The 215,333-nt window shown below is 32.2% G+C and overlaps 9 protein-coding genes across 32 annotated transcripts; 4 read left to right on the top strand and 5 right to left on the bottom strand.

The window, feature by feature from the left end:
• Window positions 1-1,483: 1,483 nt before the first annotated feature.
• Window positions 1,484-42,107, bottom strand: LOC143053928 (ras-related protein Rab-3). 8 transcript variants are annotated; one of them, XR_012971518.1, is made up of 6 exons: window positions 34,634-34,828; window positions 20,541-20,765; window positions 14,767-14,885; window positions 11,864-11,988; window positions 8,130-8,254; window positions 4,850-4,987 (listed from the first exon to the last, which is right to left on the bottom strand). XR_012971518.1 is itself a non-coding variant. In XM_076226783.1 (5 exons), exons 2-5 carry the CDS (start codon window positions 20,763-20,765, stop codon window positions 4,797-4,799), a joined length of 660 nt encoding a protein of 219 aa, XP_076082898.1. In that variant the 5' UTR covers window positions 41,982-42,107; the 3' UTR covers window positions 1,484-4,796. The 8 variants fall into 8 exon arrangements, 7 of the variants coding, with proteins under 7 accessions (XP_076082898.1, XP_076082873.1, XP_076082889.1 ...); XM_076226783.1 differs by lacking the exons at window positions 8,130-8,254; window positions 34,634-34,828 and adding an exon at window positions 41,982-42,107 and having other exon boundaries at window positions 1,484-4,987; XM_076226758.1 differs by lacking the exons at window positions 11,864-11,988; window positions 34,634-34,828 and adding an exon at window positions 41,982-42,107 and having other exon boundaries at window positions 1,484-4,987.
• A 9,359-nt stretch (window positions 42,108-51,466) lies between these two features.
• On the top strand, window positions 51,467-64,135 carry LOC143053807 (tRNA 2-selenouridine synthase-like). 9 transcript variants are annotated; one of them, XM_076226628.1, is made up of 4 exons: window positions 51,539-51,554; window positions 57,412-57,597; window positions 59,825-60,380; window positions 61,709-64,135. In XM_076226628.1, exons 3-4 carry the CDS (start codon window positions 59,855-59,857, stop codon window positions 62,314-62,316), a joined length of 1,134 nt encoding a protein of 377 aa, XP_076082743.1. In that variant the 5' UTR covers window positions 51,539-51,554; window positions 57,412-57,597; window positions 59,825-59,854; the 3' UTR covers window positions 62,317-64,135. The 9 variants fall into 9 exon arrangements, with proteins under 9 accessions (XP_076082715.1, XP_076082707.1, XP_076082752.1 ...); XM_076226630.1 differs by lacking the exon at window positions 51,539-51,554 and adding an exon at window positions 51,605-51,621 and having other exon boundaries at window positions 57,412-57,593; window positions 59,828-60,380; XM_076226624.1 differs by lacking the exon at window positions 51,539-51,554 and adding an exon at window positions 51,605-51,621.
• A 105-nt stretch (window positions 64,136-64,240) lies between these two features.
• On the bottom strand, window positions 64,241-96,303 carry LOC143053860 (ERI1 exoribonuclease 3-like). Its single transcript, XM_076226658.1, has 7 exons — window positions 96,048-96,303; window positions 94,260-94,376; window positions 86,440-86,499; window positions 83,871-83,962; window positions 80,762-80,834; window positions 74,005-74,101; window positions 64,241-64,516 (listed from the first exon to the last, which is right to left on the bottom strand). Exons 1-7 carry the CDS (start codon window positions 96,261-96,263, stop codon window positions 64,437-64,439), a joined length of 735 nt encoding a protein of 244 aa, XP_076082773.1. The 5' UTR covers window positions 96,264-96,303; the 3' UTR covers window positions 64,241-64,436.
• A 20-nt stretch (window positions 96,304-96,323) lies between these two features.
• LOC143053753 (uncharacterized) lies at window positions 96,324-126,306 on the top strand. Of its 8 annotated transcripts, none has more exons than XM_076226534.1 (19): window positions 96,324-96,405; window positions 97,628-97,714; window positions 98,449-100,842; window positions 103,791-104,002; window positions 104,486-104,585; window positions 106,353-106,490; window positions 108,713-108,871; window positions 109,581-109,697; window positions 110,219-110,272; window positions 110,827-110,895; window positions 111,260-111,424; window positions 111,909-111,947; window positions 114,197-114,421; window positions 114,922-114,975; window positions 116,821-117,008; window positions 117,407-117,557; window positions 120,646-120,889; window positions 121,705-121,987; window positions 122,417-126,306. In XM_076226534.1, exons 2-19 carry the CDS (start codon window positions 97,660-97,662, stop codon window positions 122,567-122,569), a joined length of 4,800 nt encoding a protein of 1,599 aa, XP_076082649.1. In that variant the 5' UTR covers window positions 96,324-96,405; window positions 97,628-97,659; the 3' UTR covers window positions 122,570-126,306. The 8 variants fall into 8 exon arrangements, with proteins under 8 accessions (XP_076082649.1, XP_076082692.1, XP_076082672.1 ...); XM_076226542.1 differs by lacking the exon at window positions 96,324-96,405 and adding an exon at window positions 96,426-96,444; XM_076226550.1 differs by lacking the exon at window positions 96,324-96,405 and adding an exon at window positions 96,915-97,130.
• Window positions 126,307-130,384: 4,078 nt separating this feature from the next.
• Window positions 130,385-133,389, bottom strand: LOC143053742 (actin, adductor muscle). The gene is made up of 2 exons (XM_076226523.1): window positions 133,188-133,389; window positions 130,385-131,655 (listed from the first exon to the last, which is right to left on the bottom strand). The coding sequence occupies exons 1-2, from the start codon at window positions 133,311-133,313 to the stop codon at window positions 130,651-130,653; spliced, it is 1,131 nt and encodes a 376-aa protein (XP_076082638.1). The 5' UTR covers window positions 133,314-133,389; the 3' UTR covers window positions 130,385-130,650.
• A 4,622-nt stretch (window positions 133,390-138,011) lies between these two features.
• On the top strand, window positions 138,012-146,418 carry LOC143053732 (lysosomal-associated transmembrane protein 4A-like). Its single transcript, XM_076226517.1, has 7 exons — window positions 138,012-138,196; window positions 140,083-140,281; window positions 140,813-140,889; window positions 141,427-141,555; window positions 143,402-143,497; window positions 145,001-145,102; window positions 145,533-146,418. Exons 1-7 carry the CDS (start codon window positions 138,098-138,100, stop codon window positions 145,605-145,607), a joined length of 777 nt encoding a protein of 258 aa, XP_076082632.1. The 5' UTR covers window positions 138,012-138,097; the 3' UTR covers window positions 145,608-146,418.
• Window positions 146,419-160,510: 14,092 nt separating this feature from the next.
• On the bottom strand, window positions 160,511-168,186 carry LOC143053717 (UDP-glucose 4-epimerase-like). 2 transcript variants are annotated; one of them, XM_076226506.1, is made up of 10 exons: window positions 168,068-168,186; window positions 166,525-166,650; window positions 166,290-166,387; window positions 165,933-166,046; window positions 165,397-165,573; window positions 164,894-165,074; window positions 164,476-164,561; window positions 163,995-164,072; window positions 161,792-161,906; window positions 160,511-160,775 (listed from the first exon to the last, which is right to left on the bottom strand). In XM_076226506.1, exons 2-10 carry the CDS (start codon window positions 166,646-166,648, stop codon window positions 160,720-160,722), a joined length of 1,029 nt encoding a protein of 342 aa, XP_076082621.1. In that variant the 5' UTR covers window positions 166,649-166,650; window positions 168,068-168,186; the 3' UTR covers window positions 160,511-160,719. The 2 variants fall into 2 exon arrangements, with proteins under 2 accessions (XP_076082621.1, XP_076082625.1); XM_076226510.1 differs by lacking the exon at window positions 161,792-161,906.
• Window positions 168,187-178,266: 10,080 nt separating this feature from the next.
• On the bottom strand, window positions 178,267-191,978 carry LOC143053705 (replication termination factor 2-like). Its single transcript, XM_076226496.1, has 8 exons — window positions 191,822-191,978; window positions 189,032-189,126; window positions 188,511-188,601; window positions 187,162-187,298; window positions 186,396-186,474; window positions 186,031-186,144; window positions 179,195-179,246; window positions 178,267-179,010 (listed from the first exon to the last, which is right to left on the bottom strand). The coding sequence occupies exons 1-8, from the start codon at window positions 191,888-191,890 to the stop codon at window positions 178,703-178,705; spliced, it is 945 nt and encodes a 314-aa protein (XP_076082611.1). The 5' UTR covers window positions 191,891-191,978; the 3' UTR covers window positions 178,267-178,702.
• Window positions 191,979-192,115: 137 nt separating this feature from the next.
• Window positions 192,116-206,024, top strand: LOC143053695 (UDP-glucose 4-epimerase-like). Its single transcript, XM_076226486.1, has 10 exons — window positions 192,116-192,189; window positions 199,300-199,425; window positions 200,085-200,182; window positions 201,143-201,256; window positions 201,585-201,761; window positions 202,127-202,307; window positions 202,927-203,012; window positions 203,599-203,676; window positions 204,884-204,998; window positions 205,577-206,024. The coding sequence occupies exons 2-10, from the start codon at window positions 199,302-199,304 to the stop codon at window positions 205,642-205,644; spliced, it is 1,041 nt and encodes a 346-aa protein (XP_076082601.1). The 5' UTR covers window positions 192,116-192,189; window positions 199,300-199,301; the 3' UTR covers window positions 205,645-206,024.
• The last annotated feature ends 9,309 nt before the right edge of the window (window positions 206,025-215,333 follow it).

Below are 215,333 nucleotides of genomic sequence, written 5' to 3'. Positions count from 1 at the left end.
AAGCTACTACATTGTCTCTGGACAAACAAAATCTCAACAGGTTCCTAGGTCCAAACACTCATAACTGCCAACTGATAAAAATTTCTCGAGGATATGTACATTTACGCACTTTGTCCTAATTATCTACAATGTGATGACATACAGTTGCAGTCTATTTATGCCAAAATTCTAAGTTCAAAGGGGCATAACTTCTAGAAAAAATACATTGAATCATAATTTCTGCTGATAAAGACATCTACTTACTATGTCCTTAGCATCTATAAAGATTCATGAAATACTGTTGTGGTTTCAGAAAAGATGCATTAAAAGACTGTTGCAGCAGTATTTTTTTAGGCAAAATTTGAACTTACCGGGTAGTTAGAGAATAGAAACCAATTTCCAGGATGTTTGGGACAGTAGAGACGGACAGACGGGTAACACTTAATGCCTCCTCCGCCACAGCAGGGGCATAAAAATTAAAAAAATATATTAAAATTTTTCATTTAATTGCAATAACCACATTACAGGCTAATTTATTCAGACAGTCATTACAATTCTGCTCATGTTAGATTTTTTCCATCTGTAGCTGTAGCAGTTTCCAAAATAGACAAATATTGATCTTTAGCCCTAGTTTCTATTTTTAGCCATGTCAGCCATGTTGATTAGCAGGCAAGATCATTAGACCTTTTTAATCCGGGTACCAGATGATTGTGGCATTTGGTTTAATTTGGCTCAGTTGTTCAGAAATTTTTGTAAATGTTCGCTGACAATGAATGGATGCAAATGCAATGAATGTTGTCTGCTCTATGGTCGGGTTGTTGTCTCTTTGACACGTTCCCCATTTCCATTCTCAATTTTAAAGAATAAGTGATGAGTAAAAGTGAGTTTTATGCAGTCTGTTATAACTGATTTAGTCTATATCCTTTCCCAGTTGACACATCCAGTCTTCCTCCTATTTTGAGTTCATGTAATTCCCTCAGTTTCTGTCTGTTACCTTGATTTGTCTCTATATTATCCAATTACAAGCTTGGAATCTTGGGGAGACAACTGTCCCCTTTATTTAGTGAGTACCCTATCACAGGAGCCTGCTTAACACTTATCATAATGTATGTGATAAAAGGCCAAAACTCTAACAAATTATCATACTGATGACCAAATAATGTTACAAGACAAGGAGATATGTTAACAAAGTTACTTGACGGCCATTAGAGTGCTACAGCAAAGAATGACAGAACAGCTGTGTCAAAGATCCTTCTTGTAACTGAATGAAATCTCTTTAAAACTTCTTACTTTAATACTATTATCTATAAATTGTATCTGCTAATGGATAAATTTAGAAAATCAGTGGATTGTACTATTGGAAATAGGTTTTCTTGGTTATTTGTATAACACTCATCTCTAAATTCATCAGGGAGAAGGGATTCCAATATTGTGTACTTTAAGATATTTACAGAAACATAAATTTCCATAAGTGCCTATGACATAAGAAAGAATGAAACAAATAGCAGATGCAATTAACAGTTTTATTATAAGGCTGTCCCCACTACAGACAGTTCTAATAACATTGTGCCGTAATATGACCCTATCGTGCTTATCACATCAGATGAGCTTCAATCCTAGATACAGTCTAGTTATTGTTTACAACACCAAATACACAAGGAGTGAAGAAACTGGTACAAAAAAACAACTACTTCATGAAATTAATGTTTCATTCATATTTTTTTCTATTTGTGAAATTTTCATTGTATGTATTTATCTTCTTGTCAAAGACTAATTTACTAGACTTAACTAATTATTTAACAAATTTAAAAAAGAACCGGTAAAATAGAATATAGAAAAAACTAAAATGCAATCTTTTATATATTTGGTTCTGTTCATCAAGAAATATTTATTTTCCAATAAATTTGTACTTTATATTGCAAAGATCGACTCATCAAATATCAATTTTCTTACAACTGATTAAATCTATTCAGACTGTTTTAGGATTTATTAGCTGTTAAAAATCAATACAACAACATCTTCTGTTAATATAATTTTACAGATTTAGGTCAGAATAATTTTAAGTTATATAGTTAACAGTTTATTATAGATCCTTCAGCAATCTGTAAAAATTTAGTAGTGACAAGAAAATAGGTGTTATCTTGTATAATTTCAAAAATTCAACCATTTAAATTTGAAATGCTTGACATTTAATCAGTAGATGCAACACCCTACTTTGAAATATTAAAGACTTGTACTAATAGGATCACAAAATACTACTGTACATGGGCTGAAGCTGCATGATAGTGTTATTGATATTAACATCATGTTAAACATTTCTCAGCTAAGGCCTTAAAAAATAATATGAAGATTCTCGTCAAAACCGATAAGGGCAGGACAAAAAGACGTCACCTTTAATTTTAATCTTAAGAGTAAAATGAATATTTGCTAGCGTTTGTGAATTTGACGGCTTACCCAGCATGACAAGAGAATCAAAAGATTAGTTTTTATAGTCTTACATAGTACATATTACAAGGTTAAACTGTAAATTTTATTGTATGACAATTATATTGATGTTATAGGTATCATGAAAAAATTAATAACAGAAACAAAATCATTTTGATTGCACAAATAATAAAACAATTGTTAACCAATCAAAATCTGAGTCCTACTCTGCCAGTTAAGATTAACAATAATATCACTAAACTTTGTGCTCCAATACAAATGAAGTTACTAGCTCCATTGGTTAACCATAATAAACAAAGTTAAATTGCACATCAGAGTGAACATTGAAATTTACCCTTTACTTGATATAATTGCTAATATCGGCCAAAACGACGCAGAAAATCATAATAGTATAATAAGTTAGCCTTTTAGAGGATGCAATGAATAGATTAGTATTTATTATATAAATGAGTAAATAAACAAAAAAATAAAGTTTTGCTGACATGTAAATAATGGTAAAACATAGGTCATAAACAAATGAGTTGTAAAACACAACATATCATGAAGCCAAACTAACAAAATAATAAAAAAAAATCTGGCAGAGTACAAAATATACATGGAAAATATAAACATACCACAACCAAATAGTTAGAAACGGATTTCACAAGATATATTAAATAGATTTCTGAGATTGTTAAAAATTCAATATATAAATTGCAATGCCACAAATTAACAACTACATTTTGTTTATAAACAAAGTCAACAAATATATAAATATAATTCAAGAAAATAGAAAAAAAAAGAAGAAAAATAACAAAATATTTGTAAATCAACAACAAGTTGGATTTCATGGAATGTTATAATATTGGAATTCTTTGTACACAACCACAATTTTTTGTATATGGACAGCCAAGAAGTCAAATGTATTACACTGTAATATCCATACATGAACAACAAAACAAAGCAAAAACAGTAATCATTTAAAATTTTGAAATAGATGCAGCAAATGAAGAAGAACAAATCTGTCAAGTACCATTTTTGTCCAAATACAATTTACATGAGAGTATGATTGAACTAATGAAAAAAAAACAACAACAAAAAACAAGTCAAAATTTTCACCGATTTTCACATATAAGTAGTATTGTATTGTTTCATCATCATATGTCTATAAGTGAAAGTGTAAAGAAATTACACTAATAAGACAACCATAATTAAAAATTAACAAAAAAAATTTCAAATCATTGAAAAGTTCATTAATTAATGTTGATTGAAATATAATAATAACTTGAGTAGTCAATCTCATGTGTTCTAACATTAATTTTAAGAAAAAGCATCCAGACTTTACTTTAACTTTACCAAACCATTTATCATAGTCATCTAACAATTTCATTTTAGACAAGATTCACATTTTGAATGGCCTTAAATTTAATAAGTGTGTATCTGAACTTACTTAAACTGAACCTGACCAATGAATACAAACACATTTATTAACGTTCAGCATGTTGCATGGATAGTCATTTGGTAAATAACTGAACAAGGCTGATATATGTATCAGTTGATAATGATATGAGAAATATGATCAATTTTGGCAACTAACAAATGACAGTCGACTTTCTTCAAGTTTCTGACATCAAATTTTACTAAAATATTTCAAACATTCTACAAAGTAAAATTGTCATTTAGGAGCATGTTTTTTTCATATGAATGTCATTCTCAGATTCATACCCAAGATGAATGAGAATATTCGACCATTATATTTACAGCTTGTGCCTAAGTAGACGTCACATCCATTAGGATATAAATAGAAGAAAACACACTGGGGCACAATAGATACAGAATATACAAATTATCTACATATATGCTACAAATCAATAACCATACACAGCCTCCATTATACAGGGATCATCTTCACTTTGGTCAATTGAACACCATATATTGATTTGAATTTCAAAATATCCCTTATACATTACCACATTTTTTCATATCTTTAAAGACCTTTTGAAATCAATAGTAGAAAATGATCCCTGTAAACATAAAAACAAAATTAAAATATAAATTAGAACCCTTTTAATGTTTCCTATCATATTTCAAGACTATAAAGTTTTTTACAATCGAGAAGCTGATGGTTATAACTTGAAAAAGATTCATTGAGGAAAAGATATTACAAACTTTGACACTATTCTTCTTGTAATTCAATATAAAAAGTATGTACTAATAGAAGGAATGTTATTATGCTAAGACTATTAAATGCTTGGTCATGGAATATTTGTATAATGAACATCATTTTTTTATGATATATATCTCAGCATTTTGATATTCATATAATCCAATGTTTTAAAACACAATCTTCCTCAGATCAAATTGTCCTTTTTACTCGTCCACAATCAGAGTTCTCAGCATTGACAACCACTATTTTGTGGGTTAGGGTTTTCTGTGAGACGTGTTCCTTTAGCCTGGCTGTTAACGAGGGATGGGTCGGAGTCGAGACTTTCAGACATCTTGTCACAGATGATGTCCACCAATCTCTCAAACACGGCTTTCACATTGATGTTTTCTTTTGCAGATGTTTCAAAAAATTCTAATCCTACAAAAATAAATCAAGAATTATAATACAGTTAAAAAGATATATTAATATTCAGAATGAGTTTTTACAATTGTGAGCATTATCAAAACAAGAGGCACTTGCAGATTATTATTCAATATAAATCAAATCCTTTGTGGACTTCATTGTAGAAGTAATTCAGTCAGACATACTTAGATTCATTTCAAACTAACACAAAATCATATTTCCTAAGGCATTTCTATATAATTCTGAAAAAGTTATTTTCTTACAAGTCACAGGTGGAAAAATAGCTTACTAATCATTTTAATCTTGACTCTAATTTGATTATTCAATATTTTAATGACAGATGCTAATATCCTATAATTGTACTGTTTTTAATATGTATCAAAAGTAATTGGTGTAACATTATTTTCAAATCTGTAGCTGACACAATATACAGATTTACATTTATAAAGTAAACTAGACAAAAATATCTGAAGCTTATCTGAATTTATTTCTGAATTCTAAATCTAAAAGTTTTCAGACATTTTGGAAGACTTTGGTTCATACTGTACCAAAATTTCAAGACGTGATTGATGTTAAAAATATTTCATTACATGAAAACATAATGTGGGGTTTAGGAGAAGTTGAGAATGACGATGCTGGATGGAAGAACAGGCAAACATTGAAACAAATAAACTAACTCCCTTGTTGCTATACACCACCCCCTTCAGAATCCTGATAAAATAGTTAGTTAGTAAAACATAAACTGTCATAAACATTGATTGTAGTAAAAATCTTATCAGACGGTTAAAAAGAAATATTGTTAAAATAATACATCTGCAGAGAATTCATTGTAACAATACATGAAAGATGATAATAATCCTCTGGAAAACAACTAATTCTTGTCTCAAGTAAAATACATATGTAATATCAATATTTTCTGACTTCATCCATTAAGTGGTTCCTTGACATTTGTTTGGCAATAACAAATGAGATTAAACCATTTTCTTTGAAGTCCCAGTACCATTAAAAGATATGATGTGTTTTTCACTTTCATCTTAATTTGGTTATCTCTGCAGAATTTTAAAAATCGTTAAATAATTAACTTATAAAAGATCACCATCATCACCGTTATAAAAAGTTAATGCCACTGGCTGATTACATCTGAAATATCAAATTAGATTGGTCTACAAATTTCCTGTAGAAAATTGTGTAATCCACCTACATCAACCTTAAGCAAATTACATTACAGATTTAGACGTGTAACAATTTCTTATTAAAAGTGATTTAAATCACTTTGGATAGGAACATTTTGCCATTGAAGGAAAAACTAATCTTACAATACTAAAGAACAAGAATGTGTCCAAAGTACACGGATGCCCCACTCGCACTATCATTTTCCATGTTCAATGGACCGTGAAATTGGGTAAAAAATATAATTAGGTATTAAAAGTAGAAAGATTATATCATAGGGAACATGTGTACTAAGTTTCAAGTTGATTGGGCTTCAACTTCATCAAAAACTACCTTGACCAAAAACTTTAACCTGAAACTCGCACTTTCATTTTCTATGTTCAGTGAACCATGAAATTGGGGGTCAAAAGTTTAATTTGGCTTTAAAATTAGAAAGATCATATCATAAGGAACATGTGTACTAAGTTTCAAGTTGATTGGACTTCAACTTAATCAAAAACTACCTTGACCAAAAACTTTAACCTGAAGCGGGACAGACGGACGAACGGACGAACGAACAGACGAACGGACGCACAGACCAGAAAACATAATGCCCCTCTACTATCGTAGGTGGGGCATAAAAACAAGATTAATTCATTCCTACCCTAAGGGAATAACCAATATATCTGAGTTAACAATGATCAAGTTCTGTAACAAACTGCATGGTCATATATCACACAAGTAGTGCATGTTAAACATGGTGCTTTACTTTTGCACCAATTGCCATTTCATATGTGCTACAAATAAAATTGAGAATGGAAATGGGGAATGTGTCAAAGAGACAATAACCCGACCAAAGAGCAGATCAGCCCACCATATTTGTGCCAAAATAAAACATTTCATTTGACGCTCAGTTTTATATTAACAATAAGTATGAACTTTTTTAAATTAGTTACCGGTACCATGGGGGATTACTTTTAAAAAAATCATCTTATTCACGATGTACATGATGTAGCCATGAATTTTTTCAACTTTTCCCTTAAATGTTACCTGTAAAATAGCACAAATGTAGTTTTTATTTTTTGGCTCAAATGAAATATAACTTTGTGGTCCCAATGAAAGATTGCATTTTGTCAAAATTGACCCAAATGCAATGTGCCTGTTTAACATAGCAATTTCACATCTATATATAAACTCTAGCATATAACTAACTCTAGCCTCTGGCCTTTGTTAGTCTTGTATTATTTTAACTTTTAGTTTCTTGTGTACAATTTGGAGTTTAGTATGGTGTTCATTATCACTGAACCAGTATATATTTGTTTAGGGGCCAGCTGAAGGACACCTCTGGGTGCGAGAATTTCTCGTTGCATTGAAGACCTGTTGGTGACCTTCTGCTGTTGTCTGCTCTATGGTCGGGTTGTTGTCTCTTTGGCACATTCCCCATTTCCATTCTCAATTTAAAGCTTTAAACTTATGATGACTGGTCTATAACAGTTCCTCATTATTCCTATTATCAGTACTCCACATATCATAGTTCATGGATAAAGACCTTGACTCAGTCTTAACGTTTGCTTATAAGTTTCATATAGGCAGTATAAGAATATATTGCCTCTTCAAGTTTCCTTAATAATGATAACTTATCCTGGTGAATATTGTGAACTTAAAAAATCACACAAACATGACATTTTGTTAAACACTTGGGATTAAAGATTTATTTTTCTTCTATGTGCTGATCTGTCAATCAAGATGGCTACCAGCAGCACACTTTCTTATGTTATATGGGATGTTATTGGAAATAAGTAAAACATTTACAAACACATGCTGAAGGAAATGATCAATTGTTCCTATTTGGTTTGTGTCCATGGGAACAATGATTGACCTACATAATTAATAACTTGCATTCATCACAGGTGAGACAAGAACTACCAGCAGGCACTAATATAATCAAAGAATTATGGAACTTTGTAAAATGAATGAATGGGTGGAGATTACAACATGGATTTGATACCTAGTTGGTCAGCCAATTGTTTTCCTCGTTCCATTGATACTACACGTTCATCTTCCAGATCACATTTGTTTCCAACTAATACAACTTGGGCATTATCCCAAGAATATGTCTTGATTTGTGTGCACCTGTAATTAACATTTATATCTATCAATAAAACTGTGGCTGATTCAATACAGCTAAAACCTACCTCTTATATGTAAAGTACCTATACCTGAAAGGTATAAAACATTTAATTTGGGCTATACCTCTTGTTACCACAGCACAACTATCTGTGAACAGTCTACTTACATGTATATAATACCATAATACCTACAAACTGTTGCTGAAATCAGTCTAATCTAAAAAGCATGAATAAACAGGCTGCATATAGCCCTTTCCAAAAACTCATTCACAAATCATTAAGTTTACCCCGTAAGTTATAATTTGAAGTCTACAGGTCTTTTGCCAGTAGTACTGCTTCATCGCAATGAAGTTCAATGAGTGCAGTTCAAAATATTCTAAATGGTCTTTGACTTTCAACATTCATGTATATACTTGAATTAAAAGGCAGAAATGTTTGTTAAATTGCTCTCCACTACAGCAAACTCATATTTATACCAGTATGCTTCCTGACAAGTGAAATAGCCTGTATTCAATTTAAATTCTAAATGAGATTCAGGCTAGGATTGAGTTTCTAGAAAGTCCTATAAAAATATTATAAGCAAGAACTAAACAAGCCATGCTGAAAGCTTTTAAATCATGCAAAAGATGACTGGAGGAATTAATATACCAACACTTATATGAATACATGCATCTCAGAAGGAATCAGAAGACTACTATCATTACATAAAATACTGTAAATATAAGGACACTTTAAATTGTATACATTAAGCAAGGTTCTGTTAATCATCCACCCTACTAAGGGCATATAATGTATCTGATATCCATGGCCATTATCCTTGGGGATGAATAAGTGGCTAACATTTGCAATTCAACAAAGGCCTTATTTAGTTAATGTAAAGCAGATGCTCAGGACTGACAAAAAGTTAACTGGTCTTTTTACTTTTTCAAAACACAAACAAAAGTAAAAGCAATGGTAAATTCAATAATATGCTAAGGGCAAAATAACTAGGATAAATTAACAAAACAGGTGGTGCACACAGGTATATGTAATGAAGATTTTGAAAAATCTAATACTTTTTAGTATTCTGATGATGGTATTACCAAATAAACCCCAAAGATGGGTTAAAGTCTTAAACGGTTGGTTTATAATATTTATGACTAAGAATATAGAATGTTTGCAATGTAGTTGCAATTAAATGAAGGTTGTAAATTTTGCTGGAAAAAAATAATTTATTCCCAAATCAAGAAAAATGTCAAAATATTCATCATACAATTCCCTAATAGCAAGTGCACAACTGCAACATATGAGCAATCTTCCTGTGAAATTTTTAGGATATCGATGGAAAATTGTAGTTGTAAAAATCTGCTTCCATAACTTTTGCTGGAAAAAATTGTTAGATTTCAAAGATGGGAAAATTTAGAAAAAATCCATAACAAGAGTCTTGCAGGTTTTTTTAGGGATCTGAGAATGTATTTTTTATGAGGTTTGAACCCTCCTGGTGATATTCTACTTCAAAAAGCCATTGAATGTTATTATCATATGATATGAAGAAATGAAGATAGTTCACAACAATAACATTTCCTTCTAAGATACATACATTTGTATATAGAATGTGCTGCATTAAAATAACATTAAAGGCCATTGAAAAAAACAAAGTGTTTGCTCATAAAAGTTAAACAATGATATAAGACATGCAATGTGGTAAACTGCCATCACCAAAATTGCATGAGAACAAACAATATGCTTTGAAAGATCTAATGCCATGTCCATTCTATTATGGTTTGTTGTTTCATACATTCAAAAGAGATCATCTAACTCAATTATTCAAGAAATCTTTTGTGCTGTTTCTGAAACATTTTTGAATGACTCCTCAAGCTTGGTCAGATTTCCTAAATTTGTTATATAAAACTGACAGATAATATCCTTAGCCAAAATGTAGTTTGGATTAATAAGAAAAGTTACATATTTCTTCTCCCTCTAGTGTCTATCATGGATCATCAATTAAGGTACAAATAAATAAATGTACAGCCAGCATCTATTAAGAATGGGGACATTTATAAGTACCTTCTTCTGCATGTGCTGAGTCCAATGCTTCATGCTACATAGATAATTTCAGAAATGTAACATATAAACTATAGTTAAAAAAATCCATCTACCCCTTAACACAACCAACAATATTGAGCTAGTTTGGTGACATCTGACATCCTTTCCTTAGTCTGTTAATAAACTCTAAGTATATGTCCTTTTCCTGTTCCTAAACAGTGTATTATACCCTTATTTTGCTGTTGGGTGTAAATTCTGTGATAAATCTCTAAGTTTACTCCCACCTATTAGAGCTTTATATGAAATAATAGATAATTGCTTACGTCACTTGATCTCCTTATAACAGTAAACCAGAAACAAGTGTAGGCAACATAGCTAAGATATAGAAATAGAAGGAGATGTGCCCCCAGGGGTATATGTCAATAGAGACAGCAGTCCTTAAAACATAAAATAAATCTGGAGGTCAATTCCTTTGCATTGTCTTCAAAAACAATGCAATACTGGGAAATAAAGTATTATTATTCAAGTGTGTATTTATAATATATATGTCAAACTCAAAATCACTCAAGAGACATTTAGAAAAATAGTGAATAAACAAAATAGAGAGCCCAAAAGATCCCCCCCCCCCTAACAACATGTCAACTCCAAACCAAGCATATACAATTAGAACTAGAAAAACCTTCAAGTAATTCTATAAAACATAAATGCAAAGTCTGGTTCTTATTGATAAAGTGATTTAGGAGAGAAAGATAATTACAAGTAACAAAATGTAATTAGGTATTTATGAAAGCGTTATTAATAATAAATTCTGCTTTATAAACCACCTAAATAAAACTTTAACTTAAATAATTCTGATTTACGGTCAGAAATATTCATTAGAAAGTTAAAATTGATATGATGCAATCCTTTATTAGATAACATCATGAAAACAGAAGCCATGGAACAAACACGTTATACAGGGCTGAATTTAGATTATTTCAGTCAGTTTTATATATAAGATCCAATTTTGTTGTCCATCATAAAATTTATAAGCTTAATGCATGCAACAGCATTTTTGTTTATACAGAAACAACACAAAGGAACTACTGAATCTATCATTCCCACAGATTCAAAAGTACATATTTCAGTTTATTCAATAGTAAAATCTTGTATGATCTCTTTTGAAAGTATTTTTTCCTCCACCAAATATTTTTATTATTTGTATACATGTATATCCTTCTTTTCCCTGTGTGTCAAATATGATACTTGAATATCATGTATAACACTTTTCAAAGAAATTGTTTAAAGTGTGGAAATTGTCAGTTTGGAAAGAAAAGGTGTTACACAAAATGTTTCTCTAAATTCCTCAAAGTTATGTTAAATTATAACTAAAAGGTATAATGAAATAATAAAAAAATAGTATAATTTGGAGAAATCAAATTACTGAACATAATGGACTGATTTTAATTCCATTCAGAAACAACCAACAAAAGTAACTTTTTTCTCATGTTCCTCGGATCAAACACAAAACTGAAAATCTTCATTCACTTTAGTAAACAGAATAAGTGAAGCAAGAGACATGCTAGACCGCTAGTAATGTTAGTATTACCTAAATTCTGTGCTAATTCTTCCCCGTCTTTAGTAGAAACGACACGGGCTTCTTCTAAATCACATTTGTTACCCACTAGTGTCACAGAGGAGTTACTCCATGCATGTGTCTTTATCTGAGTACACCTAATACACAAGCAGAGAGTAGCCAAAAAAATACACCATCACAACAATTAACTATTAGTAACATAGTAAACATCAGAACTTATGAAAAATTGATTAAATTAAAATAACACAAAAGTTACTGGTTGGTAGGTAGATTATAAATGTTTATCTATAATTGTTCAGGAAAGTCTGTTTAAAAAAACGCCCCAAACAATTTCGTTCCTTTCATATGGAAGCCAAAAAAACAGAAATCAACTATTTCTGGAGTCTGATCTAAAATCTTTTTTTAATTTGAACTGCCAGGACAAGTTGTTGAAAAAGTTTGGAGGGTGGTAAATATAGTGTGATGTTTGACAGTTAAAATCATAACGGACTTAAAATCAGTTTCTGCATTTATGTTAAAGGATTGGTTTAATTTCTTATAATTTGTACTGTTTGTCATGTTCTGATGTTCACCATATACTGACAGCTGGATATAAATTAGTTATATGTGCAGGAGAAATCGCAAATAAAAAAGCAGTGCAGAATTAATACAATTTACAACATTTACATGTAATAATGGGTTGTTAAATGTGACATAGAAATAAATCTAAAGATTGTCTACGATAATAATGTTAGTCTCTTCCCAAAACTGGCTTGTATGATTAAATTAAAACTGTTATCAAAGAGAAAGCTGACTTCAATGCAAGGACCGAAATGTGATCATTCATTATATCAGAAATAACTAAATTGATAAAATCAATACACATCAACATTACATAAAATATAGTTCTAAAGCTTATTCTCATTTGCATACATCATAACATAAAATATAGATCAGTGTTATCAGGGGCGGATCCAGGATTTTCGGTTAGGGGGGGCGCAAACTTAAATTTCCACCGAGCGGAGCAAGGCGAATTTTTTTTGGAGGTATTATTATCGAAATTATTGAAATATTCTTTTAGAGAGGGTGCAATGTAGATATCTTGCCAAGCGTGGCGAGAAATAAATATTTTGTGGTAAAATTAGCGAGAAATTTAAGTTTCAAGCTAAACCCGCATAAATCCACCCCTGACAATTTGTAATCACTATAATTAACAAGAAATCTGCGAGCTTTTATTCATTGACTCAATAATAGCTCACCGACCAATATAAGATTTTGAAAACAAGAATTTCTACTTTTGCCAGCGATTTTTAATTGTCTTTTCTTAATTTTTCTTTTCTTCTATTTCCGGAGGTCGTATCAAACTTTTTATATACATTTCTACCGCAAACCAGTAAAATCAGAATGCTCAAGGTCCTTGCGAAGATATGTTTATTTTCGTGGGATCCTATGTAATACGGTAGTACGGGTTGGGGGCCTTCACCATTTATGCATGCTTCGGCAAACTTTACAGGTTGAAAGTGAGAAACATATATTGATATCATACAGAGATGTTAAACAATGATACAAATTAATAAACGAACCTTTCGCCTGTACCAGTATTCCTATCTTTCATTAAGAGAGAATTTAAACAGGACTGTTTTCTTGGCCGTGCCATAATGAAATAACCAACCCAACCGCAGGTAGGGCACTTTCGCCTACTTCGTGGGAAAGTGAGGTAGGGTTGTTTTTGAACTTATCAAAGCAATTGTTTATAAAATCCGCAACTACCATGTCACATTGTTTAACTTGAATTGCTAAAAGCCTATGATATTTTTTCACCAAACGCAGTACCGCGAAGAAGTATAATATATTTATAGAACTTATAAATAAACCGTAGGTCAATTTATTAGTAATCATGTTGATTTTTACTGTTTTATATACTTCTTTGAATGTTAAAACAGATGCAATGCGACGAGATTAATATTCGTCGTCTGTTCAGATACTTTATTGAGCTGAGGACAACTCATGCTTTGCAAATTTTAGGGGGGCGCACGCCCGCCACGCCCCCGCCTAAATCCGCCCCTGGTTATCAACTACTTGTGGGAGGTTAAAACTAAATTTGTTGTTAGATTTACAACAATCATGTAATAATAAACTGCATGGCATTATAAACATTTTCCTGGAATAATTCTAAACATAAAAGACAAAACTTCGGCTCTATATTGGAAATAAAAATTGATATAAACACAAAATAGAGAATGAAATGTCTGGATAGTAAATTAATGTGACAATTAGGGTGTTATATTTTCTTTCTACGCAATTGATTCTTGTTTTCAGTTGTCAAATGCAGTTCATATGTCCCTTAGACTTCAAGGCTCAGCTTAATTTACATGCTCATTCTTAAAAATCGATTATCACAGGGATTTTAAATGTTTCTCATAATTGATTTGAACAATGCATGATAGTTGATATCAATTTCTACAGAATATGTGTTGAATTCAACATATAGTTTAGTATCCTTATTTACTGAGTGATGTAACCTTATGAAATGCACATTTCAAATACAGAGAAAAGTAGCCCATTAAGCCTGACATGTGTGTTGTGCTGCATTTCTCATATAATCTTTCTTACAGCCAATGGTACTATCAGAACTAGTTGTGTTCCTGTCATAAGGGAATTTATTGTGCTGCTCGAGAGTTTGAAAGAAAAGTGCTGAATACCTGCCATACATCTAAGGATTGAATTTCATTTTTTTAGAACAAGGTTTTGATAATAAATTATACAGGGTATTAGAAATACCTTGAGTTGTACATCCTTGTGTTTAAAAAACAAATTTTCTAAGACCAAGAGTATTATTTTCCCGTGATTTACTTGTATGTTAGCTTGTTTGTTTTATTAGACTCTGTGAACTTTTTTTATAAGATAAAATTGTATGCAGTGAAGGAAATACTAACCAATCTTGTACAGCATTAAAAGATTCTTCATTAGTAACATCATACATAAGTATAAAGCCCATAGCACCACGGTAATATGCAGTAGTTATAGTTCTATAACGTTCTTGACCAGCTGTATCCTGAAATATCAATGGTCAAATTAAGACAAATGTTTGAACTTCTTACTTGAAGTGCTGAATTAGAACAATTTATAGAAATATCTTTATAATGTTCACCATAACATTACAATATATTTAGTCTACCTGGCTGACAAAAAGAATAGCTTTGCAGAGCGCAGCCTGATACCACTGTATATTTTAAATACCTTAATTAACCATGAATACATATGCATATACATTTTGTAAATCTATTTATTATAAAAGTCGGAACTACAGTACTGTATATCTCAATAATAAAGAGACAAGAGAAAAACAAGTATTTATTTTTTAAAACTCAACGATTTCATATTAAGAAATTTAGCATGCTTCATGCATTGCAAGCTATCACTATCATAACAAGAATGTGTCCATAGTACATGGATGCCCCACTCGCACTATTATTTTCCACCGTGAAATTGGGGTCAAAAATCTAATGTGGCAACGAAACTAGAAAGATCTTATCAAAGGGAAAATGTGTAGTAAGTTTTAAGTTGATTGGACTTTAACTTCATCAAAAACAACCTTGACCAAAAACTTTAACCTGAAGCAGGACAGACAGACGAAAAGACACACAGACCAGAAAACATAATGCCCATAAATAGGACATGAACACACAATTAGTTCTCTAGATTGCTGATTCAGAAAAAAAAACACTGATTTTGTTTATATTCTCCAGGTTTATCCCAGTACAGCAGTTTTCACACATGTAACTTTTATTTCTGTACTTTAAAAAACGAATATCAATATTATCATAAATAAGTTTAATTTGACAGCAGTAATTACCCTAATGAAATGAACAAGTACACATAATTATATCACAACTTAGGCTGTCATGATGCATGACTGTAAGTAAATTATTCAATTTCATTCAATTAATTTCCAGAATTCTGCTGAACAAACTGTCATGGTAACTAAATTACTCCCTGAAGGACTATAAAATCTTCTGCCACTTAGAATTTATTGATGTCAATCAGTTTAATGGTTACATTGGAGAGGTTGATTCATTAACTCTCTTCATACATTATGAGTGCATGTATTCTAAAACATACATACATCAGTGTTCTTTATTGATAAATCATTTGGAAAACAATGAATATGGTTAAATCGTTTATCGACAAAAGCTACATACTTGACAAATACTACCTATACTGGATAAAAGCTACCAATACTTGACAAAAGCTACCTTTATACTTGACAAAAGCTACCTTTATACTTGAGAAAAGCTACAAATTTAACAAAAGCTACCTATATGCTTGAAAAAAGCTAACTATATACTTGACAAAAGCTACCTTTACTAGACAAAAGCTACATATAAACTTGACACAAGCTACACATTCTTGAGAAAAGCTATAGTATATACTTAACAAAAGCTACCTATAAAGGTTATACTTGAAAAAAAATACCTATACTTAACACACGCTACATGTTTGTGACAGAACCAAAATAATGGAGCAGGGTTGCTGTTGTAGTTCACAGCCATAGAGAAAGTCCTCAAAAAGGTTATCAATGTCCTTTATTGGGCACTTTTTATAATTACTAAATAGGCATTTAACATTTATGTCAAAGTGGCATCTGAACAGGTTGATGATCAGGCTGTGTCAACTTTGACCTTTTCAATTGTTTAGGATCAATACAAAAGGATTTAAACTATCTGATTTGTTAGTAAATACACAAAGTAAATATTTTATAATGACGGCAGTGTTGTATAACATATATTGTTTTCATTAATCTGAGAAACGTGGGAGGTTTTAACTGTCACCCTGCATTTTTCTTATGACATTGTCTTATGTCTAATATAGAGTTAACGAAAGAAAAAAAAACATTTTAAAAATGTTGAGTGTAAAAGAATTTTTTTGTTCCTTTTTCTTATCATCTGCTTTTTTTTCTTAAAACATAAAACTGGCAATGTAGAGAGATGGTTACTTCCATCGTCTATGAAAGCTTTGAAGGTTCCCTTAAAACATTTCCCGATGACTGGCTTTGTTAACTCTGAAAGTTTTGAAGGTTTGTCCTACCACTTACTACATTAATACCTAACATATTTTACATGGCTATGTAGAGAGGCATCTGTCTCTGAAAGCTTTGAAGGTTTGTCACTTCCTACATTAATACCTAACATACTTTACATTCTTGTAAGGTCATTACATACAATAATCAATATTCCCTTTTGTCCCATTGATGTATGTCTGTATCCATATGTTTCTGACAGATCTAGTTTGTAGATGACAAAATAATTCAATAATCTTTTTCTCCTACTTGTTTTTCACATTATAGATTACCTTTTTTTCATTTTCATTGATAAAATATGATCCAAGGATATTCTTGTAGGAGGGTTTGGAACTGGGTAAAATGGAGGGATCCAAGGATATTCTTGTAGGAGGATTTGGAACTGGGTAAAATGGAGGACAATTAATTTTTGGTTTGAACATTCCTACTTCTTCAACCGAACTGATTAATCTGAAGAATATAAAGTGACCTATAACAGCCAAAGTTAATTAATTTTTTTTCTCACATCTCAACTTTATCGATTATCCATCAAATATATCCCTGATAATGAATAAACCAATGACCTTTCCTTAGTTACAAACAAGAATATGTCCTTATATGTAAAACCATAACCCTAAAACAGTAAACTGATATTTACAATCCCAGGATTTGACACAAACCCAGATTTCATAGAAATGAAAAGGAGTGGTACTTGTCATTTTACTTTAGTCCCTATCATTATCTACATAGTACATGGAAAATAAGTTCAGTTATTAATTAGACAATGTATTTAAGGAGAATGAAGTGACTTTCTTCTATCTACCCATTGGCATGGGCTTTTCAGCATAAAAGCATTTCTAAAATTCAACTACTTTTCACCATATTGACATCTTTAAATTCAGCCGCAACCATTAAAAAGAAGTGTTTTGATTGTAAGTAAAAGTCTGTACAGTCTAACAGAATTTGTTTTGTATTTTAAGACTAACACTTAAAATACTGACAAATACAAGTTATATTGGTATAAGATATTCTATTACACTTTATCTAAATATAGATTCTACCACTGTATCAAGTGTGATACGATATTTATCCACTCGAGACAGTTAAATTTTCAAAATTAAAACGCGAGGCTCGCCGAGTGTTTTTAAATATTTAAAATTTAACTGTCGAGAGTGGATAAGTATCGTATTATACGACATTTGGTGGTAGAATCTGTTTCTCTAATGATTTTCAAACAATATGCAGGCAAACGTATTCCTTCTTTTCTAATGATCTGCAAAAAGATGTGTTCTTTCTATATAAAGTCATCAGGCATGGTCGGCTTTTTTCATGCCGTCACAATAGGAAATTCAGAGGAAAGCAATAAAATTTGACGTCATAATCGGATTTTAACCAATGAAGAACTGAGATCAAACGAACCACAAGTTGATTAAATTTTTTTATACAATGGGTGCAGAAAAGGATAAATTGGCGAAGAATTAGAGAAATACTTTTATCTAGCTTTACTGATGTGTTGTCAGAATATAAGGCATCTTTTAAAAAAAATCATCTATTTATTTTCAAATCTTTAATATGACATCTACTACATATGTTAGTAAAACTAGTGGCAAATTAAATTTGTACACTACTCAGAAACATTGCATGTTATCATCTCAGCAAAAATTAAGTATGAATGAAAAAGGCTTGATATATGAAGTCTTTATAATTACAAGATTAATCTATAATAATGAGACATCGGGTTATGTTTTATTGATCAAATAAGGACAAACATCACTATCAGTTTACTAACTACACCTACAAACTCTTCCTCCTAATATCATGTGACAGTCAAATGTTCATGTCCATTCCTGTATGTGTGGCTATGAAATTGATTAGTCTTATACCTGTTTCATGTAAGATGTCCTATTCTGGGAAGTTAAGCCTGATATTCTAAGCATAATATATGGACATTCAAATTAATTCTAAAGTGTTAGCTTGACTGATCTATTCAAGAGCTCAACTGAGTAAGTTTATGCTGTCCATATCAACCCATTCATTACCCAATAATTAGACAAACCTCAATCCTAGAAATACATTATCATTGATTTTTCAGCTCAGATAAAGGAAGGCAATCAAATATGGCTTTGTTACTACACATTCAAACAGATCAGAACATAAAAAATATCTTGTGTTAATTAAAACCGTCATTTTACTATGTACTTCAGAGGACAAACATCAATGAAAATCTATACACCAGAAAAAGAAACAATGTTTAAACAGACAACTGAAATCATACAACAACTTGATAAAGCCTACACATTTCCTAAATGGTAGTCTTGTTAAATATCAGCCAACCCTTCAAGGCATATACAGGGGGGGAAATGTGGAATAACAAATTGGCTGTATATATCCTTCTGAAATTAAAGGCATTGGTATAAGGCCATGACAAAATGGTTGGGTTTTTTCTATTTATGATCCTGGAAATGTAAAAGATAAAAAGGTAGAGTGGGAAAGCCAGATTTCTTTCAAATATATATTCAAATCTTTTTTTATTGAATTCATTTCAATATTAGTTTAATTTGCAGTATTATGGCTTAATCTCTATACTTTAATACCCCAGTTATATTTGCTATAAAAATTCCTTTATACATGTACAAGGTTAAACTGTTGTAAGATTCTTGACAGTAAATGCAGAAATAGCAACTAACGCCCGAAAAAGTGTGTTATCTAAAAATCTCACAAGGTGGGAAGGTCCGGATGTTATTTAGATACAGTGTCTTCTCGTTCCAGTATTATACACAGTGTTTCACTTTTCTTCATAAAAAATGGTATTTAGAAGACAGTGAAGAGGATGATAAATCACATGACAGAGAAACTAAAGACAATTACACTACAGATTAAAACTAAAATATTCAAACACCTTCTTAAATCCTTGTTGAATAGCTTCTGAGAGATTGACAGACATACAAATCAATAGAAACATACGCTTTATACTCAATGGATCCTATGTTCAAGATAAAGTCATCAATTTCCTTTTACTTCAACGATTAAAAATAATGATTGCTCCCACTAACATTTAAAAGATCTGTCAATTCTATTTTCAGTCGTTAAAAAATTACTGAAAATATAACAAGTCCTTCAGAAATTCTGCCATCAAAAGGACATAATTTTTTCCTAAATTCAACTTGTCCAAACATGCAACTGGTACAATAGAGAAATCTAAAAAAACTTGTTTTGTGACAGACAAGAGTATAAAATGTTTGCTGACTAATCTATATTCAATAATGGTTGATAAACTACTTCTGTAAACAATTTAATAATTCATCAAAAGGAAGATAGCGTTTTACATAATTAGATCTCTTGTTAAATGGAGAACAGGCGAATTTAATTGTCAGGCAACAATATGGACATATCATCAGTTTTATCCATATGCATTACTATTGATGTATAGTGTTGCATTTGTCATTTTGGATTGTTCCGCTTCACATCTTATTCAGTGTACTATTTGTTCATAATTTTCTACTCTATAACCCATTTGCTAGAAATGAGAATTTTAGTATAGAAAACATTTTCTAAAACTGTTCCACGATCTCGAGACTCTTATGAATGTTTTCTTAATTTCTAAATTATCAGTAAAGGATTTTTCTCTCTATCAACTGAATATTTACTTACCCATATTTGTAATTTAACTCTTTTATCTTGTCTAAATACTGTTTTAACTTTAAAATCTATTCCTACTGTGCTAACAAATGCTGAGGTAAAAGAGTCATCAGCATAACGGAAGAGAAAAGACGTCTTTCCTACACTGCTGTTGCCTATAATTAACAGTTTGAACATATAATCAAAATTCTGGTCAGCTGCATCTTTCTGCCATTTGGAGTCACTTGCTGAAGCCATCTGGAAAACATACAAATAAAAAACTAATTAATTGTCTGGAAAAAGCAAGCTCAGAAGTCAAATGGTCTCCAGTAATATGGGTGATGTCAAACTCAACCATATTTTGAAGAATAATATTTTGTATAAACTGATTACTTTAATGGACAATTTTTACAGTGGGTCAAATATAAATGGTCTTGACATTATATTGGTGTTGCCATGTTGGTATGCACTGTCTCTTTTGGTAGTGTCAGAGCATTGTATGAACATAGCCATGTCCAGTCAGAATGCAATTTTTAAAGCAGACGTCTTATAAGTTATTGGGAAAGTGCTACTATTTATAAAGTTAAATTACCCTTTCTACTGTTTGAGGGTTCCATAGATGCCCAGTTGCCCCCAAAAATGTCAGCTCAAACTACATTGTTTATTCAAATTTCCTGCCCTTTATCCCCCATTCCATGTCTGTCCCTTTTAGAGATCTTGTTTATTTGTTTTCACTTGGGTATTCATGAAATAATTGGACAAATGAACATTAACAATGTAAATAATTATTTGAATGACAAAGAATAAAGATTGTATATTGTATATCACTTCTTGACACTATTACTCTGAACTTGCAAAATGTGTATGTTCAGAATGTACTGGCTAGAAGGTGGCACTAATGTCGTACACTACTTTCTATATGAATAAGATAAAACTCTTCATTCAATCATAAGAAAAACTGTGATTCCTGGGAAGGTTATTGCCATTACTTCAATAAGTTTGTCTAATATGAGAATCAATAGCTACAATCATTCTCCATTAAAGTGACCATCCCACAAGTCAAATCAATTCTGTATTGAACATTTACTACACAAAATAAGTGCTATTAAAGATTTTTCATCTCTAACTGATTTTTATTGACTTGCCAAGCAAACAATTGTTTTAATACTGATTTGTTAAGTTACAATGGACATGATGGAATTCAATTCAAAATAACACAATTATTTTTAGAGATATTTCATTTGATCAGAACCAGAGAGAATTTTCATCAGCATGTATGCCATACAGATGTTACTAACAGTATCACAAGTTACACAAACAGAAATTAGGTTCATTCAAATAAGTCAAAAACATTTTGAATATGTAATTTCGAAGGTACATGTACAAATGTTTATGTGTACAATGACCCAGCCACAATCATTTATAATGTAGAGGCAGTTAACCTTCTTGGTAAAGTGAAAAGGCAAGGCCACTGAAGTCTGAATCAGAGCATGAGTAACCATATTAACAATAATCATTCTACCAGGCTGTTACATGTACTTATATAATAATACTTTCTGCCATCTGTCAGCACATTGTCAACAGTTACGACTTTTCAATGTACCCCTAAATTGATTAATTTCAATGTACCTCTAAATTGGTCAAAAGTCCTCAAAAAATGGTTTTGTTAATACAAATAAGAGACAGACACTCCTGTCATACAAAAATGAGAAGATTTTCACTTATGGTTACTTTGACTTTAGATATTGATCATTCAAGACCTTTAACTTAAGACTATGGTCTGGAGCTGAATATTTAGCTTTTTTTTATATAATTTTGATAAATATGTTGTGACTTTCCTTATAAAATGCTGATACATGTACCATATTTTCTTATGAGCTGAAGAACGACGAATATCAATATTATTTCAAGTTTTTAAAATCAAAGAGATGGAAAATATTATTAATAAAAAAACTTGCTTATAATGTAGGGTTACCCAGTATATTTATTTTATCAGCAAAATCAAGAAATGAATTTGAAATTATGAATTAACTTATATGTAAATTAAGGTTGATTTTTTTATCATGAAATCCATAAAATTGACAGACAGTGTAGAAAACTAAATAATGATTACTGATTTAACTACAGGTATGATATTAGTGAAAACTGATCAGAGACAGAGGAAAAGACCACTCTATCATACACTTGAATACACTGTGAGATAGGAAGGTACAGACACAGCAGAGGGTTTGTCAATGTTAGGTACCATACCAAGTAGAATACTCAATAGGATTTTCCATGTAAAACAAACAAAAGGAATTGGAGTATAAATAAAATATATCATTCATGAGACAGAAACTGAGAAACAAAAAACAAATATAAAAAAAAAACTAGAGGAAAAGTCAGGCCTTTTAATGTAATCCTTAAATAACTCTTTTGTGTTGTGCTTAATGTGGGACTGGGAAAAATAAACTGTATAAAATACTCCATAATCAAATGATTATTCTATTAAAAAATTTTATCAATGGGTTCAGGTTTAGCAAAATATTTAGAGAGTATTATAAATCTATGGCAAATGTAGTAAAACATAAACAATTATTCATATTTGAGGAACACCATCAAAATATTATTAAACTATTGTGTAATAATAAAGATATATAACAGTTTTAGTCAGTAAAGACTTACAGACATTTAGCAGTAGTTCCCAGTAATGTTAATCAATGGACAGTAAAAAAAATCCTTCCTCACAGCTCTAACATATAGATCCAATATAGCTATAGATTAATTCTTAAATAATAAAAACTCCACCACTATCAAAAATTAATTTCTCCCAAGGAAACTTGGAATAGAAATTCAGTTCCAGGCAGAATTGAGATTTGTAGAGATACAGCAGAAAGCTGGTGGATGAGAAAAATCAATGTGCGTACTAGAAGAGTGGTTACTGAAAATCCAATATCTTCTATTAGGCCAGTCGGAGGAGAAAACAAATCTATGTTCAATAACATGTATAGAAGCACACAAGAATCAATGAGAAATATTGGCATTTACAGTGTAGTATGGGAGAGAGAGAGAAATGATCTGTTAAGTCATATTAAACAGCTATAAATTAGTCAATTATAGTGTAGTCCAAACTATCTGACATACACTAGATATATATAAAGCAGACAGATAATTCACTCAGTATGTATTTTCACAGTTCATTGTTGACAAAACCATATGATGCAGGATACACATGTGAATCTTTCAGTGCCTTGTGTAGGATTCATTGCAGGGTCCTACAAAAACTCATGTCAAGAAATGCCCTTGTTTTACTTGGCCCTCCCATTTATCAATGGGTGATGATTATGTCAGTGGGCCCAACTTTCTAAAATACCTGGATACGCTAATGAAAATAACAATTTCAAGTATGATTCAAAATTTCAGAATGCCTTGATTTGTATTTATAGAGAAAAATGCAGCAAAATGTCAGGTTAGAATATATAGACAAATCATAACAAATGTATAATTAAGAATTAGGTTAAAAAAATAGTTGATAGAATGTGTACATAATACCAAAGAGTAAGCTCTGTTTTGTAGAACCTGAGAAAAATGCAACCAAATGTTACGCAATGAACATGGGCAGACGCAAACAAGTGTACACAATTTTAGAACAGAACGTAACTTTTTTATTCTTTTATCTAGTCTAATGCATGGATAGAGGGTAAACTTATATTAGACATTATATTAATATAAACTATTATGTATGTAAACAGGTGTTAAAAATGTCATCATAAAGATTGTAACCATGTTTAAAATGAATGAAAATAGCATGTTGAGAACCATCAATCTGTATGTGACGTCAGCATCCACTATAAACAATACAATAGAATTCACACAAGTGGGATGAATATAATTTCATTTGACAGCATTTCCAATACAGATCAATAACAAAAAATTCCCCAATCCATTAGATATTCTTACCCCACTGGGATTTCACAGCCAAATCCAACAGCAACTGAATATATGTAAAACTCAACAAAACAAGTTCAATAATAGCTAATCTGATAGCTTATGTACTTACATCTTAGTGTCAGGACCGTAAAAAATGGAGTAAACCTAAATGAAAGACATTCCTATTCAATGCACGTCATGATGCTGTGACGTTATTATTATTCTGGAAACAAGAGAATTTAATGTCATAGACTCGCGTGGGACTTTGGTCATTGAAGCATCTTAACCACCATATTAAAAATACAATAATAGAATTTATCAATCAATTTTTGTCAACATGTCATTAAGTAAATCAATATATGTATCAATAAAAGTTTACTGAAGAAAGTGTTACAATTGCCCATATATTTATTGTATACTGTATATATATAATGAAATAACAGCACATTGTTCAAACATTGTACTGCTTTACAAAGTTGAAATAACCAATGTACTGAATTGAGATAAAAGTCACATACAATGTTATAATGTACTGCAGCACTAACTGAATTGAGATAAAAGTCACATACAATGTTATAATGTACTGCAGCACTAAGTTATCACAAGAAACAAATAAAATTTACAGTTCAAATAGATACATTTTATAGATTTATATTGCATTCTCAGACTTGGTAATAACACTTGTCTGATTGCCTGTAACCTTAGAACAATAACCAAATGATAAATTACATTGTCTGAAGGAACAGGTAAACTGATCCTGATCATAGTTTCATGGGTATGCATCAAGGAAATAGGGTCTTTCACAGGCTGTTCTGTCTCCAGAAAAGTTGGAATCAGAAAAATTGCAAGCAGCTTTATTCTGTCACCAGTTTTGAAGACCTGGAGCCAATTTTAGAGCCAGTTAGAGTCTTGATTACTTTCAACATGCCCTTTTCCCCAAATGTGACCGACTGAATTAGACTTAGTTACTGACATGAGCATCTTGTAGTCAGACACTAACTTTCCATTGTTATACAATGCATTTATAGAATCAAAGAAATTGTATGAGTCAAAGAAACCATCGTGGTATATGTCATCTGAAAAACTTCTTTCGCTGATTATTCATTATCAAATATCCTCAGACACGGCTAAACCAATAAACTTTATATCATATTCTTTTAATATTAAATAGGTCTCATTACACTCAATGCCTCTTACCATAATTATATCCTACATTGCTCATATTATCAATTTATTATTTGTGTATTACTTATTGTGTATTTCACTAATGTTTATATAATCATTGTATTATGATGTTTTTGTATCTTGCCTGACAAGGGCCCATGATTGGTTAAATAAAATAATGTCTAATAATGTGTAATGTCTAATGTAGTAAAATCAGTTTTGGCTAAGGCCTCAACGCATATTCAAATATGAATAAAGCAGTTTTTACAGTTTTGGCTAAGGCCTCGACTCATATTCAAATATGAATAAAGCAGTTTTTACAGTTTTGCTTTAAATGCAAGAAGTTTAAAGTCCTATAGCTAGTATATATTAGACATTACACTGGTGACTACCAGTCTTGTTAACAACTGAAGGAATTCATAGATGTATTATACCTTTTGATTTCTGAATTCATGGGACCAAAAAAGGGGTCTACTTAAACATCTCTCTTTTCAGACAAAATAATTTACTTCTTTTTAACACACACACTATTTGTGAAACTGCAATTTTAACATATATACACTAAAAATATCAAGTAAGGTATCATAGTCATCACAAATCTTCAATTACAATATGTAACAGTAATACTGTAACTGTGTGTGTTAAAACTGAGATTACTTGAACACTATAGAAGTCTCAGGTTAAATATGCAATCTACCCGTTTTATCACATACAATGTAATGTCCATCTAAAATGAATATAATTCGAACCTCATACCTTTCTATTATATGTCCATTTAAATGTAGTAATCTTTTTTCATCTGAAATATTTCTCTGGTCCAAATCACACCTTTATTTACCTATATTGGATCACCTGTCACATCAGAAACTAATTAACACCTGTTGCAACCATCTGTCATACAGGTAAGAAAGTTATTACACATTTATAAATGAAATGTTGATTAACTAAACATGCTATCAATAAATTATGAAATTTCCGATCACCTATGAATGACAAAGAGTTTTCATTGGATACTCATTTTTTAAACATGTTAAAGTGAATTTTGTATATACATTTTGTATATCCAAGGAGGTTATATTCTAATAACCTCCTTGGTATATCTAACATCCTAAACAGGATAAACAATTCAAATCTTTTATTAATGTTGGAAATTATTATGACAAGTGAGATGCTATAGATACCGAGATATATACTATTTGAATGTAGGACAGAAAGTCACTGCAGACAAAAAGTCACAGGACAAAAAGTCAAATTAATTTTTTCTGATTATTTTCTTTGAATAAGAAAATGCTAATTTTTACAAAAACAGTTTTGTATATTTCTTGAACTATTGTATATAGACCAACTTTGTAAACAAAATTTTTCAAAAAAATATCGATGATGATCAAATAATTGTTAAAAAAACAAAATTTCAAAGTGGCTTGGCACTTAAATGGCTTCATGGTGCAAAGAAATATATCCTTTGCATAATAAAAATCAAATAAATCTTTATTTTTGAAGTATCACTAGAACACACCCACGAAATCGCGGGCATTAGAGCTTGTGATATTTTATGTCTGGAGAATTTCAGTCAAAGATTTCATATCTAGAGAATTTCAAACCAGGTGCTCCGCAAGGCGCAGCTTTATACGACCCCAGTGGTCGAACCCTGAACAGTTGGGGCAAATTTGGTCACAATATTCAAGCTTGATACTGTCTGAATTTTGATTGTGATCAAATTTTTGACACAATATAGGTTTTTGCCACAAAATTAATGTGGTTCAAGATCTAACATATCTATTGCACAATACTGTGCAATTGAATATTTCTTATTGAAACTTTTCAAAATTTGAAATTTGAAAAATGTTGAAAAAAAAAAAAAAATCCCTTAAAAAAATGGTAAACTGAGATCCCCCCCCCCAATTTATTGAAACCCCCCTTGGAGCAATAACCCTTAAACTCAATCCCATGCTTTCCTTTGTAATATTGAACCTTGTAGTACGATTTCAGAGAGATCCATACACTTAAACACAAGTTATTGTCATGATTGTTTGGAAACTAGAAACATGCTTCTTTTTGGCCCTTAATTCCTACTTATTTTGGGCAATTAACCCAAAACTTAATCCCAGCCTCCCCTTTGCTATATGGTACATTGTGGTACAATTTCAGAGAGATCCATGCAATTACACACAAGGTATTGTCTGGAAACTAGAAAAAATGCTTGTTTTGGCCCCTTTTTGGCTCTTAATTCCTAAACGGTATATGGTACATTGTGGTACAATTTCAGAGAGATCCATGCAATTACACACAAGGTATTGTCTGGAAACTAGAAAAAATGCTTGTTTTGGCCCCTTTTTGGCTCTTAATTCCTAAACTTTGGCCCCATAACCCCTTAAATGAATCCAAACCTTCTATTTGTGATTTTAAACATTGCAGTATACTTTCAGAGCAATTGAAATACTGGTAAACAAGTTATTATCCTGAAACTAGAAAAATGCTTGTTTTGGCCCCTTTTGGGCCCCTAATTCCTAAACGGTTCGGACCATCATCCCCAAAATAAATTCCAACCTTCCTTTTGTGGTATTGAACCTTCTGAAAAAATTTCATTAAGATCTATTCACTTAAACTAAAGTTATTATCCGGAAACCAAAGTGTCTTCGGACGAGGACGACGCAGACGACGACATCATACCATTATACGAACCCAAATTTTTTTGGGGTCGCATAAAAAGGTATCAAAATTCATAGGTACTTGGAAACATTTTAAGTCCTCTCCCTTGTTTCCAAAGTCCAAAGTTTTTTTTCTGTCAAATTCCATTATTTTCGCGTTTAATTATACTATGAACATACGTATACTATAAATAAAGTATATTTGCTATTAACTATGAATTTCTTCTCCTAGACGATCACTGCTATATTATTTGGAGAGTTTCTATCAACGCAATAATTATTGTCCTGTCCTCGAGTACTCTTATGAAATTTATGTGCAAGTTTAAAAGCAGAAGTTCTGTTTGACTTACATTTAAAAGCTAAACTGCAGACATTTCAAGCTTGGTTGAAAGTATGTTAACTATTTAAGCCGAATTTTTGTAAAAAAAAATATGTCTGGAGATTTCAAGAAATGATATCAAAAGTCATATACATTTTGTAGGTACATGGAGACAGGACAATATTTCTAAGCCCTCTCTTTTCTTCAAAGTCCATTATTATTTTGTTTTCTGTTATATTCCCGGTAGTCATGTCTGACTTAAAAGTTGGTTTGATGGCGAAAACTCAGTGCTATATTATATAGACAGTCTATATATTATAGTAGTATTAATCATAGTATACATGTAGATAAACGCAAAAATAATTGTCCTTTCCACGTCAGAGAACTTATGAAAACTATGTGTAAAAGTTAAAACCGAAGTATAAAAGTAGTGGTTCTTACGATATAAAAACCACGATATGGACAACACTCTGATTGGCTTGTTTATTTTTCATTTTTGTTATCTATCATACGGTTGCTTCTCAGTGTTAAAACAAGAAGTCATGTGTGACATGAAAGTCGGATTGATGACGGAAGCAATATTCGGACGCCTTAATTTTCGTTTTCTCCCAAATTAACCCAAACTGAATAGTCATAAGAATGGATGACAAATGCGACTATGCATGGAACCTATAGGACACAGAGGCATGATCGTGGGAGGAAGAGAAGCAACACACCAAATGAGGTCTTCTCGTTTAATAGTATAGATGACACATTTTCTAAACTTTATTATGAAAATATGTACTAAAATGTAAACATTTCAAGATATTTCTCTTATGTATTCAAACCAGTTGCTTCGCAGGGCGCAGCATTATACGACCGCAGAGGTTGAACCCTGAAAGGTTGGGGCAAGTATTGACACAACATTCAAGCTGAATTCAGCTCTAAATTAGGATTGTGATTAAATAGTTGACACAGCATAGGTTTCTGATACAGAATGAATGTGGTCTAATGAACTTAAAATATTTTTTTTGCCTTTGAGCAATTCACTATGCTGTTGAATATTAATCCTCTCAAAAAAATGTTTGAAGAAATTTTCTTTTTATTTATGAAATCTGAAATGAAAAAAATTGACCCCCCAATTTTTTTTTCACATCCCCCTTTCCCTTATTTCAAAACTGATCTCAATTCAAATTTCTAATGAAGTTTGCAACAATAACTACTCATTTAAATACATCATAAAATATTAAAATGTAAAAAAAGTGCTTGTTATTACTGAATGGTAAAGATTGTTTTAATCTATCAGTTGGTAGTAAAAGTGAATATACATTGTATATTGTATAAAACAATGATTTAAGTTGATTCAACTACTATTCTGGACAAAGAAAGATAACTCCAATTGAAATCCAATTGGAATTTCTCGCTATTGCACAATATTGTGCAATTAGATATTTCTTGCTATTGTGCAATACTGTGCAATTGAAAATATTTGCTATTGCACAATACTGTGCAATTGAAGATTTCTTGCTATTGCGCAATACTGTGCAATTGAAGATTTCTTGCTATTGCTGAATACTGTGCAATTGGAAATTTCTTGCTATTGCACAATACTTAATATAATAATTTTGGATCCTGATTTGGACCAACTTGAAAACTGGGCCCATAATCAAAAATCTAAATACCAACCTTCCTTTTATGGTCATAAACCTTGTGTTTAAATTTCATACATTTCTATTTACTTACATGTATACTAAAGTTATGGTGCGAAAACCAAGAAAAATGCTTATTTGGGTCCCTTTTTGGCCCCTAATTCCTAAACTGTTGGGACCTCAACTCCCAAAATCAATACCAACCTTCCTTTTGTGGTCATAAACATTGTGTTTAAATTTCATTGATTTCTATTTACTTAAACTAAAGTTATTGTGCGAAAACCAAGAATAATGCTTATTTGGGCCCTTTTTTGGCCCCTAATTCCTAAACTGTTGGAACCAAAACTCCCAAAATCAATCCCAACCTTTCTTTTGTGGTCATAAACTTTGTGTCAACATTTCATAGATTTCTATTAACTTAAACTAAAGTTATAGTGCGAAAACCAAGAAAATGCTTATTTGGGCCCTTTTTGGCCCCTAATTCCTAAAATGTTGGGACCAAAACTCCCAAAATCAATCCCAACCTTCCTTTTGTGGTCATAAACCTTGTGTTAAAATTTCATAGATTTCTATTCAGTTTTACTAAAGTTAGAGTGCGAAAACTAAAAGTATTCGGACGACGAAGACGACGCAGACGACGACGCCAACGTGATAGCAATATACGACGAAAAATTTTTCAAATTTTGCGGTCGTATAAAAATTAACAACTAATTATTATTATAGTGACTTTTTGTCCGTTAACCATACTAATCATATAGGTACCAGTCTTGTATTACAACTCCAGTTTCCAGTGCATGTGCATGTCAAAACATGGAAGGAAACAAAATAGTTCATTTTTTTCTGAATTTTTTTCTGGACTCAATTTTTTCTGTTTGATTATAGGTTTTTTTTTCTCTTGATTAAATCACAATTTCACATTAGCACATACATTATATGAACATGAAAAAAAACTCTATGTAGCATTTTTTATTTTTTTATTTTCAAAGATCAGCTGTTTTGCATGTAAGCCTATGGAGCAGTCAATTACAAGACTGCAACCTATATAGATATAGAAAAATGTGGTACGAGTACCAATGGGAAAGCCAATGGTCTAATCTATATAAAAAACGAGAAACGAGAAACACTTATGAACCATAAACGACAACAAGCTACGGAACATCAGATTCCTGACTAAACGTTTTAACAGTACCAAACCTTCTTCCTTATCTGAAACAGTAGGGTAACATCACAACATAGAAAGACACACTATAAAATATTTATTGCAATGACTTGACAAATGAACATAGTTTCCATGCTTTGAATGTTGAATACAAGTCAAGCTTTCCTCCACAGATGAATTTATTCAACTGCTGGTAATAAACATCAGAACACTACATTTAAGTTTTTGTTGTTCCTTAGAATAAACAAAATTAATTCCACCAAAAATACAATGCACATCTACATAATATGCACAACAACTGCAGAAAGTTCCATTGGTCTCCTACCGACACTTTTGAGGTTTTTGGTTTTACTAAAATTGTTGACTGGCAGACAGAGGAACAAGTGAGAACTAAAAGGCAGGGATGTCACATATTCCTTCATTTACATATTTTAAATCTGTTATATTTGCAATACTATAGAATTTTGTATTATCATTTTATCACTTTAAGAACCCATCTCTATTCAATGTAGCTGCTGTCCTCATTTTGTCAGATTTGACAATTTCTGTACAAATTTTATTTTACTGGAAAAATATATATTTCATTATTCATTTATTTGAAAAAACTTAACAAACTATAAACCAAAGATTTTTTTTTACAAAAAGTAATACATTTTACACAATATCATATCTGTACACTGAGGAGATTCGCATGGAAGCACATATAATAAAAATTCACTGATTAGCATATTAAATGTAACCCGATGCTCCGCAGGGCGCAGCTTTATACGACCGCAGAGGTTGAACCCTGAACGGTTGGGGCAAGTATGGACACAACATTCAAGCTGGATTCAGCTCTAAATTTGGATTGTGATTAAATAGTTGACACAGCATAGGTTTCTGACACAGAATGAATGTGGTCTAATTAACTTAAATTTTTTTTGCCTTTGAGCAATTCACTATGCTGTTGAATATTAATCCTCTCAAAAAATGTTTGAAGAAATTTTCTTTTTATTTATGAAATCTGAAATGAGAAAAATTTAACACCCCCCCCCCCCCATTTTTTTTCACATCCCCCTTTCCCTTTTACCAAAACTGATCTCAATTCAAATTTCTAATGGAGTTTGCAACAATAACTACTCATTTAAATACATCATAAAATATTAAAATGTAGCAAAAGGCGCTTGTTATCACTGAATGGTAAAGATTGTTTTAATTTATCAGTTGGTAGTAAAAGTGAATATACATTGTATATTGTATAAAACAATGATTTAAGTTGACTCAACTACTATTCTGGACAAAGAAAGATAACTCCAATCAATTGAAAATATTTGCTTTTGCACAATACTGTGCAATTGAAGATTTCTTGCTATTGCGCAATACTGAGCAATTGAAAATTTCTTGCTATTGCACAATACTGTGCAATTGAAGATTTCTTGCTATTGCTGAATACTGTGCAATTGAAAATTTCTTGCTATTGCACAATACATAATATAATAATTTTGGATCCTGATTTGAACCAATTTGAAAACTGGGCCCATAAACAAAAATCTAAGTACAATGTACATGTTTAGATTCAGCATATCAAAAAAGCCCAAGAATTCAATTTTTGTTAAAATCAAATTTAGTTTAATTTTGGACCCTTTGGACTTTAATGTAGATCAATTTGAAAACGGGACCAAAAATTAAGAATCTACTTACAGTTAGATTTGGCATATCAAAGAACCCCAATTATTCAATTTTTGATGAAATCAAACAAAGTTTAATTTTGGACCCCGATTTGGACCAACTTGAAAACTGGGCCAATAATCAAAATCTAAGTTCATTTTTAGATTCAACATATTAAAGAACCCCAAGGATTCAATTTTTGTTAAAATCAAACTAAGTTTAATTTTGGACCCTTTGGACCTTAATGTAGACCAATTTGAAAACGGGACCAAAAATTAAGAATCTACATACACAGTTAGATTTAGCATATCAAAGAACCCCAATTATTCAATTTTTGATGAAATCAAACAAAGTTCAATTTTGGACCCTTTGGGCCCCTTATTCCTAAACTGTTGGGACCAAAACTCCCAAAATCAAACCCAACCTTCCTTTTATGGTCATAAATCTTGTGTTTAAATTTCATAGATTTCTATTTACTTATACTTAAGTTATGGTGCGAAAACCAAGAATAATGCTTATTTGGGCCCCTAATTCCTAAACTGTTGGGACCTCAACTCCCAAAATCAATCCCAACCTTCCTTTTGTGGTCATTAACCTTGTGTTTAAATTTCACTGATATCTATTTACTTATACTAAAGTTATTGTGCGAAAACCAAGAATAATGTTTATTAGGGCCCTTTTTTGGCCCCTAATTCCTAACTGTTGGAACCAAAACTCCCAAAATCAATCCCAACCTTCCTTTTGTGGTCATAAACCTTATGTCAAAATTTCATAGATTTCTATTCACTTACAGTTATAGTGCGAAAACCAAGAAAATGCTTATTTGGGCCCTTTTTGGCCCCTTATTCCTAAAATGTTGGGACCAAAACTCCCAAAATCAATCCCAACCTTCCTTTTGAGGTCATAAACCTTGTGTCAAAATTTCATCAATTTCTATTCATTTATACTAAAGTTAAGAGTGCGAAAACTAAAAGTATTCGGACGACGACGACGCCAACGTGATAGCAATACACGACGAAAAATTAAAATTTTTGCGGTCGTATAAAAATCATTTGCTATACAGGTTTTAAAATTTGATATACAGGTTTCATTTTTTGATATATATATATATACAGATTTTTTAAAATAAATTTAAATTCAAAATCTTCAAGAATCATCTTAAATGCAATATTTCTCGCAAAATAAAAACCTGAGTTATGAACATATCTCATATATATATCATATTTTTAATTTGCATGAAGCTAAGGAGAGTTAAAGAAAGGCAAAATATACCAAAGGGACATTCAAACTGACAAGTCCAAAATAAACTGGCACCACCATGGTAAACAAACTAATAGACAAAACAACATTATAATGAAACATAACAGCTTTATCATAAAAGCTTTATTTTTAGCATGCTTTTCAACATCTAAATATACCCCACCCCACTCCCCAAAATAAGGTATTCTAGAAACTTGAAATACCTTTTCTCTGATAATCTAAAAATACATTTAGTATAATACATCATAGACATTTCCTTATTTTGCCTATCTTAATAATATGAATTATTAAGCTATAACACCATTAAACCTGCAGAACTTTGCTACTGAGGTCATGGTACAATTGTGTGGTTTATTGATTTATGCCTAATAATCATTATTACAAATGTGTACCTGTAAGAGCCCTTCTTCCCTCATTTGATACCAAATCCAATCAATCAAACATCCAATGTCAACCCAATTGCAAGTTCAATATTCTGGTTTAATTCACATCAGTATAAAAAATATTGGGTGTCTATCACATGTTTACTATGCTCCAATACATGTACATAACAATAACTGCTAATTAGTGTCAACTCATTAACAAACTCTCAACAATAAATCTATATATGTAAATTTATCACAAACACTGTAAATAAACACAAGAGATTTAAGACAGCCTGTTTCTATCAGCAACCAATAATTGATTCTCTTTTATCACATGATTCTTGCAGAAATATTGAATTTAAATGAGACAATCTATTGATGTGCTCCCAAACTATGAACACATTTGTCACAATTTTTCTTTTAATGGTCTATTAAAATTTAAACACTTCAAAATCAATACAAGTAACTACTGTCTGAAAAAAAATCCTAATAGTATTATTACTTATACAATTTTTAGATGTGCAGTCATGTAAGGAAAAAAAAACCTTGGTAATGTATTCAAGTCTGAAAAATTTAACCTATTTAGTAAAAAATTTATGATCTACAGGTGTAACCAAAAGCAAAAATACTTGCATTATTGCATCAAATTTCAAACGAACAAGATTTTCTTTATTGTCAGTAAACTATCAACTTATTGAATTTCCTACTTTAAACACTGTGTAAATTTACAGTATCCCACCTGAAAACTGGGATATGACATTTTCTTCAGATGCTATTTCTTGATCTTGAAGAAGTTACTATTCAAGTATCTTATTATTCCATAAAAGATTAACAAAGTTATTAATGTCTTAAAAACTTAAACCTATGATGACTGTACAAAATTTAAGGTCCACTTATCAGTAAAATACAGAAACACGAAGAATAATTCCTAAAATTTGCTCTTGATAATGTTTTTTTTGAAGATTTAAGAAGCTTCTGTTAAAATTACAAATTTTAGGGCAGCAACCCAACAACGGGTTGTAGGATTCATCTGAAAATTTGTGAGGGGATAGATCTTATTCTGATAGACATTTAAATCTTGAAAGATTTGCGCTAAATGTCTTAGTTGCAAAGATATAAAGCAAAAACTGCATTTTACCACTATGTTCTAATTTTAGCTATGTCAGCCATTTTGTTTGGTAGGCGGGGTCATCGGACACGTTTTTAAACTATATACCACAATTATGATTGTGGCCAAATTAGTTTAAATTTGGCCCAGTAGTTTCAGAAAAGAAGATTTTTGAACAAGTTACAAAAAATGATGAAAAAGTTGTTATAATTGACTATAAAGGGCAATAACTCCTTAAGGGGTTGACTGACAATTTTGGTCATGTTGACTTAATTGTAAGTCTTATTTTGATGAACATTATTGCTGTTTACAGTTTATCTCTATCTATAATAGTATTCAAGATAATAACCAAAAACTGCAAAATTTCCTAAAAATTACCATTTCAGGGGCAGCAACCCAATAACAGGTTGTCCGATTCGTCTGAAAAGTTCAGGACAGATAGCTCTTGATCTGATCAACAATTTTACCCCAATGTCAGATTTTGCTCTAAATGCTTTGGTTTTAAAGCTATAAGCCAAAATATACATTTTACCCCTGTGTTCTATTTTTAGCCATGGTGGCCATCTTGGTTTGATGGCCAGATCATCGGACACATTTTTTAAACTAGATACCCCAAGGATGATTGTTGCCAAGTTTGGTTAAATTTGGTCCAGTAGTTTCAGAGGAGAAGATTTTTGTAAAAATTTACGGACGCCGAACAACAGATGCCAAGTGATGAGAAAAGGTCAGGGGAGCTAAAAAACGAGTCATACAACATTGTTTCATAATGCCAGGGTTCTCACTAGGAATTTTTCATGGTGAGTCCTGGGACTCATCACTTTTTGAAATTGTGAGTCCCAGTAAATTTTGATGAGTTCAGGATGCATGTAATTTTTTGTGTCTCAATATGATGAAATATGAAGAAATAAAACTAAAACGATGCATGTTCGATTGATAATTTTTATTATATCATGTTATAGTCTCTTGTTATTGTTTATTACAACATGTATAACAGACATTTAAAAGGCACTACAGTACATACACAATAAAGCATTTATTATAAAAGCACTTTAGATGATTAATAGATAGACTGCCATCCTCTCTTTCTTTGGCTTAGTTGGTGTAGTGACTGAAGTAGTTGTTTCTGAAGATCTCTCTATGTCTATCAATTCTTGGTGTAGTGGCTCAGTGACTCTTGGTCTTCTACTTGGTACTGATGATTCAATGTCATCAGGTTTTCTTTTAAAGAAGGACTTTAACTTTGACTGACTCATTGTGTTACTGATATCATTTTAACGATATGTAGATGTTTCACGTCCAGCTATACTGTATGGATATTGCAGACTGGAATAACCTATTTTACAGACCGGTGTCTGTTTGTCTTTTGGCATTCATTTTACTCCGACTGTGTTGGTGTTGCTGGTATGGAGTATCAGGTAGTGCTGCTAGCATGGCTGTTTGTATTGCCTCTTTGGAATCTGCATTAAGGACGGGCGATGTGTGTGGTGGTGTGCGCAGTAGGTCTGGGTCGTCGATGTCAAACCCTTCATCGAAGTCGATCCTACTGCGTTTGCCTCTGTCATTTGTGGAGGTGTAGAATACCAGGTGATGGCAGGCCTTTTTGGGGTTGTAGGGACTGGTGACAATATCCCTATTGACTACAACCCCAACTGGTTCCCCTTTGTACTTAGTTGGTGTAAGTACATGTCCAACTACGCTGTCTCTTGCTTCGGTTTGAGTGATGGTGGTTTGTTGGATTTGGGTAGCAGGTACTGTCACCTGGTCAGTACTTGCCGAGCAGGGGTTCAAATTAGCGGTGGTCCGAGGTCCGCGACCTTCCACTTTTGCAAGCGGACCTTCGTTTTGGTTACTAGCTACGCCCGACGGACCTTCGATTTGAAAGAAAATAAAAAATAACTTCGCAGACCTTTTTATCAAAATTTCCAAATAAACGATCTCAAAATAAATTCTCATCTTTATTATTCATGACAGCAATATTCATTTTATCCAACCGCTAATTTTATACCGAAAATCGTTAAAAAGTAATTTGTAAATCCGAGTGAAATCGTATCTGACTGACAACATCAACATAGAAAAACAATGGATGCCATATATAAACCGGAAATGAAGATAATTACAATACCGGATCAGTTTCCGGGACGGATAAGGGTAATTCCGGGTTTGCCGATCAAATACAATAAAAAAAATAATGTCAGGCTTGAAGTTGTGACAAAATACATCTAAGATTATGAAATATAATCACTAGAATTGAAAACCAAAAGATATATGGAAAAGAAAGAAAGACCAGAAAATATTTTAGGTTGAAACTCAAAATTACTTAATAAGTTTTTTAGTTGACAAATTTCCATGTCAACATCCAATACAATGTGACAGCATTTTTCTTTTATCATTAATACATGTGGATATGACATGCAGATGTTTTTAAAGTGTAAACAAATTACTGCAATTCCAAGGGGTAATTTCTCCTCAATTTTTAGGGGCCTGTAAATAGCTGGAAGTTTCGTACTTTATTATCAAAAATAGTGCAACTAGATATGATACAATGTAACAAAGTAACAAGCTCTAGTGGACTTTTAAAATCGAGTTGAAGTAGTGTGAGCCCTGAGGTAATGATATGATACAATGTAACAAAGTAACAAGCTCTAGTGGACTTTTAAAATCGAGTTGAAGTAGTGTGAGCCCTGAGGTAATGATATAATTAGTAATTAATTACTAATCTTGGTTACAACACACCTACCAACAGTGACACCCTACCAAATAAAAAAAAATAAAGATAATATGAATTCATAATATACAAGACAATTATATTTATTAGTTTATTGAACATATTATACAACAGTGACACTGACAATGTAACAAGATAACCTAACACCAAAGGCACAATAATTTTGTATCTTACTGTGTTATAAAATATTTCAAGTAAAAGTAGGACCTGCAATTTAGGTTGTGGACCTTTCAGTTTTGAGTGTCAAAGGTCCTGGACCTTCCAGTACCAAATGTTAATTTGAACCCCTGCCGAGAACTTCCAGGCAGGTTCTTTTCCAGTCAACTTCATGGCTGCTAACAAAGCATTCAATTCATCAGGGATTTCCATGATGATTGTCCAAAAAGTGAGTGAGTTGTGTTAAGCTGTGATCAGTACGAATACTTCAAATGTGATATCATTTTGTTGGTCAAGCCAGTATTTATAGGAAATTTGGATTGTATGAACATAGTTCATATTAATTATTATTAATTAATTTTAATTAATTTAATCAATAAGTTAATAATCACTTTGATGTTTGAATCATGATAATTATCATAATATTTAATAAAAGCAAGCAAATATAAAGTGAACACTGTTCAACATAATGAGCTTGGCTAAATAGTAATTATAAATGTATCTAAATCATGTTTTAATCAGATTTACCATTGTTTACGATTGTGATGTTCAACATGCACAATACGAGAAAATTGTTAACCCTTTCTTCCATCGATTTTTTTTTTTTGCATACTTGATTCGCATAGGACTTTTCAATCAAATTCTGAAAATATGCTTTCAAGTATTAATGCATTGCGAAAAACAAATATTTCATCAAATAAATTTAAGTCGGATATTCCTATGATATTCCTTTTCATATTGGATACAAATTTTATTATGTCTACTGCAGACACTTTGTTGTCAAAGCGTTTCAACTGAGGTACTACACAGGCTTCAAAAGGCGTCATTATGGAGTAAAGGGGGTGGCGTCAAAAGGCGTAACTATGGAGAAAAGGGTTAAAATCATTCGAAGACAAGTAAAATTATTCTCATCCATATCTATTTTAATCTCAGACTACGCGAATGAATTTTATTTTTACAGGACATGCGGTCTGGTAAGCATCCTAGCTTTACCAGACCGAATGAAATTTTACCAGACCAATTTTTTTTTACATCTAATTGTATATTATCCGACAAAAAACAACAAACATATGACTTTGTTGTGTCCTACTCCTCCCCAAAATGCACAAATTAAAACAAAATGATGTAACAAGAGGGGATATTGTTATGAAAGTTGTGCACAATTGCTTGAATGCATTTCAGTGAAGAGTAATGTCCCATTTTATTGGATTTTGACAATGTTTGTGAACTAAACATAATTTAGAGTTTCTGTATAAAATATTATTTCCTGTTTCTTCTTTCTTTTTCATATATCTTTTGGTTTTCAATACTTGTGATTATATTTCATAGCTAAATTTTGTGATCTGCTTGGATTTTTATTCATTTATTGTATTTAAATCGGCAAACCCGGAATTATCCTTATCCGTTCTCAGAATCCGATCCGGTTTTATTTACATGTACATTTCCGGTTGTGCCAATGATGGCATCCATTGTTGTTTTTGACAGTCAGATATGTTTTTACCCGGATTTACACATTTCTGGTTGGCGATGTTTGGCATAAAGCTAGCGGTTGAACAAAATAAACATCGCTGTGATGAATAATAAAGATGAAAATGAATTTGAGATCGTTTGGCAATTTTGCTAGAATGTCAGAAAAATCCATGAAAAAAAAAACACCGGACATTCGGACCGGAATTCAACAAAATTTTACCAGACCGATCCATTATTCACCGGATTTGTCCGACGGTCCGACCTATTTCGTGTAGTCTGTAATCTACATTGTTTTATGACATATTTTATACATAAAGCATCATTTATGAAATATTTTATTATTTTGTCTCAAGTACACAGAAATATTTTACTCTCTATGTTTCAATCCATAAGTATGTGATGTTCAACACGCGGAAGTAGTCAAGCTTTCAAAAACTCGTAAAATTACAAAATCGGTAACTTTATCATATTTATTGATAATTTTGAATTATTATATTTTAGTATGAAATACGTTTAATTTTAAAAAATTGTATCAGTCAACAAAAATATTGATCCACGCATGTCATAAAAATGTCAACTTCCGGTATAGTTTCCTGTCAAAACAAAGTCGGAAACAAGAATTTTCTATGGAAAACGATGTGTCTGGGACTCAGTGGATATAACGAAAATGCGTCCCAGGGACTCACAGGTTTCAAAAATGACGCGTCCAGCTTGATTTCCATGCGTCCAGGACGCGTACATGTATATGCGTCTTAGCTAAAGAGCCCTCAGGCCTGATAATGCATTGTTTTTTTTTGCTTTGTTGCGCCAAATGATTCAAGGCTAAAAACACCAAAAAGCAACATGTATATACATAGTTGATAGCAACTGTAAAAAAATACAAAGCTGAAAGCACTGTTTTTCTTAGTCCTGCAATATTCTGAGATCCAAATATTCTATACACTGTATAATTCAGCTTTTACTCCTTGGACACCTTATCGCTATTTAGAAATATGCACCGGTTGATCTGCAAATGACGTGAGAACCTAGCTATTATGTCTCTTGAACTATTGATGTCATACAACAATCACTTTTCCATTGTGCCAATATGCTGTCAGATATTTTCTGTTGTGAAATGGAAATTTTAAATGAACTTTTCTGATATCCAGTCAAGTGGATAGTAACAAGTGCCTGTGTAACAGTGTTGGACAAATAGCAACGTGTAATGCAGCTGGTGTAATGACATTGTTTGTTTTCTGGTATTGAACAGGGTGCCGATTAGTCCAAATATCATCTGATCATATGTTTTCGTACATCATGTGAATTCGTACTATGGGCATGCATGCTTTTTCAATGGAAATTGTGACGTCACAATGCATTCTTAATAGCACAAAATTGTCGAAAACCCATGACGAGGATAATTTTTATGATATATATATCTTGAAAGGTTTATTCATTTTTTTACTTCAGTCATGCCTTGCAGCAATGCATAACGATGTCATTTTTTAACATAGAAAATATTAATCTCCCGATAAAAAGCTACAATTTAATTAATAATTTATTAATTCAATAATTGTCTTTCAAATGCAGAATGCACAGGCACTTGTTTCTATCCATCGGAAGGTCGACTATCCATATAAATAGAAGAAAGTGGCCAAGAAAGTCTTCTATTTATATGGATAGTCGACCTTCCCGTGGAAAGAAACAAGTGGCCAAGAAGTTCTTCTTTTTATATGGATAGTCGACCTTCGTATGAATAGAAACAAGTGCCTGTGGGCGTGGGATAGACACACACAAGTGTCTGTGCGAATGGCCCGGATTTGTATAGGTGCCTTAGACTGTTAGAAAATAATTTCTGGATGTGTTGGCAATAAAAGATCGTATCTTTTTAATAATTCTAAATCAAACCAAAAATTATTACACTATTGGTTTCTTACACCGTAAATTTTCTCAGTTTTCTCAGCCTGTTTGGAATAGTAAAATCGATCTGTTGTCTGATGCAGATGCTGTCAAATTATATGAATTTCCGGTACACGAATCGCCCGGATGCTGAATTCGTGGCAAGAACGGGAGATAATCAAATAAAAAAACGCGCCAAATTTGTACACAATTCAAAATAAAAATTTCAACGTAATTCCTTTTTTTCTGTACCGTAGTATACATTTTGGACACCGCTAAAACTATATATAGTCAAAAACTTGTATAGTGAGATCCTTGATATAGTGAAGAATTAATACAAATACAAATATTTTATTGGCAAAAACTCAATTACAATAATTGGCAACGGCCCATACAACTAGTATACTAATAGTAATGATGGCATCATGCAGCAATTAAAAACAATACTACATAACAAATCATTGGGCACATTTCGAACAATGAAATGTGCAGTTATAAATATCAATATATATAGGTTAGTTTGTAAGAATAGACTACTGACATAAGTATATTGTATGTTATAGCTTCAAATTGTTCATATTACTCATTTATAAGGACATTTTTCCTTAATTCAAATGATTGATTAATAAAACATGATATTAATCTAAGTGTTTTTTTTCTACACTTGTTATTAAGTAATAGTTTGATATATTCATCCTCAGTTTTGGATTGTTTGTCATAATTTTCAAAATAGGACAATTTTGATATCAGAACATTTCTTTGTGATTCATATTTTGTGCAGTGCAAGATAAAATGTTTTTCGTCTTCTATATTTTTATTATGACATAATTTGCACAACCTCAGAGGCGGATTTAGAGGGGGGCCCAGGGGGCCCGGCCCCCCCCCCCTTTTTGGGAAAAAAATTGGTTGCTTATATAGGGAATCATTGAAGCGTGACTGGAGCGGGCCCCCTCTTAGGTCAGTCAGTGGGCCCCCACTTATGAAAATTTCTGGATCCGCCACTGAACCTTTCTTCTCTGTTAACTTGCATGTATCTACCTCTTTCAATTTCAAGATTGTGTGCACTTAGCCTTAGTTTTGCCAAAGGTGCCCTATCTTTCAACATATTCAATTGGTCAACATAGTGTGCAAGTTTATTTGAAAAACAAAAATGTCGAAAAAATGATAGTTTTGATGATTCTGTAATATATGAATTCTGTTCTTGTAAATTAATTTAAAATAAAACGTTTAAATGTTTGTTGAGAACAGATATTGGACTGTTTTCGTAAACTGTCACGGTAGTACAGCGAGAGGTAGAAGATTCCTTTGAAATATTTTTATTTGGTAAAATGAGTGAGAATAGTCAATTTGTATCTCGGGAGGGGCACTTACTATGTAATGAGTGGTAGGGATGAGCCGCTGGAATAGGTCACTATTTCATGCTCCATGATATATGAAATGGGTAAGGAAATCAGATTAACTATATCAGGTTCATATTATCACTTGCTTAATTATATCATAAGTATCTGAAACTAATTAGTTGTTAGTATTTAATTTCGATGCGGTTACAACACAGTGGTAAATGCATTGATCAGCTATTTATCAAACCAATTAATCTCTATATTGTTTCCAATGTGGTAGTTCCACTAGTTATAGATGCTATAAATCCGACCATTTTACATTAAGTTTGTATATGTTACAGTAAATAGGTGAAATTAGGAATTACATGTAATTACTAAAATTTAGGAATTACAGGTAATCCCCGATGCACTTAGTTAATACAAGTAATTCCTGAAATGGCCCAGTTATTACCAGTAATTACTAATTTTAAAATGAATTTTTACACCTATTTACTGACTACTAAAATATTGTTGTATGATGGTCAGATTATCAAAAGTTATGGTATTACTAACTAGAAGATCAGTTAGTACTCTTAAATTATTGAATGGTTCATCTGTATTCAAAATATCTTGAATAAATAGGGACTTTCAAATATTTGGTTAAATCAGAGTAACTTTAGTTTTAATCCAAAATGGTTAAAGTTAAGCATTATACAGATTTTTTTTACCAATTTCAACACACATGGAATTCAGAAATGGAAAATTCTCCCAAAGCATTATTTTTAACTTTTAAAAAAAAAACTTTGAGTTTGAAGAATATTTAGACTTATTACCTTATAAAGATCAGATAACATTGTGAAGGTTAAGAACTGGAATGAACTGTTATATGCATTAGCTTCGAGATATAAAAATAAATAAATATATATTTGTTTGTTTGTTAAATCATTAATAAAAATGATACCGTGAAATTATAATTCCCTGTTAGTAGCCAATCTAGTTCTATTTTGTTAAATTATCTGAGAAACAAGGTTGATGAATTGTGCACTTGCGAGTGAATATTTGGACCTCATTGAATACGTATTCATGTGACATTCAATTCAACCCCTAGCTGAAGAATGGTTAACGATGTATTAAGCTATTAAAATTGTAAGGGTTTTGCAGAACAAATAGTCTTGCCTACTTTTGCTGTTAATCGCAGGCTCAACAAAAATCAGGAAAAAATATTAAAATTTTCCTCTAGATACTATCTTTTGACTGGTACTATAAAAAGCTTCTGTCAAAAGTGGGTAAAAATCCAGGATGGTTTATAAAATCTAATGTTTTAAAAACTTTAACTGCATAAATGTTAACTGGGAAAAAACTAGTTTAACACCGCCACATTATGTATGTATGTGCCTGTCCCAAGTCAGGAGCCTGTAGTTCAGTGGTTGTCGTTTGTTTATATGTTACATATTTGTTTTTTTGTTCATTTTTTTACATAAATAAGGCCGTTAGTTTTCTCGTTTGAATTGTTTTACATTGTCTTATCGGGGCCTTTTATAGCTGACCATGCGGTATGGGCTTTGCTCATTGTTGAAGGTAGTCCATTTATCATGTTTATAAGTAATATAGGGGGAAAAGAAGATTTTTTTTACAATCTTTACTTTCGGATATTACCTTATGATCATAAACATTTAGCTTCTGTCCAAGTTTGATAGAAATCCAAGATATTTGGAGAAAGTTATTTTAAAGTTTTAAACCACAGTACATGATTGAGATTTTAGTTTAACAAAATTATGAAAATCAATTTTGGATTGATATCATTGTCTTGCATGCATATATTTACGAAGTTTCAAGACCTATAAAACAACCATTTTCCAGATTCAATTCACAAACACTAAAGAGTATGCACTTTTGATGTGCCTTATTTTCCTACATCCTCAAGTAAGCTCCCTTAAAATCCCTACCCCTTTACTTTCTTATTTGGTATCTTGAGTTATGTTTTTAATTTTAAAACAAAAACATCAAGTTAGTAAATAGCTGTAAAAATGACAAAAAAAATCAGTAATTACCAGTAATCACTGAAACAACTAGTAAATACATGTAATTACTAAATTGGCTAGTAATTACAGGTATTTACTGAAATGTTTAGTAATTACGTGTAATTCCTAATTTCACCTATTTACTGTAACATATACATGAAACATGATAACAAGTAATAAAATAAATTCCATAGTGTCGTGTGATTATTCAACATAAACCTGATGAGTGGGACCAAAAATCTCTATGCTTATGTACCAGATGAAAATATGCAAATATATCTATAGGTCTGGTTTTTTTTTTTTTTTTTTTTTTTTTGTTAAATTGATATATGACAAGGTATATATTTTTGAAAAGCAAAATATATGAAAAGGGAGGGGTATACAGGATGTCTCAGCTGCTTACCCTACCAAAATAAATATCGAAGTGCCAAACCCGCCGCCATATTTATATGGTATGGTCTTTGCTCATTGTTGAAGGCCGTACGGTGACCTATAGTTGTTAATGTCTGTGTCATTTTGGTCTCTTGTGGACAGTTGTCTCATTGGCAATCATACCACATCCATATGATTTTGTTGAAGGAGATGATGCTCGATCTTCGATTCGCTTTTTCTCAAGAGTTGTCAAATTTAATCGGTTTGCAGCATTTCAGTGTATGATCTGGTCACGGTGGTGGTTTCTTTGCGTTTGTACCAAGCTGTTCTGCTCCGGTCTGGACCACCGCAAGTTTATGTTTTTGTGATTTGGTACGGTGGGTCCCAGACGCAGCTGCTGTATTCAGGCTAGCGGCTTTGGTCTTACAAGTGCTATAATATACTTTTTCTTTAACTGCTTCAATTTACCTTTAAAATTCTCGTAATGAAGTTCGTCTTTTTTTAGGCTGAAATAAAAGAGGGGCGAAATATACCAGAGGGACAGTGACACTCATAGATAGGAAATAAACTGAAAACGCCATGGCTAAAAATAAAAAAGTGATAGAAGACGAGACTCAACATAGAAAACTAAAGACTAAGCAACACAAACCCCGCCAAAAACTGGGGATGATCTCAAGTGCTCCGGAAGCCGGGTAAGCAGATCCTCATGTTGTTACAAACCCGGTAAATAGTCTTATTTTGTTGGTCATATTCATGAAAAGGGAAGGGGATTATAGTTACGACATATACGGAACATATCAGATATCATCTGAGAAAGCGTTATTCCATAACGGTCAACCAACTCGTGATGGCGTCTGTTAAATTATAAACGATGGTATGATTTCAACTTCGGCATTTGGAACTCTTGGTTTAATAGCTTCCTTGTGAGCAGCAACACTCAATCAAGGATATCATGATAGGGAATACAAGCCCGGAAATATCGTATCAATTGGGCCCCGGAGATATATACACCGTATGCAGGCGCTGCTGGAATGTTGCTGTATAAAGAAGGATAGTTCACATACAATATTGGGAGGCTGAAATCATCTCTTTTGTCGTAAAGTTTTGTTTTCAACCGACCCTCATTGTCAATTTTTAGATGTAAGTGACGCTGTAATGTCACTTGCGTATGTGTTCCGTTTTACGTCAGTTTGAATGTTTTTTTCATAATATGCAACTGAGTGATATGGGTCTATAATTTATTGCATTGTGTTTATTCCCTTTTTTAAATACAGGAATAACCTTTCAACGGTATGTTTCCAATCTTCTCGCAGATTTTTCATGTGTCAAGCGATTGCAGTTGAGATGTCACTTCTAAGTTTTTTTGAGTACTGTTCCGCAAATTTGATCTGGACCAGTTTCTTTGTTAGTTTGATCTTGTCCAGTTTTATTTTATGACATCCTTCATTGAAAGGTGATGATTTTCATTTTTGAATAGTTTGTATTCCCTTTATCTGGTAAGGGTTTACTTGATGTTTCTTGGGATAATGCCTCTTGAAACTGACTATTTGAGATGTCTTTATCAGATGTGTTATCAGTTAGTTTACCATCTTTTATAGGTGCAGCTATGCATATATTGTCATTTTCATACTTTTGATGTATACACGTTATCATGGGTTTTTTTTTTGTCTGCTGCTTTCGTCTGGTTCTTCTACTGGCAGGTCAAACAATTTTTTTGATGTAATTCCATGCAGTAGGCACAATTAACGCAGTTCTTTTTGTGGTGTTCTTTTTATTTTTTTTGTAATATTCTCGTATCCTCTGAACTTTTTTTGCTCTCTTTGTGGTGTTCTTTTTCTTTTTTTTTTGTAATATTCTCATATCTTCTGAACTGTTTTTGCTCTCTTTATGTAGTCTTTATTGTGAGTTTTAAGGTGTTATCAACCAAGGGTAGTTTTTTCTTGTTTGTGATTATCTTCTGGTTTTTTTTTTTTCTTGACTGATCTGTTAATGTATTCCACAGATAATCGTTAGGTGAACTGTCTGGGTTTTTGCCATCTATTCAAGTGAATGTTTATCGTTGATGTTAAGCAGTTGCCCATGGAGCATACTGTCTGGTTTGCTATATATAGCTATGGATGGTGCATGGAATATCCCAGTCAATTTGGCCAAGATAAAAGTCACCACCAAGAATGATTGTAGATTTTGCATTTTGGTTTATGCAATCTTGTGAAATTTTAAATTGTTCAATGAATGTACCAGTATCAGAAGTAGGTCGATAATAGATCATTATAACTTCCAACAATAATTAATTCTTAGGCTTGACCCACTTAAAACCTCCATCGAAGTCAGCCATTTTTTTTTTTGGTAATTTGCCATTTCTCTTTATTTATACGGTCTAGAGTGCTGTTTTTTTTTTGTATTGGTCTTCGTATGTTTATCATATAATGTATATATACGTGTTGAAGCTTGGACTCTATATGTATCTAACCTCACTATAAATGTCTCTGAAAATGAACTCCAAAACTGCTCAAAGATATAAAACCATCAAAAAGCTTATTAGCCGTATGGAATCCCTAATAGAATTCTCAAAGAATGTTCTAGCCAAATAACACCAAGACTGACAGTGATCTTTTAAAAACCAGTAGACACTGGAACCCTTCCACAGGCTCGAGACCATAGACAGTGACAATACGCAAACATGTCCTGCGTATTAAAAAAAACTTGAAACATACTGCCGAAACTACAGATCTGTTTCACAAACGTCAGTTCCTTGTAAAATCCTTGAACACATTATATGCAGGTACATTTAATTTCAATGATCTTTATAGCTGATTATGCGGTGTGGGCTTTTCTCATTGTTGAAGGTTGTACGATGAACTATAATTGATAATTTCTGGGTCATTTGGTTCTTGTGGAGAGTTGTCTCATTTGCAATCATACCACATCTTCTTTTATATACATAATGAAACACTTAGAAAGGCACAAAGTCTTAACATAATTATACCATGGTTTCAGATCTGGCCACTCATGCAATCCAAAATCATATTGCCATCTTAGACGCCTCAGAAGCTCCCGACACAGTATACCATAAGAATCTACAGAAAAAACGAAGGTAGTAGTAGAAGAACAACAGCAATCTGAAGAATTTTAAAAAAGTTGACTCTGGTGTTCTACAAGGCACAGTCCTGAAACAGTTACTCTTCCTGTATCATGCTTATAAATGACTTCCCAGACACATTCAGATCTTCAGTCCGACTTTTCGAAGATGATTGCCTACTCTGCAGATCGATAATCGATAAAGACACATAATGACTATCACATCCTCCAAAAGTATCTCTGAAACCTGGAAGTGTGGGCAAATAACTGGAGAATAATTAGATGCAATGCAAAGGAATGTTATATATTCTAATCAGAAAACACAAGAGCCAAACATTCTATAGTTCAACGGACATATTCTACAACAAGTCAAACATACCCCATACTTCGGCTAATATATTTCAGAGGACCTAAAATGGACTACCCGTATTTCCAATGTATCGGAAAAGGCAAACTCAACACAAGTACTCTTCTTGAGAAGGAATTAAATTCCTAAATGCATGAAACTTTAAAAAAAAATGCCTGTCATATTCAAGCTTATGGATAGCATGACTTGTATTTTCAAGCGTTTTGATTTTATAGACTGAAATGTTAAACAAAAACTGAGCCATTAAAAGTATCATGAACAGTTTAGCAGTCTTTACATTGAAGGCCGTACCTTTAATGGTTTACTTATATAAATTGTTATTTGGATGGAGAGTTGTCTCATTGGCACTCATACCACATCTTCCTTTATCTATTTAATAATTACTGAATTTTAACGCTTGACTTTATTTTCAGAGTTTAAATAATAAAATTAAACACTGAATTATTAAAAGCAGAGACATATATTAACATGTATCATATGTTTCTGTTAAAAGTTCTGAACTCGACAAGTATTTGTTATTTTGTAAAATGTTAATTATTACGCCCTGCGAGAAAATATGAAATATCATAAGCATGATCCTATATCATGGCCCATTGATAGATGAATTGGAAAAATAGGGATATGATATTATAGTTCAAGGCCAAAAAAAAATCTACTCACCACTCACTTGGAATGTCTCTAATGAGGAATGAGTCAAATTTCAATAAGAATCACGACTTTAAAAGTCTGATGGAGTTTTTTAAGTGGATGATTGAGTTGTAGTTCTTTAAGTATTCTAACCATAGGACCTTCAGAATAGAGCAAAAGTTCACTCCTCACTGATGACAAGGTAAATAATATTATTTGAGTGAAATTCTATGCTACAAAGACGAACATATTTTATCAATAAAATTGAGAATGGAAATGGGGAATGTGTCAAAGAGACAACAACCCGACCATAGAAAAAAACAACAGTAGAAGGTCACCAACAGGTCTTCGATGTAGCGAGAAATTCCCGCACCCGGAGGCGTCCCTCAGCTGGCCCCTAAACAAATATATACTAGTTCAGTAATAATGAACGCCATACTAATTTCCAAATTGTACACAAGAAACTAAAACTAAAATAATACAAGACTAACAAAGGCCAGAGGCTCCTGACTTGGGACAGGCGCAAAAATGCGGTGGGGTTAAACATGTTTATGAGATCTCAACCCTCCCCCTATCATGACCTCTAGCCAATGTAGAAAAGTAAACGCATAACAATACGCACATTTAAAATTCAGTTCAAGTCTAATAGACTCTGAGAACCTAGTCAATTTGTCCTTATAGATCATTTTAACTTACAGTTTTCAATAAAAAAAAAAAACACACACACACACACAAAAACAACAACATTACCGAACACGTGAGCAGAGTTTTTGCTCCCCTCCCACTTTTTCAGGTGGGGTAAGCAATTGCCACACTCTACTACTGGTGTAAAATGCAGAATAGTATAACTATTAAGACTACATCTATATGCCCCTTACGGGCCCTTAATCGGAAATAAAAAATATCTTAGTTTATCTATGATATCTATCTTATCAAGATTTGTATAGTTGAACTACGATACAAATCCTTGATCTTATATATATATTGACTCTTAAAAAATTCAAGAGTCTATCTAAAAATGAGGGTACTTTTTATATGGCCTTCCAAATACCGTTTCGATCCCTAACATCACTGAAGAGACATTTATTGTCGAAATCCGGATCTGGTGTACAAAAACAATATTGACACCTTATGTTTGTGGCATAACATCGTGGCCACAAGTTAATTGTGTTCTGTTTAGTATTAAATTTATATAGTAAGATCCATTTTGTTACATCTTGTGATCAATTTTATTTGGCAATCGCCAATGGCAGTCAGCAGGGTTAAAGAACATCAGTTGTTCGACCTGTTAGTCAAATGCGTTTTGTTTAAATATACTTTTTCACTTTTTTGGTCTTTTGGAAAATGTTGTTTGTGCTGTATTTAGACCCTTCTACAACGAAATTTGTTCAAGTTACATGCACACGTATAAAAATTGTGGTTTTTATCCAACGCAATCATAGGTTTGAACGTAGTTTTCAATTTAGACTCGTGTATTATACAAAAAGTTTTTAACATTATAAAGACTTTAACTATAAAGCTGGAAAGAGCTTTTATTTGTATTAAATCAAGGATTTGTATATTTGTCTAACTATACAAATCCTCGATTAAATTATTACTATTTCTTTTGTCAATTCCTTTAAACTAATCAGGTTTTTGTTGATGAGACCAGAGACAAATGATTATATGTCTCCTGATGAGACCAATGTTTAGGCGAAAACATTTGCGCGGAATTTCTACACGCACGCACCGAAATTGGATAAAAATTACATGTTTTCCCAAAAGCTTTGTGATCATTACTCTTCCTCTACCACACGGTCCCCTATGCAACACACTTCGAATGTACATGTACGGCTTATGAAACATCAATAGTTCAAGTGTTTTCACAGGAGTTTGAAATCCTATCAATAAGGGGGTAAGAATATACCAAATTCGAGAGAAGCTCTACTGTGATAGTCGACTTTGGTATATTTTTACCTTTTGAGAGAAGCTCTACTGACTGTGATAGTCGACTTTGGTATATTTTCACCCCCTTATTGATAGGATTTCAAACTCCTGTGGTGTTTTATTGCATGTGACTACATATTAACACTCCAAAAAAACTTTCTTTTTCTTCTGATGTCTTTAGTCTTTAGAAGTGTCAACTTGACACTATAATCTCTCTGTAATTTCGATCACCCTGGTAATTTTATGTCGCTATTGTATAAAACTCATTAGTACATTTGTATTTATGATGTGGCACTGCAGAGAAAAATGAATAAATAAATAAATAATTAAATAATTAACAAAAAAAATGAAAAAAAAAAATGAATAAATAATTTACCCTTATAAAACCTATCTAATTTGTGAACCTTCCAGTATCTTTAATAAAGACCCCTAACAAATGTTGAATATCTTATGTGATGTTTGTAATTATCATTTTCTGTTGTTGCTAATAATACTTCTGATTCAAGTGTTAGTTTTGATGTTATGTCAGAAGTAGAGTGCAGAGCGGAGTTTTTCTCTAGCCTTTCCATAATTTTCACAATCCAGTAGATAATGGTCAACTGTTTGTATTTGTCCACAGCTGCATTTGTCGATGAGTGCTGGGCATATCATTGATTTGTACGAGTTTAAATTACAATATCCTGTTCTTAAACTAGTAGTTATTCGATATATTTCAGTTGACAGTTTGTCTTTCGGAAGTGTGTTTTTTACATTTTGTTGAAAGGCGTAATATCTTCTTCCTTTATCACTGGTGTCCCATCGGTTTTGCCAGTTTAACATAACACTGTCTTTTGCTCCTTTTTGTATATCTTGTATTGTAAATATTGGAATGCTTTGTATTTTTTCTGCCTCCTGTGCTGCTTTTTTAGCTAGTTGGTCTGCTAGTTCATTCCCTTGTATGTCAGCGTGTCAAGGGATCCATTCAATGGAAACAATGATTCCTTCAGATTTTAGTGCCAATATACCAATTTTGATATCATGAATAGTTTGCTGTAATTATCTGATTTCCAATTTAAAGTTAAAATTCCAATTGCTGATTGGCTGTCTGAGAAAATTTTGATGGATTCAGTGTTTCTTCTGTTGTTTGGAATTATAAGAAAATCTATTACTAGCTTGATAGCTACTAATTCCCGTAATAAAATAGATCCTCTATTGGAAACTGGCTGTGTTAACTCCACATGTTCTGTGCTGTTTGATATTAAAATAGCTGCCCCAGCCCCGCATGGGCTTGGGTTTCCTTTGCAGGAGCCATCAGTGAAAGCTAATGTTGTATTCTTTTTAAGTTGGTGTATTTTTTCCAAAATAATAGTCTTTCCCTGAAATGCTTGTTCCTCTGATCTAGACTTTGAACTTCCAAGATTTTTCCAATACTCTGGTGGTGATTTTGAGGCTGCTAACCCTCAAAATTCAAATTGAGACTCTATACAATCAGAATCAATCTCTGTTGACCTCTTCATGTCTTCAGACTGTAATACCATTTTAAGCCATTTTTCCAATTGGTGAGATTATTTTTTCAGGTTCATTTATATTTTTCCAATCTTCAAAAATTTGTTTAATAGGGATAGTGATTTCATATGATTTTATTTTTGCAATTTATCTTATACCGGCTTCTTCTCTTTTGAGGTCCAGTGGTAGTATTCCTGCTACTACTTCTAAAGCTTCTATACTAGCTGTTGTTGGTTGGTTGGGACATAAGGCTAGTACTTTTCTTTGAATAGCATTTAATTTATTTATATGCGTGTTGTTGTTGATTTGCCATACAGTACTAGCATATAATATTGTAGACAGCACTATTTATATAATAGTTTTTGAAAAACTGGTCATTATCATGATATATGGACTGCCCACAGGACAGTGGTATTGAATAAGATAGTGATAATGACTGAGCCGAAGAACTATTATGTTTATTTTATTGAGAAATCATGTTTTGGAAAATTCTCATAAATTCAAAATGCCTACAGCGAACTCGAGTAGTTGTACGATTTCTATGACAAAGAGTGAAGACCAGTCGTAGTAATACATTTGTACTGCCATTCATTTTAGTGCAATTTTTCAGTATATAAATACTTAATCAAGTTATCTTTAATTTTAATAATTAACAAAAACATATTATAAACAATTCAACAACTTAAATATAATATTAAAAATAAGAACATGTTTTATAAAAGGTGCATCTCTCTAAACAGAGAAACCACGCCCAACCTGTCATTAACAGAGAAAACACGCCCAAACGGTCATTATCAGACGGAAACCACGCTCCAACGGTCATTATCAGACGGAAACCACGCCCCACCGGTCATTATCATGTAAAAGTTTGTTAACGACTGGTTTTCTGGTTCGTTTTTTTTTCTGTTAATGACTGATGGAATTTATTACTGAAGAATAATGAATGTCATGTGACCCCTTTTTATATGACCGCAAAATTTGAAAAATTTTTCGTCGTATATTGCTATCACATTGGCGTCTGCGTCGTCGTCGTCGTCGTCGTCGTCGTCCGAATACTTTTAGTTTTCGCACTCTAACTTTAGTAAAAGTGAATAGAAATCAATGAAATTTCAACACAAGGTTTATGACCACAAAAGGAAGGTTGGGATTGATTTTGGGAGTTTTGGTCCCAACATTTTAGGAATTAGGGGCCAAAAAGGGCCCAAATAAGCATTTTCTTGGTTTTCGCACTATAACTTTAGTTTAAGTGAATAGAAATCTATGAAATTTTAACACAAGGTTTATGACCACAAAAGAGAGGTTGGGATTGATTTTGGGAGTTTTGGTTCCAACAGTTTAGGAATTAAGGGCCAAAAAAGGGCCCAAATAAGCATTATTCTTGGTTTTCGCACAATAACTTTAGTATAAGTAAATAGAAATCAATGAAATTTTAACACAAGGTTTATGACCACAAAAGGAAGGTTGGGATTGATTTTTGGAGTTGAGGTCACACCAGTTTATGAATTAAGGGCCAAAAAGGGGCCCAAATAAGCATTATTTTTGGTTTTTGCACCATAACTTTAGTATAAGTAAATAGAAATCTATGAAATTTAAACACAAGGTTTATGACCATAAAAGGAAGGTTGGGTTTGATTTTGGGAGTTTTGGTCCTAACAGTTTAGGAATAAGGGGCCCAAAGGGTCCAAAATTGAACTTTGTGTGATTTCATCAAAAATTGAATAATTGGGGTTCTTTGATATGCCGAATCTAACTATGTATGTAGATTCTTAATTTTTGGTCCCGTTTTCAAATTGGTCTACATTAAGGTCCAAAGGGTCCAAAATTAAACTTAGTTTGATTTTAACAAAAATTGAATCCTTGGGGTTCTTTGATATGCTGAATTTAAAAATGTACTTAGATTTTTAATTATTGGCCTAGTTTTCAAGTTGGTCCAAATGGGGGTCCAAAATTAAACTTTGTTTGATTTCATCAAAAATTGAATAAATGGGTTCTTTGATATGCCAAATCTAACTGTGTATGTAGATTCTTAATTTTTGGTCCAGTTTTCAAATTGGTCTATATTAAGGTCCAAAGGGTCCAAAATTAAACTAAGTTTGATTTTAACAAAAATTAAATTCTTGGGCTTATTTGATATGCTTTATCTAAATATGTACTTTGATTTTTGATTATGGGCCCAGTTTTCAAGTTGGTCCAAATCAGGATTCAATATCAAGTATTGTGCAATAGCAAGAAATTTTCAATTGCACAGTATTGCACAATAGCAAGAAATATCTAATTGCACAATATTGTGCAATAGCAATTAATTTTCAATTGGAGTTATCTTTCTTTGTATAGAATAGTAGTTGATAATATATGTTGGAAATTTGCCAGACATGACTATGATGTCATTTTCTATTTTTATTTGCCAATAACTTTATGTAAATAACTTCATTGGAAATTTGCCAATATAAAATGTTGCTGATGAAGCTTTTTTTCCTTATCTTATCTAAAATGTTTTTAGATAATGTATGTTGGACATTTGCCAGACATGACTATGATGTCATTTTCTATTTTTATTTGCCAATAACTTTATGTAAATAACTTCATTGGAAATTTGCCAATATAAAATGTTGCTGATGAAGTTTTTTTTATTGTTTTATACAATAAACAATGTATATTCACTTTTACTACCAACCAATCTTTACCATTCAGTGATAACAAGCACTTTATTTTACATTTTAATATTTTATGATGTATTTAAAAGAGTAGTTATTGTTGCAAACTCCATTAGAAATTTGAATTGATATCAGTTTTGGAAAAAGGGGGGGGGTTAAATTTTTCTCATTTCAGATTTCATAAATAAAAAGAAAATTTCTTCAAACATTTTTTTGAGAGGATTAATATTCAACAGCATAGTGAATTGCTCAAAGGCAAAAAAAAACTTAAGTTCATTAGACCACATTCATTCTGTGTCAGAAACCTATGCTGTGTCAACTATTTAATTTTAGATTTAAAAAGTTTGAAGAAGAAATCTTTAATTGATTTGTAAAATCTTGACATTTGTTTTGTGTAAAAAAAAACCATGTAATGTCAAAAATTTGATCACAATCCAAATTCAGAGCTGTATCACGCTTGAATGTTTTGTCCATACTTGCCCCAACTGTTCAGGGTTCGACCTCTGCGGTCGTATAAAGCTGCGCCCTGCGGAGCACCTGGTTATCCAATAAGAGAATCTTATTCTCAACCGATATGAAATAAACTTTGATATATTTGTATTAAAATTTTTGTAGATACCTTTGCTATTCCCTTGATGTTTCTGATTATCCCTAAGGATTTTTGTGCTTTTTGCTCAACAGTGTCTATGTGTTTATTGAAATTACATTTTTCATCTAAAGTAAGGCCTAATATTTTGGGGTTGGGATTGTATTTTAATTCCTTTCCTTGTAACATTATCTTGATGTCCTCCTTTGTCATACCATTTCTGGAAAATACACAAAATTCTGTTTTTTCTATGACACCTGATCCTAAGGTCAATATTTGTGTTGACACAAGTTACAACTAACTAGTCTCTTTGACTTTGTATATTGCTTGTACACACAATGTAAATGCAACACCTTGGTTCTGTAGGTTCTCCTAGTATTTATTTTAACTCTTAAGGAGTAATGTCACACTGCACTTAATTTGTTTAATTGCCGCGATATAGCCTTTTGGTGCTAATGTGGCGTAAAGCAACAAACAATCAATAACAATGATTAATAACTCTTTAACAGTTTGAATATTCTATTATATTGGCTGTTCTCTCTTAAGTCTCTTTCTTTGCTGGTGCTAGTAGGGAGGGTCTAAGGATCTATTTTAATGTTTTTTATCTCCAGCTGTCTTTTCATTTCTTCTCTTTCCCGACTGTATCTCATACAATTAAGTAGGAAGTATTCTGTGCTTTCTTCTTCACCACATTTCCAGTATGGCATGATGGATTGGCCATTCTGATGACATATTTATTTTTTGATCCCTTAAGGAGTTATTGCTCTTTATATATAAAATTGAAGATGTGGTATGATTGCCAATGAGACAACTCTTCACACAAGACCAAATGACACAGAAATTAACAACTATAGGTCACTGTACAGCCTTCAACAATGAGCAAATCCCATATTGTATAGCCAGCTATAAAAGGCCCTGAAATGAAAAATGTAAAACAATTCAAAGGAGAAAACTAATGGCCTAATTTATGTACAAAAAATGAAAGAAAAACAAAAATGTAATTCATCAACAAAAAACAACCACTGAATTACAGGCTCCTGACGTGAGACAGGCACATACAAACAGAATGTGACAGGGTTAAACATGTAAGCGGGATCCTAATCCTCACCTAACCTGGGACAGTGGTGTAACAGTACAACATTAGAATGAACTATAACCAGATGCTCCAGGGCGCAGCTTTATACGACCGCAGAGGTTGAACCCTGAACAGTTGGGGCAAGTATGGACACAACATTCAAGCTGGATTCAGCTCTAAATTTGGATTGTGATTAAATAGTTGACACAGCATAGGTTTCTGACACAAAATGAATGTGGTCTAATAAACATGAAATTTGTTTTTTGCCTTTGAGCAATTCACTATGCTGTTGAATATTAATCCTCTCAAAAAAATGTTTGAAGAAATTTTCTTTTTATTTATGAAATCTGAAATGAAAAAAATTGAACCCCCCCCCATTTTTTTTCACATCCCCCTTTCCCTTATTCCAAAACTGATCTCAATTCAAATTACTAATGTAGTTTGCAACAATAACTACTCATTTAAATACATCACAAAATATTAAAATGTAAAAAAAGTGCTTGTTACCACTGAATGGTAAAGATTGTTTTAATTTATCAGTTGGTAGTAAAAGTGAAGATACATTGTATAAAACAATGATTTAAGTTGATTCAACTACTATTCTGGACAAAGAAAGATAACTCCAATTGAAAATTTCTTGCTATTGCGCAATATTGTGCAATTAGATATTTCTTGCTATTGCGCAATACTGTGCAATTGAAAATACTTGCTATTGCACAATACTGTGCAATTGAAGATTTCTTGCTATTGTGCAATACTGTGCAATTGAACAAATCTTGCTATTGCACAATACTGTGCAATTGAAGATTTCTTACTATTGCTGAATACTGTGCAATTGAAAATTTCTTACTATTGCACAATACTTAATATAATAATTTTGGAACCTGATTTGGACCAACTTGAAAACTGGGTCCATAATCAAAACTCTAAGTACATGTTTAGATTCAACATATAAAAGAAGCCCAAGAATTCAATTTTTGTTAAAATCAAACTTAGTTTAATTTTGCACCCTTTGGACCTTAATGTAGACCAATTTTAAAGCTGGACCAAAAATTAAGAATATACATACACAGTTAGATTTGGCATATCAAAGAACCCCAATTATTCAATTTTTGATGAAATCAAACAAAGTTTAATTTTGGACCCCAATTTAGACCAACTTGAAAACTGGGCCAATAATAAAAAATCTAAGTACATTTTTAGATTCAGCATATCAAAGAACCCCAAGGATTCAATTTTTGTTAAAATCAAACAAAGTTTAATTTTGGACCCTTTGGGCCCCTTATTCCTAAACTGTTGGGACCAAAACTCCCAAAATCAATCCTAACCTTTCTTTTATGGTCATAAACCTTGTGTTTAAATTTCATAGATTTCTATTTACTTTTACTAAAGTTATGGTGCGAAAACCAAGAAAAATGCTTATTTGGACCCCTTTTTGGCCCCTAATTCCTAAACTGTTGGGATCCAACTCCCAAAATCAATCCCAACCTTCCTTTTGTGTTCATAAACCTTGTGTTTAAATTTCATTGATTTATATTTACTTATACTAAAGTTATTATGCGAAAACCAAGAATAATGCTTATTTGGGCCCTTTTTTGACCCCTAATTCCTAAACAGTTGGAACCAAAACTCCCAAAATCAATCCCAACCTTCCTTTTGTGGTCATAAACCTTGTGTCAAAATTTCATAGATTTCTATATACTTAAACTAAAGTTATAGTGCAAAAACCAAGAAAATGCTTATTTGGGCCCTTTTTGGCCCCTAATTCCTAAACTGTTGGGACCATAACTTCCAAAATCAATCCCAACCTTCCTTTTGGCTGGGTCCTTGTTTATCCCAACAACAAAAAGACACTAAGTACAGCTCTGAGAGTATAGTCAATTTTAAACAATATTTCTTACATTTTTGTAATCTTTTACAAAAATCTTCTCCACTTATCTACTGGGCCAATAGAATTAAACTAAGCAACAATTTTCAATAGAGTACATGTATCTGCACCTGCACCCCTTGGCTAAAAAATAGAACATCCAGAATATGGGTTTACTACATGTATAAAAGTCTATGGGAAAATTGTGAAAAAGACATTTTCAAATGGTCACAACTTGAAAACTAATTTAAATAATGAGAAAGGGTCTTCAGTAACTATTGTTAGACCACAATGGGATGACCTGCTTTTAATTTAACTACTGGGCCAAATTAAACCAAACTTGGCCTCAATCATTATTACGGTATCTACAATGTAATACTATTTACCGTGATTTTAACCTTGTTTTACATGATTTTGTAAACCAAAGCAGATACAGATGAGCGAAACACGCTCTTGAGAGAACCTCCTGTTATTACATGACTATTTATCTCTCATTTTTTCCAGCAGGTTATTCCTTGTGATGATTAAAGAAAAATGAGCTTCAGAAGATTCATTGGTACTTATACATGTAACAACAGAGTATTCAGTAATAGACATTTACAGACCCTCACAACTGTAAAAAAGGCCAGCAAAGTAACAGTAACAACAGATCCCTACCACCCAGAGGCAACAGATGTTATTGATGTTAGAACTCCAGATGAATTTAAACTAGATCATATACCAAATGCTATCAATCTCCCAGTGTTGAACAATTCACAAAGAGATGAAGTTGGAAAACTTTATTCAACTGATCGGTTTACAGCCAGAAAAATTGGAGCTAAATTAGTAGTTTCTAATATATGTGACATTTTAGATGCACATGTTTCAGATAAAGACAAAGATTACAAACCCTTAGTTTATTGTTGGCGTGGAGGACAAAGGTCAAGGTCACTTGCCACCATTTTGTCAGAGATAGGCTTTGGTGTCTTTTTACTTGAAGGAGGATACAAGACATATAGAAATAGAGTGACAGAGGATTTGAAAATACTTCCAGATAAATTTACTTACAGAGTTATAACAGGTATACACATATTTCTATAAATGTACAAAATCATTTTAAAAGTAAAATTGAGAATTAAAATGGGGAATGCTTATTTGACAAATGTGTTTTGAACCTATACTTTTGTAGGTTACACTAGACAAAGAAGAAAAGCATTTTATGTGTGTGTGTTATCTAAGTAGAAATAGGATAAACATCCGGAACCCCTGAATGTTGCAACATGTTCAAATCTGGCATTCCACAAAATTTTAGTGTTACATGTATTTTGAACTTTCAAAAATTATCCTTGACAACCAATCAAACAATAAAATGTGCTTAATACATAGCATGTATATTTGTCTTTAACTTACCACTTCCATGTTGAAACTTCATGATGCCATGTGAATAAATTTTAAAAAGAAGATGTGGTAAGATTGCCAATAAGACAACTCTTCACAAGAGATTGAATAACACAGAGACAAACATAGTATGGCGTTCATTATCACTGAACTAGTATATATATTTGTTATGGGGCCAGCTGAAGGATGCCTCCTGGTGCGGGAATTTCTCTCTGCATTGAAGACCTATTGGTGACCTTCGGCTGTTGTCTGTTCTATGGTCGGTTTGTTGTCTCTTTGACACATCCTGATTTCCATTGTCAATTTTATCTGTAGTTCACAGTACCACCTTCAACACTGAGCAAAGTCAAAACCCAATAGTCAGCTATAAAAGGCCCAAAATGACAAATGCAAAACAATTCAAACAAGAATATTAACGACCTAAATTAATGTACAAAAAAATGAATGAAAAAAATATGTATCACAGCACCAAACTAAACGATTGAATTATAGGCTCCTGACTTGGGACAGGCACATCCATACAGGGCGGGGTTAAACATGTAAGCGGAATCCCAATTCTCTCCTAACCTTGGACAGTGGTCTAACAGTACAACATACAAATGTATGAACAAACTATAAAAATCAGTTGAAAAGGCTTAACTCATCAGATGGATACAAATAGAAACACATCTAATAAAAACATGGAGTGGAAGGGTACTTGTACATCCCAACAACAAAAAGACACTAAGTTCAGATCTGAGAATTACTGCAGTTACTTGACATCTAGTTCAAAGCCAATAGCAACTAATGGAAAAATGATGCATCTATAACTAAATAAGTTCTTGGTTTTCAAGCGGGAAATTGACAGTGCATCATCACTACAATGGTTTTCATTTTTATGATTGAAAAAATTATGTGGTATTAAGGGGAGAGAATTCTGTCTGATATCATGTGTAAACCAGACCAAATGAACTTATTTGATGTCCTAATATGAATAAACCTGTATAATATTGATCATATTTTACATTCCAGGTCTTACAGGTTCAGGAAAAACTCACATACTATGCAAATTGGCTGAAAATGGACAACAAGTATTAGACTTGGAGGGACTGGCCAAACATAAAGGATCAATGTTAGGTCGGTATCCAAATGAAGAGCAACCGTCACAAAAATATTTTACATCCTTATTAGTAGAGAAATTGATGTCTTTTGATCCTTCAAAAACTGTATACATGGAATCAGAAAGTAGACGTATAGGTAAATGTTCCATACCTGAAGGGCTTTTCAGTAAACTGTGTCATGCACCAAGAATCTGTGTACATTTACCAATGAAGGAGAGAGTAAAACATATTATCAGAGATTACCCATACATGATAGAAGATGTAGAAACTCTACATAATATTCTAGAATACTTGAAAAGATACTGTGGAACTAAAAATGTAGAAAAATGGAAAACATTGGTAGACCAGCAGTATTGGGAAGAATTTGTGGAATGTCTATTACTACATCATTACGACCCAACTTATACAAAATCACAGACTAAAAATCAGCTGACAGAAGATGTTATTGATATAGAACTATGTAACTTGTCTGAACAATCTTTACAATCATTAGTTGATAATATAATCACTGTCAAATAATATATATATATATATATATTGTAAGCTTTTGGTAGCATTCAGACTTTTGACTTAAAAAGTTTATAGTTATACATGGTAGCTGATTCAATTGATGGTTATTGCTCGATAAGATCCTAGAGACAAAAATTTCATGCCAGGACAGAATGAATTTAAAGTTTAAGGTAGATAAAGAGTGAATGTGTCCATGGGACACAGATGAGGCTCCTGCTTGCATATCCTATAAAGTTATAAAGGGACATAACTTAAGAACGGTAAAAGTGAGGATACCCAAATTTGTACTTGATCTGTCAGACACAGTTTTGTGGTCTATATTACTGTGTATAAGTTTCATTTGTGATTAGTTCTGTTTATTAGATGTTATAAATGTTCATCTTCCAAAATGTCTGACTGGTTTTGTCTGACCTTGATTTCAATTTCATGCTTTATTGTTCAATGTTAAGTTTTTTTGTTTTCAGGAGTGTTTTTCATATACAATAAGTAATAGGACAATTATATGAGAGGAATAGAATAAGCCTGATGAATTATAGCTAAGTGAGAAATTTAAAACAGCAAAAATTATCAGCTAAAGAAGTTCTATAAACTATTCAATAGATACAATATCATCATCTGGCAACCCAGCATAAATGGGTGAAAAAAAATGGGAAATTCTATAACAAACCTCAGAATTTCCATTTTTTTTCCACCCATTTATGCTGGCATTCAGATTTCTCTTGGTTATTTGTGTATTTCTTTTGCTGTCTCATCTCTTTATTGGTTCACCTGGCAAGAAGGGCCAATGTGAGCTCTTGTCATCACTTTGTGTCCATTGTCTGTCATAGTCCTTTAACTTAACAGTTAAATATTTGAAAAGTGGCTATACAGTTCCCAAGTCTGTAAAATGAGAGAGAATTTCTCAAACACTTTTCAAAATAGCAGGTGCACAGTTTCAACATAAGTGCAAACTAATACAGTTGTTAAAAAATAAGGTTTTAAATCTTGCCGTGTCCAAATTGTAATACTTTTCAACAATTGCCTGAAATTCCTTATTCTGTCTATCGTTTTAGACAGTATATTGCTCGCTAGATGTGTTTCAATTATCTTTGTTATTGGGTTGTTCTCATTGGCATATATCCACACGTCATTTATTTATATAAAAATGAAAGGAATAAGACAAAGTTGGTCCAGTGGATTAACTTCTTTCACCAATATACTAACATGCTTGAAATGTTGTTTTTGTTTGTCTTATTGTCATTTACTGATGGTTGTTCTTTATTTTATTTAACATGTGGGTAAAGATCTAGATATAGGAAGATGTGATGTGAGTGTCAATGAGACAACTCTCCATCCAAGTAACAATTTATAAAAGTAAATAGTTTACTTTGTTGATTGATGAGAGAAGATCAATCTATAGGATGTAATTTGAATAATACATGGAGTCACAATGGAACTCAATAAGGGGATAAAAATATTGGACGTAACTGTACATTTGATGTCCTCTTGAACATGTTGAAGAAACGATGTTGGTTAAAGACCAATTGTCAATCTGGGTTTAACATTTAAGAATTTCTTGAAATGCTCATAGGTAGGATGTATACAATTATTGTAGAACATTGTGCTCAATGCATTATGTTTTGTGTATATTTAAAGAAGGGATAAAATCTGGAAAATTAGTAACTATCATGCCAGCCACATAAGAGTTTTGATTGCATGCATGTAATCTGTACCCCCAAATAATGTGTACAAAAAATGTTCATATTGTCAAATCAGAGGAACAGGTAATTATGTAATAAAGTAAACCAGGATGTTAAATAAATCTTTTTGTACCTCAACCTTTGTATTGAAGTCAAATTAACTGCTTCTACCTGTAGGTAAGTTAATACAATTGTGTTTCAGGGTAGAACAATAAGTATGGCCTAGATTTACATGTAAAATTTAACTACTAACAGATATTTCTATACATATTTACTCAGTATAAAATCAGTAATTTGATTACAATTATTTCATCATTTTTGTACAATTCTGCATAAAAAAAGTCTATTCACAGAACAAAAGTAATCATTTAACTCTCATAATTAAGTATTTATCTCATTAAGCAAATACTACATCATAACAGATTCAAAACATTGTTTTAGACTAGTTTATCACAGTTTTCCTGTTGGTTTGAATACAACACCCCTTCTGAGAAGCTCCGTTAATATTCTGCCTATATTTTTACAGTCATCTGAAAGAATAAAGTGATAAATTTCAAATATTTTAACATGAAATTTACAATTTACCTTATCAAAATTTTCTATTAAAATTTTTAATTAAGTCGGTCAATATAAAATGTAATATTATGCTAGATACTAGATCATACTGGCTAAAGACTCTTAAGAGCATATGTGGCTCATCTAGATCTATGTCCAACATTGTAGACAAGAATATTATTTGTTTAAAATTTCCTTTTTTTCTTCTTTTTTTTGCTGAAATTGTAGATAGCTCATATCCTGCATACCGCTGAACAAGAGTGTACACACTAAAATGTCTTGTCTACTCAACTGGTTGGGAATGAATTAATGTTGAAATTCTTTGGTGTAAAGGTTTTAGTACAGGGTATTATATGGCACGCCGTTTTTATATTTATTCAAATTTGAAGATATCTTATCTATTTAACAAGATATCTTATTAAGTATTAAGATATCTTTAATTTTTATAAGATATCTTATTTAATTTGAAAGTAAATAAGATATCTCTATTAGTTTATAAGATATCTCTATTAGTTTATAAGATATCTCTATAAGTTAATAAGATATCTCTATTAATTAATAAGATATCTTATAAAGAATATAAGATATCTTACTTCTTTATAAAGATATCTTTTAAATACATACTTTATAAGATATCTTATTAATTAATAGAGATATCTTATAAACTAATAGAGATATCTTATTAATTAATAGAGATATCTTATAAACTAATAGAGATATCTTTATAACAAATTAAATAAGATATCTCTATAAGTTAATAAGATATCTCTAAAAGTTTATAAGATATCTCTATTAGTTTATAAGATATCTCTATAAGTTAATAAGATATCTCTATAAGTTAATAAGATATCTCTAAAAGTTTATAAAATATCTCTATTAGTTTATAAGATATCTCTATTAGTTTATAAGATATCTCTATAAGTTAATAAGATATCTCTATTAGTTTATAATATATCTCTATAAGTTAATAAGATATCTCTATTAATTAATAAGATATCTCTATTTATTAATAAGATATCTTATAAAGTATATAAGATATCTTACTTTTTTATAAAGATATCTTTTAAATACATACTTTATAAGATATCTTATTAATTAATAGAGATATCTTATAAAATAATAGAGATATCTTATTAATTAATAGAGATATCTTATAAACTAATAGAGATATCTTATTAACTTATGGAGATATCTTATTAAGTTAATAAGATATCTCTATTATAAACTATATAAAAGATATCTTATATAGTTAATAAGATATCTTATAAATTAATAGAGATATCTTATATTTTAAATAAGATATCTTATATATTTAATAAGATATCTTTATAAACATTTTAATAAGATATCTTATTTAATATATAAGATATCTTATTTAATAAATCAGATATCTCAATTAATATATAAGATATCTCTAAAAGTTTATAAGATATCTCAATTAGTTTATAAGATATCTTATTTAACTAAATAAGATATCTCGAAATTGAATAAATATAATAACGGCGTGCCATAGTATTAAGGTTTGTTGATCTGTTCATAGGTGTTTCTTATATAGATTAGACGGTTGGTTTTCCCGTTTGAATGGTTTTACATAACAGTAGTAATTTTTTGGGCCCTTTATAGCTTGCTATTTGGTGTGAGCCATGGATCCATGTTGAAGACCGTACTTTGACCTATAATGATATATTTTACAAATTGTGACTTGGATTCAGTGTCTCATTGGCACTAATACCACATCTCCTTATATCTATTAAAATTATAAACAATCCAAGTAAATGAGGATAAAGTCAGATTAACCCAAAAATACAGACATGTACATCACAAAATCATTCTTTACACAAAAAAAATCTTTCTCATTGCTTATAGTATCTAAGAAACGGACATAACTAGGAAAATTTAACATTAATAAATGAATAAAGAAAAGAGTTCAAGGTAAGATGAGCCTTGTCAGACAGACATGTACCCATAAACCAAAAATAGTTGACCTATCAATAACAGTATCTGAGAAATAGATTGAACCATGAAACTTGATATTGACCAATGATTCATGAATATGAGATCAAGGGAATTAGTATGGCGTTCATTATCACTGGACTAGTATATATTTGTTTAGGGGCCAGCTGAGGGACGCCTCCGGGTGCGGGAATTTCTCGCTACATTGAAGACCTGTTGGTGACCCTTTGCTGTTGTTTTTCATTTGGTCGGGTTGTTGTCTCTTTGACACATTCCCCATTTCCATTCTCAATTTTAAGATGACCCTGCAACCAGCCTGAAAGACATATAGACTTTGGAAGGACCCCATATACCAAATTGTAGTTATCATAGTTTCATCATTAACCAGATGCTTCGCAGGGCGCAGCTTTATACGACCGCATAGGTTGAACCCTGAACGGTTGGGGCAAGTATGGACACAACATTCAAGCTGGATTCAGCTCTAAATTTGGATTGTGATTAAATAGTGTTATGTATTACTAAGTATAACATTATTGAGGTAGAAGGCATCTGTTTAGATTAGCATTTTATTCTACACTAAAATAATCAAGCAAGTTACATATTATATATCGCGACAACTGTGGTAGGTAACGGTATAGGCGGTGCCATATGGTTTTCATCACTTTAGAGATTACAGTTCATTTGATAACAATTCGTTGTAACTTTAATAGTTTATATTGTCAGTTTCAATTAGACATAACATTTCCTCCCTTCTAACTTTCGAATTCCATAGTAAAGTTATAGTATGCAAATGATAAAGTCATTGATAAAAATCAGTTGTACAAAGCACGTGTGGAAAGAATGAATGAAAGAAAATAATTACTGTCTATGTGTAAATAAAAACGTTAACTTAAAAAAAACACTAATATCATGCATTCAAAATATTTATCCCTACAGTGATTGCAATAGAAAAACATTCGTTTTCTCGCGCACACAATCACGCCTAACATAGGTTGCAAAGGGAATTATTATTACCCTTACAGCACTACAACCATTTTTACAAATTCAACTTGGTTACCGGCTTTCTGGTTCTCAACGGATATCTTCTCTGAATTGGTTCTGACAAAGGTTGTTCACTGTCTTGTTGTTTCAGTTGTAGATCTTGTGCCGGTTGCTCAGTTGGTTCATCCGGAATTATCTCTATTTCAACTGTTTTGTCATTTTTAATTTCTTCTCCCTGTTTATCGTTAAAGTCTGAGTTTCGTATCTGGTCGGCATGACGTTTCCAGATACTGTTGGGCGAAACTTCTACCGGATAATTTAACGGTCCTTCACGTTTGGTTACAAGTCCACTTGTCCATTTATTTGGTCCACGGTAGTCACGTACGGCAACTGTTTCTCCCTCGGTAAATTGTCGCAAAGTCTCCTTTGTTGGTTTGATTGCAATTTTCATCTGCTTGTCTTGCACTTGTCTATTGATATCTGGTTTAATTAAGTCCAGTCTGTTTCGTAAATTTCTACCCATAAATAACTTAGCAGGTGTTTCATTCGTTGTAGTATGGGGAGTATTGCGATATGCCAACAGAAAATTTGCTAATTTCTTATTCAAATCTGCATTTTCTCCTCACATTGCCTTCAAGCTCTGTTTGAAAGTCTGAACAAAACGTTCTGCGAGTCCGTTTGTTGCAGGATGGTAAGGTGCGCTCTTTATATGCGTTATTCCATTCATTTTAGTAAATGTTTGAAATTCTGCAGATACGAATTGTGGTCCGTTATCACTTACTATTTGTTCTGGCAATCCTGCTCTCGCAAATATAGTCCTTAAAACTCTAATTGTCTGTGTTGAAGTGGTACTTTTCATCGGTATAACTTCAGGCCATTTAGAATGAGCATCAATGACAATCAAGAACATGTGATCAATAAATGGTCCAGCAAAGTCAATATGTATTCGTTTCCACGGACCTGACGGCCACTCCCATGGATGAAGTGGTGACTGTTTCGGGTTACGATGGTGCTTTTGACATCCTGAACAACTTTTTGCTAGTGATTCTATCTCAGAATCAATACGTGGCCACCATACGTAGCTCCTTGCCAATAATTTCATTTTCACTACTCCTGGGTGCGCAGAATGTAACAGTTCTAAAGTTTGCTGTCTAAATTTTGTCGGAACAATAGTACGTATTCCCAACTGTAAACAACCTTGACTGATCGACAGTTCGTTTTTCCGGTTGAAATACGGTTTCAAATCAATATCATCATTGACGGTCCACCCTTTTTGTACTAATTCATAGACTCTTGATAAGATCTTGTCACGCGCAGTTTCTCGTCTAATGTTGTTGTTTGTTAAGCTTAAATGTTCTAGCTGCTTTAACATGAAAACATCAACTGCATCAAATTCCTCGCCATCTGCTTCTGTAGATTCCTGTGGTATTCTCGAAAGCGCATCTGCGTTCGTGTGCTTGTTAGTGTTTTTGTACTCAATATCATATGTATATCCACTTAAAAACAACGCATATCTCTGTAAACGTGCTGCTGAAGTGGTAGAAATTCCCTTTTTCGGATTGAATATTGACACAAGCGGCATATGGTCTGTAATCAGTGTAAATTTACGACCATACAGATACGTATGAAACTTTTTAACGCCGAAAATTATACCTAGAGCTTCTTTGTCGATTTGACTGTAATTTCTTTCGGCTTTATTAAGTGACCTTGATGCAAATGCAATAGGGCGCTCCGTTCCATCTTGCATTTTATGTGACAAAACTACCCCTAATCCAAATGGAGAAGCGTCACAAGCTAATCGAATAGGTAGTTCTGGGTCATAATGACATAGAACCTGCTCAGATGTTACCAAATCTTTGGCCCTCTTGAATGATACCTTACATTCTTCATTCCAAATCCCATTTGGCATCTTTTTCTAACAGTCTGTGTAATGGACGCACAACTGAGGAGATATTTGGTAGGAATTTATGGTAGTAATTCATTAATCCGAGGATTGAAGTACCTGGGTAACATTTTGTGGTTCTGGTGTGTCCAAAATCGCTTTGATTTTATCCTCTGTTTTGTGTAATCCATGCTTATCTATTTTATGTCCACAAAACTCGATTTCATCTTTGAAAAACTTGCACTTTTCCTTATTAACTGAAAGGTTGTACATCTCTAATCGCTTCATAACTTTCTCGAGGTTCACTAAATGTTCTCGGTCATTTTTACCGGTTATAACCATATCATCTAATATGCATTGTACTCCTGTCAACCCTTGAAGTATTTGGTCAATGGTTCTCTGCCAGATAGCAGGTGCGGAAGCTACACCGAATAACATTTGGTTGTACTGATAAAGTCCTCTATGCGTATTTATAGTCAAGTACTTCTTTGATTCCTCTTTCATCTCGAGCTGTAAATATGCCTGTCTTAAATCTATTTTCGAATATTTTTCACCTCCAGATAACGAAGCAAATAGATCGTCAATTCTGGGTAAAGGATATTGATCCACTTGAAGCTGCTGATTTATTGTGACCTTAAAATCGCCACAAATTATGACGCCTCCTGACTTCTTCACGACAGGCACAATAGGCGTTGCCCATTCACTAGTTGGCACTTTTGTAATAATTCCTTCCTCTTCAAGACGGTCAAGCTCCTGTTCAACTTTCGGTCTTAGTGCATACGGTATCGGTCGCGCCTTCATGAACACGGGTTTAACATTATCTTTCATAATTAAATTTCCTTTAATTCCATTCACACAACCGATGTTGTCACTAAATACGGATGCATGTTGAGCAAGCAATTCTTTTGTTTTCTCATTAACATTGTCAACACTTACTTTGTTGATTTTGCTCCAGTCTAGTCTGATTTTTCGTAACCAGTCTCTTCCAAATAAGATTCCTCCTCCTTTTTGTACGACATACAGCGACAATACTTCACTTTGGTCGTTGTAGTATACATTTACGGCGGTTACACCTAGTGGTTTAAATTTCTCACCCGAAAATGTTCGCAAAATAACGTCCGTTGAATCAAGCTTACGATTCGGAAACATTTGATCAAATTCCTTCTTCGGAATAATCGAGAGAGCGGATCCTGTGTCCACTTCCATTTCAACAGATTTGTTGTCGATTTTCACGTCGACAGTTATCTCCTTTGTTTTGGAATTCACTGTATAAATCCCTACATCATTGTTTCCTTTCTGTGTATCTTTGTTCGCAAACACTGTGTAAATCCCAAATTCATCATTCTGAGAATCATCAGCATTCAGTGAGTGCACATTCCGTATTATCATTTTACTGCGACATGCTGCTTGAATATGTCCTTTCTTCTTACATTTATGACACGTTTGATCTTTAAAACGACATGTATCGGCTTTATGTCCTTGTTTGTTGCAACGGTAACACGTTATGAGTTTCTGTTGGTAAGAGTTAACCTTCGGTTTTTGACTTTTAACCTTATGTACAGCTAACTCTTGTTGTTTTCCTTGTAGCTCCAATGCGTCTTTCGTAGCTGTTTCCATTGCCACGGAAATCTGCATAGCTTTTTCTAATGTTAATGCTTGGACTGACAATAGTTTCTTCTGAGTTTGTTCAGATTTTAACCCACAAACCAATCTGTCTCTTAATGTATCGTTTAGATCCGGGAAATTACAATATTCCGAAAATTTTCGAATTTGTGCTACATACTCATTAATAGACTCTCCACTCTTTTGGTCCCTCTTGTGAAAACGGAAACATTCTGCTATCACCAATGGTGCGGGTAATAAATGTTCTTTCAAAACTTTCACAATATCATCGTATAATTTATCTTTCGGTTTGTCTGGTGTCGTTAAATTTCTTAACAAAGCATAAGTTTTTCCACCGATTAAACTAAGTAAAGCAGGTACACGTTTTTCGTTGCTAATTTCATTCACAGCGAAATATTGTTCTAGTCTTTCTGTATAAGAAGTCCACTGTTCAATTCCATCATCAAAATTTTCGATTTTACCGATATATCCAGCCATTTTTCTTTTTAACTCGTCGCCAATTTGTTATGTATTACTAAGTATAACATTATTGAGGTAGAAGGCATCTGTTTAGATTAGCATTTTATTCTACACTAAAATAATCAAGCAAGTTACATATTATATATCGCGACAACTGTGGTAGGTAACGGTATAGGCGGTGCCATATGGTTTTCATCACTTTAGAGATTACAGTTCATTTGATAACAATTCGTTGTAACTTTAATAGTTTATATTGTCAGTTTCAATTAGACATAACAAATAGTTGACACAGAATAGGTTTTGGACACAGAATGAATGTGGTCTAATGAACTTAAAATAATTTTTTTGTCTTTGAGCAATCACTATGCTGTTGAATATTAATCCTCTCAAAAAAATGTTTGAAGAAATTTTCTTTTTATTTATGAAATCTGAAATGAGAAAAATTAACCCCCCCCCCCCCCCCACCATTTTTTTTTCACATCCCCCTTTCCCTTTTTTCAAAACTGATCTCAATTCAAATTTCTAATGGAGTTTGCAACAATAACTACTCATTTAAATACATCATAAAATATTAAAATGTAACAAAAAGTGCTTGTTATCACTGAATGGTAAAGAGTGTTTTAATTTATCAGTTGGTAGTAAAAGTGAATATACATTGTGCATTGTATAAAACAATGATTTAAGTTAATTCAACTACTATTCTGGAAAAAGAAAGATAACTCCAATCAATTGAAAATTTCTTGCTATTGCACAATATTGTGCAATTAGATATTTCTTGCTATTGCGCAATACTATGCAATTGAAAATATTTGCTATTGCACAATAGTGTGCAATTGAAGATTTCTTGCTATTGCACAATACTGTGCAATTGAACATTTTTTGCTATTGCACAATACTGTGCAATTGAAGATTTCTTGCTATTGCTGAATACTGTGCAATTGAAAATTTCTTGCTATTGCACAATACTTAATATAATAATTTTGGATCCTGATTTGAACCAACTTGAAAACTGGGCCCATAATCAAAAATCTAAGTACATGATTAAATTCAGCATATCAAAAAAGCCAAAAAATTCAATTTTTATTAAAATCAAACTTAGTTTAATTTTGGACCCTTTGGTATTTAATGTAGACCAATTTGAAAACGGGACTAAAAATTAAGAATCTACATACACAGTTAGATTTGGCATATCAAAGAACCCCAATTATTCAATTTTTGATGAAATCAAACAAAGTTTAATTTTGGACCCCGATTTGGACCAACTTGAAAACTGGGCCAATAATCAAAAATCTAAGTACATTTTTAGATTCAGCATATCAAAGAACCCCTAGGATTCAATTTTTGTTAAAATCAAACTAAGTTTAATTTTGGACCCTTTGGACCTTAATGTAGACCAATTGGAAAACGGGACCAAAAATTAAGAATCTACATACACAGTTAGATCCGGCATATCAAAGAACCCCAATTATTCAATTTTTGATGAAATCAAGCAAAGTTCAATTTTGGACCCTTTGGGCCCCTTATTCCTAAAAACCTGTTGGGACCAAAACTCCCAAAATCAAACCCAACCTTCCTTTTATGGTCATAAACCTTGTGTTTAAATTTCAAAGATTTCTATTTACTTATACTAAAGTTATGGTGCGAAAACCAAGAATAATGCTTACTTGGGCTCCTTTTTGGCCCCTAATTCCTAAACTGTTCAGACCTCAACTCCCAAAATCAATCCCAACCTTCCTTTTGTGGTCATAAACCTTGTGTTTAAATTTCATTGATTTCTATTTACTTATACTAAAGTTATTGTGCGAAAACCAAGAATAATGCTTATTTGGGCCCTTTTTTGGCCCCTAATTCCTAAACTGTTTGAACTAAAACTCCCAAAATCAATCCCAACCTTCCTTTTGTGGTCATAAACCTTGTGTCAAAATTTCATAGATTTCTATTTACTTAAACTAAAGTTATAGTGCGAAAACCAAGAAAATGCTTATTTGGGCCCTTTTTGGCCCCTAATTCCTAAAATTTTGGGACCAAAACTCCCAAAATCAATCCCAACCTTCCTTTTGTGGTTATGAACCTTGTGTTAAAATTTCATAGATTTCTATTCACTTTTACTAAAGTTAGAGTGCGAAAACTAAAAGTATTCGGACGACGATGCAAGACGCAAGACGACGCAGGACGACGACGCCAACGTGATAGCAATATACGATGAAAAATTAAAATTTTTGCGGTCGTATAAAAAGCAAGAAATTCAAATGAAAAAAATGCAGTTTTTTAAAGCAGTTGCATAACCTTTTATACATAACATATGGCATCTGTAAAGGTTTGAAGCATTGAGGTCATCTACCTTTTGAAATATAAAGCTTTTTACCAATGGTATATGCCACTGGATAATCATCCTTACGGTTTTCATGTTAAACAAGAATTGCTCACTGTCCTATATCCATCAATTGTACTATTGTAACCATAAGGTTATCATGATCATGCATAACAATCCAAGGACAAAACTCTCCAATTACACCATGGACTTGTCCTTCATTAAGTTCATCTGATTTATTCTTATATACTGACCTATTCCACTGTGATGTCTACCTTCATGAGTAAGATCTAATTTCTTTAACATTGCCATCATTCCTTTAGGATATTCATTTGTATGGTGTGAAAATGGCTGTTAAAAAAGAAATTATTACCCTTAGTTACAAATTTGGTGTATTTATTTTAAGTTAATGCTTAAGAACAAACCCTTCACTGAACATTACTGTAGAAATAAATTATCCATACACAACAGTGAATAATAGGTATAATACAAGATTACCTTTTACTTACCTACATTTGACTGTGATGTAAATCATGTCATTAGCAAGATTTTTTCAATTTAAGCTAAATAAAAGAACAGTGGTCAAATGTTCCCCACGTTGCACATATTTTATTTATCCAAGGCAAAAGGGCAATAACTCAAAAAAGCACTTTATATTGTTCTTTTAAACTGTTTATTACTAAGGCTTTAGAGCAAATGCAATATGATTTCCATTATAATTAATATTTCCAAGGGGAACAACTTGTTCAAAAATATTTGATCAACACTTATTTTCCAAAGAGTCAAAGACATTGCTGATATAAACATATTATACAAGTTGCATAAAATTCTTGCAATAATTGTACACAATGCAATTCTCCATATTATCACCATTTTCAAGGGGCATAACTCTTTTGAAGATAACCGATTAGCACTGATTTGGGAACTTGTCAAAGTCATTGATGAAGTAAACCTATAAAATAAATAACATAAAAATTTGGCAAGAATTGTACACATCAGAGAGCTCATCAGGCAATTTTCCATATAATTAATATTTCCAAAATTACTCTTTTTGAAATTATTAAATCATCACTGATTTTCGAACGATTAAATTTTCCATGTACAAACATATTCAATTTTCCCAAGTGACATAACTCTTCAAAAATAATTGATCCATAATGGTTTTGAAACTCGTCAAAGACATTGCTGATATTAACCTATAATATAAGTTTCATAAAAATCTGGCAAGAATTGAACTGATACTGCTATGATGCAATTTTCCACATGTTTAATGATTCCAAGGGGCATAACTCATTTAAAAACAAGAAGTAATTGTAACAGGATGCTGTTACGAAGTCTCCCAAACAAAGCTCCCATAACTCGCCATTCATATGGTCCCAGGTTCATTTGATTTGATTTTTTGTCCCATACAGGAATATATATTGCTTACGAGTAAGGATCTCCACCATTTACAAGTATTCAAACAGGAGGGGGTGGTGGTGACCCCCAGGGAATTTACCTACATTTCATTTCATTTGTTTTCTTGTCCCCTACAAGAATGTATATGGTTTAAGGGTGGGGATCTGGACCGTTTACAAGATAATAGCACATTCTCAAATTGAACGGGGTGGGGCAACCCCTAGGAACTTCTCTTTAATTTCATTTGATTAGCTTTATTGTCCCATACAAGAATATATATGGTTTAGGGGTGGGGATGTTGACCGTTTACAAGTTTTCAAACAAGAGGGGTAGGGGTTACCCCCTACGGAATTCTCTTTTATTTCATTTCATTTGTTTTATTGTCCCCTACAAGAATATATATGGTTTAGGGGTGGGGATGTTGACCGTTTACAAGTTTTCAAATAAGAGGGGGTGGGTTTACCCCCTACGGAATTTCCTTTTATTTCATTTCATTTGTTTTATTGTCCCCTACAAGAATATATATGGTTTAGGGGTGGGGATGTTGACCGTTTACAAGTTTTCAAATAAGAGGGGGTGGGGTGACCCCCTAGGAACTTCCCTTTAATTTCATTTCGTTTGTTTTATTGTCCCCTACAAGAATATATATGGTTTAGGGGTGGGGATGTTGACCGTTTACAAGTTTTCAAACAAGAGGGGGTGGGGATGACCCCCTAGGGACTTCCCTTTAATTTCATTTCATTTGTTTTATTGTCCCCTACAAGAATATATGTAGTTTAGGGGTGGGGATCTGGACCATTTACAAGATAATAGCACATTCTCAAATTGACTGGGGTGGGGATGACCCCCTGGGACCTCCCATTAATTTCATTTGATTTGTTTTATTGTCCCATTCAAGAATATATATGGTTTAGGGGTGGGGATCTGGACCGTTTACAAAATATAAGCATATTCTCAAATTGAAGGGGGTGGGGATGAACTCCCAGGGACTCCCCCTATATTTCATGTGATTTGTTTTATTGTCCTATAATCAATTCTGAAGACTGCATGTATCTATCACTTACAGTTTTCAAGTTATATTCATTTGAAAATTTTAGAAAATAAAATCCCATAGGGTTCTATAGTAAACCCCTTCCTCCTTTCTACCCCCCAAAATACCCCTTAATAGACCCCAATGCACAAACGAAAGATTGATGGCTCATCTAGACATATTAGTCTACCATTTTATGAAATTCTAAGTCAATCTGACAAGCGGTTTTGGAGAAACGCTGCGGACAAGTTCATTTTTTAAAGTGGCGGAAGAAGAGGAAGAAGAAGAATAATAAAAATAACTAGATTTGCCATTGCAAGCAATAGCGGATGGCACCCTTCCCCTAATGCCAGGTGAGCGGCAGCAATCTAGAAGATTCAAAAGGCAAAGAGTGCATCTACACATTCCAATTATCATTTTTGTTGAGTTTCATTAAGCTTGAAGCATTTTGAAATTTTGACATTTTTGCTGTTTCTATGGTTACGGTGGCCATTTTGAAAATTCTAACTTCAAAAGTCAACCCTGTTTATGCCAGTGACCATTTCTGTAAAGTTTCATCCAGTTCGAAACATTTTTTTTTTTAATTTTTTGACATTTTAGCATTGTTTCCATGGTAACAACAGCTATTTTGGAAATTCCAACTCCAAATGCCACATCATCTAATGTTGCTCATCCTTACTGTGAAGTTTTATGAAGGTTGGAGCATTTTCAGATTTTTGAAATTTTTGGTGTTGTTTCAATGGCAACATAGTAGTTCCAATGAGTACCAAAATCACCCAACACCTGTATATAGTAGGCACCTACATTGTATTAAAATATAATGATTCTGAGTTAAAGCACATCGAAAAACCAAAACGAAAAACTGGATTTTTTCACATTTGTTCCGTTTCCATGGTAACGGCAGCCATCTAGAAAGTGCCAACCCCAAAAAGCAAATCTTCATATGGTATTTAACATTATGGTATAATGGTATAGTTCCATCTTCTTGGGTCCATTCAAATTAGAGTTCCAGACTGGACAAAAATGTGTGGAAGAAAAATAATAATAAAAACAAAACGTAAAATAACAATATGTCACCCAAACTCCGTTTAGGGTGCCATAACTAGAGTAGCTATTGCAAGCAATAGCGGATGTCATCCTTCCCCACATTGCCACTAAGCCGCAGCCATTCAAAAAAAATGTTTAACAGTGAATGCACCAATATACATGGCTATACATCTTTCTGTAAATTTTCAGTACATTTAGATCATTTAAAAACAAATCTCATTTCTGCCGTGTCCATGGCAACGGCAGCCATTTTGAAAATTTCAAAGTCAAAAGTCTCATCTATACATGCCAGTTAACAATAATATTAAGTTTCATTAAGTTACGAGCATTTTGAAAATATTTGACATTTTTGCAGTTTCCATGGCAACGGTGGCCATTTTTGAAATTCCAACTTCAAAAGTCTCATGCAGACTTGCCAGTCAACAATCTTGTAAAGTTTTATAAATTTTTGAGCATTTTCAATTTTTTGATATTTTTGACATTTTGATTGGTTCCTATAGCAACAAAGACCATTCCCAATATTTAATAGCACATGCCACATTGGTAGATAGGAGGGACAATACCATCAAAGTTTCAAGCAATATGACCTACCCTTTTAAGAAAGTAAATGCCACTTTTAGGTTTTTGGACCATTTTGACCTGTTTTGCATTGTTTCCATGGTACCGGCAGACATTTTTGAAATTCCAATGGCAAATTCCACATTTTCCAATGTTGCTCATCGTTACTGTGAAGTTTATAAAATTTGGACCATATCCATATTTTGGAAAATTTGGTGTAGTATCCATGGCAACATAGCAGTTCCAATGATTGCCAAAATCATCCCAAAGCAGTATATAGTGGGCACCTACATTGTATTAAAAAAATTTTAAGCATAAGCATTTTCAAAAATATCACCTATCTCCAAAATTATCTTTTTTCACAATTTTTCGGTTTCCATGGTGATGGCAGCAATTTTTTATTTCCAAAGACCAAAAGTCAAAAGGAAAGTCAGGGTTCCTTGTTTTAGTGCACCATCATTCAGATAGGTTCCATTGGCTCTGAGAGAGCGGGCGGACAAAATTAGGTGGAAGAAAAATAATAATAACAAGTAATCCGGTGTTAGGATTCTAACACAAAAGTCGTTTCCATGGCAACAGCAGCCATCTTGATGGTGCCATACCCTGTTCGCAAAACTTCATATGCTGGGTAACATTATGGTATAGTTCCATGACCATTGGATCATACAGTGCCAAGATATGGGCTGGACAAAAAGCGTGGAAGAAAAATAAAAATAACTAGATTTGCCATTGCAAGCAATAGCGGATGGCACCCTTCCCCCATTGCCAGGCGAGCGGCAGCCATTTAGAAAATTGTAAAGTCAAAGAATGCATCTACACATGCAAATGATCATTTTTGTAAAGTTTCGTTAAGTTCGGAGCATTTTGACATTTTTGAAATTTTTGCTGTTTCCATGGTTACGGCGGCCATTTTGAAAATTCCAACTTCAAAAATCAACTCTGCTTATGCGAGTGACCATTTCTGTAAAGTTTCATCCAGTTTGCAGCATTTTCATTTTTTTGAAATTTTTTGCATTGTTTCCATGGTAACAAAAGCCATTTTGGAAATTCCAACTCCAAAAGCGTCATCTGCCAATGTTGCTCATTGTTACTGTGAAGTTTCATTAAGTTTAGAGCATTTTTATATTTTTGAAAATTTTGGTGTTGTTTCCATGGCAACATAGTAGTTCCAATGAGTACCAAAATCACCCAACACCTGTATATAGTGGGCACCTACATTGTATTAAAATATAATGATTCTGAGTTGAAGCATATTCAAACTGTTCACCAAAACGAAAAACTGGATTTTTTCACATTTGTTCCGTTTCCATGGTAACAGCAGCCATCTTGAAAGTGCCAACCCCAAAAAGCAAATCTTCATTTGGTGGTTAACATTATGGTATAGTTCCATCTTCTTGGGTCCATTCACATTAGAGTTCCAGACTGGACAAAAATGTGTGGAAGAAAAATAATAAAAACTAGAATTGCCATTGCAAGCAATAGCGGATGTCACCCTTCCCCCTATTGCCACTAAGCGGCAGCCATTTCAAACTTGTTTAACAGTAAATGCACAAATATGTATGGCTATTCATCTTTTTGTAAATTTTCAGTATATTGAGAGCATTTTAAAGTATTTCATATTCATACCGTTTCCATGGCAACGGCAGCCATTTTAAAAATTTCAAAGTCAAAAGTCTCATCTATACATGCCAGTTTACAATAATATTAAGTTTCATTAAGTTTGGAGCATTTCGAAAATATTTGACATTTTTTCAGTTCCCATGGCAACGGTAGCCATTTTGGAAATTCCAACTTCAAAAGTCTCATGCAGACTTGACAGTCTACAATCCTATAAAGTTTCATCAAATTTGAAGCATTTAGAAATTTTTGAAATTTTTGACATTTGTGATGGTTCCTATGGCAACAGAGACCATTCCCAAAATTTAATGGCATATACCACATTGGTACATGGGAGGGACCATACCATCAAAGTTTCGATCAATTTGACCTACCATTTTAAGAAAGTAAATGCCACTTTAAGGTTTTTGGACCATTTTTACCTGTTTCGCATTGTTTCCATGGTAACGGCAGACATTTTGGTAATTCCAACGCCAAATTCTACCTCTACCAATGTTGCTCAACGTTACTGTGAAGTTTTATAAAATTTGGAGCATTTCCATATTTTGGAACTTTTTGGTGTAGTATCTATGGCAACATAGCAGTTCCAATGATTGCCAAAATCATCCCAAAGCAGTATATAGTGGGCACCTACATTGTATCAAAATCTAAAGATTTTAAGCTTAAGCATTCTCAAATAATTCAAGGAACTCCAAAATTATATTTTTTCACCATTTTTCCGTTTCCATGGTGATGGCAGCCATTATTTTAGTGCCAATATTAAAAAGCAACAGGAAAGTCAGGGTTCCTTGTTATAGTGCACCATCATTCAGATTGGTTTCTTTGGCTCTGAGAAAGCGAGCGGACAAAACTAGGTGGAAGAAAAATAATAATAATAATAATACGGAAAAAGAAACAGAGGAAAAGCAATATGTCACCCGACATTGTCGATCGGGTGACATAATAAAAAAAACAAAAAGAAACGTAGAATAACAATATGTCACCCCAACTCCGTTGAGGGTGCCATAATAAGAACTGAGCAAAAACAATAAGTCTCCAAACTTTGTTTGGGAGACTTAATAATTGATCGACACTGATTTTGAAACTTGTTTAAGTCATATACACCTATGATGTAAGTTTTATATTTGAATTGTACAGGTAAGGGCTATGTATGTATAGAATGCCTGGTGTTTCTATATCCTCCAGCAATGCATAGAGTACAAATATGACCCAAAAAGGTATTTAAGCCAGTGAATGGATAAACACAAAATATGTTTACTGTTTTTAAAAATCAGTTGTGCTCTATATCATTTCTAAACATGTACAAGGCTAATTAACAACGATTTTAAAAAATAAAGAAAGTTTGTGTTAAAAATATTTACCTTTTTAATATTAATCCATTTGTTGAAATATGGTGCTCTGTTTATACCAAAATATCTAAGTTGTGAAGTTAACCTGTGAAAGAAAAAGAAAATTTATTTTCGCACAATATATTGCCATTCAGTCTCAACTTAACTCATAAGGGGAGACAATACATTTGTGCCCTCTATTGTTATTTCTGTGATTTTGAGATACAGGTATGCTGTAAAATACTGTCAAAGTGTATTATTAGAAAAATAGTAAAACATGTTACTGTACTTGTTTCAGAGAAAAAAGAAGACCAATTATTTGGAACTTTTGTAATTTTATTTAAATTTTCTAATATTGTTTTGTTTATTTTCAAAAGTTAATTGACATTTTTTATGTAACAAGTCTATATCACTTAAACTTAAAGGGGCACTAGCTACGAGATATATAAAAAACTAAAGTAAGATTTTTTTTGTTCAATCAATAATGAAAGTGAAATAGTAAAATAATAATTCGCTTTTAGCATCCAAAATGGTTCAATTTTGTCAAATTAAGCGAAGAAACATTTATTATTACTCATTCACTTGCAAGTGAATTAGTCGACCTCATTAAATCCGTATTCATGTGAACTTCAATTTAACCCCTTGCTAGAGATTGACAACGCATGCATTGTACGTGTACTGGTTATTTAAAGAAAAAGAATGTCAACAATGAAAGTGAAACTACGGTAAATCATTTGATTACTAATTCGATCCATATAAAATCTTTCTTATACGGTTAAAAACAATGAGAAACATATATTTTTAATCTATAAAATAAACTCAAACAGACCTATAAAAATCCAATTGCACGTGTTGGTTTAATCTATTCATATCTTTATTCATGTTTACATCGCTTATATGGTCATCTGAGGTCAAATCGATAGTTAATTAGATGGCGTCTGGACTAAAATACACACGAAACGAACCTTCATATTATCAACCCATGCTCTGTAAACTGTTTATTTTAGACTTCTGGTAGTTAGGATAAATGTTTTACATTATTATAAATCAAATATGAGAATTTGAGTCAAATCGGTGACCACAAATTTGACAGCTAGTGCCCCTTTAATAGTGTTACCTTCCAAATCCCAAATACATACCAAAAATATGCAAAAGTTCTAACAAAAAAAAGAATTATTTGTTTTTTTCTGTTTCATTAGAAAGTGTTTAGACAGCTCGTTTGTCTAGATTTTTTAGTCCTGTGAGTAGATTCTGTCATTACATCATCAAAAAATAGATGCTCCGCAGGGTGCAGCTTTATACGACCGCAGAGGTTAAACCCTGAACGGTTGGGGCAAGTATGGACACAACATACAAGCTGGATTCAGCTCTAAATTTGGATTGTGATTAAATAGTTGACACAGCATAGGTTTCAGGTACAGAATGAATGTGGTCTAATGAACTTAAAATTTTTTGTTTTGCCTTTGAGCAATTCACTATGCTGTTGAATATTAATCCTCTCAAATAAATGTTTGAACAAATTTTCTTTTTATTTATGAAATCTGAAATGAGAAAAATTGAATCCCCCCCCCCCCAATTTTTTTTTCACATCCCCCTTTCCTTTATTCCAAAACCAATCTCAATTCAAATTTCTAATGGAGTTAGCAACATTTAAGTTGATTCAACTACTTTTCTGAACAAAGAAAGATAACTTCAATTCAATTGAAACTTTTTGCTATTGCACAATATTGTGCAATTAGATATTTCTTGCTATTGCGCAATACTGTGCAATTGAAAATACTTGCTATTGCACAATACTGTGCAATTGAAGATTTCTTGCTATTGCGCAATACTGTGCAATTGAAAACTTCTTGCTGTTGCACAATACTGTGCAATTGAAGATTTTTTGCTATTGTTGAGTACTGTGCAATTGAAAATTTCTTGCTATTGCACAATACTTAATATAATAATTTTGGTTTCTGATTTGGACCAACTTGAAAACTAAGCAAATAATCAAAAATCTAAGTACATTTTTAGATTCAGCATATCAAAGAACCCCAAGGATTCAATTTTTGTTAAAATCAAACTAAGTTTAATTTTGGACCCTTTGGACCTTAATGTAGACCAATTTGAAAACGGGACCAAAAATTAAGAATCTACATACACAGTTAGATTCGGCATATCAAAGAATCCCAATTATTCAATTTTTGATGAAATCAAACAAAGTTTAATTTTGAACCCTTTGGGCCCCTTATTCCTAAACTGTTGGGACCAAAACTCCCAAAAATCAATCCCAACCTTCCTTTTATGGTCATAAACCTTGTGTTTAAATTTCATAGATTTCTATATACTTATACCAAAGTTATGGTGCAAAAACCAAGAAAAATGCTTATTTGGGCCCCTTTTTGGCCCCTAATTCCTAAACTGTTCAGACCTCAACTCCCAAAATCTATCCCAACCTTCCTTTTGCTGTCATAAACCTTGTGTAAAAATTTCATAGATTTCTATTAACTTAAACTAAAGTTATAGTGCGAAAACCAAGAATAATGCTTATTTTGGCCCTTTTTTGACCCCTAATTCCTAAAATGTTGGGACCAAAACTCCCAAAATCAATCCCAACCTTCCTTTTGTGGTCATAAACCTTGTGTTAAAATTTCATAGATTTCTATTCACTTTTATTAAAGTTAGAGTGCGAAAACTAAAAGTATTCGAACGACGAAGACGACGCAGACGACGACGCCAACGTGATACCAATATACGACCAAAAATTTTTTAATTTTTGCGGTCGTATAATAATACTAGTAACTTTATATCATATATAAGTCAAAATGTACTAAATGAAAAAGTTTTAGGACGAATTTTACAGACATTACATAGTCCTGAAACAATAAGTAAGTATGTCAGACTTATCCATTCTCATTGATCATTATAAAAATATCTATTATCTACATGTTTCCTTTCAAAATTTCAATTAGCCTTGGCTGCAGAATGGTCTTTAATAGAAGATCATCTAAAGTGTCCACTAGCATGCCAACATATGGGATGAAAGTTCAAATCCTTCTTATGGCAAGGTGTGTTATAGAATAACTTACAAATTTGCTCTGGATTATTTGCTAATAAAATTTTGTTAGCCTTTTTAATAGAAGTATTCTTTTAAACTTACATCGTTTTTAGATCCCAGTCCCCACATGTTACAAAAATAAATTTGTTTTCTGGGTTCAACAAATCATTTTCTTCCAACCATGTATGAAATTTCTGAAATAAAAAACATAATTCATGTCTTAAAATGGTCAGTATGGCTTATGATGAGTTCATTTAAAACCACTGGGTCGATGCCACTGCTGGTGGAGAATTATTTCCCCGAAGGTATCACCAGCCCAGTAGTCAGCACTTCTGAGTTGACTTGAGTTATCATTGATATGTTCATAATTATAAATTAACTGTTAACAAAACTTTGAATTTTTTAAATACTAAGGCTTTTCTACCTCAGGAATAGATGACCTTAGCTGTATTTGGCAAAACTTTTAGGAATTTTGGTCCTCAATGCTCTTTAACCTCGTACTTTATTTGGCCTCTTTAACATTATTTGATTTGAGCGTCACTTATGAGTCTTTTGTAGACGAAACATGCGTCTGGCGTAAATATAAAATTTCATTCCTGGTATCTATAATGAGTTTATTTATTTAGAAACTATGTCATCAAACATGAAATAAATATGGGTTATTCGTAACAATATGAGTTCACCCTCCTTTTTAAACATCTTTATACATGTTAAATGCATGTTTAAGCAATTATTAATCTGTGTAAACTCCACGATTGTTTTAATAACTAGCAGAAAGAAACATTTTTGTTAAGAATTAATATACTTGGAAATTATTTTTAAAAACATTCACTTGACAAAACATGGAACAAACTTATTTTCACAACTATTTAGATTTCACTGTGTGTTTTGGCTATTCTTTTTTTAGTAAATGCTAAATCAGGCTGTTTATGGGCATTCAATACAGTTTTGATCCCGTATTTACATTTTGATAAAAATTTCTGTATAGACTATCTTTTACCTGATTAAATCAAATATGTAATAAAAAATATACCGTCATGTGCTACTTTTTGAGTAAAATTATGTCAAAATTTTGCATATTTGCTCAAAATTCGGATTTGTGGCCGTATTTTCCCTTTCGAAAGAAAGACATAACTTTTTTGTTTTAACAGATAAACAAAAATTGTTTTTTGTTAAATAACTTGTAATTTCTGTATTTTATAAGTATCCTAAAAACTTATACATTTTTTATTCCGAAATAACTCATATTTATAAAATGTTCATGAATGTAGAAAAAAACATCCTTTTTTGCTGTATATTTATCAAATTAAACAAGAGTGCACACACTGAAATGTCTCGCCTTCTTTACTAATCATTGATAGTATGTTGATAGTCCTAAGTATAAAGCTTTATTACAACTGTCACATAAACTTAACATTAACCAAGATAGCTAAACAAAGACCAATGAACCATGAAAATGAGGTGAAGGTCAGATGAACCATGCCAGGCAGACATGAACAGCTAACAACACATATAGTTGACCTACTACTTATACTGTAGTTTAAGAAAAATAGACCAAAACACAAAAACTTAACACTATGCAATGAACCGTGCAATTGAGGTCATAGTCAAATAAAACCTGCGGGACTGACATATAGATCATAATATATTTCCATACACCAAATATAGTTGACCTTTGGCATATAATATTAGATAAAAAGACCAAAACTTAAAAACTTAACTTTGACCACTGAACCATGAAAATGAGGTCAAGGTCAGATGACATCTGCCCGCTAGACATGTACACCTTACAATCATTCCATACAACAAATATAGTAGACCTATTGCATAAAGTATGAGAAAAACAGACCAAAACACAAAAACTTAACTATAACCACTGAACCATGAAAATGAGGTCAAGGTCAGATGACACCTGCAAGTTGGACATGTACACCTTCCAGTCCTTCCATACACCAAATATACTAGCCCTATTGCTTATAGTATCTGAGATATGGACTTGACCACCAAAACTTAACCTTGTTCACTGATCCATGAAATGAGGTCGAAGTCAAGTGAAAACTGTCTGACGGGCATGAGGACCTTGCAAGGTACACACATACCAAATATAATTATCCTATTACTTATAATAAGAGAGAATTCAACATTACAAAAATTCTGAACTTTTTTATCAAGTGGTCACTGAACCATGAAAATGAGGTCAAGGACATTGGACATGTGACTGACGGAAACTTCGTAACATGAGGCATCTATATACAAAGTATGAAGCATCCAGGTCTTTCACCTTCTAAAATATAAACCTTTTAAGAAGTTAGCTAACGCCGCCGCCGTAGCCACCGCCGCCGGATCACTATCCCTATGTCGAGCTTTCTGCAACAAAAGTTGCAGGCTCAACAAAATATTGCACTATTTACGTTTTCATGAAAATTGGCACACATAATCTTCTCGCGTAATCAAACCAAATGGCATTTTAAAAAAGAGGGGCCCATGAACTCGTTTTCAAGTTAAATAAGTTTGAATGATAAAAATCAGTCGAAAACTTAATCTTTTCCTGATAAGTCATAGTTTGACGTCGCGAAAATAACAATTTACGTTAGCAACGATATTACCTCCACTGTAACAGTATTGTATGCCCTTAAAACTGTAAGCATATATATTTTATACAAAGATTTACCTCTAACACTTCTTCAATGTAAGGCTGGCCATCAACCATATCCTGTATTATGCCAGTCAGCTGAAAATATTAAATAACAAGCATTCTGAGAGTATTGCATGTCAATTCATAGTCCATTACAGGTTAAAAATTCATTGTACAATGTACTGGAATAAAATTCTCTCTTTTGGAGAGTCATCTCATCGGCAATCAAACCACATCTTCTTTTTTTTCAAATTAAAGTGTGTGTGATGTTGTTTTATAATATACAAATTTTTTTTATCTAATATTAATGAGAGATGAAAATAAACATTTATTGATTTGTCCTGCAAAGACTTTTTTGGTTATCAAAAATATGCTTATCAGGAAAATAGATATATTTATTAAGTTACAGTTAAGTGTATTAATAAATGAATCGATCATATGTAGAGTCAGCTTGGTTGATACATTGAACCAAATTATTACATTAGTCTAATCTTATTAATTTCATTACAAATTTAGGTACATATATATATTGGACATGGGATAGTTATAAAATGTTCAGATTGATACATACATTAAAATAATGTAATAAAATGATTTTTACAAAAATCTATTACAACAGCAAATAATCAACTGTACTTAATTGACTTTTCTATAAATCTATTATAGGATATAAACTTTCTGTCCAATAAATATCTTGTTCTTGCAAATAAGTGAATCCACTTAGGAATGGTAAAAGTAAAATCAACGAAAAATTTAACTCAACCTTTAAAGAGATTCAAATGTGCCTTTCAAATTTTTAACAGCAGGCCCCCTTTGTAAGGTCTGGAAATTAAAAAAAAAATGAAGATTTTTTCCAACTATCAAGTTCTGTACCATAAGTCTGGAAAATTAAAATGAAAAGGACGAAAATTTTAAAATCTCTTTTGTTGCCCAAAATATTTGACTAAAATTCTTAGTAATTTCAAACCAGGTGCTCCGCAGGGCGCAGCATTATACGACCGCATAGGTCGAACCCTGAACAGTTGGGGCAAGTATGGACACAACATTCAAGCTTGATACAGCTCTGAATTTGGATTGTGATCAAATCCCTGACATTATATGAGTTTCTGACACAAAAAAAATGTCAAGATCTTACAAATATATTATGCAATATTGTGCAATAATAGATTTCTTCTTCAAACTTTTCAAAAATTGGAATTTGAGAAATTTGGGGAAAAAAATTGAAAACTACTACCACCCCCCTTTTTTTTAAAATAAGTCCAAAACTTGACATTTCTTAATACATAATTTAAAAGTAGTGTAAGGAAGGTATATCCGAACATACCCAACATTGTATGTTAACTGTTTTTGAATTACCTCCCTTACACTGCTTTTAAATCTTCTTAATTGTCCATTCAATACTAACCATCCCTTCATGGTATGGTATAATTTCAGAGAGATTCATACACTTAAACACAAGTTATTGTTTGAAAACTACAAAAATGCTTATTTGGGGCCCCCTTTTTGGCCCCTTATTCCTAAACTATTGGGACCATAACCCCCAAAATCAATCCCAACCTTCCTTTAGTGGTATTGAACCTTCTGGTAAAAATTTATAGTGATCCATTTACTAAATCTTAAACTAAACTAAATGTGTCTTCAAACGATGCAGATGACGAAGACGACGACATGATACCATTGTAAAACGCAAAATTATTTTTTTGCGGTCGTATAAAAATTGTTCTCAACATGTATAATCTTGAAACCAAAAGTGTGATGGACAGATAATGAGGATTCTAATATAACCCCATCTTTGTCAAGCCAAAAACAAAAAGGCATTTTGTTCCTATTTTTATCATATCTTATTTGCATAGATTTTTTTTTAATTTCAACATTTTATTGCATGTATCTATCTTGTGTCAATGTAAGCTATAAATTTTCTATTCTAATTTCCTGTTATCGACCCCTACCACCATACAATTGCTCTATCATGACCTATAAACTTCCTATCAGCTATATTTCAAGAATGCTCTTTATTAAGCTTTTTTACATTACATAATATTGCATTAGCACAGGAAATTTAAAAATAAAAGCATTTATAAAAAAATAATAACTAAATAAGTCATTTTATTGATTTGTCGTTAGTATTTGACCAGACCTTGAAAAAAATGTTGCTGTCTTAATAAAATTTCTTCAATAACTTGTTCTTATTATTTGTTAGAAAAGCGTTATATTGTTTAATAAATAATCCATGTAATTTTTTATAGTTTAGATCTGTATAAATCCTTATTTTTACATATTCTTTACTAGTTTCAATAACTTCCTTCCTGAAATTAACATAATGTTTAAACTTCCTTAATGGCACCATTGTCATGGAACATTTTATAACATCACTATAACAACTGATACAACATGACTTGTAGAAAAATCTACATATAAACCTTAAATGAATTAACTAGTATTAATAATTCACTGGTATATAATTAATGGCACTAGAGCTACTGGAATCACATGAAGGTAAGCATGTTTGAATAAAAAATAAAATATATGTGTGGTAAAATATGTGTGTGGTAAAATATATGTGTGGTAAAAGTTAATGAGACAGCAACCAAACAACACAATAAAAATAAAAATGACATTAAGTCATTTAGAATGTCTTAAAGAACTTTGTTTCCTCATTTAAAAAGTAATTTAGAAGATACCAAGAGGCCATGTAAACTCAATGTAATCCAAAGGCTTATCGACAATAACACAGTCAAGGTAGCAAAAACAACATATATTGAGTAACATAAACAAAACAGGTGGGGCATTCATGTGTTTTGAAGGTTCAGCAGTTCCTGCTCCACTAGTTAGACCTTAAGTATAACAACATGCATGTTAAAATCCATATCCGGTAATCAAACATCATCATGTCCATTTTTAATTGGGGATTGTCTATTAGGGACGACATCAAAAGATCGATGTAGGATAAAAAACTTAAATCAAATAGTTTGGGGTTGGGGGGGTTAAAATTCTGAAAGTTTTGTATATCTAAAATCCATTTTTACATATATCCCTATTGGTAAATCAATTTTTCCCAAATTAAGTTAAGAGGGGGGTGGGGGGGTCAGTGGAAAAAACTATGTGAATTAAGTTTTTTATCCTACATTGAACTTTTGATGTTGTCCCTAACCCTAAGACAATAACCATGGAAACATGAAAATTATCTCAATGTATTTTTAAGGCAAAGTGTACGTAATTAAACTACACAATGGATTTTTTTTTAAATTTTACATGTAGATTCTGCTTGTAAAAATAAATAGGAAAATAAAATAAAAAAAGGGGGTAACCGTTTTCGTTTTTGAGATACGAGCTGTTGAAGTTAACAGCATCATACACCAAAATTACAGAGGATATATAGGGAAAATCGTGAAATTCAGCAGGAATTGTTACATTTCCAAGATTTTCTATTATATTAGACAATCGATTTTTTTTAAATTTATGAGACGATTCTAAAATGTCTGAGGAATCGATTGGTGCAAAGAAAGTCCTTAGCAACCGTGCTACTTTTCAAGCTATACCCTGTTAAAGTTGAATCTTGAGTGTAAAAAAACAAAAAACAGCGACAACATTATTGACGTCGCCGCAACAGTTACGACGCTTCATATAGTCCTATACTTGTATGAAATGTATACCGTTTTGTTGGAGTTCGTGTTGCTCGGTCTTTAGTTCTTTATGTTACGTTTTGTGTACTATTGTATTGTATTTGTCTATTATATTCGGGTGCGTGCGGAGATCTCCAAGCTAGAAAACGGTTGACATTTTCTTCATTACGAACTAGAACTATTTTCGACCTTAGTGCCTTATTTTTTGTTAAAATCTAAACACTGCGACGTGTTTTCAAAATCTTTGTTCCCATAAAACTTCATTTCATCAAGGTCTCTTCTCAGAATATCAGCCATCTGTCTGGCACAGGATAACAAACCAATAGTTAAATAAATTTAAGTTGCGTGGTAATTCTTAGTACATTTGGGTAAATTAATCTTATCTTTGTGCCGCATAAAGCATCTCTATAATTCAACACATCCCTGAGCCACGACATTATATATTTTATACATTGCATGCGCTTCTTTTTATCACAATCCAGACCGGCTAGTAACCGTTGTATAACTTTACACGTCTGAAGACGAATATTTGCGTGAAACATTTTTGTATGATTTTTATTTCTGGAAATCAATCTGAAATCTACAACAGTACATTTCCGAAAGTCGGGCTGGATCTTTACTTTTATGTGCATTCGGGATTTACACAAATTGTGACCCGAATAATTCAGCCGTATTATTCAGCTGATGTAAGAATGCTACATTTCTCAGTCGTGTGGGAGAAAATCGGAGAAAAAAGGGCTTGAATTATTCGAGTCACTCAAATTGAAACTTGGGAATATATTTCTAGCTGTTCAGAATTCGCGGAAACAAATGATTGTTTTTCGGCATTACGTGTATTAAATCAATAGAGATACCAATTATTTCTTTTAACAAATTCGAATACCAGTCAGTTCATAGGACTTAAGTTTGAAATAGGGGCGGCAATCCATTCATTTTATCCAATCGATTGAAAAAGCCTTGAAATATTCGATAAAAAACGTTGAATGTAAATTATATGAACTCCAAAGTCTCATATTATAAGACTAGTAAAACACAGGCTTCTCAATTCTTGTATGATCATGAACTAGGTGAAAACCTAGAGCTGACCGAGTGCGAGACCCTCATGGATAATCATCGAGGTCGTTTAACACCCCTTGCAGTAAACTTTGGTTAAATTTAAAAAAGAATCGAAATGTAATAGTCTGAACACATTTCACCTCTCATTCCACTAAATATTAAATTGCAGTTACAAGTATCACAAAACTTTCCTGACCTCTTTTCTTTAACCATAATAGAGGGAGGAGGGAAGGAGGGATCCAGATCCCGAAATCCCTGGCTTAAAAACACGAAATCCGGCGAGGTCCCGAATTAAAAAAAAAATTAAATTCTGACTACCCGAAATTCGGAAATAGAATTCCCGGATCCCGAAAGGGTCAATCCCGAAATCCCGAGCTTAAAAACAGCCGATCGCGGAGTTCCGATAAAGGTCCTACCCCCCTCCCCCCCCCCCCCCCCCGTTATTATATATTCTATTCATTCATAATCTTGAATTGAGACTTGATACTTCAAAATTACATTCTCTTATTTTGAATGATGCACACAGGCACAATAAAATAAAACAGATTTCGCTATATATCTCTTCGAAATTGGAATTTGTGAAAGAAGAAATGACATGTTATATTTTATCTTACATGTGTACTTTCAATTTCAATATGGTTCTAAATTTAGATTTAGTTTTTCCATAAATTGCGGATGGAATAGAAGACACCTGTTTATTTTATTCTCTTGGTATCGTCTGATTTCTTATATGAATATAAATCATGTCCTTAAATTTTCAATTGCACAAAATACGAACATTTCAACATCTTTTTAATTAAACAATTAAATTCACACGTCTTTCATTAATTATTTGTAACCTATTATAAAACTTTACGTTGAGTACTGTGTTTTTCGTTCAAGACTACGGCTTTTTAAAACAATATTGTTGGGTCAGGTTTCATTTTAATTAATTTGATATCAATAGAAGAAAAATTGTTACATGTTTATTTGTTTATTTGTTTATAATTTTGTTTTGAGGCGTTTTTTCTTTCTGTTGATATCATACACGAAATGCCTTCTCCTACGCGTCTAAAAAAAACAAAAAAAAACAGTGTTTTTAAGTCAGGCTGCACACAGAACAACGTACAGAATGCTGTGATTTCTAATTGGAGTTATTTAGATAATTTCTATGAGGTTTAAGACAGCACAGGCGTGCTTGTTGGATTCAGTATAGACCGCAGAAAGTAGTTTCTCTTTCGTGTGTCCTTTCTTGGAGTAAGGGAGATAACTTGCTTAACTAACGACGAACATTTTTAATCCCGTATTTCGCTAGAGGCGTGCAATTACGTACACTTCGCCTTAAATGTACATGATCGTATGTGAAAGTTTACAAAAAAGAAACTGTGCAAAGTGATACAAAATCTTAAAAAGAGGCTTAGCAGAGTACAACAGCCACACTTACTGTTAGAAGGGACACAAAGAGGCTTAGCAGAGTACAACAGCCACACTTACTGTTAGAAGGGACACAAAGAGGCTTAGCAGAGTACAACAGCCACACTCACTGTTAGAAGGGACACAAGGTATAACAGGTCTAAGAAAACATTGAGCAACCAGATGCACCGCAGGGCGCAGCTTTATACAACGGCAGACTTCGAACCCTGAACAGTTGTGGCAAGTATGGACACAACATTCAAGCTTGATACAGCTCTGAATTTGGACTGTGATTAAATAGTTGACACAACATAGGTTTCTGACACAGAATGAATGTGGTCTAAGAACTTAAACTTAAAAACTTAAAAATTTTAAATTGGACATTTACCTATTATGGTCCAATATCCAAAATCTAACTACATGGTTAGATTCAGCATATCAAAGAACCCCAAGAATTCAATTTTTGATGAAATCAAATAAAGTTCAATTTTGGACCCTTTAGACCTCAATGTGGACCAATTTGATAACTGGGGCCAAATATCAAAAATCTAAATACATGGTTGGATTCAGCATATCAAAAAACCCCAAGAATTCAATTTTTGTTAAAATCAAACTAAGTTTAATTGTGGACCCTCTGGACCTTAATGTAGACCAATTTGAAAAAAGGACCAAAAATTAAGAATCTAAATACACGGTTAGATTTGGCATATCAAAGAACCCCAATAATTCATTTTTTGATAAAATCAAAATCAAACAAAGTTTAATTTTGGACCCTTTTGGCCCCTAATTCCTAAACTGTTTGGACCAAAACTCCCAAAATCAATCCCAACCTTCTTTTTGTGGTCATAAACCTTGTGTTAAAATTTCATAGATTTCTATTTACTTATACTAAAGTTATAGTGCGTAAACCAAGAAAAATGTTTATTTGGGCCCTTTTTGACCCCTTATTCCTTAATTGTTGGGACCAAAACTCCAAAAATCAATCCCAACCTTCCTTTTGTGTTCATAAACCTTTTGTTTAAATTTCCTAGATTTCTATTTACTTATAAAGTTATTGTGCGAAAACCAAGAAAAATGCTTATTTGGGCCCTTTTTTGTCCCCTAATTCCTAAACTGTTGGGACCTCAACTCCCAAAATCAATCCCAACCTCCCTTTTGTGTTTTAATTTCATAGATTTCTATTTACTAAAACTAAAGTTATAGTTCGAAAACCAATGTGTCTATGGACGACAACGACACCAACGTCATACCAATATACGACCGAAAAAAAATTTTGCGGTCGTATAAAAACTACCACAACAAATGAGGTGTGATAACAATGTTCTTACATTTAATTAAAACATTAAATGTTAAAAAATTATCCCTGTATAATTACTTCTTATGACATATGTATGACATAATAAAGAAATCAAATTTTAAAAAAAGATAAAATTTAAATCATTTTCCTGAAATCCTTTAAAAAATGGTCAGTCCTCTCTAATTTTTAATTATTTTTTTTTGGCATATAGCAAGAAAATATGTGGAGGTAAAAGTTTAGACAAGTACAAATAAATTGTATAATGATTATATAGTCCAATTTCAAGATTAGATAAACAACTTAAAATACCATTCATATTATATAATTATAGTCAATGTATTGTCTCAATACTGCATGCCATAACCATTTAACGGTAATATTACGTCTAATTGTCTATAATGGAGAAAAATTGTCAAATAAAAGCTGGCATGGTAATCATATTCAATAAAATATGACACAAGCAAAACAAAGATATATACAAAATTTACCTCAGTACAAAATGGTGTCAACTGTTGATTTACTTTTGGCTGAACATATTGGTGGAAGACTGATTCTGTTTGAAGAGTCACGGCATTTATCTTCAATACTGGAAATTCTATAATTTCCTAAAAAGTACATTTTTGAAAATTTAAATAAACCTTGTATTACCATAACTTTACACAACATGTAGCATTTAACCTGAACTTGAAATCAATGATAGGCTTTCTTATTTCTGTGGAATATCCATAGGAATAATTCAAGAATAGTGTCAAAGGACTGTCATTGTCCTATGCACCCTGGTTTATCAATTTGCTATAGAAGTAAGTGGCATAATTCAAATAAACAGCTGCACCATGAACACATGATACGCCTGTCAATTTTTCATAGGTGGAGAAAGCCAGAGTGTCCCGAGAAGACCACCAACCTTCGATAGGAAAACTGGCAAACTTAGTCAATTGAGATTGGAGTCGAATTCTCCTGCAAGAGCAGGGTTCAAACTCACAACCTCAGTTTTGACTGGCTAGTAGTAGAACTACATAGACCACTCTGTCACCGAGGCACCTATAAAGTATATAAGATATGTTATATACTATGTAAGATATCTTTTAAAGTTTAGAAGATAACTAATAAAGTATAGAAGTTATCTTATAAAATTTATAAGACATAATATATAAGATATCTTATAAAATTATATTATGTGAAATATCTATTAAAGAAATCTTGGGAGTACACTGTAAGGCTTGGGAGTACACTGTAAGGCCTGGAATGATGCACGTTTTTCCAAACTTGCAAGACTGCCATTTAAAAATAGGATAATGTTATCAAGTATTAAATTCTGGGACCATTTAATCACTTCAGATGGAAGTTAAGTTCACCAAATATATAATGCTACAAAAATAAGCACTCCATGGGTTATAAGCTTACTATTAAACCCCTTTTTGGTTTTATAACACAAGAAATAATTGACCAGGGTTTTCAGGAACAACATGCAAATATTTCAGCATCTCCAAAATAAAATTTTTTCTAGAGTGTTTACAAAATGAGTGAATGTGCAGCTTATGTTGATGCTTTAAGAAATAGATCAGTTCGATCATCATTTTGTAAAACTGGTCTCCAATTAAAGGCAAAAAGAGACCCACATTCGAAAAGATGAGCTGACACAATTGCATGTTGGCATCCAGATTTTTTACTTTTGATATTTGAAAGTTGAAATCAAATTATCTCACGTTTGAACTGATCAGAGCATAATACGCTAAAAGGAAAGCATATACAATGTATTTAAAGAAAACAAAATTCAAGGACTAATTTGGGGCAGGATGTACACATCAGTGTCAAATGGAATAAGGACATATGAGGGTCAAATAAAATAAGCAAATATGAAGGTTAAATAAATTAAGCACAAATAAGGATCAAATTGAAATAAAACAGCACATTGAAATACAGCCCTTCCAAATGTTATATTAGCACATCAATAAAAACAATGGGGTTATATAATGAATTTCTTACACATGCATTATCATTGCTATTCTGCAACCAGGATTTTTTTAAAAAGGAGGGGGTAATTCCCACTAAAGCGATAAACAATCAAAGAAAATTATTTGATGATTTTACTAAAAATTTACATATTGTAAACAACATAATTTATTCTTGGGTGATCAATTTAGGGCGAACACCACTGACACACCCACCACTACGTCTGTATGATATCTGCCACTGGCACCCATCATCATCATACTGATACTAAGTGAAACACATGTCCCATCTTTCTTTATACAAGTTAATGATATGAAAAATACCTGTGGCACAATTGTTCTCCCATTCTCACATGTTGCTTCAAAATCCAAAACCAGAAAATATTTAAAAGGTTGTGGCTGTAAATTATTTGTGCCCTGTAAATTTGTATCAGAAACTGCTGCCATGTTTATACAATTAGTTGATACTGCAATATGTTGTCTGAAAATTCGTTGTACTATCGGTTTCATGAGATTGCATGATGTTTTGTAAATACACATGACAACTTCTACTTTTGGTTTCGTTTCAAAACTACGACTTCCGGTTTGGTCATGTGATTGATATTTTCCCTTGACCTTGATCATGCTGAACATCAATAAAGATGAGATCATTCAATACAAATGATTCTGAATGGCATATCTGGTAAATATTTCAGATAGTTTCTCCTGAGTTTTTCAGAAGGTGATCATAAATGTGATGATAACTTTAAAAATTGAATATTTGTCCACTTAACCCAACATAAGCGCAGGAATCTGAGATCAGCTCACAAATGTCTAAAATTGATACAAAATGACAGATGATTAAGGAATTTGACCATAATATTCCACCATTTGCAATATATTTAAGTGTATGGACAGAAATTATAAGGATATTTATAAAGGGGACAAATGCTGATTGTATACACAAGATTGGTTGTACTTTTAAGAATTTTTTTTTAGGGTTTGACAAATTTTTTACACCTTATCGCTATTTCGAAATCTGTTTGCCTTGACATAAGAATCTGTTTATGGTTGAACTATTGACGTCATACAACAATCAATTTTCCATTTTGGCATCAGATATTTTCTATTAAGACATCAACATTTTACGAGAACTTTTGTGATGTTCAGTAATGTCCAGAGGACAAATAGTGATAAGGTGAATTATATATGTTGCAACAAGGTATTGGTGAATAAAGTAACTAATCTGAATGTAGCTGAATTCATCCTAAGACTTTGGTGCATCCTTGTGAAGCCTTCGACTGATTGTATGCTGAAAACTTTTCCCTCCTGGTGCATATATCCCTATTTGGATATGTGTGATTCTTGACATTGCAGATGTAAAGACTCCTATTGTCAACATCATGATGTAATGATCTAAACACAAAGGTACAGGCTTGGTATGCCATATATAAAAACAATGTTGACACAAATTGTCAACATCGCTTTGTGTATGAAGTAAACTATGTAAAAAAAGGTATAGACTTAGTAAAAAGTATGAACACAATGTTGCCTTGCTACTGTTAACATGTCTATGATGTAAACTCAGAGATACTTGGTATACAATACTTGCTACTGTCAATATTGCAATGTCTACAATTGGAACAATGTAGACACAAAGGTATAGACTTGTTACATAAACAATATAAGCAGGATCTTGACTTGCTATTGTCAACATACATGTAGCAATTTCTACTATGTAAACAATATAAACACAAGTTATAGATAAATTAAACAATGTAAACACAATAATGACAAGTGAAGTAAGCATTGCAATGTCAACAATGTGCGCTGGGCATACTTAAAAAAACTGGGTTAATAAAAACCTTTTTACTGGTTTGGTTGCTGACTCTTAAAAAAATTAATTATACATCTTATGATTTTAGGATGAATATCATTTTCTGACATATTCAAAACAATGGATAGTTTGATAGTTGACCTTGACAAGGTGCTGGATGACTTTGAAGCAGAAGGTAATATTAACAGTTTTACATCATGGAACTAGTTTATGTGATTAGATTAATTATGACTGATTTCAAATTTAAGCAAATAACCAGTTTTTATATGACTGCAAAATTTTTGCAGTTGAATAATGTTATCACGCTATCAGGGTCATCATTGTTTGAAGACATTTGGTTCCAGATAATAGCTTTAGTGTAAGTGTATGTATCTGTATGAAATTGTACCACAAGGTTCCAAGGGGTTATTCTTGTAGATGTTTAGGAATAAGGGACCGCCATAAAGGGAGAAAAAAACTAGGATTTTCTGGTTTCCGAATTTATGAACAAGATTTTCTTTTTTTATTAAAATGTATTACTCATACATTTTGATAGTATTTATTCTTGATCATGAATTTATAAAATTGCTTAGTTTATTTTCTAGTTAAATTGATGATAAATAAAATTGCTAATATGGAACTTTCTAACAACTAATAACTTCTGTAAGTGCCATGTTTAGCATAGCGCACCAATTTCCCATCAGAAAAGTAATTTTTGAAGTTTTTGTAAACTTTTTGGTTTGTTGTTGGTTTATCTTTTAATCCCTAACCTGTAGAGCCAGCTAAAATGCAACATAAACTATATAAAGGGAAGTAAGATACACATTAGTCAGACTTAGGTCATATTTAATCTTTTATTACCAAAATGTTTTTATACAGTTGCAAACTCATGTGAATAAATTTGTTTAGTAAATTTATGTCAATTTTCAGAGTCCACAAGTAGAAAACCTACTGGAAATGTGTCATCTGAATATGCAACTTATCTCTCCAAAAATGAGGATCATTCTTGGGAAGAAGTAAGTCGAGCACCGGCAGGTTCTGCTCCTAATTGGAAGAGAAACAGCAAAGATGAATATCTGTCCTTTATTGATTATGGTGAACCTTATGAACCAGCAAGTAATTTTGATTTGTCTGAGGCAGACTTTGCACCATCATTGAAAACAAAAACAGAGACTGTATCATCCAAATTCAGCAATGTCATAACAAATGGACATGTTGAAACGGTTGAAAATGGAAATTTTGACTTTGGTCACAAAAATCCTGATAGATTATTACATACCACTAAACCTGGTGATTTAACACTAACAATGAATGGTTACCATGACAATAAATCTGCACCAATGCATATGCATAATGAAAACAATAGTCAGATGATTGATTTACATGGTTGTGAAACTTCTGATTTAACAGAAAATGAATTCGGAAATGTAGATCGAAGTGTGAACTTTGACGACACTTATAACAAATTTCCTATTCAGGTAGTGGATATATTCACACCTGTATCTGAGGATGTACCTCAAATACCTTCATCTACAACATATCAACAGAATGCCATACCAAATAACTTTTATCAAAGTAACGGGAAGGATAATGTGGAAGAAAATATTCATGTAAATTTAAATGAAAGTGTACCAGTGAATAGTCATGATAGTGCAATATCTCATGATATAAATATTTCAAAAGTTCCATCAGTGAGGAACGAAGATTTAACCAAGAACAAACCTATGGAAATGATTCATAATAATTTGCATGCCAAAACTCAGTCATCGTCTTCTCATACATCAGAAAAGAGAGTCAATGAGATAAAGTCAGTTAACACTGAGCTATCATCCTCACTTACTTCAGACAATACAAAAACTGACTTACAGCCAGTAAAAACTGAGCTTTCAACATCATCAAAGACAGACAATAGAATAACTGAGTTACAGTCAGTTAAAACTGAGCTTTCGTCCTCACCTGTGTCAGATAATACAAAAACTGAGTTACAGTCAGAAAAATCTGACTGTTTAAACTCTGAATTAACCAGGAAAAGAACAGATCAAATACAATCAAATCTTGCAGGAAATAATGATAATAAGAAGGCAGATGAAGGATATGATTCTTATGACTGTCTAGGAAGAGATGATGCTAATAGTGTTCTGGTTGTGAAAAGGGAAGCAACACCGACTTTGGACTTATCAGATGTTATTTTTGACAATAATGCATCAATAAATGATAGTGTCAGTGGTGTCCCAAATAACAAACCTTTGGATTCTCCTGAACAGACTACTGTCAAGGCATTGGATAATTGTAAGTTAGAGTCATCTAGTATTTCAAAAACTGCAATACAAGGGAATCAGGTACCAAAGGAACCTTCAGTGAAATCAGATGAGTCTGAAGTCATTGGTTTTGGTCAAGAGGTTAATATTGATGAGGATGACATGGACGATTATCTAAAAGATGTACAAGATGAAAATTCTGTGATTTCAAACTCACTAACATTAAATAGTGATGCCGATTCTGTTCCACCTAGATATTCTCTTATTGATGAACTTCCTAATTTGGGAAAGGAAACATCAAATGAAGATATTCACAGAAGAGATCAAAATGAAGTGCAGGATCATTCCAAAACAGTTGTTATACCACCTAAAATAAGCTTGTCCGAAACACAGGAAGAACTTGAACGAATCTCTGTTGGCGATAATATTCCTATCTGTAGACAAAGTGTTCAGTTAGAAGAATTGAAATCAGCCAGAAATCAGACTGATGGGTTGGATATTCATAATGTGCAACTGCCATCCGTTGAAATGGGTGGGGCAAGACCGAAAGAAATTAATCGACATCCTGATATTCAAAGTATATCAACAATTTCTTCAGAAAATTCAGAAGTTCAGGACAAAGAACAAAAGCATACACAAAATCTGAATGAAAATGGGCTAACTTTAACCGGTGAATTAATCCCAGGGACAGACAATGATTTACAAGTGGTAGATGTTTCAGAAATTGAAAAATCTGATTTTGTAAGTGATCAAAATGGAGATGAGGATAATGATGAAACTCCTGTGATGAGGCGTAATATTCAACCCAGTATTCCATCTGATTTATCACGTCCACATTCATGGGGACCATCAGGCTCCGATACAGTCCCTTTCCCTCACCATAAGCGTCCAAATAGTCTGAATATTCCCCAGCGTGGAGAATTGACTATGACAGGGGAGAGAACTCAGGCACCTTACACATTCCCATACCCACCAGAAGATACAGACGATACAGAGGATGCAGAGGATACAGAAAACCTGACACCAGAAATTCAGGAAGATCTCATTCAGAATGAGGATGTTCAAGGTAATGGTATGATTATTTCATTCACCCTACTTTGTGGTTTCAACAAGAACACAACGAACAAAGAATTATACATTGTAATCATGAAAAATGGAAAACATAATTAAAAAGAAAGTATATCATAAAATAACAGGTTCTATCACTAAATAAACTGTAAATTCAGAAATTATTGCAAGGTTTTTATTACTACGAAAAATGCAACAGGGCTATAATAGCACTGTTTTCAACTCGCATTAAAAAAAATTATACCGGACTTTTCTCCATATCCCAAAAATAAAAATCACATTTAAGTCTAAAATGACAAAAAATCACAATCAAAAATGCAGGCTATAATTTCTGAATTTATAGTAGAAATTGAAACTTGATACATAATTTTACATGTGTTCCTCTTCTCAATAGTAATAAACCCTTTTTGAATATTTTATAACTAAAACTAAAAAACACAGTGTATGTTTGGTTTTTTTTTTACAGTGGTAAATATTGAATGAATTTAATCTGAAACTCCTAAAAATAATTGTGAATTATGAAATTTGTATTCTAACCGTTTGTTTCAGGTGGCCTATTGTTAGATTTACTAAACTTCCACATGAACATCTTTTGTTTTCAGCACCTGATTTTTCTTAAACAGCTCTACTATAAAATTAAGATAGAATTGAAAACTAACTTGTAAGAAATTAGAAAATAATTGCAAGTTTTTTGCTTTAAAACTCAATAGATTTGAGTAAATATAAATTTTTGAGATACATTTGTACATGTATGTGTATGCTATATCAATGAGAAAACATTAATTACAGAATATGCTTCTCTATAAAGATTTCAATTTGTGAGGAAGTCAAACTATTTTCATCATGTTTATGTTACATGTAATCGGCAATTTCTATGTTTAAGCATTTTATGGACATGATTCCACAGTTATTCATCTGGTTTAGTCTCACTTATACTTGACTTTACAAACAAAATGGGTACTGTAAGTTTAGAAATTGTTGCGAGGCTTTTATGAATGCAAATAATGGGACTAGGTGAGTATCCATAGTTATTAGATATTGGCATTCTGATATCTGATATATATGGGTGAGAATTTACTGTCATGAAATTTTTGTTACATCCAAAACTGTCTTTTCAGAAAATTTGAAACTGCTCAGAAAATGAAAAGACCACTGAAAATTAAACCTAGGGATCAAGGCCTTTCCATTTCTGTATGCAAAAAGATAACTTGTTCATGAAACATGATATTAGTGGCATTTTTTCATTTCATTGAATGATGTAACACAGACTCCAAAACTTCTTTTTCATACAGGTTTTCAGAAATTCTATGAACAATTAGACATCTGTGTAGGATAAAGTCTGTTCATTATCTCTTTACAGATTAAATACTAGCAATATTCTGTCTAATTTTGACCCATATTCAAGAAATTTCACTTTTAAACTCATGGATGTAACAGGACACAATTTCGGTTTTCTTTTCATGTTTCTGATTATATCACAATCAATTTTTGGTGAAAGGTTACAGAATATAAGAAATGCATAGTGCAAATAAAAAAAAAAGTTGACTAAATCCAATTGGGTCCTCATACTTTTTTTATTATAAACTATTTTTCAAATTTGTTGTCTTTGTTACATCAAAAATTGATTTAGTTTCAGTGTTACATCATGTTCTGCAGTATCTCTTTTAGCTTAGCCCTTCATGAACCTCTCCTGTATTAATATTGTGGTGCAATGTGAACTAATTTTCATGTGTAAATTGGGTTACTTTTATTGATGAATTTTTCATTAGCCTAAATTTAGACAAAAAAGTCAAGGGTGTAACAATATTATTGCATTGAAATGGTTGTGCCATTCTTTATCTATCAGAAGTCTGTTTACATCAAACTTAGCTGTACCAAATTTGTCAGGTTAACAATCTAGATGATATCAGATTTAGAAATAACTAAACTAATCACAGTAATCCTTCATTACATGTATATTTATGTGGTAAATATAACATTTTATGTACATGATGTAACAAATCTCTGGTTTGCACTTCCTTCAATTTTGCAACCTTGTTTTCTTCATTGAAAGTTGAAAAGACTGCATGTGTTGAATATGGTTGTACAATAGTATGACGTAATGTCATAAATATTTCAAAACATCAATTGAACTTTGCTATTATGTTAATTGGTTCTCTTTTATTTAATTTATTAGTGTTGTATATAAGATGTAACAAATTGACACCATTTTCATGAATGTCAATCACTTGTGTATTTGAAGTTCTTCTACGAAAAACCGTCCATGCACAACATTATACCCAAATATTGGAACAGTTTATCTCCGTGTAAGTCTGCATGTTTTGGACAGGGAACATCTCAAAGCTGTTTTAAGTAACATTTTTCGGATGTAACATTTATGACACCAAATGTTACATCTTCAACTTCTGCAAATATAACCTATTTTCTCGTTTTAATATAACATATATACCCTTTTAAGCACCATGAAATAGTTATCTAACATCTCTTGTTGATATTAATATTCACATACATGTAGCAAAGAGTATTTGAAAGATACATTCAACTGAGACATGTTTTTAACAACAAGATTTTTAAGGACACGATAAATTCAACAAAATGTCCACCAAAAGTCACATTGAAATTTAGTATAAGAAACACTTGCATCAGAAAAAGTGGAATTCTATTGGGGTTATTTATATCATCATCATGCAAGTTTTCTCCCATTCTATGTTTTATTCATTCAGAATCTTAATTTGCCATACATTTTAAGAAATTGTCAGATGTAACACAAATTCCATGACAGTAAATTCTGACCCATATATCTGTGTACAGAATTTTTTGAAATCCCAAATAATTAATGCATGCAATTATTTCTGAATTGACGGTAAAAGGTTTGAAAGTAGCAGCCTTGTCATTAAATTAAATAACTTTGCATAAACAAATTACCAATTGTAATATCTTTTACAGCTGTAGGAGGAGAGCCAATAGATGGGGCTAGTGGAGCATCAGGCCACACCCCTTCACCTGACCCGTCAAGTCCTGAATCACAAGTGGTAGAAACAAGTTTAGGGAAGAGTGCACCTATGTGGATTCCTGACAGTGTTGCTCCAGTGTGTATGGGGTGTGAAGTCAAATTTACATTCACTAAGAGAAGACATCATTGTCGCGCTTGTGGAAAGGTAAAACTTATAGGATGAAGTTTAATTTTATAGTGAATGAAATCATTTATCAGATGTTGACAAATATTTGAATTATGTGTTGAAAAATATCAACCAATCAAACCTCAATTGATAGAGATACATGTAACTGGATATAGTTACCCTCTGTTTGCAGTTTCCCATCTAAGTGATGTTGATATATATAAGGGTGATGGCCAAATGTAAAAGAAAATGCCCTCTTTTGTACTATAAAGCTGTGTGCACAAATTTGCAATAGTCCTATAGCCAATATCTTTAAAATCTGGTTAGATTTTGTACATTACTGATAACCTTAGACTTATTGTGTGTGTAAGACAATTAGTCAGGCTATGACTTACGTATTAATCACAGACCTAATTTTTATTTCACACAGTATTAATTTATGAAAAAGATTTTTAGTTGAATGATGTCTTTTGAGGGGTGTTATAAGAGATCCTGATAGTGCAATATTGATGGTTGTTTCAGGTATTCTGTTCAGCATGTTGTAGCTTGAAGAGTCGTTTACCATACATGGAGAACAAAGAAGCCAGAGTGTGTGTAGAATGTAATCGACAGATTTCAATAGGTTTGTTATCACAGTTATCTCTGTAAATTTCTTATCAAGTTCAGGAAAAGCTTGACAAGAATTCATTGAAGAAACTAATAAGTTAAATGGTATTGTTTGTGAAAATATCAGTAAAAGACATTTGCTTTCAAATTAAGCAACCCGTACATAATTGATGTAGCTTCTAAGGTATACTCAATACAAGTTTTATTAACATCCTTTTCTATGGTTGAAAATTGATTTGAGTGCTAGAAAATTGAAGTACCCGTAAATTATTCAATTTCTGTCAAAATTGTGGGGGAAAAAACATTTTTTTGTGAAAAATTTGTGTATATTTATTAGTAATTTCAGAGATTTCTTGGAAAGCGTTGGAATGCTGCAGGTGGAATGTTTTATGCATAATGTTATGCCCATAGTCAAATATTCATTTCTTTCTGCTATCCTTTATTAAGAGATTAATTTATTTTGATAATTGAATTTGATAAGAATGTATTGAATGACTTAATAATATTACTTTGGACTGGTAATTGCTTTGCTTATTTTTTTATTTATTCATAAAACTTTTACTTGCAGCTTAGCTAGAACAAAGTTATATATTATTTTGTAATGCATGTATTTTCTCTAATGACAAGTTTGTATCATCAAGATAAAGATCGTACCTTAAAAAAAGAAAGAAAAAACTTGGCAATTTACACATGCAAACAAACATTTACATTTGGAGACATGTTTTCCCCGTTGTATGAAATTGTACACTGATGTACAATGTTGTATTTAGAAAACAGCCCTATCTTTGACCTCTTACAGTTGATATGAAAGCAAATACAGTGACACACTCAAAGTCTGCATATCCAGTTTATACCATAAACTGGCATTTTTTTAAATGATCATTTACAATAAGAATTTATAGGACAAAGCATTTTTTTTTTAAAAAGACAACTATAAAATACACATATCTGCAAAAATATCTGAGGGACTTCTCCTATTGTACATAACAGTTGTCTTACTGGGCTGCTGGAACATAATTCTGACTAGGCTAATGGATCTGATCACTTATAGGTCAACTATTTTATTTATTGTCAAAACTACTCATATATGTACATAATTTCCTACAAGTAGTCAAATCTATTCAGATTGTTAAAGGACCCCTTTTTAAAACAAGAAGCAGTTAAATTTAACATCATTCAGATAAGGATGTACTTAGGTGAAATTAAAAATCTAGAATTTAACATAGATACTTTAAATCAGAAGTGAACAAAATAAGCTAGAAATATTAATAGGTTATGGAGCTCCTTTTTGTGATATTTGATTTTTTTTAAATGTCGGGAAAAGGCTGACATGGACTTTTACCTTTGTCCTTATATTTGCATTCACATTATTTAGGTCTCAAATCATAAGAAAAGAAATCCAGAATCTGACTAAATTTGGATCAATGACCATTTAAGAGCTATTGAAGTCTTATATGAAAATAAAATTGGGTGTTATGGGGCAAAATACCCTCTATCTTAGGAAAAAACTCAAACAGCTGACAAAAATTCCAAAACCTGATCTAAGTACATCCTTAAAACTGAAAGAATCTTTGTAAATATTACTGAATTTACATGAGCAGTTAGAATTTTCGATTCCACTAAAAGCTAGTAATTATGTGCCCTTAACTTCAGTGGCCAGTAATCTGAATAGAGTAATCTACATGTATATACATGGGTGGTTTTTCATTTTGTTTAATGTTAATAGCTTTGATGTTGGCAACATGCTTTTTTGACAATGCTTTTTCTGCTTGGTTATTCTTAGCTGAACTGTCGAGCAGTGGTACTCCTAATCCTAACAACCCCAGTGAATATTGCTCGGTTATTCCTCCCTCGCAGCAAGCTAGTGCACGTTCACAGCCTCCCTCAGTTCTCGTGCCTGCCAGTGTATTAAAACGAGAAGGTGAGTTTCTTTTATAATTTCCTTTTTCATATTGAATGGCTTATAATTTTTTTATCTGCAAAATATATGTTTCAGTACAAATTGGAATTTAGTATGATCTAGAATCTGTTACCACCTAGTACAAATCAAAATTCCATTATTTCTAGTAGGTAGTAGTACCTCCAAATGAAATTAAATTATTATAAAAAAGAACATTTCGTGTTACAATTTATTTTTTTGACTGCATTCAGGCACAAGGATAAAAAATTAGTACAAATGAAAATTACCAAAACAGTATGACAATGATAAATTATTTCATCCATTATGAAGTTCATTGTAATTTGTTTTTTTTTTGGCAATGTTAAAACGTAAGAAAGAGAAAATGTAAACAATGCATCAAAAGTAAATCCAGGAAAACAACACTTGTAAAAAATTATATTAAAGTTTATACAATATATCAATATTGCTACAATGCAGATTCTTGCAATCAATGTTGATTTATGAACAGTTACTGTAATTGTGCATGAAAGCTTAATTTTAAATGTTGTCCATATTGTTAAAGCCAAAATTGTTTGCTTAACAAAATCCCATTAACAAAATTTAGCAAATATTAGGTATTCCATCAGATTTAGTTTGTAAAAAATATTGATTATATATCCAGTGGCAGTTCCAGAAATTTTCATAAGAGGGGGCCACTAACTGCCTAAGAGGGGGCCCACTCCAGTCATGCTTTAGTGATTCCCTATATAATCATCCAAATTTTTCCCACAAATGGTGCACAAGGGCTCCCTCTTAAATCTGCCTTTAATTTCATTTTCTATCATTCAGGTATTTTCTTTTCTTACTTACCCAGTACAATCTTGATTCACACTAACAATTATTGTCAGTCCCAGTACAATCTTGATTCACACTAACAATTATTGTCAGTCCAAGTACAATCTTGATTCATACTAACAATTATTGTCCGTGATACTCTGGATAATACTAAAGAAAATTGTACAATTCAAGATCCTCCTGATTTCAATAAGTATGTATGGGTTTATAAATCTGTGGTGTAAATCACATTTCTGATATTTACTATAAGACATCAGTATTCTTATTTGTACTTGGAGGGTTCTGAATTTTACTATATTCTGATTTATACTGTAACATATATATATGAACATTTTCATCCTTTAAACATATTTCAATTGTCAAAAAATTCACAATATTAGATAAATCCTTCCTTATATTCCAAGTTTGATAACATAAGTAAAATACATGTATGAAGAGTCATAAACATAAGTCTAAGTCTATTTAAATACATACCAATTATCAAAAACATTATTGTACATTCCAAGTTTGATAACATGATTTAGTATGTTTGCAATTTAGAAGTATGATAGTATCATTAACATAAGTGTTGTTTCATATTCCAAGTACAAAATGTTTCATAAACAGGATCAGTCGTCACAAAATCCAAGTAAAAAATGTTTCATAAACAGGATCCGTCGTTACATATTCCAAGAATCAAAAACATGATCAGTCGTCACATTTTCCAAGTTATAATCATAATCAGTCGTCATATTCCTAGTATCATAAACATGATCAGTCTTCACATATTCCAGGTTTCATAAACATGATCATTCCTCGCATATTCCAAGTATCATAAACAAGATCAGTCGTCACATATTCCAAATATCATAAACATGATCAGGTGTCACGTTTTCCAAGTATCATAAACATGATCATTCATCACATATTCCAAATATCATAAACTATTCCAACTATTGTAAACAAGATCAGTCTTTTTACATATTCAAAGTGGTATAAACAAGTGTCCTTTTATTAAAACTGTAGGATAACTGACAAATAACAAAGATATCATAATTATAACATTTAACACCTGTGGATGCTTTTCAGATACCTTTTCAATGTTAATCTCTAATATCCTTGGAATATAAAGTTTTGAATAATTACAAAAATAATTTTACTTTTCATTTCAATATAATTACTAAATTTGGTCATTGTTTCACCTCAACGAAGTTGAAAAGGAGAGACTTTGCCATGCTGTTTCTGGCGGTGACGGCTTCAAAAATTTGGTTGTAAGTGTAGAAAGATGTGTCAAGAACAGTATTCCAATTTCCTGCTGTAGAACTTGATTTGTTTTTGTACCTTTTCATTTGATTTTATAACAGTTGCATTTTGATTTCCTTTGTGTGATATCTTCTACTGCTTATTTCCATTATTGTGATTAATACCAGGAAGTACAAGGCAGACAAATGAGGGCAAACATGTGATGTTCTCTGATGGTATACGACCAGGAGGTGATCTAACAGAACTTGATGGATCTGATACAGCTAACAGACTACCAATGAGACGATCTGGGAGGAGTCAGAAAAAAGTAGAGAAAGGATCCCCAGGTACCAATATATAGAAGCTGAACTAGAGAACAAAAAATGATTCAATTTGTAATAATGTTATCAGTATTAATGCATATAAATTCTACCAATTCTTAGGATGCCTTACAATATTTCTCCAAATAGTTTTGATTTAAAATTGTCAGACATTATAAGTAAATGTATTTGAAAGTTTGATAAAATTGTAAAAGTTTGATGTCTTTTTCGTTAATCAATGACTTAAGTTTTTTCTTATACAATGGTATAATGATAACACTTTGTCAAACAGAGGAGAATGTGAATGAAATGAGGACTTAAATTTTGAATTTCAACAAAAAATGGTGAAGTCTATATAAAAATTTATTCACAAAGTTCCACATAAGGGTTAATAAATGTATGTGTATCTCTAGATGCCCTGCATATACATTTCCCTTACACAAATCAACTGGATAAGTTGTTTTTTTCTAACTTTATTGAACCAGATATGCCTGCAGTTCATGAAATTGAATATCATATTGGTTAACTCAATATGTAGTGTCTGCTGTTTATATTTCAATATTTTTACTGAGTTCATGATAATTGCGTTGTTAACAAACATTTCTTGTATTAGATACATGTAAACTAAGTCATATTTTTAATTATTTTTCAAAACTTGTTGGATAATATCTTTATATTTGTACTTGTATCCTCTAAGAGCCTATTTATGTAAAAATCCTGTAAACCTTTCTTTCAGATGCAGCTCATCGTCAGGTGGCGAGAAAGTTACGAGCTGGTGAAGCTAGGAGACATTTGTGTTTGATTCCTGAGACTGGTCTCCCTCCTGTCATCATATCTACGGGTGAAAAGGGAGGTAACTACAGTGAGATAAACACATAGAAGTCAATAAATAGAACATAGAAATACTTCTGATAAAAAATGTTCATAAAATAAAATGAGAATATTTGTGGTCTGTCTAAATTTGTCAAGGACATATAGGCTTTTGGCTGAGTTGCTTAAAGTGCAAAACCAGCTTATAGATCTACAATCTAGCAGGGAAATTAATCAACCTCTCCTACTCAGTCTGCACCAAATAATTTTCCAACTACTAGTGCGAAAACCAATGTTCCAACATTTTTCTTATCTGTCTAAACAAAGTTTTACAAATACTAGTCTGGGGCATGGAACTAGTGAATATCGGTATACTAGTCTGGGGCATGGAACTAGTGAATAACGGTATACTAGTCTGGGGCATGGAATTAGTGAATAACGGTTCATACTGTTTACAGGTCATTGGTTCTTATTAATGTGTCTTTAATTTTGCATTTATGTTATATTTAATGAGTAAGCTTTCTCCTATAGGCATTACTGACTTCACAACTTTTATATTTTCAGGTTATACAACAGAAGAGAATCCAGAAATAGAAAAGATAATGCCTCAAATCAAAGGTATTGTTATAATAGCTATAAACCTCAGTCTATTATCAAATCACATGATTATATTCTTATTGCTTATTTACAGTAAAAACTTATATCTTCATTTGGATGTTATGGCCTTACTTATGTTCTTATTACCAAACATGACATTATGTAAATATAAAAAAAGGGGATGTGGTATGCTGAGACAGTTATACATTAAAGACCAAGGCACAACTTTTGAGTGGTTTATTAGCAAAAAAATTTTATTAAGTTTCAATAATGAAGTACTGTGGATTCATTATTATTCGTTGAATACCAATTTTCGTGGGTTTCGTGGGTACAGGTGAACCAAGAATTCAAATGTTCAACGAATAACATATTTTCAATAGACCCTTGTACATGTATACAAAGATTTGCAAAACCACGAAATCAGATGTCCACGAATATGCAAGTTTTCAGCAATCCACGAAAATTGATACCAACGAAAATAAATGAATCCACAGTAAACAAACATGTATGTAAAAATAATAACAGTACTTTTGCAGCCAGCTTAATGTGTATTGATATTTTTGTTCTATTTATAGATGAAGAAGCAGACCCTGTGATATTTGCCTTGAATGCCAATTTATTTGTACTAGTAAAAATTATTAACTGTAAGTAAAATTATCTACATTTAGGATTAGCTTATTCTTTGTGGTAGATGCTCATAAATGAGTAGTAAATGTATTGACTTTAAATAAGATGTTACTGTGTTAATACTAAATAATAAATACTATTCTTCAACAACAACCAAAAAAATGTGATTTATGATGTTCCAAGTGTTCCAATAAAAACAATATTCAAAGATCTAAATACAGGGTTAAATATGTAACCTTTTAGAATGATTTTATTTAAAGGATCAATAAGTTTACCAAGATCATTTCTAATTCCCGGGAACTGTATGTCTTATTTGTCAATTTTTTTATATAAAGAGTCATACAGTTTCGAAATGAGATATTTATATATTTATATTTACAGTGGATTGTTGTGTCAATCGTACCTGTTGGTGCTTTACATCCAAAGGAATGTGCAACGTTGGACAAGATGAAATTGTGTTTGTTTTAGAAGTTACACCAGATGAAGAAATGATACCGCTCGACATATTACGTCACTTTTACACTATCTATGAAGAGGCTGGCAAAGGTATTCATAAACTTGATATTAGTGACAACAACTGGTTGTATATACATTCTTTATAAAATTGTCCATTGACAATATATATGTGGATTAATAAACCAGAAATAAGTAAAACCTTATTCATGTCTTAGAAAGACAGAATGACAAAAAATAGTTTTCTGTTTTCTAGTTGCATTCTTACCTTACACTTAAATTTCATTTTTTTACTGGAAAACATGGCTGCAGATTAGGTTCTTTAGTTTATTGATAATTTCTATTATTATTTTTTTCATTTTTTTTTTAATTTCACAAAGTTATAAATATTAAATAAACATAAAAGTGGGACCACACAGGAAAATTCTTGTGTTGTTGAATATATGAGGTTCAAGAGTCATTAAAAAAGTACAGACACTGAATACTAAAGCTAAAATGATTTATTACATACATGAACAATTTTAAAAAACAAATGTGCATGAAATGAACATTTCAACATCTTGAATTTTAATCTAAGCTCGTAGACGTAGAAAAAGAAGGAAAAAAATAAAGTTTGGTAAGAAAATTATTTTTAACTTCTATTATATAATGTTCAACAGTGCATGCTGTTTTTCAAAAATTAACAACTTAATTGAAAACTTTGCTAAGTATCTATTTGAATATTAAAATATCTATAGCCATCGGTCTCACCTTACCGAATAGCACGAACGGACCCCTAACAGATGAAAATAAAAGTTGTCTAAAATTATTATACGTTGGGAGTAATTTGATGTACTGACCGAATAAAACGGACGTGTAACGGATGCATAATGGACACACACCGGATATGCAACGTATGAGAAACGGACACATACCGGACAGAACGGATGTCGAACGTACATCCAATGGACGAGTACCGCATAAAACGGACATCTAACGGAAGCGTACCGGATAAAACAGATGAACAAGATATACGGAAAAATCAAATAATAATACATGTAAATAGCATATATATTCAAAATGTTTCTGTGTAACTTGTTCTTGTTTTGGTTTATTCTTCAAAATTCCGCCAAAAGGCAGTGTCTGGCCTGAATAAGAACTGCTTGATTGTGAAGACGTGCCTATACTCTAAGATCGATTATGAATAATAAGAATTCATGAACCTTAAGAAATCTGACATACCAATAATTGGCATTTCTGACGCGAAATTTTCAATTTTATTTATCCGTTTCAGATCTGTTCATCATCCGATTTATCCGTTATACGTCCGGTAGAAGTCTGCTTCTCATCCGTTCAACATCTGTTTTATGCGTGAAACATCCGGTAGAAGTCTGTTGGTAAATTTATCTGCCAGACCTCCAACGGATGTGTAACGGACACGTAACGGATACAAAACGGAAACGAAACGGATGAGTACTGTACAAAACGGACCCTATCGGACATCCGTTCAAAGTTTTGAACATGCTCAAAATTTTCCACCGGACAGTACGGATGTCAATGGATAAAACGTACGCTTAACGGACATGCAACGGATATGGACGGATGTCTAACAGATAAGAAGGGACGTCTAACGGACCTGAACGGATTGAAAAAAAGTTATCCGTTAGGCGTTCGTTCAAGCTATCCGGTAAGGTGTGACCGAGGCTTTACATAAGAATATATTTTAGGTTTGAAGATTTGCACATTTCTTCATTATTCTTTCACGAAAACATTTTTTTTTTCAAGTTTGAATTTGGGCATCGTCTTACTTACATTCTAGTGTTATGCCCCTTTACAAATGGAAAAGTTGCTGAATTTTAAGTTTCCATTCTCTAACTTTAGTCTGCCTCAAAGTTCAAACAAATGATATGAAACATATGTGCAAAGCTTATTACCACAAAACCCAGATCAAGTTTGAATTTTGGTGGCCTCACATTTACTGTTCAAGGGTTATTTCCCTTTACAAACGGAAAAAATGTTTTACATCTTCATACTGCCTTTAATCCTTTGTATGTTTAATATAAAATTTAAAATAACAGAGTAGAGAAAAATCTCATACTGTCTTTTTTTCTTATTCTTATTTTGAATGCACTTGAATGAAAAAGATCATAAAACTTTTTTCTTACAATCATTTAAAATTGAAATCTTTCATTACAGTTTGCCTTGCATGGTTTATAATGCAAAGAATGTATAAAATTTGTCCTGATTGCTTCAAGTTTGTCTGTCATTAGGACTATTCTAGGAACAAATGCAGGGATAAGACAGCATTTTAGAAAAAAATTCAACAATGTATTTATTTCCATTTGGCATGCATCATTACCCCCTTTATGCTTGATTATGGGAAATTTGTAAATTAATTACTTGATTACAGTGTTAAAAAGTAACACAAAGATGTTTGATTCTTCCTATATCTTGTCTGATTGGATACAATGGAAATAAAATCATAACAGATTTGATTAAGTACATGCAAGAGATAATGATGTACTTTTTAAACATTAATTTATTTAAAACTGTTGGAAACTTATTCAAGGCAGATATGCCGCACTGACAAGAAAGAGGAAAGATAGCATAATCAGTAATTTAGGTAGAAATGATTTAGATATTATTAATTCCTATTAAATTGTGCATGAAACAAAAAAAAGTTAAATTTTTGGAAATTCTCAATTTTGCAAGATGAAAAATAAGGAGTAAGGAACATCCTTTTTCAGTAACCATTTAATGGGTAAATTTTTAAATTTTGATGAGAATGAGGCTACACATGAACTTTTTGAGCTTTCAAAGGCTTATCAAATGGTCTTGTTTTCGTATGAAAGTACAGAAATTAAACACATCTTCAATTTTTTTCAGGAAATACTGTGACCCACATGGGCCATACAATATTCAATCAGCCGTTCCTTGATAGCCGTGATCACGGAGGAATCCTATACATCAGACCTACATTCCAGTGTTTACATAAACTCTTACTGCCATCCCCACCGTATGTGTTTGGTATCTTACTTCAGAAGTGGGAAACCCCATGGGCTAAAGTGTTCCCTCTCAGACTGCTCCTCAGACTAGGAGCAGAATATAGATGTAAGTATAGATGTATTTGATTTGTGACATATTAACCATTACATATGAAATTGTTTCTTACTACATAGACTTTGAATAAGGTACATATGTAGTGTCTGGTATTGTTTAATGCAGAACAGAAAAGGACAGATGTTTAAAAAAAAAAAAAAAAAAGAAAAAGATACCAAGGGGACAGCTAAAATCATTTTTTAAAGGGGCAGCCATCACCATTGCCACCATAGAAATAAGACCAATACTTGTGAGGGGGCCTGAACCACACTGTGCTTTATTTGAAAAAAACCTTCAATGTCAAAAAGATTGCAAAATATTCACGACAGACTTTTGTCAACTAACATAAGTGCCACCAATCAATATACATTAATATGCAAGTTCCCCTGATGGTTCAGAAAATTCTCAACAATGGAAAAGTTTTAGCTTTGTAGCAATAACACCAGATATAACTAATTATAACAGGATTCGTCTGGTGTGTCAGGTATTTGTCAGTAATAAATTACTTTTAGGTGATCTACAAAACACAGATGATGGAAAACTGTTGGTTTTACACCTGGCACAAAGTATGTACATTCTATAGCATTTATTAAACAAAATGTAAATGGTTCACACATTACAAACCTGGGAAAAAAATCAAATCTGTCCAGTGCACATGTTCAGGGCTCACGCTACCAGGCGACTTGGGCGAAGAAGTCGCCTTCCCGACCGTCACTTCGCTTTCCCCGACCCCCAAAAGCGAAATCAAGTCGCCCTGTTCTTGACGATACTCGCTTTCAGTCGCTTCCGTCATCGGACATTTTCAATTTTTACCAAGTTGATGAAACATCATTTTTTTATTGATAATTAAAGAAATTCAGACATATACGATTCAATATATTTAGAAAAGAGGTTGAAGCATTGTCTTTGCAGTGTGTAGCAGGTTATTTGATAAAAATACAACTTTTTATCACTTCATGCATTTTCGCAAGTTCCGGTGCTTGTTACTCGAAAACGTACATCAACCTAAATTTCGTCGGCAAAATAAGTTTGTTACTTCATTTAAACGTGATAAAAGTTGCCTCCAGTAAATGTTTAATCCATTTATTGCATTAAAAACGTCATGTTCCTTTCCAAATAAGTTGTCAAACATCGTTTATTTTTGTAAATTTTCTTGCATTCGTCCGCCATTGACCGATTTCTAAACTACGGATCTGAACCGGACCAGCTATGACCGAAATCCGTACTTTTACAATAATCACTACGGACGCACGGATGGAACAGCTGACAGAAGAATATTGATCCCAAAGGGAAAAATTACGCATTCCACACACATTGAGACTTTTGGTTACATCTAATTAATTGGTGTATATAATTCCCTATATTTTTTATGGATTGTTTAAAACTATTGATTAAAGTTGCTTAAGTCTGAGACTATCAATATATTATGGCCCAGCTTAATAACTTTTATATTTTTTTATGAGAAACACTGAATTTCATACACAAGATAATTTTCAATTAAATTGTAATTGATATATTAAAATTTCTTTACATTTTTTAAAATAATTGGGTTTTTTTTTAGTGCTAGATATTTAGTTGGTAGTTTCTCACAAGAACCTTAGTAAAACTTCAACAACTTTTTATTTCAAATGTTACTTTAATTGTATTCATTTTTACTCAGATATGAATTGAACAATATAAAAAGAACATTATTTACATATGGCCCTTTATACTATTGTAAAATCCAAACATTGTAGCGCACCGCGCGAATGAGCACTTCTCTTTCAAATCTCACCACTTCTCCCTATCAGTTTCAAAAAGAGAAGTCACTTCTCCCTATAATTCTGAAGTAGTGTGAGCCCTGATGTTTGATATGTGTGCAATCATTGTATGAAGTTTGAATATCTGTAATATTGAAGGAAAACTATTGGGTAAAACACAACAAACTAGGTACGTACTGAGTCGAGTTGTAGCAAGACCTGGGGTAAAACACAACAAACTAGGTACTGAGTCGAGTTATAGCAAGACCTTCTCTTGCCTTTAATGCAGATAAAAAGATGAAAATATAAACCAGTGAGTTTATAAAACTCTTGATAGAAACATTTAGCAGTGCCATCTCCAGCAAAAACCAAGGGTGAATTCAGTTGCAACAAAAGGGTAATCTGTTCCTTCTATAGAGGCACTGAAAGGGTAATCAATTCCTTCTCCAATAGAGCCACCATTTTTGTAGTCACAAGGTGCTGCTTAAATATTGCTGCATCAATAGGATGAAGTTATATCTATTGTCTTAAAAGAGATGTGCACAATGGTCCCTCATTGTTTGAATTCTTGGTATAAGTTATAAAGCTAGCTGTATTTGTGGCATAATTTATTTCAAGTTAACAGGATACATGTTAAAAAATATTTATTTAGATTAAACACATTTATTACAGACTATCCTTGTCCTTTGATTAGTGTAAGGAACCGTAAACCTGTGTTCTTTGAGATTGGTCACACCATAATGAACTTGCTGGCTGACTTCAGGAACTTCCAGTATATGTTACCTCAGATAAAGGGTGTTTCTATACACATGGAAGACAAGAAAACAACTATAACTTTCCCTAGAAACAGATATGAAGATGTAAGAATTCTAACGATTGACATGTACTCTAATATTTATGTATTTGAGTTTTATATGTTTTTTATTTATCTCAGTATTTCTGATTAGAATAATTTTCTTTAGATATGACTGTGTTAAAAATTATGCTAAAGAATTTAGGATTTAAAAATTTTAACCCAAAAATAAACATTGCATATAAAAAGATTACACTTCAATTATCAGGATTTTCTTTTTGTACATTTAAAGGTGATCACAAATTGCAGTTAGTAAAGATGAACCCGCTTGGTGTTTAGCAACTGGAAAGATATCTTATGTTTCATGTCACATATCTATACATATTTATAATAATAACAATGTAAAATATAACTAACTGCATATTTAAAATACATTATGAATTGTGCCTGTTTTTGTTTTCACAGATAATGAAAGTTGTCAGTAATAGTAATGAACATGTGATGGCATTAGGTGCAAGTTTTAGTCTCCAGGCTGACTCACATTTGGTCTGTATACAGAACGATGATGGCAACTATCAAACACAGGCTATAAATATACAGAATAAACCCAGGAAAGGTAAATAATAAACATAGGCTATAAATATACAGAACAAACCCAGGAAAGGTAAAAATAAACATAGGCTATAAATATACAGAACAAACCCAGGAAAGGTAAATAATAAACATAGGCTATAAATATACAGAACAAACCCAGGAAAGGTAAATAATAAACATAGGCTATAAATATACAGAACAAACCCAGGAAAGATAAATAATAAACATAGGCTATAAATATACAGAACAAACCCAGGAAAGGTAAATAATAAACATAGGCTATAAATATATATAATAGAAAAAAACAGAAAAAGTTGATAAAAAACACAGGCTATAAACATTCAGAATAAACCCAGGAAAGGTAAATAAAAAAACACAGGCTGTAAAAATACAAAATAAACCCAGGAAAGGTAAATACCAAACAACTATACTACTAACGAAATGAGGTCCAATTTGTTAGCTGACATGACGTAAATACGACGAATCAAGGCATTCAACTTTATATATAATTAATATAAGGTAATTGTATTGATTAAAAATTACACCATTCCATGCCCTTCTGTTTTCCATAGAGTAAATATTACCAAGACTTAACAGGTAAAAGTTCCAGGTAAAATTTAATACCGATACCAATAGTATATGTCACGTGTAGTTTCCAGTTTATTTTTTTTTCTTTATTCTTCCCTCCACTTTCTAGAGTACTACCTCTTTACTGGAGAAAACCTTGACAGGTTCAAACAGAAAAATTTTGAAGGCAGAGAAAACTGTGCACCTAAATATAATCAGTATGGCTTTATCAAATGAAAATACAAATGCTAAAACTTAGGCTGAAAATAAGGCATTGGTATTTTAATTCAGTTACAGAATGTTATGGGTGTGATCTAGTTGACTATAAACAAACAAAACAAATACCAAACACAACCTATAAACATACAAAACAAACCCAAGATAGTTAAATACCAAACACAACCTATAAACATACAAAACAAACCCAAGATAGTTAAATACCAAACACAACCTATAAACATACAAAACAAACCTAGGATAGGTTAATACCAAACACAACCTATAAACATACAAAACAAACCCAGGATAGGTAAATACCAAACACAACATATAAACATACAAAACAAACCCAGGATAGGTAAATACCAAACACAACCTATAAACATACAAAACAAACCCTGGAAAGGTAGATACCAAACACAACCTATAAACATACAAAACAAACCCAGGAAAGGTAAATACCAAACACAACCTATCAACATACAAAACAAACCCAGGAAAGGTAAATACCGAACACAACCTATAAACATACAAAACAAACCCAGGAAAGGTAAATACCAAACACAACCTATAAACATACAAAACAAACCCTGGACAGGTAAATACCAAACACAACCTATAAACATACAAAACAAACCCAGGAAAGGTAAATACCAAACACAAACCTATAAACATACAAAACAAACCCAGGAAAGGTAAATACCAAACACAACCTATAAACATACAAAACAAACCCAGGAAAGGTAAATACCAAACACAACCTATAAACATACAAACAAACCCAGGAAAGGTAAATACCAACCACAACCTATAAACATACAAAACAAACCCAGGAAAGGTAAATACCAAACACAACATATAAACATACAAAACAAACCCTGGAAAGGTAAATACCAAACACAACCTATAAACATACAAAACAAACCCAGGAAAGGTAAATACCAAACACCACCTATAAACATACAAAACAAACCCTGGACAGGTAAATACCAAACACCACCTATAAACATACAAAACAAACCCAGGAAAGGTAAATACCAAACACAACCTATAAACATACAAAACAAACCCAGGAAAGGTAAATACCAAACACAACCTATAAACATACAAAACAAACCCAGGAAAGGTAAATACCAAACACAACATAAAAACATACAAAACAAACCCAGGAAAGGTAAATATCAAACACAACCTATAAACATACAAAACAAACCCAGGAAAAGTAAATACCAAACACAACCTATAAACATACACACCAAACCCTGGAAAGGTAAATACCAAACACAACCTATAAACATACAAACCAAACCCAGGAAAGGTAAATACCAACCACAACCTATAAACATACAAAACAAACCCAGGAAAGGTAAATACCAAACACAACCTATAAACATACAAAACAAACCCAGGAAAGGTAAATACCAAACACCACCTATAAACATACAAAACAAACCCTGGACAGGTAAATACCAAACACAACCTATAAACATACAAAAGAAACCCAGGAAAGGTAAATACCAAACACAACCTATAAACATACAAAACAAACCCAGGAAAGGTAAATACCAAACACAACATAAAAACATACAAAACAAACCCAGGAAAGGTAAATATCAAACACAACCTATAAACATACAAAACAAACCCAGGAAAAGTAAATACCAAACACAACCTATAAACATACACACCAAACCCTGGAAAGGTAAATACCAAACACAACCTATAAACATATAAACCAAACCCAGGAAAGGTAAATACCAAACACAACCTATAAACATACACACCAAACCCTGGAAAGGTAAATACCAAACACAACCTATAAACATACAAACCAAACCCAGGAAAGGTAAATACCAAACACAACCTATAAACATACAAAACAAACCCAGGATAGGTAAATACCAAACACAACCTATAAACATACAAAACAAACCCTGGACAGGTAAATACCAAACACAACCTATAAACATACAAAACAAACCCAGGATAGGTAAATACCAAACACAACCTATAAACATACAAAACAAACCCAGGATAGGTAAATACCAAACACAACCTATAAACATACAAAACAAACCCAGGAAAGGTAAATACCAAACACAACCTATAAACATACAAAAGAAACCCAGGAAAGGTAAATAATGATCACAGGCTATAAACATGCAGAACATATTCACTTGACTTTGACCATAAAGTCATGGTTCATTTATCAGTTATTTTGATACCTGCAGTAAGATTCTGATCTTTAAAAAAATCAGCATATACCTGTAACCCTGTCATTAATCAGTAAATCAGATTAAATGTGTCATTATATTTTATTTCAGTAACTGGTGCCAGTTTTGTTGTATTTAATGGTGCTTTGAAGACAAGTTCTGGACTGAAGGCTAAATCAAGTATTGTGGAAGATGGACTGATGGTCCAGATAACACCGGAGTCCATGGTGGCCCTTAAACAAGCTTTAAAAGACATGACAAGTTATACCATAGAATGTGGCAGTGTTACAGCTGCTAGTCCTGATGAAGTTGTTACAATACAGTGGGGTGAAGATGATAAAAATATAAATATTGGGTAAGTGTACCCTCTATGATAATATCTACTGTCATCATTAATATCTAGAGAGAAGAAATATTTATATTGGGTAAGTGTTCTTCACATTAATTATCTATACTATTGGCCTTATTAGAAGAAGAAATGATAATGATATTTTATCGTCCTTCCCTGTGCCCATATCACCCTGCTCTGTTAATCTGTAATTATCGTATCAAGGCTTCAAAACAAGACCAGGTATTATCAGCGACGTCACAGTGTTAGAGGAGAAGTTATCAGCAACATCAAAATGCGAGAGGAGACGTTATCAAGCTTGTTTTGTCAAGCCTAAAACTGTCTTAGGGAGAGGAAAAAGACCAGTAATAGAACGATAAACAGATAATTGGGCTTTCTTCGTAAAGATATCGTAAAATATCAGCCACTCGACACAATGTGAAACTTTTTTGCTTGTTCACTTCGCTCACTCCCCAAAAAGGTTCACATTGTGGCTCCCGACTAATATTTTATGATATCAATGTGTAAAACACCTGATGATCTATATGGATAAGATATATATTCACATACCTAACATGAGTAATTTCCCTTTAGTTCAATTGACTGCAGGTTTTAATTTATATATTTTCAGCGTAAAAAGTCCAATAGATGATATGTCAATGAATGGTATAGAGAACATACACATACCTAACATGAGTTATTTCCCTTTAGTACTAGTATTAGTTTTGATCTATATATTTTCAGTGTGAAAAGTCCAATGGATGGTATAGAGAACATACACATACCTAACCTGAGTTATTTCCCTTTAGTACTAGTATTAGTTTTGATCTATATATTTTCAGCGTAAAAAGTCCAATAGATGATATGTCAATGGATGGTATAGAGAGCATACACATACCTAATGCCACAGATTATGTGGGAGAAAAACAGATAGTAAGATGGACCGATGTGTTTTTTATTCAGAATAAGGATTCTGGGTCAGCAAAGTGGGAACCAGTAGATCTGAGTCGACTAGCAGAAACTTTGTCTAATGCCACATGTATAGCTCTTACTCCTCACCTAGATAAATTAAAAGAAGCAGATTTGACTAAAGTAGCATTGAGAGTTAATATCGAAATCGAGAAGGTAATTTATTTTACAAAAGTGTTAAATTTCAATAATTTAGTGTAAAGTGTAAAGGTGACTGTCACAACAGCTTAAAGTAGCATACAGCTATATTTGCTACACATTTTATATACAAGTTCAGGTTAAGAGCAAATTGAAAATAAACAATTGAGATTTGGCTGGAAAAGCCGAAGAAAATTAACCTTGAGAGCCAAGTGAGAAAAGAATGACAATCGAAATAGTATACACAACAAAGATGTGGTATGATTACCATTAGGACAACTATCTAGCAGAAAAACACATGACCGGGATGTAAGACTCCAGCGACAATACAGCCTTTAACAATGACTGCTCCTGGTTAATAACTGTTTATGTTTATTAGTATATTTTCTTGTAGTGTATAGAAATTTGAATAGATATTGCAGCATGATTAATATTTATCATTCGTAGGTTGGATACGAGATTGGAGCTAATGGTGAGAGATTACCTGATTTATACATGAATGACCTAGACAATGAACTTATACCTGTGATACATAGTGCTGCCTCACAGAACAGAGGTGGTGCCATTATTTTGGAACTTATATTTCATATATTAGATTAAAACCATTTATCATATTCAGTATCAACTTCATAAGAAATCTTTGTATACACAAAAATGTACAAAAATCACTTCATTATTATTGTTTCAGTTGAAAACCATTTCATCAAAAACGTAATATGGTTACTATTGATGTGACTTCATAAAGGATCTGTCATAACACATGTATATGTGTCTCAGATTATTTTTTCTAAAGTGAAATTAAGATTTCATTGGGAATTTTTCTTTAAAAGGATCTTCTCTGTTAAATTTTTAGTTCTCAAATTTTTCATGTTCCTTTTTTTAGAAATACATGTCAGGATTTGATATCATGTTGACAGGAAATTATACTTACAAATTAAGTTATTATTGATATTTTTATTATAAAATCAAATTTCGTATCGCATCATATTTAAAAGCATAACTAAGGAAAAGATGACAAATGTATTATTTGACAGTTAATATTTGTGCATATACAATATAATCGGAGACCTTGTAAACAGCAAGCTTTGTATATTTGATTATGCTAAATGTGCGAAAATATATATCTGAAAAAATCATTTCTTTCAGTAATTACTAGAAACTTATTCAAATTGACTGGGTTTTCTCCATGAAGAGTTGTTGGGTCTCATCATTTCTATTACTGTTTATTTTCTTACTGTTAACTAAACTTAGAAAGCACTTTCGGAATAAACTGGTTAAGTTATTGTACAGTGTAAATTTTAACAAGGTCTGTTCACGTCAAAGTTGTATAGGATAGTAAGCACTGATTTAGTAGAATATTTACTTGTACATTTTTCATAGAATTCAATGTATTTTCTAGTAAGTAGCCTGTAAAAGTCTCTTTAATTCTTACTCATTTTCATAGAACTCTTTTTTAGTTTTACGAAAGCATGATAAATTTTCCACTAGAGAAAATAAATCATTTGATACAATACATATCTTAAAAACTGTTGAAATAAATACCACAGATAATACTGTCACAATGAAAATATATATGTATTAGTATTTCAGTGAGCTTATTTGTATACAACTTTCTCTGAACAGATTTCAATAAGTTTGTTAAGTTTAATTTGATTATTGAATTATAGAATATATTTATTTGTGTATAAAGTTACAAATATTTTGTATATTTATTAATGTTTGATTATTCTTTATCTACAACATGAAAACCCCGACAGAAGTAAAAATGTATTTTGTTTACATTAAATGTTTGAGAATTCTGTTAAAGGCCACATGAAGGTGATTTGTGTTTTAAATGTATATATCTGTTGAGAGTTTAGTCTTGACTCTTTGCTACCTAGTTTCTATGCTGTTTATACAATATTTCCCGAGAGTTTTTTAAACAGTTTAGTACCTACTTAGTATTTCACATAATAGTTTAAAGCATTTCTTATATGATTGTGTAAAGAGAAAATGTGTATCTGGCTTTGCCTTGCTTGGTTATGTATGTTTTATGTATAAGTGTATTTCAAATATTCATGTTTAATTCTAGTCAATATGTTTTTGGTCAAGATTTCCTTAACATTTTATTATAATCATTCAAAAATATTGAAAATAGATATGAAACATTTATAAGAATTCTTTCCAGATATTTTTCAGTATATTTTTCCAATTATTTTTCTATAAAACATATTTTAGAACTTCAGTTTTTAAAAAAATAGTTTATTGTTAATATGAATCATGATTCACATGATAAGAAACTATATTGATATTTTTTTTACCTTCTTAACTTAACAGCCATAGAAATTAAATTTCTTTTCAAAATATTTTCTTAAAGTTTATTAATTTCCAAAATTTAGATAGAATTGATATTTCTGTTGTGTGATGAACTGTATGACTGTTAAGGTAGCACATATTGTATGTTTCTCTGCTAAAAGAATTAATATTAAATAAACATAGTAGATGTTGATAAAATAGAAAAGATTGCTTGAAAAGACATTAGATTGACATGAAAAATATAGTTTAAAGTATTAAAATTTTTTATGCAAAAGAGACCAAAATATGCAATTTTCAATCTGACGATTAAAAAATTGATTAAAACACTGATAAAAAAGGCAATATTTAAATCTACCTGTATATGAAGCATTTAACTATTTATAGTATATTGTATTATAAGAAGAATAAAATAAATACATAGCTAAAAAGCTGATTCAGACAACTGATATGACTTAAACTGATTCGTTTTGCTCTAAATTAGAGGAAACAAATCAATCGCTAGTGGTAGGATGGGTTATTTTGTAAAGTTTATTTTGATTTTTCACCTCCTAAAAACTTTCACATAGGATGAGTTTTATATTTTTATAATAGCAACAAATAGTTTTTGATTTACAACATTTGTTACAGTTATTTCCCTTAGCTGCCATGTTGGATGTTAACAAATTCCTTCCTAAATTAATTTTGTATAATTCCCATCTTAGATCTCTTACCAGATTTGCTTGTAGCACATGCTTTAATTTTGTTATTAGTCCAATTCCGATGAAGGCGAAGGGACTTTAGGTTTGCACTCTGTCTGTCCATCCGTTAGACCAGCAAATCGGTTTTCAGCACTTTTTTTCGTCATGTTTGAAGATATTGATATGATAGTTGGTACATAGTTTTATCATGACAAGTTACATATTTAAGTCAAATTTCGTTCCTGTCAGATGATATTGTGCAGAACAATGGTCCTTTGAACACAAATAGTCAGTTTTTTCCACACTATTTTTCGTCACACTTTAAGCATTTTGACCTATTATTTGTTATATAGTTTACACCATGTAAAGTTAAAGATCATTTTAGCATTTTGTTCCAGTACAATAAATTTTTAACCAGTTGTGGACTATGTTTTGCAATACTCTCAGAAGGCTTGTTCAAAAAAGAGAATCATCCACTTTGTCCTCCAGCATGATGGCCAGGGGAATTAATCTAACTCAAATTACTTCATTTTGAAAACTCTTTTTCTTTCTTTCTAATACTGGAATTATAAGAAGTATAACTAACCCATCGAAAGTCCATCATCATCATCTTAAAGACAATAAAACATTTTCTTTTACACAAATTCTTTATTTTGGATGGACACAAAACTATCAAAAATAATGATCAGCAACCCAAAAATGCAACTTTACAAAAATTAACATTTAGAAGTAACCATAAGGCATTAACAATTTGCAGATTCAATACGGCACTGCGTTGAGTCATTATGAGGTGCAACATGTTCAAGTGTAAATTACAAATGCCACTATATTGCTATACAGAATTTATAGTAACTTAATTGTTATGCTTTACAATTGTTGATACATGTACTAGTATTTTTTTTTTAAACAGATAAATGAAAGTTTTTTCAATATTGCTGACTTACTGCTAAATTTGCCAGGCTTCTTTTGCAGTAGATATAAGTGCTTTACAAAATATATTTCTTTAAAGAATATCTATAAAAATTTCATAATACTTCAACAATAAACCTGAAAATGAGAGATGGTGGTAATTTATTTGACGAAATCTCATAAGAAAAGAGGGTATAGTGATATCCCATAGGAATCCCAGAAATTTATGTGAATGATAGTATCTAACTTCCTGTAATTGATACACAGGTAACAGGTATGTTGTTTTGTTACTAGGTCTGTTGTTGGTTTGTTACCATTATTGTTGTGTACCCTGTGTTCTGTAAAGTTTCTATAAATAGAAAGGTGACATATGATGATTATAGATGCCACTGGTTGGTTTTGTTTGATGATATATTACATATATTTTGGACAGGAATAAATTATCATTATATCATGCATTGATGTTTGTTTTTTTATTTTCTTGTCTACGATGCAATTTGTTGAAAGTATGACATAGGGATTGCTTTTCCGGCAACAATGACAGCTAGCCTCCACTGTCAACAATTGTTAAGTTAGATTTTCTACTTAAGTTAGTGTGATAGGAACTACTTCTGATAGATCATTGAAGATTAATACAAAGTTGCATTACTATCAGTTAATTTCAGATTGAGGACTATTTTGAGGCCCTGCCCAGTGACCTTGAATTTATCAGCAATTTTTAATGTTGAAGTTTTTCTAAAGTTATATTGATAGGAATTTCTTACAATAAACAACAATATTTTCTATAAAGTTATATTACTGAACATCTCAGTTTGTCAACAATTTTTCAGACACTGCCCACTAGATCATGCTTCAGTGACTGAATTAATAAGCAATGTTGCTGTCCATTAGATTGTCTTTTTCTCAATTGTATGCCTACATGCAAGACATATATCTGTGTCATCAGTTTCATATACTTTTTAAAGGTATGGAAGCAAAGTGACAGAATGTTCTTTGTTCCATCCAAGTTCACAAGTCAATGAAATGTTCATAGAATTTACTGCACTTAATGATGCAGTTGATCTGTCTATCTTAAATAAAGCTGAAAGGGACTTTTTGGAGTACCTTGAGCCTATGCATAAAGCTGCAGATGTGTGTGCTGATTTTGACAGCAAAGACATGATTAGTATGCAATGAATAGGCCTTTAATCTTATTACTCTGTGCAAATGTATGGATGTATCTTGAGGTTTAGATTTGCTTATCCTTTAAAAAATAAACTGACTTTCATTTAATGCTTTATTGACCAAGTTTAACTTTTGAAAGCAGTCACAGATATAAAGAGGCACACTTTCATATAAACTAGTTTACTGATTCAACCAAAGGTAGAACTGTTCACCTTTTCAATCTGTATCCATTTATGTGAAATTTAATATGCATGTTCCATGGATCATATCATACGCGTAGCCTCAGGCCTCTCACTTCCTGAAGTAAAGAAAAGATTGGGCCAGGATCCCAGGATAATTCTAAGAAAATAGTTCAAGTTGGCTTCTAAATAACCATAAGTTTTAATGGAACTTATTTAAATAAAATGTGGTATACACATGACCTAATGGACAAACTATTATCGTATTGTCATGAGAACATTTTTTCTACTTCAGCAGTATCATACAGTCAAAGGCATTATAACCGTTGGTGGCCTTCGGCTGATTTCTGCTCTTTAGTCTGGTTGTCTCTTTGACACAATCCCCATTTTCATTCTCAATTTTATATTGTAACAGCTTTCTACATAAAGGTTAATGTGGCTTATATATTAGGATTTGTTATTGGCCCAACCCCTTAACATCCATCCTAGTTCGATTCTAAGGGTCCCAAACACTGCTTGCATAATATTTATAATCGAAACTTCACCCCATTATTTTATCAAATGAAGCTTATATGATTAATACATAGAATGTTTACAAGTATCACACTAAACCTAGTCCTCTCTTTTATGAAATACTGGCTTGTCCCCTGTTTTTTGTCTGATTCATTAGTGACCATTAGTGTATTGACAGACGTCAGCTCATGTACACTGTTTACTTGCTATTATTATTCTAAGTGCTTGAATTGTCGTTGTAGGAAACCCGAGAAGCCGTGGACTTGATTTCGATCTTAAACTTAAATTATCTTGTACACATGTACCAGTTGGGTGCTTCACTACACCCTGATACCGTAGTTCTCATGCACCTCAGTGGCGGATCCAGTGGGAGGGTTCCGAGGGTTCATCCCTTCCCCCACCTTTTTATAACGACCAATGCATTTGAATTGGGATATCGGAACCCCTCACCCTTTATCCCTCTTTTTAATTAACCCCTAGTTTTTGGTGGGGTTCGTGTTGTTTATTCTTTAGTTTTCTATGTTGTGTCATGTGTACTATTGTTTTTCTGTTTGTCTTTTTTCATTTTTAGCCATGGCGTTGTCAGTTTGTTTTAGATTTATGAGTTTGACTGTCCCTTTGGTATCTTTCGTCCCTCTCTTAATGCCCTTTTGAACATGGCTGGATCCGCTCCTGCTCCTTGTTTTTGTTTAGACACAGGATTGAGGAATAGTGGTATAAAATATACCTCATAATTATATCTGTGGTGTTCATGAAATCGTAATGTCAAGGTCTTTATCTTTGGAAATTTATGTTAATAATACAACCTGTGTCAACGTTTACATTTTATTTCTCACTGTTATATTATCTTGTCCTTTTGTTATTGGTTCTTTAGCAATCAAATTAAAATATTGATCTCCGATTTCGTTATACTACTCATATGTAGTATTTATAAAACGAAATCAGAGATCAATATTTTTATTACTATTGCGTGAATGTGTAACCGAAGAACGGAAATTTTACAAAATTAAAATAGTTTTGTTCTTATAATTTGATGTAGCAGCTATAAGCTCCTCTTGCCATGCCTGTCAACGATATATAATTGCCTTTTTTTTTATCATATTACCGAGAATGACCAATTAAAATTCAAATCTCACTGTTCGACATTGTGCCAGAACTCACTTGAATTATATGCTGCAAGCTGTGGATTTTTCCCTATGGTCTTTCATAACCAACTTTATGATATAGGTCTTTGTTTTGAATCACATGCGGTGACCTATAGGTGTTCGTCTTTTATACCAATGCTGATTTAGGGCTCCGACATATCCAGAGATGGTCTCTTTGACATATCCCAATAACCCACTTACATGTTTAACCCCGCAACATTCTGTATGTATGTGCCTATGCCAAGTCAACAGTCTGTAATTCAGTGGTTGTCAGTCGTTGATGCATTTCTGTTTTTCGTTCATTTTATGTACATAAATTAGGCCGTTAATTTTCTCGTTTGAATTGTCTTACATTTGTCATTTCAGAGACTTTTATAAATGACTATGTGGTATGGACTTTGCTTATTGTTGAAGGCCATATTGTGACCTATAGTTCTTAATTTCTGTGTCATTTGGAGACAAGAGTTGTCTCATTGTCAATCATACCACATCTTCTTGTTTATATATATAATATATTCAGATATCGGTTCTTCGATATATCCAGATATGGATGCAAGAACGCACTAAACATCGAGATCCCTTATGGTTGTGTCATTGTGTCATTGACGTATATTACAAATGTCCTTTAATTCACACCAGATGTTTCAAAAGAAAGCGAGTTTGAGAGGAAGCTACAATAGCTTTCACAAAATATACCCCAAGTCAATGTTGTTGTTTCAGTCGACAAAATATGTCAAAAACTAGACATTTCTTACCTACATTTTTAATTCCATTCATATTGACCGCTTGGCAACTAAAATGACTCTCTTACCAAAAAAAACATGATTGAAAATTGGGTTATGTACAGCAACCTAGCGAGATAAACAACCAGAAGACCATTGCTTCAATCAAAAATATTATCCTACAATGCAAAACTTTTGCCTAAAATATGGTTTTAATTTGTATAACAATTTGGTGCCAAATTAGACCCGTCATGCCTCACCTTCTATTCAAACCGATCTAAAATTGCTCTTTCTCGGTGAACACTTTCATCGAAACTATTAACCTTCCAGACGACAGAGAATAAATGGGTTCCATAAATATATTTCTTTGATCTCAATTCTTAATTTAAAACGAAAAATGACTTCATATCTGCGCAAGACTGAGGCAAGAAAGAGGAAAAAAACCTTATAGAGGTAACTAATTAGGCTATGCATTCTCTTTTGTTCTCTCATCTTATTTTAACCGAGTTGTTAAATTTGCTGTTTCATTAACGTGTATACCACATCTCCTTTAATTAATGTTCCGTGGTTGGATTTGTAAGCAAGACCCTTTGACTTGGAACAAAATGAGCGATATGCAATTGGGGTAGTGCTTTGTCAAAAGTGTGCACAATTGTTCCATATCATTTAGAATTGGAATAGTACCAAAATCTAGTTATCTTAGCAATATTTCAGTAACAAAACCCAACAACAACAGTTGGTTAACCAAACTTGAGTCCAGACAAAAACCTTTACCATGACAGTTTTATATGAAGAAAAAACATACTATTCGTTGGAAAAATAATGGTCACTCCTGTGACTATCGTTTATTATAATTAATATTATATACAGAAGGGTCGTTCCAAAGGAACAGTTGTTTTTCAAATACAGTCATGTCTCTTTTTATTAACTCCTATTGGTTCTTCAGTAGAGCGTCCAAGCATCACAACACGGAAAATGATAAATTAATTTTAATGTCACCATAAAACATGCGGAATGTGTCATCACAGAATTTGAAAATTGAAATATACGAAAGTTAGTTCTATTACATAGATTAATTTAGAAGCATTTCCTGTGGACAATGGATGGACCAGATTCATCGTATTCCTGTTTGCTGATCCACATCTGTTGGAAGGTTGAGAGTGAAGCCAAGATGGAACCACCGATCCAGACGGAGTATTTCCTTTCTGGTGGGGCAATGATTTTGATCTTCATTGTGCTTGGAGCAAGTGCTGTGATTTCTTTCTGCATTCTGTCGGCAATACCTGGGAACATGGTGGTTCCACCAGACAAGACAGTGTTGGCGTACAAGTCTTTACGAATGTCGACATCGCACTTCATGATACTGTTGTATGTGGTTTCATGGATACCAGCAGATTCCATACCCAAGAAGGATGGCTGGAATAGTGATTCTGGACACCTGAATCTCTCGTTACCGATGGTGATTACCTGTCCATCGGGCAATTCGTAGCTCTTTTCTAGGGATGAAGATGAGGCTGCTGTTGACATTTCTTGCTCGAAATCTAGAGCAACGTAGCATAATTTTTCTTTAATGTCTCTTACGATTTCTCTCTCGGCGGTGGTTGTGAATGAGTAACCTCTCTCGGTGAGGATCTTCATCAAATAATCAGTAAGATCTCTACCGGCCAAGTCGAGACGGAGGATTGCGTGGGGAAGAGCGTAACCTTCGTAGATTGGTACGGTGTGTGTGACACCATCTCCAGAGTCTAGGACGATACCAGTGGTACGACCGGAAGCGTACAATGAGAGTACAGCTTGGATGGCGACGTACATGGCTGGTGCATTGAAGGTCTCGAACATGATCTGGGTCATCTTTTCCCTGTTGGCTTTGGGATTGAGTGGAGCCTCAGTCAGAAGGACTGGGTGCTCTTCTGGGGCAACACGGAGTTCGTTGTAGAAGGTGTGATGCCAGATCTTCTCCATATCGTCCCAGTTTGTGACGATACCGTGTTCAATTGGGTACTTCAGGGTGAGGATACCTCTCTTGCTCTGGGCTTCATCTCCTACATAGGAATCTTTCTGGCCCATACCAACCATGACTCCCTGTAAAATAAAAATACAAATGTGTCATTATAGAAGTGCTGATGAATTGGGCATATTAATAAAAAATAAAAGTAACATAATAACCTTCAGGGTTTGCTATAACGCTTTTCTATACGTAGTTGAGTGGCGGGGCTTTATCGATTTATCAGAGGCGGATCCAGAAATGTTCATAAAAAAGGGGGGATCCACTGACTGCCAACGAGGGGGCCTGCTCTAGTCATGCTTCAGTCATTACTTATATAATTAACCATATTTTTTTTTAAAGGGGGTCTGGGCACTCGCCCCCTTCTACTTCCCCGCTAGATTTCGATTTTCTTCCAATCATTTCAGAAGTATGAGTAACATTTCAAATATTACTGTGCACCGAAATTGGTTGCTTAAAGTGCAGAAGTGTTATGTTGATATGGTCTATCTTAGAGGGAATATAATATGTTTTGAAAATGCTACTCAGATAAATTGAAGTGTCTCCATAAAACATCCTTTAAGTATTTGTTTTTGATATATAGCAAATTTAGTTTTAATCATAGCATGTTGATTTAATCATAGCAAAAGTATGCTTTTGAATACAAATTATATATACACACAATTTTGTTTGTCTAATATAATTATAGAATCATTATATTTGTCATCATTTATTTTATATAATATAAATAAGAAACTGAATGATTTAGGATAAAGGAATTATCTTTCAAATTTATATTATTTCATGTGCACCCAACTGGTATTCATTGTAACAAGCTAGGGCATAAATGTTTATAATACAAACAAGATGATATCATTGACTGATAACAGAATGAATGAATGGAAGGACTAGAACTCCATATTAGGACAAACCGTCTAGAAGAACATCTGTACAGAGGAATTCTACTATGTAAATAGGTGGGGAGTCTATGATTGATGCACGCTCTACATCTTAATCAATTATGTAAATGTGATTAGTCATAACATTACATCCAATTTAAGATTTTGTATTTTGTAGTTCATGTACTGAATAAAGCTAAATTGCAAAGATATCGCGAATATAATTGGATAGTACATATTTCATAAAATAAAACAATTAAAAAATACTTATATGTATTGTAACATAAAAATAACTTGGAAACATTCATGATCAGCAAATTTATTGTTTAATCTCATGAACTGAAAAAAAACCTTCATATTCGACTTGCACAAGTTCTCACATGTAAAATTATATGTGTACAATTTAAAGCCAAGCTACTACTCGAACATGTCTCCGAAATAAAATGATCCGATCCCCCCTTATAATATGGAGTTTGTCATGTTTGTTGGGTATATGTATCTTTTTTTCTTCCATATAAATAGCGACGGGGGAGGGAAATGGAAAAAAAATGGTATCGAATGTATATAGAGGCTCGAATTTCTGGACTTCACAAATACAAAATGTGTTCAAAAAACACAATCAATTAAACTTCATTTCAGTATGTATGCATGTACCCTTTGATCATTCATTTATTCTTGATGATATATCATATTACAAAATGAAAAGGTTAAGAAAATGTTTAGAAACTGACCTGATGTCTTGGTCTTCCAACAATGGAAGGGAATACGGCTCTTGGAGCATCATCTCCAGCAAATCCGGCTTTACACATACCGGATCCATTGTCTACAACCAAAGCGGCTACTTCGTCGTCACACATGTTGATTTGTTGTGAATAGTTATAAACGAGAGATGTATCTCACCCTGATTTCTACAACTGACTGGCGAATTGTCTTACTCACGCGTTCGTTTTATCATGATAGACAATCAGCTTCCAAGAATCGACTACGATTCACACGCTGTGCGTTTTCCATATAAGGAGACAGGTGCTGATTCAAAGAACTGAAAGATTATGCGTTTTCTTCCTCCAAATATAGACGCTTCACATGTTCAAATCAATCGATTTTGAGATAGAATATAACACTCGAACTTTTTAATCAGTTTTTACACGTTATGACTTTAATCATAATTTCTAAATATAATGTGATAATAAAAATATGTGGTTTATTGTAAAAATGCATTCTTAATTATGAGGAAATAGATTTTATTGAATTATTTTTTATATCAAACTGTAATTAAAGTTAGAATATTGAATATTACAGGAACGAAATTAGTTTGTTTAAAAATAAACATCTACACGTGAAGGGGTATTATCACAGGCACTTAATTGTCTCTGGAAAAAATATCTGAATAAAAAGTAAAAAGGATTTTATATATAATAGTTTCAGAGACAGTGCATGCAGTGCCTATGAGTATTATGTTTGAAATAAACATGTGAACTATATCTTTTCCAAGTGTTATTACAAGTTATAATGACAGAATATTACAGGAACATTATTATTAAACTCAAAAAACATATAAGAAGTAAAAACATAATAAACATCAACACTTGAAGGAGTATTATGGGAATGTTATGGGCCGGTGTTTTCCCTTTTTGCTATGTACAGGGAGTTTATTTTGGCTAGGCTTGATGATTGAATCAGCTTTGAGATATATTTTCTATCTCATAATGATATATTAAATTGTATAGTGGATCTGGTATACATTCACACCATTTCTCGTTACATTCTATCCTTTAATGTTTCTAAATTATCGACCTGATATATTTTTACCGCTTCAAACAATCTATACCCATGGAGATTTTTTTTACGGATATGAATTATTTCGGAAATTTTTTGTTTTCATCAGCAAATTGAAAGACCAAAGTAATTTTGCAGACGGGAAAAAGAGTAACATTTCAGAAGTGTATCAAATTTGATATATGGAATTAAATAAGTAATCCCACGGGGCCCTCTTCCTACTTTTTAGATGTCAAATATATCAATGGGGTGCAAATTCACCAAGATTATCATATGGTTATAATAATGATTGATCTGTCAATGGCACAATTACACCAAGGAGGTCTCATATAACCTCCTTGATTACACTTTCCATCTTATGGTTAGATAACTTTAACTACCATGTGCATCACCCCTTATATCTACGATATATAGATGAACCCAATCTGCTTAAACTTTTATTGACACAACATGGTTTAAATAATCCTTTTTATCTAATTAAGATATCATGGATTGTATGTGATGCTTAACTATAATACATATGTTTATCATAAAATCCTTCTGTTTCATGAATGGGTTATCAGTAATTTTGCTAGCATCGGGGTGGAGTTAATTTCACAAGTATCAAATATACGAATATGGAGTTGTTTTATAAGCACAGTTGTACTTCTGTACGGAAATATTTGCGTTGAAATCCCTCCCGGTAATTTAATTGCAAATAAACTAGACGCGATGATAATGGCTGGTTTAATTATAAGCAAATAAGTTTTCAGTACATCCATCATTTGTCCACAAAAAACGGAAAACCAAATTCCGTTTTTAACTAAAATAGATGATTGGGAAAGAATTTATCTAAACACTTGGAGATGAGGAGAAACCAGAGACATATAATACTATTTTTTATTCAGAATAAATCCAGTACAAAAGGATCATCGCTGAAATACATGAAAACATAGAAAAATTAACAAAAAAGGGACAGCAATTGTCACGGTGACGCATAACAAACAATAGACATATCACCCACATCAATATTTCCACTGATTGTACCAAACTTAGACAGAAGCTTTTTTTTAAACTTTAATTAGATTTGCAAAGACGGCGAGACACTAGGTTCCGCGGAACCCTTACAAATTTTATTAAGGTTTATAGGATTTTTTGTTCTGAGACACGTGCCTGTGATAGAAAGGTACAATCAACATCTTCGATTGACTTATATGTCAAATTTTGAAGAAAATTTCAAAAGAGGGTCTTTATACAAATATATATCGGCAGTATTTAAGAGACTGCAAAATAACACATATAGACTGAAATGGGTAACAACCAAATTTGGCATATTGGCAATATTAGAATAGATATAGGAAGATGTGGTATGAGTGCAAATGAGACAACTCTCCATCCAAATAACTGAATTTATAGAAGTAAACCATAATAGGTCAAGGTACGGCCTTCAACACGGAGCCTTGGCTCACACCGAACAACAAGCTATAAAGGGTCCAAAATCAGTTACTAGTGTAAAACCATTCAAACGGGAAAACCAACGGTGTAATCCATATTAAAAAAAAACCGAGAAACGAGAAACATGTATAAATTACATAAACAAACGACAACTACTGTACATCAGTTGCAAATATTTGCAGTGGGATTAAACGTTTTAATGGTACCAAACCTTCTCCCTTTTTCTGAAACAATAGTATAACATCACAACATAGAAAAACACATGATCAAATATCAATTGGAAGGCTTAACTCAATCAAAAAACGTAAATTAACACACTATGAAGCATATTTAGTGGTACTAAAAGTACAAATTAACAATAGCGAATTTGAACCATTTCAGGTGCAAAATTTAAAAAAGTTTTTTTCTCAATCATCGTTGTGGTCGTTATTTGAACCTGGTGTTAATCTTGAGTACAATCATATGGAGAAACTAATAGACAATACATGCAAATTACCCAACACGTAAGTAGAGACATGTCTCTGGCGTAAGTATACTTCTTTTGAGTAATATGTTTTATAGATTTGATCTGTCAGTATATTGTCTCTCCCCTCCCCCGGGTTGACTAGGGAAGAAACAAAATATGGCCACTTGGTCTTCTTCCGACCGGACGTTAACTAGTTCTCGTCCTGAACTGAACACGCATGAAATATTTGCCACTGAACGTTAAACAAACAACAATCAATCAATCTGTATTGTCTCGCTCTTCTGTCCTGGCCTTGTATGACTTATATTACAGTTATTGTAAACGTTTATGTTTTCTTTTATGTTTCTCAATTTATGTCTATAATAATCAGTCCTAGGATTTGTAGAGTAATACTGTATTACTACTGATACTATAATAGTAGTCTCAGATTACTATAAGATCTTTAAACTTGTATGGTCTTATATGTATTTGTACATTAGGGCCCTTTAATTCGAAAATAAAATATTTGCATTCTTATTCTTATTTTTATATAACTTATCTATACTGTCTTTAAGGTTGATTGTCTATTAAAACAATAAATCTTGAACTATAGATATACGAATTCTATTTCTATACATACAAATCAAATCAAAATCAAATAATTTTATTGGTGTAAATTCCTATACAGAAATGATACCAGCTGACATTTACAACATACATATACAAATACATAAATAAAAAAAAAAAACAAAAAACAAAAAAACAAAAAAACCAACATATTTTCTCAATGATAAGAGATACATATTTTATATCTACATTGCGTGAAGGTGTTATTCAAACTATATTATTAATTCAAGCTATTACAATAAGCTTTAATACTAAAAAAAAGCTCTTAGCAACATTAGGTTTACTTTAAATGAATATTCAAATCATACATATCGCTTATTCCAGCTCACACATATAGAACTAATGTCCGTATCATTACTTTTCAAAATGAAACTAACTTATTTTGTTCAGACATATTTCACTTACATTACAAAAGAGTACATTTCTATTAAGTTCTAACGCTTTACATTCAATGAGGAAATGGAACTCATCCTCAATTCCATCCTTGCAAATTGGACAAATTCTCTGTTCTAAAGGTGTTCTATCTACCAACTTCTATTAGTAATTTGCTATTAATAATTCTGATTTTTACCATTTTAGAAATAACACTTTTGTTAAGGTCCAGTAGAAGATACTTTTCTAATTCAAAATTATTTTTAACTTTGCGATATGTTCTTAGTTTATTACCATGACTATCTTTATTAGAGTCACAAAAGAGCTTGTTTCCAGGATTTAACGAATCAAAGTTCCGAGGCTCTTCTAATTTCTTCTTTGACATAGTATTTTGATTTTCCCAGATATGCTGAAAACAAAGTTTACCAACTAATAACACTTTTAATTTACTACAAAAACCATTAGGAAAGTTTTCAAGTAAAAGTTTTCATTGTATGCTTTCCGCTTTACCATACTCTCACTGTCCATATTAATGATATGAAGCCAAAAATTAATTGTATTTTTAAGGGATTACAATGAAAGTGGAAATAAAAATAATTCAGAAAGTACAGCATAATCATTATTAAGGGTCTATTTTAAATTTACACCCAATAAAAATACATACATGTGGGATTGCATCGCATACTCTTTACGTCACAAGTCTAAAATGAAAGTAGCCCTTTTTCACAATATAGTCCGGAATATTTATCTTTATTTCTTAAAAAAACAAATGTCCATACTGGCATTTCACTGTAGAAGAAAAATTTTCTATTAATTTTTGGGATACAAAGGTCTTCTAACTATTCGGTATTGATTGATCGAATCAACAAAATAAAAAAGTGTAAAAATGTATGCGGATAAATATCAATTGAACTACTTTTATCGGAAGAGGACGTAGACAAACAAAAACAAAACACATTTATTTTACAGTTTCAGTCGTCATTTGAGATGAATCTCAAAATGGGCACGGCCAATAATAAGGCCTTTCGTTGCTGTTGTTGTTTTCATGTTAGAACAGGTGCCATTTTCATTGGTATCATAAATTTGGTATGATTATTATTTATCGATCCATTTCCGTTTATAAAACACACGATAATTTCTACAATATACAAGTTTAATTGTTATGAAATAACCATGTGACTGAACACAGTAACTTATCTTCCAGTTGTTATTGATAAAATTCCGAGAGATGTCATCACTAACATTTGAGAGAAAAAATATCTCCATGTATATTGACTACATGTAGAAAAAAACAAAAGAATGATGTACCTAATTCTACATAATGCATTAGCCCTCCAACTTTTTCTAGTGTCTGACATGCGCGTAGCTACGTTTACGTCAAAACGCCCGGGCGCAGACTTGAATTTTGAAAATAAAACAAATATTCAACATAGAATAAGAAAAACTGGTCAAAAGCACATCAGCCTTGTGCTTCATTTTTTCAATGGATTGTAATTTTGAATAAAAAGGGACTAAATTTACTCAAATAGATCATTTAATATATTTCTTCGAATCTTTTGTAAAAGTCTGAATCTAGTACTATGAATTCTACGAACTTTTCTTATATTTAAAGCAATTCACTATCTGCTCAGATTCGATATGCTGTTTGTATTTTTGTCGAGCCAGTGATTTATGTCCCAAAAGCGACACAAAGCGGCGTCAACATTTAGGTTCCGAATGTGGATAAAGTCTTTTGAATGACTCTCCGTGAAATTTTATGAAAGTTGGACAGAAACTGTTTATGATCAAAAGAGTATTCAGAGCAATATAATTATGCAATTATATCTTTAATTTTCCCACATTTTAAGGACAAAATGTATTTCTTTCTGCAATTGATAAGTGGTCGCAGTTTGGGCTTACATTTTGTTATTTCTCAATTACATGAACTACTTGTCGAACCTTCATCGAATTTTATGAAAATGCCAAAGAAGCTTTTTCTATTACTTATGTCTAAAGCTAAAATTTTGAAAGCATTTTTTTTCGTTCATTTTCTGTTCTTCTCTGATAGACAGCCGGATAACCGGACTCTTCTTTACACAGTTAATGCTCAATTTATAAACCTTCGTAGATTGTCGTGAAATATTCCAGTTCAAGAAAAAAATATCAGAAGAAAATTTTAGATTTTTTTTAAATCCCTTTAAAGGAACGATAAATTGATTGACTATTTGTGGGGAGAAATCCTAGGTGTTCCAGAATTTTTTTATATTGCACCTCTTAGAAATATTTTTTTCGTGTTCATTAAAAGGTGCTTTTGTGGATTGTATGCTCACTCACGGCACCATTTAAACTTATTTAAAAGTAATATTGGTTTGGACGTTTTCTCTAAAACCAATGACCATTAGGATAGCTTCCAGTTTAACACGATGAATAAGTTAACATATTACAAGATTTAACCAAAACAAACAAACAATTTAGATTCAAAAGTATGTTGCTATCAATGATTTTTTACTGACAGGAATCATTATGGTATCTCATTCTCGATAGCTTTTGGGAGCTTTGTCCCTTTCGAACCCACTACCAGCAGGTGCTTTAACATTGAACGATTGGCATCCCTAATGCATATCCCTCGCCAAGTCTTGGGCGTACACATAAAAATGACCCTGCTACGCCACTGTCTGAAAATTTATTTAAGATTTTATCATTTATCTTCACTTCATCACCTTCATAAATGTATTGTCTTGATTCTCTTTTAAGAAAAAATAACTATTAACTTAAGCATGTTAAGTAAAGACAAATTAATGGTTGCTGTTCAAATGTTTAAAAAACAATTGAACAAGTGCTTTAATATAAACTGAAGGTAGGGAAAAGTGAAAGTATGGGTACATACCACTATAAAGAGAAAATTCCATAAGATGACTAGTGATACAAATGCAGCACTTAAAAAAGTTTAATTTATCAAATTTGTACTTTGATTATTACATTTTTTTTTACAGCTTGGGTTCATGTTTATGGCATGCACTTTAATCTTCGCCTCAATTCATCCAGAGGTCCTTGAGAAATCCATGCAAACATGTCCAGTAGGGGACAACACCAAGAACCAGGATATTGTTATTGATGTTAATGTCAAAGGAGACCAAGTCAAACTGGAGACTTGTGGTGATGTCATGTTTGTACAGAAGAAGTTTACAAAAGGTACATAAGGCAACTTGGTAGTAATGGTTGTCATGCTCATTTAAGAGGATGACAATTTGGTTTTACATTCAGTAAGTAAATAAGGAAATATTGTATGATTGCCAACAAAACAAGTACAACTGTCAAAGGAAATCCAGGGACTTCCCTGATTGCCAAAAAGACAGACAAACGGTTTTTAATGTACAATATTATACAGTTCAAAAATGTCTGCATTGATAAAATGCAAATATTGCAAATCTTATATTAGTTTTTGAAAAGAACAAACAGTTTTAATAATCTAATTATAAGTAATTGCACAAAAATATACAAAAAAAGATATTTGAAGGTTATAGCAAAGTGTTTTATTTGAATGGTTCTAGATGAAGTTATATCATGTATTTGCAATTGTTTGAGTCATCTGACAGTGTAACTACATTTATACACTTGATGCATGTATTGCAGATCTTAGAATAATTTATTGTAATGGGGCTTTAAGATATATACCAAGCATTTATTTATTTAGAATTAACTAACTTATAATTTGCTTTACAGATAACCTTTGTGTTGCCTTTGCTATTGTGATGTGTATGATAACAATAACAGGATTCCTAATCTATGGTATAATGAAGGTAGGTTATAGCAATAATTGGAGTGCAGTATTTTTGTTATTTTACTTTTTCCTATCGCATGGAATGTTGATGATAACTTATACAATCATACAAAATCATAAGTGAACTTTATCCAGGTCAAAGTGCATACCACTCATGTTGCCATGTCACTTTGATAGACAATTTGTTTTTTGCAATATTTGATGCTCTACTTGACTTTTAGACATTGTATCTTGATATATTATAAAAAATATTAGACAAAATGTACAAAAATCACTTATCAAAATCGGACATATACACAAAAAAAAAGGCTTTTAGCAGCCAGATCTTTCAAAATTTTCCAAAATAAGGGAAGAAACATTGCTGATGAATTATTCACTTGCAAGTAGTGACCATGCTACATGAAGCCATTTTCTGTGTTCAGGTGTTTGAATTTTGTATTTCCTGTCTGACTTGTTTTTATATTTTACAGCATAGACCAGGCTACATGATGCCATTTTCTGTGTTCAGGTGTTTGAATTTTGTATTTCCTGTCTGACTTGTTTTTATATTTTACAGCATAGACCAGGCTACATGATGCCATTTTTCTGTGTTCAGATGTTTGACTTTTGTATATCCTGTCTGACTGTAGTTGGATATTTCTCCTATGCTCCAGATATGAAGTTGTGGCTGTGTCAAGAAGGATTGGTATGAAGTTAACATTAAATTTAAGCAATCGTTCAAGTTCTACAATTTTCTGATATGTCTTACCAGAGTTATGGGACTTTAACTGTTTGATTTCAAGCACTTTTCACATGCTTTCAACTAATTTAAGAATGCTGTGTCTAAATTATTTGTAGCTTACAAGTTTTGTTTGAACTGTTTATTTAGCCTCCTTTTCAATCATGAAACTGTTCCTATTATTCCAGAGTTTCTAATAAAAGGAATTTTTCAGATGTCAAGCACTAACTAAATACTTTCGTCCCAATTTTCCTACATACTACTTAACAGAATGATGTCATATTTGGTCAGCAGCTTGACAGTGATAACTTTATGTCTAGTAAAGAAAAAAGGTTGCTTAATTTTAGCCTTTATAATGCTCATTGTCTCAGCCTATTGAAAAAAAATTCTGTTTGGCTTACATGTATGTTCCAGGGCTCACACTACTTCAGAATTATAGGGAGAAGTGACTTCTCTTTTTGAAACTGATAGGGAGAAGTGGTGAGATTTGAAAGAGAAGTGCTCATTCGCGCTGTGCGATACAATGTTTGGATTTTACAATAGTATAAAGGGCCATATATGTAAATAATGTTCTTTTTATACTGTTCAATTCATATCTGAGTAAAAAAATTACAATTAAAGTAACATTTGAAATTAAAAGTTGTTTAAGCTTGTGAGAAACTACCAACTAAATATCTAGCACTAAAAAAATAAAAAAATATTTAAAAAAATGTAAAGAAATTATAATATATCAATTACAATTTAATTAAAAATTATCTTGTGTATGACATTCAGTGTTTCTCATAAAAAAAATATAAAAGTTATTAAGCTGGGCCATAATATATTGATATTAGTATAATAGTCTCAGAGTTAAGTAACTTTAATCAATAGTTTGAAACAATCCATAAAAAATATAAGGAATTATATACACCAATCAATTAGATGTAACCAAAAGTCTCTTAATGCGTGTGGAATGCGTAATTTTTCCCTTTGGGATCAATATTCTTCTGTCAGCTGTTCCATCCGTGCGTCCGTAGTAATTATTGTAAAAGTACGGATTTCGGTCATAGCTGGTCCGGTTCAGATCCGTAGATTAGAAATCGGTCAATGGCGGACGAATGCAAGAAAATTTACAAAAATAAACGATGTTTGACAAGTTATTTGGAAAGAAACATGACGTTTTTAATGCAATAAATGGATTAAAATTTACTGGAGGCAACTTTTATCACGTTTAAATGAAGTAACAAACTTATTTTGCCGCCGAAATTGAGGTTGATGTACGTTTTCGAGTAACAAGCACCGGTACTTGCAGAAATGCACGAAGTGATAAAAAGTTGTATTTTTATCAAATAACCTGCTACACACTGCGAAGACAATGCTTCAACCTCTTTTCAAAAGATAATGAATCGTTTATGTCTAAATTTCTTTAATTATCAATAAAAAAAATTGATGTTTCATCAACTTGGTAAAAATTGAAAATGTCCGATGACGGAAGCGACTGAAGGCGACTGTCGTCAAGAACAGGGCGACTTGTTTTCGCTTTTGGGGGTCGAGGAAAGCGAAGTGACGGTTGGGAAGGCGACTTCTTCGCCCAAGTCGCCTGGTAGCGTGAGCCCTGGGTTTGAAATTTATAATAATAGAGATAATTGTAACTATGCACCAAGTGGCAAAGAAACTTATGAAACAATCAAAGGTACACATAAGACAACAAATTTAACAGCCATTGAAACATTAAGAATCAGTGGGCTTGATTTTGAAATTTTCACATTCTGTTTTGATCTTTGAAAATATAATGTAGACCTAGGCTGTGATTGAAAGGAAATATTTTTTATAGGCTTGTCTCCCCTTGATGGACAGACTATTGGCAATGGACCGTGATATTCTGATGATTCTTTGTCTGATCTGTTTCATTTTATGGCTGTCATTTAAGGTAAGTTTCAGAGATATGCATAAACTAGTTTCTACTTTGATATGAAATAAATGCATATATGTAGGAATTTTGTCATAATATCTATTCAAGTTGGAACAAATATTCTATACCATTAATTTTGTCAGGAACATATACTGTAATATTTATTCCTGTAGAAATAATATTCCAGAATATTTTCTACTATTATGAAGGAGCTTCTATTCCGTGACACCTGCACCAATAAAAACTGGCTGCCACGAAATAGCCTAAATGCGGTGCTTAAAAGTGGTGTTAAAACACCAATAATCCAAATCAAATAAATTACAAGGTCCACTGTACAAAGAAAATGATAGTGCGAGTGGGACATTTGTACACATGTACTATGAACACATAAACTGTTTAGAGTATATATTTTTTTTATAAAATATACATAACATATCTGAATAAGAATGCAGTTAATGTAAAGTGATGTCAAAATCACATTTTTTTTCCACTATCGTAATTTAAATTATGTTAAGTCACTTATAAGTTATATTGCATTTAATTCTTATATTTGGGGATGAATATGAACTAATGTAGCATTAATTTAACATGAAATGTTTAAAGTAAAGAAAGTTATAATCAATAAAAAAAAGATTGAATAAATACAATTCATCTAGTGTTTGGTTAATGTCAGATGCTCAAAATCAATACAAAAGTTTGTAACATATGCGACATTTGTTTTAACAATTATTGAAGCACAAATTGTATAAAAATAGAAAGTGATGACTCAATGCAATTATTATTTTTATGCCCATGTGGTAGAGGAGTACCCTTATCTATGTGTACGTCCCAAAATTAGTTTCCGTTCTCTTACTTTAGTTTGTCTTAACCAAATGTTATGAATCTTATACACAATGCTTATTACATTTTGTACTACAAAACATAGATGTTTGAATTTTTGGTGGCCTCACTTTTACTGTTCTAAAGTTATGCCCCTTTACAAATGGAAAAACATGCTGAATGTTTTGTTTCTGTTCTTTCACTTAAATTTGCCTCAACCCAATCTTATCAAACTTATACACAGTGCTTGTTAGCACAAAACTCTGATCAAGTACACATTTGGGCTATGTCCTTTTATAATATTACATGCAAGCTGAAGCATCATCTGTGTCCATGGAGACAATTCCCCATCTATTTTAAACTCATCAAGTTTCATTTGATTGACCAATAAATGAACCTGGTTTAGAAAATTGGGATAAAATTAAAATATCATATCATGGTAAGTAATAGACAGAAAAAATTCCTTATCTCACTTTTAAAATAAGATGGTTTTGTTGGTGTAGTTTCATGGAAATAATTACATTTTATTCTAGTCTGAACAATATAGGTAAATTGCAGGTATTTTGAGTTAATAAATTAATATGGTTCTTTGGTAGACTATCAGTATCATGTAGATGTTTTATTAACAGATTTGTCTAATACATTTAACTTTACACTCTGTATTGATGAATACTGAATACTTTCATGATTTATATTATAAAGGCTTATCTGATTGGAGTGATCTGGGCTTGTTACAAGTACTTACAGATGAGCCTAGTGAACAGAGATGTGGTTAGAGAATATACTGTTGATCCTGATTCTGAGGTACAAAATGTAGATAAAAACTGTAATAAAGTCAAATAAAGTAGCAGATATTTGCTCTTATAAAACAACATTATTTGTACTACATCATAAATCAATGGAAATAAATAAAAGATAAAACTGATTTCTTTCAACGGATTTGTTAATGGTACGTTTTTAAAAAAATACCGTGGTATTAATTAAAAAAAGGACAAGAATGCCCGTTGATTGTTAAAAACATGCATCGATGGAAGTTCAGTATAAAGATGAATTATTTAGTAACATTTGAAAGATAATTAATCTCATTGTAAACTTTAGTTTAGGGTTGGAATATCATTTTAAATAGAAATACACAAACACACAATATAACCTACTTAAATATGCACATAATGTTGGTTTATGTCTGTTAAATTAAATTTTTTATATGATGAGCCAATAAATATTGTACTTTCAGATGTTACTTCCTCCAAAGTATGAAGATGCTGTCAAAGTTCCCATGGACCAAGCTCCACCACCTTATGCATCATAGAAAAATTAGGTTACAGCTCTCTTGTACATACGTGATGATATAGATGATATTGAATGAAGACAAAATAAATATCTGTTTTCATTGGACTGTAGGAGAGCTATTTTATTTTCGTAATGCTTAATTTAATAGGATGTCACTTTTTTTATTGTTAAAGCTTTATTGGATCTTAATTTTTGCCATTTTTCTGGAGGATACAGGTGATAGAATCATGCATTACAAAATATACTGACTTATGTTAGTAAATGTATTAATTTAAATTATAATGTCATGTGTTTATGATGTGTAGGAAGATTATTTCCAGTGTTTCAGATGTGTAAGAAGATTCATTTATACTCATTATCAAGTTATCTGCAGTTTTTCTGTATAATTGAAAAATTAATGAAATACCTTTAGGTGTAAATTTTACAACTATGGTATGGATTTCAGAAATACTGTTTGACTTGCATATTTAATAATATTTACTATCTTCATCATAATTTGACATTTTAGGTCACAGTATTTAAAAGTTACATACATATCTTGTGACCCAATGAACTTGTGAAGTGATAAACATCTTTTGGACCAAGTTAAATTGAATACTTTCCATATCAGCTGTTTTCCAAAAAGGCCCCTTTCAATTTGTCTTTCAATTTGAGATATGTTCATATGAACATTGTGCAATTAGATATGTGATAGATTTATAAAATAGAGTTTCTTCAACATGGTATAGAGACGTTTAACTCATTCCTTATATTTATATTACTTTGATGTTGAAACACTACAAATACTGTTTTTGGAATTCTTTATTGAAATAAAGTTGGTTTTACCTAAATGACTTATCATTCTTGAGGTTAAACCTTCTATTCATAATTGCAGACCAAGTTATTGCCAGTTATGCCATTTGTGCAATGCCATTGTCTTCTTTTACATTTTAGTCCTTCCTACATGACCAGTCAAAACAGGACATGACAGTTATTTGGAAAGCTTTCAATGGACAGAAGAAATTTTTTGAGGGGGTATTTAAGTTTTACCCCTGTCCCTCTGTATGTATGTACATCCGTTCATACATCCCAAAATTGGTTACCATTCCAGGGGCGGATCCAGTAATTTGGAAAGGGGGGTTGAAGTTTTTAAAGATCGCCAAGCGGAGCGAGGTGAAAAATTTTGGGACTTTTTTGGGCTAAAAAACATAAAATGAGGGTAAAATGCTCTTTTTTAACGGTTCCTGGCATGGGGCATGTATATACTATAGTTGCTGTAAGGTGTAAGGGATTAACATTTTTTATGCTGTATTCTCTTTATTGATTGTCTATGGCATAACATGATAGGATGCTGGGCGATTCGATGAAATTTACAATACGACCGACACGAGTTAAAAGAGTCAAACAAGCAATTTTTATCCAAATGTTTGGTTGATATGTTTCACCCAACAAAATTAAGGGAGGTGAGGGTTTCCAAATCAACCAATGGCTATGAATGAGTCTGAAATGACAAGGAATTTATGAATGACGGTCGACAAATGGAGACATAAAGGCCTCACTCAGCAGTCAGATTGCAGTCTGGTCTTGAAAAAAGTATTCAATATATCACTTCGGCGAAACAGACATTCCGGTCAGACATGCAAACACCGGCCTCAAAAAAATACGCCCGTTTTTTATTCATCATGTCCATAAATAATATTTAATAATTCTGTTGGAAATTTTCGTTTCTAATAGCAAAAAAGTCAACTTTCAATCCAGATACGTCCAGAATTTTTATTCAATGCAAAAATCAGAGTCAGGTTTTTTCTCTCAAATACCTTAGACTGCCTCCTCAAATCAAATGGTTCGTACCTTAGACTTTAAATCTATCTAGAGCTTATACTGACTGGGGATCATTATTCAGCTATCATGTTATTTTAAAATAGGCTGGAGCGTTTGGGGTCAAACATGTTTTCGTAGGTAAATAATATTGCTGTGGATTTTTTTTCTTCATAATAGATCTAGAGTATTACTTTCTGTTTGGTTGAATTGTGAAATAGAAATCACTACGTTCTTGCTCAACCATGTGTCACTTTGAAGGTATCATGGTTGTCATCCTCAGCCTAAGCAATGTGTTACTGTAATTTGTATTTCAAAATCATGGACTGAGTGTTTTTTAGAAGCACTGGTCAACTCCACCATAGCGAATCACATGACTTTGACATAATCAGTAAATACCAGCGAAAAATATCTTTGTAAGTAAAGAATTGTCGCATAAAAATTAAATACACGGGAAATGGCAAAGTTCACAAAGTCTAGTCTGATTAATCATTTTCAAAAAAAAAAAAGGCCAGGCAAAGGGGGGGCGTACGCCCTCTATGCCCCCTCTGGATCCGCCACTGCATTCTCTAACTTTAGTTTGCCTCAACCAAATAATATAAAATTATACACAATGATCATTACCTTAAAACACGGATCAAGTTTGAATTTTGTAGCGTCACTTTTACCATTCAAGAATTATGTCCCTTTCTAAATGGAAAAATAGCTGAATTTTCATATCCATTTTCTAACTTTAGTTTGCTTCAACCAAATTTTATAAAACTTGTACACAATGCATTATCACAAAACACAGATCAATAAATATCAGATGATGTGGTATGAGTGCCACGAGACAACTCTCCATCCAAGTCATAATTTGTAAATGTAAACCATTATAGGTCAAAGTATAGCCTTTGAATGAATTTTGGTGGCTTCACTTTCAGCTTTCTAGAGTTATGCCCCTTTACAAATGGAAAAATTGCTTTAATTTTCGTTTCTGTTTTCTTATCTAGTTTGCCACAACTAAATGTTATGAAACATATACACAATGCTCATTACCACAAAACTCCAATCAAGTACAAATGTGGGTAGCATCACTTTTACAGTTCTTGAGTTATGCCCCTTTATAATATTATATGCAATCAGGGGCATCATCTATGCCAATGGACACATTTCCCATTTATTGACTTTATAAAAAGATTATGATGCATTAATTTTGATAATCTCATGTCATGATATTATGCATGCAGAACTAGTACCAAACGTTTCACCAGATATTTTTGATGTGTCAGCTATTGTACCATAGCTGTACCAAATAAAAATAAATCACCATCTACACTTGGCCTTTACAAGAGATCACTTAATATTTGAAAGTTGCATTCAATTTATTTAGGATGAAAAAAAGAACAGCCATAAAGCTTCAAACACCAATGAAATACTTGACATAAGACAGCCATAAAAACTCCTTGTTAAACTTCTTTGTAAGAACTTGACCTCACCACTATTATAAAAGGAAAAATAAACTAAGGAATGTCAGAACTGACCGTGCATGGGCTGTATAGCCAGTCAAGGTTGTTAAAAAAAAAACCTTCCATCGTCAGATGTCAATAAAAAACAGAAAAATGTACTAAAAACACAAATGTTCCGGTTTTAGCTCCCAACCATGGCCCGCTTGTTGTGTAAAAAAAGATAGCTTATTGTGACTTCATATCTGACTGAGAAGTATTTATCAAACATTTTGATGCATTTGTTCAAAGCATATTTTCTGTAATATTTCGTAAATATCAGTCCATGATAACTTGAGTATCAATTGGTAAAATAAATGGAACTTCTGGAAGCTCGACATAGGGATAGTGATCTAGCAGTGGCGCTGTTAACTAACTTCTTAAATGCTTTCTATTGTAGAATAAGGAAGACCTGACTGCTTCATACTTTGTATATAGATGCCTTATGTTATGAAGATTCCATCTGTTATATGTTCATTGTCCTTGACCTCATTTTGATGGTTCAGTAGCTACTTGAAAAAAGTTTGTTTTTTTGTAATGTTAATTTCCACATTTAAAGTTACCTGTGACCTAATTATACACCAAGGACTAAAAAAAACATAATTTCAATACCAACATCTATTGTTCTTCCCATAATCTCCCATGTAGGAATAGCCAGAATAGTAAAATTCCAAATGTAGGAATAGCCAGAATAGTAAAATTCCAAATGTAGGAATAGCCAGAATAGTAAAATTCCAAATGTAGGAATAGCCAGAATAGTAAAATTCCAAATGTAGGAATAGCCAGAATAGTAAAATTCCAAATGTAGGAATTGCCAGAATAGTAAAATTCCAAATGTAGGAATAGCCAGAGCCAGAATAGTAAAATTCCAAATGTAGGAATAGCCAGAATAGTAAAATTCCAAATGTAGGAACATGTTTCTGGTTTGGTTTATATGACCTTGATCTGATTTTCTTGTATCATGTTAAGTTATGTGATACTTGTAGTAAAACTTTATATTTAGGACTACCAACATAAAATCTACGGCCAGTTAAGCAGGTGAGGCATATCAGTGTGTGCACTCTTGTTCTTTTAACAATGGTTTCAGGATGAGCTTCCCATGCTCATAGGCGGATCCAGAGGGGGGAAGGGCTTTTGAGGGAAACCTTTGGTTGATTATATAGGGAATCACTGAAGCGATACTGGAGCGAGCCCCCTTACAAAAAGTTCTGGATCCACGTACATGTCCCTAACACAGAGTTCACCTCATTTCATGAATTAGGGACAACGGTTTAAGGTGGGTTATCAAGTCCGTATCTAAGATAATATAAGCAATATGTCAAATATATGTAAAAGAATGACTGTAAGATATACATGTCTGACTGGTTTGTTTCATCCGACCTTGACCTTTATTGCATTGTTCATTAAATAATGTTTTTTTGTGGATTGATTTATTTCTCAGGTCCTATAAGCAATAGAGCAACTGTATTTGTCGTATGGAATGATTTATAAGATGTACATGTCTGTCTTGCAGGTTTCCAATAACCTTGACCTCATTTTCATGGTTCATTGGTCAATATAGAGGTTCATGGTTTTGTCAGTTAGATAGATACCTGTACTAAATGAAATAAGTCAACTATATTTGGTGTATGGAATGCTTGTAAAGCGTACATGTATCTGTGGCATAGTTCATCTGACCTGACATAATTTGAATGGTTCATTGGTCAATGTTATTTTTAGCTCACCTGGCCCGAAGGGCCAAGTGAGCTTTTCTCATCACTTGGCCTCCGTCGTCCGTCGTCGTTAACTTTTACAAAAATCTTCTCCTCTGAAACTACAGGGCCAAATTAAACCAAACTTGGCCACAATCATCATTGGGGTATCTCGTTTTAAAAAATGTGTCCGATGACCCGGCCAACCAACCAAGATGGCTACATGGCTAAAAATAGAACATAGTAGGGGTAAAATGTAGATTTTGGCTTTCTCTGAAACCAAAGCATTTAGGGCAAATCTGACATGGGGGTAAAATTGTTTTTCAGGTAAAGATCTATTTGCCCGTAAATTTTCAGATTAATGTGATAACCTGTTGTTGGGTTGCTGTCCTTGAATTTGGTAATTTTAATGATTTTTTTCTGTTTTGGGTTATTATCTTGAATATCATTTTAGATAGAAATAAACTGTAAACAGCAAAAATGTTCAGCAAAGTAAGATCTACAAATAAGACAACATAACCAAATTGGTCAGTTGACCGTTTAAAGAGTTATTGCCCTTTATAGTCAATGTTTTACAATTATCGTAATTTTTTGTTATCTTTTACAAAAATCTTCTTCTCTGAAACTACCGAGACAAATTTAACCAAACTTGTCCATAATCATCATAAGGGTATCTAGTTTTAAAAATGTGTCTGATGACCCCGCCCGCTAACCAAGATGCACGTAGGCAGAAATAACATTCTGAATGCTATGCCTGGTAGCAATAGAAAGGGATTAAGGGCAGCCACCCCTCTGTAAATTACTGTTCCTAAACAACAAAAACATTTGAAATAGAACAATTGTGAATCTATAATATACTCCTGTTACTGGAGGTGGTCTTATATAGGACGGAACTACTACAAGATAAGACAAGACAAGATGGCCGAAATGGCTAAAATAGTACATAAGGTAAAATGCAGTTTTTGTATCATATCTCTAAAACCATAGCATTTAGGCGACAAATCTGACGAAAGAAAAATGTTTTTAATGTCAAGATCTATCTGCCCTGTAATTTTCAGACCAATCACACAAACCCATTGTTGGGTTGCTTCCCCTAAATTGGTAATTTTAAGAAAATTTTGCAGCTTTTGGTTATTATCTTCAATATTATTATAGATAGAGATAAACTGTAAAAAGCGATAATGTACAGCTAGGTAATATCTACAAATAAGTCGGCGTGACCAAAATGGTCAATTGACCCCTTAAGGGTTAATGATTAACCATTTTCATAAATTTTGTAAATATTTGTAAATTTTTACAAAATATTTTTCTCTGTAACTACTGGGCAAAGTTCAATATGGGTAGAGATAATTGTAAGCAGCAAGAATTCTCAGTAAAGTAAGATCTACAAACACATCACCATCACCAAAATACAATTTTGTCATGAATCCATATCGTATTTTGTTTAATATGCACATAGATCAAGGTGAGCGACACAGGCTCTTTAGAGCCTCTTGTTTCATGGTCATGTCAGTTTATCAGGTACATTAAACAGTAAGTTAATATATATGGTGAATGGAGTTATTGTTAGATGAATGTGTCTGTCTGGAAGGGTTCATTTGACTTTGATATCATCATTATTTTTCAATCATGATTAAATAATGAGCAGGCAAACATTTCAGTATGTGCATTATTTTTTATTAGTTGTTGTTACCTAAATAAAACTAACTTTCGGTAACTACGAGTACTCTCAGATCGATACTTTGCATTTTCAGTGTGTTTGTTTGTTATTTTTTGTCATGTATTGTTCTGATGAGCCTAGCCATTTTAATTAGTTTTTATTGTCTCGCTTTGCCAGAGTCAAAAAGCGAGCATAGATATGCTGTTTCCTGCGGCGGCGACGGCGTCAACAATGTTTTAGTTTGTGATTAGGTCTTATAGTTTATGGTGAACCACAAGTGGTAGGTCAATCATATTTGGTATGCAGTTGTATAACCATTGGCTCATCTCATTTCCATGGAGATTATCTGGCCCCGTCCCCTCAGTCATGGTCTATTGGCTTCGAAACTTTTGCTTATTTTACATGTATTAGTTTGACTTCGAAATTTTTTGAAAGTTAGTCATGTATTAGTTTGTGATTAGGTCAGTTTATTGGGAACCACAAGTGGTAGGTCAATGATATTTGGTATGCAGTTGTTTAAGCATTGGCAAATCTCATTTCCATGAAGATAATTTGGTTCTGCCCCCTTAGTCATAGTCTATTGACTTAAATTTTTTGTAAGTTATGTATTAGTTTGTTATTAGGTCAGTTGAAAGGGAACCATTAGTGGTAGGCCAATGTTAATTGATATTCAGTTGTATAAGCATTGGCACATCTCATTTCCATGGATAATATTTGGCTTCGACCCTCAGTCATAGTCTAATGACTTTGAAACTTATCTAAGTTTACATGTATTAGTTTGTGATTAAATCAGTTTAAGATGAACTGCTAATTTAATGTAAAATCAATGATATTTGGTGTTCAAATTTGCCAGTATTGTTTCCATGGAGATTATATAGCCCCACCCCTTCTTCATGCTTCATTGACTTTGAAATGTTTACATAGTTTACAAGTTATTTTTTGTATTTAGATTTGGGAACGACTTATAACATAAGTCAACGGTATTTGGTATGCAGTTGTATTAGCATTGGTACATCTCATTTACATGGCGATTGTTTAGCCATGTAACTCAGTTATGGTTCATTGGCTTTGAATGTTTGCATAACTTGTGTAAGATTTTAAGGTATTGCTATTTTGATTTCAACATTTGCATAATCAAAATTACAAAAAGGCGAGACATATCTCTGTGATAACAGTTTATTATAGTTTATTTTGTGCTGTTACTCCAAAGACTAAGTTATATGGGAGGATCTGGCGCCAACAAACATCCTCCACATTCAGTATGTGCCTGTCCAAAGTCAGAAGCTGCAATTCAGTGCTGGTTGTTTATTGTATCTGACGTCTCGTTTGTTGTTTTGTACATCAGGCAGTTGCAATTTTACGTTTTGAATTATTTCACAATTTTGCATGTTATGGTCTTTAATAGCTGCATTGAAAAGACTGTCGGGGTTGGTGGAATTAACTTGACAAGCAACTTTTAAAAATTAATGGAACATTTTTGCGTATCGAGGGCGGAACATTTCAAATATGGTCATATCTTTGGTTTACTGCCTTAGTATTTATGCATGTACTACTTATTGTAATGTCTACTACCATGATGTTGTTACTATACTATATATAAAAATATTAATTTTCGCGAACCATTTAGGTCACGGAAATTCCAAAATATGGCATCAGTAAGGAGAGTTGTGCAAATAATGTGAATACACAGAACCCCCATCCAAATTATCTTTAGCTAAAAGTATTCATCATTTTCTATTTTATATGTACTAACAACATTCCATTTTTCTATAATTTCGATTAAAATATTCCAAAATCTGAGTTGAAAAAAGTCAAATGCCCAAAATAAACATTGTCTGATTGGTTGAAGTACTGTGGCGTCAATGATAAGCATAGCAAGCCTCGGTGTAAAGCACACGCTTCACATGAATAAGGAGAGTTTTACAAATAATGTGAATACACAGATCCTCCATCCTATTTATATTTTTCTGAAAATGTTGCAATGTTCATCATTTCTGTTTTGATTCTGCTAACAACATTCCATTTTTTCTTTAATTCCGATTTATATAGAGTGGGGTGCTCATTTTCGCCGGGGACACAATTTCGCCGTTTTAGGATTTTGAGGTGTAAAAACTTCAAAGGATGGCTGAAATGGAAGAAATGTACCCGTAAATTATATTTTTATAACAAATATAATATTTTTTTAAACTGAGACAAAATTGCGGCTCCTACCGAAAATGACCGAAAAACGGACAACGATTTTCGGACAATTTCCTGAATAAAAAACACGATTTCAAAGAAGTATTTCTAAGTAAATATTTGACTGAATGCCCTAATTTTGAATTCTTTATACCTTTGAAATGTCTGCTATTCATCTATAATGCAATTGATTTGACAAAAATTGTTAAAAGCTGCGGTTATTTGGTTTTAAATAGATGTGTAAAAACGGCGAATATGTGTCCCCCATTGACAAAACATCCGGAAATTTCAAACACCCTTTAATCTAACTTTTCAGATGATTTTCTTAAAACAAACTGGTTTTCAAGCTTAAGAATATTTTGCATTTGAAGTTATCTTCATATAGAAATATCAGTATACTTCAAAAACATTTAGACCTGAACATAAACTGTAGAAAACATGGAAAGATGTGGCGAAAATGAGCACCCCACTCTATGTGGAACCCGCAATAAAAATAGATGGCCTCAATGATTTAAACGCAACGCAAAAAATTCCGTTGACCCTGAATTCAACGGATCGATAATAGCATGAGCATCACCATCAACAAAATGTTTACCGTTATCTTTGTGAAATTTCAGTTATATAGTTCTTTAATTAGAGAAATTTTGGTAAGTATTACTTATTAATGTTAAGGTTCTACTGATGTGCTCCTCTAGACCTTTTTGACGGTCCGTTTTATCCCATTTATCTCAATATTATCTCCGATGACAGTAATGTCAACCCGACCTATTCGTGTCAAAAGTGAAAATCGCATCAATTTATTGAACTAATTTCTTCTTAAACTGTGCATGCATTATTTCTGTATTATATGATAACCAATCACATTCACGTTGCATGTTTGCATGAAAATGGTCATGTATTAGTGAATTGTAAGGGCGATGCAACTTGAGGTCAGTGCGCGATCACGTGACATTATTATTTGTAAACAAATTTAAAACATGCTCCCCGCGTAACACGTGTCTGAATTATCCTTTCAAAGTGTTATGAATCTTTCAATCACTATTTTATGAAATATTTCTAGGTTTGCATATCAGTAGTCAAAGTGAATTAAACGTAGTTCTTAGTTGTGTTTTTTTTATATAGAATTAGAAGGCAAATCTACATAAGGGGGTCTCATTGGGGGGGGGGGGGGGGGGGGTGGGGTGTTCTGATCCCAGATCCCACTTACTGTTTTGTCAGATTCCCATATCCCGCTTACACTATGTACATGAGCAATTTTCATTTTTTTGTCATTGTCATTTCCGGGGTCCTGCAGAACCCCATTTCCCGTTTTCACGACAGACCTCATTTCCCGTTTTCATGACACAATAATTTGACTTTCACGTTTCACGCTTGCGAAAAATTGTCAATATTGGTCACGCTTAGACCCAATGAGAACCACACACTAGTCAGTATTTAACTTCACCCAAAAAGATGACTCAACTTCCCTCTATATTTAAAACCTGCATACTAATTTAAATAGCATTTGCTCCCCTTGAACACTATTTGGCCCCTTCCGTGTCATTTCCCTTTAAATTTGCTGAAAAGTCATACTTTAAGTCCATTTACAGTAACGGCTAATATTTGATTTTACCATCCTAATTTCAATTTTCATATTGAACACATTTGACCATTCAATATGAGTTCCCATGTATTTTTGTCATATATGAAGGAGGTTTTAGGTCATGTTTTCCTAAACACCTTATTGCTATTTGTCTGTCTGGATTGTTAAAACCACAAAATCAAATATTGATGAATATGCAAGTTTTCAACAATCCCGGAACATTAACAAAGATGTGTGTGAGAGGGTGAAAATTACCCTTCTGATGTACTGATATTTTTAGCACCCCAAGTGAGAATCTAACTCAGGACTTTCAGCACTGTAGCCATCGGTCTTAACCACAAGATCACGAACTCACATTTGATGAACTAATTTCTTCTATATTAACTGTACGTGCATAAATTCTGTATTATTTGATAACCAATCACATTCACGTTGCATGTTTGCATGATAATGGGTTCTGTATGAGTGAACTGTAGTGTATTGCAAAATTAATGCAAATTGTGACGTCAGTGCGCCTTCACGTGACATAATTATTTGTAACCAAACCGGCTTCTCATGTAATGTAACGGTTTATTTCGTCCTCTGTGATATTTTATCCTGAGGATAATTTGTCCCGGTAATATTTTTCCAGGCATGGTATTTCATTTCACAGGTTGATTTTTCCCAGAGGAGTGAAAATCTATCAGATTTCTGTGTTATGCGGATAGTATGTACGGGTATATATTTGCCGTATTATATTTCACAGAACCGTGTGAAAAAGAGTCCCATTAACTACTATGTAAGTTACTCTCAATCAATATATACCTGACTATAATTATAAAATGTTTACAAAGGTAAGCAACTGTCTAGGGCCAGGTAAGGGAGGGGAAAAATTAGTATTAGTACTATTTCGCAGAACGATAAACAGATGCATAGACAGACCAAAGGGGGTGGGGGAAATTTAGCTTATGACATATATGTAAGAAATCATTGAAGCTTGATGGGAGTGGGCAACCCTCTGGTCCATCAGAGCCCCCACACCTTTTTGAAAAGTTCTGGATCTGCCACTGAGATTTGCAGGTTTTCTTAGTAATGATACCTTAAAATATCACAAACTGAGTGCTTTCCAGACCATAGTTTACATTTTTTTTCATATTTTGCCGTGTCAAAATGACCTAAATTTAAAGGACAGTATATAGACCCAAAAATGGTATATCACATTCTACACATCAAGATTTTAGCAGGAAAGACTGCCATTGGAGTTTTTAACCATTGTGACTTTTTAATTTGATCTACTCCACTAATTAAAGTCGTTGAAGTAGAATATTTAATGTAGGTTTGTCCACATTTTGGTATATATTAATACATGTTTAGAAATAATGTTGAGCCTGTTCCTAGATGCCTGTTATAGACTTCAATATTTATTGTTTATTGAAAATAAATGGAATCAATTCTTTCAGAAAAGTTTAATTCTATGGAAATGTATCCCCCCTTTTATAAGTTGAAAAGGCTACATAGAGGTCAATATACAGTCTCCAACAGAAAACCAAAAAAGGAAAAATAAAGTGAATTTTGGAGAATTATTAAATGTACATGCATTTGAAATATTTAAGATATATTGTTTCAATTTTTTTAGTTCTAGGTTCCACATAACTACCATTTTAGAAAACAATTTCAATGCTAAGTCTATTAGAGGGATATTTGATTTTCATTGGTTGTAAATATGGAATCTTATTCAGTGGCAAAGGAAATAGACACTGACAAGTCTTAGATAACATTTTATATAGTTTTGAATTTTTCTTCGTCAGTTGACTAAAATTAGATGGAGGTGTGTTCTAATTTCCAACAGAGGAGCAATCAACCTATATCAATATGTGAATGAAGCAAATTGATAGTTGCTAGATACTGAATGATTATATCCACAATAAAGGTTTAACCTGTGCATATATACTTAAAACAAGATAAAAAAAGTCATGTCTTTTTCAGGACTTCTGAATCCAATCATGTAGTATGGAATGTTATTGAGATATGGTTTGGGTGGATGGATGGTCATGAAGGACCTGTAGTACAAAGTATATCACTGGATTTAGCTCTTTGTCTAAGTGTATTATTAAAGTACTTTGCTTTGAGCTCAGTTCATTGTTATGCAATTCATTCTTTGTGAAATTAAGATTTGACAGACAACTCTAATGGACAAGGATTTGTCAAAGTAGTATCATCTCTATGTACAATGTAAGTATTCAGGAGATAAAAGCATTCTATTTTGATTTGAACCATGCATTTTATAAAAAAAAGTGGGAACAAATTTACCGGACAATGCTACTCCCACTACTAGCAATATGATGCTAGGTTGTTTTAATACATCTGTATTGCCTGCTGATGACTCGGCCCTGAGTGTAAACGGTCCTTCAATTAGGAGGGAAAAAAATTATAAGGCCTATCCAGTCTAAGGGAGCTACCATTTGATTTTTATGGGGGGAGCTAGGATGAAATTTGAAAAAAAAGGCAGGACAGGATTTTGAGTAAAAAAAAAAGGCAGGATGAGTAACTTGTCAAAAAAAAAAAAGGCAGGATGACAATTGTTGTAAAAAAGTCAGGATAAGCCAAGAAAAAAAGAGGCAGGACCGAATAGACTGTAAAATAAAAAGGCAGGACAGAGATTACAACTAAAAAAAAAGGCAGGACAAAATTTTTCATCCTAGCCCCCCCCCCCCCCCCCATAAAAATCAAATGGTAGCTCCCTAATCAATTTCTAAAACTATACTTCATTGCACATGTTCAACATTTTTATACAACCACAAAAAATTTGGGGTCGTAAATTGGTATCCTGTCCGAAAGATGGTTTCTGGATAATAACTTTATTATAAGTCAACAGAAATCAACAAAATTATAACACAACGTTTATAACCACAAAAGGAAGCTTGGGATTGATTTTGGGGGTTATGGTCCCTAAGGTTTAGGAATAAGGGGTACAAAGGTGCCCAAAACAAGCTTTAATCTAGTGTCGGTTTAAAAAGTTGTGTATAAGTATTTCAATTGTTCTGAAATTGTACCACAATGTTTAATACCATAAGTAGAAGGTTCGGATATATTGTGTGGGTTATGGGACAAACAGTCTAATAATTACGGACCAAAAACAAACATTTTTGTAAATTCAAGACCCTTAATTGGAGTTTGTCCAGAATGGTTCTTGAATTACCTAATACCAATGCTTTATGAAATCTTCTTTGAAAATTGGAGTTATCTTTCTTTGTTCAGTCAACTTAAATCAATTATACAATATACAATGCAATATTCACTTTATTACCAACTGATAAATTAAAGCAGTCATTAATAACCATTCAGTGATTGCAAGCACTTTCTAGGGTATGCCCTTTTACAAATGGAAAAATTATACATTTTTTTAGTTTCTGATCTCTTAACTGAAGTTTGTCTCCTCTAAATGTTTCTCATTTCAGAAATTAAAAAGAAAATTTCTTTAGATATTTTTGTTTGAAAGGATTAATATTCAGCAGCATAGTGAATTGCTCCTAACACAAAAGCAAAACAAATATTTAAGTTCATTAGACCACATTCATTCTGTGTCAGAAACCTAAGCTGTGTCATCTATTTAATCACAATTCAAACTCAGAGCTGTTTCCAGCTTGAATGTTGTGTCAATACTAGCCCCAACTGTTCAGGCTTCGATCTCTGCAGTCGTATAAAGCTGGGCTCTGCGGAGCATCTGGTCCATTCATTTGTTTATTTTTCAATTTGTGTGAATTAACATAGTTACAGTAAATGCTAATTACTGCACTTTCATACCACAACAAATATTGTATTGGTACATGTATCACTCAAATGTGTATCCATATAACAAAAAAAATGAAAAGGAATAATTTTGCATTACCTTTTGAATACTATGACTTTTTAGATATGTAGACATATTAAGACTCATTAGTAGATGTTGATAATATTGGCTTAAAATGCTTGAAATTCTATCAGATTACTTTTGGAGCAGTTATGAGTTTTGAAATTAGAAAGATCATATCATATGCAACAAGTGTAGTAAGTTTCAAGTTGATTGGAATTCAGCTTCATCAAAAACTACTTTGACCAAAAACTTTAACCTGAAACTCCCACTTCCATTTTCTATGTTCAATGGACCGTGAAATTGGGGTCAAAGGTCTAATTTGGCTTTAAAATTAGAAAGATCATATCATAATGAACATGTCTACTAAGTTTCGAGTTGATTGGACTTCAGCTTCATCAAAAACTACCTTGACCAAAAACTTTAACCTAAAGCGGGACAAACGAACGAACGGACCCACAGACCAGAAAACATAATGCCTATCTACTATTGTAGGTGGGGGCATAAAAAATTTAATAAATAACACTCATAATGCTCAGATTGGTTGTCATCGTGCAACATAGTTAATAACACCATATAGAAAAAACATAGAACTCATTTTGTCATAAGACACTGTCAAACATCCATACATACTATCCACACTCATCTGTGTCCACACTTGTATTGAACAATAAAATATTATATTTAAAAAGTAAATAACATAGGATACATATCTTTATTTATTGTCTCTGACTAGTAACAAGATTATAAAATTTTCAATATAGAAAAGAAAGACATCAGTATCTTGGACTGCGGTTTGCGGTCGCACTCTTTTTAGTCACCCAGAATTTACATGTGTATTGGTATGTGACCACTTCTCACTGTTAGGTGTGTAAGCATGTACCTTGATATATACATATAAACACTTTGGTCATCTGATTGGGGAGGAATCGGTGTTCCTTGATTGCCATCGCCATAAGTCCTCGCCTGAAAAATGGAAAACATCGAAGGCCGTAAGCTATGCTTGAAAAAAAAGACGTATACATATACTATTAAATGTCAAGTTGCACCTTAGGTGTCAAGATATAGAAAAACATAACATGGAAGGCCAGAAGCTATGCTGGAAAAGAAGACGTATAAATATACTAGTGTCAAGTTGCACCTTTGGTTTCAAGATATAGAAAAACATAATATGTATAACATTTCATTGTGAAAACTTTAAAACTTATCTTGTATTCAGTGAAAGCAAATTTTGAGTAAATGTTTCAATCGTACATTCATTTTGGCCTAAAACAACACAAAACTTGATATTAAATGTGTAAATAGGACACATCGGCCAGAATGCACATTATTATTTACACGTTTATCGAAATTTTGATCAAAACATCTATTTTAAACAGTTCTCTTCATAATATGTGTGTACAAAGTACGAAATTGATGTGAACTTCAACTAACCTATACCAAAACATTGATATTAAAGAAGTGTACCTGCTATTACGAAATGTTTATGGAAGTTTTTCTTATTTTCCTAGACTTTGGAAATTTGTTATTTTTCAGCAAAATTTATGTAAAAACATAGTTTTGTAAGAAACTCCTCCTACAGTTTGGAACCCAAATCCGTTAAACTTTATTTCCATTTTATGGCAGGATATTTTTTGAATTTATTTTTGCAGACTTGAAAATGTCTCCAAGTTATTATTTGAATATTTTAATGTTCGGTATAGAGTAGTCTCCATTGTTTGTAAACAATTTTATATTAAATCTCCGTATCACATCAACATATTTTAGAACGGAAGATTGTCATGCCTGTCTCAGAAAATATAATCATTTTCAAATCATACCGCTATGTTTGACGCTATAATAGTTCGCGCATGTACCCACTAATATTATATTTCTATAACCCTCTAAAAATATTGTAATCTAGTATTTCGGCTGCATACAATAGCGGGATAATCCTGTTCGTGCATGAATATGCAGATATGTATAGATTAAGCTAATCTTACACATTTCCTTTAATCCTTTTGTTGCTTTCCAACCCAACTCTTCCAACGCTAAATCTGGTTTACAATAAAAAGATCCTATGTCCTCTGGTCTACGGTCTGCTATTCTGTACTTAACCTTATAAAGATAATTAATCCTGATCGTATAGAAAACATTTCAAGTACGCCATGGAACATTAATCTAACTTTAATTTTACAAAACATCCATTAAAGTTGGAGTTATATATGTAGGACTCTAAAGTGCGATGGTACTCTAAAGTGCGATTGTCACACTAAAGTACGATGGTCTACGCTAAAGTGCGATGGTTGTTTGTTTTTTAAGTGCGATCAGAAATCACGCTAAAATGCGATGGTATGATACGCTAAAGTCCGATGGTGTAACGGGAATGGGGTCCAGGCAATGGTTTTCGTTTGTTGCTGAGTTCCTATTACATTTTCGTTTATTGTTTTGATTTTGTGTCAAGCCGTAGTCTTTATCTTATGAATTGTTTTACACTGGTCATTGCATGTATAACCCTTTATATAGCTTGTAGCGGCATGGACCAATGCTTTACGTTGTCGGCCGTATGATTATTAGCTGCATACATGAACGGCATTTGGGATTGAATGGATAGTTTATTCTACATCTTCTTATGTTTATTTAAAGTACGATAGTTGTTCAAAAGGTGTAATGTTTACACTGAAGTATTGTTAGTACATCTGGAATGTAGTGGAAGTCGTTTTTTTAATAAAATAATATGTTATAAGACAATGCCCCGTGTTAAAGGTCATACGTAAAGTTGCATATTTCAATGACATTAGGTCGAAGATAGATAGTTGTCGTATTGGCAATCATATAGTATGATGATACTACACATCTGTTTGTTAGGTTGCTGTCTAATTGACATATGCTAGTATTTGTTATTTAACAGAAATAACAAACCATATAGTATTTTTTTTGTATTGAATAATTTAATTAGAAAGTAAATGTTTTGATTAAAGTTATTTCTACAATTTCACAAATTAAGTTAACCTATTCCAGCAACGACCAAAAATTCCAGATTGTGATCATTTGTTTTTCTCTTCTCTTCTTTCTTTTCTCGTGTAATAAAAACATTCTCGTCATAATGCTGTCGAACGTTTATAACGTCGATGTATTAGCAGATAAACGCACTTTAGCGTATCAAATCATCGTACCTTAGCGTAGGCCATCGCACTTTAGCGTGACCATCGCATTTTAGCGTCCCCATCGCACTTTAGAGTCCTACATATATATGGACATTCCATTAAAGTCCAGCATTATTTCAGCAACACCAGAGAATGACGAATAATATTTATGGGTTGATGCCATGCATATTCTATAGAGCTTGTGTTTTCTGTCAAAATTTCATTGAAATGAAGAAGAAAAATAACATTTTTGCTGTCCTTCCTCTGGTACGTTCTTTAAAATAACCTTTTCCGTATTATATTATTATGGTTATTCTATATCTTATGATATAAATAAGTGTTTAGAATAAAAACCTGGATAAATATTACTGAATGACAGAAATTTCAGAAAATTAGTTAAATACTCTAATAGATAGCAAAATTATCTCCACTTGACCACTGACCCTTTCCTCATGCATTTGAACTATTACTTTATGTTTCTTTACAGCGGATTCCATTGAGTGTGTAACGAAAGGTAATATCTTTGGTTGGCTTGTTTGATAGCTGAACCGTGAAGTCATTGTTAGGTTAGGTAAACTACCCTACTTTAAGAACAGACTAGTCCAACAGAAAACAAATCGATCCGTCTGTTTTCGAAAGGAGGGTAGTATACCTGACCTAACAATGACTTTACGATTCAGCTAACAAGCAAGCTAACCTAAGATACTACCTTTCGCTACACACTCAATGTAATCCGCTGTAATCACTCTGTAATGTTTATGTCATATTGTTATTAATGTAATGCTCTTAATGGGCCCTTTAATTTGGAAAATAAAAATATTGCATTGTATTGTATTGTATTCATTAATGGTAAATGACTTATATTTCGATTTGCACGTGTGTCTGACACATTGATTTTCAATTCATTATTTAACAGACATCCTTGGAGAGTTGTCTCATTGACAACCATACCACATCTTCTTATATCTATAAACAATTAAAAAAAGGAGATATTGGAAATACATAATAGATCATAAAAGGAGACCGTTTCTAAGCAGAAAAGATAAAGTGCCACACTTACTTGTTTACCCGAGGATTGACTCATAGCATTTATCATATCCATGACAGAAAAACATTGGCCTGATCCTATGTTGTATATCTGTAAAATAACAAGCAATGTTCCATGACATCGTTTGGTGTCTGAGTAAACATGAAAATTGAATGTAGCTACTAGTATATGCAATAGATACTTTAGTTGCATTTTAAACTAAGCTCAAGCTAACTTGTGCAATTCAGTGCTAGAAAAAAACCGCCCAAAGTTCCAATCAATGGATAGTATGCTGAGAACTTTAATAATTTAAAAATATTTATGCACCATTATATATCATTTTCTGCTGACTATGCAGTACTTGCTTTGTTCGTTGTTGAAGGCCATACGGTGACCTAATTTTGTTAATATCTGTGTCATTTTGGTCACTTGTAAAGAGTTGTCTCATTGGCAATCCTATCACATCTTCATTTTTAGATACTCTTTTTTTTTTTTTTTTTTTTTTAAATCTCACCCGTAATCCACATTCCTTCTCCAGCTTTCTTTGTGCCAATACATGTGCAAAGGCAAGATCCACCACATGAACATAATCCCTGACACCTATATGGCAAAAATGTTTTTAAGAAGACAATTAATCTGAAGAAAATAATAGCGAAATACACATATGACTATTGCCAATCTTTATGACTTGAAATGCATTAAATATTTGCCACTGAACATCAAGCAATAATAAGTACTTATCGTACACTTATCGAGTCTGAATGTTAGTTAGTTAGTTAAAATAAGATATCCGCACAATATCTGGTGTCAACGAGATATGTTAAAAATATATATAAAAAAGAAGGTTTAAGTATATGCTAAGTATACGAGATGGATTATGACGAAATCTTGTCCGAGTTCTATATTATATTAAGATAGAGTAAAATATTTACCCGTGCCATCGTGGGTATCAAAATCATTTCCATATATGACAACTTCCGATCTTTTCCCAGCGGCTACCTGAGCACAGTATGCTATTAGGTATGCTGGTGGACCTTGTGTGCTGTCACCAATCTTACCCGACTGATGTGCACCCGCTACATTAAAGTAACGTAGAATAATTATGTTCCAGCCCTATACCAAATATATAATGACAAACTATTATATGATTTATATTTTACATTGGAGCAGTTGTTCCGAACAACTGTACAACCATGGCAAGAATATTACATACATAACACCAACTACTTAAATAGGAATAGAAAGACATGAATACAACTATAAAACCGTAACAGGCTAGTTTCTAATTGAGCTTGTTTTGCTATGACAAAATAGTTACAATTTATCTTTTTACCTCAGAAATACGTATACAGATATATAAATGTGTGTGTAGGGTATGGAGGCCTTAATGTACCATAGTAGATTGGTGAGCATATTGGTTACTTATATGACTTACTTGTTCTGCTTTGCACAAATCTTTGAACAGTTCTTCCATACATTGCTTTGTTTTGCCGTACGGTTTAATACCTCGTCCAGTACGGTGTTTCTCATCCAAAGGTAAATATTCGGGAGGACCATAGACAGATGCCGAACTTGAAAATATTAGGTTTTTAACATTGTGTTCTTTCATTACCTGGAAAATAAGAAGAATATATATATGTGATTTTAAAATTCAGCCATCAATTTTAAACGAAATGGAGGATCGCAATAAAATGACACCTCAAAATTTAGAATGTATGGAATATCACATTATGTCTTTTATAACAGGCTGAATAATTGACAGTACATCTGTGATTCAGTTAAGATGAAGAATAAGTTATATTAAACTCAGTATATTTCCTTCCATCAAGGAGATACCGTAAGTGTAAAAAGACCATGATTCTTTGATGTCAAATCTAACACGAATCAACAATCAAAATAAATTGGCCTTATAATATTAAGACTATGACGTCTCCCTGTATCTTGTCTATTTCTAAGTGTATATATACTTACCTCTATTAAGTTTATAGTTCCGCAAACATTTACTCTGTAGTACAGTAGTGGTTCATCACAAGATTCTCCTATAACCTTAAGTCCGGCTGTATGTATCACACTGGTGAATTTATGCTGCAATGGAGTGATGTATAGCGTTATTAAAGTTATACTCCGTGTACGCATCACAAAAAGTCCTAAATACAGTTTCGAAAGGTTGCACAGCTTATGGAATCTTGTATAGAACAGAATCCAAGAATACAACACATTGTTAGTGTAGTAAATCTTAAGGTCGACATAATTTATAATTTCATAAAAATTTCCAAGCATACTTCTATCAAAAAACTTTATACCAAGCACACATACATATCAGTTTACCTTACTAAATAAATCCTGTAGTGCAGATTTATCAGTTAAATCTATGCTGTAATTTGTAATTGTTGTTCCACATACTTCTTCTATTCTTATCATAGTTTCTGAAAAAAGGAAAGAAAACTTCAGCTGAAATTCAGCTATACAATACTACACACGACAATTATAGTGCTACTTTTTTCATAAAAAAATAAATAAAGAAAACTTGTCTTGTCGCCAAGAGATAGTTCATAGTACTTACCATGATTAGCGTTAATAAAGTTGTCTACAACAACAACAGAATATCCTGCATTGATTAGTTCTATTACAGAATGGCTACCGACAAAGCCGGCTCCTCCTGTCACCAAAACACATCCACTTGACATTTCTGTAAAAAATAATAAAAATAAGCCATGTAAAAGCTGCATACAAACCGGGCTTCTATTGTCGTCATGACGATTTAGAGTATGACATATGTAGGCAAATGTATATTGTTATGGATCGTGTGTTGGTCTCCTGATGTACTAAGTATTTTGGTTTTATTGGGTTTTTGTCTCATTGAGGTATGTTGTTTATCCTACGTCATCCCTTCAATGTCATATATTCTTTATTTTTCTGTAAAATACGATAATCTCTTCCAAGTTACTGCATGGGTTGAACAAATACCACAACGAATATGGAATCTTGGCATGGTTTTTAATTTTACTACTAACAATGACCGGTTTTAAAAGAGACCACAGGTCTATAAACAATATGGAATTACTCATTTCTAAGTATCTGTAGGTTCGTGATGCAAAAACTCGTAAAAGACGAGTTGATTCACGGTGAACAGGATGAAAGAGAGGGTGTAGTCTTACGATTAACTTTAAATCACGAATTTCTGGGCATTTTTATAATTATTTTAGTTGAAAAGACTAACAACTATGTATAGTATGAACTATATCAAAATTAATGTGAATCGAGAAGGTATAGTTTTTTTAAGGTTAAGTTAATTGGAAAGAATTGCTTGAAAAGCCTGTAAAATAAGTTTAGAAGAAAGGGGAAAAAATAATATGCTAGATCTTCAACTGCATGGTCAAATAAAGAATTGAGAGAGTCGAAAAACAGGTAAATAAAGAATATTTTGTTTCAAGAAATTAGATTACCATGCGATTCTTTAAGAAATTTTGGACATTAAAAGCTGCCTATATCCTGGGTACAGTTATATATAACCCTTTCAAGTATGTACTTAGTTGATTTTTTTACAATGTACCAAATGCTCATCTTGGAACTGCATACACTAGACAACTGTTTTGCAGAACATCATTCAGGTTTTCAAAAACGCAAATGATTCTTAAGAAATGGTGCTTTTCGGTTTAAACTTGATCAACCTATGCATGTGTCGTCATTCTTGTATTTGGTAATTTTATTTTTATTTCCTTTAATAGATCTTTCTATATATATGTTATGATTTTATCCGTTCTGTTTGACTTGTTCCAGACAAAAGTAACGTTATTTATAAACGTCGGGTATTATATTTATCATATTGATCTCTTATGATATCAGAACTTGATTTTCTCATTTTCATCCCGAGGTAAAAGCTATATAACCTACTTACATTCTTCAAATTGTATAATATGTATGCACTTTCAATAGAAACATGTTTGTACTTTTGCTGTACATACAATCGCAATTCATGATTTCCTTCAGAAACACCCAATGGAGGTATAATTCCATGTCGATGTGCAGTTTTACTGTGTGAAAATAATAAATGTGGATAAATTATTGGAAATGCTACAAGTCGAAACCCAAAATTGCGTTCTTACCTTTGAAATTATTCAGTTTTGTTCATCCCGGATATACAAATCTCACATGCTAAGTTTGCTTGGTCATTTTATTTTTAAAACATTGATTTATTTTTACCTAGCAGAATCAGTCTTGCGTAACATTTCTGTATAATGATAATTAAAGTTTGAGTCCAACATACAGAAGTTGACAAATTGAAGGCGATCTACGTGATCTGGCCTCTGGTCAGTGGTGGATAATTGTTTTTATAGCAATGACAACACAACTTAATTTTTTTTCACATCAATTTGACATATTTTGTCATAAAATTATTAAAGAAAAAAATTACAAACACACACACATTATAGGTAAATCATTCCATAAAAAAATATATTCTGACACATTTGAGTTTTTCTTTTTTTTTTCTACACATTGTGGATATGGGTTGTGATGCAGTTTTGTACTGACCGAATCGTGGTTTCAGTCGAAGTTGTATATAATTAAGGGGTCCTTAATGAGCTTCTAAAATATTTCAGGATCTCTATGATATAAATTTAAATCATCGTCGACACGGCCATATTTCAGGTTTTCTTAGAATCTGTCAAAATTTGAGTTCTTAAAAAACTTCAGTTTTTTTCTCAATGGAGCATTTCAGGACTGCTACAATTTTACTTCAGGCCTCCTTAAATGTGTTTGGAGGTTCACAGATCAATTTCTGGATACCCTAAAGTATTCGATGCACCTGAAGTCCTGAAATATTTGAGGATATCCTGTAATCGAATTATGGAGGTCATGAAATATATTAAGATTCCAGAAATCGAACAATGAAGGTCATGTCATATTTATTCATGAGGACCTCAATACATGGGTGTGTTGGTTATTGTAACTTGAATCATGGAGGACTAGAAATATTTATTCATAAGGGCCTCACTTCATGGGTTTATTGGTTACCGTAACTTATATCATGGAGGACCAGAAATATTTATTCATGAGGACCTCAATGCATGGGTTTATTGGTTACCGTAACTTGAATCATGGAGGACCAGAAATATTTATTCATAAGGGCCTCACTTCATGGGTTTATTGGTTACCGTAACTTATATCATGGAGGACCAGAAATATTTATTCACGAGGACCTCAATGCATGGGTTTATTGGTTACCGTAACTTGAATCATGGAGGACCAGAAATATTTATTCACGAAGACCTCAATGCATGGGTTTATTGGTTACCGTAACTTGAATCATGGAGGACCAGAAATATTTATTCACGACGACCTCAATACATAGGTTTATTGGTTACCGTAACTTGAATCATGGAGGACCAGAATTATTTATTCATGAGGCCCTCAATGCATGGGTTTATTGGTTACCGTAACTTGAATCATTGAGGACCAGAAATATTTATTCACGAGGACCTCAATACATGGGTTTATTGGTTACCGTAACTTATATCATGGAGGACCAGAAATATTTATTCACGAGGACCTCAATGCATGGGTTTATTGGTTACCGTAACTTGAATCATGGAGGACCAGAAATATTTATTCACGACGACCTCAATACATAGGTTTATTGGTTACCGTAACTTGAATCATGGAGGACCAGAATTATTTATTCATGAGGCCCTCAATGCATGGGTTTATTGGTTACCGTAACTTGAATCATTGAGGACCAGAAATATTTATTCACGAGGACCTCAATACATGGGTTTATTGGTTACCGTAACTTGAATCATGGAGGACCAGAAATATTTATTCATGAGGGCCTCAATGCATGGGTTTATTGGTTACCGTAACTTGAATCATGGAGGACCAGAAATATTTATTCACAAGGACCTCAATGCATGGGTTTATTGGTTACCGTAACTTGAATCATGGAGGACCAGAAATATTTATTCACGAGGACCTCAATACATTGGTTTATTGGTTACCGTAACTTGAATCATGGAGGACCAGAAATATTTATTCACGAGGACCTCAATGCATGGGTTTATTGGTTACCGTAACTTGAATTATGGAGGACCAGAAATATTTATTCACGAGGACCTCAATACATGGGTTTATAGGTTACCGTAACTTGAATCATGGAGGACCAGAAATATTTATTCACGACGACCTCAATACATAGGTTTATTGGTTACCGTAACTTGAATCATGGAGGACCAGAAATATTTATTCATGAGGGCCTCAATGCATGGGTTTATTGGTTACCGTAACTTGAATCATGGAGGACCAGAAATATTTATTTATGAGGGCCTCACTACATGGGTTTATTGGTTACCGTAACTTGAATCATGGAGGACCAGAAATATTTATTTGCGAGGACCTCAATACATGGGTTTATTGGTTACCGTAACTTGAATCATGGAGGACCTGAAATATTTATTGCCGCATGAGGACCTCAATACAAGGGTTTTTAGTTATCTTAATTCGAATCATGGAGAACCTGAAATATTTATTCATGAGGACCACATTACATGGGTGTATTGGTTACCTTAATTCGAATCATGGAGGACCTGGAATATTTATTCATGAGGACCTCAATACATGGGTGTATTGGTTACCTTAATTAGAATCATGGAGGACCTGGAATATTCATTCATGATTGAGGACCTCAGTACATGGATTTATTGGTTACCTTAATTCGAATCATGGAGGACCTGGAATATTTATTCATGAGGACCTCAATACATGGGTTTATTGGTCCCCTTAACTCGACTCATGGAGGATCAGAAATATTTATTTTTGAGGACCTCATACATAGGTTTATTGGTTATCTTATTCGAATCATGGAGGACCTGAAATATTTCAACGGCACTTTAAATACAATAAATTTGACAAAATCCGCGTCTCATCTTGTTTTGTCTTAATTTTGAACACAACTTTTATGAAATATTTGCCACTGGACGTGAACCGATCACCAAAGAAAAAAGGAAGATCTGTCACTCATATATACTTTATTAGATTATAAGACTGTTTACTCAAAAAAAAGAAAAATGAGTGATTTATTTACATCATTCAGACTGTTTCAACAAATATCAAATATTTGTTTCGAATCAATTTCTAACTTAGCCATTAAAGGGGAGATAACTCTAATAGTATTTGTTTAACGATAAAAGGAACTTAAAAAGAAATTTTCATTTTTTTTCTTGGAGCAAGAAAACAAGATCGGTGACGGTGATACACGTTTATATTTGTATTTTCGTTAAACATATTTTAATTCTATATTATCATATTTTGTTTCAAACAAGAGTGCACAAGCTGAAATGTCTCCCCTTCTTTCCTAATCATTGATATTATGTTGATAGTCCTTAATATAAAGCTTTATTACAACTGTCACATAAACTCAACATTAACCAAGAAAACAAAACATTGACCAATGAACCATGAAAATGAAGTTAAGGTCAGATGAACCATGCCAGGCAGACATGAACAGCTAACAATTTTTCCATACAACAAATATAGTTGACCTATTGCATATAGATTAAGAATCAAAGCGTGAAAGCGCTGTAAAGGCAGTTAATTACAGGTTGTGTGTATTTCTAGCCCAGTTATATCATTATCTTCCATAGTACAGAGGTGGTTTGTAGTATTTAAGATTAAGAGTTCTCTTGTACCTAGTTCACCTATAGTCACCCATAGTCTACTGTTTCAGTATATTTTCTGTACCTTGCCATGAAAATGCATTTTTAAGACATAAAAGAACTTTTCCTTATTAACACAAGTAGACTATTTTCAATTATTGATTATATACGCATATTCATCCTATGAAAAGTAGTTCACAAAGATTGACTAGTCACCATACTGTGTGTATTGCAAGAACATCAAGTAACATAATGGTAAATGTACATAGAAACATGTCAACTCTTTTGATGACCATATTTTTTCTAACTCCAAGCAAAATTATTTTTCAGTATAAACATGATAAAGTAATTTACTGGTATGAATGAAAGAGGAGTTTTTAATTAAGAAAACAATGACATCTGGTGGTCATTTATAATAGCTGTCTCATTAGCATTTTATCCACTTCCCATATTTGCAATTAAGACAATCATGACAATAGAAGAAAATGATGCAACGCCAATCTAATACAAATTTATTTATATAAAAATAAAATTTAGTATACGACTCTTAACAGGTACAAATCCAAGAGCTGATAGCTCTGATGTGGAAGAAGGTGTATAAAAGGTAACTTGAATTACCATAAAAGAAGCCCCACTAACACAGGCTGCTTTGTTCCATTATCGTTATGATGTATTTTTTTTTTCTTCAAACAAGAATGTGTCATAAGTACATGGATTTCCCATCCGTACAATCATTTTTTATGTTCAGTGGACCGTGAAAATTAGGTAAAATCTTTAATTTGCCAGTAAAATTAGAAAGATCATATCATAAGGAACACATGTGTACTAAGTTTCAAGCTGATTGGATTTCAACTTCATAAAAAAACTCACAGGCACTTGTCTCAAAAAAAAAAATTCCTATATACCTTATTATAACACAAGGTACTTAACTTGCATTTTAGAAAAATGTCAGGTGGTGACGAAGTTTCTTTATATGCCGCTTTATAGGCTGTCAACCCCGCTAAAACTTGTTATATCGTAAATATAAATTGATTTATCTTTACAATGGTGTATAACATGCCTACATTTGTTGTCGGAATCATCCGTAGCAATCCTACCAAAGTATGTCAATCGTAATAATTTTGCAAACCGCTACTATATCACTAGACTGTCAACACTGAGGTTGTGAGTTTGAAATCACCACACTCAGGTGCATTTATCTCCAATTTGGATTGATTAGTATTGCCAGTTTTCTTACCATAGGTTGGTTGCACTACTTCCAGTCTGGCTTTCTCCACCAATAAAAACTTACCTCCCAAATGTAGCCAATAGAGCTGAAAGTGATGTTTAACATCAAATAATTGATCAATACAGTCAATTAACATAAGATAGATAGAGGAGTTTCAAGTTAAAGCTTCACATTTGCCTTTACTTAATTGTTTATTTGTTCGTTCATGTTGACATATGCCAATTTATCAGTACCCTTACTTTATAAAAATGAACATTTATATATAACTTAAATTTTCAGATAACTTGATGCATATTTTCTAATATACATGTAGTTAAGGGATTTCAGTATATGTAGTTACAGTAGCAAACATGGCTAAATCTTTGTTTTTGAGATGATGCATTAGGAAAGAGTTCAATCTTTCCATAAATTGTAATCAGTTGGGACAATTACCTACAAAATCAATCCCAACCTTCCTTTTATGTTATGGAATCTTTTGCTACCATTTAAATAGTCAAGTTATTGCATGGAAACCTAGTCTTCAGACATTGTCTGTTTTTGAGCCCTTTATTCAAGTACCATAACCCCCAAAATCAATCCCAACCTTCCTTTAATAGTATTGAACTTTGTGCTATAATTTCATGAAGACATACACTTATACTCAAGTTATAGTCTTTAAACCAAAATGTCTTTAGACAACAAATGCCTTCAAATGATGACATATACATCCCCATAACAGTACACATAATTTTTGAGGTCACATAAAAACATTAAGATGTACCAGTATTAAGGCTTGCAAGTCAATAATTCAACTCACTTGAATATGTATTCACCGTAAGTTGGGGATGGAACACGCATGTGTATAGCATAATCAGCTATTAAATGGAAAAATATGTCAACATAAGAAAGTGAACTAGCGATCAACAGGAAAGATCCATTTCCTTGACTAAATCTGCACATAAAAAATCATTCTTATTCAGGTAAAACGATGATTTACATATTTCTTGATCAATTAAAACCAACAAAAAAAACTTATAAAGTTCGCTGTTATACAACTGCAGTCGCCTTTTTGTTTATTTATATTTATGTTTACATAAGGTCATATGAGCATCAGCATTCTTTGAAAGTCGGCTCTATGGCTAATTAACTTAATCAAAGATAGATTCCAGTCTAAAATACACATGAAATGCTGATCCATGATAAATAGTCCATACATTGTAAATTGTTGCTCTTGAAGTTTAAGTACAATTGTAATTTCAATATATGTGTTTAGTATGTTACAAATTAAATAGCTGAACATAAATATGATATTAATGACCAATAAATAGAAACTAATGACCATTTTAACAAGAGATCTCACAAATTGTTGTGCTAAGTATACCACCACTCAGAACTTGGCATTAGAAAGTAAGTGTCGGTCAGGCCAATTCAGTGTAAAAACTTATCACTGTTACTTCACTGACCAAATATAAAGTCATTCAGTTCAGTAGTCCTTGAATTTTGTTTTTAGCTCATTCAACTTTAGTATTGGAAAATTCAAAGTATTTGTAAACGGGAAGTATATCAGAAAGTGTTCGCACCTTAGGAGTTATGTAAACTTGCTAATTAAATACAAAGTTATTTAGTTCAGTAGTACTTAGTGAAAGGGTGTTTGTTGTAAAAACAGATAGATAGGACTACCAGATGAACAAGATGAGTGCAAAAAAGCCATCACTTATATACCTATGGCACAATAAGATCGGGGTTTAACATACAAATCTTTAAAACATCTGACCTAATTTTGATTCAAACAGGTATAATAAAAACAATCAATTGGTAAAAGAAACCAGAACACATGTTTTTTCATCAATTAACTGATCCAACCAGATAAAAGATTGAGATCAAGAAACAATTAATACAGAACTGACTTTATTTTCATTTAAAAATATGTACAAGAAATAATCTGTTAAATGTTACATAACAAATAGCATTAAATTATTCAATGTATTGAACTATAGCAGTTATACATAGTGAACATAAGTTGGAAAGACCAGGTTTAAAAAATTTAATTTATTATGTGACATTTCATTAATATTATACTGACAGAATATTTTCCAATATATTGTTAAAGATGTGTTCCTATTTGGTAGTAAAATGAAACTTGACGCATGAAACAAATTCATACTATGTTATGTCCACATTAAAAAAATCTCTACCTTGCATCATATAATAAATTATACATGCACTAAAAAAATGTCTCTTCAAGGTACATTATACAAAATGGTGACTGTTTAAAATGATAAATAATATTAACATGTCCTGCCTTTATTTTATACAAAGACTGAATTTACTGCTTTATAATTCCACGTCACTCTAATATCAAACAAAATTTAAGTGTAAATTTTTACACTTAAGTCTTTATTCATCAAATAAAATAAATATGGGCTTTAATAAAACTAAACTTAATTTCACATGAGAAGTCAATTCAATTTAACATTATGGTGACTTGAATAACACCGTATCACTCAGATTACAATTCTACCTTGACAGGTAAGTTTGTATTTAGCCTATAAAATACTTATTTAGCCTTGAGAATTGAAAGGTCAGTTTATCCCATTCATACAATAGAAGTTTACCTATGAGGGTCTGAATGGGGTTTACAGAATAGAGAATAAATGTAATAGCAACAAAAAATAGAGAATAGAGAAAATGAACAACAAAATAAAGAATAGAGAATAATGCGGTGCAAAAGTATAAAGAATAAATGTGCAAAATAAAAAGGAAACTTAGGTAACTGTAATACAATACCGATAATATAATGATCAATGTGCATAATTGATAAATAACAAGGCCGTAACTAGGCATCTTATTTTAGTGAGGCAAAATAATTGAGCCGAGCGAAGCGAGGCGAAAATTGTTTTTGGAGGGTATGAAATGAATGGTGCAAAATCCTGCATTGTAGGCATTTTTAGAGAGTTTGATAATGTTTTGAATTTGGACACTTTATACAATTTTTTCATATTTTAAGACTTTTACAAACACCAAATTTTTAACAACTTTATTTAAATTAATATATAAGATAATCATCCAAATATCAATTTGAGTCTGTTGCCAGAACATAGAACAAACATCGATTCAGTAGAGTTTGCCAAATTTTTCTATTGCCGGTTCAGTCAAATTGTTTCAGAATCATAATTTGGTCTGCTGATATCCTTATCGTGATGAACATGGAGCATGGCAAAACCGCACAATCTCTCGCCACTCAGGCATGCTCTTTTCCAAGTTGTCAGTCGTTTCAGGGCAGTCTGTGTTTCTAAAGGTAGCACATTATCATCAACACAATGATTAATGTCTTCTTCCAATTCCTTCTCCATCGGCAATTCGGTAGCATCATTGGTAGTAACAGTTGTGTTTGCAAAAGGGAATTAAGCTTTCCTGTAAGCACCATCATACAGTCGCATTTACAAAATATTAAACTCGCTTTTATGCTGACAAAGAGTAGACAAACTAGGGATAGAATGAGATAAGATACATGTATATGATTCTATCTATAGAGTAAGTATATATGATATGGGTACAGGGGAATTGGAATGGAGTTTTTGACGTTTATACATGTAGGTCCGTAATTTCAAATTATTTCTGGAAATAGTCGGAGGTATTTCAGTTCCAGAATCTATAAATTTAGGGGTTAGGGGTTGGGGTGTCCGATTCCAAAACCCTGAATATAAAGAAACGAAATTCCGTAGTCCCGAATAAGTAAAGACAAAATCCTGTGTTAAAGGTTCTTAATTCCATTCCTCAATAATGTCAAATTGGAATATGGGATATTTTTAAGATTAAAGAAACATGGATAAAAAAGTAATCCATGCATGTTTCATATTATTTATATTTTATTTATCTGTAAAGAGAAAGATTAAAGTTCGTGAAACAGAGAAATGAATACACAGACAGGACTGCCCCCTTGCGATGCCCAGTACTTGATTGTTCAGTCTACTTATCGTTTTTGGATTATTCTAATGAAGTTATATGCAATACTCAGACTCTGTTCACAAAAAAAAATATACTAGAATTATTCCTTCTTTACCTTCAGTGTCGCTTTTCCTTTTTCTGCTAGAGCCTGTTTTTAACCAGAGATCCATGATGATTATCGTTACTAGGTTAATGTAATCGAGAAACATCACCCGTTGAGATGCTGAGTTATATCCAGGAAGAAAAGTTTAAAAGAAATGATGACAAGTTATTGAAATAGATGGAGACAGAACAACACTGAATGACTATTATATTTATATACATGTATAAAAAAAATAATCATTGTCGAAATTTTAGTGAGGCAGTTGCCTCACTTGCCTCAAGGGTAGTTACAGCCTTGAATAATCTTGTAACAGAAAGACTATATAGTAAAATCGTTTTCATGAGAATTTGCTTTACAGAATGAGAGTTATTTTTAAGGCTATTAAAAGAAAAATGCCCTAAAAATTTAAAGAATACAGATATTAAAAAACCCATGCAGGTCCTCATGTCATTTACATTGTCAAAATATAGGACACATCTAGTCAAACTGGTTTTAAACTAGACATCTTGTCAAACTGGTTTTGTATAACTGACTGTTTCTTGCCCTAGATGTCCATTTCACAGTGACCTTATGTGTTTGTGCTAAGAGTACATTGTACTGTCAAATTCATTGATTTTCTGTTGGGACATGACCTACATTGTAAACAGGCAAAATAGTGGCTTGAGATTTCAACTGATATTAGTATAATAAATTAAAATTTGGAATATTATATCCTGGTTGATGATGTTTTTTTTTGGGACCAAGATGTTTTCTTCATTCTTGTTCACATTATGATTATTTTAACCTTCAACATTGTTCAATGCACATTTAAAGATAGAAAAAATTTCAGCTCTCATTTAAAATATTTTGCAACTTAATAATAATCTGTCAGATTTGGTGTAAACAAAAAACAAGACCCTGCAAGCATAGTCTATTTCTATAACAGTCAAGCAGATAGTTTTTTTTATATCTGAAAAAAAACTACCATGTAAAGAAATATGCAATTAAAAGGCCTAAAATAACCCCTAAAATTCAACATTAACAGATTTTTAACAATTAAATCAAGATGCACAAAGTTTTAAGTATTGGTCAGAATATAGGGTTCTTTTGTACTTTAACAATATCACAATAACAATAAAGTGACCTTAATTTTGGACAAGGTAAATGGCATGAAGCCAAATTTATCAACTCTATTGTATGAACATGATGAATGGGAAACTGACCTTTCAATTCTCAAGGCTAAATAAGTATTTTATAGGCTAAATACAAACTTACCTGTCAAGGTAGAATTGTAATCTGAGTGATACCGGTGTTATTCAAGTCACCATAAATTTATTTTAGCATAGAAATTGATTAAAAGTGAACCTAAAACATAAAATAGGTTTGTGTGTGTAAGAATTCTGTATCTTTTTTGGTTTAATTTGGATGGTAATCACAATAAAAATTTCACATATTTCACTAAAACGAATACAATGTCATCTAAATATAAAACTCTTATTGTCACTATTAATATTAAAACACTTTTTTGTATTTGTAGGAAATTTTAGATCAACATTTGTCACCTCACAAGAAAAAAATTATAAACTACAATGAGTCCAAGTAAATTATTAATTATAATGAAATTAATCTGATAATGGAATAACAAGCTAATATATAAAGATTTATACAACAGTGAGTTTTACCTTCTACACTGCTAACAATAAGTTTACAAAATCAAATTCAAGAGCATTGTAAGAAAGAAAAAAACATTACAATAAATGTAAGCATCCTTAGTCCTGATATCATAGTTATACTCCCTAACCATGCCATACCATAACCACACAGAACTTTCATCATAAAGAAATACAATTGGCCTTTAATTATAAAAAGGATTAAATGTAACCCAGTGAGCAGACTGTTGATTCTTTGCTTTTTTTGATGTTGTAAATAAAGATTTGTATACATCTGTTGTAGTGGTGTCTTTTTGAATACTTTCTGCTTTGTCTCCTTGTTTTCCATTGGCCATCTTAAATTTGGAATCTGATGGTTTATTGGGCAATTTAATTTTCTTATCTGAAATTCCATTGGTCAATTTTCCATTTGTACTTGGTATTCCACTTGATGATGCACTTGAAGATGCTGTCTCCACTTTGGGTTGTTTACTTGAAGATTCACCATTTATTTCTGAAATAAAGCAAAATTACCAAAAATAGAATATGACAATAAAAAGTAACAGCTTGTTATAAACATTAAGTATTTCTTTCAAAGCTTTATTTAGCCAAAAATATTGTTACCGCCAAATTTGACAGTTGATTATTACTTCTATTTTCTGGCAATAATATTCCATATAAAATTATGAGTATTTTACCTGTTGCTTGGGATTCATCGGTAGCCTTGTGTTTCTGTGCTTTCTTTGATTTCTACAAATAATTAAGATTAACTTAAGTACCATGTGCTTACAAAACTTAATATTTTAACATTTAAAACGCTTAAACATATGTTTTACCCTTCACTATTTCCCAAAAATAAAGTGGATTATATTACTGAAAATTTTCTGGCTTTATATCAGCCTTTCAGTCTTTGGTAAATGAACTTTTATGATTTATTGAAGACTTATATGAAAATAAAAATAGCTTTTAATTGGGAAAATTATTTTACACTGTATCATAGGGAAACCAGATGCTCCACAGGGCGCAGCTTTATACGACTGCAGAGGTCAAACCATGAACCATTGGGGCAAGTATGGACACAACATTTAAGCTTGATACAGCTCTGAATTTGGATTGTGATTAAATAGTTGACACAACATAGGTTTCTGACACAGAATGAATGTAGTCTAAGAACTTAAACTTAAAAACTTAAAAATTTTAAATTGGACATTTACCTATTATGGTCCAATATCCAAAATCTAAATACATGGTAAGATTCAGCATATCATAGAACCCCAAGAATTCAATTTTTGATGAAATCAAATAATGTTCAATTTTAGACCCTTTAGACCTCAATGTGGACCAATTTGATAACCGGGCCCAAATATTAATCAAAGAGCTGATAGCTCTGAAGTGGAAGAAGGTGAATAAAAGGTAACTTGAATTACCATAAAAGCAGCCCCACTTACCCAGGCTGCTTTGTTCCATTATCGTTAAAATGTATTTTTTTTCTTCAAACAAGAAAAGGTCATAAGTACATGGATTTCCCATCCGTACAATCATTTTCTATGTTCAGTTGACTATGAAAATTAGGTAAAATCTTTAATTTGGCAGTAATTAAGAAGATCATATCAAGAGGAACACATGTGTACTAAGTTTCAAGTTGATTGGATTTCAACTTCATCAAAAACTACCTCGACCATAAACTTTATAACCAGAAGCAGGACGGACGGACAGACTAGAAAACATATTGCCCATAAATGGAGCATAAAAATAGTAAGACTTGTTACATACCTGCCAACTTTTGAAAGTTCCCATATGGGTTTTTACTGCACAACAATTTTAAAGGTTACAATTTTTAGTGACGTATTTTGCAAGATCTGGATTGTCTAAAAAAAGTGTCATATTTGTATGATGAACTTACATGCCTTTTCCTTAAGTCTGTTTGCATGATTCTAGTTATATATTAAATCGGTAGAAAAAATATACATGAAGCTAGCAGACCAGGGTTTATTTTCCAGATTAAGAATATTAGATGCTTGTTGAAATTTCCAATTTTGAATTATGCACAAAGATGGACCTTTAACAGGTTGGGAACAACACTCCAAATGAGGGTAACCTAACTGGAAGATCATCACAACCCACTGTAAAAAATGAACACAAAATAGAATTTTTCAATAAAATGCTGAAAATAGGCTTTAAAGTATTAAAATGCATTGCAAAAAACAAATATTTCATTAAATAAATTTAAGTAGAATATTCCTATGATATTCCTTTTCATATTGGATACAAATTTTATTGAGTCTACTGCAGACACTTTGTAGTCAAAGTGTTTCAACTGAGGTACTACACAGGCGTCAAAAGGCGTCATTATGGAGTAAAGGGAGTGGCGTCAAAAAGCATCATTATGGAGGAAAGGGTTAAGTACTGAATGGTCAAAACATCATGTTTTTTTATCGACATAAATTTTGTCATAAATGTAACCAAATGATGTAGAAATTGTGTTTTTTCTTCAAATTTCCATCAAATTGTAATGTTTATAGTTCCATTATTGCCTCTCTATTTGAATAAAATAAAATAATAAGAAGAATCTGTTTCTTGTTTTGTTTTGTTTTGTTTTTGACAAATGATTGTTCACTGCTAGCAAATGAATCATTATATTTATATATCTTATCTGTATATATTTTTGTTCATGTCTTCATCTCCTTATCATTTGTAAATGTATAGACAAATAAGAAAGAAATAAGCTCCACATGTATATTTGCAACATCGTAAATTAATTAAAACAACATTCTGTTGTAAACAAAATTATGATATAAACTTCAATTTAATCCTTGAAAGGAGGTCTAGATTGCTAAAATACTTTATAAATTTTAATTTTTTTATTTGTCCAAAATCATTTAAATTCATTTAATCAACATCCTTTTATGATTATTTGATTAAAATATTAATCATTTATAGTCTTTTTACAATTTACATTTTTAAAAGCAAAATAACTGAAAACAGGATAAAACAAAGGGAAGTAACAAAAAGGCAGTGTCTGCGCGTACCCGCATGCGGGTACGAATAGTCGAATTGCCGTTCTAGACTGCGCGTACCCACATCCGGTACTCTATTAAAATGCCATCGGATCGGGAATGAAACGTGAAATATATACGGAAATTATCGATAATATTGGGATTTCGTGTAGAACGAGTGAAGAGTAGGAAAAATAATATTTTCTAATTGTATCTGAGACTACTATAACACATAGTAGTCTCAGATTGTATTTATTAAATAATGATTCATAATAAACATTGCAAAATTAAATGCACAATGATGGAAAATGAAACTGTACAGTCCCTGTAAAAGAAAAACATGATAGAAATTAATACTATTATGAAATTTAAATGAAAATTTAAAGAATAAAATTTTAATAATTTAAAAATATACCCATAATATGATATTTTAAAACAATCTTTTAGTAAAATGTAAAACAGAAACTAAAATTTTAAAATATATAAAACTACTAAAATTAAAGCTTGAGTTTATATAAATTAAAAAAGCAAGTAATAGTATCAATTTAAACCAATTATAAAAGATTCATGTAACTAATTAAGTTTTGGAACATATCCAATATGATTGTTTTGGCACAGATTTCAATCTTCTTTAATTTTTGTGCTCCCCGTTCTTCTTTTCTCTGCGGCTGCTATAGATTTCGAATTTCTTTCATACAATTGTATGAAATTTAACGTCTGATAGTTCTGTACAAATTTTTCTAATTCATGATAAGTCTGAAATGTCTTCACCACAGTTTTAATATCACTCTCTTCTATTTTAAGAATATTTACTAACTGAGAAAAAACTGTTCACTTACCTTTATATATATGTGTATATTTATAAAAATTCTGAGTAGTTTTAATCAATTTATTCACTAATTGCAACAAATTCCGTATATATTTCACGTTTCATTCCCGATCCGACGGCATTTTATTATAAAACCGGATGTGGGTACGCGCAGCCTAGAATGGCAATTTGACTATTCGTACCCGCATGCGGGTACGCGCAGACACTGCCTAACAAAAAAGTATTTCAATATTCCCAATACACATCGTTTTGATAACACAACGGCAGTTAGCCGGAGGTAAACATCGTTGATTACCAGTATGTTTGACACCCAAGCTGTCAAGTGAAGTCATATAATTATACATCTTCTTTGATGTTCAGGTAAAATTTAACACAGGTGTCAATTACACCCGTACAGTAGTAAGAAATGATCAAATATGGCGTCTGAAAAATTTCATACACGGGAGTTTTCTCTCCTAAACGGGAGGTTCACATGTATGTTACGAAGGGCATCTAATTCACATGACAAAGGAAAACCATGAATAAAGACAACACTTTATATATCCTTTTTATTTATATAAAAACAAAATCTTCTTGTCTGCAGGATTGCAAATTCGTAACTTCAAGGGCGAACTTGTAAACAGGGCGAGTTGTCCCGATACCAAATTCACGCATGCGTAATACAAATATCTACAGTTAGCCTGGGCTCCGGCCCAATCTAGCTGCGCGTCGTAAGGGCCAGGTGGGGAACAAATACCATGTGATCGATTCAGTGCCAGTTGACTCTGAATCTAAAGTGAGGCTGAATAAATATTTGCATAAATTTTGATGTTTGATGTAAACCAGCACAATTGGAATCCAATTGACACCTTGGACATGTGAAATCTTAAACTTTTAACTTTCTCACCAGGCGATTGCTGATCAGAATTAACCCTTTTCTGCTTACTAATTATCATCATACTACTAATTAGATATGATAAGGCAGCAACCATTTGATTTTCTGGGGGGGGCTATGGTTTTTTTTTCTGTGCAAACTTTTTTTTTCGCCTTCGGCGAAGAACAATCTATTTTTTTAGCGACAAATCGAAGACAATTATTTTTTTTCAATTTTAGCATTACATATAGTGGCAGCTGAGGGTGAAACAAACAATTTTTTTTACTCAGGGTCCAAAACAAATTATTTTTTTCACCAAAACCTGGAAACAAACTTTTTTTTCCAAAAAAAACCATAGCCCCCCCCAGAAAATCAAATGGTTGCTGCCTAACACTATACATCAATTCATAAAGAAAAATAATTACAGTCTAATTTTTACTAATTGATGTTAAACAAGAATTGATTGGATACAGATGTAAAACAAACATTGAGGACAAAATTAGTATTAACCAATCATTGACAGGCAGTACATTGATACACGCCTGGCTATACTGACAAGATTAGCCAGGACTCCAGGCTAATCTACAGTTAAAACATCCTGTTACAAGTAAACAAATAACGTTCATGTGGATGAGATGAAATCTAATAATTTACATAAATAAAAGGGTCATATTTACGATAGTGATTGTTTTACAATCATAATTTACAAATTAAATGATTCAGATGCCTAATCATGTGTAAAAATCGGTGTCAGGAATCTAAGTTGTTTTGAAATTGTAATACACGAAATGAATGCGGCATACGGAGACTCAATGCCAATGGTCAGCCCCTTAAGTCTTCAGAAGACTTGACGTCTTCTTCCACTAAAAATCTAAAAACATGGTTAGATTCAGCATATTGAAGAACCCCATATATTCCTTTTTTGTTGAAATCAAACAAATTTTAATTTTTGACCCTTTGGACCTTAATGTAGACCAATTTGAAAACAGGACAATACTGTGCAATTGAAGATTTCTTGCTATTGCGCAATACTGTGCAATTGAAAATTTCTTGCTATTGCACAATACTGTGCAATTGAAGATTTCTTGCTATTGCGAAATACTGTGCAATTGAAAATTTCTTGCTATTGCACAATACTTAATATAATAATTTTGGACCCCGATTTGGACCAACTTGAAAACTGGGCCCATAATCAAAAATCTAAGTACATGTTTAAATTCAGCATATAAAAGAACCCCAAGAATTCAATTTTTGTTAAAATCAAGCTAAGTTTAATTTTGGACCCTTTTGACCTTAATGTAGACCAATTTGAAAACAGGACCAAAAATTAAGAATCTGAATATACGGTTAGATTTGGCATATCAAAGAACCTCAATACCTTACTCATTTTTTGATGAAGTCAAACAAAGTTTAATTTTAGACCCTTTTGGCCCCTAATTCGTTGGGACTAAAACTTCCAAAATCAATCCAAACCTTCCTTTTGTGGTCATAAACCTTGTGTTTAAATTTCATAGATTTCTATTAACTTATACTAAAGTTATTGTGCAAAAACCAAGAAAAATGTTTAATTGGGACCTGTTTTTGGCCCCTAATTCCTAAACTGTTTGGACTAAAACTCCAAACCTTCCTTTTGTGGTCATACCTTATGTTAAAATTTCATAGATTTCTGTTTACTTATACTAAAGTTTTTGTGCGAAAACTAAGAAAATGCTTATTTGGGCCCTTTTTGGCCCCTAATTCCTAAACTGTTGGGACCAAAACACCCAAAATCTATCTCAATCTTCCTTTTATGGTCATAAACCTTGTGTTCAAATTTCATAGATTTCTATTTACTTTTACTTAAGTTAGAGTGCGAAAACCAAATGTCTTCTGACTACGACACCGATGATGCCGACGATGCCAACGTGATACCAATATCAGGGTTCTCGCTAAGGATTTTTGAAGGCGAGTCCAGGGACTCCTCATTTTTTAGGTATGATGAGTCCAACAGCAAGAACAAAATATTTTATTGCAATATAAAGTGATATTTTAGTCTCCATTTCCTAACAGAGCAATGAAATCAAATCAAATTCAGATCACTTTTAAACTTTTGCTATAAAATGATGATATTTGTGTTTAACTGTGTTCAGTTTGTACAAAATATTTCAATCTTGATGCATCTGTGGACTCACCAGTTTTGAAAATGGTGAGTCCAGACAGATTTTGATGAGTCCAGGACTCATGGACTCGCCTTAGTGAGAACCCTGCAATATACGACCAAAATTTTTTTTTTAATTTTTGCGGTCGAATAAAAATGGAGTTCAAACTTCTGTACAAAATATACCTTTTCAGAATCTTAAGGCCTATGGGTCATCTCATTGTTTGTACACCAAAATGAAAATATCGTTACGTCATTGGTTGAATTTCTATTGTTTATCACGTTTTTAACCAATCACAACATTTGGTGTACCTTTTTGGAAATATGACCTAGAATGCATTAGATTCTGAAACGGTGAATTCCTAAACATCACCTAAGTACATCCTTGACAGTGCATCATGTCTTCAATGGCTTCCATTTGATTATTTTTATCACGTAAGATAATTCATAATTTTTTCTCATCAAATGATAAGTCACACAAGTGAATTCAAATTTATGCATCAAATTTGTTTCAGGAAAAAAAACTAGACCCATCATTAGCAGTTATTTATGAATAAATTTAGACCTGTATGTACCTTAAGGAATTATTATTGCTCTAATTTTGTTTCATGATAGAATATGTATCATCCAGTTTCAATCTTTATCATAAAAAAATATTATTACCAAATTTTGTATCTTATACATATATAATATATATTCCCATTATATAAATCAAATACCTTAGCAAGCTTGGCTTGTTCTCGTCTTTTCTCCATGTTTGTCCTCAACTCATCAACATCTGTTTCTGTACCATTCAGAACAACCATATCATCTGTGGAATAGGGTTTACCACACTACAATGCAAATATAATCATTTAATTTAAGAAGTGTTTTCATAATACTGATGACAAAATCACATGGGATCATTTATTTTAAAACAGGTGCTAGAGAGTTCCTTTTTAAAAGCAGAAGCTATTTTAAACAGACAAACAAATTTGGAGTAACAGAATTTAGTTACAGTGAGAGGTATAACCTCGAAATTAGTTCTTTTGAATTAAATAAACATTTAAGAGCTGACAAGAAAGAAAAGAAGAACATATCATACCTTGTGACAAATTTCAGATTTGATTTCTTTCAGAGCTCGTTCAGACATTACACATCCGCAACTCCATACAAAACAAAATCTGGAAATATGAAAAAAAGTAATTCAAGAAAATCTTTTTTACCAATAAACAGATTAAAGAGTACAAATTACACAATTCAGAAAGTCACAATTTAGGAATATTTGTCTTCCAAATAAAAGTTATTTCCACAACAAAATAGTAACCAATCTTGAAACACTGTTACAACAGTTATCTCGTTAAAAGTTTTATAAGCAATGCTATCAAAACGACATACACTGTGCTTCTTCTAAGGATATATTTTTTTAAAACTGAAAGGAGTTCTACATGTACCATGAAAAAATACAATACAGTAAGCAAATTGCACAAAAAGGATACCAACCCCAATACAGCAATGGCAACGTCTATGATTAAGGAAACCACAAAAATAATTACATGTAAGATTAAAAACGAAATATCAAAAAAAAGCTGACATCTACATGTACAGCAAAATAATTTCAAAGGCAAAAATGCCACGATTGAAAGTAAGAAACTGTGCACAATAGTAGAGAAGATGTTATTAATTGGAAAACCGTTTTAAAAGCATAGTTTAACAGGGTTTTCTATCAGTTCATTAGTACGTCCCTCCATGTGTATGTGAAGATCTAATTAAAACCTGTTTCTCCAGCAAAAAAAGAATTTCCAATTGATGCCACAAACTCTTCCATTATATACTTGTACCTACTAAATACCATTTTTTGCTAAACTTACTTATATGTTCCATTCATCTCCAGTCCAACCACTGGACATATATAAGGTGAGGTTTGTGTGTCTATATATGAATCGCCTTTCTTTGCTGTTTCTTTTTGGTAGGCTGGATTGTCTGTAAGTTTTAATTCTTTAACATCCTGCAAGTAAAATATGATCATACTGATAAAAGTTGAGACAAAACACATTTAAATGATTTACTGTATTATGGTATCACATATTTTTTTCTTCAATAATTTATGTCATTTCATTCCTACTAATGCTCATGTTTAGGTGTAATACCACCATTGATTTTCCCCTATTAGTCTTTGTTAAATTAGCACTTTTCAAAAAAATGTGCAGAATTTATCTTTGTTTCAAATAAAGAAATACTTAGCATGAGTAAAGTTTTATCCTGTCCAGTACTATACAAAAAATTTCACATAACATTTCATTGCATATAAGAAAATAACCATCATTGGAAGTTAACCAATCAAATTTCTCCCCTTATTTTATCTGTGTACAAGGTTTAGTCACCATGTAACCTCAAGATTACAAAATTTTCTATAGAAATCCCAAATAAAAAATAATGGTGTTTTGAAATACTCAAGACATATGTTTATGACACAGAAATGTTTTTACTGCAATAAAATGTAGGATTAATAACCTACAACTCTCAAATTCAAGGGAATATTTTTTTCGACCTACTTATACAACTGGATGTGACGTGCCATGATTTGGTGGTATTACACCTTTAGTACTTTAAAAATTAAATGTTTCCCCGTTTTCCAACCTGAAATAGCATCAACACAGAACTATTTACTACTAGTTATATTAGTCCTGTATATTTGTCCCAGTAGATTGAAAAAGAACTCAGCTAAACACTGTATTACATACATGTACCCCTTCTTTATGGTACATTGTATGTTCTAGTGTGGTAATAGGTCATGTTGGATAGCAGTTGAATTCATCAAACACAATTTCTAATGGGGGTTATAAATTTTTTAATTGAATTACCTTAAATAATTGGTAGTTTTTTAATGTTTTTTTAATCTAGACTAGTGATCGCAACCATTTGTGATTGTATTTAGGCTCAACAACCGTAATTCTTAAAGAATACCATAACTCTTTACATGATTTTCAAATTTTTTGGGTCAAATGATAGAATCCACTTTAATTGTAAACTGCCCAGTGGTTTTAGAGGAAAAGATTTTTGAAACAGTTGATGGATGTGACTTGATGGCAGACACTATATCCTTCACAGCTGGTTCATTCAATTCTATAATGCATTAATGAACAAAGTGCAAACTAGGCCAATTTTCACATTGATTTAAAATACAGAATGAATACTTCTTAACACATGTAGTACCTACCTTTAGTCCTCTAATATGGGCAAAACCAGATGCATTTTCAAACTTGCTCTTGTCAATCAGGAATTCTAGGATGGACTCTTTATTATAAAGCCTAGAAATAAACATTGAAAGAAATGAAGCAAAAAAGATCAGGGTAACAGGTATCATAATAAGGATCTTTTTAACTTTGTTGAAATACATTTGTAGGTAAACTCAATAAATATTTTTTTTTTTAATTAATAACTATAAATTTAAAAAAACACTAATTTTGTTCAGACTTTGTTTCATAAAGGTAGACAAAAGTTTAATACTTTATGATAATGATTTTAAGTAGCAAAACTAGATAGTTTTACTATGATTAAATATGTGAAAGTCCTTAAACATCAATTAATTTCAAAATATTATGAAATCATTGGTTAAACAATGTATTAACAGATTTTAGAGGTTTGCTCATTTATTTATAGTTCATTGAACTTCATTCCATTTAAACCATTTTGTTTAAAACTATTCAGTTGGTGATCTCTTCTGTATTTTATATGTACCTTCCAAGTTCACATCCCATAATTGGTGTTCTAAGGGGTTCCTGTGTTATAGCACATAGTTTCCATTTTGCAGCTAAATCTGCTACTTTATTTTTCTGTAATGTAAAACAAGATTAAAAAGTTTATTACTAATACACTCAGGCACACAATGTGTGCAACAAGAACAACATATTGTAATATAGTATACAAAATAATCAATTGGTCAACAAAAATGACTTAGAAAAAAAAAAAATGCAAACCCCTTTATCATGTTTATCAATACAGGTGAAAAAAAGCTTTTTAGTATTTGTGAAATAAGTTCAGGATAGTACTCCTTAGAATAAGATAGATGATTAATAGAGTGTTTATGCACTTCGCACTGAAGATAGTATTGGCTAGGTTTTACAAGTTTCATGACAATTAATTCTGTCCCACTTCAGACTTTTCTGTTGTTTTAGTATTGAACAATTCCATGGATAAATATTAGTGGGATGGGTTGAGAAAATGAATTGACTTCTATCTATAATAATCAGATAAAATATCAGCTTTGAGTATTTGGATGTTTCTGTAAGAAATACTGTATTTATATTAATAAACTGTTATCACAGAGATATGTCTCGCCTTTTTGTAATTTTGATTATGCAATTGAAATCAAAATAGCAATACTTTTACATCTTACACAAGTTATGCAAATATTCAAAGTCAATGAACCATGACTGAGTTGCATGGCTAAACAATCTCCATGTAAATGAGATTTACCAATGCTAATGCAACTGCATACCAAATATCATTGACTTATTATAAGTTGTTCCCAAACCTAAATACAAACATAAACTTGAAAACTATGTAAAAGTTTCAAAGTCAATGAACCATGAATAGGGGGTGGGGCTATATAATCTCCATGGAAATGATACTTGCAAATGCCAATAAATTTTCATACCAAATATCGTTGACTTAACATAAGCAGTTCATCTTAAACTGATCTAATAAAAAACTAATACATGTAAACTAAGTTAAGTTTCAAAGTCATTAGACCATGACTGAGGGGCAAGGCCAAATATTCTCCATGGAAATGAGATGTGCTAAGTAAACCATATGAAACATGTTGTGTCATAATTCAAAATCGATATAAATATATTTTCAATCTGCTTAAAAAAACACTGATTTAATCATAAAGCATGTAAAATATTAGCTATATATATATATAGTCTATTGTAAGTTTAAAAAAAAAATTGTTCCTGTAGAAATAATGTTGAAAATTGTGTCTGCAATCAAAAAATTTGAGTGTGATTCAGTGTTTATATTGAACAGATAAAAACTTAATCAAAGTACTGAAGTACTGAACATACAATGACTTCAAGTTAGTTCTTGTGGATAGTCACAAGCACTTGTCTTGGAAAAAAACCCACTAAAATTGAGGTTAATGAAAAGAGATATATTATTTTCTGAGACAAGTTTGTGTTTGGATGATGAATAATAATTTCAACCTCACAGTTATAACTATTATATTGTAGTGATACAATTCAATATACTCTGGTTTGTTGTTATACATGTATATTATATCAATATTTATAAAGAAAGAGCTGCTGAACCCATGCCTCATATGTTTTGTGCTGGTATATTAATATTTGTATTTATTACATTGGTTGCAATGAATTACATTGATTTCACAGTTAGATAAAAACCCATAATTTCACATGTGAAATAAACGTGGTTATTTCACTCTCTGACGTCATACAACAATAGGCGTTGTCAAGACGTCGATAACGTCGGATCAAAACAAATTGTCAATGCGTAGGAAAAAGATATAGTTCCTTACATTTTCTACATTAATTTCATAAAAAAAAGCCATTTGCCAATGTAATAAAAAGAATAACTAATCGCCGTATTTGAATATCAAAAATAAGACAACTTGTGACCGAACGCCGCTATGGATTAAACTCGTGCTGCTATGGATTAAACTCGTTTAATCCATGCGTCGTTCGGTCACGCGTTGTCTTATTTTTGATATTCAAATACGCCGATTAGTTATACTATAAATAACAGTTACATGTTTATATAATTTTCATCCATGTGTATATCATTCGATTCAACTATTCTAATAATAAGTGCATGGAGGACACTCTTCCGTAATACTTTGATTTTTCTAATAGATTGGATTTGAGTATGAAGCATTCATAGTTGGAAACCCCTCTTTATCCTGGGTTGGGACCCCCCCTCCCCCTTTTAAAATGGCTGGATCCGCCCCTGCTTACGGTCATCTGATCGCGATATAAAATCAATAGGACATCGTTTCAATTCTTGAGGTCGCTCATAGGGGTTTTTAAGTATTTGTAATTACATTTCTTTTGCCAATATCATATGTGAGGGGGGATAGGACCTTTATCGGGACTCCGGGATCGGGTGTTTTTAAGTTCAGGATTTCGGGATCCTGGAATTCTTTTTTTCGGATTTCGGGATTTACTTTATTTAAATTCGGGACCCTGGGATTACGTAATTTAAAGCCCGGGATTTCGGGATCAGGACCCTTCCTATCCCCCGTCATATGTTATCACATAATGACATAATTATTAATTATTTTTTAATCAAAAGTCAAATAATTAAAACAAGTCCTAGATTATCAAAAAATCATGAAATATTTGGTCTGGTAATCAAATAGTCACTTAAAAAGGCCAGGTAATCACATAATCAAAAACCCCAAGAGGAGACTCACTGACACTGTTAGTGTTTAAGTTGTAAACAAACATCTAAACATGACAAATAACAAATTTTTGTAAACATCGACATTTTCTGAATTTTCGATATACGTACCTGTTCCGGTTTCTTCTTTACTCTAACTAGTTCGTCTCTTCTAGGAATGGTTCCTCCATCGCATCCCATGACGATTATATATGTGATTACCAAATATTTGAGAATGTAGCAGCAAGTAATTTATAAGGGAGGTCAGTCAGATTTCCTTTTTAGTTTCGGATGAATTTCGGTAAATAAAATATTGTCCATATATTGAATAAAAAGACTTTTTTTTTTAAATTGCTGATGCCCCAATGATTTGAAAAGCTTTTTAATTTTAGTCATGTATGGCCTGTTTTGTTTCGTATGTACACTGTAAAAGTTGACACGACAGCGGACGAGACAGGTGCTTGTGCACGTATAAAGCTGAGATTTGTTTTAAAAAAAAAGTAGGTACTTCATAATGTTATCTGAATGATAACAAGACACTCTCCACCTTTAAATCTTACATTATTTATTAATGCTTTTTATAATGTCCTTTTTTCTTCTTCTTTTGCTAAAAGAATAAAATTAAATGTTTAGGAAGTAAAATTAGTAAAAATGATTACAGTAGATCCTACATGAAATGATGAAGGTTTGCAAAGAATAATTAGAAACACTTGAGCACTTCCTCATAAGAAGCAATGCTTTATCACCTATACGCATGGCTTTCTTGCTTGAATATCATTATCAACTTAAAATTTCTGTGTGTACTATAAAGTGCTCCACCAAGGACGAATTAAACAACAGTAGCCTCACCGGACACAATTACGAACGATTTTTGAACTGTGATTAATATTTTTTTATGTAGACTACTTTTCTTGAATTGTTTTTACCATATAATTTAAGATGTATGAAGGCTTTCCATTTTGCACCATATCCCACATAAATTTTTATTCACGTTAGGATACTTAGCCAATACTATCTTCAGTGCGAAGTGCATAAACACTCTATTAATAAACTAGTCAAAACATTTACTAAATTTTATCATCGGTATAAAGACATCATTCGTAAATATAGCTCAACATGCAGACTTCTAATACGTTCAGGTATTTCACATCCAATTTTTTATGGTAATATTGATCAATATTCTTTATAAAGCACAAAGGTGTCAGTATTCACCTCAGAAACTTACAAAACCTTTGAATAGACTTATTAAGAAGGGATATAATTACGATACTGTTGTCAAGTCATTAAAGATTGCATATTTTGGCGTTAATATTGAGTCACTGATAAGGTCTTTGCATCGGAACTAAACACATTTATTCTAAAAACAGTTGTTGGCATGACACGGGTTATGTTCTTCTCATATATGTTATGATGGTATGATACTAAACCCCTAACGGGAAGGATTGTGCCTGATGTTCATATGATGAAATCATAATCTTTCAGTCAGTTTAATTGAAGTCTGGAGCTGGCATGTCAGTTAACTGCTAGTAGTCTGTTGTTATTTATGTATTATTGTCATTTTGTTTATTTTCTTTGGTTACATCTTCTGACATCAGACTCGGATTTCTCTTGAACTGAATTTTAATGTGCGTATTGTTATGCGTTTACTTTACTACATTGGTTAGAGGTATAGGGGGAGGGTTGAGATCTCACAAACATGTTTGACCCCGCCGCATTTTTGCGCCTGTCCCAAGTCAGGAGCCTCTGGCCTTTGTTAGTCTTGTATTATTTTAATTTTAGTTTCTTGTGTACAATTTGGAAATTAGTATGACGTTCATTATCACTGGACTAGTATATATTTGTTTAGGGGCCAGCTGAAGGACGCCTCCGGGTGCGGGAATTTCTCGCTACATTGAAGACCTGTTGGTGACCCTCTGCTGTTGTTTTTTATTTGGTCGGGTTGTTGTCTCTTTGACACATTCCCCATTTCCATTCTCAATTTTATTTAGTAAGATTTGCGTGACCTCGTTTTACGGGTCAAGAGAGCCACATATGGACGCAATTCCGAACAGCACTACATTGATATATCTTGCAGAAGAAATCTATGACAACAGTCTAGATTGATAAAGCATACATTATTCTTTATCTCAAACACATTTTCATAGGAAAATAAGATGCACAAGTTTGATTTTTACTTCAATTACTTCAGCAGTGGTTGCAGACGAAATGTCTGTCACGTATAAAGGAAAGATTTCTGATTTTTTTTGTTTTTGTGTAAGTTCCTCCTTTAAAGGAGCACTAAATTCAAGTTTATCCATTTCGGTTGTGTACTTATCAATTCATCTATGTTTTTTTTTTTTATATAGGTCAACATTTCTTTCGGAGTTTTCTGGACTTTTCAATAAAATTAACATATTTTCTTTTGACCATAAATAGGGTCACAAGAGTCTAAAAAACGTCAATTGTGGGGTTATTTGGGCAAGATAAAAGGCATCACGCATATGAACAGAATCAGAAGATATTTTTTTTTCTATATATTAACAAAAAAAGGCAATATGCACTTACCTTTATGTTTTTTTTTATATAACTTTCTTATAATATTTTCAGAATGAGTTTGTCATCGTCATCAACATTCACCAAGTGCACATAAATTGTATTATCATGAAAACAAGGGAATTATAGGGTCTCTTTGACACATTCCCCATTTCCATTCTCAATTTTATTTTTTACAGAGTTTGTCTTTAGTGCCGTGTGGAGGCAGTAGAGTGCCTCCCCGTGCTCCAGGTTTATGCTCTTATAATATACTAGATTATGGAGTGTGTGTCCGAGCGAGAACTGCTCTAGTTCATTACTTTAGGAATATTTGTTTTTTATTTGGTCGGGTTGTTGTCTCTTTGACACATTCCCCATTTCTATTCTCAATTTTATTTTTATTTATAAAAACATTTATTGATAAATATAAATAAATATAATCTCAGAGGGCAAACTTTGGAAATCGTTCGTAATTGTGTCCAGTCATAATTGCGTCCTGTGGGGCTAGATACATTTGTAACAGGAAACGGTTTGACATTAGTATATTTTCTATATATCAGATATCCTTCTTTTTTTGTATTATCTGTTTATTTTATTTGGTAAAGTCCATAATGTTAACTCAGCATCTAAAGCTACACATATTTAGTGGCGGATCCAGGGGAGGGTTCTGGTGGTTGAAACCCCCTTTTTGTTGGAAAATCAACGATTTTGAATGGGGACATATAGATGGAATTACCTGCCCTTTGTCCTTGGTTTGGAACCCCCCTTTTTAGAATAGCTGGATCAGCCCCTGCGTATTTTATGCATTTACTGATGAGCTTCTTTTTATCGTGTGTAAAAATATACAATCTACTCAGGCAACAATATTTATCACTATGTCTACTACACACCTTCACCTATAAGTACAACGACAAATCAATACTCTAATACTGATCACAGACCTTGACCTCAATATCTCTATAAGTAAACTTTAAATTGAATACCTGCAATCAGACAATTATATTAAATCAAGCGTAATTGATCTTAGGGCTCGGAAATAAATCATTTCCAAAAAACACAAGTCTACTTGATATTTCTGACTTTAAATTGTAAACCGTCTGTTAATCTCATATTAAAGTTAGAAACACTGGTCCCTGAGTCTCCATGGCTGAAGTAATTGAGATAAGTAAATTTCTATAACTTGATAAGGTCTTTCAAAGTATCAACACATGTACATGTAAATTGCAATAACAATATGAAGTATCAAAGTCAACAATGTACCCATAAAACAGAGCACTCAAATAAGTCTATCAAAATATTGCATTGTAAAATAATGTAAAAGTTCTTATCAAAAATTGTAAGATGAATAATAACGGCTTATAAACAAATCGAATTTTACCGTTAATACCCTAAACTATTTAACTTTATTGTAATCTTATTAAATTAAATTCAAAACCCTCGAAATATAAAAACGCTCTAACTCAATTTTACTTGAACATGCTGTGGAATAAGACTATATTTTAGATAAAACAGGAAAAAATATAAAAAATGAAGAATCACCCTCAGAAATAAAGTGTATCGGTTTTACTCAAACCAAGTTGAAGTGTCTTATTCAGACAAAGGGTATAACACACCTGTAAACCATTAATGATATAAATAAACAACGGCGGTTTTATTCAAACCAAGATGTTGATTATGTCTTATACACACCTTGGCTATATAGGATCAAGTAGCAGAATTAATAAAATATCTACTTTATATACTATTTACAGGTAAAGAAATAACAACTTTAACCAACCACATACATGTACATCGATACAAACTTGTACATGTATATAAAGGTGCACTCAAAATACTTTTATTTAAACAACTATTGATTACTACCGAAAAGAAAAGAAAAGCTTTTAATCATTTATCTTATGTGAAACACAGAGAGTCCTAGTTGATTTTTATAAGTTAATCAGTAAGGACTGATTAACCAATAAAAATCATCTAACCTTTTTAGTATACCCTGGTTACGAACATGTATTAAAAGCAAAATAATAACCATGAAAATAAATTGTAAAAAGAAATAAGCCATCCTACACATAATGTTGAATATATAAAAACCGATTCTGCTACACATTATTGAGTGCTGTATTCTGTGGTTGTGGTTGTAAATGTATTATTGTACTCACAAGCTAAACCTGCTAGAATACCTTAGCGGTAGATTGTGTTTTTCTTTGCATGAAGGCAGAAATAGTTTTCTTAACGCTTTGCCTAGTAGCAATAGAAAAGGATTAACAGGATTAAGGGCAGTTCCTAAACAAATTTTTTTTTAAATAGAACAACTGTGAATTATATTCTTCTCTGTTTACTGGAGGTGGTCCTACATGTATATAGGACGGATCTACTAAAAGACAAGACAAGATAGCACCCAGATATTACACTAATCCAGGAGTCACAGAATAAAAATAAAGCAGCATTTCAACATGTCTGAATTAATTGGCCCTACCTGTTTAGGAATTTTAGGAATTTGGGGTCAAAAACAATACTTTTCTAATTCTTTATATAAATTATTGCTTATTGCTTGACCAATTTAAATGGGGTTTTATTTTTGAATTCTTGGGGTTCTTTAATATGCTTCATCTAACCCTGTATTAAGTTTTTGGATTTTGAGCCCTGTTTTTAAATTGGTCCACATTGAGGTCCAAAGGGTCCAAAATTAAACTTTGTTTGATTTCATCAAATATTGAATTCTTGGGGTTCTTTGATAGGTTGAATCTAACCATGTATTTCAGTCAGGGGTACTAAGTGTACAAGTTATTTTTAATTACTTGAAGAAGTAATATTAATATACCTATATATTAAGTAAAGGAGTAGGTCCAGTAAGACCCCTTTTTGGCCCCAAAATATAGCAGTTTTACAAAATTGTTAAAATGTAAACTTTTGGTTATTTATTGGACAGTAGAATGCTTTTGCTACATAAAAATGGGCTGTTTTTGACAATACAATGCACATATATCGAGTCTAGCACCATTAAGTCATGCTAAATTACTGAAATCTTCACAATTCTAGCATTTTAGTAAAATTTTATACGGTTTTCGTGTAAAACGGAAGTGGCCGCATTCGTGTTCATCCTTAATATTGAAATGCAAGTTGTATTTTATGATAATACATAACATATATAAAGGTTGAGGATGAACACGGATGCGGCCACTTCCGTTTTACACGTTTTAGGAGTTATGGCCCTTTATAGTCAATTTTTAACCATTTTCCGTAAATCTTAGTTATATTTTACAAAAATCTTCTCCTCTGAAAGTATTGGGCCAAATTGAACCAAACTTGGCAACAATCATCATTGGGGTAACTAGTTTAAAAATTGTGTCCGGTGACCCGGCCAACCAACCAAGATGGCCACCATGGCTAAAAATAGAACATAGGGGTAAAATCAGTTTTTGGCTTATAACTCAAAAACCAAAGCATTTAAAGCAAATCTGACATGAGGTTAAATGGTTTATCAGGTGAAGATCTATCTGCCCTGAAAATTTCAGATGAATCAGACAACCAATTGTTAGGTTGCTGCCTCTGAATTGGTTATTTTAAGGAAATTTTGCTGATTTTGGTTATTTTCATGAATATTATTATAGATAGAGATAAACTGTAAACAGCAAAAATGTTTAGCAAAGTAAGATTTACAAATAAGTCAGCATGACCGAAATGGTCAGTTGACCCCTTTAGGAGTTATGGCCCTTTATAGTCAATTTTTAACCATTTTCCGTAAATCTTAGTTATCTTTTAGAAAAATCTTCTCCTCTGAAACTACTGGGCCAAATTTAACCAAACTTGGCCAAAATCATTATTAGGGTATCCAGTTTAAAAATTGTGTCCGGTGACCCAGCTAACCAACCAAGATGGCCGCCATGGCTAAAAATAGAACATAGGGGTAAAATGCAGTTTTTAGCTTATAACTCAAAAACCAAAGCATTTAGAGCAAATCTGACATGGGGTAAAATTGTTTATCAGGTCAAGATCTATCTGCCCTGAAATTTTCAGATGAATCGGACAACCCGTTGTTGGGTTGCTGCCCCTGAATTGGTAATTTTAAAGAAATTTTGCTGTTTTTGGTTATTATCTTGAATATTATTATAGATGTAGATAAACTGTAAACAGCAATAATGTAATGCTTGGGGTATACAATGTTTTTTTATACTTTCATCATAAATTATATTATGAACACGAGACAAACGAGACATTTCAGTGTGTCCACTCTTGTTTTTGCTTTTGAAGAAGATATGACAGAATCGAAGAACCATTTATATAAATTGAAAACCCAAAATAAGCATTCATGGAAGATTAAAGCAAAAAATTTAAGGTGAGCGATTCAGGCTCTTGAGAGCCTCTTGTTTATTTACTTATATGTGTATATTTTTTTTTTACTTCTTCAAGTAAATAAAAATAACTTGCACAAGTAGTACCCCTGACTGTATTTAGATTTTGGATATTGGACCATAATAGGTAAATGTCCAATTTAAAATTTTTAAGTTCTTAGACCATTTTTTTTCAGAAACCTATGCTGTGTCAAATATTTAATCATAATCCAAATTCAGAGCTGTATCAAGCTTGAATGATGTGTCGATACTTGCCCCAACTGTTCAGGGTTAGACCTCTGCGGTGGTATCAAACTGCGACCTGCAGAGCATTTTATTGTTTCTTGTATCCAAGATTCTAGTGAAACAATATGCCAGACAGAGTAATCTACTTCTTGCATAATAAGACCTACATATTGTTACCTATGGTGATTGCATACAAAAAAAAAGTACTTGTTAGAAAATATGATATATAGGACTATATTTATTAATTTAACCTGTGTTTAACAATAACAATGTACTTAATTCATGTCATTGGTTATTTCGAAACATTACAACTTTAATTTCAAGGTTTTGTTTATATTTCAGGTTAACATTGGCATTCAAGTTCCAAGCCGTTACTTGGCAACTAATTGCACCCTTGTCCTTTAGAATTTGTCACCCATGTCTGCCAGATTTTACCTTAGTAACTTTTATTGTACAAAAATGATGTAAATTATAAAAAAAAAAACCCTTACATTGTATAATAGATTGTGTATTTTTTTTTTACAGAAATGTCAAATGGATGTGTTTTGGTGACTGGAGGAGCCGGTTTTGTTGGCACCCATTCTGTAATAGAACTTATCAATGCAGGATATTCTGTTGTTGTTGTAGACAACTTTGTTAATGCTAGTCATGGTATGTTTTAAGTAATCTTTATATCCATTTGTCATACATTTTGTGTTTGATTATGTATGAATAGCCATCATTAATGCAAATTGAAACATTATAAATTATTGAGAAATTTTCAAACATTGAAAGTATTCTTCTTTTAACCAAAACAATTGTTGTTCATTGAATAGATATACATTTAGAAACTTTACAAGGTTTAGTTTTCTGTTGGGTGCATTTTGATTAGAGAACACTTTGTGAATTACAAACTTAAACATAACAAAGAAATAGATTGTTAATGGTAACAAAGATGGAGTAGGAAAGTACGACTAAAAGGGTAATACATGTACTAAAATGTTACTGACAGAATAAGTTTTAAGCTAGGCAATCTTGGGGACCAAAAAAATGATAAGTCTTATTTTTACTGTTTGAGTGAGAAAAAAGATATATGATTTCAGTGTCTGAAGGGTGACCTTTTTATGTCTTATCCAGTTTGGTGAGCTAACATACATGACATACAGATGTAGTTGTACATAAGAAAATTTTTAATATTTTATCTCATTTGGTCCAGTTAGCTTATGGTTTACTATTTATTTAACCTTGTTATGCTAATCATGAAGATGATAATATTTTCTGTAGAATTTTAGTTTTTGTCTATCTGATTAATTGTAATTATTTTGTTACAGAAAGTTTGAAAAGAGTTGAGGAAATATGTGGTACAAAAATCCCAATCTTCTCTGTAGATTTAACTGACAAACAAGCTTTAGCAGATTTGTTTAAAAAGGTAAATGAATGTGGAAAATTATTTAAGACTGGAAAATTTATTGGTACAAACAAGGATTTTTTATAGATCTTACTATACAAATCCTTGAAAAACAGGCAAACAATTGAGGCTCACTGAGAATTTCTTTCTTATTTTCAAATAAAATTTGAGACATGAACATTTGATGCGGTTCATCTATCTTTAGGGAACCTTCCTCTTTTTAATCTTGATCAGTGGAAAAATAAATGGTACAAAAAAGTGCAAAATAAAGGTAAAGCTCTTAACTTTGTAATACTGGAAGAATTGATAAAAAAAAAAAAAAAAAAGTTAGTACATGTACAAGTACAAACTAACAAAAAATGAATTCCACATAAAATAATGAAACCAGCTACTAAACGTAAGTCCAAAGTCCTGAGACATCTAATAAATATGAAATCATGTTATCGAACACTTAATATTTTATACTTGAGAGTATGCTCTGTGGAGCTATGTTATAAATATATGTAATGTCAATAAAAATATACAGTCAATACAGTTTTATAGCATGGTTGTAGTGCAAAATATATGTATAAATAAAGGAAAAAAAGATGGCTCTAAATTTAACATATGTGCTCAGAATATTGTTTTCTTTATGAGATATGGTGTTGTAAAAAATTCTATTGCATCTGTATCTTCTATTGCAGAGGACAATTTGCAAACAAAAAACAATCAAATATTTTCCCTCTCTAAATGCAAAAAAGTAGTGTGAAACTGGTTGACTGTTGTGTGTATAATAACCAGTGTTAATGTGAACAGTATAATTCTATCACTTGAAGATGTTCTACTATGATTGTATGTACTCAAACCATTCCTTTAGAGAATTACAAATTTTAAAAATGCAGTTGATATTTAAACCTATATTACGCTAAAAGAAAAGTTTAAGGCAGATAATAAATATTTGTTTAAACCAAATTGAATATGTATATGGTTGTATGATTACAGCACAAGTTTACCAGCGTCATACATTTTGCTGGTTTGAAAGCTGTGGGAGAATCATGTGAATTACCTCTACTTTACTACAAAGTGAACATAGGAGGAACAACAAATTTACTAGAGGTAAACTTATATTAAATAACTTACTACATGTATTGTGAAATTACCACTACTATACTTCAAAGTCAACATAGGAGATACAACAAATCTACCAGGGGCAAAAGTAACTTACTTATGCAAATTACTCAATCAAAACTGGCTACAAACATGATAGAGAAACAAACATATACCAGTAGCTATTTTAGAACTTTCACTTTTTTGGTAAACAATAAAACATGTGTGAAATTCTGTATCTTTGATTCGATAATGATATAAAATACTGATATCTCAATGGTTATTATAGCTCTATATTATGTTTACATTGTGACGATACATGTTTGTGTTATTTTAGGTTATGAAAGAAAACAATGTAAAGAATCTGATATTTTCAAGTTCAGCTACAGTATATGGTACACCAGAATATTTACCTTTAGATGAGAACCACCCAACAGGGGGATGTACAAACCCATACGGCAAAACTAAATACTTTATAGAAGAAATAATGAAAGATCTGTGTAAATCAGACCCTGTAAGTTGTATTCACAATTTTCAACAATAAGTCAGATAGCTGACAGTTTACTCTGCCATACCTATTTTGTAATGTAAAAAATGTGTGTAAGATATTTATTGAAATGGAGAGAATATTATTTCTATTCCTATCTTGTCAAACAGACATAGTGTATAGTCTGGATTTACTGGTAATTTTGTTTGAAATACAACAAAAAAGAAAACTAGACATTAATAAGGTAGAAAATCATAAAACAGCATGTTTACTTCTTATAAAAAAAAATCAGGGAAAAACAAATATGATTTCAACATACATTTTGTAAAGAACCAATATAGTGTACCCATATTAATTTAAAGCTGTTATACATGTATATATGTCTGTTTTAGGAATGGAACATTGTTATATTGCGTTACTTCAATCCAGTAGGTGCTCACAAATCAGGGAAGATTGGAGAAGACCCTAAAGGTGTTCCAAATAACTTGATGCCATATTGTGCTCAGGTAGCTGTTGGAAAGAGAAAGGAGATAAATGTTTACGGCAATGATTATGACACGCCAGATGGCACTGGTAAGAAATGTTCTTAAAAACACATTGATTTAAATTGATGTCCTAACTAAATAAGTTGAATATTTACTACATGTATGTGATTTTATAACATACTGTGATAATTTTATCTTATATATATACAATGTAGACACGTTATAGATACAGTAGGTTATGATATATGTGATTAATTTTCAGTTTGCTTCCTACTTGCTTTGGTTTTTGATTATGTCTAATTAAAAAATAACTTAATGCTTGAGTTAATTATCAGTGTTGTTAGGTCACAATATTTGAATTCTCAGATTAGTTTTTATTTTTATATCATTGATCATGAATATTTGATTGAAAATAGAGAAGGAACTATATCTCTTCTAAACATTCAAATTGACCCATTGGTGGCTTTCAGCTGTTGTTTGCTCTATGGTTGAGTTGTTGTCTTTTTGACACATTCCCCATTTCCATTCTCAATTTTACAATTTGTTTTGATGCATCTTCATTTACAATGTCATAACAACACCCATTACATGATATCAGAGGAGCAAAATGATCAAATTTATTTTACATGTGAAATTATATGTTTTTATTTTACCTCAACCAATGTATTGAATGTTTTTTGTTACTACATTTGTACTCTACATTGTAGGAGTCAGAGACTATATACATGTTGAAGATTTAGCAATTGGACACGTTGCAGCACAGAAGAAAATAGAAGAATGTTGTGGTCTTAAGGTAATGAAAATAAACTCATTGAACAATAATCTAGTCACAGTATATATTGATTTATGTTAAAGCTAGATTTGAGATGTATATTGACCTCTATATATTTTGTTGGCTTGTTTTCAGGATTACGTCTTATTGATGCTACTTTTACTTGTAGCATTGTGAATTTTTATTTTTATTTTGAAGTAAAGTTTTCTTTACATGATTTACCACAATTTATTAAATTCATATTCAACACTTTACATCATTTTTTTGAGGTTATTTGGAAACACAGCTGGAACAAGTTGTAGTGTTTATCCATCTGACCATTGCTTTAAGACTTCTCCACAGAAATTAGATATTACACACATTTGATAATGAACTTGACAGACAGCATTATGTAATAGCGTTGACATTGTTATTTGTGAGGACACTGTTGAACATAAAGTTTCAATATACCAACATTATATTGGCTGCTTGGCAAACCTAGATGTAGATGATCATAATAATAATAAAGGAATGTGTTTTAAACAGCAAATCAATTTCTCTATAATCCTAATAGTATTATTATTATCTTGTATCATGCTCTATGTAACAATATATGTATGCATTGTAGATATACAACCTAGGGACAGGACAAGGATATTCTGTGATGGATATGATAAATGCATTAAGTAAAGCTGCAGGCAAACCAGTAAGTAAATGAAGCATTTCTACATTGTTCTTTAAATCCTTTAATATAATAAAGCATTCCAACACTCATCTTCAAACCCTTTAATGGAATAAATATAAAAAAGAAAATGTGGTATATTGCCAAAGAGACAAGTCTCCAAAAGAGACCAAATGACACAGAAATTAACAACTATAGGTCACCATACAGCCTTCAACAATGAGCAAAGTCCATACCGCATTATCAGCTATAAAAGGCCCTTTAATGGAATAAAGCATTCCAGCACGGATCTTCATACCCCTTAAAACTACAAGGCTAGTTTTGATACTTTAGGTGATTAATGATTAAAAGACCCTATGCAAACAACTCTCATCTAATGTTGATTAGATTGCAAAAAAATGACATTGGTGGCAAATCTTTCCAATTGTTGGAAATTACTTATTCATCTTCTCTGAAACTACAATCGATTCCAGTTATTTGCAAAGCCTATTTGTCAAACAAAATTATACAATTAAGCATAGTATGTCTATATTCGAAATGACACTATGTATCAGTAACACTACATCTATTGAAGATGTATTTTTATATAAGGGATGTGTTCGAGTGGTATAGAGCGCTGGACATGAGGCTTAGCGATAGGTCAGTAGTGTTTTAAAGGTGTGAGTTTAAATCCTTTTGAGGGACAAAAATTTGTCAGCATAAAAAATATACTTTTTACACTGTTAGGTGTAATTTTCAGACTTACATAAACATCTAAAAATGTGACAACCTTAGTACAGACATTCTCAATCGGTTAATACAATGTTATACAGGGCTAACATCATAAAATATCTCATTCATCTCAAATTTAGCCCGTCATTGTAAGTTTTTTTTTCTCCCTTCAGGTGGGATTTGAAACGTTGCGTCTGTGCATTGTGGCAACATGGCCTGCACCATGTTCAGTCTCTATATGTGTACAGGTGTTGAAACTTTAGTTTCAGAAAAAATTTAGACCAAATATTATTTTATCCTCCTTCCCAGATAGGGCTTGAAAGTCTATTTTCCACTCAGTTCTCATCTAGTAAGTGAAATATACAAGGCACATCCCTACATAATAATTGATAGGATTTACAGAGTCTAGGTTCTTCCACAAATAGATCATAAGTAGGAGTTGATATTAAAGTGTTAATTGTCCGAGCACATCAAAAAGTTTAAATAAAAAGTGATGAATTATTTCAACATTTAATTTTAGGTACCCTACAAAATAGCAGAGAGAAGAACGGGTGATATAGCATCATGTTATAGTAAACCAGACTTGGCTGCTAAAGAACTTGGATGGAAGGCAACACGAGGTTTGGATGAAATGTGTAAGTAGATATGAAGAAGAATATAGATGATTTTTTTGGTTTCCGTTCTCTAACTTTAGTTAGCCTCAACCAAATGTTATGCAACTTATACACAATGCTTATTACAACAAAATGCAAATCAAGGTTGAATTTTGAGGGTGTCACTTATACTGTTCTAGAGTTATGCCCCTTTTCAAATGGAAAAAATGCTGAACTGTTTGTTTCCATTCTCTAACTTAAGTTTACCTCAACCAAATTTAACTTTCGTTAGTTATATCCCTTTACAAATTTATATGATATGCATGGAGGAGCAGCATCTGCATCCCATGGACACATTCCCCATATATATATAGATATCACATACATGTACAGATAACATGTACATGTATAGATGGAATATACACTAATAGACTACATATACACAAAAGATTACACATTAGATAAAATATACACACAATTTTATATACATATACAGTACATTAATTAGTTATGGTTTCATTTATTGTTAATGTTTATGGTTAAAATAAAAACCATCTTTATGTGTTTCTTCTCCCTAGATATTAATAAATAAATAATTTTTGATTGATTTTTCCTTTCAGGTGAAGACTTATGGAGGTGGCAAACTATGAATCCTGATGGTTTCAATTCAAACGGACCTAAAAGTTAACAGATACATTTGTTAGCAAATCCTAGGTGCTAGCAGCTAGGCAAATTATCTGTGATCATAAGGGGAATTATTTCTCATGTAGACTGGGTTTAATTTGGTATTGATTTAATGGTTAGTGTTCAGTAGAACTACAAATGTTTCAGAATATCTTCATGGGAGAAAATGTAGAATATCTAGAAAAAGTATAATCATATGTAACCTGGGAAACTTCTTGTAGTCATAGTTAGGAACAAACAGAATCTTAATTTGGGATCTGAAAATGAAAAGATTTGCTTACAAAAATGGTATCAGCTTTATGTTTAATAATTTTGAAAGTATTATCATTATTCTCCACTTCAACACATGAGAGCAGAGACAAGTTGACACCTTATACAAATGAAAGTACTTTTTTATGAAACATGTTTATATTAATTGAGGGCTTCCTTGTTATGTTCCTTTTGTGACCATTTACTATATTTCTGTAATTTTTATTAACCGTAATTATAGTATTCACGTTTGTAATTTTGATATGACAGAAATATATTATGTGATATTGTATTTTGAATACAAGTCCTAATTGATCTGGCTTAGTCTCATGTTTGTTGACAATCAGTTTTATGTATGTTATCACTTCATGTAGTCCCTATTTTATTAATTTGGGGGTTCATGTTTCTTATCCTTGGTTTTGGATATGTCAGTCCCTATTTACATTTTTTGTTCCAAAATTTCTGTTTTATTGAATAGAAATTTCTTTAATTTGTAGCCCTCTGAATTTTTGGTTCCAATAAGAAGACCTTTATTACAGATCTAATTTTTTGAAACTTTTAATGTCAGTCTTTTTTTTTTATGTTTCTTTAAGTTTGGACAAGCATATGACATTTCCTGCAACAATCATACTTGCCCAAATTTGATACAACTTTTTAATGCAATGTAATTTAAAAATAAGATTTTTTTCCTGCTGGTACATTCCATAACTATTGGTTATTGCCAACTCTAACTGGATATATGTTTAGTTTTTCAAGTAAATATAGTTTTGATAAGACATAACTACGCTTATTTTGACCAATAGTACTATTCTAAAAGGTTCACATAGTTGATATGAAAAATATATAATATGGATACCTAACAACTAACAAACTTAATATTTTAACCACCATTGTTTACCATCTCTAAGAGTTATTTGTAGCTGACGACAACAAGTCACAAGGAAAAATCATTATTGTTGATTAACATGAAATAATGACTGCAAACTTCTCAAACAATTGTTTTAATTGTATTTATTCAATAAGTAAAACTATATTATAAGTGCCATGTCCACTAGTGAATAGTGCCCTTCGATAATCACTCTTTCTGTTTGTTAGAGCTTTTATGTCATAGGATAAGTACTGATTTCCTTACTTTTTATGCACAGCTTTACTGCCTATAAAAGGTGAAATAGGGTAGAACATAGTTATTTGTTATAAGATCAAAAATTTTGAGACAGATCATTTGTTCTTGGATTTCAACTAAATTTGGTATACAGCAATAGATATGATAAGCTATTTGGTATACAGCAATAGATATGATAAGCTATTTGGTATACAGCAATAGATATGATAAGCTATTTGGTACACAGCAATAGATATGATAAGCTATTTGAAATTGATTGCAGGTACCAAAAATAGTGAAAAATTGAGTAATTAACTAACTTCCGGAAATATTAAAAAATTGAGTAATTAACTAACTTCCGGTTAAAAAAAAAATCACAAATTTAGAGAAACGATCTTATGCACAAGAAAAAATTGATAACAAGCTATTCCAAAATGATTTTCAGTGTCAAAAATAGGTTAAAAAGTTAATTATTGAGAAGCAGTAATTTGTTTCAGGATTTCAAGGAAAATTGATATCAGCATAACTTGCATTTCAATTTGATTTGATGCCTGAGGTCAAAATTGTGATTAAAAACTTTTGTTTTTAGGTATGTTAAAATTTTGAGAAACCTATGTTTTTGCTTGGATTTGATTTGATATTCCAAATTAATTCCTTGTGTTCAAAATTGTTGGTTTCTCTCCATTTGGCTGCAAAAATACATGATGTTTGGATTTTAACATTTTTTCTTATTTATGAGAAACACATCATAATTTAATTCCTTACATTAAAATTGATACCCAATGGATATGAATAGTTTTGTTTGCTTCAGTATTAATTATTGGATTCTGTGGCTCACACAAAAATGAACTAGAGGAGTACTCACTGACATTAACTTGAAACTTTGTACACATGTTCATTATGAAGTGAAATTTTTAATATATATTACATGTATATGCAAAATTGGGGTTGTGACAAAGAGTTCAGAGTTCACTGAATAATGAAATAAGAAAGTGTGATTTGAGTTTTGTGTCCTATGGATGCATATTCTTGGTTTTTTTTCTCTCTCAGTTTTGTACATTTGAGAGCTAGATATTTTACCACAGCTTGCTTTGTCTATTTTAATCAAAACTTTTCTATATTTTAATGTTAAATATTCCTTACTGACAAATGTACAATACTCAAACATAATTTTTGGGCAAATTTCACATATTTAATGAATGTTTCATTTATTTTTAATGCTTTATTTTTATATGTCAGATATAGCTTTAACACACCAGCTCTATTACACCAGTTATGATTTAACAAACTATATGATGTTTATAGGGGAAAAGTTAAATAAAAGTTGCAAGTGGGTTCAACTCTGATCTCAATAGGCTAGGATTACCAGTTTTTCTAATGATGGTCAGTGGTTTTCCTCCCGCTACTCTGGCTTCCTCCATCTATATAAAGTGGCCACCATGATTTAGCTAATAATGCTTAAAGTGCCATTAAACACCAATCAATTATTCAATCAATGTACATAATATTTTTGTTTTTATTTTCTTGATATTTTTAAGACCTAATTTTTTTTGTTATGAAATGTGTTTACTGATTTGACAGTTTTGTTTTGAATGACCACCAGTTTATGGTAAACGACCACCAAGTTATGCAATGTCATTATATTATATGGATATATTGTTATTGTAGTATGGGATACATTTTGTTATTACATTATATGGGGATACATTATGTTATTAATTAACTACACTGTTATTGGACTTAATATGATGAAAACTGCCTATGCAATATAATGTGTAAACTGGGCCAATACAGAATAACTAGGCCAATATAGATTTTTTTCTGTATTGGCCGAGTTATTCTATATTGGCCGAGTTGACACAAGTGCAGGATTTCGGAACGTCTCTAGATTTCACATCGAAAGTCACGATAAACACAAACTGAAAGTTAACAGTTGTTTTGAAGACTCAGTTGTCATTTAGTTATCATAAACATGCTGAAAATGTCAGTATGTCATACATTTCAGGCGAAAGACGGTCACATTCATTTAAAAGGTATTTTGAAAGCAGACAATAGAACTATTTTAGGTTTGGGGAACGAGTAGATTATCACAAAGTTCATTTCTTGACGACCTCATAATTTCACGATTGTACAAATCGATTTTAAATTAGTTTCTGCATAACACATGCAATGGCAGTACCTTTCCAATTACTATTTATGTGTTGCGTCTAAATTTAAGTTGTAACACTTTATAGTGACTGAAAAGGGTAGAAAAATTCATCAGATGAGAAAATGCTGAAGACACCTGGAAACAGCACCAGATCATTATGTATTGCATCTAATGAAAAGAAAATAACTGAGATTTGGATAGTTCCACTTCAAGGTAAAAATATTTATCTCTTTTGAAATGAAATTAAAAAAATATTGTAACACTGTAGTTAATTAATAAAGATATTATTACGTGTATTTTTGTATTGGCCTTGTTATTGGTCCTCGGCCAGCTGTATTGGCCTTCAGCTTCGCCTCAGGCCAATACAGCAAGCCTCGGACCAATAACAAGGCCAATACAGAAATACTTACGTAATAATATCATATTATTATAGTATATGGAGACTGTATAGTAAAGGGACATTATATTTCTGTTTTCTCTTGGCATACTTATACATTGTACTTGAATATATTCCAAAGGACAAATAATAACACATTGGGCTGGACATTTGTGTTTCAGGTGCGAAAGTGAAAATGTTCTTTAATATAGATTAAAATATTTATAATTTGGCATTAACCCAGAAACTTACCAAGTTTTATTCAATATTATTTTTGATGGTAATCTCAAAAAGGAAGTTTTTTTATTCCTGTCATAGATTGGATGTATTATGGTTGACTGTTTATAATCAATGATATATAATAAATAATCATAATCATTTTATTAAGGGTGTTTGCTATTCAGGTTTTTAAATTTTCTTCTATATTATGTAGCCCCACTTGTGTTTTCCTAGGAAATATATTAAAATGTTTCACTCTGTTACACCTGTATTTGTTAATATTTCTTTGAAATTTCTTTATCAAATACATATGTGGTCAAATATTTAAAAATTTGATTATTTCAACAACAAAAATTCATGTAGTTTAAGGGTCATTTTATCCCAAAGTTTAAAAAATCTAAAGATAAAAATTGTTTGTCAGAAGTTTGAATTTTGCAAATGATTATATGACACACAAAAAGTACAAAGACATACATAAATTTTCCATAACATTTACTGCTATTTATTATATATTTAATAAAAAAACAATCATTTATTAAAATATAATATTTATTTTTATTTGAGCAGCAAACACCCTACATATTGTTATAAAGATTATTATTCAAATATTACTACTAGAAAATGCCTATTCAAGAAAAATTATGCCTTACAATGAAAGATTATTTTAGATACAGATTCTAATAAAAGTTATTGATAAATTAGTTTCTTATTAATTGAAATTTTAACTGAAACACACCCTCAACATGCTATCTGTGACTGAAGTCAAGTTCTTACGCCTTATTTTACCTGGATTTTTAGTATTCATATTGTCATTTGATAAAGTCATACAGAAGATGTGAGTGTTTGTTTAGTAATGGTGATATCCAAGTCATCTGTTCATTTGCATGTTTGTACATCTCTCTTTATATCTGAAACTTCTCTCTTTTAGAAAATCTTTGGTATGAAACAGTTTTCGAGAACCTCAAATTTTTCCCCTTGAATAAATGTGGGGTTTCCTAGAAAGAGACAATACTCAAACAAATTGTTGAATAGGGGTATGCTTTTTTGACTTGCCTACAACTTTCTTAGCAAAATGCAAGTCATAGGGATTATAGTTTTCACAATAATACACAAAACTAAAAACAATTGATAAAATTTGACATTTAAGGGCAATAACTATTCTAAGAAGTAGTTTTGACAGTGTGTTGATATAAATGGACAGCTGGTAGATCTCAACATTCTTAACATTTCTGTCAAAATTTTCTCTTTCAAAGTGGTTTTCAAGATAGACAAAACTAAATAATTTTTATTCCAATGTTCTATTTTTAGTGATGTTAGGCATTTTGGTTGACAGGCAAGGTCATCAGATACATTTTGTAAAGAAGTTACCCCAAGAATGATTGCAGCCATATTTTAGTAAATTTTAGTAAAATATTTACAGAATATTCTTGTGAAAATGTACGGAAGATGAGGACAAAGTGGTCAGCAAAGCTCACTTGGTCTTTAAGCCAGGTGAGCTTTAAAAAAAAAAGGGAAACCCATAAAATCTGACAAAATCAAACATTATCAACCAACTCAACAGGTGTTAAACAGATGTCATATTCCTGATTTGGTACAGGCCTTTTCTGAAGATAAAAAGGTGGATTAAACCTGGTTTTAAATCTAGATAAACCTCCAACTTTTAAGACAGTTGTTTAAAGTTCTGTTATATTGATAAAACATGTATTTGGTTAACTTTTCAGAAAACTGTCATTAGTTTTGACAAATTTGGCATTAGCAATGTTCATCTACATTAATGACTTCACAATACATCCCTAATGTCACAATAAATAAAAATATCTGTTTTGACTGAAACATTTGAACAGTCTAACATACATTTTCATCAAATCAATAGTCGCAGCATAATCGCAGATACAAATTTTCAAATATGCTTGGAACCATCTTCTTTAAAGTGGAATGAAATGATTATGATCAAGATTTACAAATAAGAAGCTTAAATGACAGTTTTATCCCAGGAATAGATTACCTAACCGGTATTTAGGAACAACTTTTTGGAACTTTTGGTCCTCAATGCTCTTCAATTTTGTAATTGTTTGGCTTTTTAACTATTTAGATCTGAGCTTCACTGATGAGTCTTATGAAGAAGAAACGGGCGTCTGGCATATTACATTATAATCATGGTATTAAATTATAATCCTGGTACTATTGATAGCTATTTACACCACTAGGTCGATGCCACTGCTGGTGGACGTTTTGTCGCCAATGGTATCAACAGCCCAGTAGTCAGCACTTTAATGTTGACATGAATATCAATTATAGGGTCATGTTTTTTTCTATTTGGTACTATGAAAACTTTGGCATGCCATTTAGCATTGTCCCATGGTGCCTCTTGCAGTCTGACCATCTTACAATATGTATTCATTTGCGATAATATACCAGAGGTGGTATGCAAATTTTTGGAAGAAGATGAAGAAGAACCCCTTCTGCAACAGGCACGAGGATGACATACCAGGTTTTTCATCTGCTCATAATATTATAACCAAATTATCTATTTTACACTCATGTATACCACGTGAGTCTATCTCCCATCTTGCCATGCAGCACCGTCCTTTGGTGGCTTTTGCAGTTAAGCTAAACATCCAATACATTGCCAATTTATTTTAGAAATTTTTTCATGTTGGGGTGTACCTGAGGCGGAGGAAATATACAGTTATGTATTGTGTAGTTCATGATGTCCAAACTGTATTTAAACTAGACCATTGTTGTTTCTTTTTGTTATTGTATTATATTTTTGTCTTATATGTACTATGCTCCTTGTGAGCCCATTTAAAGGAAAGCAGTAGGTCAACTATTTTTTGTGTATGGAATAATTGCATGGTGTCCATGTCGTTCATCAGGGTTCGTCTGAGATTGGCCTCATTTATATGGTTCTATGATCAATGTTCAATTTTCGTAGTTAGGGATGTTTCTCAGATTCTATAAGCAATAGGCTAGATGGTACGAAATTCGATCATTATAAGTATAGTAGGCTAGACATTCTTGTATAACCTATCCGACAGTTTTCGATGGTTTGAATTATTTACTATTTTGTTCGTTTAAGTTCTTCAATTATGACAACAACTTAGTGTAAACAAATAAGGATATGATTGAGAGTAATACTAGTAGCAAATATTTAGGGAACTACATATCAAGATGTCTACTTGAATTTTCAGAAGATCAGTAGGTTAGCTCTGTTAAAGTAAACCGTTAAAAAATGAAATTTAGTTTTAATTGAAAAAAAGCTAGATTAATACCAAAAATACAGTGTTACCTTATAAAGACCCCCTTATAAAGTTACCTAATAAATATCGTCAACCCTTCCCCTACACCCCCACAAAAAAAAACCCCAACAAACTTGTTCAATCTTTCTAAAATTAACGTTGAAGTAAGAGCCATATAGAAAAAAACTACCTGCCACGAATGTTGGTTACACAGTTTTATCCCAACATCTGTAGCAAGGGTAATACTAAAGCATCATTATGTATGATATAAGGGTTACTGTCTTTTTCAGAGGGGTCTCTACCCTTTATTACTTATGTATTGAGTTAACCATACATGTACATTACAGGGATATCTTGATGTAAATGTGGAAACAGAAGGTTTGAAAAGAAATCAATTATTAACAGGTTTTGATAATTGACAGATGCAATATGTTCATCGACAAGACTGTATATCATAAATAAAAGAAACTACAAGTCGAAGTTGTTTTAAGGAGAATAAAGGGTAAGTCTCTTTATAGTTTATACAACTATTTGTTTATTCGTGTGAACATATAAGTGGTTGATAGACACCTGTTTGTTTAAAGTCTATTAGAAAATAACAAATATAGACCCGTTTCATGAAAGCAGCCAATAATTGTCAATTTGCTTATTACAGTATACTAAAAACCGATTTTCAGTTGCGGGTTTTTCGATTTATTTTAGAACCTTTCCTTTATTTCCCAATTAACGTCGAATTTAAAAAAAAATCAGCCAAAAGGCGTTCTTATAGATTACATTTGTTATATACAATCATAAGTAGACTAAAAAATTTATGCGGTCAAAAGGTCACACAATACAAAAACTACAAATAAAAAAATGACTTTTATGTAAACGGCCTCACCAGTTGTGTATATTTGTTTATTGGTTCAGGGACTTTCGATAGTACTCTTATTATAGAAAGTCACTGATCGGTAGCACCATAGAATGTACCATGAGCGTTCATAGCAATTATCGATACTTTTTATATTGTGTGAACTTCTGACCGCATACAATTTTTAGTCTACTTATGATTGTTGATAACATTCTGTGCTTACGCTCGACGTGCGTTTCGTCTACAAAAGACTCACCAGTAACGCTCGAATCCAAAAAAGTTAAAGAGGCCAAATAAAGTACGAAGTTAAAGAGCATTTAGTACCAAAATTCCTAAAAGTTTTGCATAATACAGCTAAGGTAATTTATTCCTGAGGTAGAAAAGCCTTAGTATTTCAAAAATTCAAAAGTTTTGTAAATAAAGGCAACAGTAGTATACCGCTGTTCAAAACTCATAAATCCATGGACAAAAAACAAAATCGGGGTAACAAACTAAAACCGAGGGAAACCCATTAAATATAAGAGAAGAACAACGACATAACACTAAAATGTAACACACATAGACAAAATCCAACGAGAATAACAAATATAACATATATATATATAACATCAAAACCAAATACATGAATTTGGGATAGACAAATACCGTGACACGTCTTATCGCAATGTGAATTTACACTAAAAAATAAGAGAAAACAAACGACACAACGTTATAATGTAATACACACAGAAACGAACTATAATATAACAATGGACATATTCCTGACTTGGTACAGGGCATTTTTAAAGGGAAAAAATGGTGGGTTGAACCTGGTTTTGTGGCATGCCAAACCTCGCACTTTTATGGCCATGTGAAATATAACATCAAAATGACAACACAGGACTACAATATAAATAAATTGGAGAACACAATTGACAAAGAATCACACGAACAACAGCCAACAAAAGGCAACAAGTTCAAAATTTTAATACGCCAGAAGTGTATTTTGTCCACACAAGACCTACGTATGACGCCCAGATACAAAAAGCCGAAACGAGTACAAAGTTGAACAGCATCGAGGACCAAAAGATCAAAAAGGTTGTGCCTTTGACTAACTTGTAAACAGTTAATTTATGAATATGACCATATTAATTATAATTCATGTCAGCACAGAAGTGCTGACTACTGGGCTGGTGATATCCTAGGGGAATTTAAGCTCCAACAGCAGTGACATCGATCCAGTGGTTGTAAATAAACTCATCATAGATACCAGGATTACATTTTGTTTTGTATTTATGACAGACTCGCGTTTCGTCTACAAAAGACTTACCAGTGACGCTCGAATCAAAAAAAGTAAAAAAGGCCAAATAAAGTACGAAGTTGAAGAGCATTGAGGACCAACATTTCTAAAGGTTTTGCCAAATACAGCTAAGGTAATCTATTCCTGAGGTAGAAAAGCCTTAGTATTTCAAAAATTCAAAAGTTTTGTAAACAGTTAATTTATAAATATGACCATATCAATGATAATTC

The sequence above is a fragment of the Mytilus galloprovincialis genome, chromosome 1, assembly GCF_965363235.1.
Source record: "Mytilus galloprovincialis chromosome 1, xbMytGall1.hap1.1, whole genome shotgun sequence".
Taxonomy (NCBI): domain Eukaryota; kingdom Metazoa; phylum Mollusca; class Bivalvia; order Mytilida; family Mytilidae; genus Mytilus; species Mytilus galloprovincialis.
The sequence above is the reverse complement of the archived record's forward strand: the minus strand, read 5'-3'. Positions and strand labels throughout refer to the sequence as shown.

Coding starts and splice junctions, on each gene's coding strand:
- LOC143053928 (XM_076226742.1), bottom strand. CDS start 34,657: ATGAGGGAAGAAGGGCTCTTACAG. Junction 20,766..34,633: donor GGGAAGAAGGGCTCTTACAG/GTACACATTTGT, acceptor TATGTTTTCCAG/ATGGCTTCAGCAAGTGACTC. Junction 4,988..11,863: donor AGAATTAGCACAGAATTTAG/GTAATACTAACA, acceptor TTATTTTTGTAG/GATTAGAATTTTTTGAAACA.
- LOC143053807 (XM_076226600.1), top strand. CDS start 59,855: ATGAGCTTCAGAAGATTCATTGGTACTTATACATGTAACAACAGAGTA. Junction 60,381..61,708: donor TACTTACAGAGTTATAACAG/GTATACACATAT, acceptor TTTACATTCCAG/GTCTTACAGGTTCAGGAAAA.
- LOC143053860 (XM_076226658.1), bottom strand. CDS start 96,263: ATGTGTATTTACAAAACATCATGCAATCTCATGAAACCGATAGTACAA. Junction 80,835..83,870: donor GACTGGGATCTAAAAACGAT/GTAAGTTTAAAA, acceptor TTTCTTTCACAG/GTTAACTTCACAACTTAGAT. Junction 64,517..74,004: donor TAGACATCACAGTGGAATAG/GTCAGTATATAA, acceptor TTATTCTTTCAG/ATGACTGTAAAAATATAGGC.
- LOC143053753 (XM_076226534.1), top strand. CDS start 97,660: ATGGATAGTTTGATAGTTGACCTTGACAAGGTGCTGGATGACTTTGAA. Junction 104,003..104,485: donor ATTGTCGCGCTTGTGGAAAG/GTAAAACTTATA, acceptor TGGTTGTTTCAG/GTATTCTGTTCAGCATGTTG. Junction 104,586..106,352: donor TAATCGACAGATTTCAATAG/GTTTGTTATCAC, acceptor GGTTATTCTTAG/CTGAACTGTCGAGCAGTGGT.
- LOC143053742 (XM_076226523.1), bottom strand. CDS start 133,313: ATGTGTGACGACGAAGTAGCCGCTTTGGTTGTAGACAATGGATCCGGT. Junction 131,656..133,187: donor TTGGAAGACCAAGACATCAG/GTCAGTTTCTAA, acceptor TTTATTTTACAG/GGAGTCATGGTTGGTATGGG.
- LOC143053732 (XM_076226517.1), top strand. CDS start 138,098: ATGAATCTCAAAATGGGCACGGCCAATAATAAGGCCTTTCGTTGCTGT. Junction 140,282..140,812: donor ACAGAAGAAGTTTACAAAAG/GTACATAAGGCA, acceptor TTTGCTTTACAG/ATAACCTTTGTGTTGCCTTT. Junction 140,890..141,426: donor TAATCTATGGTATAATGAAG/GTAGGTTATAGC, acceptor TATATTTTACAG/CATAGACCAGGCTACATGAT.
- LOC143053717 (XM_076226506.1), bottom strand. CDS start 166,648: ATGTCAAGTGGATGTGTTTTGGTGACAGGAGGAGCCGGCTTTGTCGGT. Junction 166,047..166,289: donor TACAGGATTTATTTAGTAAG/GTAAACTGATAT, acceptor ACTCCATTGCAG/CATAAATTCACCAGTGTGAT. Junction 165,075..165,396: donor ATTTGTGCAAAGCAGAACAA/GTAAGTCATATA, acceptor TATTTGGTATAG/GGCTGGAACATAATTATTCT.
- LOC143053705 (XM_076226496.1), bottom strand. CDS start 191,890: ATGGGATGCGATGGAGGAACCATTCCTAGAAGAGACGAACTAGTTAGA. Junction 189,127..191,821: donor TAAAGAAGAAACCGGAACAG/GTACGTATATCG, acceptor TTTACATTACAG/AAAAATAAAGTAGCAGATTT. Junction 188,602..189,031: donor ATGGGATGTGAACTTGGAAG/GTACATATAAAA, acceptor GTTTATTTCTAG/GCTTTATAATAAAGAGTCCA.
- LOC143053695 (XM_076226486.1), top strand. CDS start 199,302: ATGTCAAATGGATGTGTTTTGGTGACTGGAGGAGCCGGTTTTGTTGGC. Junction 199,426..200,084: donor CTTTGTTAATGCTAGTCATG/GTATGTTTTAAG, acceptor ATTTTGTTACAG/AAAGTTTGAAAAGAGTTGAG. Junction 201,762..202,126: donor ATCTGTGTAAATCAGACCCT/GTAAGTTGTATT, acceptor TGTCTGTTTTAG/GAATGGAACATTGTTATATT.